Genomic DNA, 288,358 nt, shown 5'->3' on the forward strand with positions numbered 1-288,358 from the left:
AATTATCATCCAAGCTATTATGTGGAGTTCAAAAGATGTTCAGAAAATAAATATTTGCTACTTTTACTTCCACGGCACTCCCTCATTTTTGGCATATGGCGTGGCACCTTGTTAGAGTTCATGCACATGTGTACATTTCTCTTAGGTTTTGTTTTGTTTTTTGGTCTAAGGACAAAAAATGTGTCTACTGTAAGAAACAAAACAAATGTATGCATATGTATTTTGAAAAAGCAGGAAATTCCAGTGCAATAGATAGATATTTGAACAGGTATCACCTTGAATAATCTTAACATCCCTCTCCTCAATTACTCATAGCCTTCACCGGGGTGGGGTGATACAAAGATACTTGCAGGAACACCTCAGCAAGCAAGAGTCCAAAAGTGGCAGGTGAAAACCTGGAACCTCAATCAGTGGCTGATACCAGATGAGAAACTCCTTGCTGGGCACACAGAAGACGGGGCAATCTGGAAGGCACTGAACAGGCTGCGCTGTGGCACCATGATATGGCAGAGCCAACCTTAAGTAATGGGGCTACAAAGTGGAGTCCACGAAATGTGAGTGTGGAGGAGAGCAAACCACAGACCACTTATTACAATGCAGTCTGAGCCCTGCCACATGCACAATGGAGGACCTCACAGCGACATCAAAGACACTCCAAGTGGCCAGCTTCTGGTCAAAGCACATTTAGTATAATGCCAAGTTTAACTTTGTTTGTGTTTTTAAATACATTACAACGGTACCATCAATTTGCTTCTGTCACAATAAATAAACCGGGGTGAGGTTGCATAGCATTCTAAAACTTGCATTAGTAGCACAGAATAAATTTTGAAATATCATAAGGAATTGACAAACATTGTATTTTCTGCAGTTTACCAGCAGATGTCATTGCAGTAAAGACAAAATAAAGAGGAAAGCTTTCCCATATTTGAATTACCATGTTTCTTTCACATTTAACAAAGCAGACTGGATCTACAATACTTCTTTACTCCCTTTGTAACCATCCATAAATAGCATAGATTTAAAATGTTTGCTGAGGTTACACCTTACGTTGCCATACAGACTTCATATAGTCCTTTTTAAATGCAAATTATGAGCTCTTCCTACACATGGATGCTACCTCCGTGGTATCCAGGATATTCAGTTCTGAGCCTTTCTCAGTTCCTGTTGCTCATTGCAACTTCCTGTATGGAAAGGGAACATGTTACAATGAATGTTATATGTTTCCCCAAACTGATTATCTTCCAGTTTCTTACAAACTTATCTCCGGGTTGTTGTAGTTTTTTTGGGCTATATGGCCATGTTCTAGAAGCAATCTCTCCTGACATTTCACCTGCATCTATGGCAAGCATCCCCAGAGGTTGTGAGGGTTAGGGTTATCTCCATTGCCTTTGTGGTATCCTGATATAAACTGGAATTGGTTAAGTTTTAATACTTATCCATGTAAATTAAGGCTAACTTTGAGCCAGAAGCAAGCTCAAAAATAGACTTAATTTACACAGGAAAAGAGTAAGAGAAACTGAGACTGCTTCAGATTCTCATTTAGGTAACTTTGAGTTGCAAGACAGTAGTGGGAAACCTGGCTTGTCATGAATGAGCAGCACACCGGTGTTTCCATTTGCAGTGAAAGAAGCTTGAAAACCGAGACTTGAAGAGCACTTCATCCATCCAGAGAAAAAAATTAAGAAATTGGACAAGATAGCTTTAAAAAATACAGTTTTTTATCAGTAGGGAATACTAACTGTAGAGCTAGACAGAAGTAATGGTAAGTCGCTTGGACGTAAAACATAGAGAAGTTATGAAGGGAAGTTCTTAAAACCAATATGTTTGATGGGGATGAGAGACGGGGCCTTCTCAATGGTGGCCCCTCAGCTATGGAACGCCCTTCCTAGGGATATTAGATCGGCCTCTTTCCTCTTAACAATCCAGAAAAGAGTCAAGACCTGGCTGTTCAAGTAAGTGTTTGAAAATGCAATGTAAAAGACATAGGAATTTGGAACGACTGGACGATGAGACGGATAATGTTTTTAATTAGGAGACGCAAGTGGCTTATGTTTTTATTACTTTGTTTGGTTTTATACTCTGTATTAATGTTTTTAATGTTTTATGATGTTCTTGGGCATTGAATCGTTGCCTCTTGGGCATCGAATCGTTGCCTCGTTGCCCTTCTGTGGCTCCTCCATGATGACATGATGGCAACAGTCTTGGACAGCAATGGCTCCCAAAGTGACCCATTTAAGGTGGAATCAAGTGTCAAACAGGGATGTGTTATTGCCCCAACTTTATTCTCCATCTTCATTGCTATGATACTTCATCTTGTTGATGCAGAGGCGGCCCTAGGTAATTTTCAATGGTAAGCAAACAGTATTTTGCCCCCCCCCCCCAAAAAAAAATCACTGATATATTTTTTTCTGTTTGTCGTGGGAGTTCTATGTGACATATTTGGTTCAATTTCATCATTGGTGGAGTTCAAAATGCTCTTTGATTGTAGATGAACTATACATCCCAGTAACTACAACTCGCATATGTCAAGGTCTATTTTCCCCCAAGAGCACCTCAAGAGCGCCCCTGGGCAAAATCAACTATACTGCAAATGCTTATTTTGCGTAATGGGTTGAGCCGCCCCTGTGTTGATGGGAAGCTTCCCACTGGAGTGGAAATCATCTATCGGACAGATGGCAAGCTGTTTAATCTCAGCAGACTGAAAGCCAAAACCAAGGTTACAACAACATATGTTATAGAACTCCAGTATGCTGATGACAATGTCATCTGTGCACATTCAGAAGAAGATCTACAAGCCACTCTAAACACCTTTGCAGAAGCATACGAGAAGCTCGGCCTGTCATCAAACATTGAGAAAACCAAAGTGCTGTTCCAGCAGTCACCAGCCAACCCCTTTCCAATGCCAGAGATGCAGCTTAATGGTGTAACATTAGAAAATATTGACCATTTCGGCTACCTTGGTAGCCACCTCTCCACCAAAGTCAACATCAACCAAAATACAACACCGCCTGAGCTCTGCGAGTACAGCATTTTTCCAAATGAAGCAGAGAGTGTTTGAGGACCGGGACATCTGTGCTTGTTTATAAAGCTATTGTCCTCCCAACCCTGCTATACGCCTGTGAGACGTGGACAGTCTACAGACATCACATGCAACTCCTGGAACGATTCCATCAGCGTTGCCTCCGGAAAATCCTACAAATCTCTTGGGAAGACAAGCGGACAAATGTCAGTGTGCTGGAAGAAGCAAAGACCACCAGCACTGAAGCGATGGTCCTCCGCCATCAACTCCGTTGGACCGGCCACATTGTCCGGATGCCTGACCATCGTCTCCCAAAGCAGTTGCTCTAATTCGAACTCAAGAACGGAAAATGAAATGTTGGTGGACAGGAAAAGAGATTTAAAGATGGGCTCAAAGCCAACCTTAAAAACTCTGGCATAGACACTGAGAATTGGGAAGCCCTGGCCCTTGAGCGCTCCAGCTGGAGATCAGCTGTGACCAGCAGTGCTGCAGGATTTGAAGCGGCACGAATTGAGAGTGAAAGAGAGAAATGTGCCAAGAGGAAAGCACATCAAGCCAACCCCGACCGAGACCGCCTTCCACCTGGAAACCAATTCCCTCACTGTGGGAGAAGATGCAGATCAAGAATAGGGCTCCATAGTCACCTATGGACCCACCAGAATACTGATCCTGGAGGACTATCCTACTCAGCCAACGAGGGATCGCCTAAATGAATTTTTTTAAAAAATCAAACCATCCTGAGTCACCTGAGAAGGGCAGTACACAAATATAGTAAATAAATAAATACAGTAAAGGTCACTTACCTTTTCCTTTGCTATAAAAGGCTGATAGTCTTTCTCATAGAATCCAATCTATCTGGTTTTTTACAACACTTCTTCTGCCTAATAGATATCATACTCAACATTTCTAATAACCTAAAATCTTCAGTAGCCTCATACACCAAATACATTGTTGTTGTTCATTCGTTCAGTCGTCTCCGACTCTTCGTGACCTCATGGACCAGCCCACGCCAGAGCTCCCTGTCGGCCGTTACCACCCCCAGCTCCCTCAAGGTCAGTCCAGTCACTTCAAGGATGCCATCCATCCATCTTGCCCTTGGTCGGCCCCTCTTCCTTTTGCCTTCCACTTTCCCCAGCATAATTGTCTTCTCTAGGCTTTCCTGTCTCCTCATGATGTGGCCAAAGTACTTCAACTTTGTCTCTAGTATCTTTCCCTCCAGTGAGCAGTCAGGCTTTATTTCCTGGAGGATGGACTGGTTGGATCTTCTCGCAGTCCAAGGCACTCTCAGAACTTTCCTCCAACACCACAGCTCAAAAGCATCGATCTTCCTTCGCTCAGCCTTCCCTAAGGTCCAGCTCTCACATCCGTAGGTTACTACAGGGAATACCATGGCTTTGACTAGGCGGATCTTTGTTGCCAGTCTGATGTCTCTACTCTTTACTATTTTATCAAGACTGGACATTGCTCTCCTCCCAAGAAGTAAGCGTCTTCTGATTTCCTGGCCAAAGTCTGCATCTGCAGTAATCTTTGCACCTAGAAATACAAAGTCTGTCACGGCCTCCACGGTTTCTCCCTCTATTTTCCAGTTGTCAATCATTCTTGTTGCCATAATCTTGGCAAATACATTATACCAAATACATTATACCAAATACATTATACCAAATACATTAGGATGGTATTAATGTATTCTGTGTGCATCAAACAGTTACTGTCCACCAATAATAAATTGTACGTTGGTTACTGTAGAATATTATTTCTAGGCTGTCAGATAAAAACCGAAAAAATATTTTAATTTACCCTGAAATTTAATCTAGTGTCAGCAAATGCTTGAAAGCTACGGGATTGGGATGGGGAGATATTTTAAAAATGACATCAAGATAGGGCTGAATTTTGCCAAGTTTGATCTCACAAGTGCTTGCTCTTCCAGGCCTTTAGCATAATACACATGTAAGGTTCTTTCTTCGTCAGCTTCCTCTTTTAAAAAAGAACTCTATATTTTAAAATCCTTGAAAGGAATCCCTTTATAAGAGTCAGCTTTGTCATTTTACCAATTTATTCCTTCACTCTGAATAGATATTAAATTTAGTCAGCCTTTCTTTTTGTCCATTTGATGAAGAGTTGTAATGATGTCTCACTGAGGATAATGTACTTTAACTGGAGAATCAAACTGACCCCTAAAGCAGCTAAGACGGAAGGGTTGGATTTAAGCTGATTTAGAGCACCGGCCTAAGACTTACGTAGAGCACACAAGATGCTTTGGATAAGGCATAGCAACAACAAACTGGCATGGGTCACTGAAGATGTCACAGAATGACATCATAAACAAGAACACTTGCACAAGTTGTGATATCACTATATGTGAAAGTATTAGTGGACTAAAGCTGTCAACGAATGTTGCTGATAGCAACCATCTTAAGGACATTTAGATATGTTGCTTGGAAGAGAAGATACAAGGGTTGAATGAAAAGTAATGCCCCCACCTTCGTTACTTGGGTTTGGATGAGAATATTTTAATAAATCAAACGCAGAAATAATCAATGTATTGTCGAAGGCTTTCATGGCTGGAATCACTGGGTTGTTGTAGTTCTTTTTGGGCTATATGGCCATGTTCTAGAGGCATTCTCTCCTGACTTTTTGCCTGCATCTATGGGAAGCATCCTCAGAGGTAGTGAGGTCTGTTGGAACTAGGAAAATGGGTTTATATATCTGTACTTCCAGGTCCTTCCTGTCTGAGGTTTCGTCTTTTATTTGAATCAGTTTTGTCTGAGTAGCTCTGGTTTCTTGTTAATCTGGTCCTTTGAGTTTCTTTTAATTTATTTTTTTACATAGAATTCTATATGTTCCTTTTTTAAAAAAACTCTCTAAATTTACTCCAATCCGTTATTTGTAATTGTAGGCTGTTCTGGGTGAGTTTTTGTGTTAATAGGTCCAGATTAATAATATCCATTGTTTTCAAAATCCATTTTTCAATAGTGGGTACTTCTTGTGACTTCCATAACTGGGCCAGGCTTATCCTTGCTGCTGCTATTAGGTAAATAAAGATTTTATTCATATTTTTGTCCATTTTGAAGTCAGTGATTCCTAATAGGAAATATTCAGGTTTGAACAAATTTCAGCTGGATTATTATGTCCATTTTTTGTGTACCTAGTGCCAGTACTTTTTATTTTATTTTTTTGCATTTCCACCACATATGCATGAAATTACCATTTTGCTTTCCACACTTCCAATATTTCTTCATATATTATCCTTTGTTATATCTCGCTAATTTCTCCGGTGTCAGGTACCACATATAGAACATCTTGTACCAGTTCTTTTTTATTTATGTTGAGTATGTATGCTTTAATTTCTTTGGGTTGTTGTAGGTTTTTCCGGGCTATATGGCCATGTTCTAGAGGCATTCTCTCCTGACGTTTCACCTGCATCTATGGCAAGCATCCTCAGAGGTAGTGAGGTTTGTTGGAACTAGGAAAATGGGTTTATATATCTGTGGAATGACCAGGGTGGGACCAAGAACTCTTGTCTGTTGGAGCTAGGTGTGAATGTTTCAACTGACCACCTTGATTAGCATTTGATTGCCTGGCAGTTGTTTGGTGTGGCTTGTTAGTGCCTGGGGCAATCTTTTGTTGAGAGGAGATTAGATGTCCCTGGTTGTTTCCTCTCTACTGTTTTTTGTTGTAATTTTAGAGTTTTTTAAAATACTGGTAGCCAGATTAAAAGGTGGTCAGTTGAAACATTCACACCTAGCTCCAACAGACAAGAGTTCTTGGTCCCACCCTGGTCATTCCACAGATATATAAACCCATTTTCCTAGTTCCAACAGACAAATGTGTGTGTATCTGTGGAATGTCCCGATGGGAGAAAGAACTCTTGCCTGTTGGAACTCTTGCTTGAGGCAAGTGTGAATGTTGCAATTGGCCACCTTGATTAGCATTCAATGGCCTTACAGATTTAAAGCCTATCTGTTTGCTGCCTGGGGGAATCCTTTATTGGGAGGTGTTAGTTGGTCCTAATCAAGGTGACCAATTGCAACATTCACACTTGCCTCAAGCAGACAAGAGTTCTTTCTCCCATCAGGAGTTCTTTCAGGTTTATGGGAGATGTCAACTGGTGGGTTTCAAGTTCTGGCAAGAACCTGAAAGAACTCAGAGAAGCTGAAGCAATGTAAAACTGGTAAAGCACCTTGCCTAGATGACTTAATGATAGATTAAATCAAACACTTGGGGCCCAAAGCTGAAAACTGGCTTTTGAAATTTTACAATCAATGCTTGGCACACAGATTCCCAGACTAAGGAGAAAAACTAAGAAATGTTGGAGGCTACAGACAATTCTGTTGCTGTGGCCCGTTTTTGGTCAAAAGATATTTAGCCGCCTGCACACCTTCTATTTTTATCAGTTTCACACTAATTTATGCAATGCTTTTGATACAAAATAAATAAAATAATCCCATCTGGACATTCCGCAGATATATAAACCTCACTTGCCTAGTTTCCAACAGACCTCTCAACCTCTGAAGATGCCTGCCATAGAAGTCTGGAGGGAATGCTTCTGGAACATGGCCATACTGCCCAGAAAACTCACAGCAACCAAGTCATACTTTCCCCTTAGAAAACCAAATTGGCAAATTGGAGTTGGTTGGTAATCCTGCAGGGGTTGGATTTAACCCAGGTCTTTCCAATTGTGCACCCCAGCTTAAACTAATTTCCACAATCCCTGCTGGCTGCAAAAATATTCACTGCATCACATTATATTTGCATGTGTACAGATCTCAGCATTTGCTGAGATGTAATGTAGAAGTGTAACATCTCTAAGTTCCAGGACACAAGCAAACCTTGTTTAGTTTAAGATATTCTTATTTTTTAAACTGAGTTTTGGAAAAGTAAGAAACATATTGCAGGCTATAATAAATTATACACAATGTACAATGTATATATTTATACACATTTGTGTGTATATATATACACATATATTGACAATAGGATTGCAAGATTTCATCTGATCGAAGCAATCTGCTCCCAAAATCTAGAAAACGGCTGTGTGCAAAATTACACAGAATCGTTTCAACTGTTCTAAAGTTGATAGAAAAATATAATTTCACTAAAGAAATGTTGAATCATTTTGGTCATCTGTGATGGGCAATTCAGCTACCAATGTGCAAACCAAAGGGAAATATTGAGCCCAGGAGAACTAATGGCTGGAAGATGGTGTTCTTTCCCATTGAACCCTTTCCTTCCATGATATTGCAACATTCTTCTATTGGAACTTTAACAACCCTTCGATGGATTGTCATCTTATTGTGATGAGGGGGCTTGTGTGTTCCAAAGAACCTGCGGGCATAACTGTCAGAATCATATACTTCCAGGAGGGACCACAGGGGATGTTCTAGACCAAGCACAATCCGAAGACCTGAAGACCTCAACAGCTGATCAGGTGGAAGACAACATGGCACATGTTGCAATGGCACTGAAGGCAGAAGAAGGCTGTAACAGTTTGAGAAGTCACCATCCTCATGTTAACCATGACACTGGTTGGGAACCTCACTCTGTGAAGACTGTGTATTGATCAGCTGTGCACTGACCTCCACACATTAAAAAAACTCACGCACAGGCATCTTCCAAGAAAAATAAAACCTTTGGAAGACCATCATACCTGAACAATAAAGGATCACCTCAGTAAGTAAATAAAAGTATACCATTCAGGGCTGAAATATACGCTGGAGGAAAAACAGAGTTTATACAGAGTTATGTACCTTAAAGAGACGTACCATGATAGTCTCTGTGCAACCTGGCATGTAATGTATATTTCTGAACATAGCACACAGATACTCAATCTAAAACATTAGAGTAGAACTTTAGTTTAACTATTGGGTGTTTAACTATTGGGTGATTTTCCCAGACTCAAGCAGGCCTTCAAATGCTAATGAAGGTGATCAGCTAAACATTAACACCTAACTGCAGCAGGGAAGAGCTCCTTGCCCCACCCCAGCCATTCCACAGATATATACACCCATTCTTCCTACTTCCAACAGACCTTCTCAACCTCTGAGGATGCTTGCCATAGATGCAGGCGAAACGTCAGGAGAAATGCCTCTAGAACATGGCTCCATAGCCCGAAAAAACCCACAAGAACCTATTGGGTGTTTGTTTCATTTTTAGTCACTTTCCTTTTGATAATAACCCTGGAAACAGCTGCTTGCCGACACTTCAACAAAAATATGCTGTCTGGGAACAAAAACCTCTCAAATAAAAGACGTTGGGATTCTAAGTAACACTTTTGATTTAAGTGTCTTCAATGGTTTTAGAAAAATGTTACAGTAGAGTCTCGCTTATCTAACACCAGCCGTCCCCTGCCACGCGTTGATGTGGCCCACATGTGGGTTCTGTGTGGGAGGTTTGGCCCAATTCTATCGTTGGTGGGGTTCAGAATGCTCTGTGATTGTAGGTGAACTATAAATCCCAGCAATGACAACTCCCAAATGTCAAGATTCTATTTTCCCCAAACTCCACCAGTGTTCACATTTGGGCATATTGAGTAGAGTTTGGTCCAGATCCATCATTGTTTTGAGTCCAAAGTGATCTCTGGATGTAGGTGAACTACAACTCCAAAACCAAAGGACACTGTCCACCAAACCCTTCCAATATTTTCTATTGGTCATGGGAAAACTGTGTGCCAAGTTTGGTTCAATTCCATCGTTGGTGGTGTTCAGAATGCTCTTTGATTGTAGGTGAACTATAAATTCCAGCAACTACAACTCCCAAATGACAAAATCTTTTTTTTAACTGAAGGCATACATTGGGTTGTTAAGTGTCTTGTGTCCAAATTTGGTGACAATTCGTCCAGAAGTTTTTGAGTTCTGTTAATCCCACAAATGAACATTACATTTTTTTTGTATAGACTAGCTGTCCCCTGCCATGCATTGCCATGGCCCAGTATGGTGATCTGGAAACTAAAGTAATGAAATGGTGCTGATTTCTAATATATGTAATTTCTTTATGCTTGTTTCTTTGTCAGTACTGATGTGGAGATTGTCTAATTTGCCCACTCTGGAACAGGCAACATATCATTGTCCTTCTGTAGGGGTCCCTTTCAAATCTATGATACTATATCTCTGCGCATGTGAATCATATATATTTATCTATATCTATGGCTGGATGGCTCTTTGTCAGGAGGGCTTTGATTACGTTTCCTTGCCCTGCTGAAGGGAGTCGGACTGGGTGGCCTTAAGTATTTTCTGTTGGTCATGCGGGTTCTGTGTGGGTTTTCCCAATTCTGTCATTAGTGGGGTTCAGAATGCTCTTTAATTGTGGGTGAACTATAAATCCCAGCAACTACAACTCCCAAATGACAAAATCAATTTTTTGGAGTGATGGTCACTCCTTGGGTTAGTAGGTGTCTTGTGTCCAAATTTGGTGTCAATTTGTCCAGTGGTTTTTGAGTTCTGTTAATCCCACAAATGAACATTACATTTTAATTTATATAGATAAATGGGCTGGCAGAACGGTGGATAAGTGAAAATGTTGGATAATAAGGAGGGATTAAGGAAAAGCCTATTAAACGTTAAATTATGATTTTCAAAATTAAGCACCAAAACATCATGTTTTATAACAGAAAAAATAATTCAATACATGGTAATGTTATGTTATTTACAAATTTAGCATCCAAACATCGCAATGTATTGAAACATTTTTATGTAATTATTTAATCTGTATTTTAATGTATCTTAATTATTTAATCTGTATTTTAATGTATCTTAATGTATTAACGTATTATATATTAACGTATTATGATATTATGTTTTAGCTTATTTGTGTATGAATTTCCTGTTGTTAGCCGGCCTGAGTCCCTCTTCGGAGGTTGAGAAGACCGGGTTATAAAAGCTCTAAATAATAAATAAATAAATAAATAAATAAACAGCTATGGATCCGGGCGGGAGGCAGACTGTGTTGGGTAATACAGAACGTTGGATGAGCGAAGGTTGGATAAGCGAGACTCTACTGTATATGGTTAGTATAGTGGAAGTGATAGTTCACAGTTTCGATTAACCATAGATTAACAGTTTCGATTAACCACAGCTATGGATCCGGGCGGGAGGCAGACTGTGTTGGGTAATACAGAATGTTGGATGAGCGAAGGTTGGATAAGCAAGACTCTACTGTATATGGTTAGTATAGTGGAAGTGATAGTTCACAGTTTCGATTAACCATAGATTAACAGTTTCGATTAACCACAGCTATGGATCCGGGCGGGAGGCAGACTGTGTTGGGTAATACAGAACGCTGGATGAGCGAAGGTTGGATAAGTGAGACTCTACTTATATGGTTAGTATGGTAGAAGTGATAGCTCATAGTTTCGATTAACCATAGATTAACAGTTTTGATTAATCACAGCTATGGATCTGGGCAGGAGGCAGACTGTGTTGGGTAATACAGAACGTTGGATGAGCGAAGGTTGGATAAGCGAGACTCTACTGTATATGGTTAGTATAGTGGAAGTGATAGTTCACAGTTTCGATTAACCATAGATTAACAGTTTCAATTAACCACAGCTATGGATCCAGGCGGGAGGCAGACTGTGTTGGGTAATACAGAACGTTGGATGAGCGAAGGTTGGATAAGCGAGACTCTACTGTATATGGTTAGTATAGTGGAAGTGATAGTTCACAGTTTCAATTAACCATAGAAAGAGTACTTTGTGTCTTAGGTGATACAATCAACTCTAAACAGAAGTCTTCTGTGTTTATCAATGTCTATTTAATATATTCCGTTTATCATTTATTCTTTTTTAAACCTCTGGTCTTGGTATCTTGTTTTTGTAGCAGTATACAATATATTACACTAAACGATGAGAAAGCAAAACCTCAAGAGACCACCGTGGTACAGGTCAATAGAGCAAAGTCATTTTCAAGCAAGTAAAATAAAGCTAACGTTCCCCCCACCCCAAAGTTGCGTGTTTAAATCTTGAATTAATAATAATAAAAAGAGGAATGGGGCACATCGGGGTCAGTGGAGCGGGGGAAGCACTGGAGGCGGTGGAAGGACGGCAGCAGAATTCTTGAAGAAACAGAGAGACTTTGGTTGGCCAATGGAGACTGTCCAAAAGGGGAGGCTCTTCTACTATGTAGCAGCAGCAGTAGCAGCTTGCGCTGAGATATAGAAGAAGTTCCATTGAGAAGTGGAGAAGAAAAGCAGGAACGGTTCCTTGAAGTCCCTCATCCATGCCAGCATACTCAGTATGCTAGGGATTTCATTATCTGAAACCTCTGGAATCAAGGCCTCTTTATTTAAAAATAAACAATGAATCATGAGAGAAGAAGTATGTTTCCAGTTGTCCCTGCAGAGAACAGACGGTTCCAGTTTGTCACTCATTCTCTTCTCTCATTTCTACGATGTCCGTCATTTCCTCTATTTGAGGCATGTCAGTCATTGCTGAGTCTTCACCTTCCGTTGCTGTCTCATTATCATTCCTCTTCTTTTTCTAGGTGGAAAAAACAGAGTATGGTGACAGATGGTCTTGTGGAGATTTGTAGGATAGTAAAGCAAGACAAAACACATAATCCCGACAATGCCAAAGCCTAATTCTTTCTCGATTAGTAAACTTTTCCGACCTGGTTTACTTTAATATATTTATTTATTTATTTACTTTGCTTATATACCGCTGTATCTCAAGCCCGAAGGCGACTCACGGCGGTTCACAAACAATATAAAGAATAAAAAGGTAGTAAAGGTAGTCCCCTGACACTAAGTCCAGTCATGTCTGACTCTGGGGTGTGGTGCTCATCTCCATTTCTAAGCCGAAGAGCCAGAGTTGTCCGTAGACACCTCCAAGGTCAGCATGACTGCATGGAGCACTGTTACCTTCCCGCCGGAGCGGTACCTATTGATCTACTCACATTTGCATGTTTTCGAACTGCTAGGTTGGCAGAAACTAGGGCTGACAGCGGAAGCTCACTCCGCTCCCCGGAATCGAACCTGCAACCTTTCTATCAACAAGCTCAGCAGCTCAGCACTTTAACCCACTGCGCCACCGGGGGCTCCCAATATAAAGGATATGTGATATTAAATGCAAGTTTCTCAGGCCCTAAATGGACAAATGATTCAGGGAAAATGTTTGTATGAGCTCCTTCCCTCCATGACAGAAAAAATGAAATGCAAAGATACAGAATGGGGGCTGCCCGACTTGACAGCAGTACATGTGAAAAAGATCTTGGAGACCTCGTGGACAACATGTTAAACATGAGCCAACAATGTGATGTGGCAACTAAAAAGGCCAATGGGATTTTGGCCTGCAGAAATAGGAGTATAGTGTCTAGATCCAGGGAAGTCATGCTACCTTAGCTAGACCACACCTGGAATACTGTGCCCAATTTAAGGGAGATATTGACAAGCTGGAAGGTGTCCAGAGGAAGGTGACTAAAAGGATCAAGGGTCTGGAGAAGAAGCCCTATGAGGAGCACCTGAAAGAGCTGGGCATGCTTAGCCTGCAGAACAGAAGTCTGAGAGGAGACATGATAGCAATGTATAAATATGTGAGGGGAAGTTATAGGGAGGAGGGAGCAACCTTGTTTTCTGCTACCCTGGAGACTAGGACGTTGAACAATGGCTTCAAACTACAAGGAAGGAGATTCCCCCTGAATATTACGAAGAACTTCCTAACTGTGAGAGCTGTTCAGCAGTGGAACTCTCTGCCCTGGAGTGTGATGTAGGCACCTTCTTTGGAGGCTTTTAAGCAGTGGCTGGATGGCCATCTGTTGGGGGTGCTTTGGATGTGATTTTCTTGCTTCTTGGCATGGGGTTGGGTGGGATGGCCCATGAAATCTCTTCCAACTCTATGATTATATGACATTGACCATTCTATGTATAGATAATATTTAACATGAGGGTCAATCACCTAAATGACAGGCAGAAAGAGTGCCCTGTTGTAATTCGCCCTTTGCATTGGAGATCCTCACATGAAAGAGAAAAGAACGGACCTCCTGATAAGCAGGAATAAAATCAAACCAGAGTTTAAATTCCCAAACAACAAAAGCATGAAGTCAAGCTTGGTTGAAATTAACTTTCATGGAATTCAATGAAAACTTCTAATTTTTTACCTGTTTCTGATAGACGTAACAAGCTGCTATTGCAACCATAGTAGATTCTCCTACAAAGCCAGCTAGAAGTGATCCTACTCCCAAGGTGGCTCCATGAACCCTAGAAGGATTAGAAATAAAGAAAAAGAGATCATTTCTACTACTCCTCCTTACACAAACACAATCCTCAGTCATTGTGTTGGTATAATAACGGGCATTACAATGATAAATCTATTCACATTTTAAAACATTATGCTTTACACTTTTGTAACAAAATATCTAATTGTAATATGTTTTTAAAATGTTTATTAATGTTATGATATAAGTGCAAGCCAGCGTATGTGTCGCCTGAGCCTAGGCGCTGCCATAGTGACAGAACCGGCTGTTAGAATGTATCCAAGTTAGAGAAGCCAAAGGGGCGGAGCTAACTGCCACTTGGCAGGGGCAGGCATTATAAAAGAGTCAGTTTTCTTTTAGTCAGTGGACAAAAGTGGAAGTTGGGTTCTGGTGTGTGGAGAAACCGAACCCAGGGGTTTACATCTTCAGCCTGTGTGTTTGAAGAGTCAATTGAACCTGTTTAAGTTAGTAATTAACTGCTTAAAGATAGGTAAAGGTAGTCCCCTAGCATTAAGTCCAGTCATGTCTGACTCTGGGGTGTGGTGCTCATCTCCATTTCTAAGCTGAATCTCAACCAGATTTCAACTTCGTTGCTATGTTTCGTACATTTAAGTTGGTTTTTGTAAGTTTTATATGTACAGTAAATCTAAATTATTCACCAGAAGTATATTAATTATTGTTGATAACAAAAGGGAAGTGAATTTGTGAATTTTAGCAATAGACCTCAGACCTATCATTTAATATCAGACAGGCAGTTTGGGTCTATTTTTAAAAATAATCTTAAGTACATATGAGAAGTATCAGGGGAGCTGAGGGATGATTTATTGTTGCCACCAATTTAAAAGGAACCAGTATTCAGGAGATTTTACCCCAGTTCCCAATTTTAAGAAGACTTAGCTGATTTGCAATGGAGGTTGCCGATCAGGAACCAAATTTACCATCAAGTTAGGAGGGAGGCTGTTCAATTGCACCTCCTCCTTTATTAAGAAAGTAATAACTTAGTAGTAATTACACTGTATATAATGTAGTGTGACTGGAGAGAAGAATGTAGATTTATTTGGTTACTTTTCCCTACGTTTCTACCACCACGTGAGGTAAGTTGTAATATTGTGAGAAATGGTACTTGGTACACAGAATAGTCGGAACTGAGGCAATCTTCAAATAAAAGTTAACAATTTTATTAAGTACACAGCGTGTGGTTGCAAGACGTAACTTTTCCTTGTTGCACTTGGAATAATACTTGTAACTTTAACAGTTCATTCTTTCAAGTAACACTGTATCTTTCTGACGTAGAGCACTTGTTTCAGACAAAGTTTCCATACAGGGATGTTTCCCTTAGTTGATCCTCCCTAGATCAAATACTAAGTAAACTATTATTTAGCCTCTCCTTAGACTAAAAGAATACCAGCTATGTTTCACCATTCGGCTGCACTAGCCTGAGAAACTTCCAATAGCCAAACCCAGCTTTTCAAAGCCTCAAAGCTTTGCTTCACAAGTCACTCCACCACCTTTCCTTTCCTTCTCTCCCAACTCCTAACTCCTCACTCCTCTGAACCTAACTCCTGACTCCTCTGAACCTAAACCCGGACTGCTCACTCCTCTAAACCTAACCCCTAACTGATTTTTAACTGTCGTTTTTTCAAACTCTCCCCTCTAAGCTCCTCCCACTTCCCTCTCTCCTGCATTGGTCTCCATGGCAACGCACAGAGGACTCCTCTGACTTAGGCCACTCCAGCATTACTGCAACCAATCTAAACACAAATACAGTTAAAATCATACAATTTATAATCAACTCCTGTACAACATATAAACAGTGGGTTTATGGCCAGATCCTCGGTTTCATCTCTGCTAGAATACATATACATGTACATGTTGTCCAAGTATGGAGGTAATGTGAAAAAGCAAATCTCTGTTCAAATCCGCTGTCTACAATGTAGTGAATGTCAGGGATATTTTTCTTTTCATTGAGCATTTGTGCTTTATAAAATGATGATGTCCTATTTTTATCCAATTAGGACAAACATATCCATATCTTGTCAGCAAACTGAAGTGTACATATTAAATGATACTTTTATTTAAACTACTGGAAAGAATTGCCTCTTTGACTTTTCCTGTGATTATTACTAATATTTGAATTTAAAATGTCCATAGATGTATTTATTCTTCTTCACCTTAGCAAAAGAAAGTTCAGGAGGAGATAAGAAAATTGTTTATGGATATCTGTACCACTTTTAAATACACTAGACATTGGGCAAAATAATTAAACATTAATTCCATTTGGTCTTTTAAATAAAGTTTTTATTACAACCCCCCCCCTCCAAAAAAAAAACCAAGGTGTTTGCAACTCAAAGGGACAATACATTGTCCACACTGTGGCACTGGGGAGGAACAGGGAAAATGAAGCACCATGTAGCGTAACTTACCCCAAGTAAGGCAGCACAATGAGACTGGTGATGAGGACAATGATCCGCAGCACTGAGCTTGGGGCCAGCACAAATGTCTTTTTTAACGTCATTAACCATCCCGTCAAATGTGCTCTTACAGTGACTGGAAAAAAATGCAGAAAGAAGAATGAGATCCTAGCAGCAAGGAGGAGGCTATCAGTTCTCTCTACTGCAGAGACCATTCACAATAGGGGTTCATTCTTGACAGCTATATGTCTTAAGTCCAGCTAACCAACTCACATAAGTGGACACAGCAGACAAGCAGTTTACAGATACAACCTGGTTCTCACAAAATGTGTTTGACTCTATTTCTCTGTTATGCATAGAAATACAATTGAATCACTGTTGAGGCATTTATACCATGTCTGGGTGTTGCTAATGGAGAAGAACAACTGAAAGACAGCTGTTAGAAACAATGCAGGACTTTCTTGTTTGTACAAACAACACAAGGCAGGTAAAGTTATTTCTGGACTACTTCAGACTGCAGAGAATTCATTCAGCTGAAGGCAAAATCATTCAATAGGACTGGGCATTTTTGTTCTGTGAATTTAGTTTCTGGCACTAATGCAATGTGCTGGTCTCAGACATTACCACCCTTAATGTAGGACGAGAAACATGTGGGTCTTCAGACATGGCTAGTGCAATGTGGATTTTTTTTCCTTTTTGGTTGGAAAAAAACCAACCTTTACTTTCTACATGAAAAGCAAATACTGGGTTTCACTATTTCCATCAGACCTAGCTGGCATTGCCAGCGGTGAGGCATGATGGGAATTGGAATCCAATATCTGGAGTGTATAATTCTTAATGGTTGGGACCAGCTCACCTGAAATGCCATCTTATCCCACAAATATGTACCTAAAGATGAAAAATCACCTTCAGAGGATCTGCCCCAATCAATTGAATGGGGAGGCAGATTGATATTAGGGAGAAAATTGTTTTGACAGAAAACCCTCCTGCACTGAATATGTTCAGTTGGTGCTTTGTTAAGGCTGATTTTTCAGTGTGTGTGTGTGTGTGTGTGGGGGGGGAACTATCTAATCTCCCTTGGGAAGGCATTCCAAAGCGGGGAGGCCACCACCGAGAAGGCCCTCTCCCTCGTCCCCACCAACTGTGCTTGTGAGGTGGTGGGACCAAGAGGAGAGCCTCTCTGGCGGATCTTAGAAAACTTCTTATTTACACAAGCCCTTTAAAGCTAGCCACAAAACCGGGATATTAAAATCTGGAATTTCAACATCAGATTTGATATTGATTGTATATTTGTTCTACCATACTAGTTTTCTTGTGAAAGGTTTGTTGATAAAAATAGATTGCAATGGATTTGACTGTGGTAATATATTTCATAGTTTTATTATTATTATTATTATTATTATATTATTATAACTTTATTTGTACCCTGCTAGCATCTCCCGAATGACTCGATGCGGCTGTCTCGGTACCGTGACCAGGCCTGAAACCAGACTGTGACTGATCTAGGTAGTTGATGTCATCCAAAACAGACATGAGACTCTCACAGAAAATACTTCATTTGGTAGCTTACATCAATAGTTAATAATGGACTAGCAACAATAAATATTTAAAACCCTGAGCACAGAACATTAAGTATCAGACAGATGAGTCCTCATCTAGCCTTCTTGCACATATACTAGATTGAATGAATCCTTCATGCTGAAATAAAGGGCTTGCTTGTGTACAATATAAAGAATATGACCATTCTTAGTAATGTTGAACTCAGTCCTAAAAAGAAAAAACCCACTTAATTAAGATGACCACTCCAGTTTCTCCTACTGAACTTGACCAGCTTTTTAGGCAGAGCAAGGAGATGTCAAAGGAAACACTAAGGGTTGTGCCCTCCTTCCATACCTGGAACTGGGAAGAAGGAGAAGATCCGAAGTGGGATGACACAAAGCTCTGCAAAGGCAAAATCCACACCTATGATGTCTACTAAGATCTTCTCTGACACGTTGGGAGTCCAAAACATCACAAAACAGAGCTGTGGGGAGAAGAACCAGAAAAAGAAAGAGTATAAGGTGGGCACCGTGGCATGTCACCAACCTATAATATAATATCAAATTGGTTCATCACGTCTCATTGCAAGTTACCACCTTAACCCCTTTTCACTCAAGAAATAAAACACAATTCAGAAATGTCAAGATATCTTACTCCTCAAACATAACTATTAGAAATCCTGCTTTTTCAGAAGAGAGTTCCTATTTGATGTGATATTTCCTGCTCTGTAGAACAGCTATCATCTTGCTCCCACATTTCAGTTCTTTCAAAGCAACTCTCTGTGAATAATGTTAAATGTTAAAATAATGTTAATTATCCAAGAGAATCAATGTGGTGAACTGATTGCTGATCTAGGTTTCAGGAAGGCTAAGATTCATATCCCTGTTCAAACTCAGTGGTGATCTTGGGTAAGTCAGATCTTCTCAGCTGCAGAGGAAGGCAATGGCAAACCCCCACTGAACAAGCCTTGCAAGAAAATCTTATGATAGTGTTGCCATAAATCTTAGCTGGCTTGAAGGCACATAGCAAAATCAAATATTTTTGAAGCCAAATTGAATTTTTTTGTGTTTTTTATTTTAAAATACCTGGATTATTTACAAATGTTTCTTCTTCATTTTAGAGTACTGTGGTCGACCCAATGTACAAGTGCAGATTATTCTTAAGTTGTCAAGATACTCTGAATGCCAGATACAACTGAACATACATCATCTCTTATATTAAAAACAAGAGCTCTTAAAAGGTATTGGTAGTCTGAAGTGCTCTACAAAATAATAGTATTTTCAAAAATGGTATACAGGGTTCGGTTTCAGAGCCTATCACAAACACAGTCATGCTCATGGTATTAAACAGTGATGACATGTACATGCATAATTCTATGTGTTCACATTCACTTAGCTGCCATTTACTAATATGGCACCATGATGATCTGTAACCACTGGAAATCATGGATTCAGATTACATGGTGGGTCACCGTTAAATAATTTAAGATAACCCTCTCAAGATTGCAAAACAAAACCATAAAACTCATCAACAATAACAACACACCAGCATCTTACATAAAATGGCAAAATCAAAGTTTGTTTTTAAAATACTTTTGGGTGTGTGTACATAATATTTGTAAACACTGGATGAAAGAATCCATGGGTGCAAAATCCATACATGAGGAGGGGCGACTGTACAGGAACTTGTTCATTTCTCTCATTCAAATAGGATCAATGTTGGAGATTCAGAACTCTTATGACCTCATCACACTTACCTAATTCAGTGTCCTAGGATGCTTCCACCCTGTCTTGGGAATGTAGCCCCACGGCAGCCATCACATGACTTCATGTGACTCCAACCGGGGTGGAAGCATCCTCGGATGCTTGCCTTAATAAGAGTGATACATCAGCGTAATGCGGTTACTGAGGCTTAGCTGGTTAGACAAGCAGTCTTCCTTTAAGACTTTAACTTTTGTTTCTTGTGAGTTCCTTGCTTCACACTGTTCACTAAACTGACACAGTGTGTCCCTGAGAACAGCCCTCTGACTGCCTCACAGAGTAAACAGGCATTCCTTCACTGACCCTAATATGTACAGTGCTTCAGGAACCTTTGCTTTTCCTATGCTCTAACTCCCAAGGCTCACTTCAAAAGTTCTCCCTGTCTAAATTCCTCTCAGCTCCCTCTTTCCAACTATCCTTCTACACTCTTCGATGTTTTTAAGCTCTTCTCCTCCAGCTTGTCAAAAGACACAGCCTTTTTTCCCTCTAAAACCTAACTCCTCCCCTGACTGCTCTAGCCAATCAGGAGTCGGCTGACTCCTCCCTCTTGCCTCTTAGCTCTCCTGCCTATCTCTCAACATGTCAGCTACTGACTTTCCAGGCTTCGGCCTCCTGGCAAAAGGTTAGATTCATCACACCTCACAACATAGGAGGAAGCATACACACTGCACATATATTTGTAGTGCAAAGACACTTAAAAACAATACAATAATTAAAATGAAGAACAATTTTAACAAATATAAACTTATTAGTATTTCAATGTGAAGTGTGGGGCTGCTTTTGGCTGATGAGATAGGATTGTTGTTGTTGTGTGCTTTCAAGTCGTTTCAGACTTAGATTGACCCTGAGTGAGGGCTGGGCCACATCCAGCCCCTGGGCCTTAGTTTGAGGACTCCTGCTCTACAGAATGGCAATGCCTCCCATGTGTAATGGGGAAAGTGTTACCGAGAGGGCCCTGCATGCACGGCAACAGATTTGCCCTGCTGCCCCTCTCTGTTCTCTATGAAGCCTGGTGTAGCAGGATGCTTAACCTGGCATTTAGAGAAATATAAACGGTTTTTCAGTGTCCATGTGGAATATCTCCTTCCAGCAGCTCATGAAGCAAGAACAGTCTCTCGCTTTCTGCAAGCACCTACATAGCTCAAGTCTAAAAAATGTAACTGCTGCCAAAATTCCCAGGCTCAGCTAGCTCCCTGGACATGGCCCAACCAATCAGCTTCATGCTTTGCATTTACAGTTAACACACATACCAACTGATTTCTTACATGCTCCAACAGTATCTGCAATCAGACAGGACACAAAGCAAATCACAAAACTTAGCTCCCTAATTGCTTCAACTATTTCTATCTGCAGCACTGTTTTCAGAACCAAAAAGCCAGGCTTACTACTTATGTCATGTTTATATCTTTTCTGAACTCACCCACAGCAGTGGAACTCTCTGCCCCGGAGTGTGGTGGAGGCTCCTTCTTTGGAAGCTTTTAAACAGAGGCTGGATGGCCATCTGTCAGGGGTGATTTGAATGCAATATTCCTGCTTCTTGGCAGGGGGTTGGACTGGATGGCCCATGAGGTCTCTTCCAACTCTATGATTCTATGATTCTATGATTCCTTCGAGGAATTCAAGAAAACATGCAACCATCCTGTAAAGCAAGTTGAGGCTGACACATGTTGGCTCAATATTGTCCAGCTTGCTTCACAATCTGATCACAAGTCACTATTTACTATTTGCTACATCATGCCAACATAGCCTGCCAGTTCTCATCCACAATATTCACACATTTTCTCTTTCACTGCTATAATTATCCAGCAATTCCAACAAAACTAATGTGTTTTTTTTTTTCTTCTGGGATAAATGATGTGGGACTTAAAGGTGACCTTGCTATGGAAAGAATGGGCTAAGCCATACAGAAGGATGGTGGCTAATGCTAGTTGAGCACATAATTTTCTACTTAAAAACTTCTCTTGAGAGAATTGTGACTTTATTATGTTGAAAATGTACACTGCTAACAGAGGATTAACATAAGTTCAAGGCTCTTAAAAGCTCTCCTTTTTATGGCTCTAATTGTTGAAATGATTGATGCACTTTCATGGTGGGAGAGGAGATATTACGAAGAGCACTGAGGAGGATGTTGAAAAGCTATGATTTCAACAATATTGTCACATGCATATTTAAAGCGCAGTACATGGCATGAAACAAGAAATCTGTGTCTCATAAGAAGCTGAAAATGTTGCAAAAATAGCACTGTTACAAGTTTACAGAAGAGATTCATTCAAACAACCCCCCAAAAGAGATTTCTATCTTGTTTCTGATTTAGTTTTTTTGGGAAGATAATTAACTGCATACCTCTCAGCTACATACCTGTCATTTTAGATATCTGTGAGTGTCAAAATCCTAATAATTTCAATACAACATTTTTCTACAAAAGTTCACAGCAGGTTTCTTTGTGCATTATTTGGTAAATTACACTTTAATGGTTTTATTTTGCTTGCACTGAATAGTGCTAGTTATTCTATTGGGGGAAATCATAGCTTCTATCCAAATGGTCCCAAATTCCTTATAAACAGATGGTGCTGCTTTATTGTATTTTATATATACTGGGGAGGGGGGGATTCCTCTTGTATTTCTGAATATTTATATTTAAATCTAAATCCATTTACTAAATTATGCCAAGTACAGGAGACTAGTAAATGCAATGACTAGATCATTCCTTCCAACTAGAAAAACTACCATATATATTCAGATATATGTTGACCACATGTATACGTAAAGGCATGGGTTTTTTTTTTTGGGGGGGGGGGATTATGGATTTAGATATAACCCCTGGATAATTTAAGCGTCACTCCACAGAAAGGAAAAGCACTAATGCCACCTTTGGGGGCGGGGGTTGCCCCTCATTGGCACCATATCCCTGCCTGGCTATTAAGAAGCAGAGCCAAGGTGAAGAGAGTACAGGGAATTACTAACTCTTTTAAGTTCTCCTGAGATGGGCTAAGCTTTTTCCTTTCTTCCCTCTCTACTCAGAGGTAGAGGTCTCTAATCTGATGAAGAGTTAAGGTACATTGACAATGAAATACAACACTGTCTGAGCTCTGTGAGTGCAGCATTTTTTTCTGAATGAAGCACAGAGTGTTTGAGGACTGGGACATCTGTAGAGATACCAAGGTGCTTGTTTATAAAGCTATTGTCCTCCCAACCCTGCTATATGCTTACAATGCATGGACTGTCAACAGATGTCACACTCAACTCCTGGAACTATTCCATCAGCGTGGAAAATCCTGCAAATCTCTTGGGAAGACAGGTGGACAAATGTCAACATGCTGTAAAAAGCAAAGACCACCAATATTGAAGCGATGCTCCTACGCCATCAACTCTGCCGGTCTGGCCAGGTTGCCCAAATGCCCAATCACCATCTCCCAAAGAAGTTACTCTACTCCCAACTCAAGAATGGAAAACATAATGATGGTGGACAGGAAAAGAGATTCAAAGATGGGCTTAAAGCCAACCTCAAAAACTGTGGCATAGACACTGAGAACTGGGAAGCCCTGGCCTTTGAGCACTCTAACTGGAGGTCAGCTGTGCAGAATTCTAAGAGGCACGAATGGAGGGTGAAAGGGAGAAACATGCCAAGAGGAAGGCACGTCAAGCCAACCCTGACCAGGATCGCATTCCACCTCAAAACCGATGTCCTCACTGTGGAAGAACATGCAGATCAAGAATAGATCTCCACAGCCACCTATGGACCCACCACCAAGACATTACACTTGGAGGGCCATCATCCGCAGGCTACGAGGAATTGCCTAACTAACTAACTAAGGTACAGTAAGTTACAGTAAGTTACAATAAGCCAAACTTCTGGAAATCTCACAGATTCAATAGGTCTACTCTAGTTGGAGCTAGCAATTGGTTTGAAGCCTTCTTGGAATAAAATCCAGCAACATATTGTCGAAGGCTTTCATGGCCAGAATCACTGACTGGGTTGCTGTGAGTTTTCTGGGCTGTATGGCCATGTTCACCCACATCTATGGCAGGCATCCTCAGAGGTTGTGAGGTCCAGCAATGTCTACTAAGAAGTTAGATTACTTCAACATAGTTCTGTGTCAGTTGACACAGTAAAATGACAATTATGACACAGGAAACAAAATCAGTGGAGTATTGACTGTAAAGCTTTTATGTAAAGAGTTTAAGAATGTCTGGGACTGCGAGACACTACACAAAACTTTGCAAATGGATCATTTGCAAAGAGATAAGGAGCAGTCTCTCGTGAGAATTCTATTGTTTCGGAGACTGCAATTCAGAATAGAGGGAATATTAACCATATGCTTAAAGAACTTGGATGCACTTTGACCTAGTGTCTTATTATATAACAAGGCATTGAATGTTTGCCTGTACCTGATTATATGCTGTAATCCACTCTGAGTCCCCTCGAGGAGAAGGGCGGAATATAATTTATTATTATTATTATTATTATTATTATTATTATTATTATTATTACTACTATTACTATTAACTTGCATGGAAAATAACCAAAACAATTGTTATAGTACAGTCTCTAATGACTGGGAATATATTGTTTGTGAGTAAACAATTTATAATAAGATTTATTTTTTTACCCTGTTGGCTGCATTCTGCCAGGCTTTGGAAACTATTGTTTGCGCCACTTTCCCTGCAAGAACAAAAGACCTTACAGATTGAAACACATCTGTTGTGCAGATTTTGGTCCAAATCATTATATCCAGATATCTTTTTTCCTCCAACAAACTAATAAAATCCAATTTTATTCTGTTAGGCTTGTATTATCCTCACATAAAGAAATGCACATCTTGGACTGCATACTTATAGTATCAATATAGTACTGATTTGTTCTGCTGAAAATGATAAGGAGGATATTCATACAATTCTTCTGTTTCCACAGGTTAAAGTAAACTAGTCATGTGTTAAAAACACATCCTGCACTGGCTTACAAAAAGGACACAATGTACAGAATAGATGTAGAATAGTACATAACCACAGGTGCAGCAAACCGCTCACCACACATATCAGTGATTGTCAACACGTACACCTACATCAAATACAACATCATGAAGCTGTCCATTAGACATCTGTTGCTCGGCTCCCCTTCTGCTTTATCTCTCTTCAGAATCAAGAGGAAGGAATGCAGACAGCTCTGAGATACAGGTTCAACCTCCAGATCTACCTACTTCACTACACTGAGAGTAAGTGGCTCTCTGGTATTTCAGATGATTATGTTTTTCAATTTTAACAGACTAAAACAAAAACTAAATACAAACATATAAAAAACACCCCAAAATCAACAGAAAAAGATTAAAGGTACTCTATCTAGAGTACTACTACTACATTATAAACCATTAAAAACCTAATTAACTATAAACACTCTGGTATTTCAGAAAGGGGTCCTTCCCAGTTATATTTGGAGATGCCAAGGACCAAAACTGGGAATTCCTTCTAGAGCTGTATCAAAGTATGGAAAGTTTACGAAGTTCTGATTCTATCATTGGTTATGGCTTATCTCCCGATAAGACCAGCAGTAATGCAAATAAATCACTACAATCACTACAGGAAAGAACTACCATCAATGTAGGCACCTACCTCATACCCTCCCCATAGCTAACACAATAAAAATAATAACTGTTGGAGTTCGGCCTGTGATTGTGTTTCAGGATCAGGGTACTTTGGGATGTTGGGAATGACAATGAGGTTCATATAGGTAATGGTGTTTCCAATGATGAGGTGGATATTGATGCAGAGAATGACCAGGAGATCCCTGTTCAAAGTGTATTTTCTGATGAGAATGTTCCTGAAAGATTTGGGGATGATAGTGTGCTCTCTGAATTGCTACTAGAGAATTCCCATGATTTGGAGCCTGAGAATAGCTTGATACCTGGGCCAACTGCAGAAATTAATGAGCCAGTAGATAGACGGGATGTTATTAGTCAAAATTGAAAAGCAAACCAGTCACTTAGGCCTTTTGCCAGGCTCAAAGAAAGAATGATAAGGGATTCAAGGCTAAAACGAAACCCATTCCTGACCGCTTGGGACATAGCGTAATTAGGAGATAAAAGTCCCAAGTACAGGATCTGTAGTCAGATGAAGCATCGTTTGGAATCAAGTCAAGACATCTTTCCTGGTCCTTGGAAGCTGTGCTTTGGATAGATTCATGAGTTAAGTGCCTTTGATTCATGTTTCCAGTTCTTGAAATTTACTATAGAAGTTTCTGCCTTTGTTTTTCATTAACTTTGATGGACTAATTTCCTGGACTATTTGTTCCGCCTCATCCTCCAGCCTAATTGGATTTACCTATTCTTTTAAAGAGTTCCAGAGCCACACGGCTCTGGAACTCTCTCCCACTGGAGATTAGAACTGCCCTTCTCTCCTGACTTTTAGCAAACAGGTGAAAACCTGGCTCTGGAAACTGGCATTTGACGAGTGAGTCAATAACTCGTGACTACATGGATGGATAATGATGAACTATGATTTTATTTTGATGACTTGGCCAATGTAATTATATGACTGTATTTCAGTATTTTAATGTTCTAGTGTATTATGGGATGGGATGTTTTTAAATGATTGTCTGTGATACTGTTGTTGTGAACCGGCCTGAGTCCCTCTGCGGAGGTGAGAAGACCGGTATATAAAAGTTCTAAATAAATAAATAAATATCTTCAATAAATGGATTGCATTTCTACTCAGCTGTGTGGTGTTTAAAGTCAGAGGGCTTTCCTGGTCTAGAGTACAACAATAACAACAATATTTTATTTCTGTTCCATCCTATCTTCCAAAGGGGACTCAGGGTGAATTCCAGCATATACAGTCACAATGACATACAGATACACAGATAAAGGTAAAGGCTTCCACTTTCATCTCCGGCTCTGGGGGTGGTACTCATCTCCAGCTCTGGGTTGGTGCTCATTTCCATTTCTAAGCTGAAAAGCCTACATTGTCCATAGACACCTCCTAGGTCATGTGGCCAGCATGACTGCATGGAGCGCTGTTTTACCTTCCTGCCGAGGTGTTACCTATTGATCTACTCACATTTGAATATTTTTGAACTGCTACATTGGTAAAAGCTGGGACTAACAGTGGGAGCTCACCCCACCCCAAAGATTTGAACTGCCAACCTTCCAGTCAGCAAGTTCAGCAGCTCAATTGTTTAACCTGTTGCGCCACCACGGCCCACAATAGCTTGGCGCACTCACATTTGTATCTGTAGTGCAAAACCCCAGACAGATTTCTATACAGGTCCTCTTTGCACATATACAGGTCCTCTTTGCACATATTCGCCACCCCCTGCAAAATTATACCTTTACTCCAATTTTTATGTTACACAGAATATTGGGCAATTAGATATTTTTAGAGTCAGGACAAAGTAGTCTTTCAGGCCTGAGTCTTTAAATGTCAATACGTATTTTTGAATATCTGGCCTGCTTGTTCTGCTGAGTTGGGCTTTGTAGTTCTGTCATTAAAGGACCACTTCAAAAACATTCCACCAATTGCTCCCCCTTTTTTGTTCCAAGCATTTTTTATTAAGTATCTGTTTTCTAAAAAATAATGCAATTCTAACCAGATGTTCATTCATCAGCAACTAAATGCTTATTCTATTATGGACTCTAGCTAAAAAATGTGCCTAAGAACAGAGGCACATATTGAAATTGAACTAACCTGTGTCTCAGTAACATATTACCTCCCTGCAATTCAAGTCATTTCCAAGAAAACTGTACTTAAAACCGAAAAAAGACTGCAATTTCACAGGCAGCTACCAGCTACCTATCATCCTGAAAAACACTGAGGTCTACAATGGATAATCATTGTAGCACTGAACAGTATGCCACTATACTGAGACAAACAATTTGGGTAGGTGATGGGATAATCTTCAGGAAATAATATGGTCTCAATGCACAAGAGGTGTTTCCAGAAACACATAATTTTATTTGGGGAACTTTGCAGGGAGGCTGAGGTTCTGCACCTAGTTTATAGAATGGGGTGAAAAAACAACCTTTTTTTCACTCCGAAACGTTTTGGAATCATGTGGGTATTAATAATTGGAGGGAAGGGGCCTCTAAAATACCTTGGGAGGTACAAGTAAACCAAATTTTGATCATGATGGACTATTGTAATGGAAAGACACTGATCTTCCAAAGCATCACAAACTGTGGACATATTTGTGGACAATTTCAACAGAAAGGAGGAAACCATGAAAATGAACAGTACCAGTATTGTTTTTTTAAAAAAACTCTAAAATCAGGGCAGTAGATAAAGAACACTCAAAAACAGGTGAATTACAGACAAGAAACAATCAGGGCCAACGAATCACCTCCCAACAAAGGATTCCCCTAGGTAGGAAGCAGCCAAGTTTTGAAGCTGCAAGGCTATTCAATGTTAATCAAGGTGATCAATTGCAACATTCACACTTGTTTCAAACAGATAAGAGTTCTTTCTCCCAACCAGGACTTTCCACAGATATATAAGCCCCACTTAGTCTCCGACAAACCTCAAGATCTCTGAAGATGCCTACCAGAGATGTGAAATGTCAGGAGAGATGCTTCTGGAAAATGGCTGTGCCGTCACACCCAGACCCTATAAAAATTAAAACTAAGATGTGCTTCTCTCTTTGTCTGGGCGGACCACGGGGGTCTTTCTTTAGAAGCTCAAAAATTCTCAGGAACTGAAGCCACTTCAGGTTTGGAACATCAAAACAGAATATTTATTTCTCAAAGTCCTTGCAGACTTGGCACAGCTTGTCAAAGTTACAAACAAAACAGTTAATTGGTGAAACCATAGAGATGATCTTTCTTTCTTTTTCTTTCAGTTACTAAGGTAACTCTTCCCCAAATGGTAGAAAATATCCTGGGATCCTTTCACCCTAACCCTGAGCTGCTCTGGTTAGAAAAAACAGGTTTTTTCCCTATCTATAGCTCAAAGTTAGCTTTGGAGATGAAGTAATGCTCAATAATATTCAATAACTTTTCTATATCTCAATTGCTATCTATAACTCAATTAGATCCAATATTACTCAATCTGCCTCTCTATCTATAGTATCTCAATTATATCTCAACTAACTTCTTTATCTATATAACTCAATCGTACTTACAATGATTTTTTCAGAGTTACCTGCCTGGCCAACAGCACATCTGAAGCTTTCTTTCTCTACACTGAAAGAGGCAGGGAAGATTCCAAAATGGAGACCTCAAGCCCTAGGAAAAAGGGCGGTCTCTAAACCCAAAGAGATACTTTCCTAAACTAATAGCTGCAAAAGGGCCTGCAGGCTGGCTTTGCAGACTCTGATACTGTTTAACTTCCAGGGTGCTGCTGGGTCTGTAGCAGCCCTGGGGAAATGCAAAAGAACACTATCCAATGCAACTAAAAGGTAATGCAAACTATGCTCCTGGAAGACGGAACAATGGCCATAAAGCCCAGAAAACTCACAGCAACCCAGTGATTCCAGCCATAAAAGCCTTCGACAACACTTCGTCACAGACTAGCTAAAGACACTGTCATAGTCACTTTGCATAACTTTCTAGAGATTGATGCAGACTAGTCAACATAGTTGGAAAACACACTTATGTAACCTAAGTCCTTTCCCTGATAATGTGTCTGAAATTGATTTAAAATGCTGATTTATGATAATATGCTACACTGCAGGCTGGGCCCATAGGAGTTGCTGTCCAAAAGCAAACTTTTATGGATGCTTCTATTAACAAAAAAGCAGAAGGAAGAATGAATATTAAACACGCTAGTAGAGTAAAATGTCAGAATCTGGAATAGGAGCTTAGAGAGGATGATAATACACAATACTCTGTTAGTCTCGCTTGTCTGGTCTTATAGCCCTGTTTCAATGGCCAAAAGTGTTTAGGATTTTGCAAAGCTAGTTTACAAAAATATATAAACAAATCTGAGAAAAGAGTCACAATGAGTGACCTATCGGGGAATATCAGCACCATCATTTATTCAAACAGCACCATCACAGTACCTGGTCTATACAAATAAAAGACCAAACAAGAAAATCTAGTCCCATGCCATCAGGCTGACAATCTAATGATACCTAAGGTAAAGGTTTTCCCCTGACATTAAGTCTAGTCGTGTCCAACTCTGGGGGTTGGTGCTCATCTCCATTTCTGAGCCGAAGAGTTGGCATTGTCAGTAGACACCTCCAAGGTCACATGGCCAGCATGACTTCATGTAGTGCTGTTACCTTTCCGCCGGAGTGGTACCTATTGATCTACTCATATTTGCATGTTTCTGAACCGCTAGGTTGGGAATATGATACCTACTCCCCAAAAACTATAGGGAGAAGAACCAACAGCTGCTCTGAGATCAGAGTGAAGAGACGGGCCAGGAAGGCAGTTCAATCTTGTCTCCTGAACTGTGCTTATGATAATATAATGTAATAGAATATAATATATTGTATATACATATAATAGTGATAATATTATAATGCAATACAATATACTACTTATAATATAATATTATAATTATATATTTTATATTAAATGTAATATTACTAATAATATGAGAGTATAATGTTATAGTACAGTGTAATATATAATATGATATGATAATAATATAATATATTGTATTTACTTTTTTACTTGTAAGCTGCTCTGAGTCCCCTTCGGGATGAGAAGGGCAGCATATAAATGTCGTACATAAATAAATACTATAACTGGAAACTGGGACCCCTTTTACACGGCCACATAATCCAGGTTATCAAAGCAGATGATCCATATTATCGAACTGGATTAGAATCATAGAATCAAAGAGTTGGAAGAGACCTCATGGGCCATCCAATCCAACCCCCTGCCAAGAAGCAGGAATATTGCATTCAAATCACCCCTGACAGATGGCCATCCAGCCTCTGTTTAAAAGCTTCCAAAGAAGGAGCCTCCACCACACTCCGGGGCAGAGAGTTCCACTGCTGAACGGCTCTCACAGTCAGGAAGTTCTTCCTCATGTTCAGATGGAATCTCCTCTCTTGTAGATTATGTGAGTCTACACTGCTATATACTCCAGTTCAAAGCAGATAATCTAGATTGTATATGGCAGTGTAGATAGGGCCTGGTTTTGATTCAGGACATGCACAACAGTGTGCTTGATATAACGGTTAATCCTGTCTTGGCCTGGGCTGACACACTGCATTCTGTCAACTCTCTGAAACGCAATTGCTTTCTGCTCTGTTCCACCAATTTATCAACAAATGGAAGAGTGTTAGCATTCTTTCAGCAGGAACGCTATCATTACTGATAAACTGCATTACAGAAGTAAAATCATTCACACGTATCTTATTGGGAAGTTTTCTTACACAAGCAATTTCATTTAGAGACCATAAAGACACCAAGCAGATAAGGAACAGCTGTTAGACTTAAGGATAAGTGAAAGAGGCCCATCTAATTAATCAGATTAATGAGACTTTTGATTAAGAACAAGCATCAACTCAGTCTGAACAAACTATTTATAGAAGCCAAGCTCAGGATGCAGTTGGCTCACAGTCGATCAAACTTAGGGAGAAAGAAAGATAAAAGATTGATGAAGCTGAAAAGGCTTCAATTGAGTTTTTTTTCATAAGCAATCAGAGATGCACCACTGTGTCAGTGTTAAAAATGGCCGTATGTAAACAAGCAAGTATTTATAGCAATGCTGCACAATTCAAATCTTTCCAGGGGTGCCTTTGACATTTTACTTCACTTAAAAGGCCAATACAGTTTCACAACAAAAGGTTTTTGTAGGGCATATTTAAACACAGGGGGGCCGTGGTGGCGCAACAGGTTAAACCGCTGAGCCGCAGAACTTACTGACTGAAAGGTCAGTGGTTTGAATCCACAGAGCGAGGTGAGCTTCCATAATTAGCCCGAGCTTCTGCCAACCTGGCAGTTCAAAACCATGCAAACGTGAGTAGATCAATAGGTACTGCTCCGGCAGGAAGTCATGCCAGTCACATGATCTAGGAGACATCTATGGACAATGCCAGCTCTTCAGCTTAGAAATGGAGATGAGCACAACACACCCACTTCATGTTAAGGGGAAATCTTTACCTTTAATAATAATAATAATAATACCTTGATCAGATGATTCATTGGAACCTGTGCCACAAATACTATCTGCCCGCGGCAAAGAACTGGTAGGATCACAAGCCAGAAAAAGTTACAGAAAATGAACACGTCAAATTCCTCTGGGACTTCTGAATTCAGACAGACAGAGTTTTGGAGCACAATACCCCTGATCTCTTGATCGTGTTAAAAAACAAAGTATAGCTCGTCGATGTTGCAATTCCAGGTGACAGCAGGATTGAAGAGAAACAACTGGAAAAGCTGAGACAATATGAGGATTTAAAGATCGAACTGCAAAGATTCTGCCGCAAGCCAGTAAAGTTGGTCCCAGTGGTGATTGGCACGCTGGGTGCAGTACCTAAAGACCTTGGCCTGCACTTAAACCCAATCGGCGCTGACAAAATTACCATCTGACAAAATAACCTCTGGCACAGACTTCCAAGAAGTTTCTATAAGCAGATGTATCTCTTCTGGACAACTGTCCCAACAAAACAAATAAGCCAAAAGGCCTATTCAACAGAATTGGCTCCCAGCCAAACCTTGAATCTTAACCCAAAATCAATAACCCCCTGTAGTTTTATCACTACCAGGTCCTTTCCTATAACCACTTTGGTCACAAATAAACTTCCTGTTTCTCCCACTAGAGAAATCTGTCCCTTCCTGTAGCTCACCGGCTTACAGACTGCCCCTTCAAACAGCTGCCCCGTGAAGAGGCAGTTGGCTCCGCTCCCGTTGCTATGGCAACTCAGCTCAAGCCACCAGCCATCATCTCTAACAAAATATAATCCTACATACTTACCATTTATTAACTACTGTTTAAACAACACATAACCATAGAAATAAAAGTTACACATCATCACAAATAATAATAAAACTTTATTTATATTCTGCTCTATCTCCCCAAAGGGACTCAGGGCAGATTTCAAACATAAAAGGTAAACATTCAATGCCTGAATACAACAACAATACATCCATACTAACAAAATGTATTCAACCCAACATATAAATACAAATTATAACTTAACAAACTAAAATTAAACAATAAACAATAATTTCCCATTTCTTTCGGGCAAATCAATCAATGATTGCTTAAAAACACATGTGTATATTTTTTTTACTAAGATCAGAAGGACACAAAAGCATTATTGGTTGGATTGTGCAGAAAGACTGATACAGATCTATTTTTACTTCACGTGTTTTGTGTCTGTTTATTTTTGTTATTTATATACTGATCTCTTTTTTTGCTTTGAAGACAATGGTAGAAGATTGGTGCAAGAGTGGGCAACTTCAATTTTACAGATATTGTTGGACTTGAGTTCCCATAATCTCTCACTAATGCCTATGACGGCTAGGACAGATAGACACTGCAGTCCAAGACCATCTGAAAGGCTATACCTGCTCACTCGTACACTAACGGACACTGTCCCTAAGATTTCACCTATAGTACTAAAACAATACAAAAACGTTTAAGCTCAATTGTAAAGGGAAAAGACATATTTTACAAATAGCAAGCTCCTTAATCATTCCAATATGGGAAAGATTCCTGCCTGAAACCCTGCAGAACAAATTACAATAGAGGAAGTAATCATCTAAAATGTATCATATTTCATCCACTTATATGGAAGCTGAAGACTGAGTAGACCATTTAAGTCCATCAAAATGTTACATTATTACAGCTTGGTATTCATTTCTCCATATACATCAATGTGAACAAGGAGATATAACTTGTAGACATTATTAGCTTCATTCTCCTCCTCATTCTCTTATGCCTTTTTAAGTGATCTAACTCAATCAATAGGGGCCATGGTGGTGCAGCGGGTTAAACTGCTCAGCTGCAGAACTTGCTGACCAGAAGGTCAGTGGTTCAAATCCGTGGAACGGGGTGACCTCCTGTTGCTAGCCAAAACTTCTGCCAACCTAGCAATTCTAAAACATACAAATGTGAGTAGATCAATAGGTACCGCTTCAGCAGGAAGTTAATGGCGCTCCATGCAATCATGCTGGCCACATGACCTAGGAGGCATCTACAGACAACACCAGCTCTACGGCTTAGAAATGGAGATGAGCACCCAGAGTCGGACTCAACTAGACTTAATGTCAGGGGGAAATCTTTACCTAACTCAATCAGTGAAGCATTGGCCCTGAATAGGGGCCATGGTGGTACAGCAGGTTAAACCGCTAAGCTTCAGAACTCGCTGACCAGAAGGTCAGTGGTTCAAATCCATGGAACGGGGTGACCTCCTGTTGCTAGCCCCAGCTTCTGCCAACCTAGCACTTCTAAAACATGCAAATGTGAGTAGATCAATAGGTACCACTTTGGCAGGAAGGTAATGGCGATCCATGCAATCATGCTGGCCACATGACCTAGGAGGCATCTACAGGCAACGCCAGCTCTACGGCTTAGAAATTGAGATTATCACCCCGAGTCGGACTCAATTTAATGTCAAGGGGAAACCTTTACCTAACTCAATCAGTAAAGCTGCTGAGCTGAATCTGCAAGAGCTGAACAGGTCACCACTAATGATCGGGTGACTTAGAGGTCTCTCATTCATAGGATCACCGTAAGTCGAAATTGACTTGACGGTAATTAACAACAACAAAAAAGTAGTGCATGTCACCATATTTTTTGGCAATGTACTTCTCTCTATGCTAGATTCCTCCAGGCATATCCATCTCTTTCCTAATATGCCAAAAATATGCTTTTACTTTTCAAAAATCCATCATGTGACTCCACAATGAGCAAGAACAGGCAGATGAGTAATGACTGAACTGGTCAAAGTCAGCAGACAGTCATCAGTGATTCAGTGCAGTTCTGAATTCTTATGCAACCATCTATCTTTTCTAGTGTGAGGGCAGCCAAGAATGCACAGATGCTGTCAGTGGCAAGACTAACTACAGAGCCACTGTCCATACAATAAAAACCTCTGTTTCCAACCTGCTTAGTTATCAAGTACTGAGGATGAAGAAATTGCTATATTTTGTGTGTCCTAAGAAGGGTCTTTTTTTTTTTTTTGACTGCTCAGAGTGCTTTGCATTGATGATCCACATCATTTTTACAGGTCAGCATTTTTGTTTCCAAGCTGCTGAGGAGGCTGAAACAGGGAGACAACAGCTTGCCTTAGAAGAATTAATAAATGGATAACAGGAAATTTCAAAATTCTGGCTCACAGTTTGCACTATAAGAGTTTTGTCACACAAGGCAGTATATTGCAATTGGAGCAGGATAATCACATCTCCAGTTGGATGTCGACTTTTCTGTTTTTCTCTTGTGGGAGATTGTTTAATGAAAAAACTCAATGAATGATCATTCCTGGTACTGTTCTGCTATCATTTGCAGTGCAATAATTCAGTTTCACGTTAATGCTGACTTGGGGTGGTCAGAAGATGAGTTTTAGGTGTGACTTCAGTTCCTGTTGCTTATCAGTGGCCAGGTGGACATTTCAATTTGCCTTCATTTCACTTTTCAACTCTTTTTACAAAAAAATCTGTTGTCATATGACTGCCCCCTGCCCCCCTCTCTCTCACACACATACCAACACACTCAAGATACTTGGAAATATGAATCTCACAATTAAAAAATATTTTTCATTAAACTTTTTCAACTGTTTTTCTTGTGAAATTCCAGACTTGATTAAGCACTGGCAGATGTACTGCTATCAGATGAATGCCAGCATGTAAACTAGGAATTTGCTAGTGATTAATTGAGTCTTGAATCGGAAAACTGCTTCCCTTTCCCAAAACACCTTTTCAAATGTAAGACAGTTTATATTTCATTTTTTATTTCAGGAGTTTTTTATTTGTGTTTGTGTGTGTGCATGTATGTGTGCACCAAACTAAGAAAAGGGACAGAATTGGATTATACTGAATGATGGCCAATGGGTTAAACCCTTGTGCTGCTGAACTGCTGACCTGAAGCTTGGCAGTTCAAATCTGCGGGTCATAGAATCATAGAATCAAAGAGTTGGAAGAGACCTCATGGGCTATCCAGTCCAACCCCCTGCCAAGAAGCAGGAATATTGCATTCAAATCACCCCTGACAGATGGCCATCCAGCCTCTGGGTGAGCTCCCACTGTTAGCCCCAGCTTCTGCCAACCTAGCAGTTCAAAAACATGCAAATGTGAGTAAATTAATAGGTACCACTCCAGCAGGAAGATAACAGTGCGCACTGCAATCATGCCAGCCACACTATCAGAGAAGTGTCTATGGACAACGCGGGCTCATTGGCTTGGAAGTGGAGATGAGCACCTCAAGACGGAGTTGAGCACCACCTCCAGAAGCTGGAGATGAAAGGGGAAGCCTTTGCCTTTGTCTGTGAATTTCTGGCTCATTGTATTAGGCATTGAATGTTTTCCTGTGTTCATGTTTGTATATATGCTGTAATGCGGTCTGAGTCCCCTTGGGGAGATAGGGTGGAATATAAATAAAGGGTTATTATTATTATTATTATTATTATTATTATTAATACTGTGTGATAACCTTTTAGAGCATAAGCTGGAGATGAAAGGGAAAGGCTTTGCCTTTGCCTGTGAATTTCTGTCTCATTGTATTAGGCATTGAATGTTTTCCTGTGTTCGTGTTTGTTTATATGCTGTAATGCACTATGAGTTCCCTTGGGGAGACAGGGTGGAATATAAATACAGGGTTGTTATTTATTATTATCATTATCATTATTATTAATAATAATAATAATAATAATTTATTTATTTATTTACGACATTTATATGCCGCTCTTCTCACCCCGAAGGGGACTCAGAGCGGCTTACAAGGTATATATACATATAATATATTATTAACATAGTACAATATCAGTTTTAAATATTGCTATATTGCACTATATCAATTATACTGTAATATTATTAGTAATATTACATGTAATATAAATATATAATTAAAATAGCATATTATTATTAGTAGTATTATATTGCATTACATTACAATATTATAAATATTATATGTATATACAATATATTATATATTATATTATAACATATTATTAGAAAAGCACAGGACACAATAATAATAATAATAATAAGAATAATAATAATAATACTGTGTGTGATAACCTTTTAGAGCATAAGCTGCAGATGAAAGGGGAAGGCTTTGCCTTTGCCTGTGAATTTCTGTCTCATTGTATTAGGCATTGAATGTTTTCCTGTGTTCGTGTTTGTTTATATGCTGTAATACGCTCTGAGTCCCCTTGGGGAGACAGGGTGGAATATAAATAAAGGGTTGTTGTTGTTATTATTATTATTATTATTATTATTATTATTACTAATACCATGTGTGATAACCTTTTATAGCATGTGCAGATTGCAACGCTGGGCAGATTCCGATGGTGTGTTAGGGAAGAGAATAATCCTGATTGCACAGAATATTTTAAAAGTGCTATGTTAGCAGGAGAGGCACCTGGTGTGATAAAATCCTTAGTTTTTATTTCCCATCACATTAGATACAGCCCTCCATCACACATACCAACACCTATATGCATGCACATATAGACAAATAGATACAATGATGAGAACACAGTGTTTGTTGTTTTCTAAGTGTAGTGCCTGTTTTTCAGTCATGAGAGGGAAAGATCCAGCACGTAAACTCCAATATTTCATTTAAATTTAAATGTACTTAGTACTGCAGGGTCACAGGAGCAGAGCAGTAGATCAGGATTAAGACCCTTACTCACTTAGGGCTCTTAACCTAGTCTCTGTCTCACAGAGTGACTACATGAGGAGAAAAAGAGTGAGGTGGGAGTGGAGTACCACTCTTAACAACTTCTACAGACCCTGGGCCCCCTTCTACATAGCTGTATAAAATCCACATTAAAGTGGATCATATGTCAGTGTGTGAGGACTCAGACAGCGCAGTTCAAAGCAGATATTGTGGATTATTTTCCTTGATATTCTGTGTTATATAGCTGTGTGGAAGAGCCCTGGGATAAACAGAAAATCAAGAATAACTGATATGATAGTATTTTGACTTCTTACCGTTAAGGACAAGGCCATGCAGACAAAGGTGAACTTTTTGATATGAGTTGATGAGACAGTACTGCTGCTGTTCACCATTTTATTGCTGGGGTTATTCTAGAGTAAAAGAAGAGAAAATAGCATTAACATTTGATGTTTCTACCGAAACACCGCAACTGCATCTGTAATTCTATTTCCACTTGCCTGGGAGTATACACCCTATTAATTCTTATGGCACTTAATTCTAAGTAAATTTCATAGAATTATGCTGTGAATTATGCTATAAAGTAACTGATTTGCTGGCATATGTACCTATAAACAATGAAGAAGGGGGAGAAGAAGCCACTTTTTGCCTCCAAAAAGCTGCTGAATTTGCAGAATAAAGGAATAAAGGAACATTGACATAATTTTGTTTATTAGACCTGCTGACAATCCAGTGGTGCTCACTGAGAAGTATCAGCAAAGCTTCCCACTAAGAGAAATTGAAACGAAAAGCATTTTGTATTGCCACAATCCTCTTTTTGCTATAGTTCATACCATAGACTTTATAAACATGTATGTGGATCACAGCTGCAGACTGAACCACAGTTCTTCAGCAAACAATGAGTACATAATACTTAACTGGTAGCCTTAGAACTATACATATGGGTTTTTGAAGTATCATATGTGATAAAGCATGCATTGTGTGTGATAAAGTGTCATATATGATAAAGAATGGGTTTTAAATGTGTGCTCTTTGTTTGATCTGTTTTGTGTCTTTTAATATATATTTTATAGAAATATGTTTTAATATTGATATTTTTAATAGAAATACATTATAATATGTGATATTTTTACAATGTTTATGCTTTTTAATTATTCTGTAACCGGCCTCAAGCCATGAAGAGAGGCGAGTAAGAAATATAATAATAATAATAATAATAATAGTAATAATAATTTGAAACACAACAAGATGAGTCAACACCAGGCAAGATCACTCTGCTGGCTGTTGTATTGGATCACACATCGGGCACTTCCCAAGTGTCTAGGACTATGTGATGTATCGGCGAATAATGCCTGCAGATCCCAGTAAGGTGGCCTTCTGCAGCTGGCAGATGGTAATCTTGTAAGCGCCGATTGTGTTTAAGTGCAGGCCAAGGTCTTTAGGCACTGCACCCAGTGTGCCAATTACCACTGGGACCACCTTTACTGGCTTGTGCCAGAGTCTTTGCAGTTCGATCTTTAAATCCTCATATTGTGTCAGCTTTTCCAGTAGTTTCTCTTCAATCCTGCTGTCACCTGGGATTGAAACATCGACAATCCATACTTTGTTTTTTAACACGATCGTGAGGTCAGGAGTATTGTGCTCCAAATTATTATTATTATTATTATTATTATTATTATTATTATTATACAGGCACAGCTGACTTCTGCTTTAGTTGGTCATATTGCAGTTAGGTGCCGCTTTCAAACAGAATTCACACAAGGAAGAAAAGAGATCAAGGTCAAGAATATCTATCAGTGGTTCTCAACCTGGGGTCCCCAGATGTTTTTGGCCTACAATTCCCAAAAATCCTAACAGCTGGTAAACTGGCTGGGATTTCTGGGAGTTGTAGGCCAAAAACATCAGGGGACCCAAGGTTGAGAAGCACTAAGTTCAACAAAAGCTGCTCTACTGCAACTCTCATTTGGCTTAGATACATAGGCAATAGTAAGTGATGCTGAGAGCTGCAGCCTACAGAAAATGACATTTTCCCAAGTAAGCAGTGAACATACATGTCGTCTCAGAGTTAATTTGCCTATTCCACTTCTTTGTGAGAGTCTACAGAAGAAAACCTTGCAGTTTGAAGCAGTGAGATGCTAAGGCAGATGCTCAACACATGACAAACCTGAGCTTTGTACTGTTTTTTAAAATTTTGCTCCCAAGAACAGATCAGGCGCAAATCACTGCATCAACTCCTGACTCATTATATCTCCAATTAGCAAAGAAAGCACCCCACAGAACACAAAGTGCTGAACACCAGGCTCTTATTCACTCTAATGATCTGTAAACATTCCGTGTTGCATGGAGATTCAATGTGTCACTATGCTAACAGAACCGCCCCTCAACCCGCAATCTATACATGCAGATGCAGCTTCTGGAAAATCAGCATTCATGGACAGTAGGGAGCCATCCCAGTGAAATCTTCCCAGGAAGCTGTCCATGCTGTTTTATGTATGAGTAAAAATGTCATTAATATATTTTTTTTCAGGGTGGCTATGTGAGGTCAGGTATTTTAAAAAAAACCCTACTGAAATGGTCAATCCATGCTTGGGACTTTTCTTGTATCCATTTTAAGATTTACAAAAAAAGGGGGAAAGCATAATGTATTTTTAAGTATATTATTTCCCCAGAAATCCATAAGCAAATCCAAAAAGAAGGAGAAATGGGTTTTCTCTACATAATAAATAAATAAATAAATAATCTTTATTTATACCCTGGCACCATCTCCCCCAACGGGGACTCGGAGCGGCTTACATGGGGCCAAGCCCGAACAACAAATTACAATACAAAAAATACAATAAAATAAACAACATAACATTAAAGTATAAAACATCAAAGCATATAAACAATATACATAGAACATAAGAACCAAACATAAGGACAAAGAGTGGGCTGCATGTACATAAAATGATTTTAAAACTCTGAGTGAGATAAAGGGGTAAAACTAATTGTAAGGAGGACTCATGGAGAGATGTGATAATAAACAAACCTACATACAAGGGGGGGACGACTCCTGGGGTAAGAATGCTGAGGGAGCAGCAGCATGAAATTGTGTGGCTACTTTCCGAAGGCGCAACGGCAGAGCCAGGTCTTGAGACTCTTTTTAAAAGTTTCTAAAGTAGGGGCTTTCCTAATCTCTCCGGGCAGTGAGTTCCAGATTCGAGGGGACACAGAGGAGAAGGCTCTCTTCTGAGAGACTGGCAAGGGTGAGAGGAGAGCCTCGCCCAAAGATCAAAGAGTTCGGGCTGGTTCATGAAGAGAGATACAGTCACGAAGGTAGGCGGGTCCCAAACCGTTTAGGGCTTTATAGGTAAGAACCTGAATCTTGAATTGCGACCGGAAGATGAACAGAAGCCAATGGAGTGGTGAGTGGGACATTATCTCTTCCGGCAGACCTACTCAGTCAGTTTTTACTATGAAGTTAAATTCATGCCTTGTGCTTGCTGTATTTTCATCTTTGTTCTGTGTGTTTTAAATATATGTATTTCATAGAAATACATTTTAATATATGTATTTTATATAATGATGTATTTTTAGCTGTGTTGGGGCCCACCTCAAGCCAAGAAAGGAGAATAATAATAATAATAATAATCATCATCATCATCATCATCATCATCATCATCATCCTAATTCAGACTGACAGTTTTGTAGCACAATGCTCCTGACCTCACAATTGTGTTAAAAAACAAAGTATGGATCATCGATGTTGCAATCGCAGGAGACAACAGAATTGATGAGAAGCAACTAGAAAAGATTACACAATAAGATCGAACTGCAAAGACTCTGGCACAAGCCAGTAAAGGTGGTCCCAGTAGTGATCTGCACACTGGGTGGAGTGCCTAAAGATCTTGGTCAGCACTTGGAAACAATCAGTGCTGTCAAAATTAGCATCTGTCAACTGCAAAAGGCCACCCTATTCAGATCTGCATGCGTTATTCCCCAAGTCCTAGACATTTGGGAAGTGTCCAATGTGTAATCCAATATGAAAGCAGGCATAGTGATCTTGTTTACTATGTACTAATCTTCTTGTATATTAAATAATAATAATAATAATAATAATAATAATAATAATGACATTTTTTGTGAAATATTGGCCCATTAACAGTTGCAGCTGGTGGCTTCCATTTCAGTACCATGCTGGTTCCTCTCTAGATTTCAGGCTGATCTTTAAAGAACATGCTCAAATTACTAAACCTTATATTCCGAACAAGTTCAGCACCTTGGAGAGATCTTTTAAAATTTAGATAGAACTGGACATAGCAGAATAATTCATATGCTGCTCTAACTTTGCAGGATGTATTATGATCTTTAAGCATATAAAGACACATAATCATTCCACAAGGGCATAAATGTTGTCTCCCGGATAAAACCCCCCAGATCAGAAATGGGTTGGGGAAACCATCTGTTAGAGATGTCCATTACAACGTTCCCCACTGCAAAGCTGAAGAATCACAAGAGTCATTAAGGTCGGCTAAACAGAAGCTTCTCCGCACAAAGATTTATAACATCATTAAAGGAGCCTGGAAGGCCATGCTAAATAGGAAAGAAGATCCCCCCCCCCTTCAGTTGGTGATTTATTACACTCAAATGATTTGCATCCAAAATATTCTAAGTCCAGTCTCCATTTATAAAGTATTTGGAAAGTGGAACTAAGTGCCCAGACAGACAGCATAGCACTCAAAATCTGAAGATTAAATTAAGGGGCAATTTGGACTGGAAATAAGAAATGGATTTAATGTCTCTAAGACTCAAACAATTAAAAGCTCTACTTGAGAGCGTATATGTCAGAGAATGGAAAACAAATGCTGTCTCTGATGCCAGAATTTAAGCAGAATGATTTATACAATATCATAAGCATGGCCACCAAAAAAATTGTACAGAAACGAGTAAAACAAAAATGATCCTATGTTTATTACAATATCCATGGTCTAAACAGATGCTAGATTTGAATAAACGTATGACAGAAAGTAATGGGAGTTTAGAACAGAAACTGGGCTGTAATAGAGAATTTTAATTTTAGAAGTATTTGTTGTAGTGCAGCCAGAGGTTAAAGATGAGGGGATTGTTCAGTCACAGCTTGTGAGGAATGATGGGTTTTCCAGTGTGGGAAATGAAGGGATTTTGGATTATGATTCTGTCTGGGAGGATGGGCCGGTATCTGGTCAGGAAAAAATGGCTTCAGAATAGGGAAGAGATGGAGATGCTTGGGCATCAGCAGATAGGGAATACCTTTCCCCTGGTCATTCCATGGCAATGGAAAATAAGGAGCTGAAAGGGAAAGATCTTTCCCCACAGAAAACACCTGAGGTCAGTAGGAGTTTGAAACTTGACCTCAAGGAGGAGGGAGTCAGATTACAGAGGACACAGAGACTCCGTGAGAAATCCTTGAAACAGATGAAATGTTAAAGGCATGACTTCATGGCTTGTGGACCTTAAATTAAAGTGTTGTTTACTGAAGGGGTTAAAGCAGGTAAGACTGTGTCACTGTGTACACCTTGGATTTTGTTCTTGTTCCACGTTCAAGTCTATGTCTAAGATCTTTGGAAAAGTCTTGGGCTCAAGCTCAAGGATTCATGTTTTGGAAGAAGTTCCGGAGTGTCTGGTTATAGGTTTACGCCTATGTATTGATTTATGATTTTTTTTCATGTACCTTGTTACTTTTGAACTGAACTTTCATGTTTGGACTATTGCTTTTTGAAAGCCTTTTTAATTGCTTTTTGGACATTGGTTTTTACATTGCCTTTTGCCTTTTTATATTTGTTTTCTTTAATAAACTGTTTAGTTAGTAAGACTGGAATATTGTGTGGTGCTGGGTGCAAAGGTGACTTCAGGCCAGACTGCAGCAATATTGTAGATACTTATATATGAGGAATAAGGAGAAAATACCAGATATGGAAGATTACTTGGATAAACTCCAATTGAACAAATTATGTCTGGAACAAAAGCAATGTCTAAATGAGCCTGTGACAATTACGGATTTTACTGAAGTAATTAAAAAGATATTTTAGGTATGGAGAAAGTGTTTGATAAAAATTTTTGAATTGCTGATTTGGTGAAAATATTATCCGGACAATACAGATAATTTACTCAGCTCAACATTTATTCTGATTTTTGTAAATGGTAATGTAACACAATTGGGTGAGATACAAAAGTAAGCTAGACAAAGTAGCGTCCCCTCCCCTTTACTTTATTTTGGTGTTGGGATGCTACGGAGATATCAAACAATATGACAGAATCTACGGGGTAAGATTTTAAAAAGACCAATATAAGATGAAGGTTATATGATGTTGTGATGATGACACAAAACCCACTGGGCTCAGTGCAGATTTTTCTGAAAAAAATTAAGGCATTTGAGACATGTTCTATTTTTAAAGTGAATTGTGATAAAAACCAAAATCAGTGACTAAATATAAGATCCCAAAAAAGGATAATTAACTTATCTTTCCAATTTTAAAGTGGAAAAAGAGGGATTAAATATCTGAGAGTTACAATCAAGAAGAAGAACAGTTTATTACTAGTAAACAACTATGAAAAAGTTTGAAAACAAATTAAAAGAGACTTAGGATCCAACTACATTGCAAAATTAATGCAGTTTAATACCACTTTAACTGTTGTAGCGCAATACGATGGAATTCTAGAATTTGTAGTTTGGTGATTCACCAGCACTCTTTGGCAGGGAAAGTGAAAGGCTTTGTAAAATTACATATCCCATGATTCCATAGCATTGAGTCATGACAGTTAACATGATGACAAACTGCATTAGTTCTACAGTGCAGGTGTATCTTTTGAAAAATGTGGAAAGTTGAATTTATTCAATCTGGGTAGAATAGCAAATGATCCCTACTATAAAAATGGATCCGCAGAAAGATTTCTAGATTTTTTTTGGCAGGCAAATAATGTCAGAGTGTGACAGAAGCTTTGAAGCTTAGAAGAATGGACACTTTGAGACTTCAGTAAAAGCAAACGTATAGCTTTACTGAGTAGAGCAAATATACAGCACACACTCGCATTGACGCCCAACCAAAAAGAACAGAAACAAGACAAAAGCACCGAAGTAAGAAGGACGAACGAAATCTTATCTCTGGATCCTCCCTATGTGTTCCAGGCACACTCAGGGTCACATCTTCACAGTTCGTTAGAGACTTGACTGATTTCAGTGTCAATACACTCTCTGCTAATGCGATCAGGTTACATTCACAGGCATTACACAAAATTACATTTAAACATTCACATTACACTAATCTTACATTAAGAGATAAACCCACACTAAAACTTACTCAGTGAAGCAAAGGAAAGCCCTTGGAACTTGACGATCATGTCAGAAGATTTGGGTGACATGGTTATCATTTGGTATAACAAAAGTCACATGCTGAATTTAAAAGTCACTGTATTAGAAATTACAAATTAGCTAATGAATCTCACAACTTGGCCATGATCAAACCTCAGCATGACCAAAAGACGGCGGGGTGGCAAACAGCGAGGCAGAGGCAAACAGACATATAGCCAAGGCTGTTACATCAACAGTGGCAACAGAAGCGGGATTTGAAAGATTCTGCATTTGATCTTAGCCAAGAAGTGATTTGAAGTTTCATATCATTCCATGTTGTCTCGTTTCCTACAGGTTTCACATAGCTATAAAACCAATTTCTCAGAGAGCATTCTTGGCGAGCACATATCTGAAAGGGAATCAAAGCCTCTCTTCTTAGAAAATAAGCTCACCTTGTCAAAAGCAGGATAAACAGCTCGAATCTCTGTCAACCAGCCATATGGCATATGCCCCACTGGATATGTAGCTGTCAGAATTGCCACTGCCTAAGGGAAGAGACACACAAAAAAGAGACCGAAAATTAAAGATCAAATTTGCAGAGCAGTTCATCAAAATTACTTTTTGTACAATATTCAGTTGGTTCCATCACATTTATGTTAGGAAAAGTCTGTATGGTCAAACAAGTAACTGATTTATGATTACTATGTTAGGGGCAAAAATCCCAGACTAGTGAGTCTTTGCTTTTAACTGTACTGGAAGATGTAACAGCATTAATTTGAGTATTAGTAGTTTAGTATTATGCTCCAACAGTTTCTAAATTTGCAAACAGAAAACCTGAGTTATCACTCCCTACTCCCAAGATGACCAAAAGGTAATTAAATAATTTCAACCCACAAATTATGTTAATATGCAGCAGATCCACTTTTAATAACACAGCACTATTACACTTTACACGGTCACATTTTCCTAAAAAGTATTTTATTGCAGTTGCACAGAATATAACATAAGGATGTTCATTCCACCTATAAAATAGTGAAAGATTAAGGAACCCACGTGTGGTGGAGATCATGGACTAATCTAATGTCATAGGAGCAGACACTGGGACCGTCTTCTGCTCTCTGTCCTATATCCACATCTCTCCCCCCATAATTTGTTCCGGTGGGTCACCCAAAAATGAGGTAGGCATCACCCTCTCCTAGTTCTCCTGAAATAATAACAATACCTTATTTATATCCTGCCACCATCACCCGATGGGATTCGGGGCGGCTTACAAAGCACTCCAGGGTGAACATACAGTGTACAACCAATAAAAATGGTACAAAAGTATAAAACAAGTCACATAAAATTATAACAACAAACCCCCGTCAACACATGTTAGCATAAAATCAAAATAATACAATTTTAAACAGCAATAGATAAAAATAACTGCCGTCGATTCACAGGTGCTTCATATGGACCCATTCAACTTACTCAAGGTTAAAGGCCTGTCTGAACATCCATGTTTTCAGGTTGGAATGGAAGGATGGAATGGTGGGGGCTAATCTAATCTCTTTTGGGAGTGTATTCCAGAGCCGTGGGGCCACTACAGATAAGGTCTCCTCTCTCGTCCCCACCAACTGCGCTTGAGACAGTGGAGGGACCGAGAGGAGGGCCTCCCCTGTCGATCCCTGAGCTCGTGCTGGTTCATAGAAAGAGATGTGGTCTCGAAGTTAAGTTGGGCCCAAAGCGTATAGGGCTTTATAGGTAACAATCTGTGCCTTGAATTGAGCCTGGAAGCTTGTCAGAAGCCAGTGGAGCTGCTTCAGCAGTGGTGTGGTATGTTCCCTGTAGCTAGCTCCAGTTAGTAATCTGGCCGACCATTGCACTAGCTGCAGTTTCTGAACTGTCTTCAAAGGCAACCCCATGTAAAAGTCCTATGAGAGGAAAAGCCAAACTGGATATAACCCCAAGATCTGAGACCCCTTCAATATATTAAGCATTTTTCACGACATCATGAAAGGACCTGAAACATATCAGCAACTTTCTGTGACATAGCAGCTACTACCTACCTACATGAAACTCAAGTATGCAAAATGTTTTCAGAAGTATATATGGCAAATGACAGGTCTATATGCAGATGAACTTCATATAGGGGTGACACAAGTGGACAGCTGTTCAGGAGCTATGGTGGCACAAAGGATCCATGGTGGTGTGATGGGTTAAACCATTTTGCTGCTGAACTGCTGACCTGAAGGTTGGCAGTTTGATCCACGAGACAGAGTGAGCTCGCGTTTGTCAACTCCAGTTCCTGCCAACCTAGCAGTTCAAAAACATGTAATGTGTGAGTAGATAAATAGGTACTACTTCAGTGGCCTCTGCCTTTATTTATTTATTTATTTGCGGCATTTATATGCCGCCCTTCTCACCCCAAAGGGGACTCAGAGCGGCTTACAAGTCATATGTACATAAAACATACTATATTATTAGCATAGTACTAATACATCATTCATAATATTAGTATTATATAATATTATATTGTTTGTGTCTGTGTGTCCCATTGTTTATAATTGGAAAAGCATTGATTGTTTGTCAATGTATGTAAAATGCTGTAGTTCCCTAGGAGAGAAGGGCGGAACATAAATAAAGTGTATTATTAAAGTGAATCATTCAGAAATCTAGGAAACAAAGTTGGAAATTTGTGGGTTGCTGCAAGGGAACTGATACTCCCAGAATAATTAGCAAGCAGCGCCATTCACCCTGTTTATGAGCATTAATCCACCAGGACAATGATTACAAGGATCAACCTGAGACTCTTTAAAAACAGAGAAAATAAGTCCCAAGGAACAAAAATCAAGACTCTTAGGGCCAAGTACAACTCAACCACTTGACTATTTTGAAAAAGAAATCTGCGTTGTCCTTTCCACTATAGAGGTTGAGAATTTTTATTTGCTGGACCAAAACCACTACACAAGTGTGAAATGAATCGCATCAAATGTATTAAAAAAGAAAGACTTTAATGACTGTGAAAATCTATGGAGGTTTACTCAGGATAATATTCTTCTGAACTCAATGAGGCTTACTCTTAAGTACATGCAGATAATTACCATTTAAACTGTTTTACATGTTTTCTTTCTCTCTTTCTGTCATTCCCTGCCTCTTGTAAAACATTAACAGTCTTGGTATGGCAACACACAATTCTCTGTAGTATTTCCATTGTTAGTAAATAAAAAAATCAAAATCCAAGAATTGACAGGTTTACACATCTAAGAATTGTATAAAGTGTCATATAAGGTAAAGTGACTTTTGGAATAATGTATACCGAAATAAGATTTGTATGGAAAAAGTTTGTTAATTGAATAAATGTATCAATAAATAGTAGAAAACATAAATATTGACTCACTAGACCAGGCATGGGCAAACTTTGGTGTTTTGGACTTCAGCTCCCACAGTAGGTTGTTAGGAATTGTGGGAGCTGAAGTCAAAACACCTGGAGGGCCGAAGTTTGCCCATGCCTGCTGCACTAGGCTCTACTCTAATTGGGTCTCCCAATAGAATTCATGTCCAGATCTAGTTAAAAATAACAGGAAGATTTCCATTCTAGACTTTAAAATACCACCTATGCACCATTTGTAACGTTAATCATGGCTAGATTGAAACAAAATTTGTAATAATTGTTAGAAATATTGCTTTGAAAAGCTATTATTTAAACTATTTAAATCTTGGTTTGAAAAGCTATTATTTAAACTATTCCTACATCACCGCTGTTTTCAAAGCATCAACAGGACATTTAATAAATGACAAGATTTACAAGCCTAAAATTTAAAAGCCTCAGATAATTTAAAAAAAAGTTTTGCCTGGTACTTGGAAGAAGGCAGTGTTGGCAACAGGTAAGTCTCTCAAGATATCCCAAAAAATTATAAACATGTGGTGGGAATGCAAGATAGTCAAAGGTTTTGGTATGAATCATATAAAAAATAGGAGAAATGTTACAATTTAAGTTTGAGTTTAAACCTGAGTATTTTTACTAGGGATTACAGATTTCCAAATGGAAAAAATGAAGAAAGTATTTTCTAGAATATGGTGGCTAGAATATGCATAGCATGATTTTGGAAGGCAGAAAAAACAGCAACAATAGAAAACTGGATTGAAAAAGTGATGGACATTATGAACAAGGACCTTTTGACCCAAAAATTGTCCAAAACAGATCAAAATCAAATAGAACAGACTAGAGCAGCTTTATTAAAAAAATTAAAAAGAACAAATACAAATTATTATAAAAGCAGAATAAAGAATTATCTCGGTTAGGACTTAAAACACATGCAAAGTGGCATTTACATCAGGAACATTGGGAAAAAGGAATTAAATAATACCACTAGAAGCAATCTGGAAGTGACAAGGAAAAATTGATAAGTGTTTGTCAGGAGAGTTTTTGGGGTGATTGTTGTTTGTTTTTCTTTTTACATTTCTATGCTTTTCTTTCTGATCTTTTTACTCTCTCTTTATGATGTTCTCCTACTTTCGTAGTATATATATATATATATATAGAGAGAGAGAGAGAGAGAGAGAGAGAGAGAGATGGATAAGTATAGGATATTTTAATCATTAGTGTGTAAATTTTTTGTTTAATGTCTTTTATGTTATTCATTAATAAAAATAATTATAAAAAAATATCCCAGAAATGTATAAACTGATTTATATACTTGTTGATTTATTTATATGCTACTTTTCTCTTGGAGACCCCCGGTGGTGCAGCGGGTTAAACCACTGAGCTTCCAAACTTGCTGACCGAAAGGTTGGATGTTCAAATCCGGGGAGTGGGGTGAGCTCCCGCTGTTAGGCCTAGCTTTAGCCAACCTAGGGGTTCGAAAACATGCAAATATGAGTAGATCAATAGGTACCACTACTGCGGGAAGGTACCAGTGCTCCAAGCAGTCATGCCAGCCACATGACCAAGAGGTGTCTATGGACAACATCGGCTTTTCGGCTTAGAAATGGAGATGAGTACCACAACCTCCCAGAGTTGGACATGACTAGACTTAATATCAGGGGAAACCTTTACCTTTCTCTTGGAGTGGGATGCAAGGCGGCTCACAAAAGAACTGATGCATTATCAGCATATTGTGGTGAGCCTCAGAAAAAGAAGGGATTTGCACTCAATGGGACAAAAAAAAAGGAAGAAAGAAATATCCTAAAGCCGGATGTGTGACATATCTGTTCAGCCAAAGCTGGGCCAGATAAAATGTCGGACAAAAAAAATCCAGAAATCAAGTAGAACATGAAACCTCATTATTTTCATATAGTCCCCTTTTTCCTCCTGCTGTCAGACTCAGATTACGAGTAGCATCATATATGGAAACCTGAAGTACATTCAGATTGTGCGTTGGCAGGATTTTCCTACTGCTGGCTCTGCCAGTTCTTGCTCTTTCAGCGGTGATGTTTTCAGAAACGGAAGCAAAAAGAACAAAACGAACAATGAGCCCTAATGAAACCAGCTTCCAGCTGATAATAGAAGCATGTGCCTTCAAGGGAATGCATTCTTTGCGCTTAGCAACTAAAAGCCATGTTATTGTGGCATTTAAAATATATTAATTGCACAAATTGCAAGCCAAAAGAGCAAACTGTGTAATCAAGTATTTCCACATACTTGAACAGGCAGTTTCTAATATGCAACACAACTTTATATAGCTCCTTTTATCTTGTTTTATCCTTCGGTAATACACATACAACCAGTAAAGATCAACTCTTCAATAATAACAGGGGGTTGTTGGAAATATAACCCAACAATACCAACTATGTCCATTCATTGATTCCACAAGTGTGAAATAATTAATATTATTTGTAAAAACTACAATCAAATGGATTATATCTACAGATGGAACCATTCAATGATTAGTTGGCTTCTTTAGGCAGAAGTGGTGGGTTGTCTTCCCTGCACATTCCTGTAACCTTAAATGAAAATTTACCAAAGATGGCAATGCATGTGGCATTGAAGACAGACTGACTGAATGATTGATTGGTTGACTGGCTGACTCTCTGCCTCTCCCTGGATGTGTTTGTGAAGAATGCCAATTCCATCAAGATGGTACAATCTATTATGTGTGTCTGTGCATTCAAGTTGCCATATTTTAAACTGTTTTGAGGGTATTTGTTGTAATGTTTATCTATGTTTTAGTTAATTATGTCTTACTGGCTATTCTGTTATATTTTTTTCTCAATGCTTAATGGTAAACACATCGTTATATTTTCTTTCTCAAGTTCTTAATCCTTCATGGTAAACCCACCATTATTATTGTGTTTTATTGTGTATTTTGATATTATTTATTTATTTATTTCGGTTGCTTATACCCCGCCCTTCTCACCCTGGGGGGGGGGGGGGGCTCAGGGTGGCTTACACAATTTGATGCCCGCATTACATCAACACAACATCAGTTAACAACAGCAATTTTAGCAATGACAACAATGTTTTTTATGGGACACGGAGTCCTCTCAGGTAGAGGGGATGGTATAGAAATATTATTATTATGTTTTTGATATGTTTTGTATTTCATTAGGCATTGAATGTCTGCCTTCTTATGTGTAAACCGCCCTGAGTCCTCTCAGGTAGAGGGGATGGTATAGAAATATTATTATTATTATTATTGTTATTGTTGTTGTTATCATTATTATTATTTGAAACACAACAAGATGAGTCCACAGCAAAGAAGATCACTCTGCTGGCTGTTGTATTGGATCACATGTCGGACACTTCCCAAGTCTCTAGGACTGTGTGATGTATCGGCGAATAATGAGTGCAGATCCCAGTAGGGTGGCCTTCTGCAGTTGGTAATTTTGTCAGCGCCGATTGTGTTTAAGTGCAGGCCAAGGTCTTTAGGCACTGCACCCAGTGTGCCAGTCATCACTGGGACCATCTTTACTGGCTTGTGCCAGAGTCTTTGCAGTTCGATCTTTAAATCCTCATATCGTGTCAGCTTTTCCAGTTGTTTCTCTTCAATCCTGCTGTCACCTGGGATCACAACATCAGCATTTTCTCCTGATGCTTTGCCCACATCTATGGCAGGCATCCTCAGAGGTTGAGAGGTCTGTTGAAAACTAGGCAAGTGAGCTTTCTATATCTGTGGAATGTCCAGAACTCTTATCTGTTTCAGGCAAGTGTGAATGTTGCAATTGGTCATCTTGATTAGCATTGAATGGTCTTGCAGCTTCAAAGCTTGGGTGATTGCTGCCTGGGGGAACCTTTGTTGGGAGGTGTTAGCTGGCCTCGATTTCTTCTTGTCTGGAATTGCCCTGTTTTTTGTGTGTTGCTCTTTATTTACTGTCCTAATTTTAGAGTTTTCACAATTGTTCACAGATGCTCCATGCAAAGTATGATTCAATGAAACAACAAACTCTTAAAATGAAAGTTGTGTACAAGTTTATGCATTTTTCAATGCATGTAATGGGGAGATGACCAGGGCGCTAGATACGATCGCACCTGAACGCCCCATCTCGTTGCGTCGTGACAGGCCATCTCCTTGGTTCACCGAGGAGCTGGCTGTGATGAAGCATACGAGAAGGGGGCTAGAGCGCAAATGGAGGAAATCCCGAGATGTGTCTGATCGAACACGGGCTAGAGCCTCTCTTAGGGCATACTCCGTGGCTATTCGGGTGGCCAGGAAATCATTCACGACCGCTCGTATAGCATCTGCAGCAAATAGATCATCGGAGCTGTTTCGGGTCGTGGGAGAACTCCTCCACCCACCTGTGGTGGAGGAGGTCCCTGACGACCCCGCAGCTCGGTGTCGCGAATTCGCACACCATTTTGCAGATAAAGTCGCCCAGATACGTCTCGAGCTCGACTCCAATTCCATCGCAGTGCCTGAAGAGGTGACGGAGGTACCTGCTTGTCCAATTTTGTGGGATTCTTTTAGGCTTGTTCTTCCTGAAACCGTAGAGGAGATTCTTGGGGCTGTGAGAGCGACCACCTCATTTCTAGACCCATGCCCATCTTGGCTCATTAAATCAGCCAGAGGGGGGTTGCTTGACTGGTTTGTACCGATTATTAATGCATCGTTGGAGCAAGGAATTTTTCCATCTAACTTGAAGCAGGCCGTGGTTCGCCCACTTATCAAAAAAGCTTCCCTTGACTCCACGGTGCTGAATAACTACAGGCCGATCTCCAATCTCCCCTTTTTGGGTAAGGTGATGGAAAGGGTGGTCGCCTCCCAGCTCCAGGGTTTCCTAGACGATACCAACTACCTAGATCAGTCACAGTCTGGTTTCAGGCCTGGTCATGGCACCGAGACAGCCTTGGTCGCCTTGGTGGATGACCTCCGCAGAGAGCTGGACAGGGGGAGTGTGACCCTACTGGTTCTCTTGGACATCTCAGCGGCTTTCGATACCATCGATCATGGTATCCTTCTGGGTCGTCTCTCCGGGATGGGCCTTGGGGGCACGGTTTTGTCATGGCTCCAGTCCTTCCTGGAGGGACGAACTCAGATGGTGAAGCTGGGAGACGCCTGCTCTGATCCCTGGCCTTTGACCTGTGGGGTCCCGCAAGGCTCTATTTTGTCGCCCATGCTCTTCAACATCTACATGAAACCGCTGGGAGAGGTCATCCGGAGTTTTGGAGTTGGGTGCCATCTCTACGCGGATGACACACAACTCTACTACTCTTTTCCACCTAATTCCAAGGAGGCTTCTCGGGTGCTAGACGAGTGCCTGGCCGCTGTGTCGATCTGGATGAGGAAGAACAAGCTGAAGATCAATCCCGACAAGACAGAGGTCCTCCTGGTCGATCGTAAACCGGATCGGGGTATAGGGTGGTCACCTGTGTTGGACGGGGTTACACTCCCCCTAAAGCCACAGGTCCGCAGTTTGGGTGTCCTCTTGGATTCTTCGCTTACACTTGAGGCTCAGGTGTCGGCGGTATCCGGGAGGGCCTTTGCGCAACTAAGACTTGTGCGCCAACTGCGACCATACCTCGTGAAGGCTGATCTGGCCGGGGTGGTCCACGCCTTGGTCACCTCTAGAATGGATTACTGCAATGCGCTCTACGTGGGGCTGCCCTTGAAGACGGCTCGGAAACTTCAATTGGTCCAGCGGGCAGCAGCCAGGATGCTAACCGGGGCTCATTATCAAGAGAGGTCTACCCCTCTGTTTAAGGAGCTCCACTGGCTGCCATTTATTTTCCGAGCCCAATTCAAGGTGCAGGTGCTCACCTACAAAGCCCTAAACGGTTTGGGACCACCCTACCTGCGTGACCGCATCACCATCTACGAACCCGCACGCTCGCTCCGGTCATCTGGAGAGGCCTTGCTCGTGATCCCACCCACGTCGCAAGCGCGCTTGGTGGGGACACGGGACAGGGCCTTTTCTGTGGCGGCCCCCCGACTTTGGAACGCCCTCCCAAAAGATCTCAGACAGGCCCCTACTCTAGCCGTTTTCAGAAGGAATTTAAAAACTTGGCTGTTCCGTTGTGCCTTCTCAGACTAGGAATCCCCACCCCAAGTCCCAGTAGCACCTTAGCTTAACAAACCGTTGCTGCACACCGCACTTTTAATCCTACGTGCCTCCTGCCACTTCAGCACTTTTAACCCTTGTACCCCAGTGCGCCGGCCGAACCAGTTTTAATCATGTCTTGATGTATTGCCATTGTCGTTATCTTGCTTATTGTTTGATTTGCTTTGCTATTGTGTTGTTATGTTTTTATTGTATTATGTTTTGCGGCTTCGGCCTGTGTAAGCCGCATCGAGTCCTTCGGGAGATGCTAGCGGGGTACAAATAAAGTTAATAAAATAATAATAATGTTTCAAAATCCAACAAACTGATAACCCCCCCCCTCCAATGTTCAGCTAAATGTCTAATTAAGCATAAAAAGGATCCCATGTTACCCTTTTAATTGCTTTTTAAAACTGAAATACATTAGCAGAAGGAAGCAGTCATTCCTCCCACTCAGAATTGCATTCCACAAGTTCTGTATTCACCCATGGAAAAAAGCACACATAGTCAATTTATTGTCTCTTCTAGAAGGGAAAAAAACAGAGTGTGGAAGATGACTCTGACGTGATAACCGGTATGATAAAAAGAGTTTAAACAGCAACTATCCACCCACACTTCTATTTAAACGAATAGCTTCCTGCGGTTGCCTTTAGAATAATAATGCAGAGGAAAAGTAACACGGCATTCCAGGTAATGCCTATTTTGGGTTTTAGTCAAGATAAATGGGGGGGGGGGTGTAGTTACAGAAGTCACTAAGAAAGACGCATAGATTTAGACTATTTGCAGTATTTTTATACCCCAAGGAAAGTTAATATTGTCAATAGCTTAACGGCATTGCTACAGAATTGTGAAGGAAATACAGACCAGGTCTGGGTTTCTATAAGGAAATTGAGCAATTTTCTTTTCGAAGACTCATACCTCTGTGGCTGCTGAGCTGCCACCCAGATCCCGGGATACAAAGAGGTTGACAATAGGCCGACTGATCCTTTGAGTGGCGAGAATTAATGCCAAGGGCCACCAGAAGCCTAGCATCTTTTTTATCGTAGCATCTCCCTGTGGGTAGAATAAGAAGAGGACGTCTTTGTGAGCCAAATATCAGAACACAGCTAAATAATATATTTGATAAAATATTAGTATTGTAGGAACAAGAACGGAAAGAAGTATGTGTGAGAGCATGCATGCAAAATACCTTCCCAAGTACCATATTTTCTAGTGTATAAGACTACTTTTAAACCCAAGAAAATCTTCTCAAAAGTCAGGGGTCGTCTTATACACCAGGAGCGCTGGGAGTAGTTTTATACGCTAGGAGTAGTCTTATATGCTGGAAGTAGTCTTAAACGCTGGGAGAAGTCTTATAGAGCGGGTGCTGAAACTTCCAATCTGGATTGGAGAATCTGTGGTTCCCGCATATGGTGGGGCGAGCTCAAAAATGGCAGGGCTGCGTCCCTGCCACATGCAGCGACTGTATGAAAGCATTAAGGCCGATGCAGTACAAGTACGGTAGAAGAAAAAAAATTCATTAGGATTCATTGACTTGATGCAGTCTCGATGGTGAGGTGAAGAGGTGCCTCACCGGGAAGGTGTAAGTGAAGGGCGGAGCAAGTTGCAGGCGTCCGAGGTGCCCGGGGTATGGAAAAAAGACATAGAGTGGCTCTGGGCCCAGAAAAACACACCTCTTTTACCTGTCTGGCCTGCCCTTGTATCCTATTACCATACCTCCTCCTCTGCCTCTCAGATCTCGCTCCTGAAGACTGCAGTGAAGCAGTGCAGGTGCGCATGTGCGAGATCTGAGAGGCAGAGAAGGAGGTACAGTAGTAGGAAAATTACCATACTGAAATCAAATCTGATGCTTTTTAAAAAAATTGGTGTGCGTTGGAAGAGGGGTAGTCTTATACGGCGAGTATATCCCAAACTCTATATTTTAACTGGAAAAGTTGGGGGTCGTCTTATACGCCCATTTGTCTTATATGCCGGAATATATGGTAAGTCAAAAGGGAGTCAGAGATTCTAATCAGAAGCCTATCCAATCTAGATTATTGCAATTCTGGGCATTTAATTCTAACATCTAACTAAATATTACATAAACATATATTGTTTGAATGCATTTTTTTTTCTTGGAAGTAGCATTTAAAGTACATTAAAGATGATGATCTTTAATCTCAAAGCATTAGTGGGATACAATGCTAGAAAAAACTTTCATTTATGTTTTGCTTTGTTATCAATTTAGGGTTTTTGTTAAAACAAAAATACAGCCAGGCAAACATGTTTGCATTACAAAAAGACAGATTTTAAAAAACCAGCATATTCACTATGATTCACTAAGAATGGTTGTTCTGCACATGGGATGAGCTATGAGAAGTTCCCGAATCTAGTAAGTCACATCAACATTGTGCTTCTTAAAATGGGTTTTCCCCACAGGTGTATGTATTGCAGGTACTTCTTTGCTCATCCATACTTCCTAAAATGTCAGGATGCCTATTATTTCAAAAGAAAAAAGAAAAAAATCTAAACGCAATATGAAGTCTGGCAGGTACACTGGGAAATTCAGGAGGCCTACCAATGAACAGTGACATGTGAACCCTGCCATATCTCTCCCCAAAATATGACTGAAGGCATCACAACAATCCCACAATAAACAAATAAATCCAGAAGCTGCCCTGGTCACAATCTCCTTCACAAATGTTCAAATCTAGTTACTACAAAACCTTGGAAGGGTTGGCTTCTTTATCTTTCTACTTTTTAATGTGCTGCATTTGCGCACATGAGCAAATGAACTATGGCAGTTGAACTAATAAAAAAACTTTCCCTGGCATGTAATTTCATCATTCTTATTGCTTAAGGTATTGGACTGAACAATAGAGTTAGATTTACTAAGGTAGGAACACATACCCCCATCTCTGGCCCGCTACTGTCAGGTATGATGTCATGTATGTTTCTGTAGTATCCCAGGCATAAGGTGGTACATCGGACAAGCGCTCCCATGTACAAGGACAATATGGGGATAAGGAGAGGTTCTCTGCATTCCAAGTGACTATGGAGCAGAATGGCTACAAAAACAACCTGTCAGAGAAAAGAAAGGAACAGAAAAAGAGATGGGTTACATGAACATAATTTTAACTAATAATAATAATAATAATAATAATAATAATAATAATAAGTCTATATAAGTAAAAAATGTAATGTTCATTTGTGGGATTAAGGTAACTCAAAAACCACTGGACGAATGGACACCAAATTTGGATACAATATACGTATCAGGCCAACAAGTGACCATCACTCATAATAACACTGAAAAAACAGCAGAGACTTAAAAAGCAACCCCCCCCCCCCAAATCACATTACAACACATGAGCAAAACCACATATACGCAAACACACATATATACACATTTACACAAATATATACACACACAAAGCACATATACACAGACTGGACCACAGCAACACATGGCAGGGGTCAGCCAGTAAATAATAACAATATCAGTAAGTTTGTATTCCACCCTATCTCCCTGAGGGGACTCAGGATGGATTCCAGTATACACAACACAAAGCAAACATTCAATGCCTAAAAAACAGATAAGGTAAAGGCTTCCCCTTCTGCCTCTTGAGAGATGGTGCTCATCTCAAGCTCTCAAAGTGGTGCTCATCTACATTTCTAAATTGAAAATCCTGCATTGTTCATAGACACCTCCTACATCATGTGGCCGGCATGACTGAATTTACCTTCTTGCCAAGGCGGTACCTATTGATCTACTCACATTTGCATGTTTCTGAACTGCTAGGTTGGCAGAAACTCGGGTTAACAGTGGGAGCTCAACCCGTCCCGCGGATTCGAACTACAAACCTTCCAGTCAGCAAGTTCAGCAGCTCAGTGGTTTAACTCATTGCGCCACCATGACTCCAACAAACTTCCTCTTAGAAAACTAAACAACTTTAGATACAGCTATCATGTACTGAATATTAGATATTATCTAGATGTCTTTGCTGCTAGTTATAGTCCGCAGAATCTGTCTGGGATCAGTCTTAAAAATGACCTGTGCTTCCTATTTTGTTGTTGTTGTTGTTGTTAATCCATAGCCTTCAAAGGAGGTTATCATCCAAACGTTATTACACTGTGTAACACGATTTTTGTTCTTGGTTTATAAATGTCATTTCCTAATTGGTTCTATGTGAAAAAAGTTTATTAAACTTTGTTTTTGTGTTCTGTATAAAAAGTTTAAAATGGCTGCAGTGGCACAATGGGTTAAAAACTTATGCTGCTGAATTGCTGACCTGAAGGTTAGCAGTTCGCTCTCCGTGGGGTGGGGTGAGCTCTTACTGTTAGCCCAGATACTGCCAACCTAGCAGTTCGAAAACATAGTGGGAAAGGCATAAGACGCTCCAAGCAGTCATGCTGGTCATACAACCAGGAGGTGACAACACAGGCTCCTTGGCTTGGAAATAGAGAACAGCACTTTCCTCAGAGCCAGAGATGAGCACCACCTCTAAAGCCGGAAATGAAAGGAGAAGCCTCTGCCGTTGTGTTTGTGTGTCTCGTATTGTAACAAGGCGTTTAATGTTTGCTGGTATCTGTTTACACTGTAAATCACTCTGAGTTCCCATGGGGAGAAAGGCAGAATACAAATAAAGTGTTATTATTATTATTATTATTAATAATAATAATAATAATAATAATGGCACATTGAAAGGTTAAAAATGGCAGCCACAGAAATGACATTTCTGGAGTATAACAACTACTTTCAAAGTAAGTACCACGCAGTTAAGCAGGAAATAACTTTCAAACCAGGAACAGAAAAAAATTCAGTTTTTGTTACATAATGCTATAGCACATGAACACAATTTTAGTGAGTTTTTAGTTTCTTTGTAAATATTAGGAGGAAGAAAACAGGATGCTAGTGCTAGCTCAGGACAAGAGTGGGCAACTTTTATATCAAGGGGCAATTTTGCTCCTCAGGATTGGGATGCAGGTTGCAACATCCTCCCTTCTTCCCAATGTTGTGAAAAGTCAACAGCCAGCAGCTGCAATCAATGTAAAATAACAAAAATGTTTGCTTTAAGTGGGATTTTCTTGGCTCATTGCTAAATTGAGGGAGCAACGGGGAGCAGGCAACGGGGCTGGAAAAATGAGATTCCTAGAATGTTCATAAATATTTTTATTCGCACTTTTCCCACTTTGCAGGTGTTCTTCACCCCTAATTCCAGCAAATGCAGAGCCTACTATATATTTATTTCTTCACAATACTATGATACAAATAAAAATCAATATAACCAGACACGTCTATTCAGTAACAGAAGTATAACTGTAACAATATATATATAGGGCAACTTGACACAGCTAGTAACGTTAAAGCCCGTAACATTTCACATATCTTTTGTATCCCTTCCTTAACATTCACACCAGAAAGCACAAATTTCAACCTAATTATGGAAGAATAGCCCACTTTTGTAAGCAATTTTCCATCCAAGCACAGGTATGACACAGAATTGGCTAGATCCTTTCAGCAGAAGAAAAAGCTATGATTGGAATGCATCCGTACCTGAGCTATGACATCTGAGATGGAGGCACATCCCACTAGAAAACTATATTTGTGTTTCAGAAGAATGCCTGCATGGGTCCAAGCCTGAAATAGAAAAAGATATCAGGGTGACTACAGATTCCTTTAACTTCAGAGTGTGGATGAAATGATGGAGATTGCACAGTTAGTGTTTAAGGGAATCCTCTAGGGTGGACTTTCTCAATCTTTTCATCAGGGAGAAATCACTGAAATAATGTTAACATTTCAGGGAACTCCTAAATAAAATTATTATATTTACAACTAAAAATATTGTTTACCCCCTTTAAGTCATGATCTTCCAAAGGACTCCTAGTGATCTCTTCCAGAACCTGGGATGCAAAGTGCCTTCATTGTTCAAACATTCTATAGTTTCCAACATTCTGCTAACCCACCTTTCCCAATTCTAGACTACATGATGCTACTGGACTTAATTTCCTGCATCACCAGCTTAGTAAAAGCTGACAAGACAAGTCTATACACTCAGGAGTCTACATACTGAGGACAGGCAAGACTGTAAGTTTCAAGATCGAGAGCAGTGGTTCCCAATCTGAGGTCCGTGGGCCACCATTGGTCTGCAATAACAAAAATATGATCCGCAGCCTCTCCATTACTACACTGTTGCCTTGAAACCATGCGGCAATAAGAGCAACCGATCTCGCAAAACTCTGGCATAGTGCCAAAGCAACGGGGATGTCAGGAGGGGAGAGACTGACTATCCATGAAAGATTACTACTACTACATCAGCTCTACATTATTAAATATGGTTTTCTGTGGGCGAGCAGATGGTGACTACTAGATGGCATATGTTCTGTATCAGAAACTAAAGCTGATGTGGTCTATTCAATGCAATTTTCTGAATCAGCACCACAAATGACCAAATTGAATCTAAAGTTAACCAAAAACTGATTCGTAACCCTGTTGGAGCGTGGTCGCTGGTCAAGTGGTTCATGGTCAATAAAAGGTTAGGAACCACTGATCGAGAGTGAAAGGATCGTCTATGTTAAAGGAAAAGTTGTGGGTATAAATAGTGATTGTTAGGGTGACAGAATCAGTTAAGAGTACCATTACTACTAGGAGGTTTTGAGACTGAGAAATACTCCTGTTTAACTCAGTCCCCTTGTGGGGAGAAGGGCAGGATAGAAATGTATATAATAATAATAATAATAATAATAATAATAATAACAACAACAACAACAACAACAATAATAATAATAATTTGCTGCTTTAATTACAGAGTACATGAAGCTCAGATCTGATTAGTCATTTCAATAGGGATACTTCAAATGTTAATGTGTTTTTCGTTTCTTTGAAATGAAATTAATTTCTTTCCCAAAATTCTCCAAAACCAACTAGCATAATCCAAGTTGCGGACTCACCATGGCATCCATAAATGGGAAGGCTGCAAGATAAAGGAAGGCCTTGCGTGTTTTACTTCCCACCGAGTCGTCCACATGATGCAGCTTGTTAATAATGTAGTACCCCAGATCACTGTATGCTGTAGAATGCAATAACAAAATAATATCATTGAATGCGTTTGGTCCCTTATGATCAAAAGAGGCACCGTTGTCATCAATATCATTGCCCTGATGGATGACACTGGTGATGAAATTATTTAGAAGTAATCAACTCAGGAATAATACATATAGATCTATCCACACAGTAACTTGTTTTAAATTACATCAACTGCTGCCAAACTAATACAAGGAATCTGTATCATATGGAGGACAAGTATCAGGAGCACAACAGCTCCCTATGGGACACTGCAAAGACAAAGCCTATGGCCATAATCTTTGGAATGATTGATTGATTGACTACAAAATGTCCTCAAAAAGCCTCTTGAAAATAGACCAGAGAGATTCTCCCATGCTCCTACACCGGGGCCGCAGTGGAACAATGGGTTAAACCCTTGTGCTGTTGAACTGCTGAGCTGAGACAGGGTGAGCTCCCATCTGTCAGCCCTAGCTCCTGTCAATGTAGCAGTTTGAAAACATGCAAATGTGAGTAGGTACCACTTTGGTGGGAAAAGCCAAACAGATGCTCCAAGCAATATTGCCGCCGACATGACCAGGAGGTGACAACGCAGGCTCCTCTGCTTGAAAAGCAGAGAGAAAAAGCACCTCCCCAAAGCCAGATATGAGCACTGCCTCCAGAAGTCGGAAATGAAAGGAGAAGCCTCTGCCTTTGTTTGTGTATGTTACAATCCCTTTGTATAGGAATTGAATGTTCACCTATGTATGTAAATGCTATAATACACTCTGAGTCCCCTGGGGAGAAAAGTGGAATATAAATGAAAGTGTATAGTATTATGGGAGCATTGTGGCCATTTTGGATCCTGGTGGCACACACAAAAATGAGCTTCATCCTCTCTGCCCCCCACCCCAATATCATTTCCTAGCAAAATCACATTGTGTTCACCTTTCCTGACATAGGGTTGTCACAATTAATCTGCTATCCCAATTTATAGCTGGGTTTAAAGTGCAAAAGTAAACTGCACTCCACTGAGCATGCAGAAGAGGAAGGAGGGAATCCTATGCTTCTCTCGAGAAGCAAACTTCTATGGCCTTTGCTATGGTCTGTTCATTCCCATTCATTACTTTTGCCATTTTGACCACACTCTGATGTTGCTTGGCCATACATGTCCCAGTTTTCATCTGTGAAATGTTGACAGATGTGAAATGAATTGACCAAGGCAATGTCTTGGAATTCTTGGCCATAATCGCACAGCCCATTCCAAGTATATATATCTGTGGAATGTCACAGGCTGGAAGGGGCTCCATATCTTTTCCACTACAGTATTTTAGCTTGTTTTTGTCCTTTCCTCCTTACAAAAAGGCTGCCAAGTAGGCAGGGCTGTAGCCAAGGGTGGGTGGGGGGAAGGTTTAGGGCTCAACCCACTCCCCGAAATTTTTAGGTTAAAAAAAACCTGGTTTACTCATGAATTTTAGCTAGTTAACCAAATCCCCCTGCTATGTCTATGAGAAGCACAAATTAAACAAGTCCCCAGAACTGCAAGCACGATCAATAGCAAATTTTGACAATTTATTCACAGTCATTACTTGCAGCATTAGCTGATATAATGGAAGCAACCACGTTGACCCACCCATAACTGGCAGGCAAAGCCTAAGGCAGTGGTTCTCAGCCTGGGGTCCCCAGATGTTTTTGGCCTTCAACTCCCAGAAATCCTAACAGCTGGTAAACTGGCTGGGATTTCTGGGTTGTAGGGCAAAAACATCTGGGGACCCCAGGTTGAGAACCACTGGCCTAAGGCATGGGAGGAATTTGAAGCCCCCCATGAAGGAGACCAAAAATTGATTTAATTAAGTCTATATAAAATGTAGAATGAACCATACTGTTTAAATTATTTTGTGTTATGGAAGTATGCTTCATGATTCGCTTTAAAAAAATTACACATACACACATGGATTATTTTTTTTCTGGCGATGGCCCTGCTAGTAGGATACTAGTAAGTGGGAAGCTGAAAAATTGTAGCATTTATGCTAATTAATTAATGTTACTGAGAATATGGAAATTACTCATTTCATGTTTGTCTTTTTAGTTAGAATTATAACAGTAATTTGTCATGCTAACTCTTCATGGTGCATTACAAACACATTTTATTTTTCAAACTATTAAAATTACCTAAAATGTTGAAAAAAAGAAAAACGGTATTTATTTCCTAAACTGGCAAATTAAAATAATGTGAAACATTAATGGTTGCATTTAACACTTTAATTCACAGCTTTTAAAATGTTGTTTAAAATGTAACAAGGGTGGGGGGAAAGCAATTACTTTTCACTGAATTACTTCCAAGCTCTGGTTTGTTGATGTGCTCATTTTTTTCCCTCTCCACAGTGACTTTCCCATTCAGTGAGTTGCTGTGGCTGTGTGGCCATATTCCAGAAGCATTCTCTCCTGAGGTTTTGCCCACATCTTTGACAGGTATCCTCAGAGGTTGTGAGGTCTATTGGAAATTAGGCTAGTGAGGGCTGAGAAGGGTGGTATACAAATACAGTAAATAAATAAATAAAATATATCTGTGGAATGTCTAGGGTGGGAGGAAAAACTCTTGTCTGTTGGAAGCAAGTGTGAATGTTGCAATTGGTCAGCCTTATTAGCTGGTCAATTCCACAGACATTCCACAGATATATAAACCGCACTTGCCAAGTTTCCAACAGATCTCACAACCTGTGAAGATGTGGGTGAAATGTCAGGAGAGTATGCTTCTGGAACATGGCCATACAGCCCGGAAAACACAGCAACACCGTGAACCCAGTCATGAAAGCCTTCAACAACACACCGTTCCCCATTCATTTCCCCCCAAAATCTTCCAAACCCCTTTCTCACATCTGTGTAGCTCTCAAGCTGGCTGGAGCCAAGGTTCTGCTTCTAATATGAAAATCACTGAATCTGAACTGTAATGTTGCCATTGTGGCTAAACACATTTTTCTAAACGATGCTATTTCTCACATTCTTTATCATAACACCAGCATATTTCAGGAGCTAAGAAAGTACTATAGCAATCCTATTTATAACAGAGCCCAAAATGATACTGTGGCAAATTCCCATAAGAAGCACAAAAAATGCAATTTCCTTTTCCTATGAAATATTGGCTAGTTTTGACAACCAATATGAGATCTAATAAAGACTGAATCAGACAGTCTGTTAAGTACGATTAGAAAATTTCACAAATGAAACGCTGCTCTCCAAGCTCATGAATACACAGATCATATGATGCAATGCAACATGCAAAGACAAAATATAATGCTAAAAGTCACAGATATGGTTGGCACGAGAGGGCATTGGCTTTGTGTCGCAGGAAGAAGTGCAGCCTCATCCAACCCAAAGACTCTGATATACGTACGGGACTTAATAGAAGTAGGAACTAGGAAGGCCGTTTGCTTTTTTGCCAGAATATGTTGGCACTTTCAGCAGCAAGAAGCCTTTTTTTGAAGTTTCCACATGCCATCAAAATACAGCACAAGCTGCATGAATTACTCATTCCGTGCCATGCTGGGAGGGCACTCAAAAGCAGCAAGAGAGATTTTTCTTCCTCTGCTTCTAGGTGCCTGCAATGCTCAAAAACAAATTTAAATAGCTCATTCTTTCTGTATGTCCTCTTGAGCTCATTGAGTAGCAGGGACAGACAAGGATTTAGTTCCAATTGGCCTGCTATATTTGTGGGTTTGACTTTTGTTGATTTAATTATTTACAGATATTATCACTATACAAGGGTTGAATGAAAAGTACTGCCTCCACCTTCGTTACTTGGGTTTGGATGGGAATATTTTAATAAATCAAATAATTCTTAGAATGTGCTCTTTAACTACGACTATTCACTTTTCTACATAATCACCAGACAATTGGATACATTTCTGCCAATGATGAACAAGTTTTCTGAAGCCATCACGGAAGAAGTCAACACTCTGTTTCCACAACCAGCATCTCACAGTCTCAACGTCTTCATCAGAAGCATAATGATGTCCCCGCAGATTTTCTTTCATTATTGGGAACAGATGGAAGTCAGACGGTGCTAAATCTGGACTGTATGGAGGATGATCGCCCTGAATCAATCTGTCAACCTTTGGCTCGTGAAACTCAGTGGTTGCTGTCACAGGATGTCCAACTCTTTGTTTGTCATGCAAGTCAGATGTTCCCACCTCAACATCTTTAAACTTTCTCACCCAACGATGCACAGTACTCACATCAACACAATCACCATAAACAGCTTGCATTCTCTGATGAATTTCCTTTGGGGTGACACCTTCTGCTGTCAAAAATTCAATGACTACACGTTGCTTAAGTCGCATTGACCGACTGTCCGCGCAGGGTTCCATACTTTGCACTTTAACAACACAACCGTTTAATGCTAAGTCTTCCCGCACAGCAAACCAGTGAACCCAACCCAAAATGGAATTGTAGAGGAGAGTCTACTGAACAAGCCAGTACCTGCCGCATACCAGTACTGCCATCTGCTGAGGAGTTACGAAGGTGGAGGCATTACTTTTCAGTCAACCCTCGTACGTTCCCTCTATAAATCCTAGCGTTCTCTGGGGCAAATAATAGGGGGGGGGGGTGTTATTTGAAGATTTTCCACTTTTGTGGGGTCCTGTGCCCTTAACTCCAGCATATGTGGAGGGTTCAATGTATTCCAAAATCATGTTTTGAAGCTCTAAAACACTGGTTGTCAATCTTTATAATGCTGTGACCCCTTAATAAACTACCTCATGTTGTGGTGACACCCAACGATAAAATTATTTTTGTTGCTACTTCAGAATTATAATGTTACTACTGTTATGAATCATAATGGAAATATCTGATATGCAGAATGGATTTTCTTTGTTACAAATTGGACATAATTAAAACATGTTTGAGGGAGCATGGACAACTGATGATGAGATTTGCAGTACCTTTAACCGATTCAGCTCTGACTTCCACAGACCACTGAGACCCCCACAAATGACAGACCTGGACCAAACTTGGCACACAGAATACCCCATTATAAACAGAAAATACTAGAGGGGTTTGGTAGGAATTGACAGCAATTTAGGGGAGATGTAGCTCACCTATATTCAGAGAGTACTGTGAACCCAAATGACAATGGATCTGAACCAAACTTGGCACAAATATCCGATACAGTGCCCAAATTTTAATACTAGTGGGGTGGGGGGATTAATTTTGATATTTGGGACTTTCCTTCTCTTCATATCCTTACTCAAAGAGGCTAAAATGCCTCATTCTTCTTCAGATCACAGCCGGTTTTGGAGAGGGGGAAACTAGCAATACTGCTCACAAACACAGCCACCCAAAATTGTGCCATTATCTTCTAAAACCATGAGCTCCTAGTAAATCTACATTCGATCCATGTGACTTTCACTATGAGAAGGAAATCTTCCTTGAGCACGGTTCTATTTTGGTTCTAAAGGTCTTATCAAACAACTAAGTATAGACTGCTACTGCCTAATCTCCGCAGCTGACTCTGGATAAAGGTTGTATTTTCTAGCCAAGTGTCGGCAACCCTGGTGGCAATTCTGAAAATCAATGACTACGTACTTACATAAGGAAAAGCTGGCATGTCAGAAATGTCACACAGCCTCAAGACTGCCATCAGCTAATCTTCTTGAACTAATCTAATTTGAGGAAATATATATAGTGTTCCCAGGCATGTCAACACATTGTTAAACTCACAGTGTAGCTTAAATGTACTTCTAGGCTCACCTACCTGGAAAAAACCATAATTAACTGTATAGCATATATTGCTAAGTGAACCAAGTAACTGTATTGTAAAGTCAAAGGCTTTCATGCCTAGAATCACTGGGGTGTTGTGTGGTTTCTGGGCTGTATGGCTTTGTTCTAGCAGCATTTTCTCCTGACATTTCGCCTGCATCTGTAGCTGGCATCTTCAGAGGATCCTATGAAGATGCCAGCCACAACTGCAGGTGAAACATCAGGAGAAAAAGCTGTTAGAACACAAGAATACATCCTGGAAAACAAACAACACTCCAGCAAGGACTGTATTATAAGGCATCTTGGTACAGAATGGAGTTATCCACTAAATCTGAGAGCTGACTTTCTCTTAGTTCCATGGTCCTGATAATAGAAACTCCTAATGTGATTTATCAAGTAGCCTAGAAATGCTGTGACGTAGTGAAGCTTGATCTTATATATTTACCATACTTGAAAAAATACTGTTAAAATAATATTTTTGGGTACATATAATATCATACACATATATCCTCTGCCAGTATAGTCTATTTTTCTCATTTTTATTTGGAAAAATATTATTATACACCCACTTGACACTCCCACCCAACATTCCCTGACACTACAAGCCTGGACTTCATGACAACAGTGCTGACTTGTCGTGCAGCGTGTTGGTGTAAGCTGCTAAGTTGCTCCCACTTGCAGTGGGTGTAGTTAAACAAACCATAGAGCTTCACCCCACAACTGATTTACTGTCTCATTCTACAGAAGACATCTTCCTTCTCTGGCTTGTTCCTCTGCCCCCACAACAAGCAGAGAACATAGCCCACCTGGAGGGAAATAAACCAAGGAATGGAGACAGCCGACAGCAGACAACACAATAAGCCAGTCACAAAATGAAGCTTCCCAATTTGTTTATTTCCACTGTAAATGAGAGTAATTGCAGACAAAAATGCTATTTTTCCAATTGCATTCCTTATATAGTCCATCCTGTGCACTGCAGTTAGCGGAGGAGGCCCTGCTCTCGGTCCTACCCCCATCTCAACCATGCTTATAACCATGCTCATCCCAATGCTTATAAGCAGACTCACAGAGTTTAAATTCCCCAATATAATTTCAATAATTATATTGATATAAATGTCAATAATTTCCATGGATAATCTGTCCTTCAGTTTTTCTGAAACTGCCTCTGAGTATGTGTAAAGCACACCTTTTCCCAAGTAGAAGAAATTTTACACAAAATCAGTTTATGTTTAGGGTGCATCTGAGAAGTCAAAAAATTCTTACACATCTCATAAAATACAAGAAACTAATCAGCACTAAAAGTTAAACGCAAATGTTGGTTGCTGCAAAAGCAACAAAAGTTGCTTTTCACCCTCCATCACATCAATTCGAACGGTACCAATGATCGAATGGCTAGCCAGGATGAGGGCATCAGTCTTTAATTCCCAACCCTACCTTGCTATGGATTGGGATTCTGACATGAAGAAGCACTACTACAGCGAAGCTGAGGGCTATGTCAAGCATGATTGCATAGGCACTCTCTAACTTGAGACCTTCCAAAGGTCTTGGGCAAATATAAATTTCCCATATTTTCCCAGTGGGAAAAGTGAGATGTGTCTTTTACCTCCTACAAACCAGATAAAAGGATAACGTTCTGGATAGCTGGCTTCTACATACAGGCTGAGCTGGGCTCAGTACAATTTCAATCTCATGTTTTGTTCTCAACAGCTGAGTTCTTTCTAACCACCTTCAGTTGTCACTTTCCATTTTCCCACTTCTCGTAAAATGTCCATCATTTCGTGTAGATGATGAAGAAGGAGTAGTACTGAATAATTTTGGTCTGATAACTTCTCACTCTTTTGGGTGACCATCTGCTTACCCTTTACAACTGTCAACCTGTCACTTTGATAATCCTGCAATCTTGTTTATATATGATTTGGATAGTGAGACACAGTCAAGAAGAAGTCCTTGAAGCCACTGCTGTTGTACACCTGATGAAGATCTGCAAGTACCATCAGTCAACTGACAATATTTTCAATCAATATGTAGAAACCTAATTAAAGAATCTAACTGTAAGGTCTTCCTTAGTTCCTTACTTGGAAAATATACACAACATTGAGAAGAAGAAGTAAAATTTCAGTCAAAACTGGAAAAGAAGTCTTACCTATCAACGTGTGAAATATGGCAGCTATAGCACCAGCCACAACCATACACAAAACCGCTTTGGTCCTATCTCTCTTACTGTTGACAAACACCAGTCCCACATTTTTGAAGTCGCTCATTGGACCTGTGAAAAACTTCATGAGGGAATAGGCCAACCCATAGCTGGCTAGCATTTCCACAGCATCTTCCTTAACAGCTGCGATACCTCTATTCAAGGCCTAAGGAGAAAGAAAAAGAAAGAAAAGAATAGACATTAATATATACCAATATTTAAACAAACCAGATAACACCAAGCTATCAAATGATATGTTTATACATGAAATTTGTTACACTTGCCACACTTTTTCCTAATTTAATGTGAGCATACTTAGCTGAATGTTAACAGAGGTAGCACAAGGCTCTGTTATCACAATTCAGTTGTTCATCTTCTTGTTTTTTTATCCTAGAATCATAGAATTATAGAGTTAGAAGAGACCTCGTGGTCCATCCAGTCCAACCCCCTGCCAAGAAGCAGGACAATCTTGTTCAAAGCACCCCCAACAGATGGCCATCCAGCCTCTGTTTAAAAGCCTCCATAGAAGGAGTCTCCACCACACTTCGGGGCACAGAGTTCCACTGCTGAACAGCTCTCACAGTCAGAAAGTTCTTCCTAAAGTTCAGGTGGAATCTCCTGTCCTATAGTTTGAAGCCATTGTTCCGTGTCCTAGTCTCCAGGGCAGCAGAAAATTATTATTATTATTATTATTAATAATATAAACTTTATTTATACTCTGCCACCATCTCCCCAATGGGGACTCAGGGTGGCTAACATGAGGCCAAGCCCAGGAATAACACAGCAAAATACAACCCAAAACAATAAAAATTAAACACAACAAAATATAAAATGCAACAAAATAAAATAGACAATGCAAGATAACATAATAAAATCAACCACAGAGGGTGGGCCAAATGTGAAAGATAAAATTTTAAAACGTTAAAACCCTGGGCAGGCATGTAGCCATGAGAATTGGGGGGGGGGGGGGCTGAAGCCCCTCAAGCCCCCCCCCCCCCTCCCAAATTCTCATGGTGGTTCGCGAAAAGGCCTTACTGGTGCATTATTTAAACTGTTATGTTTATTATTATCATGATCTGATCACCATGCTCAATATATCCCATTTGCATGGGGGTATTGGGGTAACGATACAAAAGGTTTGCTAGGGTAGACCCTCTTTCACTCAGACTCACCCCCCCCCCCCCCGAATCAAAATCCTGGCTACGGGCCTGACCCTGGGTGAAATAGGAAGTAAAGGAGGTGTATTTGTAAAAGAGGAGCCCAAGACGGGGGAGCAATGGGGTTTAGGCTTCATTTGGGGTGGGGGAAAGTGCATCGTGTAAACAAACTGTAGTTGGAAACTGAAAAAAGTATAGGGTGGTCAACAATCTTGCTCCCTCCTCCCTATGATTTCCCCTTACATATTTATACATGGCTATCATGTCACCTCTCAGTCTTCTCTTCTGCAGGCTAAACATGCCCAGCTCTTTGAGCCACTCCTCATAAGGCTTGTTCTCCAGATCCTTAATCATTTTAGTCGCCTTCCTCTGGACACATTCCAGCTTGTCAATATCTCTCAATATCCATTTATAATTTACCATATTTTCCCAGTGCTTCAACTTTCCAAAATACCACAGTTTCAACAAACTTCAGGTATTCCTTCCTTCCCAAGTCTGCTGCTGCCTTTCACAGCATATTGTTATGTTACGAATGCAGAGGATTCTTGATTCAAATAGAAAACAGCGAGATTCATCCAGAGTATGTCATTGGGGTCCTGGTCTTGGGAATGTTGTTATGATGGAAAATCCACTAAGAAAGAAATGTCAGAATAGCTGCAACATGTATTTGCTGGCAGCACTTAGCTGTCCGTCAAAGTATCATTAGAAATGTGTATAACAACACCTAGAGTTGTGCTCTGGAGACTGCACAACCTATATGATATCATTGCTACTAGATTTGAGTTTGCATGACATTATAACTTTCTTCCAAGAAATTGAATATGTAGCTTGAGGTAAATTCCTACTTTGCAGCTATCCTTATGAACACATATTCGTTCGCCTAACGCATAAATTGTTTCTTACTTGTTCTTTTAAAAACGTTAAAAATTCCAACACACAAATGTAGAACCTCCCTCATAGAAGCAGGTCCTGTGGATATAGAATATAGATGCAGATTATTATCTGGACAGGCATCCCTTATCTTGCTTATCCATACCATCTTGAATACTATGCTTGTGGCAGCAACTTATATTCTCCTTACAACATTATTAAAAGCTGCACACAGCTAGGGCTAGATGAGAGGTATTTGCCAGGAGCTGATGGGGTTAACACTGAAGAAACTAACAGATACACTAGAAGAAGTGTGTAACATCTATTCAAGAAAGGAAACCTTGCAATTCTAAGTTGGATTCTAACTGGACAGCGCAGGTCCGTCTTGGACTCCCAAGGCTAGCAAACTCCGTCCTTTCCATAGTCTTACTGAGTTACATCCCAAATATTTGGAATGTAAAATGCATTCATTCACCCCAAAATGAACCACAATGTCTATATTATGAACAGACATTCAGAATCATGCTGTCATACCACGGCTTTTTGAGGTAAAAAACAATTAGAACGTCTTTTTTCTTCCCTTCAAATACATATTCAAAGTCTTCTTTGGTATAAAATTCACATGGACTAATAGGCACCATCTGTCCACCTTTCTAGAGCGATTTCCCTCCTGTTTTATCTGTTTTAATTGCTGAAGTGTGCAAAATCTGTCATAATCTCCTTTGTGAAGTGTATTGTGGGCTTTAAAGTCAGAATACAAAGTAGAGTCACTTAATCCCTTTAAACTTTAGAATCAGCAAAGCTATAATCTGTTCACTTATTAGGTGGGTTTCTTTATTTATGAAATCAGTGGTTCCCAACCTTTTTTTGACCAGGGACCATTTGACCAAGAACTACTTTGAACAAGGACCACTTGAACAGTGACCACTTGACCAGGGATCACTTGACCAGAGACCACTTGAACAGGGACCACTTTGACCAGGGACTACTCTCCAACATTAGTACCAAAAGGGTTACGAATCGGTTTTTGATCAACTTTAGATTGGGTTTGGTTATTTGGGGTGCTGATTCAGAAAATTGCATTGGATAGACCACAGCACTGGGATTGTGGCGCAGCTGGCTGAGTGTCAGCTGCATCAAGATCACTCTGACCAAAAGGTCATGAGTTCAAAGCCAGCTCAGGTTGGAGTGGGTTTCCAACCAATTGTGTAGCCTATTGTCGACCTTTGCAACCCGAAAGACAGTTGCATCTGTCAAGTAGGAAAATTAGGTACCACCTTAAAGTGTGGGGAGGCTATATTAACTAATTTATGAGGCCATAAAGAAGACTCCAGCAAAGCATTCCAGCGGGGAAGCATGAGAGGAATGCGGAAGTGCTTCATCAGCGTCGCAGATGGACGATGAAAGCGACAGCTCCCCTGGTGGCCAGAAAAATTAAACAGCCTCTGTGTGTGTCTGTATATGTTTGTATGTCAAAAATTGGCATTGAATTTTTGCCATATATGTGTACACTGTAATCCGCCCTGAGTCCCCTTCGGGGTGAGAAGGGCGGAATATAAAACCTGTAAATAAATAAATCAGCTCTGGTTTCTGATAAAAAAAACATATGCCATTCAGTAGTAGCCATCTGCTCACCCACAGAAAACTATATTTAATAATCTAATGTGGTAGTAGTAATCTTTTGTGGGTAGTCAGTCTCTCCTCTCCTGGCATCCCTGTTGCCTTGGCAATATTGCGAGATCAGTGGTTTCGAGGCAATGGTGTAGTAATGGTGAGGCCGTGGACCATATTTTCGTTCTTGTGGACCATTGGTGGTCCACAGACCACAGGTTGGGACCCACTAATAATAATAATAATAATAATCATCATCATCATCATCATCTTTATTTATATTCTGCTCTGTCTCCCCAAAGGGACTTGGGGCGGATTCCAAACATAAAAGGCAAACATTCAATGCCTGAATACAACAACAATACATCCATATTAACAAAATTTATACAATCTAACATATAAATACAAATTATAACTTAACAAACTAAAATTAAATAAAAAGCACAGCCTGTTATAACAAACATCAAACGGAAACAATAATTTCCCCTTTCTTTGGGGCAAATCAATTAATCATTGCTTAAGATATCTATTGAGCTGGTGGGGTGAGCAGGGAACGGATACGGGTGGCAACTATTAATCAGAGGCATAATGGTAGTATTACCAACTACTATTCCTCCTCCTCATAAGCCAGTGAGCAAAGGTGTGTCTTCACACCTTCACTGTACTAAACGTGTGTGTGTTCTGACACACTTTGCCAATGGTATTGGATACAGAAGTTATTCTCCTTAAAACAAAAGCATTAACCACCTATTCAACTTGGTAAAAATAATTAGCATTTTTTTCATCCCTGACAATTACAGTATTTTGTCTGTGTGCTGAGGGCCGTAGTTTCTTACTAAGAAAATGATTTACAGCATTTCCCCCCACTCCATGTCCTAAGATTGTCTCTTGACATTTGCTAACAAAGCTATGTTTATTGTACCAACAATTTACCCATACAGATTTTTGCAGCCTGTCAGAAATATGATCCAGCATCAAAGCACAGAGAGAGAGAAAAGAGAGAGATATACCAGTAGGATGGCAAACTGACACTGGCTGCACATTTGTATAACAGAGTTCTTTCAGTCTTTGTTTAAATGAAAGAATGATTTAAGAATAGGTCATAAATCAACAGAGCACAGATGAGCTCAAGAAGGCGACATACTCTAATAACCATGTTTTGCCTGCAGGAGAAGTGTCACTGTACGGAGGTGGGTGGAATTCATGATGCAATGGAAGAAAGTAGCAAATGTTAATTTGGCCATGACTATACAACGGCTGCAGCAATCCTGCTGCAATGACACCGCTGCTTTCACCTTTGGCTGCCCCTGACCTTCCAAAAAGAGAGAGAGGGAGAAGGAAGAAGAATCCAATATCTGTCAGCATAGAGTTGCAGCAAGCATCAACTTCCAAGACAGCAAGGAAAAGTTATATGAGAACCTTTTACATAAGAAAAGGCTAAAGTGTTATGGGGAAAGGGGTTTAAAATAATAACTGTGTACATAAATAGCTATTTTTAAAAGGGGGGTGAAAATAATGAGTTGTTTAAAAAACTCTTTTCACAAATGGCACATGACCTTATCTATATAAATAAAAATGTAATGTTGGTTGGTGGGATTGACAGAACTCAAAAACCACTGGACGAATTGACACCAAATTTGGACACAAGACACCTAACAACCCAATGTATGTCCTTCACTCAAAAAATGATTTGGGAGTTGTAGTTGCTGGGATTTGTAGTTCACCTACTATCAAAGAGCATTCTGAACCCCACCAACGATGGAATTGAAACAAACTTGGCACACAGTTCTCCCATGAGCAACAGAAAATACTGGAAGGGTTTGGTGGCAGTGTCCTTTGGTTTTGGAGTTGTAGTTCACCTACATCCAGAGAGCACTGCAGACTCAAACAGTGATGGATCTGGACCAAACTCTACACGGATACTCAATATGCCCAAATGTGGACACTGGTGAAGTTTGGGGAAAATAGAATCTTGACATTTGGGAGTTGTAGTTGCTGGGATTTGTAGTTCACCTACAATCACAGAGCATTCTGAACACCACCAATGATAGAATTGGCCCAAACCTCCCACACAGAACCCCCATGACTACCAGAGTGGGCCACAACAATGCGTGGCAGGGGATGGCTAGTGATTACATAAATCTAGTAGCAAGGTCTGACTCACACTGAAGAAAGCACTTTACAAAAAGCTAAACTCAAAAGAATTCACTTGAGCTTCGTCTTGCATAAACACTTGTACACAGACCATTACATTAGGTTTCTCTAGATCAGGGGTCCTCAAACTTTTCAAACAGAAGGCCAGGTCACAGACCCTCAAACTGTTGGAGGGCCAGATTATAATTTGAAAAATATATATGAAAGAATTCCTATGCACACTATACATATCATATCTGTAGTGCAAAAAGCACTTAAAAACAATACAATAATTAAAATGAAGAACAATTTCAACAAATATAAAATTAGTATTTCAATGGAAAGTATGGGTCTACTGATGAGATAGGATTGTTGTTGTTGTTGTTGTTGTTGTTGTTGTGTGCTTTCAAGTCCTTTCAGACTTAGTTTGACCCTGAGCGAGGGCCGGGTAAATGACCTTGGAGGGCCACATTTGGCCCCCAGGCCATAGTTTGAGGACCCCTGCTCTAGATATTAGAATTAGTCATGATAATTAGCTAGAAACTCTATTTCTAGAAGCAGTGTACCCCTGAAGACTAGATGCTGAATTTTTTTTAAAACGGTAAAGTTCCTGTCTACATCTGGCTTGTAAATCTTCTGGAATAGGCTAGCCAGGTGCTAGGAAATACTGTGTAGGTCTACATGGTTTGGTCTATCAGGGCTCTTCCTATGATCTTCTTCCAACCACTCATTCTGAGAGACTGTCTGGATTTAGTTATTCCAGTAAGGAGGAAGAGCTGACTGGATAAATTGATAAAGGGTTGACACTGTGAAAACCATCACACCACGCAAAAATACATCAGCTTCCCAGTGGGTGACCACTGCAGAAAACTAACATGAATGTTTAGTTCAATTAAATACTTCCAGACAAACCAAATGTTTTGACTGATTGACCTGGTCTTTCCATTTTTAATGCCAAATAAGGTTTAATAAATTGAGACTTTCAGATGGTCAGTGGTATATTTTCAGACTGTAAATCAGGGTTTCTCCCAAATTTTGATACCTTGGGAAGTGCCTTCACCCATCTGGATTTTGAAGGCCACCTGGCAGTCTGATAGTTTACCCATCTGGCCTCGCCAGACCCTAAGGCACCACTGGGTTTTGCAAATCCTACAGCACACATGAAATGAAATGAAGAGAGAGTAGCAAAACAAACATTCAACCCTATGCAACCTCTAAGGAAGCCAGGAAAACTGCTTGTATGTCAAAGGGACTTCTTTTGCTGAAACAAAACAGTGATCGCCAGTGTATAACCTTGGGAACTGCTGATAATGAGAGTACTTAGATAAGAAACAAGGAACATCTGCAGCACAGAGAATGCGACATACTTAATACATTTGGAGGAGATAATAGAGGCTGTCTAGAGAAAGACACTGATATGAAATATGCTGACAAAGCAATATAAAAGCAATTTCAGAGGCAACGCTGGCATATGACCTTAGAAAGATTTTGAGTGCACATACATAGATACTCACACAGAGAGAATACAAAAGGTTTTAACGCTCACTTCTAGGATCCAAAATGACACAAACAATGGGAAAGTTCAGATTCTGTCTCATTAATCTTAAAGCCTAGATATTCCAAGTAGCAATCCTCATTTCTGTCTGTTCATTATGTTTGTCTCCCCCTTTCTTGCCATACTGAAAACTCAGATCAAATTAGCCCAAACAGATATTGCTGCCAAGGCTTCCTGACCCAAGATTGAAACATAAATGGATTGCATTTGCGATGAGTAGTGGATAAAATACTTCACAAATTGATGCAACTAATTCCTCACTCAAAGCCCACCAAAGCTCATGCTTGAATATAATCAATTCATCTCAAAGTTGCTGTGAGATCCCTCATCTCTTCTCTCCCTTACCTTCCTTTTCATGATACAACCAAGATGACTCAAAGATATTCATTCTTGGCACTGATTCTTTTAAGGGTGGTTATGAATTACAACCACATATCTCTGAAAACAAAAGTTCAAATACATCTTTGAGAAGAGCTGCTATTTTAGATCAGTAGGGCCTACATGCCCTAACATTCCAGATCCCACCTGAACATGGAAACTAAGCAGGGTTAGCACCAATGAATATTATGTTAGTTATATTTCTGAAGAAGAAACTGGGCAAAACCATCTCTGAGTATTATTTGCTTAAGAAAACCCTATGAAATGCATAGGTCACTATGACTCTACACGCGATCTGAAGACACATTTAGACTTACACCAAGAAGAAGCAACTTGAGGCTAGTAAAGGGAGTCCATCAGTCTGGTTTAATTCATATAGCTAGTACCTGTGTTCCTAGGGAGCCATTTAATAGTCGCCATAGGCATCCTTCAGCCATTGTGCCATGCCCTCCTGCAAACATAAACATGCTTCCTGTACCTAACCTATAAGAGGAAGAGGGAAAGGCAGTGGTGGCAGCAGCAGTTCTAGCAGTTCAGTACACTACAGTCAATACAGAAGGTGTAGTGTATGATATAGAGCCTGGATATGCCTGAAGGAGCCAAGCAAAAACCCTTTGTGGAACAGTATATCTGTTGGAACCTTTGCTCCAATAGATGTTCAAAAATTAGCCAATGTTTGAAGGTTCCTACAGTTGCTTCCACTGTCACCAAGTTCCTCATTCTATGCTCTTTCACCTTCCTTGGTAAGGGCTGGGGAGGCCTGGGACACAGTATCTCACAGGCTTGGTTGGCTGGCAGTCCAGAATCCTTGTTATTGTTCATTCGTTCAGTCGCTTCCGACTCTTCGTGACCTCATGGACCAGCCCACGCCAGAGCTCCCTGTCAGCCATCACCACCCCCAGCTCCTTCAAGGTCAAGCCAGTCGCTTCAAGGATACCATCCATCCATCTTGCCCTTGGTCGGTCCCTCTTCCTTTTTCCTTCCAATTTCCCCAGCATCATTGTCTTCTTTGGAGCCCCTGGTGCCTCAATGGGTTAAACCCCTGTGCCGGCAGGACTGAAGACTGACAGGTCGCAGGTTCGAATCCGTGGAGAGGTGGATGAGCTCCCTCTATCAGCTCCTCATGCGGGGACATGAGAGAAGCCTCCCACAAGGATGATAAAAACATCACATCATCCAGGCATCCCCTGGGCAACATCCTTGCAGACGGCCAATTCTCTCACACCAGGAGTCACTCCTGACACGACAAAAAAAAATTGTCTTCTCTAAGCTTTCCTGTCTTCTCATTATGTGGCCAAAATACTTCATCTTGGCCTGTAATATCCTTCCCTCCAATGAGCAGTTGGGCTTTATTTCCTGAAGTATGGACTGGTTGGATCTTCTCGCTGTCCAAGGCACTCTCAGAACTTTCCTCCAACACCACAGTTCAAAAGCATCTATCTTCCTTCGTTCAGCCTTCCCTATGGTCCAGCTCTCACACCTGGAGGTTACTACGGGGAATACCACAGCTTTAACTATGCGGATCTTTGTTGCCAGTGTGATGTCTCTATTCTTCACTACTCTTCACTCCAGAATCCTTACCCTTCTTCAAATTGGCCTGGTTGAATGACAGAAGATCAAGCTTGTTGTACTATCATGAGAAATGCTGCAGTAGCTGAAATCTGGGTGACTTAGCATAATAGGAAGTATAAGATAACTTATATTTAATGCATTAAAAGGTCTCTCTCATTGCCTGGATTTCAGTATCATAGTAAGCCAAAATTCTTGGGAAACGTGGTCTACCATGAACAAAGAAATGCATTAGTGAGTGTTACTGAATCATTCCCACTGCACACATGAGCAGATCACAGACACCCCCCCCCCCCCACATCTGTGGTTTCTTGACCATGACAATTCAGCTTGTCTCTTCTCCAAGAAATGTGCTTCATGGTAAGTTGTTATTCTCAAGTCCAAATGTGACCATTCTTAAAATCTTAATTTTGTTTTTCATTCTCTATTATTTGTATCAGAAACATTTTTGTGTCATTTTCATTTTCTAAACAGCCATGTCCCTACATCTCAATTTTATCCTGAGGTATGTTATGCTAAGAAAAGAGTGATGGACCTATGACTGCTCAGTGAACTGGACAGAACATTTAGGTAACTTCTTCCTGGCTTTAGTCCAGAACTAAAAAAATCATGCTCCAGCTCTTTTTAGACTACATCACACCTTGTTTCTTAAAACTGGTCTCCACTTTAGCTGATTCTTCGATTAATTAAAACAAGTGGTTCTCAACTATGAACCCTCCCAGGTTTTGGACTATGATTCCCAGAATCCCTGACTCCAGGACATGCTTTCTGGGAGATTAAATCCAGTAGTATTTTTAGGGATTTAAGATTGGGAAATACTGGATTAAACCAACAGACGTTTACAGTTCTAATGTCTTGCCTTTCTGCTGTGTCATTTTTCTACATACCTTAACATTAAAAAATACTTCTTGAGATTCAGATTAGGTGTCACAAAGTCAAATTGATTATACAGGGTTTTAAAAAAACTTATACAATTATTGTCTGGGAAGAATGCCCAGGGAGCCAACAAGCAAGTCGGAGAAAGTCTGTGCCAGGAAAAATTAATGTGGCAAACATCTTCCTTTGCTACTGCCAAAAATAAGAAATTATCCTAATGTAGTGAATGAGTTTGAAGAATATCCTTTAAACTCAAGTGCTACGGAACTCAAGAGTAACTTTTTCTCTATATACCTAAAGGTAAAGATTTTGCCCTGACATTAAGTCCAGTCATGTCCAACTCTGGAGGTTGGGGCTCATCTCTATTTCTAAGCCGAAGAGCCAGTGTTGTCTATGTTGTTGTTGTTCATTCGTTCAGTCATTTCCGACTCTTCGTGACCTCATGGACCAGCCCATGCCAGAGCTCCCTGTAGGCCATCACCACCCCCAGCTCCTTCAAGGTCAATCCAGTCACCTCAAGGATGCCATCCATTGTCCATAGACACCGCCAAAGTCATGTGGCTGGTATGATTGCATGAAGCGCCTTTACCTTCCCACCACAGTGGTACCTATTGATCTACTTACATTTGCATGTTTTCGAACTGCTAGATTGGCAGAAGCTAGGGCTAACAGCGGGACGTTACCCCGCTCCCCAGATTCGAACCTGCGACCTTTCAGTCATCAAGTTCAGCAGCTCAGCGTTTTAACCCATTGTGCCACTGGGAGCTCCCTATATACCTAAAACAAGATTTATATAGATTAGGTTGTTGTAGGTTTTTTGGGCTGTATGGCCATGTTCTAGAAGCATTCTCTCCTGATGTTTCATCTGTATCTGTGGCAAGCATTCTCAGAGCATCCTCACAACTTCTGAGGATGTTTGCCACAGATGTAGGAAAAACGTCAGGAAAGAATGCTTCTAGAACATGGCCATACAGCCCAAAAAACCTACAACAACCCAGTGATTCTGGCCATGAAAGCCTTCCACAATACATTTATATAGATTGTGATATGAGAAACTGAAACTGAGGAACCTTAATCCAGTATAACACAAAATTCTGAAAAACTTAACTCCTTCCACCAAAGGTCAACGAAATGAGGAACAGGAAGTAGAGCATGGTAAAGTAACTTTTCTATATGACAGCTCCCAGAATCTTTCAGCTAGCATGGTCAGTTCCACATTGAGTGTCATTAAGCTCAGGTTTGCCACTGAGCAGAGAACAGTCAAATGCTAGCTAGAGGTCATGTTGGTTATACAGCTCCTGGAGTTTCAAACCAGTATTTATCTATTCAAACAAAATGTTGTCCCATTTTTCAACCAAAACAAAAAGGTTATCAGAAAGTCTTACAAAATCAGTATCCCTGCACAGTGGTTGTCTTTAGATTTACAATCTAAAAGACACAAGACAATGGATAGCAGGAAAGGGCTAATGTGTGATATGCTGGTTGCATTCCTTTGTCAAGATGACTGGAACTAATTGTACCAACTGATTGACTAACTGTATTTTGTATATAAATATGCCTCCAAACAACTCTTCTTGAGCCACAATAGCAGGAGATGGTTCTAACTTGTAGGATCTCTAGAAACTTCCAGTTGGCCAAAGTGGGAAGCAGAATTCGGGTACTCTGTTCTGGACTGGAAATGCTTCCACAAACATCCTTGTGATGTTAGCACTGTACACATTTAGACCTAAATCTAAAACTCCCTAAGTGTATTTCCAACATATAATGAGTGAAGCCCCCTACTCTTCTTGGCAATAAAGCATTTTGTGTTCAGAATTTCACATTCAAGCAGCTCAATGAGCAACTGTGCACAAAATATAAACCACTGCCGCTTTCCCATTCTACTCCCCATCTCCCCATACACCATTTTGTTCTGCTTAGTTTTGCCATAGCCCTTTGCTATTTTGGGGCATATTCTCATCAGCCTACATTATCCTCCCAGCCTTGCCTTCTGAATTTTGCACTTTCCCTTAGCTCTATCTAGGAATTTGCACAAACCCAGAGCCCTCTGAACTCAGCACTTTTATTGTTCTGTATGGCACTGTTCTTGTGATGTTATGTTTTAAGCTGATATGTTTCTATTTGGTTTTGTTTTGATGTTATTTTATTGTGTTATGATTTTAACTTTGTGCTCTCTGGGCTTGCCCCTTTGTAAGCCACCCTGAGGAGATGGAGGCGGGATATACAAATACAGTTGTTATTATTATTATTCTGACACAAAAACACAGTATGTCACAGCAAACGAAATCTATATGCTAGATTTCGTATCACAAAATCACAAGTCAACACACTTTCCAACTGTCTAGGATTGTGTGATGTATTTTTGAATGATGCGTGCAGATCCAAGTAAGGTGGCCTTTTGCAGTTGACAGACCATTATTTTGTCAATGTTTATTGTTTCCAAATGCCGGCTGAGATCTTTTGGCACAGCACCCAGTGTGCCAGTGACCACTGGGACCACCTGTACTGGTTTATGCCAGAGCCTTTGCAGTTCGATTTTGAGGTCCTGATAATGGCTGAATTTTTCCTGTTGTTTTTCCTCAATGTGACCGTCACCCAGTATGGCAACATCAATAATCCAAACTTTTTTTCTTTTCCACAATCCAAACTATTATTATTATTATTATTATTATTATTATTATTATTATTATCTGCTTGAGGCTCTCCATGATCCTAGAGATATAGGTAGCCCCACGTAAGTCTTCTAAAGTGTGAGGAAATAAAGGTGTTTCTCACAGAATACATTTTCCCTTCCATACATATTTTATCAAGAATCCAGAGTATGTTTGACAGCTCTAAAATTCTCTGCTAGTCTAGCATGACACCACCTCCTGTAATTTTAGAACTATTTTTATCAACAGCCATCACGCTTCAGTATACTTTTTCTAGCAGACGTCTCAAGTTTATTAAACCTCCAGACTATTACTGAACTTTAAAAACCTTTCCCAAACAAGTACATTTACACCCACAGGCTAGCCTGTGGTTTTCATGAAACAGAAAGAATATCAAATAAAGTCTCAAATGGGCACAACAGGTGCCTTGCAAAACAGATGGATGGTACACAGCGCTACTGAGACTAGCAAACCAGAAGCGCAGAAAAGCAAAACACTAGCCAACATCAGGTGGGTGTTTGTGCTCCTTCCTTCCTTGTAAACTCTACCACCCATATTCAGATCCATGGGTTCAAAGTGGACCAATGGGATAGGAATCAACAACTGGGATTAGGATGTATGACATTTCATTTGCAGAGGGAAAACATTACTTCAGATTGCTTCCTGTTAGCAAACACTATGTTTAGAGAAGTATATGCTATGTATTTCTCTTATGGGTCAATATCCCATCATAAGATGTGCTAAGAAGGGGCTATTAAAACAGATAAGGTCTGCCTAATCTGCCTACATCAAACTGAACATAGCCCATATAATAGTGGTGTCCAACTTTTGGTCCTCTAGGTCAGTGGTTCCCAACCTGTGGTCTGTGGACCACCCATGGTCCGCCAAGAACTAAAATATGGCCCACAGCCTCATGGTTACTACGTTGTTGCAATGAGAGCAATTGGTCTTGCAAACCCTCTTACAGTGCTGAGGCTTATCAAATATGGTTTTCTATGGATGAGCAGCTGGCAACTATTGGATGGCATATGTTCTGGATCAGAAACAAGAGCTAATGTGGTATATCCAATGCAATTTTCTGAATCAGCACCCCAAATAACCAAATCAAATTTAAAATTGACCAAAAACTGATTCGTAACCCCTTTACTACCATGTTGGAGAGTGGTCCCTGGTCAAGTTGTCCCTGGTCAAAAAAAAAAGGTTGGGAACAACTGCTCTAAGTGTTTTGGGCTTCAGCTCCCAGATTTCCTGACCATTGGACAAGCTGGCTATGGCTTCTGTGAATTGCAGTCCCAAACACTGGAAGACCAAAGCTGGACACAGCAGCCATATATTGTACTTCAACAGATGAACCTCTAATTTTAACAGCTGTCTGGAAACTGCAAAATCCCTATCTTTGTGTGTCAATCACCTGCCTGGCCATATTATATGGAGAGTAGGTTAGATTAGAGAGCTAGCATGATGTATGGTTTCAGCACTGGACTAGGACTTTGGAGAACAGGATTCAGACCACTACTCAACAATGAGACATTCTTTCAGCCGCAAAAGAAGACAAAGACAAACCTCCTCTGGGCAAATCTTGCCAAGAAAATCTTGTAATGCATTGATTAAGTCAAGAATGACTTGAAGATACCCTGCAAGGAGACTGAATATGGCTCGGTAGGCAAAACAAAAAATATCTGGTGTGATGGATAAGCCAAAACATTGACTTGTAGTTTGTATAACAGCAATAACAGCAATCCGCCAAATTAGCTTACGTGTTAGGCACAATGGCCTAACTTATCAGAATTGTTAAACTTTTGCTAGTAAACAATGACATTCAATACAATTTTAAATAACTTTACAAGGCATTCCTGAAAACAACACCCTCATTACGTTGCATATCCTTTACGTATTTCCTAAAAAGTAAACCCTACTGAGTCGGACTAGATCCATTCTGTTTAGGATTTCAGCCTTAGTGCATATTTACAAGCAAATGAACCACTATGATTAGAAAGAGCACTTGACTATAGTCATAGCTTTCTACGTGTTTTGTTCTAAATTGCTCCTAAGTAAGTTTCAAATTTCTCCTAAGTAGATTTTCCAGGAACAATGATTTCCACATAAGCAGTCCTAATAGCCTCTTTCCGTGAAGGAATGTGCAACATTGTTTTGACTTTCCATCTTGAGGAAAAACAATATTTACCTCTTTACAATGCTTTTATTAAATTTTAGCTCCACGTGCAGGATCCCATTTAACAAGTTGTATCCAATCTTAAGATGCATCTACACTGCATAATTAATGCAGTTTGATATCAGTTTAACTGTCATGGCTTATCACAGGGGTCCTCAAACTAAGGCCCGGGGGGCGGATACAGCCCTCCAAGGTCATTTAACCGGCCCTCGCTCAGAATCAACCAATCTCATCAGCCAAAAGCAGGCCCACACTTCCCATTGAAATACTAGTATGTTTAGATTTGTTAAAATTGTTTTTCATTTTAATTATTGTATTTCATTTAAGTGTTTTGTGCACTACAAATAAGATATGTGCATTGTGCAAAGGAATTCATTCGTTTCTTTTTTTTCAAATTATAATCCAGCCTTCCAACAGTTTGAGGAACCGTGACCTGGCCCTCTGTTTAAAAAGTTTGTGGACCTCTGGCTTATCATATGGAATCATAAAAGTTGTAGTTTTACATTCTCTTTTCTTTATTTGATAAACCATGCTAGTGCCTTGCCAAACTACAACTCCCATGATTCTAAAGCATTGAACCAAGGTGGTTAAAATGGTATGTATTAACTGTATTGATTCTACAGAGTAGGTGCACCCCAAGTCACGCTTAAAGTGGACCCAGTGAAATCAATATCTTGATAAATAAAATCTTGATAAAATAGTGAAGAGTAGAGAGCTCAAACTGGCAAACGAAGATCCACATAGTTAAAGCAATGGTATTCCCCATAGTCACCTACGGATGTGAGAGCTTGACCATAGGGAAGGCTGAGCGAAGGAAGATAGATGCTTTTGAACTGTGGTGCTGGAGGAAAGTTCTGAGAGCACCTTGGACCATGAAAAGATCCAACCAGTCCATACTTCAGGAAATAAAGCCCGACTGCTCATTGGAGGGAAGGATAGTAGAGGCCAAGATGAAGTACTTTGGCCACATCATGAGAAGAAAGGAGAGCTTAGAGAAGACAATGATGCTGGGGAAAATGGAAGGAAAAAGGAAGAGGGGCCGACCAAGGGCAAGATGGATGGAATCCTTGAAGTGACTGGATTGACTTTGAAGGAGCTGGGGGTGTTGACGGCCAACAGGAAGCTCTGGCGTGGGCTGGTCCACGAGGTCACAAAGAGTTGGAAACGACTGGATGAATGAACAACAACAAGTTAAATCAATGGGACTTGAATTAGTCACAATTCATGCATCTTATTGATTTCAGAAGATCTATTGTCAATACAGTAGAGTCTTGGTTATCCAACATAAGCGGGCCAGCAGAACATTGGATAATGTTGGATAATAAGGAGGGATTAATTAAAAACCCATTAAACGTCAAAGTACATTATGATTTTATAAAGTAAGCACCAAAACATTTTATTTTACAACAAATCAACAGAAATAGTTCAATACACAGTAATGTTATGTAGTAATTACTGTATTTATGAATTTAGCACCAAAACCTCACAATGTATTGAAACAGCTATGGATCGGGAGACAGACTGTATTGGATAACACAGAATGCTGGATGAGCAAAGGTTGGATAAGTGAGACTCTACTGTAAGGCTAAATCAAGCCAATTCCACTGGAATTCCTTATCATCTCGAAATGGGCAGTTCTACCACACAGAGTCTAGCTATTCTTATCAGCACTTTGACAGGTTTGTGGTTAGGAATTCCAAAGGCATCACCACCTCAGCCTCGCTTTCTGAAATTATTTTTAGAAGAGGCACTGTTCAATTTGTAATGTGTCAAGAAAATTATCGTATGTATGATGATAAAGTAATCACAGGTTATCCTACAGAATGACAACATTTCTTTGCATTTTAGCAACTGAATCTATTTTAAATTGAGCCTTTAAAATGATGCAATTTTCAGTGTTGGCCCTGTAAATCTGACTCATCTGGCTCATGACCTTCCTCAGACAAACATCCCAAAGCTCCTTGGAACCGAACAAACGATGGTTTCTCCAGTCTTATACTGCATTCAGTCTGAGTAAGACATCAAAGGATCAAAAATCATCACAGTATAGAAAAAATACAGAACTGCAAACAAAATACAAATTATTAACCTGGAAATCAACATTTCAAAAGTATGTTAATAACCCACTAGCACCCACTGTAAACTTATGTTTTAGCACTGAACAGTTTAGTCTGCAATCCTAGGTACATTTACATACCGTAAATCCCATTAAATGCAATAAAGCTTCCTTATGTTTAAATATGCAAGGGATTCATATTTGGGTGTATCTACACCAGTGGTTCCCAATCTTGGATCCTTCAGGTGTTTTGGACTACAATTCCCAGAAATCCCAGCCATCTTACCAGCTGTTAGGAATTATGGGAGCTGAAGTCCAAAATACTTGGAGGACTAAAGGTTGGGAACCACTGATCTATACTGTGCAATTAATGCAGCTTGATGTCACTTTAACTGCTACGATATAATACTATGGAATCCTGAGAGTTGTAGGTTTATATCAGTGTTTCTCAACCTTTCTAAAGCCGTGACCCCTAAGTACAGTTCCTCATGTTATGGTGACCCCCAACCATAAAATTATTTTCATTATTTACATTGCTACTTTAGAACTGTAATTTCACAACTGTTATGAATCATAACGTAAATATCTGATATGCAGGATGTATTTTAATTGTTACAAATTGAACCTAATTAAAGCACAGTGATTAATCACAAAAACAATACATTTGGGGGAGTATGGACAATGGATGATGAGATTTGCAGTACCTTCAACCGATTCAGCTCTGACTTCCACAGACCACCGAGACCCCCCACAAATTACAGAACTGGACCAAACTTGGCACAGAGAACCCACATGACCAACAGAAAATACTGGAGGCCCCCAAATGGAGAGGAGGAGGAAGAAGAGCCCAGAGGAGAAGGGCGAGTGCAAGCCTTGCTGCTCCTGCTGCCCCACGCTCCTCTCACCCTTATCGAGGCTTCCACCAGCGGCGGAGGCCTCGAAGGGGGTGAGAAGAGGGTGGCACAGGGCAGCAGAAGCAGCGAGGCTTGTCCTCCTTCTCTTCCAGGGTCTTCCCCCTCCTCCTCTCTGTTTGGAGGTCCCCAAATAGAGGAGGAGGAGGAGGAGGAAGAGCCCAGAGGAGAAGGGCGATTGCAAGCCTCGCTGCTCCTTCTGCCCCACGCTCTTCTTGCCCTTTTGGAGGCTTCCACCAGTGGCGGAGGCCTTGAAGGGGGGGGAGAAGGGGTGGTCCTGGTGCCTGGCCGCTATTTCGGGAGTCGGAGGGGGCGGGGCCAAAGGAGGCAACCTCGTGACCCCTCTGAAATGGCCAGGCAACCCCTCAGGGGGTCTCGATCCCCAGGTTGAGAACCGCTGGTTTACATGGTCTTTAGCCTTTTTCCCCAAGGAGAGCTGGTGCCTCATAAAACTATGAATCCCATGTTTGTTTGTTTGTTTGTTTATTTACTGTATTTGTATACCGCCCTTCTCAGCCCTCAGGCGACTCAGGGCGGTTTACAAGGGCAACGATTCACTGCCCAAAAACACCATAAAACATTTAAAAACATTAACAATAATATAAAACCATAACAAGAATATTAAAACGTAAATCATTTGTGTCTCCTAATAAAAACATTGTCCTTTCTCGCCGTCCAGTCATTCCAATTCCTATGTCTTTTACTTTGCATTTTCAAATGCTTGCTCAAACAACCAAGTCTTGACTCTTTTCCAAAATGTTAAGAGGAAGGGGGCCAATCTAATGTCCCCAAGAAGGGCGTTCCATAGCCGAGGGGCCACCACTGAGAAGGCCCTGTCTCTCGTCCCCACCAAACATGTTTGTGACGCAGGCGGGATTGAGAGCAGGGCTTCCCCAGATGATCTTAAAGTCCTAGACGGTTCATAACGGAAGATGCGTCATAGCTCTGAGCCATGGTAATTAAAGCAGTGTCAAACTGCATGAATTCTGTAGTGTAAATGCACCCAAAGTCAGTATAAATCGCCAAAAGCATTAGACTATGAAACAACTAGGACAGATAAAATATGATTCAGTCCAATCCCAACTAAAACCCTTATAGCCAGGCCTTCTGAGATATGAGCATCCCACTAAAAACCCTTTCTATAAGATACATTCAACGCAAATGTTACCAGAGAAGTCTCATTTCCAATTCACCAGCTATGAAATATGTATGACTGAACACAACCGTTCTAACCCCTGCTTGGGCTGCAAAAATAATTAACCTATCTCTTTAACTCACTCTGTAATATATCCTGCCCCTAAGTTGTTATTAACCTGTGCTGCGAGAGAGGTTTTCCCCTCTGAGTCACAGCTAAAACCCCAGTGTTTTCCCTAAAATCCTCCACAGAGCTTGCTTTTTGTTTAGCTAATGAAGAAAGAGGGAAAGTACAAGTAGTAGTACAAAGAAGTTTTGTTAGAAGTGAGAGGCCGTGGAACCACAAGATGATTGTGAAACCATGTTTCACAACCATTACCACATGAATCAATCTTGTGGCTCTCAGTCTCCCAAACCTAGTATAAACACAATCAATCATTTTCAGAATATCCGAACTTCAAATGTATCAAAATACACCCAGGCAGAGATGCACAATAAATTACCATTTAACCCTTGCTTTGAATTATATTATCACCTGTATATATTTGAAAGACATGATGTAGAAGTTTGAGTGTAAGACTACAACTCTAGATACCAGGGCTGGTCATAAAACTCAGTGGGTGGCCTTGGGAAAGTCACACTGTATCCGTCTCAATGAAAGCCAATTGCTAACCTCTTCTAATAAGACCTTAATAAGAAAACCTTGTAGTAGGTTCACCTTAGAGCCACTACAGGGCAAAAATTACTTGATGACACCAACAACAAAAATATTTTAAATGGTGGTGTCAGACTGAAGTACATAGGATAAACTATTTCTTCTCTGCAGAGAACAGATGCTATCTAAGCAAGTTGAGGTATGTCCTACAAAAGCTGAAGAGGTTAATTCACTCCTATTTCAATCTGTAGTAGGGCATGTGGTTGCCGATCCAGTTCCAAGCACAATTCAAAGTGCTGGTTTTGACCTATAAAACCCTATACGGCTCCGGTCCAGCGTACCTGTCCGAACGTATATCCTTCTATGTTCTACCTCGGAGTTTAAGATCTTCTGGGGAGGCCCTGCTCTCGGCCCCACCTCTGTCTCAAACATGCTTGGCGGGGACGAGGGACAGGGCCTTCTTGGTGGTGGCCCCCTGCCTGTGGAATTCACTCCCCAGGGAAATTAGGTCATCCTCATCCCTTCTCACATTTGGAAGAAGGTAAAAACATGGATGTGGGACTAGGCCTTCGGGTAATTAGGCGGAAATGACAATTGACAGTATTGACAATGGCTGGAAATGGATTATGGATAAGTTAAACGTAGCACTCAATCATAGTATATGGCTAGGTAAATGGTCACCAGACTGGTAATAGTTCAGTGGACTTGTAAGTTTATTGCTTTAATGTTAATGTTTTTATGTTTTTATGCCTTTAACTATTATAATTATTGGTGTTTTGTATTTTATTATGCGGCATCGAATTGTTGCCAATTGGAAGCCGCCCTGAGCCCCCCAGGGGTTGAGAAGGGCGGGGTAAAAGTGTTCAAAATAAATAAATAAATATGCTGTCGATATGGAAAGTCAGTTTCTGGCACCTTCTGGCAGAGCTCAGAAACCCAAAATCCCAGAGAGGGTTTGGATAATATTAAATTGGGCGAATCAATGGATTGGTATAAGCGCAAATCCTGGGATTGGTAGTTAGTTCTCCAAAATCCTTGAATACGTCACAAAACTATAAATCCTAGGGTCCCATAGGATGGAGCCATAACAGTGAAAGTGGTATCATACTGCTAAAATTGAGTGTTATGGATAGATTCAAGTCTAGGTAATTGAATGCTCTCTTATTATTATTTCTGCCCCAATTTCACTTTTGTAAACAATAATAATTCTATTGTCAAAGGCTTTCATGGCTGGAATCACTGGGTTGTTGTGGGTTTTGCAAGCTATATGGCCAAGTTCTGGAAGTATTCTCTCCTGACGTTTCGCCTGCATCTATGGCAAGCATCCTCAGAGGTTGTGAGACCTCACAACCTCTGAGGATGCTTGTCATGGATGCAGGCGAAACGTCAGGAGAGAATGCTTCTAGAACATGGCCATATAGCTCGAAAAACCCACAACAACCCAATAATAATTCTCTTTGTCTTGAAGGAAGGCAATGGCAATCCCCTTCAGGACAAACCTCATCAAGAAAATCCCATGATATGTTCACATTGAGGTCACCGTATGTCAGGAACTAACTGAAGGTGCAACAAATAATTTACAAAAAAATCCATAGTAACCAAGAAAAAATATCAATTTAATTACAAATCACACACCAAATAGAACAATTCATTTAACGTGATATACTGATGTGTCTGTTTGCTGGGTTTATGAAATCAATGTTTACAATCTGCCAGTCTCATTTCTTTCAGCAGTCTTGGTCGATAAACTAAACAGGAAATGAAACCTCTTCCACCCCCTCTGTAATTTTTTCAGTCTCCATGAGTACAGGTTGACCCAAAAATATTATTCTGCTTTGCTAAAGGATGTTGTACCACTGGTTTCAATAAGCAAACATCAGATAATGGCACTAATTTTTTCAGTGGCAAAATGACTGGGAATGGAAATGAACTTATAACATGTTTGGTTAGAATGACCAGACTCAGAGTTTATATCATCCCTATAAACTCTGATATTAATATTTGATACATTAGCTTTATGTTAATATGACCTTTGCATCCTCCTGCTGCCCCTAGAGAAATGCAGGTTTAAGACAGTATTAAAACAAATCCTCTACTTCCGGTGAAGAAATAGAGTTGTAAACAGTGCCTGAGTGAGCAGGTTGAAGCTTGGGACATTCCTGGGATTTATCAACCAAATGGAGTTGACAAAAACAGTTTCAGAAAGAAAAGGGACACATGCAAACCCTTCAAGACTCAAAGGACCTCACTTTCCCCACTGAGAGATGAGAAGGGGAGAGAGGAGGAGGAGACATTGTGTACCTCAGTGATGCAAGCAACATAGACAAAAGCATATTTACACAGGGCTGAAAAAAAAATGAAAATATGCCCTTAAATATGCTGGAAGTTTACTAACTTCATCATCAAAAACATCTCAGAGAGGTAAACTTCATTTTTTCCTAGGCTGGAAATTCTAGATATTTAAAAAGTACTTTAAAATCTGATTAGGCAAGTTATTCTTCAATAGGTTGCTGAGAGTTTTCCAGGCTGTATGGCCATGTTCCAGAAGCATTCTCTCCTGATGTTTCACCCACATCTTTGGCAGGCTTTCTCAGAGGTTGAGGAGGTCAGACCCTCTCAACCTCTGAGGACGCCTGCCATAGATATGGGTGAAATGTCAGGAGAGAATCTGGAACATAGCCATACAGCCCAGAAAACTCATAGCAACCCAGTGATTCTAGCCATGAAAGCTTCTGACAATATATTCTTCAATAATTTTCTATACTGATGAAACAATCTGGTGAAATCAATTATAAAGGGTGAAACTGAATTAATTTGTTAAGATTATGCTATAAGAACTGTGAGAATTAAAATTGTTTAACAATCCTAAGAATTCAATAACATCCTCGGACGTCATAACATTCTTGGACCTCATGGAGCCTCTGGATTGAGTCCCAATGGCCAATAAGACAGGAAGTGATCATAGGGGTGAACCAAAGAGATAAAACTATAGAGCAGTGGTTCTCAACCTGGGGTCCCCAGATGTTTTTGGCCTTCAACTCCCAGAAATCCTAACAGCTGCTAAACTGGTTGGGATTTTTGGGAATTGTAGGCCAAAAACATCCGGGGATCCCAGGTTGAGAACCACTGCTATAGAGCTTGAGATACAACTTGAAATACAGAAAGTAGGGAAACAACTAAAAGGACTGTAAGCAACAGCGTACTAAAAGTGAAAGTGGCCAAAGGAGGCTCTACAATCAATCTTCAAAAATTAGACTTCCAGGGTTGTTGTTTTTTTATTACAGAAATGACTGCAAGGTCAGCAAGACCAAGATTCAAAGATCAGAAAGACCAGAAAGAACCTTCCAGGAAAAGGTATCTTCTACAAGAAGAACATCTAACGGGGGAAACCTTGACCCAATTAATGTGCATGGCAGATGGAATGAAAAATATGGAGGCAAGGATTTACAAGAGCCTGAAGATTATTTACAGATTGGGCAACAAGATATGAAGAAAAATATGCAACAGATGGCAGACACAGTGAGTGGTATTTTGAAGCAGGAAGAACAGCAAAAACTGAAAATACAAAATAAGAGGCAGAAAATAAGATGCAAATGGATTTCTAAAGAGATTCAATCCAACCCCAAAGATTAGATTATGCACAAAGCAAAAACTCTTTGCGTTTCAGAGGAAAACTGGAATCTTTACAGGAACTCGATATGGCAATAATGGAAGTTGTGGCTGGAATCCTTGGCAGTCTAGAGCAAATGGTTGAGACTCAAATTTACAGCACCTTTAGGTCCCAAAGTGCAACAAGGAATACATTTCCAAGAGATATGGTTGTGTTATTCACAAGAAAGTATGAGACCAAGTTTTGCAAGCCCACATCAAAGCTCCAATTGATATAGGAAATACCAGGATCGCAGAATTAAGAAAACTTCCATCTCAGACAATAAAGAAGAGATTACTTCCTGACAGATAAACCTAAGAAGAAAGGCTACAGATTCATGATACTGTAGAAAGGACAAAGTTTAACATCAGTTACAAAGGCCAGGATTTCTATGAGAGGTTCAGAAAAGACCTAAATCCAGAGGCAAAATCAGAGGTCAAAGGAGTAACTCAGAATCTGAGAAGGCAGGAGAAGATGGAAACTTCAATAGACGCTAGATAAAGATGTCATCCTATTACAGTGGCAGGCCACACGATGAAGAAGAATTGGATGATCATCTACTATTTCAAGATGAAGGACTTTGAGGATACTTTCTGTAACTATAACTGGACTAAACCTTCCAAACAAGAGGAGAAGAGCTTTTCATTATTTGTAATTACAAAAAAATAAAAATAAATTCCCACTCCAGATTTACGGATTACAAAAATGATGAATTTGGCAGAAATTGATAAATTGGTCTCGATTATGTAGTCACCAGACCCTCCCAAACTTGAAGAAGAAATCTAATACTGTAATGAGATGGTCAAATTGACAAGGCTTATATAATCACTACTAGACCCAAATTTGAAGAAGTAGGGCAGCATTTTATTGACTATTTAAAAGAAGAAAATAAAATGAAAATGATGAGTTTTCTATAGCACCAAGGGGAAATTAGTAGTACAGAGATGTAGGACTAACAAGAAAAGCAAAAATAGAGAAGTAATTGACAAGAATAACAGGATGGCCGATGGGATCCTGGAAAATTAATCTACCATAGTTTTTATGACAAAGGAAGATATTTTTTGATTATGAAGAGAACAGCAGAGACAGGGTAGGAAGCATTAATGAGGCCTTTCCATTTTCCCTTTATTTATTTATTTCTCGCACTTCTACCCCGCCCTTCTCAACCCCCGAGGGTGGACTCAGGGCGGCTTACAAAAAGGCACAATTCGATGCCGGCACAACAACAAAGTAAAAATAAAACATATAAACAGTAATTAAAACAATTAAAACAATCCATTATACATCACAATCCCTAAAACCATCTAGTGCTCAACGTTTATCAGCTCAGAATCCATAAATTCAAATTCCACATTGTCCAATCCATCAATTCTAGTCGTCGCTTGTCCTTTGTCTATCCACCAGATTACCCGAAGGCCTGGTCCCAAATCCATGTTTTTAATTTCCTTCTAAAAGAGAGGAGGGATGTCGATGATCTAATTTCCCCAGGGAGTGAGTTCCACAGGTGAGGGGCCACCACCGAGAAGGCCCTGCTCCTCGTCCCCACCAATCTCACTTGTGATAGAGGTGGGGCCGAGAGCAGTGCCTCCCCAGAAGATCTTAAACTCCGAGGCGGGACGTAGAAGGAGATGCGTTCGGACAGATACGCTGGGCTGGAACCTTTCTCAATTTTTATCTCCTTTTTGTCAAAACACTCTATACTCACTTTTCTATCCTTCTGTTTTAGATTAGAAAAGTTTTTCTTTTTATTATATCTCTTTTATTGCTCAAATTCTATATCCACTTTTGTACGCTCCCCATTCCTCTCTCATATATATATATATATATTCTCAAAACATTAAAATTATTTTGCATATGTATATCCTCAAATGTTAAAATTGTTTTTATTTTTGATAGCAAATAAATAAGGGAGCTGCAAGGCACAAACCAATAATTTACACTGAATAACAAATTAGATACTGTTCCTATGAAAATGCATACAAGGTGTTAGTAGAAAACATTGTTTGTTTACAACTAGTTTACAATTATACATTATCCCCATTGCCTCAAATGAGGCTGCAATTCTTACCTAAAAACAAGCTCCATAAAACATAATAGGATTTACTTCAAAGAGGAAATGCACTGGCCTGCCTGAATAGTATTTTATCCTTCTAAGAACTCTGTGAAAGCCATTTGGCTAAGAGATAATGATTAGCCCAAGGCCACAGAGACAATTTGGAAGACTGCAATGCCATAGTTAGTTATGTCTACTTTGGAACTAGGCTTCCCGTTCTGCATTCATATGACATATTGTGGTGACTCCAGAACAAAGAAGGATCTTTCCAGGAACTGCGACCAAATTCTCTCTGTTCAGGTAACCTGGTCCAGCCCCAGCTTCTTGTATAGAAACATCTGCCACCTCCTGGTGCTCAGTCACAAAAACTTCTCATTTTTCGCCCAGTGGCATCACTACAGTCATCCCTCCACATTAACTGGGGTGAGGAGCACAGGCCCCCATGAAAAAAAACACAAATAAAGAAATTGCTGTTGTTTTAATTGAGAGAACATTTATTTAGGCATTTCTAGATCCTCCAGCACAACTCTATAGTCAACTTCCACTGGATAGAATTGCACAGGAGGACCGAGAGATTCCTAGAGAAGTGTCCTTTCCAGAAATCTCTAGGTACTCCAGCGTGACTTGAAGATGTCTACAGAGTTCCACTGGAGGATTTAGAGCAGTGGTTCTCAACCTGGGGTTCCCAGATGTTTTTGGCCTGCAACTCCCAGAAATCCCAGCCAGTTTACCAGCTGTTAGGATTTCTGGGAGCTGAAGGCCAAAAACATCTGGGGACCCTAGGTTGAGAACCAGTGATTTAGAAGTTCCTAGAGAGAACATTTTATCAAATTCATGAATAATCGAATCTGCAAAAGTCAAACTTGTAAACATGGAGGATCATGTACTGCAGAAATAGGGCCAATGAGAACCTCCAATTGCTCAAATGTTCTGCCAACACAGCTCTCCATCAGTTACATGTTGACCTCTTGTACACTGACCTCAATGTTGAGACAAAGAGTACTCAAAAATAATGGTTCTTAGGAAAGCTCTTAGGAGATCATAAATTAAAACTGATGCATGGCAACAGATGGTCTATCCATCAATGTGATGTCTGCAGCTAAAAGTAAATAGCTTGAGTGGATTCTGTATTATAACACAAAGCAATTTGTTCTTTTATTCAGCAGCATGACATCTAAACATTAGCAACAATCGACAGTTTGCTAGACAAATAATGAATACCATAAGAATAATAAAACGTTATTTTATTATCTCTAAGGTGCTTTGATCAATAACCATATGTCTGTAATAAATTGATAAAAAACTAATTTGAATACCACTCAGGGAAACGTTTATCAAAACACTGCTGTTTTTCCATTATTACAATGATTACTAAAGGAACCTGGTACTACACTGTCCTTCATACCAATGATTAAAAATAAAGTTAAACATCAGCAAAGGCATTAATACTGTTAAGGCCTTGTTTAAAGTGCATTGTTGTTCATTCGTTCAGTCGTCTCCGACTCTTCGTGACCCCATGGACCAGTCCACGCCAGAGCTCCCTGTCGGCCGTCACCACCCCCAGCTCCTTCAAGGTCAGTCCAGTCACTTCAAGGATGCCATCCATCCATCTTGCCCTTGGTCGGCCCCTCTTCCTTTTACCTTCCACTTTCCCCAGCATAATTGTCTTCTCTAGGCTTTGCTGTCTCCTCATGATGTGGCCAAAGTACTTCAACTTTGTCTCTAGTATCCTTCCCTCCAGTGAGCAGTCGGGCTTTATTTCCTGGAGGATGGACTGGTTAGATCTTCTCGCAGTCCAAGGCACTCTCAGCACTTTCCTCCAACACCACAGCTCAAAAGCATTGATCTTCCTTCGCTCAGCCTTCCCTAAGGTCCAGCTCTCACATCCGTAGGTTACCACAGGGAATACCATGGCTTTGACTAGGCAGATCTTTGTTGCCAGTCTGATGTCTCTACTCTTTACTCTTTTATCGAGACTGGACATAAAATTAAAGTGCATTACATCCTCAATTTTCAACATGCTTCTCACATTCAAGAATTGCAACAGGACTAGGGAATGTGCTATCCTCCAGGATTGCATCTCCTATCATTCCTCATTATTGGCTATACCAATGAGGAAGTCACAATTGAATGCCATATATGGAATTTTCCACCCATTCGACAATTCCAGTGTTCAGTCTGAGAAGCAATGTTTACTGTTCTACCTAAAGCTACAAAGTTGGACAGCCAGGTGGGTGAGAAACTCTTTTCTGGAAAGCCACGGGTTGCTTTTTCTTTTGCTGGCAGGGCTAGCGTGATAACTTCTATTGAATTGCAAACCAAATTCTGGATAGAATGTTGTCATTATATATATATATATATATATATATATATATACACACACACACACACACACACACACACACCTTTCTGCATGCCAACATTGTGCAGTTTCAGAATGAAAGTGAGGACAGGGACTAAGGCTTTCTGCTCATTCTCTGGGAGCAGTGTTAAGCACGATGGTCCTTGTTTGTGTCATACTCTTCTTCAATTTGGAGGCCTTTGAACAGTACAGGAGGTGTGTGTGTATGGGAAGGGGATTTCATCGCAGCACCAGACACTTAACAGGAAATTTCTTTGCTTCAGTAGTAATGTCTCAGATGTTTATATAATCTTTTTGGAAATATTTTTACCATGACAGATTATTCTACAAATTATTAAAGTCAATTCTGTTTAATCTCTAGGATTTTCTTAACACCACTCTCTTAAACTTCCTGAGTAATTGGTGGGTTTTCATCTTTTACACTTGCCTTTCAAAAGGAGGATAGTACCTGAGAGGTTACTGACATAATAATAATAATAATAATAATAATAATAATAATAATAATAATAATAATTGCAAAGACTCTGGCACAAGCCAGTCAAGGTGGTCCCAGTGGTGATTGGCACACCGGGTGCAGTGCCTAAAGACACTGGCCTACACTTAAACACAATCGGCGCTGGCAAAATTACTATCTGCCAGATGCAAAAAGCCACCCTACTTGGATCTACACGCATTATTCACCAATACATCACATCGTCCTAGACACTTGGGAAGTGTCCGATGTGTGATCCAATACAACAGCCAGCAGAGTGTCTGCTGTGGACTCATCTTGTTTTTGTACATACATTCGTATTTTAGAGTTACATGTAATCAGAGTAGAGATGTATATTGGTGAAAGAAAGTATGTTATGAAGTTTTGTGATTGTTAATTATGTAATTGAGCCATGGCAATTAACTTAGAGAAGGCGTCCCTCAAATAGGAGCTCCAGGTGCTTCTCCTTTTGCTTTGGCTCAGCACTAAGATTATCATGTTACGTGAATTTAATGTGCATCCTAATTTTGGGAAGGTAATTTAGCCCAAAAAAGGTGAGCACTAGATTCGAGTAAATATAGTAAATAGAGATAATGTTCCTCAAATAGGAGCTCCAGTTGCTCCTAAAGCAGTTTCCCCTTTTGCTTTGGCTCAGCACTAAGATTACAGTGTGATATGAATCTACTATGCAACCTAATTTTGGTTAGGAAATTTAGCCAAAAAGGGTGAGCACTAGATTCAACTAAATAGGGTATTTTCAAAGGGAGACATTGCTGGAAATCTCTACAGCTTGGTTATTTCCACCTGTTGGAAAGAATAACAGCTCAATGAAAATGTTGTGCATTTTCTCCTGATATTGAAACATTTCTAAATGTGAAGGAATTGTTCTGCAGAGGATTTTTAAAAACACAGAACCACTTTTTCTGGCTTCCAAATGGTGTTTTTCCCCTACAGAGTAATTCCTCCACAACACTTAAGAGATATTTGAATATGAAAAGAATACTGTGGAGAAAGATTTGTGTTCATCAAGAGTGAAGAGAAAATGACCATAATTTTCTGTTCTCAAATGTGGGAACAAAATATATTAGGATGATTTACATTCCAGCTTCAACCATATTAAATCTCGAGTTTGTTGGTATGTCAATTCAAAATGAGAGGAATATGGAAGCCACCATCTGACTGACACTCCAGTTCACAGCCCCTATTCCCAGTTTCATAGTACTGGGAAAGCTGCACAGTGTTTCCCACGATAGTGTTGGAAGATTGGCAAAATTACACCAGCAAAAAATGATTAGTAAGTTTCAGAAGGTAGCCAGTGTAGCACTGTGCAACACAATAAGCATACTGTGTGTGTGTGTTAAATGCAAGCTCCCAATCCATGTTTTACCAGGAATTCATTCTCAGTCACTGTGCAGTTGCAAGTGCCATAAGGACATATAATAACTGTGTAGTGCAAAATGCCATATTGTCAGTTCCCTGGTTTCCAAACTTTATTCAAGCAACAGTTTCAGCTAAGGCTATAAAGTCGCACCCTCCAACTTTTTTTTCACGTCAGGAGTGACTTGAGAAACTGCAAGTTGCTCCTGATGTGAGAGAATTGGCTGTCTGCAAGGACATTTTTTCCTGGGGATGCCCGGATGTTTAATCATCCTGTGGGAGGCTTCTCTCATGTCCCTGCGTGAGCAGCTGAAGCTGACAGAGGGGAGCTCACCCTGATTCCTAGATTCGAACCACTGATCTTTCCATCAGCAGTCCTGCTGGCACAAGGGTTTAACCCATTGCGCCACCAGGGCCTTCATTGCCCTCCAACTGCATCTCAGTAAATATGTCGGGCTATGTGAGGCCCATGATTATGCGTACAGCCTTCTTCTCACAGTAGAAACAGCTACACAATATACAACACTTTACATTTAAAATTTCACATGGAGAGCCATAAGTTCTTAATTGCCACATTTCCAATCAATCTCACACAAAAACAGTGATGCTTAAACTGTGGGTCTCCATGTGTTTTGGCCTACAACTCCCAGAAATCCCAGCCAGTTTACCATCTGTTAGGATTTCTGGGAGTTGAAGGACAAAACATCTGGGGGACCACAGGTTGAGAACCACGGCACAAAAGGATGGGACTCTTGTTCAGCAAAACAGAGAATGTTTTGCAATTGTAAACGTATCTGACCATCTGACTTTACTCTGAGATATTACCTACTGAATTACCATATTTACACCATTAAATGTAATGCATACTTCAATTTTGAAGGTGGACATTACAAAAAATGGATTTACAGTGGAATGTAATGCACCCAACAGCGCAGTCATGGCATGTCAGGGAGGCAAGCAGCATAAACAAAGCCATTTGGGAAGTCATGCCTCTTGATCTTACAGATTCCAACCGGTCTCATTCATAAAGCCTTCAAAACCGAGGCAGATATTTTGAAGGTTTTGTTGGAGGCCAGTTGGGAACCACATGAGATTGAGCCTGCGGTGGATGAGTGAGAAACACCGAAGGTCACGAAGAGGCAGGATCCATGTCTAAGTAGCAGGAACAACTGGGTCACCAGTCAAGTGCTCCTTCTCCTCCAGGGGCCACAGAGCCCTGAAGCTATTACCATAACTGGAAACAGTCTCCTGTCATCCCCCCCCCCAAAAAAAACCCCCACGAACACACACACATACATACACAACTCTCTGTCTGACCTCTGGGGTCATGGGTTCCTTCAGGCCTTTTCATGCAGTTGGGTTGATATGCTTGATTCTAACACACCATCAAATCTAATGCACCTCAATTTTGGCAATGTAATTTAGGCAAAAATGTGAGCATTAATCTCAAATAAATATGGTGAGTAAATATGGTGCTAGAGCTCTTGCATCCATAGGTATTAAGGAAGGATTCTGGCAACTTTGACATCAATACCACGGGATGCAGTAAGTTTAGTGGGCCCTTGGTATCTGCTGAGTTTTGGTTCCAGGACCCCCATGGATAACACTATGTTCTATTATATACAAAGGTGTAGTAAAATATGTAAAATAGCAAAAGCAAGATTTGCTTTTTGGATATTTGAAAAATATTTTCAGGGCATGGATAGAAGAATCTGTGGCTATCAAAACTATGGATACAGAAGGCTGGTTATATATCCACTTTCTATAATGGTCTGCAATACAGTGGGCCACAGCATAGTATTCATGCACAATGACAAAGGTTCAGCCCCTGACACCTCTAGTTAAAAGCTTCTCTGGTAATGGGATTGAAATAAAAAAAACTTCTCCTAAAACATTCAAGACAAGAGTAGACAATATTGAACTCATTGGATTAGTGGTTTGACTTCATTTAAGACAATGCCATAGGTATGATCATATGCAAACCATGTTACTGGCTCAATGTGGCATAGTTAAATTTGCCTTGTCATGGTGCTGGATGCGTCAGATAAACATGCCTCCAGTCACTAACCCATAAATTTATAAGTCACCAACGTGATGCAAGCAGTAATTCTGATCCTCTTTAATTGTCTGGTCAGAGCAAGTTGACGCTCCTGAGTCAGGAAGGCAAAAATAACAGCTTACAGAGAGAAAGCAGTGGTACCTCTTAATTATCATGCTGTTAAGGCAGTTTATCACAACAGAACATCTTGAAATCGGATCTCTCTTTTCTTAACATTTAATTGCTAAACAAGCACAAATACAAACATGATTAATACATTCCAGATGAATTAAACCATTTGCACAGGATTGGTGTCACAGTGGGAGACACAGAATCGCACTGGGACATGTCCAGGAACTTAAATGGACTGTAGAGGTTACAGGTAAATTGAGTTTAAAACAAGACTGTGGAGAACAGCATCTGGGGAACTGTTTGCACAGGTACGAAATACTATTTCCGCTCCATCAACCTGGCCAGCATTTTGATCCTGGAATAAATAATTGTGCTGGTTAATCAGGCAGAATGATGGATGTGCAGGTTCACTGAAGAAAATAACAGTAGCCATAGCTAAATAGCCGAGGAGTAAACATCAAATCTTTCTTACAGCATACAAACTCAGTATTCTTATTTTGCTGAATGGTCTCTTTTAAAGTAGACAGCTAGGGCTCTATGATTTTCTGGGATTTGTAAGGTGTATTTTTATGTACAACATAAAGATCAGGTACAAGCAGGCATGTAGCCGGGGGGGGGGGGGGGGGCTATAGGGGCTTCAGCCCCCCCCCCCCCCCAATTCTCATGGTTGTCCGCAAGAAGGCCTTACTGGTACATTATTTAAACTGTTATGTTTATTAATATGATGATCTGATCACCATTCTCAATATATTCCATATGCATGGGGGTATTGGGGTAACGATACAAAAAGTTTGCTAGGGTAGACCCTCTTTCACCCAGACTCAGCCTCCCCCCCCCCCCCCCCCGAATCAAAATCCTGGCTACGGGCCTGGGTATAAGTGTCCTATGTTTGCTGGATGCCAAAATGCAATACAGGCAGTCCCCAAGATCTGTAGATTTGTTCTTAAGTTGTGAGTTTTGAATGCAATTTTAAGTGTATTCATTATATTTTAATCCATTTTAACCACTCTATACTATTTAATTGTTTTTTCAACTTTTGTATTGTGCTTTTTAAACTTCAATGAACTGTTAGTCACCTTGAGACCCCAGGAGAAGTAAGGCAAGGTATACATAAAGATAATAATGATGATGATGGTGATGGTGGTGGTGGTGGTGATGATGATGATGAAGTTGTTTGTCAATCAGAACAGGCACATTTTAAAGTTTAACTCCAGCCAAAAAGACAAATGGACAGTCCGAAAGTTACGGACAAGATCAAGGTTGTGTAAGTTTGTTCTTAAGCTGAATTTGTTTGCAAGTTGGAATCGGTGTGTTTTTAAGTATAACTCCAGCCAAATAGAAAGATAGATAGATAGATAGATAGATAGATAGATAGATAGATAGATAGATAGATAGATAGATAGATAGACAGCCAGACAACTAGAAGCTTTGGGTAGCATAGGGAAGGGTTAAGACCACTGTGGTGTTTGTTTTGCTGTCTGTGCCCCGATTTCACCTCACTTTCTGTTCCTGTAACAACTGGATTTTGAAAAATTTGGCTTGTTTTGGAAACAATGATTGGCGATAATCAATACCGAGTCCATTTTCTGAAGGCTAATAATCCCATGAGACCATACTCTCCTTGATAAGAATGATCTACAGGAAGGACAATTCAACATAAAATTGTTGGGACTGATGGTGTTGCCCCTTTCTGAAGGAGCAATACTATTCTCTTACCAGGCCAATAATTAGAAGCAGGGCTTCTAATACTCCCAAGGTAAGTAAAGTGCTTCAATTCAATCTAATAGCCAAGATAGTCAAGAGGGCCTGCTCTGATTTTAAAGAATATAATTGTAACTGGGAATTTGCTTTGAAACAGCTTTCTTCATTTCAGGAGCAATGGCTTCAAACTACAGGAAAGGAGATTCCACCTGAACATTAGGAAGAACTTCTTAACTGTGAAAGCTGCTCAGCAGTGGAACTCTCTACCCTGAAGTGTGGTGGATGCTCCTTCTATCGAGGCTTTTAAACAAGAGGCTGGATGGCCATCTGTTGGGGGTGTTTTGAATGCGATTGTCCTGCTTCTTGGCAGGGGGTTGGACCATGGATGATTGTGTTGCCTCGAGTAAAGGTCTCTTCCAACTCTAGGATTCTATGATTCCATACTTCATTTAGAAGTTAGGTTATTTTTGGTTATTTTGTTGTTGGGTTGTTGTAGGTTTTTCAGGCTATATGGCCATGTTCTAGAAGCATTCTCTCCTGACGTTTCGCCTGTATCTATGGCAGGCATCCTCAAAGGTTGTGAGGTGTTTTATTGTTGCTTATTAAGCAACCATCTATCTGAAACTCTTGCAAATTTATTGCATATCACACCGAATTCTACTCATTGACCCAATCTTGTATTTCCGTTCACCTTTACTCAAGGCAACACAATCATTCTGGTGCACTTGTGACGGCATATCTTGAACATTCAGTTATCTGTTTAGGACACTTATCAAGTACTGGAAATAGGCAACTCTCTCATCAAAGAGCTATACCATGAGTATCTTGAGTATTTTTATTATTATTATTATTATTATTATTATTATTATTAAACTTTATTTGTACCCCGGTAGCATCTCCCGAAGGATTCGATGCGGCTTACACAGGCCGAGGCCTCAACACACAACAAAACAGTAAATCTAAGCAAATCAAACAAATTAAAAACAGAATAAAGCAAAATAAACAGCAGGCACAATACACTAAAACACAATAAAACTGGGCCGGGCCAGAGAGTGGGTACAAAGATTAAAAGTGCTGATGTAACAGGAGGTGTATATAGGGCTGCTAGGGCAAGTGCGATGTGCAGCAATCATTGGTTCTGATAAAGTGCTTATGGGACTTGGTAGTGGAGATTTCCTAATCTGGGAAGGCTCATCGGAAAAGCCAGGTCTTCAAGTTCTTTCTGAAGACAGCCAATATAGGGGCCTGTCTAAGGTCTTTGGGGAGGGTGTTCCAGAGTCTGGGGGCCACCACGGAAAAGGCCCTGTCCCACGTCCCCACCAAGCGCACTTGCGACGCCGGTGGGATCACGAGCAGGGCCTCTCCAGATGACCGAAGTGAACGTGTGGGTTCGTAGATGGAAATGCGGTCACGCAGGTAGGCTGGTCCCAGTGATTTCTAATCACTGCATAAGAAAAAAAGTTTAGCTTTTTACCATTTCATTTATTTCCTTTCAAACCAAAGCATCACTTTTATCATTATTATTTCTCCATGGTTAGAAACAGACAGAAAAGGTGAGGTGGAAAAAACATAGCCAAAAATGACTGTTAAGAATTACTGACAAATGTTCCGGTTCCTCGGCCTTATGAATTACTTATTTTCTAGACACTACTACAAAGCATCATGGAATATCACCAAACCAGTGGGATGCATGACGGGTTCTTTCAGCAAACAGTGGTTCCAGTATTCTGTGAGTGTCTTTGAACTCGGTGAGTGGGTTCCTGGAATTGATACTTAAATTACAGCCTAATGCATCACATTTGTTACCCACATAACAAACAGACAAACATTTGCAATTGAGTAATAAAAACAACACCAACATTAATGGCAGTGAAAAATGTTCAAATTTCAGAATTTTACAAACTAAAAACTTAGAAAACTCTTCCACTGGAAAATAGCCTTCTTTCTTTCCAGGCAGCAGGAGAGTTTTCGGCACTCCATTATTCTATTCACTCTCTTTCAATCATCACAATCCACACAGAAAATGAAGTTTGATATAATGCCTGCCTTTTTGCCCTGCTTTTTAGTGTTTTGATACAAAAGGTCAGTATCTCCGTCGGAAGGATTTTTTTCTCTCAGCAAATACTGGATGCCCTACAAACACACTGTTTACCTCTTTCCAACACTAATCTGTTCCCACAAAACAACAGGGTCAAAGAGTACAAAATGCTGCAGTTTTTACAGTTTAATTTTTTCCTGTTTTTTTCGTCAAACCAATAGACTCCACGCTTTCTTTTTATAGATGTTTATCTGCCTGTCTTTCTCCACACTATGGTTATGCCTTCCTCCTCTCTTTTTTGGTTTCTGAGGTCTTGACGCCTACACCACAAGTGGCTGAAATGCGGCAAGCCCTTTGGATGAAACTCTTGAAGGGAAGGGAAAGGTCTTAATTACATAGCTCCCTTTTCCGATAACAGGAGATGTATACTGAGTTTTCTTTGCCTAAGAAAACTTTATGAACTTCATGAGGTTGTCATAAGTCAGCAGGCAACTTGAAGACACAAATACACAAATCTACTAATGGGTTTTAGATCACTCTCTATTTGTTATGAATAGGTGTCATGGCTGTTTACAGTTCTTCTAAAGATAAAGTTCTTCCCATTTTTCTTTTCTGCTAATCCACCTTTTATAAAGAGGTGTGCACTTTGTCACATAAGTATGCCAACATCATAAATATACTCAGAAATAAAATATATTATTTTCATCTAGTGTGCAAAGAAAGAACCAGATAAAGAAGCAGAGAAACACCTCTGTGTCATGTTTTGCAGTTGGTGGTGCTTGGTGGTGGTAGGCCTAGCAGTTGGTGATGGAAGTGTTAATGTAAGTTCTAAAGGGTTGAGTAATTCGTAAGTAAGAGTCATGGGTGAAAGAAATTAAGGGTGGAGGTATGCAAGAGACAGGTTGCATCTGGGTGTTTCTGGATATAAGGAGCTAGCCTTGGGACTGATCTTTGGAAGAAAAGCATCTGTTTTATCTTGGTGGTAGATGCTGCTGGTTTTCCCCCAGGTTTCTGGGTTTTTGGTGTCTTGACCTGTTTCCTGAATTTTTGGAATCCTGGAACCTTGAATCTTTGGACTGGCTTTTGACTATGGTATGAACTCTTAATTCCTGGACTTTGTTTACTGAACTCTCAGCATTTGACCACTGGACTGGACCTTTTGACTACAGAGTTATCTTGAACCTGCAACAGTGTTTGCTGTTTTTATTTTATATTCTGTGGCTGAGTGCAATCTTTATGTTTTATATTTTGGACTATTAAATTTTTTTCTGGTTTTTTCGTCAAAACAGCCAGAAAGTAAGTACTGTTTTAATTCTATTGCTTGATACAAACTGGGTATTTGGTTCATCTCTACCTAAATAATGGCAGAGCCCTGGCAATGTAACACTCTGAGACTAAACAGAAAGAATAAATTCCTAGCATACATTTTCACAGGCAAAGTTGTATCTGACTGCGGACAGTGTCTGCAAATGTTCAAGCTAGAGCAGGGATGAGCAAACTAAGGCCTGCGGGCCATATGTAACCCTGTGGGGGGTTTCCTCCAGCCCTCCTCTTCCTCCCTCCTTTCCACATAAGGCCACAGTGGCCCATCACAGCAGTCTTATGCTGGAAGGACAGGGGAGGCAAGAGAGACCCAGTGGGACATCCCTCTCCTCTCTTCTCAGCACAAAGACCTGGTTGCTGTGCCAACACGAGAGGCCTGGCTTGGTGGGAAGATGTGCAGCTGATAGAAGCCCTGCGTGCCTCCTCTCCTCATGGCACACTGACCCAGCTGGGTTTGCAGGGCTTCTACCAGCCACACATCCTTCTCTCCTCCTCTCCCCTCTCGACACAGTGACCCAGCTGTAGCCAGATTGCTATGTAGAGAGGGGAGGCCTGGTCTAAGGTGTGTGACTGATAGAAGCTCTTTGCAGGGCTTCCACCAGTCACACACTTCCTCCCCTCTAGGCACAGCAACCAAGGTGAGTTGCAGTGTTGGGAGGAAAGCAGCTGAAATAAGTCTTTTGCAGGGCTTCTACCAACTACGCCTTCCTCTCCTCCCTTCTTGGGACAACAACCCAACTGGGCCACTGTGCTGAGATGGGAGAAGTGGGGGAAGGAGCTCCAAGAGGAGAGGTCCAGCCTGGCAGGAAGGCCAGTGGCTGACAGAAACTCAAAGGGACTGAATTGTCAAAGACTAAATCAGATCTGGATTTGGCAATACAACGGATAATAATAATGTTTTAATGTATTTTAATTCAATATTTTATCTCTTGCATAATGTTGTTATATGTATTTTATATGTTGTCAGCATCGAATTGCTGCCATTGTAAGCCACCCTGAGTCCTCCTTCGGGGGTTGAGAAGGATGGCGTAGAAATGTTGGAAATAAATAAATAAAAATAATAAATTCTATCTGCCGCACATTTTTCTCTTCAGCTGCACATGAAACCCTCCCCCATTTGCGCAATCTGCCCTCACCTCCCCCCCCCCCCAACGCTCGCTTCCTCAAAAACTAGACCCTTTTTCTTTTTGAAAAGGGATACTTGGCACCATGCTGACATGAGCTTCATTTCACTATTACATGAGCATATACATATAAAACACACTTTTTATCACATATGACAGAAGACATATAATGCATGCGGAACTAAGATCCATGCAGGAAAAAAACATCATGTCTGAAGGCATCCTAAAGGAAATGTGTATGTCTCTGCTTTGGTGACAAGAGGATATGAACTAAATCAGTTAAAAGCCTGAGGCACTACAGACTGAGAAATAACCCTAATTATGGAATAGTGTCTCTGGCACCCATCTTACCATTTTTTATGGGCCAAGTTGAGATATGTCTCTAGCTTCAAGCAGCGATGGGATGGGAGTTGTCGAATTTTAAATATAGGACCTTGGATAATAAATTATGCCGCTTTGCCTGATGGGGGGAATACTGCATTACATGTTGTTTTTAACTATAGTAAGTTTTATCTGCATGGTGCATAGAGTCCATTTTAGGAAAAACAACAGCAATAATACAATAATAACACTTCGGTAGCATGCACAATGAGTCTTTCCCATAACACTTTGTGAATCATCGAGCCAGCTTCTGCTTACACAATGACATCACCAGCTCCTACACTGTGGGAGGCAGAGTTTCCATGTGAAGGGGAATGGTCCGTCTGCAGAATCATATACTCCCAAGGTCCTAAAGACTACCAAGTAATTACTGCGACTCCTCCATAAAATTAAATATAGCTGAAGATACACAGAGAGGAAGAGAGGAAGCATTAGTAGTGCAACAGCTGTCAAGATAAGAGGCTGAAAGAAACAGTCGGACAATCTACTTAGCAGGAAAACAACCATAGGCTCATAAAGGGGTTTCTGGCGGTATTTCAGGACAAATTAAACTACGACTCCAAGCACTGCCAGACAGGCAGTCAGCAAAAAGGAACTTCTTTTCTTATTTGAGATTAACCCAAATTGGAACTTTCTGCCAACAAAGTCACTCCTCTGATTTGTGAAAAATATCGGCAGCTAGTTTGCCTGCTACAGTTGAACTACAATAAATGCTTTACACCAACACAGAATAGTAATACATTGACACCAGAACGGGCAACTTCTTGAGTTACCTGCACCATTAGAGGGTGGCACCCCCCACTTCAATTTTCATCCCATCACCATTAAAGAGAAAAAGGGGGGGCATAAAAATAGTTTGGGTTTGTCCCCAAATTGTCTAGTGTGCTTGTGTATCTGCCTCCAAGTTGCCTGTTGATTTATGGTGACCCCACAAATTCTTTAAAGTTTTCTCATCCAAGTAAAAGTCAGAGGTCATTTTGGCAGTTCCTTTAACTAGCCTATGAAGAAAGTACCTCGAGACTATTGGAGGCATTTCTGACTTATGGTAACCTTATAGCCACATATTTTCTTGGCAAGATTTTTTCAGAGGAGAGTTTGCCTTTGTTTCCTTCTGAGGGTGAACAAGTGTGATTTCCCTAAGGTTATCCATTGGATTTCCATGTCAGAATCGGGATTCAAACCCTGATCTCCAGTCCAACACTCAAGCCATAACATCACACTGGTTCTCTAAGTCCCAAAATTGAGCATGTGCTTAATGCTTGCAAAGCTTAAGAACCTGTAACTAAGGAAAGCTGAAAATGCATGCTATGTTTCAAATACAGGCAGTCCCCAAGTTACAAACCAGATAGGTTCTGTAGTTTTGTTCTTAAGCTGAATTTGTTTATAAGTTGGAACGGGTACTTTTTAAGTGTAACTCTAGATATATATAGATACAGATATACAGATATATATATATATATACACACACACACACACACATAGATACACATACACACATGCACGCATGTGCTTTGGATAGCACAGGAAAGGTTAACACCCCTGGGGTATTTCTTTTGCTGTCTGTGCCCCTGTTCAGAAGATTTCACGTCACTTTCTGTCCCTGTGATCATTAGATTTCAAAATAACTGGCTTGTTGTGGAAACAAGGATTGGTAAGAAAGCTTCAATGGAGACCCCTTTCCCCAAGATAACTCTTTCAGGAGTGAACTTCCCTTCCTAGGGAAAGATCTCCCTCACTTCCTGTTATCTCACCCCCGTTCTTAACTATGAGTCATTTGTAAGTTGAATGTTTGCAAACTTGGGGATTGCCTGTAATCCATTATCTATTCTGGCTTCTACTATATAAGTATTATTTTCCTCCAGCTGATTAAACTATAAATGGTGGAAATGCTACCTATAAACGTTGAAGACACATATTTGCAACTTGTGTCCTTCTTTGAAGGTTGATATGGGAATGTGGGAGTTTGAAAAAGTGCTCTGCGTTCTATTACTTGATAAAATGTGGCCTCGGAACAGGTGTAGAAATGTTATCAAAATCTGTCTGGGTTACTTTTGGATGTAGCGACTAACTTAATTAAATCCATCTGCATTTCCTAGAACACCATGTCCCTCAATTATCGCTTCCTTTTTAGACCCTGGTGATATCTGTGGTGACAACCAGCAAGTAAAAGTTGAGTATCCTTTATCCAGATGCTTTTTTATTTAGGATTTTTTGTGATTTTGGAATATTTACACATGCATTGTGATACATTTGGAGACTGGACTCCAATCTAAACACGGAATTCATTTCTGTTTCATATGCTCCTTATCAACACAGCCTGAAGGTAATTTTATATACAATTTTAAAAATAGTTTTGTGCATGAAACAAATTATGTATCAATTGAACCATCAGGACAAATAAGTATAGCTAGTTGAGCCACCATTTTGGACAATTTTGAAGCATTTTATATTTCTAGACAAGTTATATTCAACCTGTATAAAGCTACCATCACAGCTTGCAACAATTGCATTACAGACTTCAAATCCTAAATGCTTTCATTCATAGCCTGTAGCCATTATGGTAGAAGAACTCAGGAAGTTGAAAACCAAGGACTAAATGCAGTTGCTAGTTCAAACTAGATGGATTAATGAGTATTTGGGTTAATCAATATTAATATATGTTTGATGGAACCAATGGGTCCATTCTAGGTGCAACCATAAATTGAAATTAGATTGACATAATTTAATGTTTCCAAGTTCTGCCTATGCTTTTATCTTTGTATTGTTTAAACTGGTTTTTACTTAATTGTTGCATTAAAAGCCCTTGTAGGCTAAGAGACAATACAGAAATATTTGAAATAAATAAATAGTTAATAGAATTCCATAGAACCAATTCCATTGTCATAGCCTAGAGTAAGATCATTGGCTATTGGTATCCAGTGGAGATTGGCTCCAGGCAAAATTACAGGATCTGATGATATGGAACCAATTGAACATCTTTTGTTTGTTTATACACTCTCAGTTTGCTTCAACTGATGCTTCAGGATTACTTTCTCAAATCAGCTTTTCATTATGGGTGCAAGAATTCTCAAGTAATTTAGCCACCAATCTTACCACGGGGGCAGTTGGAATCCCTTCTTTCACTATCCCATCACATTACATGAGACAACTGGTAATCAAAGCAAGGTCACTTTGAACTATGCTACAGAGCCTGTGGAAAATGTTCCCCAGGGAAACACAATGGAATCTTTTCCGTTATTTAGATGCCAGGTTAAGACTTTTTTGTCCCGCCACAGGCATTGTCAATTGATTTGGGCTAGAATTACCTGGGCACTGGATGAAAGATGGGAAAACAAATCCCAGATAAGCAGCACTGAAGAAAAGTTTTATTTTTCTAAATGGGGTGGTTTTAAAATTGGGGCATCCATTCCCACCCATCCCTACTAAGTACCAAGGCTCTCTAACTTAGTGTAAGCTGTATTTGTGTTGGGCCTACATCATGCCATTTGGAGCAAGACAAGAAGGCAAGTGCTGGCACTGAGACTTGGAAGCTTACATGTTCTATTCACCCAGGGACAGCAAAAAAAAAAAAAGTTCCTGGAGGTAAAACTCTCTGACGACTGACGGTGTATCTTCCACATGATCCAGAAACAGCATGCAATCTGGAAAACCTCCTGGTATGACACATGAGCTGTAAGGAGCCCTTCTACACATCCAGCCAACACTTGACTGATAGATCAATGCTTTGATGATCCACACTGATTCAGTAGGTCTTTTGTAGTTGAGATTAACAATGGAATTTAGGTCTGACAGTTACAGTACTTTCAAATTTTATACTGTTTGAATCTGGCAAGCAATCACAGTAAAGTAAGCCACTTTCTTGAAGACGGAAAGAGTGGAGACTTAAACTGAAAAACAGCATCAATCATTTTGTTTGGACTGATGAGTAATCATCACTGAAGCCAAGTTTTCCACAAAGGATGCTCTCTTGGTTTGTGTGGCCAGGATGTTTTGCCACCAACACGAAGGTGGAGTTAAATAAGAATTTGTTCTGAGGCTTTTGTGGTACATTAATGTGTTTTCTAATTTTAATTTTTTTTACTGGGTAAAATGCTTCAGTTCCTCTAAACGCAAGCAGGCACGTGTATTTTTCTGTTGTTTATGCCAACTCAACCCAGACGGAAAGGATGCTTCCTTGTAAGAGTCTTTCATTGGGATGAAGCTTTCAGTAGGACAAAGTTATGAATCAAAGTGGTTTTGGCTTTGCTTCATGTACAGATGTATGTGTTAGACTACACTAAAGCTACAGTAAAAATACTTCTGGTCTTATTTCGCAGAAAAAGGAGGAATTAGTTTTAAGCAAGGGATCAGCAGAAATGTGATCTCAAATAGATCCCAGAAGAGCAAATCTGTGTCAAGAACTCCTATTATGCATCCCATAGAAGCATGTCATCTGAACTCAGTGCCTTCAAGCTCAACCAAGAGATTCAGCCATAGCTTAATTCTCACCTAATAAATTGGTTGACCTAATAATTTGGAGATGCCTACATGTTGCAGTGTCTTCTGTTATGACTACCGATAGCTCTATATATTTATTTCTGATGGTACTCCTACTGGAAATAGACTCCAAAAGAGATTGTTATGAAATAGAGGAAAAGCAAATTGTGTTATATGAGAACCAAGAAATACATTAAGTGTTCCTCACTGATGCCAACCAAGAGTAGGTTGAATGTATCCAGAATAAGTTTGTAAGAGCTCTTTTAGCCTTTCTCCCGGGACACCAGCTGCCTTGTTAAGGCTTGAATAGGATCTTCCCCCACTTAAGGCCAGAATCCATAAGCTTAACATCTCATATGGGAAGAGACTTCTGGAAATTGAGGATGGGAGTATAACAAAGTAATGCCTGATGGAGCAATATATGCGGCGAGGTTGGCCTCAATATTGGTTGGCCCTGCTCCATCAACAACAACCCTAATGCAGTTAGACAAGAAGGTGATTAGAGATAAAATCTTTGAGATGGATGCATCTGACAACTTGTGGACTGGTAAACAGCAGGGTTTCACAACTTGATATCATCTACTAAAGAGTGACCAAGATTGTCAACAATATCTTCAAGACTTAGCGTCTGTAGCCCTTAGAACAGCATTTACAACCCTGCGCTTCCAAACAATGCCATCAGGCTGGCTAGAGGGCCGATATAAGGATCCCTCATGCCCAACAACTTTGTATTTGTGGGTCGAGGAAAAAGAAGATTGAACTCACTATTTGTTATATTGCCCTTTGTATAATGACCCTAGAAACAATCTTCTGGGAGCCCTTTTGGAAGAAAGGGCAGCATGGTAACAGTCGGCAGTTATCTCTGTCTTGTTAGTGGATTATTCCAAAAATATAACATTAAAGGTTGCCACATTTGCAGTCGCACCCCAAAAGCTCTGAGCTAAATTGGCAAAGTCCACAGTGGAGGCTAGAAATAGAAACTGAGATAGTTTGGGATGATACAAATCAGACATTGTTATTGTTATCATGTCACTGCTACTGTCATTTTAAAGAACCAGTATATAGTTTTAATGTTTATATTAGAAAGAGCTCATCGTACTTTTAAGGTTGTATATTATTTGATGTCATGTCCTATGGCTGTACAATAAACAATTCATTCATTCAAATTGAGTTATATGACAACCAAGAAATACATTAAGTGTCCCTCAATGATGCCAACCAAGAGCTCTTGTAACTAATTTCCCCATGTCCCACTGGAATATAAAGGCAACCTTATTTTCCATCTTAGTTGCTCAGAACTGGTCAGATTCTGACAAAAAACAAGCAATCTTCCATTTGGTTCTTCCTGTCCCCCAGCCACATTCCCCTTGACCACTGGTCAAAGCTTGGGATCCCAGTTCCCAGAATCCTCCAAGCAGTATCACTATGGATTGTTTCAGCCGCATGGTGACAGGATTCATTTCAAATAATTTCTTCCCACCTCTCTAATAAAATATATGTAGGTGTCCCTCTACTATACATTAGTAGATAACATGTGAGAAAAATTCAGAAATTATAGAAAGCGACAATAGTATTCGGGGAAAGCATTATTTCCAGAATAATGGGGAATGGCATGATATTAAGGTAAAGGTTGTGTCCGACTCTGGGAGGCGGTGCTCATCTCCATTTCTAAGTTGAAGAGATGTCGTTCTAGGTCATGTGGCAAGCATGACTGCATGGAGTGCTGTTACCTTCCCATCGAAGCGGTACCTATTGATCTACTTACATTTGACCCAAAATCTAGATCTTGCATTTTACTCATTACCCAGAGACAAAATCCTCTATTTCATATTTCCCTCCATTCCTAATTTTATCATCTGGCTTTTGCACTTTATCCATCAATCCTGTCCTCACAATTGATTTGCATGAGCCTGCCCACCCGAGCCTAGAAACTGTTTATTAGTCAGGCCATTGGTTGTTTGCTCAATGATTGTTTTCATACTGTGTTATGTTGTTTGTTTGTTTTATATTATTTTATGATGATGTTTTATGTACTTTCAGTGGGTTACATTTTAACTATGTAGATCGGGCTTGTCTCTATGTAAGCTGCCCTTAGTCCCTTCGGGAAGGTGGAGGCAGGATACAAAAATGGAAGTATTATTACATTCACTTATTCGCATGTTTTTGAACTGCTAGGTTGGCATACACTGGGGCTAACGACAGGAACTCACCCTGCTCTACAGATTCGAACTGCCGACCTTACAGTCAGCAAGTTCTGCAGCTCAGTGGTTTAACCCATTGTGCCACCGGGGGCTCCAAAAATTGTGTTAAATAGTGTAATTTAAGAAAGACTGATATCATGCCGGGGCCATGTTGGTGCAGCAGGTTAAACTGCTGAGCTGCAGAACTTACTGACTGTAAGGTCAGCAGTTCGAATCTGCAGAGCAGGGTGAGTTCCTGTCATTAGCCCCAGCTTTTGCCAACCTAGCAAGAGCTTGTTGACCAAAAGGTCGCAGGTTCGAATCCGGGGAGCAGAGTGAGCTTCCGCTGTCAACCCCAGCTTCTGCCAACCTAGCAGTTCGAAAGCAGGCAAATGTGAGTATATCAATAGGTACCGCTCCAGCGGGAAGGTAACGGCGCTGCATACAGTCAGGCTGGCCACATGCCCTTGGAGGTGTCTACGGACAACCCAACTCTTCGTCTTAGAAATGGAGATGAGCACCAATCCCCAGAGTTGGACACGACTGGACTTAATGTCAGGGGACAACCTTTACCTTTACTACTAACACAATTTTTGTTCCTGGGTCATTTCCTAATTGGTTCAATCATAAATGTCATTTCCTAATTGGTTCAATCATAAAAATATGGAAAAAGTTCCTTGAACTGCAAAACCTTTGTTTCTATGGGGCAACACATTTTGTTTCTATCACACACTTTGATTCTATCCTGCAACACATTTTGCTACAGTTTTTCAGTGAATATTTTCTAGAGTCGAAACCATTTCAACATAGTTTGGGATAGTCACAAAAACAAAATTTCTGGAGTGAAACAACTACTTCCAAAGTAAGCACCACACAATTAAACAGGAAATAACACTTTCAAACCAGGAACAGAAATTTCAATTTTGTTATATAGTGTTATATCCTGCCAGGATCCAATTTTCTTTTTATATTTGAAATGGTTTATTGCTTATAAGCTTCTAGCAGTAAACACTTTAAACAATGTATTGTCGAAGGCTTTCATGGCTGGAATCACTAGGTTCTTGTGGGTTTTTTCGGGCTATAGGGCCATGTTCTAGAGGCATTTCTCCTAACGTTTCGCCTGCATCCATGGCAAGCATCCTCAGAGGTAGTGAGGTCTGTTGGAAATAGGACAATGGGTTTATATATCTGTGGAATGGCTGGAGTGGGGCAAAGAGCTCTTCTCTGCTGGAGCTAGGTGTGAATGTTTCAACTGACCACCTTCATTAGCATTTGAAGGCCTGCCTGAGCCTGGGAAAATCTCTTGTTGAGAGGTGTTAAGATGTGCCTGGTTGTTTCCTCTCTGCTGTTTTGCTGTTGTAATTTTAGAGTTTTTTAATACTGGTAGCCAGATTTTGTTCATTTTCATGGTCTCTTCCTTTCTGTTGAAATTGTCCACATGCTTGTGGATTTCAATGGCTTCTCTGTGTAGTCTGACATGGTGGTTGTTGGTGTGGTCCAGCATTTCCACTTTAAACAACATTTTTCATAAATTTAATGAGAAAAAGTAAGTGTAGTGTAGTGGTTTGAATGTTGGATAACAATTCTGGAGTCCAGGGTTCTGCTCCCAACTTCGCAATGGAAATCCACTGGAAGACCTTGGCTGATTCACACACTCTCCATCCCAAAATAAGTAGTCACTATAAGTTGCAAATTTCTTGGAAGGATCACAACAAGAATCAATTTTCTAACAAGAAATGAAGTAAATAAAATCCACTAGCTATAGGTAAACTATAAACCACTTTTATCTGCTTTCCCTGTTGCAATCTTGATCATTTAAAATGTTTTAAGACTTCTTTGTTGATTTATTTTTAAAAGGCCTTAGCTAGTCAGGAAATAAATATTGCTCTGCCTGAAGCTTTTAGCACGCAATCTGTCTTGCGCTTCATGTCTGAAGTGCTGCCGCCTTAAACCACAGTCTTAATTTGCCCTCCGTCACTTCTCCTTGCTCCATGTCTCTATAGCAACAGGAAGTCTAAAGGAGAACCCTGTTTCTGCCATATGAACGATGGTTCTCAGCAGCAGATACTGCAAATGCGTTTCTCAAGGCATCCTTCTCTCCCACTCACCCCCATCCCCATAGAAATGGTGCTGATATTCCAATATGAAACGTGACACATCCCTGGTTGTTTCTTTTCCGGAGCACTGAAGAATTTTAAGAGTCATCAAAGCTCTTGTTCTTCTGCTACTTTTGGCACCGTCTGCCTTGAGCACCAAGAAAAACACCACCGATGGAGCTGGAGAGATAGCTGAATGTATCATTTGTCCATTTCATTTCTACGATATGTTGCCTGATATCCCCATTGGGAAGGATTCATATGGAGTACAGCCAACTTAAAAAACTATTACAAATCATATTTCATTTGAGGAAATGTCTAACTTGCAAGATGATGGCAGAAAGAGGGCTGAATGATATAACTGCTCTTTTTTCTACCCACCTGCCGCCTTTCATTCTTACCTAATGGAGGTCTTGCAATGTGAGATATGAGGCCAAAAGAAGCAGATCACAGATATGTGAATCAGGATCCCTACATTTTTTATTAATATCCAGCGCTCTGGCATAAGAGGAATTCATATCTGGTCTTGATCTATAAAGCCCTATACGACTCCAGCCCAGCGTACCTATCCGAATGTATCTCCTTCTACGTCCCACCTAGGAATTTAAGATCTTCTGGAGAGGCCCTGCTCTTGACCCCGCCTTTGTGACTGTACCTGCGTGACCGTATTGCTGTCTACGAACCCACACGCTCACTCCGGTCATCTGGAGAGGCCCTGCTCGTGATCCCGCCTGCATCGTTGATGGGGACGCGAGACAGGGCCTTTTCTGTGGTGGCCCCCGACTTTGGAACGCCCTCCCGAAAGATCTCAGACAGGCCCCTACATTGGCAGTCTTCAGAAAGAATTTCAAAACCTGGCTGTTCCAATGTGCCTTTTCAGATTAGGAACCTCCAGCACCAAATCCTAGAAGCACTTTAGTAGAACCAAGATCACTGCACACTGCACACTGCACTTACTTTATAATCCTACATTCCTCCCGCCACATCAGCACTTTAATCCTGTACCCCTACTCTCGCCGGCCCAGTTTTAATAGTGTCTTGTTGTATTGTTACTGTTATTGTTTTTCTGCTTAACTGTTTTTAATTTGCTTTAGGTATTGTATTGTTGTATTGTGTTTTGGGGCTTCGGCCTGTGTAAGCCGCATCGAATCCCTCGGGAGATGCTAGTGGGGTACAAATAAAGTTATAATAATAATAATAATAATAATAATAATAATAATAATAATTTGTCACAAATGAGACTGGCGAGGATGAGGGACAGGGCCTTCTCGGTGGTGGCCCCCCATCTGTGGAATTCACTCCCCGGGGAAATTAGGTCATCGCCATCCCTCTTCTCTTTTAGAAGAAAATTAAAAACATGGATATGGGACCAAGCCTTTGGGTTTTGTTTTGTTTTTTTTTTGTCGTGTCAGGAACGACTGAGAGAATTGCCCGTCTACAAAGACGTTGCCCAGGGGACGCCCTGATGATTTGATGTTTTTATCATCCTTCTGGGAGGCTTCTCTCATGTCCCCGCATGAGGAGCTGGAACTGATAGAGGGAGCTCATCCGCCTCTCCCCGCATTTGAACCTGCGACCTGTCGGTCTTCAATCCTGCCAGCACAGGGGTTTAACCCACTTGCACCACCGGGGGCTCCAAGCCTTTGGGTAATCAGGCAGAATGATAAGGACAATGATGACTAAAAGCTTTGGAAATGGATTATGATATGCTGAATGGACTCATGTACCTGCGAAACGATGGCCACCAGGCTGACCTTTATGAGATTTTATTGTATTAATTTAATATTTTAACTATTCATGTTTATTGTTGTTATGTTATTTATTGTATTGAATTGTAGGCATCAAATATGTACCGGCTGGAAGCCGCCCTGAGTCTCCCCTAGGGCCTTGATAAGGGCGGGGTAGAAGTGCTCGAAATAAATAAATAAAATATCTGAACACAGTATCTAAAACTGTTCCTTCTTTCCTTCCTCTAATCCCAGAAACATAATGTACAGTTTCAGATGGACTGTTAGCCCATTAAATCCTTAGATAATTAGCAATGTAAGACCCCTGCAAAGGTAGAAAAACCTTGCTTAAAAATACACTATTTTTTAAATCCGAGAAACCACTCCTATAGAAATTTCTAGGTCCCTTATTATGATTCGATGTTCAATATCTGGCAGAAGTTGACCATTATTAGAGAGCTGTTCCTTTAGGAAACCTGATCTTCCAGCATGGTTGACCATAGAGCTGAACCGGAGAACCTGGAGATTCTTAAAGAAGTCCTATTAATAAAATCAGCAAATAACCAAATTCGCAAAAGTTTGATGCACAAAAGGGGATGGCCAAGTATACTTCTTAAAAAATGTTTTAATTGGCATAACCAGAAGTGTTGATTATTTATTTATTTATTCATTTATTATTTGCTGTATTTATATACTTCTCAAACCCAAAGGGGACTCAGGGGAATTCACAGTGTTGGCAACAATTTAATGCCATCAATAAACAACAGTATGAAACATGCTTGGAGGTGCTTTTTGCCTGTAGTCATCTACACTAACCAGCTGTTTCAAACTGGTATTGAAGAAAATGATGAATACACAGGGAATTCTGGAATGGGCTTGAGGCCCAGATGGCATTTATACAAATTACAGATCACTGCTACACATCAAGAGCTTTCCTCCAGTAGGTTTTGTGGTAATTTGTTGTCTGGCCACCACCAGGGTCCAGCTACTGCTTCTTTTGAACAGGATGGAAAGTTTCCTTCTCTTAGAGATGCATTAATCATTTGTTATATTTTAGATCGACTGAGACTGATCCAGAGTAACCCGACTTACAGAGTTGCTGGACACCTCACTGTTAGCCTCTACTCCAATAACAGCATATAAGTCAGCTCTTATGCTAGAGATTTTATCTGCAAAGCTGCACAATGAGCCACTGAAGGTTCTAGCAAAAGGTTTGGAGGGGAGGGTACCTGGGTTAAGCCTCTTACCACTCTGAACAGTTCAACTGGATGTGAATCTGCAGGCGCAATGCTTGCAGACAGGAAAGCTTTCTTCGTTGCAAGTATTGCCACCTTAAAGGAGCAAAGGTGCCCTCTGTATCATGTCTTGTTGCATAAAAGTTGAGTTTTCTGCCATCTGCGCTCTAATCATCAAGTTTGCAGACGACACCAAATTAGGAGGGATAGCCAATAGTCCAGAGGACAGGAGCAGAATTCAAAACGATCTTGACAGATTAGAGAGATGGGCCAAAACTAACAAAATGAAGTTCAACAGTGACAAATGTAAGATACTCCACTTTGGCAGAAAAAACGAAATGCAAAGATACAGAATGGGTGACGCCTGGCTCGAGAGCAGTACGTGTGAAAAAGATCTTGGAGTCCTCATGGACAACAAGTTAAACATGAGCCAACAATGTGATGTGGCGGCAAAACAAGCCAATGGTATTTTGGCCTGCATCAATAGGAGCATAGTGTCTAGATCTAGGGAAGTAATGCTACCCCTCTATTCTGCTTTGGTTAGACCACATCTGGAATATTGTGTCCAATTCTGGGCACCACAATTCAAGAGAGATATTGACAAGCTGGAATGTGTCCAGAGGAGGGCGACTAAAATGATCAAGGGTCTGGAGAACAAGCCCTATGAGGAGTGGCTTAGGGAACTGGGCATGTTTAGCCTGAAGAAGAGAAGGATGAGAGGAGATATGATAGCCATGTATAAATATGTGAGAGGAAGCCACAGGGAGGAGGGAGCAAGCTTGTTTTCTGCTTCCTTGGAGACTAGGACGCGGAACAATGGCTTCAAACTACAAGAGAGGAGATTCCATCTGAACATTAGGAAGAACTTCCTGACTGTGAGAGCCGTTCAGCAGTGGAACTCTCTGCCCCGGAGTGTGGTGGAGGCTCCTTCTTTGGAAGCTTTTAAGCAGAGACTGGATGGCCATCTGTCAGGGGTGATTTGAATGCAATATTCCTGCTTCTTGGCAGGGGGTTGGACTGGATGGCCCATGAGGTCTCTTCCAACTCTTTGATTCTATGATTCTATAATCATAATCCTTCCGATTTCATTTTCCTGATGTCTCTGTATACTAGGGAGCCTGTTTTGTCATGGGTGAGAGGACTTTTGGGAGCGATTGTGTCAACAGCCCTGGTTAGATTTTGATTCCACAATTATACCTCTACTAGGAATTCCTGAACGAAAGGTTGGAACCCTAAAATTTCCCAGTAGATCTTGAGATGTGCATGCCTCTGCTCCACATGTAGGATGAAGAACCAAGGGCTGTGAGACTTGAGTGAAACAGTCATATGCTCTAAAATACTAAACGGTACAAGTAAGAGATAGGAAAAAATGGGTCCTTGTTGGGTTGCAGAACAGACAGGTTGTTTGTTTTTTTTTGTTTCATCCTGCCAACATTCATGTAAAAAATGACTCCTTTTCTTTTGTACTCATATTCTCATCCTGTCCTTTCAAATCAGAGGTATGTGTGTTATTTTAAGGCCACTTCGGGTGCAAGTGTGAAGAAGGGATTAGCAGTACAGCAATGCAGTGAAGCAAAATATAAACAAGATAAGATGGATGGAATAATGCCTACACAAAGCCAGAAATAACTTTTTAATAAAAAAAATCAATCACCTCTCCTACACAAGGTGCTTATGAAGAAAGCATAAGGAAGACTGAAATCTAGTTCTTGCTTGTTTTAAAAATAATTTTTTCTCAGCATGGTCAGCCATCACTCAGCTATGCTTCTCCAGTTAGGGCACAATGCAGTGAACATCTATCCTCCTTTGTTTCTGCTGCTAAACCACTGACACTGGGCGAAGGAGGCATATCAATATTGGTCCAGTAAAATTGTTTGGGTTGGATAAGAGTTTTGGGGATTTCATTATGAAGAAATGCAGTATTTTGCTATTTGGGAACCCCATTACTGAAATATGGATTGGGTCTTTTCCTGGTCTAATTTAGAGGCAGGCTGTTCCACGCCCTATGTTAAACTTGTTAAACTGCAAACTGTGTTGATAAACAAAGTTGTGCCCTTCCCAAACCCACAACAGTCTTACATGTAATAATTTCTAGCTAGAGGCCCATGTGTTCTTAAACAAAAGAAGGAATCCTGCTAAAAAAAAACCCAAACTAGTACTCAATAAGATGGTAAAACACTGATCTTTATCATTTCATATGTCATACTATGTACCATCTAGGAGCTTAAGATCATATGGGGAGGCCCTGCTCTTGATCCTGCCTGCCTCGCAAGTGTGATTGGCAAAGACGAAGGACAGGGCCTTTCAGTGGTGGATCACTGGCTATGGAACTCCCTCCCCAGGGATATTAGATTGGCCCCTCCCTCCTGACTTTCCAAAAAAAAAGTAAAGACCTGGCTCTTTGAGCAAGTTTTTGAGAATGCAGCGGAATACATAACACGGAACTATGAATGATGAACATGGAATGGCCAGACGATGTTACTGGATAAGATTTTTAACAAGATGACACCAATGCTTATATGCTTTAATTTATTTTAATTTTATTTATGTTTTATATTGTAATGTTGATTGTTTTTAATAGTACTTTTATGAATGCCTGACATCGAATTGTGCCAATCTGTAACTCGTCTTGAGTCACCGTATGGCTGAGAAAGGAGGGCTATAAATATAGTAAGTAAATAAATAATAAATAACACTGGAGATTTCATTGTTACCCCATAAAATCCACAAGTTTATCAATCAATAAACATCTGTCTATAGAAAGTTAAATATCATTAGGATGTGCATGCATCCTTTTCGTGTGAATTCCCATCTGCAATGTAACATGCTACAGTCTATGCCAGTGGTTCCCAACATGTGGTCCATGGACCATCAGTGGTCCACAAGAACTAAAATATGGTCCACAGCCTCACTGTTACTACACCATTGCAACAAGATCGACTGGTCTCATAAAACCTTCTTATAGTATGGTTTTCTGTGGGCAAGCAGATGGTGACTACTGGATGACATATGTTCTGTATCAGAAACTAGAGCTGATGTGGTATATCCAATCCAATTTTCTGAATTGGCACCCTAAATAACCGAACTGAATCTAAAGTTGACCAAAAATTGATTTGTAACCCTTTTAGTACTTATGTTGGAGAGTGGTCCCTGGTCAAAAAATGGTCGGGAACCGCTGGCCTATACAAAGCTTAACAACCCAAACATAGATTCATAACCTTAGCTAGGTCCAAAATAAATGAATTATGGGAGATCCATAATTAATCAATTGGCTTGCAGCTATAGAGAGGAAGAAGCCAAATTTAGATCTGACTAATCTCGAGAAGGTTTATTTCAACAGAAATTATCTCCCCAAAGGAGGGTTAAAACGTGTACTTATAACATGAATGTTTTTTTTTTCCGTGGAGGGAAAAACACAAAAGAGAAAGCAATTTAAATCATGGATCTCAAATGACAATTCATGCAACCCCTGCCACAGCACATATCCCTTTTTGGAGAGAGATTCAGAAATACACAGCTAGTGCACATCTGACATACATAAGTCAAGTCACATCCATGACTTCATGCTAATTTCTTCTGTAACAAACTGCACCCTCCACTTGATAGATTGGCTGTAAAACCGTCAATTCCAGGATTAATTCATGAATCAAAGATAGGACTGTACACAGCTACCTTAAATGAACTCTGCCCTGCTATTAAGAAGCAAGCTGATGCCCAGAAGAAGGGGGAGTTGATGGGAATGTGTGTAAAAACCAGAAGACTCAGAGAGTCACTAGAGAAGAGATTTTTTTAAAAAAATCAGGGCAGAGGTTAATACTGAGTTGGCTCAATGATTTATGTCAGGGAGAAGGAAGCTAGAAATTACTTAGGACATCATCAATTTTAAGACTCGGGAATGGAAACTCTGGTGCTAGATGCTGTGACTAACAGCAGGTCACAAGATGATCACTTGATATTATATCAGGACAGGGAGAGGGTTGAGAAGGTTGTACACCTTAAATGTTCTAGCTTTAAGAAACTTAAATGAAGGCTTTAGGGGGGGAAATCAGAAGACTTTTTATCATGGAGAAACCTAAACTGTGCCCTTTCTATTCCATTCTTTACTCTTCATTTCTCATTAATTCCCTATACCTTGAATATTCAACCTCATTTCACTGCAATGTATATGATCCCTAATTATTATTATAATATTATTTTCATTTGTGTTGTGTTCTTCCCTTCCTTTTCTTTTTTAATTTGCTGTTATGGTGATAAATAATCTATGTAAAGATAAAGGTTTCCCCTTGATATTAAGTCTAGTTGCGTCCAGCTCTGGGGTGGGTGGGGGGGGGGGTGGTGCTCATCTCGATTTCAAAGTCAAAGAGCTGGCATTGTCTGTAGACACCTCCTAAGTAATGTCATGTGGCTGGCAAGATTGTATGGAACACTGTTACCTTCCTGCTGGAGAGCTATCTATTGATCTACTCACATTTGCATGTTTTTGAACTGCTAGGTTGGCAGAAGCTGGGGCTAACAATGGGAGCTCACCCCATTCTCTGGATTCGAACCAGTGACCTTCTGATCAGCACATCCTGCAGCTTAGTAGTTTAACCTGCTGTACCACTGTGGCCCTCTAAATAATGCTCTGCTTGTCCACAAAAAAATACAATTCAGAAATTATCAAATACAGCGGGTTGTTGTAGGCTTTTTGGGCTTTGTGGCCATGTTCTAGAGGCATTCTCTCCTGACGTTTCACCTGCATCTATGGCAAACATCCTCTGAGGATGCTTGCCATAGATGAAGGCAAAACATCATGAGAGAATGCCTCTAGAACAGTGGTTCTCAACCTGGGGCCTTCAACTCCCAGAAATCCTAACAGCTGGTAAACTGGCTAGGATTTCTGGGAGTTGTAGCCCAAAAACATCTGGAGACCCCAGGTTGAGAACCACTGCTCTAGAATATGGCCATATAGCCAGAAAAGCCTACAACAACCCAGTGATTCCAGCCATGAAAGCTTTCGACAATACATAGTATCAAATACGTTTCTAGTGCAGGTGGGTTTGCTTCAACATACCTGTAGGCAGGAAGAATCAATACCTATCTGAAGTGACAGAGTGAAAAAGCATCTCTGTCAAGTTATTTTTCCAGAATTATCAGGTTGGCTCTGAGTGATTATGATGAAGGCAGAAGGCAGTGACCTCACAGCCAAACAGGCATGGCCAAAGCCAGTGACAGACAGAATTCCTGTAATTCCTACAAGAAGGCTTAGGAATGCCACAAAGTTCACTACAAACCAAGCAAAACATTTCAAAGATCAAAGTCTCCTCTCTTGTTTTATTGCAGAATACATCTATAATGGCCCTCCATTGCCCTTTGCTCTGCTGTTGCCCTTGTTAAAGCCCGAAAAGAGTCTTTGAATATGCATCTTACTTAAAAAACATGACATTAGGCTTCAGAAATTATTTAGTGGCCATGGAACAGATTAGACATTTTCTGTGAACAACAGGCTGAGGCTAATGAGAACTGATGCTGTCACAAATTCTGCACTGCTAATCAAGGCTTCAGTCATTAGTTAATCTATATAAATAAAAATGTAGTGTTTGTTTGTGGGATTAACATAACTTGAAAACCACTGGATGAATTGGCACCAAATTTGGACACAATACACATATCAGGCCAACGAGTGACCACCACTCATAAAAACACTGAAAAACACAGCAGAACAGACTTTAAAAACAAAAAAAATACAACACATGTGCAAAACCACATATATACACAAACACACATATATAGACATATACACAAATATATACACACACATATACATACACAAATACATATACACAGACTGAGCCACAGCAACGCGTGGCAGGGGACAGCTAGTGGTAAATAAAACAAAATCCAGTGTAATAGTTTTTGGGTGTTGGACTTTGTTCAGGAAGATCCAGATTAACCATTTGTTGTTTTCTTCCTTCAAGAAGTTTCTGACTTACAGTGATCTTAAGGTGAACCTTTCATAAGGTTTTTGGGGCTGAGAGTGTGTCATTTGCTGAAAGTCACCCAGTGAGTTTCCATGGCTGACTTGGGAATCCTGCTGATCTGTTCAAACAAGGCAAGAAGGTTCTAGAGTTGTGCATGGATCCGGTTTTAGCCAGTACCTTCGGCCATTCGGCTTACTCGTTTCATACCGGTGATCAAAACAGCAAGGGGCCATCCGTCACAGATTCCCATCTGAAAAGGGATCACGTGGCAGCTGATCATGGTTCCTCCTCTCCTATTCAGCATCACAGTTGAATCTTTTAGATTTTCCTTTATTTTCCTGATTCTTTTTATTTAGTGGAATTGACTGGGAGTTGGGGACCTGAGAGATGGTTGGTGGTATGTGCACACATTTTGGGGGCTTAGAGAGTCACCCTTTTAGCTTGATTTTCTCCTTCCTTTCCTCTCCTCCAGAAAATACTTCTAAAAGATAATTATTAATAGTAGTAACCCCAGAAAACAAAAAGAGAAGCCTACCTCTTCTCTAGAGTAGAAGGTAGAAACAGCTTTAAGGGAGCAAAACTCCATGCAGAAAAGAGATTGCAGGCAAGAGAGGGGATTTTTAAGGTAGTCCAGTGAGGATAGCTCCACTGGGCTCACTCTTCCTTCCCTGGGCCTCCTTAAAGTTGTGTGGCATGCTACTGGTTCTGGGATAGAAAGCATGAATGCCTGCCTCTCCTCTAGGGTAGGAACAGCTTTAAGAAACATTAAACCCAGTATCCTCTACAAGCGGAGTGGTATACTAACTCTGAAGCTTTTTTGTAATCCAGGTCTTAATGAAGGATATGGAAGGAGAGCCTGTGGGAAGTCGTCTCAATAATGAGCTGGATAGGGTGCTTTCTTAACCTAGTTTCTGACATCTAGGCTTCCTTGAAGGGAAGAAAGAAAAGGGTTTCAGGGGAGCCTTGTAAGTTCCCCATTGGTGCTAATGGGTCAAAAATATCCAGTTTTTTTCAGATGGGGAAGAAAAACACCCAATCGGCAGTGCGCCCACTTTCAGGAGGTGCAAGAAAATGGATATGGAGGGCAAGCAGAAATGGATGAGGATTCATCCAAAGTTCACAAGCCTAGAAGATACAGGGACAAGGATGCAGTGCAGGGCTATGGGCCAACTCCCTCACCCCCCAAAAATCCTTTTCAGACACCCAAGAAAGCAATAATTTATATTTTTGCTTGTTTTGACATGCTTTCGAGTTACAGAGGGTTACTTTTGCAGTCTAAAAATAGTTACTTTTCAAAGTCTGTTGATTGTCATCAGCCTCCTTAACTAAAACAAAAACTATATTGGGACTTAAGTAACTGTTACAACAAAAAGATTGCTTGAATAGGTAGTATACCATCTGATGTTAATTTCCATTTGGTTTCAACAAGAGAATCTCTCTGTTTCTATTTATTAGGCTGAAGTGGTCTATCATGGATAGAAAGGGAGTATGTTCCCTTTTGAAATAGAGAAACGAATGAACTTTGTCGAACAAAGAAACCTAGAACATTGCTTTATAGTGAGTCAGATGACCACTGCTTGAACTACACTAATAATGTAGATGGACAGTGATGGGCTGATAGAGTTATTCCAGCTCTATCTAGGGCTGGCACGGAGCCCGTCTCTCCATTGTGAGAGAGATGGCTTTACAATGTAAGAAGTTCAAAGGTACTGCTTGTCCCATCCAAACAGCAGAAACTCAACGCTTTCCCAATAATTGGAAATATTTTCAAAGGAAAAGATACCATCCAGGTACTATTCATATGTTTTGTGCTCAGGTATCTGCACTGGAGTACAAAGTGTTACGTGAGAAATAGTTCATGCTTCTTGTGGCCAACATAGCAATAGATAGAACTATATCCGTTACCTGGATTTTCCATTCCTTTCTATTATTCTCACAATGTGGATTGCAAGCAGGCGTAATGCTCAAAGAACAAGCCTGCAGCATGTGCGACTCGTCTAATCGGTTTCTACGTAACATGAATTCAGTTAAGCCATAGAAATTCTGCTTTTTTTGTGAAAATATCTGCTGGGATCCATAGTACAACAAAGATAAATATGACCTTCTCTGCTGCAAAATGTCTTGGTAAAGAAGCTAGCCAAATAAAATACAATAACCTCCTAAGGAAGAGAGGAAGTGGTATTGCAACAACGTCACTTGAGGGTTGTGGGAGGAATACCTATTTTTATGCCTAAGGATATGATAGTTTTGGTAGGAGGGGAGGAATAGTAGCACTGAGTGGCAGGAGGAAAAGTGTTTGAATGTGTGCATTGCTATTCTGTACCTGATGTGAAGGATCACTTGTGAAAACTACAGAAGAGCTTTGCTTGTTCAGCAAAGGCAACAATATTGGAAAAAGATTAAAGGCTCAAATGGTTGAAAGCATCAACAAGGAGAAGATTGTGAAAACAACCAACATTTAAACTGAAGAACAACAGAACACAAAAGTCATCAGACACTAAAAACATGTAGAAGTTCATAGCTAGAATCCATTTGGTGACTTACAACATAACACTCAATTATGCCAGTGTACAGTGTTCCATCGCTACTCCGCGGTTCGCTTTTAGTGGACTCGCTGTTTCACGGGTTTGGAAAATATTAATAAAAATATTAAATATTAAATGTTTATGTCCAGTGGAGGCCAGGGACCCCCGAAGTGTGGCGGCCTGGGGCATAGCGGGGAAGGCCTGCCTCCCTGACCTCCACAGACCCCGGAAGTGCAGAGGCCTGAGGTGCAGTGGGGAAGGCCTGCCTCCCTGGCCTCCTGCTACCTGTGTAGCTCCGGAGGCTCTGCGGAGGCCAGGGAGGCAGGCAGGTGCCCATGGGACAGGCCAGGAGGCGGGTAAGGAAACATGGGTAAGAAAATAATATATAAAATATATAAAATGATGTATAAATATTAAAATTAATATGGAATTCCTACTTCACGGATTTTCACTTATCGCGGATGGTCCTGGAATGGAACCCCCGCGATAAGTGAGGAACACTATACCGGTATTTTCTGAGATGCGCAATAGTGACAGATGCAATGGAAGCAAAGTCCATATTTATAACCAGAGATCTTTCTCTCTTGATGGAAACTACTTCTTATACCATAATTAGACCATCCATGACAACTTAACCCCCATACTGGAGCCCCCAATGGCGCAGTGGGTTAAACCCCTGTGCTGGCAGGACTAAAGACCAACAGGTTACAGGTTCAAATCCGGGGAGAGGCAGATGAGCTTCCTCTATCAGCTCCAGCTCCTCATGCGGGGACATGAGAGAAGCCTCCCACAAGGGTGATAAAAACATCAAATCATCTGGGCATTCCCTGGGCAACGTCCTTGCAGACGGCCAATTCTCTCACACCAGAAACAACTTGCAGTTTCTCAAGTCGCTTCTTTTTTTAAAAAAAAAAAATCTTTATTCACTTTTTTAATACATATAGTTAAAAGAATTCAATATAGTTAAAAGTAAGACAGTATGAGCAGAACAGGTCAAAGATTAGAGAAGTAGAAAGTAGAGAGGGAGAATGAGGGGTGGGGTGGCTGGGATAGGGAAGATGGGATTTGGATAGGGAGTGTAGGTATAAAGTGGGGAGTTTCTCAAGTTGCTTCTGACACGACAAAAAAAAAAACCATACTGGGAAAATTATGCTATCCCTGCAGTAACGTACTCCCCGAAAGCTTCTCCTCAGCTAGAATAATTTAATTTCAATAGAAGAGGAAAGGTAATAACTATATCACCATATGCCCATTCACCTAAAATGCCAGAAGCCTTAGGAAAAAGAAGAACTTTACTGTTAGTTTCTTTAACAACTATCTTGGGGTTTCTTTCATTCACATATATTTTACTAAATCACTTGCTCTCAGATGCTTACATTAGTAGTATCATAAAAAAGATGTGGAAGAAAGAAAAGTGAAACAAGAATTAACTGTTCTCCTGTTTTGAGAAAGGTATGGCCAGTTAAACTAGAAGCAATTGTTCTTCTTTCCTGCCCCCTAGGACTTAACATTTACAAGCGAGACTACAACAAAACAAATAAACACCCACCTCTTAAACCTGCAGCCCTCCATATGTTGTTGACCTACAATCTTTATCATTCCTGATCACTTCTCATATTGCCTGGAGCTAATGAGTACTGGAGTGCAGTAAGATCCAGGGATGTACATGGTCCCCACCAATGCACTACATAGCAGAAGCTATACTGTGAAGTGCACAAAAAAAGACCTCACCACACTAGAGCAGTGGTCCAAACCTGTGGTCCGCAAGAGCTAAAATATGTTCCGCGGCCTCACCATTTCTACACAGTTGCAACGAGAGTAACTGGTCTCACAAAACCCTCTTATAGTGCCAAGGCCTTTTAAATATGATTTTCTGTGGCGAGCAGATAGAAACTATTGGATGGCATATGTTCTATATCAGAAACTAGAGCTGATGTGGTCTATCCAATGGATTTTTCTGAATCAGCACCCCAGATAACCAAACCAAATCTAAAGTTGACCAAAAACTGATTCATAACCCTTCTGGTACTAATGTTGGAGAGTACCAACATGATCTGGTCAAAGTTGTCCATGGTCAAGAGGTCCATGGTCAAAAAAAGGTTGGGAATGGCTGCACTATAGGATGGATCCACTTTAAATCCGGGTGCTGCCACTTGCAGAATTCTGGAATTTGTAGTTTAGTGAGGCTCAGGACTGTCTGGCTGAGTAGTTTAAGGCCCCTCCTTAAACTACAAAGCCCAGAATTCTGCAGGAAGCTGTACTGGATTTCAAATGGATCCAGTGTGATAGAGTCCTAGTCCTACTGCTTACATGCAATTTTGTTTTTCCTACATTTAGGAGTGCTTCTAGACAGATTTCTTAGAACCATCCAAAGGCTCCAAGTGGATCTTCTGTTATTTTCATTTTAACAGATTTTTCTATGTTAAGACAAGTGAAATCTGAAGCAGCGGGGGGGGGGGGGGGCACAGGTTTAAAAACTCAAAGCAATGATGTCCAAGCAGCTTTTAATATATTAAGGATGAGGTGTTGTGTTGACACAACAGACCCTCATCTGCAACATTCCACCACTAAGTCTGAAACCATACAATCTGACAGATTATGATTGCCTTCATCTTTTTTATCCCTTTATTACATAATGTTGTAGATTACTCTAAACCACTGTTCATTTAATAATCACTCAGAAGTAATTACATTTCATGAACTAAAACCTAGTTTATGGGCCACTGGGCTGCTTGTTTTCCATGATTTATTCTGAGTATCAGCTCTCTAGAAAGCACTGGAGACCCGGAGGTAACAAGAGTTGTTTGGATACACAGGAGAATATGAAGCATGTCTGAGCGTATTGAGATAAAAAGCACCCTTTGTCCCCATGTGTATCAGCCTGGCTCCATCAGCAACAGTTAATACCTGTAATATAAAAGGGGAGGGCTGTGGAAAATGCTCAAGGCAATGACATCAAATCAAGGTATGTGCTTTCCTGCAGTTATCGAGTGTGAAGATGTTAACCCAAGATGACACACTTAGTGTCCCTACCTTTACAAAAAAGTAGCTTCAAATGTTCTGTCTTTGAACTGTACCACAGCAATACCACGAACATATTTCTTGTAGCTGTGACCCATCTGGGAAAAGTAACCCTACAGAATTCTTTGGGTTTGTAATAACATAGAGAGCTTCAACACAACCTTTTCTCCCTAGTATATCACTATTTTAGGACTACAAAGACACCAATAGGTTCTCTTTTTGCTGTTCTATACAAATCCATCTGAAATTTATGGGCTGTTTATCACGCATGGTCTCCCTATTTGTCTTCATCTGAACTCTTGCTTCCACAGCTTGCCTCAATGTGTTTTGTGATGCTAACTCCAATCGTCTTTGTATTTTCTCTTCAATACAGCAAATGTGTTCAAAACAGGGGTGGGAATCCTGTGGCCTGATTTAGAACAACAAACACAAGACAACAGGAGCTGATTTCAAGTTTAGATGGCGTGCCGCAAATGGCTAGAGCAGTGTTTCTCAACCTGGGGGTCAGGACCCCTAGGGGGGCCACGAGGGGGTGTCAGAGGGGTTGCCTAAGACCCATCAGAAAGGTGGAAGGAGAGCTACATCTCCCCTAAATCACTGTCAATTCATCCCAAATCCCTCCAGTACATTCTGTGTTGGAAGTTTGGACCAATTCTGTCGTTGGTGGGGTTCAAGGGACTCTTTGATTGTAGGTTAACTATAAATCTCAGCAACTACAACTCCCAAATGCAAAGCTTTAATTTCCCCAAACTCCACCAGTGTTCACATTTGGGCATATTGAGTATCCGTGTGAAGTTTGGTCCAGATCTGTTATTGTTTGAGTCCACAGTGCTCTCTGGATGTAGGTGAACTGCAACTCCAAAACTCAAGGTCAATGCCCACCAAACCCTTCCAATATTTTCTGTTGGGCATGGGAGTTCTGTGTGCCAAATTTGGTTCAATTCCATTCCTGGTGGAGTTCGGAATGCTCTTTGATTCTGGGTGAACTATAAATCTTACCAACTACAACTCCCAAATGACAAAATCAGTCCCCCCACCCCACTCCACCAGTATTCAAATGTTGGCGTATCGGGTATTTGTGCCAAATTTGATCCACTGAATTAAAATACATCTTACATATCAGTTATTTACATGATGATTCCTAACAATAACAAAATTGTAGTTTTGAAATAGCAATAAAAATAATTTCATGGTTGGGGGTCAGCACAACATATAGAACTGTATTAAGGGGTCGCGGCATCAGAAAGGTTGAGAACCACTGGGCTAGAGTATGTGTAAAGATAAAAGATGTACACTGATTGGATTAAATATAAAAATAATGATAAAAACTGTCTCAAATCAGATTCCTTTTTCTATATAAATATTATGTGTAGTGGGTTAAGACACATGACCTTGGAGGTATCTATGGACAATGCCGGCTCTTCGGCTTAGAAATAGAGATGAGCACCAACCCACAGAGTTGGGCATGACTAGACTTAATATCAAGGGGAAACCTTTACCTTTACCATAGTCATACTTTTTTGGCATTTGTGTAGTTATTTAATTTATAGTATACAAGTGTATACATAATGCAGGGGATTTCTTAAATCTCTCTGATTACATCATCCTCACCATCAAACCCACATCAATCATACACTAGCACATCGACATTCAGTAGCATTTAAATTCAAAGCAAGGCTGCAATATAGTCTTTTAAAGGCTATCAGAGTCCAAATTAAAACTGAAATGCAGTTAATTTACAAGAGTGCTTGTAAGCCCTATGGCACTTTTGTTTTCTTCCCTGTTTTTAACTTACAGAATTAAGTCCAACAAATATATGTGTTTGCATTACAAGAGTTGCAATGCAAAAGAGACACGGCTAGTCTTATTTTGGACAACCAAATAATATACTGGACAGATCAAAGATTATTGGGGAAAAGTTCAATAAATACGATTTTAAAAGGTCACAAAATATCAATGAATTTTAGCAAATACACTAGAAGATCATATAATGAAATCCATTTACCACATTCCTTCGATTTTAAGACACCATCGATTGTAAGATGCACCCAAATTTCAGCAACACCACAAGCAAAAGCAATTCTAATATGCACCTAGTTTTTAGATATGTTTACATGGGGGGGGGGGGTATGTCTCAAAATCACAGAAATACAGTACTATGTTTAACTTTCAATATCAGCAACTTTCCAATAATACACAAAGAACATATTCAAAGGTGGCTGTATTGATCATATCTATATAAATAAAAATGTAATGTTCGTTTGTGAGATTAATATAACTCAAAAACCACTGGACAAACCGACATCAAATTTGGACACAATACACCTATTAGGCCAACGAGTGACCATCACTCATAAAAACACTAGAAAACACTGCGGAAGAGACTTAAAAAGCCAAAAAATAAAAATATGTGCAAAACCACCTATACACACACACAAAACACATGGGCCACAGCAACACATGGCTAGGGACGGCTAGTAGTAAAATAAAACAAAATCCACAAAAGACCAATATCTGATACATAATGTAGGCCTTTGACTTCAACATTGTCACTTTTCTTCTACCATATGATAAAAATATCTTTTGCTAGTTGAAGAAACTAGTGGAGTTTTAAAAGCTTGCGTGATTGTTTTGTGCATTGTGATTGGCCAATAAAGGCATCTCTCTTCTGTGAATTTTGTTTTATTACACAGGGAATGTGTAATTAATTATAAATGATAGAGATGGAACAAAATGTGCTTAAATATGCTAGGAATAATAGACGGGTAGGAATTCCCAAGTCTCCAGAATGTAGATATAGATAATAAGACCATTAATCAATGGTACATCTTTGTGCCTCCAAAGTGAAAATTGTTCATCCTGATGCACTTCCCCAAATTGAATGTGATTTTCCTACTTCTTGAAAGGGGGTTGGATTGGATGGTCCATGAGGTCTCTTCCAACTCTATGATTCTGTGAAATAAGCAAGCGATCAAATTGTGATAGTGGCCTCTTTCAGCTGCTCTTTTGGAAACATTAAGCACACTCTTCTAGATATCTGCTATGTTCATACCATCTGATGAAGTAAAACAGGCTTGTTTCTTTTTGTGCTCACATTGACGTCAGCCTATCATTTCCAGTAGGTTCACTAGACAAGCAGGGCTTGTCAAATTTAATAGCCCAGAATGGGCGATAAAGCACTTAAATTATATAAGCAATTTAATGATTAACAGTAATAGTAATCATCACCGAACTTCTTTTTCATTGGCGCATCTGTTCTGTTGGAATATCAGACTTGAACTTAACTCATGCAGCATAAAAAATGCCAGAGCATATTAGTCTTACTTCTACATCATCTTCAATGGCAGTACTTGTTTTCAACAGAGACTCTGAGATTATGGATTGCTAAAAAAATTAAACGGGTGGCCAGTAAACTGCAAAATATGAATTCCAGGCCCTTGAAGGATATCAACATCAGTACATCTATGCAACATTAGCTGCTTCGTAACTATCGCTGGTCTTATTTTTAAAATGTCTAATTAGTTAGTTATTACTTGCCTAGCCATGCAAAGAAATGATTTGTCTGTGGATATAATTCCTCTTGTTGCAATATAGGCTGCAACTGAAAATGCAGCATTTAATGATACAACATGGACATTTAACAATCTATTGTTGAAGGCTTTCATGGCCGGAATCACTGGGTTGTTGTAGGTTTTTTTCGGGCTATATGGCCATGTTCTAGAGCAGTGTTTCTCAACATGGGGGTCGGGACCCCTGAGGGGGTCACGAGAGGTTGTCCCAGGGGTCGCCGAAGACCATCAGAAAACATAGTATTTTCTCTTGGTCATCTGGGTTTCATGTGGAAAGATAGGTCCAATTCTATTGTTGGTGGGGTTCAGAATGCTCTTTGATTGTAGGTGAACTATAAATCCCAGCAACTACAACTCCCAAATGCCAAGATCTGTTTTCCCAAAACTCCACTAGTGTTCACATTTGAGCATATTGAGTATTTATGCCAAATTTGGTCCTGATCCATCATTGTTTGAGTCTACAGATGTAGATGAACTACAACTCCCAAACCCAAGATCCATGCCCACCAAACCCTGCTAGTGTTTTCTGATGGTCATGGGAGTCCTGTGTGCCAAGATTGGTTCAGTTCCATCATTGGTGGAGATCAGAATGTTCTTTGATTGTAGATGAACTATAAATCCCAGCAAGTACAACTCTCAAATGATAAAACCAGTCCCTCCCCCCATCCCCATTAGTATTCAAATTTGGTCATATTGGTTATTTGTGCCAAATTTAGTCCAGTGAATGAAAATACATCCTGCATATCGGATATTTACATTACAATTCATAACAGTAGCAAAATTACATTGATGAAGTAACAATGAAAATAATTTTATGGTTGGGGTTCACCACAACATGAGGAACTGTATCAAGGGGTCACGGCATTAGGAAGGTTGAGAACCACTGTTCTAGAGGCATTCTCTCCTGATGTTTCGCCTGCATCTATGGCAAGCATCCTCAGAGGTAGTTACCTTTCTACCTCTGAGGATGCTTGCCATAGATGCAGGTGAAACGTCAGGAGAGAATGCCTCTAGAACATGGCCATATAGCCCCAAAAAACCTACAACAACCCAATCAGCTATCTCTCTCTCTTCCGCTGCAACATCCATCCCAAATGCTCTAGAGGAGCCCTAAACCTATTGAGCAGCTCTTTAGGATATGGGTTAGTGAAGGATGAAAGTTTACACAAAAAACATTCTTTACATGAATGCCAATAAGTTAATTTACAATTCTGAACAATATGAAATAGCAAGGGGAAGCAATTCTGACAGGTCTAGGGATCAAACTGTTGTTTCAGGATCTTCCAGACCTGCACTGTTATTTAAAAAAAAGGAGAGCTAAGAATTCCCAGAAGTCAATTTCTGGTTTGAAAATCAGAAGTTTTATGCTAAAGAATTCAAGGAATGCTGCAACTTGTTTTAAAAGTTATTATTATTATTCATTTATTTATTTGCTCTTGAAGACTTCCAGGAGAAGCAACATATCCGGCCCCTTTGGCCACAAAAGGTAGTCTGAACCTGTTCATGCCAAAAAGTAATGTAATATTACATGTCAGAGTCTCACAAGAAAACTTGAATTATTACACTGGCCAACACACATTTTGTTGCCTCAAAAGTTTGATCTGTTTCTGTATATATCTGACCTGCTGATTCCAAAAATGGCACCAGCTTTCTCCTATCAGCTCTAGCTTTTGAGATACAAAACATATGGCCATTCTTCATCTGCTCACCCATAAAAAAATCATAATAACCATATCTAAGAAACTAGAATTGATGCAGTCTATCAAAAGCAATTTTCTGAATCAGTGCCCCAAATATCCTCAGGAAAAGACCTAAAATCAAGACACCAAGAACAAAATTGTTGGGCTGTGCCATCCAGTAATTGAAAAGTCAGCTGTGTCCAAATGCTCACAAATTTTAATATGTGTTTTACTGATATATTGCATCAAAGATAATCCAGAAGCTTTTCTGCACATCTCGATGTATCTTCATGTCTTCATCTGTCTCTGTCCCTTGCTCTTCTTACTTTTCTTCTTCTTAATTCAGAAGCTAGTCTCAAATCTATTTTCTTCTAGATCAGTGATTCTCAACCTGGGGTCACCAGATGTTTTTGGCCTTCAACTCCCAGAAATCCTAACAGCTGGTAAACTGGCTGGGATTTCAGGGAGTTGTAGGCCAAAACACCTGGGGACCACAGGTTGAGAACCACTGTTCTAGATACTATTGGACTGTATTTTCCTACCATGTGAATCCCCTTTCACCCAGTGGTGCAATGGGTTAAACCCTTGTGCCGCCAGGACTGAAGATCACAGGTTCCCATGTGGGGCATGAGAGAAGCCTCCCACAGGGATGGTAAAACATCAAAACATCCGGGTTACCCTTGGGCAACGTCCTTGCAGACGGCCAAATCTCTCACAACAGAAGCGACTTGCAGTTTCTCAAGTCAGTCTTGACACGAAAAAAAATCCCTTTCAATAAAAATACAGTTCGTCCTCCATGTTTGCTGGAGGTAAGTGTACAGGTTCCACAGGAAAGTCAAAGACAACAAATACAGATGTTGCTTTTTTAACATGAGATAACTCCTCTCTAGGAATTTCTAGGCCTTTCATGATGACTCTGTGGTTGACCTCTGCTGGAAACTGACCACAGAATCACACTGGAGGACCTAGAGCAGTGGTTCTCAACCTGTGGTCCCCATATGTTTTTGGCCTTCAACTCCCAGAAATCCTAACAGCTGGTAAACTGACAGGGATTTCTGGGAGTTGTAGACAAAAAACATCTGGGGACCCTAGGTTGAGAACTACTGACCTAGAGAGACCTAGAGGAATCTGGTCATACAGTCACACTGGAAGACATAGAGATTCCTAGAAAGAACATTTCAATCAAACCTGTAAATAATTGAATCCAGAAAATTCATAACCACAAATGTGGAGCAATAATTATAGTTTACTGGAAACACTTTGAGAAAATAAATCCATTGTTTCTCCTATTTAGAGTAGATCTGTAGGAATCAGTGGGACTCATATTAGTAGTGATGAATAATCCCTCTTTAAAAAAAGGTCTACTCTAGGCAAGATGTATACTAGAGTTTGTCCATCAACATTAGCAGGGTGCCTCTTGGCCAAGAATGTTTGAAAAACATGAGTTAGGCTGATCGCCCTGCATAACTATTATATAATCTTCCTTTATAAACATTCATGAAGTGATGTGATTTGTTTTCACAATGCTTTACGTTTGTTCATTGTCGGTTAATAACTCTGACTAGACTAACTTTGTTTTTCATATTGCTCATATCAGCGGCATAACTCTTTGGCGATATCAAACACAGGGCATGATGAAGCCAAACATAAACACTTCAAAGTCTCATTTATTCCAGTATACTTAACAGTCCACTGCTGAAAGCAAAGAAATTTTAAAAAGTCTGGAATTACACTGGATGATAGTCCTCATTTCTTGACAAGACAATAGGAGCTTGTCCTCTGCTCTATCCAAATTGTAATCACAGCTTAATTACACTATCTGGCTCTGACGTCATAATCGTACGCTTTTCGTCATCGGTCTTCACAAATTACCTCTTTGTAATGGAAAAAGCAGGTGTTAGCTGATTTTAATAGGACAGCTACATGGCTGATCCAAGGACTGCCGCAATCAGAGGCTGGACTTTTTCACGCACCCATTATCTGCAGAAATGCAGTACTCAGTGACACACCCCGATTACACACTAGAATTATCTATGTATCCACAAAGCCCTGTGACTTCCACCAATGATGACTCTGGACCAAGTTTGGCACATATACCCATCATGACCAAATTTAAATACTGCCATATCCAGAGACCACTGTGAACCTGGATCTGGACAAAACTTGAAAGACATATCCATCATGGCCAACTGAAAATACTGGTAAGGGTTGGGGGTGGGGGGGAGTGAACAAGGATGATGAGAACTATAATCCACACACATCCCAAAACCATGTGTATCTTACATCTAGAGTGCCATATATAATGCCATTATTCTGAAAATCCAAAACCAATCAATGACTACTTCTAATACTTATTTCAAAATACCTAACCCAGGCATCACCAGATAACTAACCTAATGTCCTATCCTCTCTAGGCATTCACAAATAGTCCTCAAGATCTCCACTGATTGTCACAGAGATCTGGATCAGTAAACCCACTGCACAAGGAGATACTAGATTACTTACACAAGCACAATGCCTAATCATAAGGCATCAAGAGTATCTTGGCCTCTGCACTAGTTTTCCTGAAAAACATCTGTATATAAATCTTTATAAATCCACCTCACATAGAAGTCAAGGGCAGGTTTAGAGACCAAAATTATGGATTTTGATATAACCATGGAGAAGTTGAGGGCATTCTGTTGAGAGGGGGGAAAGCTAATGTGACCTCAGGACACCAGCCACCACTGGCCTCCACTGCTATTTTTCCACATCCAAGCATTTAAAAGGCCAGAATTGGAACTACGCTAAAGAGAATAGAGGTATTCTTCTTTTAGGTTCTTTCAAGATGGATTAAGTTCTGGTCTTTTGCCACTCCATTCAAAAAAGGGAATTGTTTATTTTTTATAAGAATTAAGGCATAATATTTACATTCACCCATGGATACACTGACCCAGGTTTGGGGGGTCCACTGAACTGCTACTTTCACTACACGCACTGAGGCTATGGGTGAAGCACTACTATTATTCACTACTATTTCAACAAAATGTTTCTCTCTCATACAGAAGCATTAACAACCTTAGATAGGCAGATGATACCACTTTGATGACCGAAAGTGAGGAGGAACTGAGGAACCTTATCACCAAGGTGAAAGAAGTAAGTGCAAAGGCTGGGTTGCAGTTAAACATAAAAAACCAAGATTATGGCAACCAGATTGATTGATAACTTGCAAATAGAGGGAGAAAATGTGGAGGCAGTGACAGGCTTTGTATTTCTAGGCGCAAAGATTACGGCTGATGCAGACTGCAACCAGGAAATTAGAAAACGTTTACTTCTTGGGAGGAGAGCAATGACCAATATTGATAAAATAGTGAAGAGTAAAGACATCACACTGGCGATGAAAATCTGCATAGTTAAAGCAATGGTATTCCCCGTAGTAACCTACGGATGTGAGAGCTGGACCAAAAGGAAGGCTGAGCAAAGGAAGATAGATGCTTTTGACCTGTGGTACTGGAGAAAAAATTTAAGAGTGCCTCGGACTGCAAGATCAAACCAGTCCATACTCCAGGAAACAAAGCCTGACTGCTCACTGGAGGGAAGGATATTAGAGGCAAAGATTAAGTACTTTGGCCACATAATTAGAAGATAGAAAAGCTTGGAGAAGACAATGATGCTGGCGGAAATGGAAGGAAAAAGGAAGAGGGGCTGACCAAGTTCAAGGTGGATGGATGGTATCCTTGAAGTGACTGGCTTGAGTTTGAAGGAACTGGGGGTGGCCATGGCCAACAGGGAGCTCTGGCGTGGGCTGGTCCATGAGGTCATGAAGAGTTGGAAGCGACTAAACGAATAAACCACACCACACAGAAAACACTTAATAAACAACAACACAGAGACTTGGTAGTTGGTCCAGGTGTGAGTTATAAAATTATACCTCCTTAATTTGCAATGTAACTCATATTAGAAGAACAAAACTACAGAGACTTGTCCTGTCTTCATCTTGCCTTTGTCTCTTCTTTTGTATGATCAGAAATCTTACTTGCTGGCATATTCTGCATGCTTTCACTCTATTCTGCATCCTACATAATAAAGCCTTTGTTCTGAAAAGGCTGGAAATGTGATGACTATAGAGCCTTTAAAAAAACGCAAATCTAAACCCTGCTAAAGCATTGAGCTGCTTGCCTTAGTGACTTGTCTCCGATTGCAAGGTATCTTTTCTTTTTCCACTTCTTTGATCTTGTCCTCCTTTCCAGTGAAAGGGTTTCCTCTCCAATTCAGTGGTGGACACAGCACCTTCCCCGCCTATCTCTTGATAGGAAAAAATACTATTGAGAAAAGTAATTGGAGTATTGCATGTTCTGTTCTCATTGAGGATTTGAAATTATTTCAGGAAGGTAAAGTGTTTTTTTTAGAAAAGGCTAAATGGAGAGGTTTTTCACCTGTACAAAGACATGGGGTACATTATGTAAATACAGACCTATTTCTTTTTGCATTGGGGCATCTTTGATGAAATTCACAAGTCTTGGATCATCAATATTCACTGAATGTTAAAAACTGAAACATTTCTTCATGAAACACAGCTATTATTTTTGTGGTTCCTAGAAATGTATTTTTCAATTTAAAAAATTCATTACCTATACTGGCTGCGAGATTCTGGGGGCTTTGGTCTCAAAAAGTAACTTTCCCCAACAGCAGCACTTCCATGTCAACAACAACAACAACGATAATAATAATAATAATAATAATAATAATAATAATAATCTTTATTTGTACCCTGCCACCATCTCCCCAAAGGGACTCGGAGTGGCTTACATGAGGTCAAGCCTGAACAAAAATTACAATATAACAATACAAATTACAATCAAATAAACAACATAACAGTAAAATATAAAACATCAAAGCATATAAAACAATATACACAAAACATAGGAACCAAGCATAATGGAAGACAAACAAAGGGCGGGCCGCATGTACATAAAATGATTTAAAAACTCCGGGTGAAATAAGGAGGGAGAACTAAATGTAAGGGCAAACTCATAGAGAGATAGGAAATTAAGCCAACCTTCGTGTGTGTGTGGGGGGGGGGGGGACTCCTGGGACAAGAACATTGGAGGAGCACTAGCATAAAATTATGTGGCTACCCTTCGAAAGTGCGACGGTAGACAGGTCTTAAGACTCTTTTTAAAAGTTTCCAAAGTAGGGGCTTTCCTAATCTCTCTGGGCAGTGAATTCCAGAGTCAAGGGGCCACAGAGAAGAAGGCTCTCTCCCTTGTACCCCCAAGGCGAGTCTGAGAAACTGGCAAGGGAGAAAGGAGGGCTGGTTCATGGAGAGAGATACGGTCACAAAGGTAGGGGGGTCCCAAACCATTTAGGGCTTTCTAGGTAAGAACCTGAACCTTGTATTGGGATTGGAAGATGAACGGCAGCCAATGGAGCTCCTTAAACAAGGGGGTTGACCTCTCCCTGTAAGTTGCCCCAGTTATTAATCTGGCTGCCAACCGTTGGACAAGTTGTAATTTCTGGGCCATCTTCAAAGGTAGCCCCACGTAGAGAGCATTGCAATAGTCCAGTCTAGAGGTAACTAAGGCATGGACCACCAATAATACACCAACCCTACTGTTATTAATTTAGCAAGCTTACTATTAAATATCACTTTGTTCTTAAAATGTCATGTGTAGACAACCAGAAACCCTAAAAGATAACAAAGTTTTACAAACACAATACATCAGGAGAAAGGCAAAAAGGTACATATAAATAGAAAATCTAACAATAGTTTGAGGCAAAGCCATAGCGGATTTCATCAACTACTATACCAAACTGAGAGCCAAGCTAGATACAGTATGATGTTATCTTGCAATGTAAACAGAAGCTTCACAGAGGAAATCTCAGTCAAATGACCCCTCCTGCTACCACAGTTCAGAAAGTGCTAAGATTTGTCTGTGACTGTTATTTACATTTACAAAAAAATACATTACATTTAAAAGTAAATATAGCACATTTACTTGCATTTGTGAAACTTGTATCACATCTAATTTACTTTATCAGCAGTAGGGATGCCCGCTGGTTGTCTTTTACTGCTATGGTTCAGTACTGAAGAAACTCAGGCAAGCAGTGAAATGAAACGTTTTTCAGGGCAGACAATAGTTGGCATATATGACATGAGCTCTTTATAACGACAACATACCGTAGTTAACTACAGCTACTATGCTTTGCAGGGCCATGGAAAGATGGGCAACACTAAAACTCTTAATTGAAGGACAACTCGAGATGAAGCATGTAAGGACCTCATATTTAGCGCACACACAACAACACAGCAGAGGATGAGGTCAGAAGTATAGCAAGTTGCACACTGTAGTTCATTTGTGATCTATTTTCAATCAAAAACCAATTATAATATGGCTTAATAAAATACTCCCCAGGAACTCCACTAGTTACTTCCATTCAGCTAGAATGGGACTGCTTTTCAGGAAATCTAATGAAATTCTTCTCCTTATTGAACATTTCAACCAACTTATAATATCTTAACCATCTTAAAGCTGCTCATATATGTATTATATTTATATAAATAAAATAGTTAAAGCAATGGTATTCCCCGTAGTAACCTACAGATGTGAGAGCTGGACCATAAGGAAGACTGAGCAAAGGAAGATAGATGCTTTAAAATTGTGGTGGTGGAGGAAAATTCTGAGAGTGCCTTGGACTGCGAGAAGATCCAACCAGTCCATACTTCAGGAAATAAAGCACAACTGCTCTTTGGAGGGAAGGATATTAGAGGCAAAGATTAAGTACTTTGGCCACGTATTGAGAAGACAGGAAAGATTAAAGAAGACAATGATGCTGGGGAAAATTGAAGGAAAAAGGAAGAGGGGCCAACCAAATGCAAGGTAGATGGATGGTATCCTTGAAGTGACTGGTTTGACCTTGAAGGAGCTGGGGAGTGGTGAAGGCTGACAGAGAGCTCTGGCATGGGCTGGTCCATGAGGTCACGAAAAGTTGGAAGCAACTGAACGAATAAACAACAACAATATAAATAGAATGTAATGTTAGTTTGTCAGATTAACATAACTCAAAAACCACTGGACAAATTGACACCAATACACCTATCAGGCCAATGAGTGACCATCACTCATAAAAATACTGAGAACACAGTGGAAGAGACTTAAAAAGGCCAAACAAAATTTAAAAATACATTACAATACATGAGCAATACATATATACACATATAACAAATATATACACACATATACACACACAAAGAACATATACACAGACTGGGCCACAGCAAGCCATGGCAGGGAACAGCTAGTATAAATAAAAATGTAATGTTTGTTTGTGGGGTTAACATAACTTAAAAAACACTGGACGAATTAACACCAAATTTGGACACAATACACGTATCAGGCCAACAAGTGACCATCACTCATAAAAACACTAAAAAAACACAGCAGAAGAGACTTAAAAAGTTAAAAAAATACATTACAACACATGCGCAAAACCATATATATATATATATACACACACACACAAACACACATATATACACATATACACACACAAAACACATATACACAGCCTGGGCCAGAGCAACACATGGCAGTAGAAAACTTGTGTGTGTGTGTGTGTGTGTGTTATTCCAGTAGGAAGGAGAATAATTCCATCTGTAGAACTGCAACAAATGCTTTGCAAAAATCCAGTCATATCATATCTACGTGATGTGCTCTGTTTAAAAATCCAGTTATCTTCTCAGAAAATCCTATCATTTTTCTCTTGTCATTTTGGTAATAATACCTAGCAGGAAACCAAGCGGCATAAATGAATTAAGAGTTTTAAAAAACACACACACATTTCACATGTAGGATTTTTCTAGGTCAGGACCAGCAGCCATTGACAAAAGCAAATGTTGAAACCTGTTAGCATGTGATCCCGAACAGATAAGCTTGCATGAGATATGTGATTCCAGGGTATTATTCTTTGTATATCCCTTTCCGATCTGTATTTCGGCAATTTTTAAAAATTCTCCCCCCTTGTTACAGGGGGAAAATAGCTATCACATATTTTTGGCCATTTCTGCCATTTTCCCTTGCCTCTGTTCCCACTCATTCTTTCCTACAAAGGAACAGCAATCCACTTGTTTATCTGTCTAAGCATCAGCAGGGAGAAGAGCCCAGCTGAATGAATGAGGCAGCCTCCACAGCTCTGGGTGAGAGAACAATCTGTAGTTCTGAGAAGCATAATAGTTACTGGAAGCCCATTCGTTGTTATAATGTAAAGTACAATCAAAAATTGGTGCAACTTTTCTTTTAGCAGTGAATTTTTTTCCATGACTTTAGACCTGAACAGATTGCCAACTAAGCACATCACATGTATTCAAGGCCCACTGTGTTTTTGCAAATAATAAACAACTGGAGAAGAAAGAGAAATAAATGTTTGATGAACCATCAAGTAGGACTGATAGACTGTGCTTGGCTGCAGGGGCGGCTCAACCCATTACGCAAAGTAAGCATTTGCAGTATAGTTGATTTTGCCCAGGGGCGCTCTTGAGGCGCTCTTGGGGGAAAATAAACCTTGTCATATGCAAGTTGTAGTTACTAGGATGTATAGTTCATCTACAATCAAAGAACATTCTGAACTCCACCAATGATGAAATTGAACCAAATACGGCACACAGAACTCCCACGATGAACAGAAAATATATATCAGTGATTGGTTGGGGGGGGGGGGGGTGCCAAAATACTGTTTGTGCAGGTACAGCTGTACCAGGAGCTCCAATTTTGTTTGCTTTGCATTGAATGTTTGTTGTAGTCCTAAGTTTCAGGGACTCTGCAGAAAGGTAACTTCTTTTGGCTGCAATCATAGGGCAAGCCACCTGTCAATTATAGTTAGGTTCCCTGGTCCCGGCCCCTTTTTGGGTTTTTTGGAGGGAATAGGAGCCTTTTTGGGGACAGTCCACACAGAGAAGCCTCTCATACAGGACATAAAACCAAGAGCTCCTGTAGAAAGCTTAGTCTTCTACAGCTTGGCCGGGGTTATACAGCTCTACAGCTTCTTTGCTGAGGGACTTCAGCCAGCCATCACTGAAACCTGAACTCCTTTTCCCCTGGAAGTCTACAAAGCTCTGCTTGGTAAGGGTCACTCGCGGAAGCCAGAAGCAGTTGGTACCGGGTTCAGGGGCTCCACGCCAACAGAGGCAAAGACAGACTACCCAGATTAGAAGTTAAGGATTTCCCCATTAGTTACAGTTAAGAAGATAGTGCCTGTTCCCTGTGGACAAGATTGAGAGAGAGCCAATAGACTGTTAAGAAAGCCTTAAAGTACCTGTTTGTTTTCAATAATAAAGAACTTTGTTGAACCTTTAAGCAATCTAAAGACTCTGTTTTAAGGAAATCCAAAGGTCTTTAATCTGAGGCAGCCCTGGCGTCCCGTTGGGCACACAGAATTTATGTCCTGTCTACAGTTTTATGCACAGGCCCAGTGTGCGACAGCACACTGTTTGCTTACAGTTGAAAATTACCTAGGGCCACCTCTGCTTGGTTGGGTGGTTTACAAATTGAGCAAGCCTAGAGAGTTAATTAAGATGCTAAACCTCTTTTTGGATGGTTGCTTGATTGCTGTTCTTCAAGTCGGAGAATCAAAACAAAGTCAAATTGTCTTGGTATTCGTGTCCTGTTGTAAATATATATCTTCAAGAACATTTGCCAATTTTCAGTATGATTATTCCAATTCTTGTGTTTCTCAGTGCTTGCCACCCAACAATTCTTTCTCTTGAATTGTTTACATTCCCCACTCTTTGTTATCACCCACTACAAGTAGAGATGCATGAAATACATGAATGTTCAGAGCATTTTGGGATGCTGGAACATACTATGAAGCCTGTTTTGGTACTCTCTCTGTCTCCATCAAGAAAGGAAATTAGGTGCCAAAGTGACAAGTCAGTCTTGCCCTTGTTTGCTGGCTTACCGGTTATCCCTTCCTCCTGCTGGGAAGCAAAATGTCCTGCAGGCACTGCTTGAAAAAGAAACCTCTAAATGACCTGATTTAGAGGTTTCTTTAAATCAGGTCATTTAGAGGTTTCTTTTTCAAGCAGTGCCTCTAAATGAAAAAGAAACCTCTAAATGACCTGATCTCCAGCAAAGGATCACCGCCTTGTCGGGGCGCTGGAGCTTGAGCACCTCAATGATGTCATGAGCGAAACCGTGAAGGGACACCCAAGACGGGACGGTTGTGGCAGAGAGGTCAGACCAAGCGTGATCCCTGGGGAAGGCAATGGCAAACCACTCCAGTATCCTTGCCAAGAAAACTAAATGGACCAGTACAACCAGAGATATGTCGGTATGCCATTGGAAGATGGGACTCCCAGGTCGGAAGATGGCCAAAATGCTACTGGGGAGGAGCAGAGGATAAGTTCAACTAGCCCCAGATGTGATGACGCAGCTAGCTCAAAGCCGAAAGGAAGGCTAGCGGCCGACGGTACTGGAGGTGAACGACGAATCCGATGCTCTAAAGATCAACACACCATAGGAACCTGGAATGTAAGATCTATGAGCCAGGGCAAATTGGATGTTGTTATTGGTGAGATGTCAAGACTAAAGATAGACATTCTGGGGGTCAGCGAACTGAAATGGACTGGAATGGGCCACTTCACATCAGATGACCACCAGATCTACTACTGCGGGCAAGAGGAACATCGAAGAAATGGAGTAGCCTTCATAATTAATAAGAAATTCGCTAAAGCGGTGCTTGGATACAACCCAAAAAATGACAGAATGATCTCAATTCGAGTGCAAGGAAAGCCTTTCAACATTACAGTGATCCAAATATACGCCCCAACCACAGCTGCTGAAGAAGCAGAAGTAGATCAGTTCTATGAGGATCTGCAGGAACTACTGGATAATACACCAAAAAGAGACATTATTTTCATTACAGGAGACTGGAATGCCAAGGTGGGAAGTCAAATGACAACTGGGATCACAGGCAAGCATGGTCTGGGAGAACAAAATGAAGCGGGACGCAGGCTGATAGAATTTTGCCAGGAAAACTCACTGTGTATAACGAATACTCTCTTCCAACAACCTAAAAGACGGCTTTACACATGGACCTCACCAGACGGTCAACACCGAAATCAGATTGACTACATCCTTTGCAGCCAAAGGTGGCGGACATCCATCCAGTCGGTGAAAACAAGACCTGGGGCTGACTGTAGCTCAGATCACGAACTTCTTATTGCCCAATTTAGAATAAAACTAAAGAGATCAGGGAAAATACACAGACCAGTTAGATATGATCTCACTAACATTCCTAGCGAATATACAGTGGAAGTGAAGAACAGATTTGAAGGACTAGATTTAGTAAACAGAGTCCCAGAAGAACTATGGACAGAAGTCCGAGACATTGTTCAGGAGGCGGCAACAAAGTACATCCCAAAGAAAAAGAAAACCAAGAAGGCAAAATGGTTGTCTGCTGAGACACTGGAAGTAGCCCAAGAAAGAAGGAAAGCAAAAGGAAACAGGGATAATGGGAGATATGCCCAGTTAAATGCTCAATTCCAGAGGTTAGCCAGAAGAGATAAGGAACTATTTTTAAATAAGCAATGCATGGAAGTGGAAGAAGACAACAGAATAGGAAAGACACGAGACCTCTTCCAGAAAATTAGAAACATTGGAGGTAAATTTCAGGCAAAAATTGGTATGATAAGAAACAAAGATGGCAGGGACCTAACAGAAGCTGAAGAGATCAAGAGAAGGTGGCGAGACTATACAGAAGATCTGTATAGGAAGGATAATAATATTGAGGATAGTTTTGACGGTGTGGTGAATGAATTAGAACCAGACATCCTGAGGAGTGAGGTTGAATGGGCCTTAAGAAGCATTGCAAACAACAAGGCAGCAGGAGACGACGGGATCCCAGCTGAACTGTTTAAAATCTTAAAAGATGATGCTGTCAAGGTGATGCATGCCATTTGCCAGCAAATATGGAAAACACAAGAATGGCCATCAGACTGGAAAAAATCAACTTATATCCCCATACCAAAAAAGGGAAATGCGAAAGACTGCTCAAACTTCCGTACAGTGGCCCTTATTTCTCATGCCAGTAAGGTAATGCTCAAGATCCTGCAAGGAAGACTCCAGCAATACATGGAGCGAGAGTTGCCAGATGTTCAAGCTGGGTTTAGAAAAGGTAGAGGAACGAGAGACCAAATTGCCAATATCCGCTGGATAATGGAGAAAGGCAGGGAGTTTCAGAAAAACATCTACTTCTGCTTCATTGACTATTCTAAAGCCTTTGACTGTGTGGATCATAATAAATTGTGGCAAGTTCTTAGTGGGATGGGCATCCCAAGCCACCTTGTCTCTCTCCTGAGGAATCTGTACAAGGACCAAGTAGCAACAGTAAGAACTGACCACGGAACAACAGACTGGTTCAAGATTGGGAAAGGCGTACGGCAAGGCTGCATACTCTCACCCAACCTTTTTAACTTGTATGCAGAACACATCATGCGATGTGCGGGGCTGGATGAATGCAAAGCTGGGGTAAAAATTGCTGGAAGAAACATTAACAACCTCAGATATGCAGATGACACCACTCTGATGGCCGAAAGCGAGGAGGAGCTGAGGAGCCTTCTAATCAAGGCGAAAGAAGAAAGCGCAAAAGCCGGGTTGCAGCTAAACGTCAAAAAAACCAAGATTATGGCAACAAGAATGATTGACAACTGGAAAATAGAGGGAGAAACCGTGGAGGCCATGACAGACTTTGTATTTCTAGGTGCAAAGATTACTGCAGATGCAGACTGTAGCCAGGAAATCAGAAGACGCTTACTTCTTGGGAGGAGAGCAATGTCCAATCTCGATAAAATAGTAAAGAGTAGAGACATCAGACTGGCAACAAAGATCCGCCTAGTCAAAGCCATGGTCTTCCCTGTAGTAACCTACGGATGTGAGAGCTGGACCTTAGGGAAGGCTGAGCGAAGGAAGATCGATGCTTTTGAGTTGTGGTGTTGGAGGAAAGTTCTGAGAGTGCCTTGGACTGCGAGAAGATCCAACCAGTCCATCCTCCAGGAAATAAAGCCCGACTGTTCACTGGAGGGAAAGATACTAGAGACAAAGTTGAAGTACTTTGGCCACATCATGAGGAGACAGCAAAGCCTAGAGAAGACAATTATGCTGGGGAAAGTGGAAGGCAAAAGGAAGAGGGGCCGACCAAGGGCAAGATGGATGGATGGCATCCTTGAAGTGACTGGACTGACCTTGAGGGAGCTGGGGGTGGTAACAGCCGACAGGGAGCTCTGGCGTGGGCTGGTCCATGAGGTCACGAAGAGTCGGAGACGACTGAACGAATGAACAACAACAAATGACCTGATAAGTTTGTTGTTTTGCAGCTGAAGACAGAGGCAACAGTGGGAACCAGGAGTGTAGCCACACTACATAATAGAAAATTGATGCCATTTAATTGCCATTATTATTAAGGTAAAGATAAATGTTTTCCCCTGATATGAAGTCCAGTCGTGTCCGACTCTGGGGTGTGGTACTCATCTCCATTTCGAAGCTGAAGAGCAGGCATTTCCCATAGACACCTCCAAGGTCATGTGGCTGGCATGACTCCATGGAGCGCTGTTCCTTCCCGCCGGAGCGGTACCTATTGATCTACTCACATTTGCATGTTTTCGAACTGCTCGGTTGGCAGAAGCTGGGGCTGACAGGGGAAGCTCACGCCGCTCCCCGGATTTGAACCTGCTACCTTTCGGTCAACAAGCTCAGCAGCTCAGCAGTTTAACCCACTGTGCCACCGGGGGCTCCGCCATTATTATTATTATTATTATTATTATTATTATTATTATGCTCTATCTCCCCGAGGGGACTCAGAGTGGATTACAACATACACAGATAGGCAAACATTCAATCTGGCAAGTTTTCATCTTATGGGATCCTGGGATTTGTAGTTGGATACGGTACTTAGAATTTTCTGGCAGCTATAGGATTCCATTGGCTGTAGCCAGGATAGTTAAAACTGATATGAAAGTCCTATAACTATGTGCTGATCTTTCTAGGTAAGCAAGCAGACAAGGAGGAAAAACTTAACACCAGCATTTGATACAAAATGATCTATATAAATAAAAATGTAATGTTTGTTTGTGGGATTAACATAACTCAAAAACCACTGGACGAATTGACACTAACTTTGGAAACAATACATCTATCAAGCCAACAAGTGACCATCACTCATAAAAACATTAAAATACACAGCAGAAGAAACTTAAAAAGCCAAAAAAGCAAACAAAAAATACATTGCAACGCACGCGCAAACCCACATATATACACAAACACACATATATACACATATACACAAATATATACACACACAAAACACATATACACAGACTGGACCACAGCAACGCATGGCAGGGGACGGCTAGTGTTCAGAGGCACTTTTAAAAGAATTACATGGCATGTATATGCTTGCTTACTTCAACAATGACAGATCTTTGAAAACTTGCATTATTTTTGGAATATAATTCCCATAAATCCATAATGCATGCTATCTGGGGGGTTCTGAGCGTTATGAATCCAAAAAAAGTAATGTTACAATTTTTAGGCAAACATAATTTGCAACAACGCAAGTATGCCTTAGACCAAAATTATTTCCCGCCGTGCAATTTTCCTGCTTCTTGGCAAGGGGTTGGACTGGAGGGCCCACGAAGTCTCTTCCAACTCTATGATTCTATGGATGTCTCAGGTAAAAGTCCAACAGATCCCGCCTTTTGGGCCCTGTCTGGAAGGGAACTTGGATGGACATCTGTCAGGAGTGATGTTCTTATTATTGCATGGCAGGAGATTGGACTGGACAAGCCTGTGATTCTGGATTCTATGATTTCGGTCCACAGAGGATATCCCATAAAAACATGAATTAAACAAGACTGCGTAAAAGTGTGAGCCTTGGTTTCCATCATCTATGGTTTCAAGACCCACCTCTGTTCAGATATCAGCCAGGATGCCAATGCCTTAAATCAAGAAATAGTTTTCTAAGATCTACAGAGGTACTCACTGGAACACCTCAGCAAGCAAGAGTCCAAAAGTGGCAGGCTAAAGCCCAGCACCTCAATCCATGGCTAATACCAAATGAGGGATTCCTTTCTGGCCACACAGAAGACTGGACAACTTGGAAGGTCCTGAACAGACTTTGTTCTGGCACCACGAGATGCAGAGCCAACTTTAAGAAATGGGGCTACAAAGTGGAGTCCACGACATGTGAGTGTGGAGAAGAGCAAACCACAGACCACCTGTTACAATGCAGTCTGAGCCCTGCAACATCCTCAGTGGAGGAGCTTCTTATAGCAATACCAGAGGCCAGCTACTGGTCAAAGGACATTTAATAGAATGCCAAGTTTTTAAACTTTGTGATTTCTCAAATACATTTGTTCACTTCTGATATGATAAATATTAAATAGGACCCACAGTTGGAGGGGGCCAAGACGACTGCCGTTCAGAAATTGCCTTCCAGCTTGCAGAGAGACATTCCTTTGGGATTCTCTTCCACAACACATTTAAAAAATGGAATCGGGAAAAGCATCAAGAAAAAAAGTGTGATCAGCATTGTTTTATAGTGTAATTACATTGTGGTTGAAAAGGAGGAGCGACTCAAGAAATACAGTAGCCTAATTAAGAACTGCACTGCCTTAATTGGGTTGCAAACATTTCCGTAACTCAGCTAATCTCCTTAGTACTATAGTTAACACTGTTGTCATAAGGATGCAGCAGGTGGTATGAATCACATAGGAAACTTTGCAAAGTGTAATGTCTGCTAAAAGGAACTACTGTGTAAATAAGGCTATAAATGGACAAAGTACTTCTAATAAACTCGGTTAAACAATCGAGTTCAAACTAAATGAAGAGCCCAATAGGAAATGGACTTTACCACCTAATCAGATAGAATAATAGAATCATAGAGTTGGAAGAGACTTCATGGGCGTCCAGTCCAACCCCCTGCCAAGAAGCAGGAAAATCGCATTCAAAGCACCCCAACAGATGGCCATCCAGCCTCTGTTTAAATGTCTCCAAAGAAGGAGCATCCACCACACTCCATGGCAGAGAGTTCCACTGCTGAACAGCTCTCACAGTCAGGAAGTCCTTCCTAATGTTCAAGTGGAATCTTCTTTCCTATAGTTTGAAGCCACTGTTCTGAGTCATCTCCAAAGCAGCAGAAAACAAGCTTGTTCCCTCCTCCCTGGAATTTCCCATCACATCTTGATACATCATGTCTCGCCTCAGCCTTCTCTTCTGCAGGCTAAACATGCCCGGCTCTTTAAGCCACTCTCCATAGGGCTTGTTCTCCAGACCCTTGATCATTTTAGGTCTCTCAGTCATGTTGGGAACACTCAACAAACATGACTACCTAATGAAGTACTTCCTTTTTATATACTTCCCTTTTACCATGCTGTACTATTTGTTTGTATTGCACTTTTTAAACTGGACTAAAGTGTGAGATTCCTGGAAGTCTTGAGTTCCCACATGGAGAAAGGCAGGGTTTAAATAAAGTTCATAATAATAATCTTGTGGAACAAATGAATCAATAGTCAGCTTTCCACATTGGTTAGGATGAGGGGCATGGGACCCCCAGCCCTAAAAGTATGTTTGGGGGGGGGGGTTAAATAAAGTATGTTCTAGATCTCCCAATGTGACTCCATGGTCAACTTCCATGGAATGTTGACCATAGAGTTATCCTGGATGATGTAGGGATGTCTTCTTTAGAAATCTCTAAATCTTCCGGTACAAATCTATGGTCAACTTTCAGCAGAAGTTGGCTATAGTCACACTGGAGGACCTAAAGATTCCTAAAACTCAAATCTATGAATAATGAAATGTTATTCGCATCTGTGAATAATGAAACCTCTAAAAGTTAAACCTGCAAATGTAGACAGCCGATCATAAGATCATAGAATCAAAAAGTTGGAAGAGACCTAATGGGCCATCCAATCCAACCCCCTGCCAAGGAGCAGGAATATTGCATTCAAATCACCCCTGACAGATGGCCATCCAGCCTCTGTTTAAAAGCTTCGAAAGAAGGAGCCTCCACCACACTCCGGGGCAGAGAGTTCCACTGCTGAACGGCTCTCACAGTCAGGTAGTTCTTTCTCATGTTCAGATGGAATCTCCTTTCTTGTAGATTCCATCTGAACATGAGGAAGAACTTCCTGACTGTGAGAGGACTGTAAAGATATATAATTATATCTTTATTGGGAAGGATATTTAGCATCCAAATAAACAACCTCCTGGCAGGTGTACCCATGTGCTGGTGCTCTACCTGTCACAGTCATAGCCATAATAGGGGACAGACCCATCTTCCTGCCGAAATTAACTGAATAGATGAATTGATAGCGAAACACTCAACCAGATACTTATTTTCTGCAAAAGTAACCCTGATAGAGACATCAGACTATTTATTTCACCCAAAAAGACATAATAGCTAGAAGACGAGATGGAACGGTTATTATTGAAAATGCAAGGCAGTTCTTTTCTTTTCTTTTGCTAAGATATAAGTTCGAAAGCCCTTAGGGTCTCTGCCCTGTTAAGACATTGATTACTGCAATGCACTCTATATCGACTGTCTTTCAATTATTTTCTAGACATACAATCTCTGAATGTGACACGAGAAAGCACCTGTGTTTTTCCTTTTCATTGCTTTCTTGTAGGGATCAAGAACCACCCTAAAGTCCTGTACAGCCCTCTTTTATCCGTTTCACACCTTAACTGGCTGTAGAGGCCCTCAAGCTTCACATATTTCTTTTAGCAGACAATAATAGCTTTTGCAGATAGTAGTGATACCCTTAATAGGCCATTCAGAGACTGCAGAAGTGTTGGTGGGTCATTTTGAAGAGGACAATACTATTTGAACTTCCAGTCCTGCTATTGAGAGTGACCGAAAACACTTGGCAGCATTTTATTAATATATTTTCTTATTAGAAAGAATCCCCCATTTGCTGCTGGAGCAAAATACAAATAATCAGACCGTTTCTTGGTGAATCGCTTATTCCTTATGGGGCTACATGTATCTTAAGGTTAGACCTAGACCATGTTTTTATATTGCGGGCACGCCATTTGTCCATAGTACTGCAATATGCTCTGAAGTAGATTTGCTCAACTCGCACAACTTCCAGCTCCCAAAACTCCTAATAAAAGCATGTAAAATTATTAGGAGTTCTGGGAGTTAAAGTCCTGAATACCTGGAGGGCCAAAGAACAATAGAAATTGCTATACTGAACTGCATGAAACTAAATAGCAGCTCTTTGGAATTAGGCTGCCATCTTTGAAACAATTCCAATGTTAAATGTAATACTACTGAATGGACTCTTCCAGACAACTACACAGTATATGAGAGTCCGTCGTGGCACAATGGGTTAAATCCTTGTGCTGCTGAACTGCTGGCCTGAAGGTTGGCAGTTTGAATCTGCATGATGGGCTGAGCTCCTGCTGTTAGCCCTAGCTCCTGCCAACCTAGCAGTTCAAAAACATGCAAATGTAAATAGATCAGTAGGTACCACTTCAGCAGGAAAAAAGAGCCCCCAGTGGCACAGTGAGTTAAACCCTTGTGCCGGCAGGACTGAAGACCAACAGGTCACAGGTTTGAATCCGGGGAGAGGCAGATGAGCTCCCTCTATCAACTCCAGCTCCTCATGCGGGGACATGAGAGAAGCTTCCCACAAGGATGATAAAAACATCAAATCATCCGGGCGTCCCCTGGGCAACATCCTTGCAGATGGCCAATTCTCACACCAGAAGCGACTTGCAGTTTCTCAAGTCGCTCCTGACACGACAAAAAAAAAAAAGCAGGAAAAAGGCAAAAGGATGCTCCAAGCAGTCATGCCAGTCACAAGACCAGGAGGTGTCTAAGGACAACACAGGCTCCTCAGCTTGGAAATGGAGAAGAGCACCTCCCCCATAGCCAGAGATGAGCACCGCTTCCAGACCTGGAAATGAAAGGAGAAGCCTTTGCCTTTGTCTGTGTATTTGTGTTTCATTGTATTTCATTGTAACAAGGTAACAAATATTTGCCTATGTCTGTTCATATGCTATAATCCGCTCTGAGTCCCCTCGGGGAGAAGGGCAGAATATAAATAAAGTGTTATTATTATACTATTATTATTATTCAATGTACCCTCCATTACTTCTACACCCACAAAGATGTTCCTTTTCTTCCTGTGTATATTTCTTATTTCCAACCACAGACACAACGCAAGTTCATATCCCTATACTTTGATACTCTCTTCCAACAAGGACTAGCAATTAGATTGGAACTATTATCAGAGAGTCAATCCACTTGGTCTAGTCATTTTAAATAAAGTGTCAAATCCAAATAGCTATGCTGACCTAAAATATTTTCTAGTGATTTTCATTTTGGCAAGGAACAGGTGTTTCACAAAGCAAGGCCCTAATGAATTAAAACCACAATAGCTTATATTGTTTAGAAAACATACTTCTTCAATTGGAGGTAATTTAGAGAGAATCCGAGAAATAATATCATAGTTGTTGCTATGATATTATCAAAAGGTTTTGATGCTGTAAGACCTGGGTTCACGGTATCATTTGGTGAGAGATTAATAATCATACAATTATTTCTTAATGCTGTTGATGAGTTTGTAAGCCTAGAGGAGGACCACACAATTTCCCCCTAACTTTCCTTCCTAGTATAACTTTTCCAAGGAACAGCTGACACAAAGATCAGTGGAATCAGGAGGTTTCTTCTGCTTTAATTTGAAGATATGGAGGAAAGAAGGGCCACGGTAGCACAGTGGGTTAAAATGCTAGCTGCAGAAAAACTTGCTGACCGAAGGTTGGAAGTTCAAAGCTGTGGGTCGGAGTGAGCCCCTGGCTGTCAGCCCTAGCTTCTGCCAATCTAACAGTTCAAAATCGTGTAATATGAGTAGATCAATAAATACCACCTCAGCGGGAAAGTAAAAGGCGCCCATGCAACCATGCCAACAAACACAACCAGGAGGGTCTACAGACAACAGGCTCCCCAGCATGGAAAATAGAACAAGAGCACCTCCTCATGGCCAGAGTTGAGCACAGCCTCCAGACGTTGGAGATGGAAAGGGAAACCTTTGCCTTTGTTTTCATATTGTATGTCATTGTCCTCCGTATAAAAGGCATTGAATGTTGTCCTATATATGCGTATACCAGGGTCCTCAAACTTTTTAAACAGAGGGCTAGGTCAAAGTCCCTCAAACTGTTGGAAAGCTGGATTATAATTTGGGGGAAAACATGAATGAATTCCTATGCACACTGCACGTATCTTATTTGTAGTGCAAAACACTTTAAAACAATACAATTAAAATGAAGAACAATTTTAACAAATATAAACTTACTAGTATGTCAATGGAAAGTGTGGGTTTGCTTTTGGCTAATGAGATAGGATTGTTGTTGTTGTGTGCTTTCAAGTCGTTTCAGACTTAGGTTGACCCTGAACGAGGGCCAGGTAAATGACCTTGGAGGGCTGTATCCGGCCCTAGGGCCTTGGTTTGAGGACCCCTGGCATATAGTGTAAGTCCCCTCAGGGAGATAGAGTGGAATAAAGTGTATTCTTATGTATTGTATTATTATTACCCCTTTATATCTTCCATGCACTTTACCACCCCTACCATAAAGGCTAACTGTCCATCTTCCTAGGAACGGGTCCCATCTAGAAGACCATCATTTGTTAATTAATATTCCACAGAGCAAGCAATTCATTTCACTCCAGATTATGTAATATTCCTTGAAACACTGATACTTCAGCTTTAAGGGAAAGCCCACACTTCAAATTGAACCCGTTTTCAGAACTTTTCGCAATGACAAATCCCAACTAATGAACCTTAGGAGCTATACTCTGGTGAAAGTCTAAGGGTCAAAACAGCCACTTGCAACAGAATCCAGAACCTCAATCAATGGCTGATACCAAATGAGAGACTCCCCCCTGGGCACACAGAAAAGTGGGTGACTTGGAAGGTGCTGAACAGACTGCGCTCTGGCACCACGAGATGCAGAGCCAACGTTAAGAAATGGGGCTACAAAATTGAATCCACGACATGCGAGTGTGGAGAAGAGCAAACCACAGACCACCTGCTTCAATGCAACCTGAGCCCTGCTGCATGCACAATGGAGGACCTTCTTGCGGCAACACCAGAGGCACTCCAAGTGGCCAGATACTGGTCAAAGGACATTTAATCAACTACCAAGCTTGCAAATTCTGTGTGAGATTCCTGGAAGTCTTGAGTTCCCACATGGAGAAAGGCAGGGTTTAAATAAAGTTCATAATAATAATCTTGTGGAACAAATGAATCAATAGTCAGCTTTCCACATTGGTTAGGATGAGGGGCATGGGACCCCCAGCCCTAAAAGTATGTTTGGGGGGGGGGGGTTAAATAAAGTATGTTCTAGATCTCCCAATGTGACTCCATGGTCAACTTCCATGGAATGTTGACCATAGAGTTATCCTGGATGATGTAGGGATGTCTTCTTTAGAAATCTCTAAATCTTCCGGTACAAATCTATGGTCAACTTTCAGCAGAAGTTGGCTATAGTCACACTGGAGGACCTAAAGATTCCTAAAACTCAAATCTATGAATAATGAAATGTTATTCGCATCTGTGAATAATGAAACCTCTAAAAGTTAAACCTGCAAATGTAGACAGCCGATCATAAGATCATAGAATCAAAAAGTTGGAAGAGACCTAATGGGCCATCCAATCCAACCCCCTGCCAAGGAGCAGGAATATTGCATTCAAATCACCCCTGACAGATGGCCATCCAGCCTCTGTTTAAAAGCTTCGAAAGAAGGAGCCTCCACCACACTCCGGGGCAGAGAGTTCCACTGCTGAACGGCTCTCACAGTCAGGTAGTTCTTTCTCATGTTCAGATGGAATCTCCTTTCTTGTAGATTCCATCTGAACATGAGGAAGAACTTCCTGACTGTGAGAGGACTGTAAAGATATATAATTATATCTTTATTGGGAAGGATATTTAGCATCCAAATAAACAACCTCCTGGCAGGTGTACCCATGTGCTGGTGCTCTACCTGTCACAGTCATAGCCATAATAGGGGACAGACCCATCTTCCTGCCGAAATTAACTGAATAGATGAATTGATAGCGAAACACTCAACCAGATACTTATTTTCTGCAAAAGTAACCCTGATAGAGACATCAGACTATTTATTTCACCCAAAAAGACATAATAGCTAGAAGACGAGATGGAACGGTTATTATTGAAAATGCAAGGCAGTTCTTTTCTTTTCTTTTGCTAAGATATAAGTTCGAAAGCCCTTAGGGTCTCTGCCCTGTTAAGACATTGATTACTGCAATGCACTCTATATCGACTGTCTTTCAATTATTTTCTAGACATACAATCTCTGAATGTGACATGAGAAAGCACCTGTGTTTTTCCTTTTCATTGCTTTCTTGTAGGGATCAAGAACCACCCTAAAGTCCTGTACAGCCCTCTTTTATCCGTTTCACACCTTAACTGGCTGTAGAGGCCCTCAAGCTTCACATATTTCTTTTAGCAGACAATAATAGCTTTTGCAGATAGTAGTGATACCCTTAATAGGCCATTCAGAGACTGCAGAAGTGTTGGTGGGTCATTTTGAAGAGGACAATACTATTTGAACTTCCAGTCCTGCTATTGAGAGTGACCGAAAACACTTGGCAGCATTTTATTAATATATTTTCTTATTAGAAAGAATCCCCCATTTGCTGCTGGAGCAAAATACAAATAATCAGACCGTTTCTTGGTGAATCGCTTATTCCTTATGGGGCTACATGTATCTTAAGGTTAGACCTAGACCATGTTTTTATATTGCGGGCACGCCATTTGTCCATAGTACTGCAATATGCTCTGAAGTAGATTTGCTCAACTCGCACAACTTCCAGCTCCCAAAACTCCTAATAAAAGCATGTAAAATTATTAGGAGTTCTGGGAGTTAAAGTCCTGAATACCTGGAGGGCCAAAGAACAATAGAAATTGCTATACTGAACTGCATGAAACTAAATAGCAGCTCTTTGGAATTAGGCTGCCATCTTTGAAACAATTCCAATGTTAAATGTAATACTACTGAATGGACTCTTCCAGACAACTACACAGTATATGAGAGTCCGTCGTGGCACAATGGGTTAAATCCTTGTGCTGCTGAACTGCTGGCCTGAAGGTTGGCAGTTTGAATCTGCATGATGGGCTGAGCTCCTGCTGTTAGCCCTAGCTCCTGCCAACCTAGCAGTTCAAAAACATGCAAATGTAAATAGATCAGTAGGTACCACTTCAGCAGGAAAAAAGAGCCCCCAGTGGCACAGTGAGTTAAACCCTTGTGCCGGCAGGACTGAAGACCAACAGGTCACAGGTTTGAATCCGGGGAGAGGCAGATGAGCTCCCTCTATCAACTCCAGCTCCTCATGCGGGGACATGAGAGAAGCTTCCCACAAGGATGATAAAAACATCAAATCATCCGGGCGTCCCCTGGGCAACATCCTTGCAGATGGCCAATTCTCACACCAGAAGCGACTTGCAGTTTCTCAAGTCGCTCCTGACACGACAAAAAAAAAAAAGCAGGAAAAAGGCAAAAGGATGCTCCAAGCAGTCATGCCAGTCACAAGACCAGGAGGTGTCTAAGGACAACACAGGCTCCTCAGCTTGGAAATGGAGAAGAGCACCTCCCCCATAGCCAGAGATGAGCACCGCTTCCAGACCTGGAAATGAAAGGAGAAGCCTTTGCCTTTGTCTGTGTATTTGTGTTTCATTGTATTTCATTGTAACAAGGTAACAAATATTTGCCTATGTCTGTTCATATGCTATAATCCGCTCTGAGTCCCCTCGGGGAGAAGGGCAGAATATAAATAAAGTGTTATTATTATACTATTATTATTATTCAATGTACCCTCCATTACTTCTACACCCACAAAGATGTTCCTTTTCTTCCTGTGTATATTTCTTATTTCCAACCACAGACACAACGCAAGTTCATATCCCTATACTTTGATACTCTCTTCCAACAAGGACTAGCAATTAGATTGGAACTATTATCAGAGAGTCAATCCACTTGGTCTAGTCATTTTAAATAAAGTGTCAAATCCAAATAGCTATGCTGACCTAAAATATTTTCTAGTGATTTTCATTTTGGCAAGGAACAGGTGTTTCACAAAGCAAGGCCCTAATGAATTAAAACCACAATAGCTTATATTGTTTAGAAAACATACTTCTTCAATTGGAGGTAATTTAGAGAGAATCCGAGAAATAATATCATAGTTGTTGCTATGATATTATCAAAAGGTTTTGATGCTGTAAGACCTGGGTTCACGGTATCATTTGGTGAGAGATTAATAATCATACAATTATTTCTTAATGCTGTTGATGAGTTTGTAAGCCTAGAGGAGGACCACACAATTTCCCCCTAACTTTCCTTCCTAGTATAACTTTTCCAAGGAACAGCTGACACAAAGATCAGTGGAATCAGGAGGTTTCTTCTGCTTTAATTTGAAGATATGGAGGAAAGAAGGGCCACGGTAGCACAGTGGGTTAAAATGCTAGCTGCAGAAAAACTTGCTGACCGAAGGTTGGAAGTTCAAAGCTGTGGGTCGGAGTGAGCCCCTGGCTGTCAGCCCTAGCTTCTGCCAATCTAACAGTTCAAAATCGTGTAATATGAGTAGATCAATAAATACCACCTCAGCGGGAAAGTAAAAGGCGCCCATGCAACCATGCCAACAAACACAACCAGGAGGGTCTACAGACAACAGGCTCCCCAGCATGGAAAATAGAACAAGAGCACCTCCTCATGGCCAGAGTTGAGCACAGCCTCCAGACGTTGGAGATGGAAAGGGAAACCTTTGCCTTTGTTTTCATATTGTATGTCATTGTCCTCCGTATAAAAGGCATTGAATGTTGTCCTATATATGCGTATACCAGGGTCCTCAAACTTTTTAAACAGAGGGCTAGGTCAAAGTCCCTCAAACTGTTGGAAAGCTGGATTATAATTTGGGGGAAAACATGAATGAATTCCTATGCACACTGCACGTATCTTATTTGTAGTGCAAAACACTTTAAAACAATACAATTAAAATGAAGAACAATTTTAACAAATATAAACTTACTAGTATGTCAATGGAAAGTGTGGGTTTGCTTTTGGCTAATGAGATAGGATTGTTGTTGTTGTGTGCTTTCAAGTCGTTTCAGACTTAGGTTGACCCTGAACGAGGGCCAGGTAAATGACCTTGGAGGGCTGTATCCGGCCCTAGGGCCTTGGTTTGAGGACCCCTGGCATATAGTGTAAGTCCCCTCAGGGAGATAGAGTGGAATAAAGTGTATTCTTATGTATTGTATTATTATTACCCCTTTATATCTTCCATGCACTTTACCACCCCTACCATAAAGGCTAACTGTCCATCTTCCTAGGAACGGGTCCCATCTAGAAGACCATCATTTGTTAATTAATATTCCACAGAGCAAGCAATTCATTTCACTCCAGATTATGTAATATTCCTTGAAACACTGATACTTCAGCTTTAAGGGAAAGCCCACACTTCAAATTGAACCCGTTTTCAGAACTTTTCGCAATGACAAATCCCAACTAATGAACCTTAGGAGCTATACTCTGGTGAAAGTCTAAGGGTCAAAACAGCCACTTGCAACAGAATCCAGAACCTCAATCAATGGCTGATACCAAATGAGAGACTCCCCCCTGGGCACACAGAAAAGTGGGTGACTTGGAAGGTGCTGAACAGACTGCGCTCTGGCACCACGAGATGCAGAGCCAACGTTAAGAAATGGGGCTACAAAATTGAATCCACGACATGCGAGTGTGGAGAAGAGCAAACCACAGACCACCTGCTTCAATGCAACCTGAGCCCTGCTGCATGCACAATGGAGGACCTTCTTGCGGCAACACCAGAGGCACTCCAAGTGGCCAGATACTGGTCAAAGGACATTTAATCAACTACCAAGCTTGCAAATTCTGTGTTTTGTCTGTCTGTTTGTTTTTGTTAAAAATGTAATAGAAATGTCTGGATACTGATGACACTATAAATAAAAAATAAATAACAGAATATTCTCCTTACAGTTTTTCTGAGAAAACAATAATTAAACTAGTTTGCAACCCAACTTTCAAATGGAAGTACAAATATGTCTTAAAATACCGGGACAAATTGTGGCCGAACTTTTTCTTTTCCTCATTCATATTTCCTATTTCTCCACCCATCCCATACATAAGATATGGTAGCTCTTTATCAGAACACATAAATGACAACAGATTCTAAGAAAAGTCTCTACTGTTTGGAAAGGCATACAATAACCTACAAATGTCAACTAAGTACTTGGAAGTGACCTCCCTGCAGCGGTGTTGCTGAGGAAGAACCATGTGCGAAACTGGACAACCTTGCCTTAATGATCTTTTTAAAGAGCACGTTACAATTGCTGGACTCGAGCCTAACCCGTGGTCCATTGTCAACATCTCACAGGCCTCTGTAAAAACAACCAAGACACTAAATGTAGAAAAGTCGTCATGCTTTAATGGCTGGAAAGAAAGCTTCCAAAAATAAAAGCACAGACAGAAAATGCAAGTCTCTGAAGGATATTATCTATGAAGTCATGATTCATTCATTTAAGGACACGCTCTTCAGAGCCAGGGCAGGAGAGGCCTGAAGTTTAGCCAGACAATAGGAGGTGAAAAAGAAAATCCCACGGCTTCAAGTCAACTGCATGCATTAAAGCAGTGGCTCCCAACTTTTTTTGTGACCAGGAATCAGTCTCCAATTTTAGTACCAAGAGGGTTATGAATCAGTTTTTGGTCAACTTTAGATTCAGTTTGGTTACTTGGGATGCTGATTCAGAAAATTGCATTAGATAGACTACATCGGCTCTAGTTTCTGATACAGAACATATTCCACCCAGTAGCTGCCATCTGCTCACTCAGAAAACCATATTTAATAATCTAGAGCTGATGTGATCTATCCAATGCAATTTTCTGAATCAGCTCTCCAAATAACTCCAGGAACAGGCCTAAAACCGAAGACACCAAGGCTTCTAGATGCCACAACTCCGCTCAGGGGAAGGGAGGAGGAGAAGCAGCAGTCTTGAAAGGCTTGTTGTCGCACCTTTCATGGATAGATTCTCCCCTCCTGACATCACCGTTACCTCGGCACTATAAGAGGGTTTCATGAGACCGGTTGCTCTCATTGCAATGGTGTAGTAACAGTAAGGCTGTGGACCAAGAACTAAAATAGTTCAACAGGGACAAATGCAAGATACTCTACTTAGGCAGAAAAAACAAAATGCAAAGATACAGAATGGGCGATGTCTGGCTTGAGAGCAGTACATGTGAAAAAGATCTAGGAGTCCTCGTGGACATCAGGTTAAACATGAGCCAACAATGTGATGTGGCAGCAAAAAAAAAGCAATGGGATTTTGGCCTGCATCAATAGGAGCATAGTGTCTAGATCCAGGGAAGTAATGCTATCCCTCTATTCCGCCTTAGTTAGACCACACCTGAAATATTGTGTCCAATTCTGACCACCACAATTGAAGAGAGATATTGACAAGCTGGAATGTGTCCAGTGGAGGGCGATTAAAATGATCAAGGGTCTGGAGAACAAGCCCTACGAGGAGTGGCTTAAAGAGCTGGGCATGTTTAGCCTGAAGAAGAGAAGGCTGAGAGGAGACATGATAGTCATGTATAAATATGTGAGAGGAAGACACAGGGAGGAGGGAGCAAGCTTGTTCTCTGCTTCCCTGGAGACTAGGACACGGAACAATGGCTTCAAACTACAAGAGAGGCGATTCCATCTGAACATGAGGAAGAACTTCTTGACCGTGAGAGCCGTTCAGCAGTGGAACTCTCTGCCCCGGAGTGTGGTGGAGGCTCCTTCTTTGGAAGCTTTTAAACAGAGGCTGGATGGCCATCTGTCAGGGTTGCTTTGATTGCAATATTCCTGCTTCTTGGCAGGGGGTTGGACTGGATGGCCCTTGAGGTTTCTTCCAACTCTATGATTCTTTGACTACTGAAGGTCAATGAACCACAGGATGGGAACCACTGCATTAAGTTACTAGTTTGCACAAATATTCAGACAGAATAACAGGAAACCAAGTTCATAAAATAGCAGAAATGAGAAATTGCTGAAGAGAAATTGCATTTTGGAACAGCAGACCATGCCTCACCATTCTTTTACAATTTTGCATTCTAATTTAAGAATGGACTATTGGATGTAGTTAATATATAAAGCCATGGATGCACTTTTGACCATTTTGCAAAGCCACAATATAATAGGCAGAATTTTCACTAATGCCATTGCCTGCTATTCGACACCCTGCAGTATCTTCTCCCTTTTAAGTACTGGCTTATTTATTTTTCTTCCCTATCTTCAACATGATGAAAACTAAATCAATACAGCATTGGGGGAAGGGGAGAGATTTCTCTCCCAGATAATTTAAGCAATGTTCTCTCTTTCAGCTCTAAAAACAGCTTTCCCCTCCCATGTTACTTTCCTTTCTGCTAAATGTTTATTTTTTAATTGGCAGCTATTCAGAGAGTCATAAATAACAAAGGGGCTAGCCTCAATACCCTTGGTTTTAAGAGCTGAAAGAAAGGCCAAAGATCAAAAAGACTCCATGCTGTTGAAACAACCTGTTATGCCACAGATGATTTTCGAAGATAAAATTCATCTAGAAAGGAGGCGGAGTGCATTGGGACTTCAGCAACCCAGCAGAGATTCTGCCAGCTGTGAGGACAAAGCCAGCAGCTGCTTTCTCCCTCACGGCTTTCCTTATCCAGACATCTCTGACAGCAACTAAAATTCTGGAGATAAACAAGCATGGTGAGGTATTACATATGTAAAGGCTACACATGTAAGTAATCTGCGAACTGAGATACCTGTTTGCAGTCCAAAATCCAGTCGTTTATAACATATCTCCACTTATCCTCTGAAAAATAGCATTATAAGAGAAGATTTACAACAGAGAGCCAGTAGATGCCTTGGAGGACTAGCTGTTTTACACCTAGTGTTGGAAATAACATTTTAATTACTTGCGAGGAACAAGTGGGTGTGTGGAGCTGCCACAGAAAAGTGATAAGGAGGAGTGTGTTGGAGCTCAGCCTGTGATTGTGTTTCAGGATCAGGGTGTTTTGGATGTGGGGAGCGATGTCAATGAGTTTCAAGATGGCAATGGTTTGGTCAATGATATTGATGCAGAGAATGACCAGGAGATCCTTGTTCAAAGTGTAGTTTTCCATGAGAATGTCCCTGAGGGGTGTAGGGATGATGATGTGCTCCCTGAATTGCTACCAGAGAATTCCCATAATATGGAGCTTGAAAACAGCTCGGCACCAGCTGCAGAAATTAATAAGCAAATAGATAGACAGAAGGAGATTAGTCAAAACAGAAAAACCGAACAGTGGCTTCGGCGTTCTGCCAGGCTCCGAGAGAAAAAGATAAGAGATTCTAAAGTAAAGCAAAACCAATTTCTGAGAGCTTGGGGCATAACTAATGAGGAGATAGAAGTCCCAAGTACAGAATATGTAGTCAGATGAAGCATTGTTTGGAATAAAGTCAAGATCTTGTCCTTGTTTCATGGAAGATTCATGTTTAAGTGCCTTTTGCTTCATGATTCTTGGATTCTATGATTTTATATCCATGCCTTGGATTCCAGTTTCCTGGTTTCTTGGATTTTATTAGACTTTACTTTCATGGACTTTCCTGGACTATTTTCCCTGGACTACTTTGTTCCTGCTTATCTTCTTATCTAATTGGATTTACCTATTTCTTTAAAGTGCTTTTTACTTTACTGCTTTTTAATTATCTTCAATAAAAGATTGTTTTTCTACTCAACGGTGTGGTGTTTAAAGTCAGAGGGCTTTTTCCTGTTCTCGAGTGCAACAGAGTGCATGGCCAAATCTACATTAGGGATCAGACAAAGCTACCAATCTCACAAGCTCATCTTGTGGGCACAAGGGAGAGAGCCTTCTCCTCTGTGGCTCCCCAACTTTGGAACTCATTACCTGGAGAGATCAGGAAAGCCCCTTCTCTAGAAACGTTCAAAAAGAACCTTAAAACCTGGCTCTTCCGCTGCGCCTTTGGCGAGTGGGTGCACAATATGATACCATTACATCCCTCAACGCTTTTCCCACTGGAATACACACCCTCCAAATGGGAAGTTTAGCTTCACACCTATGTGTGTTTTTATGAATTCCCTGCAGATAACTTGCTCCTATTTTTTTTATCTCATTAGAGTCTTTGAATCATTTTCATCCTGTACATGTGGCCCGCCCATTGTTTTTGTGATTGTGCTTATTGGAATGTTATTTTATGGCTGTGTTTATTTTTTTTCCTTGATGTAATTTGATGATGTTGTTTATTGTTTGTGTTTTAGTTTTATCTTGTTGTAATATGTAAGCCATGTAAGCCGCTCCGAGTCCCCATTGGGGAGATGGTGGCGGGGTATAAATAAAGATGATGATGATGATTATTATTATTATTATTACAATAGTTCAAAGTCAGTCTGGAAAGGCTGTTTTGCTCAGCACAGAGCATAAAAAGGCTTAGTTTTGAAGGGCAGATCTCCAACCACCATAATTATGCTATTTGCAGGATTCCTGGAGTTATAGTCAAAAGAAATAACTTGTCCAAGCTCTGGTTAAGAAAGGGTATGCTACTGAATACTGGGTAATCATTTTCCCTTCCTACATGTAGGCTTCCTAAAGGCAAGGGGGAAGGTTACCATGGGCACCAGAATGCTAAAACAGGGCTTTTGTCTGATTCAGCAGGGGTTCTTCTTATGCAAATAAATTTAGACTTAGTCAGCATGTCTTTGCATTCCCTCCAGCTACACTGTTCCAGGATAGATAGAAGAATGCTTGGTTGAAATGCGTTCAATAACCCAAGGCTTTCCATACTCCACGACTTTACCCGTTCTTTACTGTCTGAAACAGAACCACACAGTCCATACTAAGCCCCTGAACTAATCTGATCAGAATATTATCCATCTCAAGGGGAAATTAAGTGTCTCCAAGGGAGTAAACTACTCGATCCAAGATCAGAAGCTCAATGCAATAGTGAAATCCCAATCTTGAAATCCCAAACTGGATTATAATAACAAAAAAGAGGTAAGGATTAGACATGGCTGTCACTCAAGTGCAAAATATACATTGCTTCAATGAGATGCAATGGATTTCCTCCACTAGCAAAAGTAGTCCATTTTATCATCAATGCTTAATGCCATGTTGTAGGGTAGGGGTCCTCAAACTAAGACCCGAGGGCCGAATATGGTCCTCCAAGATCATTTACTCGGCACTTGCTCAGTGTCAACCTAAGTCTGAAATTACTTGAAAGCACACAACAACAACAATCAGTGTCAACCTAAGTCTGAAATGACTTGAAAGCACACAACAACAACAACAATCCTATCTAATCAGCCAAAAGCAGGCCCACGCTTCCCACTGAAACACTAATAAGTTTATATTTTTAATTGTTCTTCATATTAATTATTATATTGTTTTTAAGTGTTTTTGAACTACAAATAAGATATGTGCAGTGTGCATGGGAATTCATTCATGCTTTTTTCAAATTATAATCCAGCCCTCCAATATTTTGAGGGATTGTGACCTGGCCCTCTGTTTAAAAAGTTTGAGGACCCTTGCTGGAGGGTTTAACAAAATACTTGAAAATGGAAAATGTAGGCTACCTTGACAAGAAAAATGTTGCACTGATAAGAAGATCTGTAGTTGGAGACTTACTCTGTGCAAACTTTGGTTAGACCACACCTGGAATATTGTGTCTAATTCTGGGCATCACAATTAAAGAGAGACATTGACAAGCTAGAATGTGTCCATAGGAGGGCAACTAAAATGATCAAGGGTCTGGAGAACAAGTCCTATGACAGTGGTTCTCAACCTGTGGGTCCCCAGATGTTTTGGCCTTCAACTCCCAGAAATCCTAACAGCTGGTAAACTGGCTGGGATTTCTGGGAGTTGTAGGCCAAAACACCTGTGGACCCACAGGTTGAGAACCACTGTCCTATGTGGAGTGGTTTAAAGAGCTTGTCATGTTTAGCCTGAAGAAGAGAAGGCTGAGAGGAGACATGATGGCCATGTATGTGAGAGGACGTAATAGGGAGGAAGGAGAAAGCTTGTTTTCTGCTGCCCTGAAGACTAGGATGTGGAACAATGGCTTCAAACTCAGGAAAGGAGATTCCATCTGAACATTTGGAAGAACTTCCTGACTGTCGGAGCTGTTCAGCAGTGGAACTCTCTGCCCTGGAGTACGGTGGAGGCTCCTTCTTTGGAGGCTTTTAAGCAGAGGCTGGATGGCCATCTGTCAGGGGTACTTTGAATGAAATTTTCCCGCTTCTTGGCGGGGGGTTGGACTGGATGGCCCATGAGGTCTCTTCCAACTCTATGATTCTATGAGGCAGTGAAGACTCCACAGAAAATAGCATTTCCCTACACAGAGGATGCCTTTTTGTACATACAAATATTACAGCAGCATTTTCTCCATGGAAAATAACGTTCCTGCACAGAAAATGTTATTTCCCTCAGGAAAGAAAAACACATGTGAAATTTGCTCAGAGTAAGTCCTGATCTTCAAATAATATTCCAACTCTGCAAAGTTTGAAAAAGGTTTCTTGTAGGAGGAAGAACATTGCTAAAATTAGTAATTGCTAAATTAGTCATAGACACTTTTCCTTCCAGAACAAAATTAGGAAAAATATGCAGACCTACTTACTACACAGTGACATCACAACAAGATGTCACATGGTTCAGGAACGTATGACATTAAGGCTTGAGCAGGACAGCAGATGGGACTACTAAGATGTTCTTCCTCCTACAGATACTCTGGTCCTGCACACAACCTTTGATGTGATGGAAAAACTGGCACAATTCCTGCCTTACAGCCTGTGTGTGACTGGTTGCACAGCAAGGAAGAGCATTAGTCCTGCAAACCACTTTATGAAACAAGATGTCTAGACAACTGTTAAAACGTTAATACTCCCTCACATACTATTCATATGATCTGTGGACTATTGGAAATTACCAATATTAACAGTGTTGCCTTGTATCTGAAACAGAATGCTATACTAGCAGCTGCTGGCAATACAATTAATAATAATAATAATAATAATAATAATAATTGTTTTATTCATGGCATCTCCTCTTCATACAGGCACCTTGCATGCCAGTGATTTTGAGGAGGGGGAATTTCTAGTCTAGTATTTCTATTGTAAGAGTCCACTGGTAGCACAGCAGGCTAAACCACTGAGCTGCTGAACTTGCTGACCAAAAGGTTGCCAGTTCAAATAAAGGGAGCAGGGGGAGCTCCTGCTGTTAGCCCCAGCTTCTGCCAATCTAACAGTTCAAAAACATGAAAATGTGAGTAAATCATAGGTACCCCGTTTTGACGGGAAGGTAATGGCGCTCTATGCAGTCATGCTGGCCACATGACCTTGAGGTGTCTATGGAAAATGCTAGCTCTTCGGCTTAGAAATGGAGACGAGTACCATCCCCCAGAGTCGAACACGACTATACTTAATGTCAAGGGGAACTTTAATTTTACATTTGGTCTTCCCACAGTTTTAATTGTGTTTTGTCTTATTGTTAATGTTGCATATTTTATTGCCCATTTTATTATTATTATTATTATTATTATTATTATTATTATTATTATCTTTATTTGTACCCCGCTAGCATCTCCCTTAGGACTCGATGCGGCTCACACAGGCCGAAGCCCCAAAACACAATGCAACAGAACATAATACTACAGCAATACCAGAAGCAAATCAAAACAGTTAAGCAAAATAAACAATAACAGTAACAATACATCAGGACACTTTAAAACTGGGCCGGCCAGAGCAGTGGGTACAGGAATTAAAAGTGCTGAAGTGGCCGGAGGAATATAGGATTATAAAAATAAGTGCGGTGTGCAGCGATCTTAATTCTACTAAAGTGCTTCTAGGACTTGGTGATGGGATTCCTAATCTGAAAAGGCACATCGGAACAGCCAAGTTTTTAAATTCTTTCTGAAAACTGCCAAAGTAGGGGCCTGTCTGAGATCTTTTGGGAGGGCGTTCCAAAGTTGGGGGGCCGCCACAGAAAAGGCCCTGTCTCGCGTCCCCACCAAACGCGCTTGCGACGCGGGTGGGATCACGAGCAGGGCCTCTCCAGATGACCGGAGTGAGCGTGTGGGTTCGTAGATGGAGATGCTTGTATTTAATTGCTTGTATTGTTGTTATTATTGCGTGTATTGTCGTATTTGGGCTCGGCCTCATGTAAGCCACACCGAGTCCCTACACCGATGGTAGTAGGGTACAAATAAAGTGTTATTATTATTATTATTATTATTATCCTTTTTATTTCTATTGGAAGGTTGACAAAGTAGAAGCACTTGAAAGACAAGATACAGGGCTGTAGCTTGAAAAATTGTGTTAATTGTCTGAGATCCATCACAAATTTAGGCAAATTTAAATCTGTGACAACAAGATGCCGACATATCATTCAATTCCCCCGCTGCTGAAAAGACAAGAATTAATTTTTTTCCCTCTATACTTGAAACATCCATACAAACTTTAAACCATGGAGGAAATGCATAGAAGTGCGTATATTAAATTGAACATTCACATTACGAATGCATACTGAAGTATAAATTTCACACTTGAGGAGGGCCTCAACATCTAAAAAAGAACTTGAACAGGGAGAGAATGCTGGCAGGATATGGAAACATAATACAAATTAAAATGAGAAATGTTCATACTCATAGACTTCACCAACTGTTAATTTTCGTTGTAAGGATCTCCTGAGCAGAGGGTTTGAGGGTTCTCCCATCCCTACTCTGACCAACACCAAAGTCACAAGTCAGTTGCTTGCTGTGTACCTTCAAGTCATTTATGACTTATGGCAAGCCTAAGGCAGACCTATCACAGGGTTTTATTGGCAACATTTGTTCAAAAGGATTTTCCCATTGCTTTCCTCTTACTTAGGCCTCTTTCACACAGCTGAATAAAATCCCACATTATCTACTTTGAATTGGGATATATGCCAGTGTGGACTCAGATAACCCAGTTCACAGCAGATCTTGTGGGATTTTCTGCCTTAATATTCTGGGTTATATGACTGAATGGAAGGGCCCTTAGAGAATGTGACTTGTTCAAGGTGACCCAGTGGGTTTTAATGACTGAGTCAGGCATTTGAAATCCATGCTGCCAGTGCCCTAGCATACAGACCCCTGCTGAAGATAAAGCAATCTGGAGGGGGGATTTGCAAAGAGGAACCAAGTATGCAAACATGAATCGATATCTCACCTAGCATCTTTCTCTTCAAAGTCCCCGAGCCTAGTCTTTCAATTATCTGAACAGCTATGGGATTGGCTCCATGTATTTGCCAATCCAATATCTAACTCAATCCACAGTCTGAAACACAGTATTAGGCTGTTTTCCGTAGAGTCTTTCAACTCCCAGTCCAAAATTGTAACAATTACCAACAAAACTAGGAAAATATTACTTTTATTATAGTATTTGCCATAACTGTTAGGTGTAAAAACTCTGGTTGCCAAGAAAAAGTCCACCATAAAAAGTTAAAAAACTGTTCTAATGTGTACATTTGGCCTATGGAGCAAAAAGCAGTGCTCTGTCCAGCACCATGGCATATCTTTTGAATCAGGCTAAACTAAATGTGATGTTAAATTACAGGGTTAGTCAAAATGAATAGGCCAATAAGAAAATTAATTGTACCTGAATTGGCCTATTCATTTTGACTAACCCTGTACAACCCCAAAGGAATTGAGAAGTGGATCTGTGTTCTCCCATTCTTTAGGTAAAGATTTTCCCATGGCATCACATCCCAATGCACATATACCCACATGGAGTTTTAATTTCAACTTTGTTCCTTTAAGACAGGGATCCTCAAACTTTTTAAGCTGAGGATCGGTTCATGATCCCAAAGACCAGTACTTCCCAACTTTTGGTCCTCCGGGTGTTTTGGACTTCCACTCCCACAGTTCCTACCAGTTGGCAAGCTGGCTAGGATTGCTGGGAGTTGAAGTCCAAAACACCTGGAGGACCAAAGGTTGGGAACCACTGTCCCAGACTGTTGGGGAGTGAGACTATAGTTTGAAAAGAATGAATGAATTCCTATACACACTGCACATATCTTATTTGTAATGTAAAAAATTGAAAGAGCAATACCATATTTGAAATGAAGAACCATTTTAACCGACATAAACTGAATAGGATTTCAACAGGAAGTGTGGGGTCTGCTTTTGGCTGATGAGATAGTCAAGTTAATTAGGATTGTTGTTCTTGTGTGCCTTCAAGTCATTTCAAACTTAGGGCTACCCTAAGTCTAAAGTTTATGGCAGGGATGGGTAAACAGCCTTTGAGGGCCACATTCGGCCCATGGGCCTTAGTTTGGGGATCCCTGCTTTAAGATGTAGTGCAACATCTCTGTTCTCACAATGAGCAGGAAGATAGCACCTGCATTAGTCTTCCACTATAGGATCCAGATCCCATTGGTTATTTGTAGACCAGTGAACAATAACCATACCTAATAAACCTTTTCCAAAACAGAGCAAGTCTCTTCCAAAACAGATTTCCCAAACCTTGGATGCTAAAGTAGAAAAGGAATCCTTTCCCTGCCCCATTTCCTACAATCACATGTCCTCCTCCATGATAATTCACTCTCCTCCCCGCACCACCACGTCCTTCCCCAACTTTGGGGGGGGGGGGGAAGGTCCAGGAAGTGCTTTCTTACAATAGGCACTGAATATACTCTTGTATAGGTTGAGCTCGTGTACAAGTTGGGAGCAGGCTTTAGGGTCAAAATTATGGATTTTGATATGACCACTAGATAAGTTGAGGATCATTCTGCGGAGAGGGGGGAATCACCAATGCCCACGTCATTCACATTGACCCACGTCATTTTGGAGGTTATTTTTTGACTAGTTTTCTAGACTCCTACAGAGGCATATAGGGTAATTCAAAAGTAGACTTTCTGTTAGCCTGAGCATCAGAAACCAAATAAAGAGGAGCCTGGAAGCATTAGTTTGGCAAATATTTAGGCTGGGGAAAATATGTTTTTTGGATAACCAATGCCCCCCAGAAACATTTTTGTGGTTCTTGGAGATCAATATTTGGGGGGAGAACAATCTTTTGACCTTCAAACTTTTGCTAGTACAGGGGTTTTCAACCTGTGGTTACCCAGATGTTTTGGCCTTCAATTCCCAAAAATCCTAACAGCTGGGATTTCTGGGAGTTGTAGGCCAAAACAACCTAAATATTTGCCAAACTAATGCTTCCAGGCTCCTCTTTATATTGTCTAGCTCCACTACAAGAAGGGAAACTGCTTCTCATTAATGAAGTTCTATTTAACCAACATGGCTAACAGCTTTTTAAAACTGTTGGGTTATTTTTTTAAAGGCTATGTAAGCCGGCCATGTGTCCATGAACGCCCATACCCAATTACATAGGTTCTGTTACTATAACTGTGATGCAGTATCAATGCTAGACAGAAGTCCGAAAGAATACAGTGATGCCTAAAAGCAATAAACAGATTAGGTTTACAGAGAAAAGGGCTGCAAGCAGACTTCTGGGCAGTGCAACCGAATGTCCACCAAGGTGTACCAGTATGGTTTTGAGAAAAATGACAATGGAAGCTAACCCAGAAAAACATGAAAAAAGTCAGCTCATCATGAACTGGGCCCGTTTGTAATGCTCACCGTGCTTCAGTTTAGTTTAGAGTGCACACAGTGATCTTGTTTTCCATCCATGGCCTAATTTTGGTTGTGTGCTTTCTTTCTAACCACGTGCCCCAACAACCTTATCAGAAGACACAGCAACAAAACGTAACCTTACAGTTGAGCAAGTACAAGCGTGCCAAAGGAAATGTAATCGACTGACCTAGTTGGACATTAACAAAAAGTTCCATTTCTCTATTTCAAAGGATAAAATGGCAAGAAACTCATAATTCCTTGGAGGATTGCAATGGAAAACTGCAAAATTTGTTACCTTATTATTTCAAGCGACAAAGAAAAATCTTTCCTGAGCTCTAAGGGAGATGCATAAAAGGATCGTCAACTGACCTTAAGTCATAATCAAACCAACATCTTTCTGGCTGGCAGCTATCATATTTTTTCCATTCTAAGATTGTGGATCCTGCTTGTGGGTTTCCCCAGATATGGGATTGGCTACTGCAGAAAAAGAGTGCTAGATAAGATTGGACTAATCCACCAAATCTTTGCTCACAATCTCTTCTGTGATCCCATACTGATTTCTCTACCTATCCCTATGCAAATATGTATAAAGACTGACACAATCCTGGCCAGCGACTGTCTATAAATAAACAATGGCCAAATTAATTGTGCAGAGATGGAAATTTGCCTCTTGGAGAGAGCCGCTGGGTTGGCACATATGTTATATTACAGTATTTCTAACATGACATAATGCAAGTACACTCACAGTACATCAGAACCTGGATTAAAAGAATCTGCACAGAGCACAGGAGATGTTTTGTAGGTGGCTGCTAAATTACGCCTCTGCCAAGTCGCTCCTAATAGCATGATGGAAAAAGCCGTGTTAATACTCCATTATCCCCATGATGTATTAAGATTCTAATTGCAGCCTTGTGTCATGTAGTATACAGAGGAATATGTCCTATTACTTTCACATCCTATCAATCTACCACGAGCAGGAACACTCAAACATTTCCTCCAATAAATTAGGTGTAGGAGGGCCAAAAACAACATAATCAATCTATAAAATCTTTCTAAGTTACCAAATGAAACTGCAGCTAATTTTTAGGATGAGAATAAAAACAACAAATGCACAGTTTTGGGTTTTTTTGGTTTGTTTTTTGCTTCTAACTCATCTAAGGGACTTGGAGAAATATTTACAAGGAGGCTTCTGCTACAGGACATCTCACAGTCCAATCCAAAAACCCTACAGTGGGTAAAGTGTAGGTCAGCAGATACTGTTGGATTACAACTTCCATTAGCTCTAGCCAGCATGGCTGATGGTGAGGACTGCTGGAAATTAAGAGTTCAACAACATCTGTAGAACCACACTTTGTCTACCCTGTTCTAGGCCATTACAGTAAGAGGTAGGCTTGTGCATTTCAGCTGAATCTCAATCTGTTTCTGCTGGTTGGATTCTGGTAGACCCCTGTATCTGTTTTTGTGCACCTCCCAAAAATGGGCAGGTAGCTGGATAGCCGTTTTCAGTCTGTACCCAAAAATATGGATAGATCTGGCCCATTGGAGGCAATGGGAAACTTATGAGGCTACCGTTTTCGTTCCTGGGTTTCTTTCCTTTTTTCCTTCAAGGAAGCCTCGGTTTCAGCAGCACAAAAGTCAACATTGACACTGAAATACACTGCCCAAGCTCTGTGAGTGCAGCATTTTTCCAAATGAAGCACAGTGTGTTTGAGGACCAGGACATCCGTAGGGATACCAAGGTGCTTGTTTATAGAGCTATTGTCCTCCCAAACCTGCAATATGCCTGTGAGACATGGACTATCTACAGACATCACATGCAACTCCTAGAAAGATTCCATCAGTGTTGCCTCTGAAAAAGCCTGCAAATCTCTTGGGAAGACAAGCGGACAAATGTCTGCGTGCTGGAAGAAGCAAAGACCACCAGCATTGAAGCGATGGTCCTCTGCCATCAACTCTGCTGGACTGGCCACATTGTCCGGATGCCCGCCCACCATCTTCCAAAGCAGTTGCTCTACTCTGAACTCAAGAACGGAAAACGGAATGTTGGTGGACAAGAAAAGAGATATAAAGACGGGCTCAAAGCCAACCTCAAAAACTCTGGCAGAGACACAGAGAACTGGGAAGCCCTGGCCCTTGAGCACTCCAGCTGGAGGTCAGCTGTGACCAGCAGTGCTGTAGAATTTGAAGAGGCACGAATGGAGGACGAAAGAGAGAAACTTGCCAAGAGGAAGGCACATCAAACCAACCCCAACTGGGGCCATCTTCCACCTGGAAACTGATGCCCTCATTGCAGGAGAACATGCAGGTCAAGAACAGGGCTCCACAGTCACCTACGGACCCACTGCCAGTACACCGATCTTGGAAGACAATCCTACTCAGACGAGGGATCGCCTAAGTAAGTAAGTTCAGCAACATGATTAAGGAAGCAGACTCAGATTGCATAAGACATGTCACTGTGTTCTTCTATTCTGACTGGCCCAACAGGCAGAGATCACAGGGAAACCCAGTGCAAGCAGGCCACCGTGTGATGACGAATGGGGGGGGGGGGGAGGAGCCATGATCAGCTGCCACATTGTCCGTAATGGACAAAAAAAGTGACAGCTGGGCCCTTGCCATTATGGCCATCCGGCCAAGTCAAACAAGCCGGATTGGCCAAAGGGAACCAACCACTCTGAATCCGTGCACAAGCCTAGTAAGAGGCACCATTGAACAGAGGATTGTATTTCCCATCAGTTGTGCTCCTTCATACAGTTTCCTTGGGATCCAGTTTGCAACCCTAAGCCAACATTCCCTTCCAGTAAGTTGTACTAGGACAGTGAAACTTGCCTCTGAGTGAAAATATTAAAGAATTTGCTAGTATACAGTAGTATGTACAGGCACAAATCAAGACACTTGTACATACATGCACATACATACTCAGGGGCATCAATCCTCTACATACTGTGTTACATACTGTGTTGAAAACAAGTCCTATCAAACTCGGAGGAACTTCTCCTTGAGTGAGCACGTATATGATCGGGCCGCATCCTACACTGAGGCATAAAACTTCATACTACTAACTATATAGGAGTGGAGAAATACATATATATAGAATTCTGGATACATTGGTCAGAAGAATTAAAAACAGAACTGCTAGTTAGTGAATTCTGAGAAGTACAATCAAGAAAGTTACTTTTCTAAGCTCTGCAGAAAGCCCAGTTCATAATGCAGCCAAATGAACTGAGGCCTTGAGGAAACTGCAAGTAGTATTTGGACGAACCCAGACCACTAACAAAACTACCATCACTTGAAAATCTATCAAATTGCTGTTTTGACCACATAAAGTCCCATACTACTATTGTCAGCAATTGTCCTTAGTACAACAAATAGGCCAGGAGGACACAGCCTCGAAATTTGACAGATTTTCATATGGTTTGTCAGGACACCTAGTTGAATCCTTGCTCCAGTCATCATACTTTCCAACTACCCACCCCTTGTTATCAGCTTCTCCAGTTCTTTAATTCGTCTTACTTATCTATGCTTACTTCTTCACTTTCATTTCAGTATAACGGAAATGCTGATGAAGCAAGCTTGTTTTCCTTACCTAAAAATGTTTGTGGCCTTGCACTAGACATAAATCATCAGTATTTCCGAGACTTCACATTTACTCCAGTTGTGCTCCAAATACTAACATTTCAGCCACTGTTGAATCCATTCCAGAAGGCCTTCTTGAGATCTATCTTCTTGAGAAAGTGGCACAACCCAAATGAAGAGAGCAGTTTTAAAGTGAATAGATATGAAACAGTTTCATTATGGCGACATGGCCATGACATCACAAGAAAGCCATGACACCACAATGAAGCTAGTCCTGTTTCTCAGGAGTAGTTGATGTTCAAAGACTAATGCTAACTGGAAAAACACCCTACACCTACAATCCACAGTGTATAAATATATACAGATCAGTGCCGAGGTGGTGTTATTTGTTTTTATCATCTTCTTATTTTGGATCTAAATAAAAAAACAAAACCATTGCCTTTGGGGCATACAGGATTTTTCCCAGTTTATTAGACTTCTCCTATTCCACTGTTCAGTTGAGTAAAGTTCTGAACAGTTGAAGAAGAGCATTCCTCATTTGTTCCTAGCACCATTCAGATGAGGAGAAGGAAAGGAAAACTCAAGACAGACCTCACTCAGCTGGGCTTTGAAGATTAGCAGAGGGAGGGGAGACTGAACTGATACAGATGACACATATTTCTCTGATTTTCTTGACATACATATAATAGAATGTAACCCATTGTTCCATTGAGATCTGACAACTGTCCTCTAGGGATTAACAAGTTAAAGAAACAAACACTGAATCACAAGCACATTCCAGTAAATATATATATTATTTATGAGTATATATTACTTATGAGCATTTTCTCCCTAAAGTAGAGCTGGGGAACCTGTGAAGCAGTGGTTCTCAACATGTGGGTCCCCAGATATTTTGGACTTCAACTGGCTAACTCAACCTACTGTAGGGGTTTGAAGGGACTGACTCATCAAAGTGGGAGTTGTAGCAACCGTCTCGTAAAATAATGCATCGGAGGCCCTTTTCACACAGGCGAATAAAATCCCACATTTTCTGCTTTGAACTGGAATACATTATATGGCAGTATGGACTCAGATAACCCAGTACAAAGCAGATATTATGGGTTTTTCTGCCTTGATAGTCTGGATTATATGGTTGTGTGGAAGGGCCCGGAGTTGTTCAGCGAGTATGGAATTTGATAACTCTCTTGCCATTGAAAACACTGCAAAAATGGAATTTCTGTATTTCATCCATATCTGATATTTGTGGCGTGCAAATAAAGAATGGTCAAGTATACATTATACTAATGTCAAATACTTTTCCTCTGCTGAAAATACTTAAGATTCTCATCACTCTATCACTTCATAGTCATGCCTGATCTTCAGCATTTTTCATGCATCTTTTTAAAAGTAAGATGGTTCTAATTTGTATCAAGAGATTGCAGGTGAAGCCCTACATTCATTTACATTAAAGTATGTCCCGGTAAAATCAGTGCAGCTTCTTTTTAGTTGATCTGCATAAGACTGCACTGCTGGTGTTACAGAAGTTACAGTAGTGATGCCTCTGAAGCAGGAATATTGGTAGGACAAAGTTGAACTAAAGGTTATGAGTGTGATTGCACCGCTCTCCAATTCTTGGAAGGGGAGGAGCAGATGCACAACATGACAGGAAACCTAAGTATTGTACTATAACACTTATGCCTTGTAGGGGTTGTTTTTATTAGTTATCCATTCATTCATTTTGTGGAACCAACCAGTTCTTGAGTAGGACCAAACTGCATCAACTACTTATGTTATTTTGTGCTTGGCAATAAACTCAGCAGAAGTTGCTACAGCCCAATGGAGAGCCCTTCCAGACAGGCCATATATCCCAAGATCTAATCCCAGGTTTTCTGCTTTAAACTGGATTATATTATATGAGTCTGCACTGTCAGATAATCTGGGATAAACAGAAAACTTGGGATCAGATCCTGGGACATAGGGCCTGTCTGGAAGGGCTCAGAGTTAGACTTAACATACACACAAAAACTAATAAGCATTTTGTCTGGTTAGTTGTGTTGCCTCAATTCAGCTAAGCCCTCTGCAGCTCAGCAATACAAACACATCTAAAGTCCAATAATGTCAACATCAAGGGGCTTTAAAAGGCAAACACTATGAAGAGATATGCTTAAAAATGAAAGAAGAGTCTTAGGGCCCTTCCAAACAGCAATAATAAGTATTATTATTATTATTATTATTATTATTATTATTATTATTATTTGTACCCCGCTACCATCTCCCCAAGGGACTCGGTGCGGCTTACATGAGGCCAAACCCACAGTACATCAATAAACGAAGGCAATAACAAATAATCAATACAAAACAGTTAAAATAAAGCTGAAAAACAAAAAAAAATACACAATAAGCAATAAACAATAACATACAAGCATTTAAAAACCTATGTCTGGGCCAAATGTAATAATTAAAATTTAAAATAATGCTGGGCATGAACTAGGATAGGGTTTTCAAAGAAAGATGAGGGTGCGCAGACAATCCTAAATCAATATTAAAGTGCATTTGAGCTGAATAAAATCCCATATTATCTGGTTTGAATTGGGATATATGGCAGTGCCCTTCCACACAGCCATATATCCCAGAATATCAAGGCAGAAAATCCCACAATATCTGAGTCCACACTGTCATATATTCCATTTCAAAGCAGAACATGTGGGATTTTATCCAGCTGTGTGGAAGAGACCTCCAATAACCCAGTTCAAAGCCGATAAAAGGTAAAGGTTTTCCCCTGACATTAAGTCCAGTCGTATTCAACTCTTGGGGGTTGGGGTTCATCTCCATTTCTAAACTGAAGAGCTGGTATTGTCCATAGACACCTCCAAGGTCATGTGGCCAGCATGACTGCACTGAGCACCACCCCCTCGATGGACTGTCACCTTGTCGTGGTGAGGGGGCTTGTGTGTTCCAATGAACCTGTAGGCACAACAACTGGAGTCGTGCACTCCCAGGAGTGGCCGCGGGGGAGGTTCCAGACCAAGCACAGTCCGAAGACCCAAAGACCTCAACGGCGGAGCAGGCGGAGGATAACATGCCACATGTTACAACGGCTGCGAAGGCGGAAGAAGGCTGCAACAGACTGAGAAGCCACGGTCATTGTGTTAAACTACATCACCAGTGGAACCTCACTCTGTGAAGTCTGTGTGTTGATCAGTTGTGCACTGACCTCCACACATTAAAAAAACCCACGCACAGGCGTCTTCCAAAGAAAATAAAAACCAAGCAACCAAAGTCCCATGGCGATCAGCGAGTGGCGACGGGGGCAGGACTGTGAAATCTGGAAGCCCCTAGTCACAGACTGGCACATGGGCGGTGGGTACGGACTCAGTCGTTCTACCTCAAGGTCCGAGGCAGTTGAGTAGTTCGGCAGCTGTATCTACGACTGAGCAGCCCTATTGAGGACCCACTCTGCTCACCCCACATGGGGAGGGGGCTAGAAAAGGTGCCCTAAACATAGTCTGCCTCACTTATCCCTGACTGGACTGCCGCGTCCAGTGGGGTCACCACCCTGCGGCCAAAAAAGGAAAATGAACCTCGGTACGTGGAACGTACGGACTCTGATGGACAACAGTGGCAGTGAACGCCCCGAACGCAGAACTGCCATCATTGCAAGGGAGCTGGGACGCTTCAACATCGACATAGCAGCCCTTCAGGAGACCCGGAGAGCAGGAGAGGGACAGCTGAAGGAAGAAAAAGGAGGCTACACCTTCTTCTGGAAGGGACTGCCCGAAAAAGACCAAAGAATGCACGGAGTTGGCTTTGCCATCAGGAATGATCTGATGAAACATCTGTCCGAAGCACCCACTGGCATCAACGAACGACTCTCAACCCTCCGAATCGATCTTGCCAAAAACCAACGGGCAACCATCATAAGTGCCTATGCACCAACACTAGATGCTGACGAAGACATCAAGGAGAAATTCTACTGTCAGCTGGACAACGTCCTATCGGGGATACCTAAGGAGGACAAAATCATCCTCCTGGGGGACTTCAATGCAAGAGTCGGGCGAGACTTCGACCTGTGGCCAGGAACCATCGGAAAAGACGGGGTTGGAAACAGCAACTCAAATGGCATCCTGCTTCTCACCAAATGTGCGGAACACAACCTTGTCATCACCAACACGCTCTTCCGCCAGAAAAACAAGTTCAAGACATCATGGAAGCACCCCCGGTCAAAGCATTGGCACCTCTTAGACTATGTAATCACACGCGCCAGAGACCGCCGTGATGTGCTCCTCACAAGAGCCATGACAGGTGCTGACGACTGCTGGACTGACCACAGGCTAATTCGATCCTCGATGGCTCTCAAGATTGCCCCCAAGCGCAGACTCCAAGGAAGGAAGACAAGGCGCAAAATGAACACCCAAGTCCTTCAGGAGCCCTCCAGACGAGCCCATCTCCAAACAGCACTCAAGGACCATCTACCCACAGTACACCCCGAAAGTGTCGAGGAACATTGGAACAAACTGAAGACCTCCATCATCCAAGCCTGCGAAGAAACTATTGGATACCAAGCCAAGAAACATCAAGACTGGTTTGATGAAAATGACATCGAGATCCAACAGCTAATTGACAAGAAAAGGAAAGCCTTCCAAGCATGGCAGAGAGACATCAACTGTGCTGCTAAGAAAAAGATCTATGCCAGTGCAAAAGCTGAGGTCCAAAGAAGGACAAGAGAACTCAAGAACATCTGGTGGACAAAGAAGGCTGAAGAAATCCAACACCTGGCAGATACCCATGATGCTCAGGGATTCTTCAAAGCCACAAAGGTCATCTATGGACCAAGAAACCATGGGATACAGCCTCTACGCTCATCAGATGGAACCAAACTCCTGAAGGACCAAAACTCAATTGCACTACGTTGGAAAGAACACTACCAAAGCCTCCTGAACCGCAGCTCCAATGTGGCCGAAGAGGTCCTCTCACAAATCCCGCAACAACAAACCAGGGACGAGCTTGCAGCACTGCCTAGTTTGGAAGAAGTCAGCAATGCCATCAGCCAACAGAAGAATAACAAAGCCAGTGGACCAGATGGGATCCCTGCTGAAATCTTTAAAGAGGGAGGACCTGAGCTGACACACCAACTCCACCAGCTCATAGAAAAAGTGTGGGTGACCGAGAAAATCCCAGCAGATTTCAAGGACGCCACCATCATCACCCTCTTCAAAAAAGGGGAAAGAACAGACTGCGGAAACTATCGAGGTATCTCCCTTCTAACCTCTGCTGGGAAAATCCTCGCAAGAATCCTTGCAAACCGCCTTCTGCCCCTCTCAGAAGACACCCTCCCAGAATCCCAGAATGGCTTCCGCCCCTCCAGAGGAACCGTGGACATGATCTTCACTGCACGACAGCTCCAAGAAAAATGCAAGGAACAAAACCAACCTCTGTACATGGCATTCATCGACCTTGCAAAGGCATTCGACACAGTGAATCGCAGCGCTCTCTGGACCATCCTCCACAAAATCGGGTGCCCAAACAAATTTGTGAACATCCTGCGGCTCCTCCACGATGACATGATGGCAACAGTCTTGGACAGCAGTGGCTCCCAAAGTGACCCATTTAAGGTGGAATCAGGTGTCAAACAGGGATGTGTTATTGCCCCAACTCTATTCTCCATCTTCATCGCTATGATACTTCACCTTGTTGATGGGAAGCTTCCCACCGGAGTGGAAATAATCTATCGGACAGATGGCAAGCTATTCAACCTCAGCAGACTGAAAGCCAAAACCAAGGTTACAACAACAGCTGTTATAGAACTCCAGTATGCTGATGACAATGTCGTCTGTGCGCATTCAGAAGAAGATCTACAAGCCACTCTAAACACCTTCGCAGAAGCATATGAGAAGCTCGGCCTGTCATTGAACATTGAGAAAACCAAGGTGCTGTTCCAGCAGTCGCCAGCCAATCCCTCTCCAATGCCAGTAATACAGCTTAATGGTGTCACATTAGAAAATGTGGACCATTTCCGCTACCTTGGCAGCCACCTCTCCACCAAAGTCAACATCGACGCCGAAATACAACACCGCCTGAGCTCTGCAAGTGCAGCATTTTCCAGAATGAAGCAGAGAGTGTTTGAGGACCGGGACATCCGTAGGGATACCAAGGTGCTTGTTTATAAAGCTATTGTCCTCCCAACCCTGCTCTATGCCTGTGAGACGTGGACTGTCTACAGACGTCACATGCAGCTCCTGGAACATTTCCATCAGCGCTGCCTCCGGAAAATCCTGCAAATCTCCTGGGAAGACAAGCGGACAAACGTCAGTGTGCTGGAAGAAGCAAAGACCACCAGCATTGAAGCGATGGTCCTCCAACATCAACTCCGCTGGGCCGGCCACGTTGTCCGGATGCCTGACCACCGTCTCCCAAAGCAGTTGCTCTACTCCGAACTTAAGAACGGAAAACGGAACGTTGGTGGACAGGAAAAGAGATTTAAAGATGGGCTCAAAGCCAACCTTAAAAACTCTGGCATAGACACTGAGAACTGGGAAGCTCTGGCCCTTGAGCGCTCCAGCTGGAGGACAGCTGTGACCAGCAGTGCTGCAGAATTTGAGGAGGCACGAGTGGAGGGTGAAAGAGAGAAACGTGCCAGGAGGAAGGCGCGTCAAGCCAACCCCGACCGCGACCGCCTTCCACCTGGAAACCAATGCCCTCACTGTGGAAGAAGATGCAGAGCAAGAATAGGGCTCCACAGCCACATACGGACCCACAAGGAAATCCATAATGGAAGACCATCTTACTCGTCCAACGAGGGATCGCCTAAGTAAAAGTACTGAGCACCAACATTGCATGAAGACTGCATGGAGAGGCAATATTGTGGATTACTCCAGCTTGATATTCTGGGTTGTATGGTTGTGTGGAAGGGCCCCTACAAGCACAATAGATACACTGAAGTATCCCCTTTGTAAGTAAGTGTTACTTACTCCAAAGTAAGTATGCATAGGACTGCATGTAATCATTTTTGTCTTAGTGCTTGACTGTTTATGATATTTCTGACAGATAATAATAATAACAATAATAATAATAACCTCCTAGGGTTCAAGGAAGCATGTTTTGATTCATATTCAGTCCAGTTTGGGACTGCTAAGATTCTGTGCACATTAAAAAGGTAAAGGTTTCCCCATGACATTAAGTCTAGTATGACTCTGAGAGGTGGTGCTCATCTCCATTTCTAAACCGAAGAGCCGGTGTTGTCCATAGACACCTCCTTGGTCATGTGGTCGGCATAACTAAATGGAGTGCTGTCCAATCAATTATTTATTACGGTCTATGACCATCACACTATAGAATGGGGCCCAGGTGCCCAAGGAAGGGAATCGCAGTTCCCAAATAGGTCAGATAAAAAAGCAGATTAAAAACATGTTATAAAAGAGACAGATTAAAAAAAACAAACTAAACTTACAGTTTAAAATGCAGGGTATGAGTCTAAAAGAGGGGGGCGGCTAATAGGAAATATCAAACCACTGGAAGGCTCTAAAGAGGGATGAGAGGGAGCATTTACAGCATTTCAGTTATTATTTATTTATTTATTATTTAGAAGTTTTATATATTTAGAAGTCTTCTCACCTCCAACGAGGGACTCAGGCCGGTTTGCAACAAGGGGTTCATACACAATAGTTTAAAAACATCACATCAATAATACACTAATATAAACACATTAAAGTACTATCATATAATTATATAAAGCCAAGTCGTTAGCATAAAAATCACTATTCGTCCCATCTGTCCGTGTGATCAAAAGCCATTGTCTCACTCATCAAATGCCAGATTCCAAAGCCAGGTTTTCACCAACTTTCTAAAGGTCAGGAAGGAAGGGGCAGTTCTAATCTCCAATGGGAGAGAGTTCCAGAGCCGAGGGGCCACCACCGAGAAGGCTCTGTTCCTCGTCACCACCAAACGCGATTGCGAAGATGGTGGAACTGAGAGCAGGGCCCCTCCAGAAGTATTACAAATTACTCTAGCTGGAGTGCTGTTACCTTTCCACAGAAGCAGTACCTACTCTAGCTGGAGTGCTGTTACCTTTCCACAGAAGCAGTACCTATTGATCTACTCACATTTGCATGTTTTCGAAAGGCTAGGTTGGCAGAAGCTGGGCCTAACAGCAGGGGCTCACCCTGCTCCCGGGATTCGAACTGCCGACCTTTCAATCAGCAAGTTCAACAACTCAGTGGTTTAATCCGCTGTGCCACCAGGGCTTCCAACCATGCACATACCCAACCATTAAACCTGCAAGATCGCACTTGTTCCAACTCAAAGGTAAGAGTTAAGAGTACTGTTAATGATATCAGGACTTGCAGCTGTATTCTATAAAAGCCAGTGCCTACAAGAAACTATAACAAAGAAGGCCTTGCTCTTCTGAGTAGGTGCAGGCATGTCAAAGCAGGATCCCTCGGTCACCCTGACTTCCCCCCCCCTCCTCCCCCAATGCCATGACGCAGCATTTTCAGTCATCCAAGGACAAGGGAGCTGACACCCAAGAAATGCAGGGACTGACAGCTTCCCTCTGCTGCTCGCTGGCACCTCAGCACATGCTTTTTGGTGGCATATTGGGAAAAGGAGGCAGACACGGACACAAAGTTTTGAACGACCAGTCCCCATCATCAGTCCCCAATGGGCTTCTAAGAATGGGAGGAGCAGGCAATCAATCTCAAGAGTGGCCTGTGATACTTATGTGGGAGGAAATCCTGCTTGAAATCTGTAGGCCTCACTCCCCTGTAATTAAATTAATATTGTGTTGTTGAAGGCTTTAATGGCCAGAATCACTGGGTTGCTGAGTTTTCTGGGCTGTATGGCCATGCTCCAGAAGCATTTTCTCCTGATGTTTCACCCACATCTGTGGCAGGCATCCTCAGACGTTGAGGATGCCTGCCACAGAAACTATGCAAGGGGAGTTTCAGAAACTATGCAAGGGGAGTTTATATATCTGTGGAATGTCTACCAGTATTAAAACTCTGGCTACCCGTGTTACAAAAACTCTAAAATTGGGACAGTGAATAAAGAGCAACACTCAAAAATTAGGCGAATTTATTTACTTCATTTGTATACCGAATTCCAGACAAGAATCAATCAGGGCAAGCTAACCTCCCAACAAAACATCCCCAGGCAGGAAGCAACGAAACATTGAAGCTGCAAGGCCATTCAATGCTCATCAAGGCGGCCAATGCCAACATTCACACTTGGCTCCAGCAGACAAAGAGTTATTTCTCCCACTCTGGACATTCCGCAGATATGTAATCCTCACTTGCCTAGTTTCTAACAGACTTCACAACCTCTGAGGATGCCTGTCATAGATGTGGGTGAAACCTCAGGAGAGAATGCTTCCGGAACATGGCCATACAGCCTGGAAAATTCATAGAAACCCAGAGTTCAGATCTGTGTGGAAACTAAACCGCACTTGCCTAGTTTCCAACAGATCTCACAACTTCTGAGGATGCTTGCCATAGATGTGGGCAAAACGTCAGGAGAGAATGCTTCCAGAACATGACCATACAGCCTGGAAAACTCACAGGAACCCAGTAAATTAATATTGTTAATTAACATCCCTTAGGTATGAAGCAGCCAGACTTTGAAGCTGCAAGGCCATTCAATGTTAATCAAGGCGGCCAATGGCAACATTCACACTTGGCTCCAGCAGACAAGAGTTATTTCTCCCACCCTGGACATTCCGCAAATATGTAAACCCCACTTGCCTAGTTTCTAACAGCCTCCACAACCTCTGAGGATGCCTGTCATAGATGTGGGCAAAACATCAGGAGAGAATGCTTTCAGAGCATGGCCATACATCCCAGAAAACCCATAGCAACCCAGAGTTCAGATCTGTGTGGAAACTAGACTGCACTTGCCTAGTTTCCAACAGACCTCATAACCTCAGAAGATCCTGCCATAGATGTGGGCGAAACATCAGGAGATAATGCTTCCGGAACAAGGCCATAGAGCCTGGAAAACTCATAGCAACACAGGATCAGATCTGTGTCGAAACTAAACCGCACTTGCCTAATTTCCAACCACCCTCACAACCTCTCAGGATGCCTGTCATAGATGTGGGCGAAATGTCAGGAGAGAATGCTTCCAGAACACGGCCATACAGCCTGGAAAAATCACAGCAACCCAGGGTTCAAAACTGTGTTGAAACTAAACTGCACCTGCCTAATTTCCAACAGACCTCACAACCTCAGAAGATGCCTGCCATAGATGTGGGTGAAACATCAGGAGAGAATGCTTTCAGAGCATGGCCGTACATCCCAGAAAACCCATAGCAACCCAGGATTCAGTTCTGTGTCAAAACTAAACCGTACTTGCCTAGTTTCCAACTGCCCTCACAACCTCTAGATTCCTACCACAGATGTGGGCGAAATGTCAGGAGAGAGTGCTTCCAGAACATGACTATACAGCCTGGAAATCTCACAGCAACACAGGATTCAGATCTGTGTCGAAACTAAACCGTACTTGCCTAAACCGCCCTCACAACCTCTCAGAATGCCTGCCATAGATGTGGGCAAAACGTCAGGAGCGAATGCTTCTGGAACATAGCAACGCAGCCTGGAAAACTCACAGCAATCTAATCAATTAACATCACCTTTTTGCCTTGTTTTTTGACTCCTGTTCTATTTTGAAATGGTCATATGACTGGTCAAATAAATAAATTATGATTATTATTACATTGTTTTGGATGTGTGCCGCCCATCATGGTCACTTCTACAGTAAAAAGAAAGCTTTAGGAGTAATTCCAGAAAGAAAGCTTTACAGTAATTACAGTTGCATTGAGAACAATTCTGGTAGGAAAGCATCTCCACCTGGAGACACCAAGGAAGGGATATCATCATATTGTTTGGTGTAGAAGGACTTGATGGAGTTCCCATTACATAACCCTCCTGCACAATGGAAGCAATGCACTTCAATGCATATCTATCTACTAACCCTGCAAACAGAGAGAACAAGAGAGAAACAGAGAGAGAGTAATGATGCCGAGACCCTTCCCCTCCCTCCCTCTCTTTCTCTAATGGCTGCTTGCCTCTAGAACTATGTCTAGTTTCGCCTCTTCCTGGTCTCACCTGCTCGCCGAAGTCGATGGCGATGTTGGTGATGCCCAAAGGGACCAAGAAGCGGATCAAGGGCCAGTAGTTGGTGAGCGCCGGGAATTTCACCATAGTCCCTTGTGATTGCTGCTGGTGCTGCTGCGCGCGAGGCCAGGCACATCTGCCGCAGAGAGAGAGAGAAAGAGAGGCGAGGAAGCCGACCAGTCCCGGCTTTATTTAGCACGCGGCGGCGTCAGGCTCTGGAGAGGCAGCAGTAGCAGCGGCGGCAGCGCGAGCTCCTCTTCTGTGGCGGCTGCCTTTAGCGAGGAGGCCTCCCCGAGCCCAAGTCCATCGCGGCCGCCCTCCTCCCACGCGCAAAAGGCCCGCGGGCAGAAAGAGGAGGGGACCCGGCACCATCCCCGGCGGCTGGGGGCATCCTTTTCCCCTCCGAATGGGGACCAAAGCCCCACCTACGGCCGAAGGGGGGCAAGCGGGGGAGCAGAGCAAACAAACCGCACGGCACCGGCGCGGATCCGCCTGCTTTTCCGTCCCCTCCTCCTCCTCCTCCTTCCTTCCTCCTCCCGGGATGCGAGGGAGGATCTTCCCTGACTTCTCTGCTCTGCCTGCCTCCCTGGAAAGGGAAAGAGGGGCTCCCCCGTTGCCCCCGATGGCGAGGCCTTGGCGCAGGAGCAGCAGCAGCAGCAACCTCTAGCTGCAGGCTACCCTCTCTTCCTCTCTCTCTCCCACCCTCTGGAAGCCAAGGCCACAACAAGGGGAGAGGCCCCACTATTCCAGCCATGAAACAATCTGGGCCAGCTCACACCTTCCAACAAAGGATCCCCCCCCCCCCCCCCAGAAAGGAATCAGCCTGGCCTTGAAGGTGACCTCTCCCCCTGGAAGGCAAGGCCAAGCCAAGGGAGAGGCACCCCAGGGAACCCCACTATTACAGACATGAAATAATCAAAGCCAGCTAATACCTCCCAACAAAGGATTCCCCCAGTTAGGAATCAGCCTGGCCTTGAAGGTGCCTTCTTCCTCTGGAAGACAAGGCCAAGCCAAGGGAGAGGCACCCCAGGGAACCCCACTATTCCACCCATGAAACAATCTGGGTCAGCTAACACCTTCCAACAAAGGACCCCCCCCAGGAAGGAATCAGCCTGGCCTTGGCCTTGAAGGTGCCTTCTCCCCCTGGAAGTCGAGGCCAGGCCAAGGGAGAGGCACCCCAGAGAACCCTACTATTCCAGACATGAAATAAAGCCAGCTAATACCTCCCAACAAAGGATTCCCCCAGGCAGGAATCAGCCTGGCCTTGAAGGTGCCCTCTCCCTCTGGAAGACAAGGCCAAGCCAAAAGAGAGGCACACCTGGGAACCCCACTATTCCATCTATGAAACAGTTAACACCTTCCAACAAAGGATCCCCCCCTCAGGAAGGAATCAGCCTGGTCTTAAAGGTGACCTCTCCCCCTGGAAGGCAAGGCCAAGCCAAGGGAGAGGCACCCCAGGGAACTCCACTATTACAGACATGAAATAATCAAAGCCAGCTAATACCTCCCAACAAAGGATTCCCCCAGTTAGGAATCAGCCTGGCCTTGAAGGTGCCTTCTTCCTCTGGAAGACAAGGCCAAGCCAAGGGAGAGGCACCCCAGGGAACCCCACTATTCCACCCATGAAACAATCTGGGTCAGCTAACACCTTCCAACAAAGGACCCCCCCCCCCCCCCCCAGGAAGGAATCAGCCTGGCCTTGGCCTTGAAGGTGCCTTCTCCCCCTGGAAGTCGAGGCCAGGCCAAGGGAGAGGCACCCCAGAGAACCCTACTATTCCAGACATGAAATAAAGCCAGCTAATACCTCCCAACAAAGGATTCCCCCAGGCAGGAATCAGCCTGGCCTTGAAGGTGCCCTCTCCCTCTGGAAGACAAGGCCAAGCCAAAAGAGAGGCACACCTGGGAACCCCACTATTCCACCTATGAAACAGTTAACACCTTCCAACAAAGGATCCCCCCCTCAGGAAGGAATCAGCCTGGTCTTGAAGGTGACCTCTCCCCCTGGAAGGCAAGGCCAAGCCAAGGGAGAGGCACCCCAGGGAACCCCACTATTCCACCAATGAAACAGCTAACACCTTCCAACAAAGGATCCCCTCCCCCCCCCCCAGGAAGGAATCAGCCTGGCCTTGAAGGTGACCTCTCCCCCTGGAACTCATGGCTAAGCCAAGGGAGAGGCACCCCAGGGAACCCCACTATTCCAGTTGTGAAATAATCAAAGCCAGGTAATGCCGCCCAACAAAGGATTCCCCCAGGAAGGAATCAGCCTGGCCTTGAAGGTGACCTCTCCCTCTGGAAGGCAAGGCCAAGCCAAGGGAGAGGCACCCCATGGAACCCCACTATTCCACCCATGAAACAATCTGGGTCAGCTAACACCTTCCAACAAAGGACCCCCCCCCCCCAAGGAAGGAATCAGCCTGGCCTTGAAGGTGACCTCTCCCCCTGGAAGGCAAGGCTAAGCCGAGGGAGAGGGAACCCAGGGAACCTCACTATTCCACCCATGAAACAGCTAACACCTTCTAACAAAGGATCCCCTTCAGGAAGGAATCAACCCAGCAGGCATGTAGCCAGGAGGGAGGCTCGGGGGGGCTTCAGTCCCCCCCCCCCCCCGAAATTTTCATGGTGGTTCGCGAAAAGGCCTTAATGGTGCATTATTTAAACTGTTATGTTTATTCATATCATGATCTGATCACCATACTCAATATATCCCATATGCATGGGGGTATTGGGGTAATGATACAAAAGGTTTGCTAGGCTAGACTCTCTTTCACTCAGACCCAGCCCCCCCCCCCGAAACTCAGCCCCCCCAACCCCCCCTGAAAAAAATTCAGCCCCCCCCCCAAAACGAAATCCTGGCTACGGGCCTGCAACCCAGGAAGCCCCACTGTTCCAGCCATGAAACAATCAAGGCCAGCTAACACCTCCAAACAAAGGAACCCCACCCCCCAGGAAGGAATCAGCCTGGCCTTGAAGGTGCCTTCTCCCCCTGGAAGACAAGGCTAAGCCAAGGAAGAGGCACCCCAGGGAACCCCACTATTCCAGATACGAAACAATCTGGGCCAGCTAATACCTCCCAACAAAGGATTCCCCCAGACAGGAATCAGCCTGGCCTTGAAGATGCCATCTTCCTCTGGAAGACAAGGTCAAAACAAGGGAGAGGCACCCCAGGGAGCCCCAGTATTCCAGACATGGAACAAACAGGGCCAGCTAACACCTCTCAACAAAGGATTCCCTCAGGCAGGAATCAGCCTGGCCTTGAAGATGCCCCCCCCCTCTCTCCCTCTGGAAGTCTAGGCCAAGGCCACAACAAGGGGAGAGGCTAACAACTCCCAACAACTATTCCAGACATGAAACAATCAGAGCTAGCTAATACCTCCCAACAAAGGATTCCCCCAGGCAGGAATCAGCCTGACCTTGAAGATGCCTTCTCCCTCTCGAAGACAAGACCAGGCCAAGGGAGAGGCACCCCAGGGAACCCCAGTATTCCAGACATGAAACAATCAGGGCCAGCTAATACCTCCCAACAAAGGATTCTCCCAGTTAGGAATCAGCCTGGCCTTGAAGATGCCCTCTTCCTCTGGAAGACAAGGGCAGAACATGGGAGAGGCACCCCTGGGAAGCCCACTATTCCAGCCATGAAATAATCAAAGCCAGCTAATACCTCCCAACAAAGGATTCCTCCAGGCAGGAATCAGCCTGGCCTTGAAGACGTCCCCTCTCTCTCTCCCTCTGGGAGTCTAGGCCAAGGCCACAACAAGGGGAGAGGCTAACACTTTCCAACAAAGGATCCCCCCAGGCAGGAATCAGCCTGCCTTGAAGGTGCCCTCTCCCCCTGGAAGGGAACCCTACTATTCCAGACCTGAAATAAAGCCAGCTAACACCTCCCAACAAAGGATTCCCCCAGGCAGGAATCAGCCTGGCCTTGAAGGTGCCCTCTTCCTCTGGAAGACAAGGCCAGGCCAAGGGAGAGGCACACCTGGGAACCCCACTATTCCAGCCATGAAACAATCAGGGCCAGCTGACACCTTCCAACAAAGGATCTTCCCAGGAAGGAATCAGCCTGGCTTTGAAGATGCCCTTTCCCTCTGGAAGACAAGGCCAGGCCAAGGGAGAAGCACCCCAGGGAACCCCACTATTCCAGCCATGAAACAATCTGGGCCAGCTAATACCTCCCAACAAAGGATTCCCCCAGGCAGGAATCAGCCTGGCCTTGAAGATGCCCTTTCCCTCTGGAAGACAAGGCCAGGCCAAGGGAGAGGCACCCCAGGGAACCCCACTATTCCAGGCATGAGACAATCAGGGCCAGCTAACCCCTCCCAACAAAGGATTCCCCCAAGCTGGAATCAGCCTGGCCTTGAAGATGCCCTCTCTTTCTCCCTCTGAGAGCCTAGGCCAAGGCCACAACAAGGGGAGAAGCACCCGAGGGAGCCCCAGTATTCCAGTCATGAACAATCAGGGCCAGCTAACACCTCCCGAGAAAGTATTCCCCCAGGCAGGAATCAGCCTGACCTTGAAGATGCCCTCTCTCCCCCGCCCCCCTGGGAGCCTAGGCCAAGTCCAGAACAAGGAGAAAGGCACCCCAGTGAACCCCTCTAATCCAGACATGAAATAATCAGGGCCAGCTAACCCCTCCCAACAAAGGATTCCCTCAAGCAGAAATCAGCCTGGCCTTGAAGATGCCCTCTTCCTATGGGAGCTTAAAGATATGTATGTTTGTAGACTTTATTTCAGACCCAAGACTTGATTGAAGGGATCATCATCTTTTTCCTGGGGTCTCATGCCTTTGTTTTCTCAAGGCATTTCCCCATCTCCTGGATCTGGACAATTAAGCCACTTGGAAACAATATTGGAAATTATATATTTAAAATACATGATTTATTACTTATTTCACACAGACTCGGAGGATTCACACAATACTACCTATACATCACAACCGACACGCTAACATGTCATGACACAAAGTTTGGTAAGCTATGCTCCTTATTGTGATGCAACAGCTAAAAAGAAAACCCAGTGCAATTCTAGGCTGCATCTTCAAGGGTTGAATGAAAAGTAATGCCTCCACCTGCGTAACTCCTCAACAGATGGCAGTACTGGTATGCGGCAGGTACTGGCTTGTTCAGTAGACTCTCCTCTACAGTTCCATTTTGGCAGGAAGCCTTAGCATTGAACAGTTGTGTTGTTAAAATGTAAAGTATGGAACCCTGCGCAGACAGTTGGTCAATGCAACTTAAGCAATATGCAGTCATTTAATTCTTTACAGCAGGAAGTGTCACCCCAAAGGAGATTCATCAGAGAATGCAAGCTGTTTATGGTGATTGTGTTGATGTGAGTACTGTGCGTCATTGGGCAAGTAAGTTTAAAGATGTCGAGGTGGGAACATCTGACTTGTGTGACAAACAAAACGTTGGATGTCCTGTGACAGCTACCACTGAGTTTCACAAGCAAAAGGTTGACAGATTGAGTCAGGATGATCGTCGTATCACTCAGAGAGAAATTTCAAGAATAATCGGCATTTTACAAGAATGTGTGGGTCACATTATTGCTTTGCTTGGCTATCAGAAGATCTGTGCTCGATGGCCACCCAGGATGAGAGAACTGTGAGACGTTGGTTGCGGAAACAGAGTGTCGACTTCTTTCATGACGGCTTCAGAAAACTTGTTCATTGTTGGCAAAAATGTATCCAATTGTCTGGTGATTATGTGGATAATAGTGGTAGTTAAAGAGCACATTCTAAGGATTATTTCTGCATTTGATTTATTAAAATATTCTCATCCAAACCCAAGTAACGAAGGTGGAGGCATTACTTTTCATTCAACCCTTGTAGGCATTAAGGAGCATAGTGTTTCAATCCAGGGAAGTGATAGTACTGCCCTATTCAGGCATCGCCCAGAATCCTGTGTCTAGTTCTATGCACACTTCAAAAAGGATATTGACAGGCGGGAACGTGTCCAGAGAGGGGTGACTACAATGATCAAAGGTCTGGAAGCTAAACCCTATGAGGAGCAGCTTAGGGACCTGGGTATGCTTGGCCTAGAGAAGTAAAGGTGAAAAGGTGATGTGAGAGCCATGTTTAAATATTTGAAATGATGTCATATTGAGGAGGGGCAAGCTTGTTTTCTGCTGGGACTGGAGCAATAGTAGGAAAAGAGAGTCCACGTAAACATTAGGAAGAATTTCCTGCCAGTATGAGTTATTCTGAAATGGAATAGGCTGTGATAGAGTTTCCTTCTTTAGTCATTTTCAAGCAGAAGTTGGGATGCCCACACTCCTTTAGTCCCAGGCCTTCAAGAAAGGCCTAGATCAAACAGGGTATCTAAATCATTCAGGTCAAAGCAGGGTTTACCTGCTTTCTCTCAAATTATTCCTCTTTTACAAGGCTTCATTTGGATACAGAATGGGGGATGCATGGCTCGAGAGCAGTACGTGTGAAAAAGATCTTGGAGTCCTCGTGGACAACAAGTTAAACGTGAGCCAACAATGTGATGCGGCAGCAAAAAAAAGCCAATGGGATTTTGGCCTGCATCAATAGGAGTCTAGTGTCTAGACTTCAGGGAAGTCATGCTACTCCTCTATTCTTCCTTGGTTAGACCACATCTGGAATACTGTGTCCAATTCTGGACACCACAATTGAAGGGAGATATTGACAAGCTGGAATGTGTCCAGAGGAGGGCGACTAAAATGATCAAGGGTCTGGAGAACAAGCCCCATGAGGAGCGGCTTAAAGAGCTGGGCATGTTTAGTCTGAAGAAGAGAAGGCTGAGAGGAGACATGATATCCATGTATAAATATGTGAGAGGAAGTCATAGGGAGGAGGGAGCAAGCTTGTTTTCTGCCGCCCTGGAGATTAAAACGTGGAACAATGGCTTCAAACGACAAGAAAGGAGATTCCATCTGAACATTTGGAAGAACTTCCTGACTGTGAGAGCTGTTCAGCAGTGGAACTCTCTGCCCTGGAGTGTGGTGGAGGCTCCTTCTTTAGAGACTTTTAAACAGAGGCTGGATGGCCATCTGTTGGGGGTGCTTTGAATGCAATTTTCCTGCTTCTTAGCAGAGGGTTGGACTGGATGGCCCATGAGCTCTCTTCCAACTCTATGATTCTATGGATGCCTCAGGAAAAAGTCCGACAGTGCCTGCCTTTTGGGCCCTTTCTGGAAGACTCCTTGGATGGCCATCTATAAGCAGTGCTTTGCTTATTCTTGCATGGCAGAAGATTGGACTGGACAAGCCTGTGATTCTGGACAACAGAAGAACAGCACCTCAAACCTGGAAGGCCTAATCCTGATCCAGGGTAATCCCAGTCCAACCCATGAAAAATGGAAGGAAAGAAGGGGAATCCGTCATTTCACCACAGTCAGCTATAACAGTGGGGTCCCCATTATCCACTCCAATTGAGATAATTCCCAAGTAGGAAATTTGTGTATATGGACACATATACGAAGAGCATAGAAGAGAAATGAAAAGGGAAAAGAACTGGGAAAATCCCAAAGCTATTAAGGGGAAATGGAAAAAAGAATATACCAAAAATGTTAACAAAAAAGTAATTCTAAATACCATGTTAGAGAGAGGGGGAGGTCTATTATAGTGACTGTCACTATTGTAAATGTATTTGTTTGTCTGTTGATGGTTCATTTGTCTGTCTATTTGGTTCATGATTTTATCTTTGTGTTTATAAAACTAATAAAAACTATTTTTTAAAAAATTATCATGATCCAGTTCTAAGGGTGTTTCTGTAGCTGAGTAAAATCTCTGTGGCATTTCTCTATAATGTAGTTATGGGAAGGACTGAAAAATAGGAGATACGTTTTCAATTCTATCTCATTGCAGGCTCTAGAACAGGCATGGGCAAACTTCGCCCCCCCCCCCCAGGTGTTTTGGACTGCAACTCCCAAACTTCCTGATAGCAGGTAGGCTTTTAGGAATTGTGGGAGTTGAATTCCAAAACACCTGGAGGGCTGAAGTTTGCCCATGCCATTTCTAGAAGCACAAAGTAACATCTCAGGGAAAGGAGCAAAGTTCCAGGATTAGTGTGAAAGATGCATTGCAGCTGAATTCTTTTCCTTTACCTTTCCAGATACTATTTTTCAGTCTGTACCTTTAACAGTTGTGAAGAGGAGATAATGTTAGCAGGTGAGGCTTGAAAGTCCCACAGATTACAACTGTTATTGATACAGGTGATGTGTCCTCATTTTTCCACCTGGCCAACCTGTATCAGGTCCAGAATACATGCCCAAACCAAACATATAACAGGTAGAAGATGCCATTAAACATGAAAAACAAAGATGGGCATGATATCGCTCTCTTGTTGGATAACAACTCCCAACAGTCAGCATAGCTGTAGGGTGGGGATGCTGGGAGTTGCAATCCAGTAACATAAAGGGCCACATGATTCCTCCTTTATAGAGACAATCTTCTCATACATGACTGACTAAACAAAACAATGCAATATAACCTCTAGTTGGAATTAAGCCACACTTGCTCCTAGGTCAGCTTTTATAGGGTTCCAGAGTGAGGGTGAAATCATATATTTAGGGCCATGGTGGTGCAGCAGGTTAAACTGTTAAACTGCAGAACTTGCTGACCGGAAGATTGGAGGTTCAAATCCATGGGATGGGGTAAGCTACCGCTGTTAGCCCCTACTTCTGCCAACCTAGCACTTCGAAAACATGCAATTGTGAGTAGATCAATAGATACCGCTTCAGCCGGAAAGTAATGGCACTCCATGCAGTTATGCTGGCCACATGATCTAGGAGGCATCTATGGACAACACTGGCTCTTTGGCTTAGAAATGGAGATGAGCTCTACCTTCCAGAGTTGGACTCAACTAGGCTTTATGTCAAGGGGAAACCTTTACCTGTGTGTGTGTGGGGGGGGGGGGTGGCTTTATAGACATAGTGTAAATCATGCAACCTCCTATATGTTATAGGACTACAATTCTCAGCCTCATTAGTCAGCATAGTGAAGAATGCTGGAAAGGGCAGTCCTCGAACATCTAAATTGTGCTACCGGGCACAATTCAAAGTGCTGGCTTTAGCCTATAAAACCCTAAATGGTTCTGGCCCAACTTACCTGCCCAAATGCATCTCCTCCTATGAACCAGCTAGGACATTAAGATCGTCTGGTGAGGCCCTGCTCTCAGTCCCGCCTGCATCACAAGTACGTTTGGCGGGAACAAGAGACAGGGCCTTGTCAGTGGTGGCCTCTCGGCTGTGTAATGCCCTTTCTACAGATATTAGATTGGACCCCTCCCTGTTGACATTTTGGAGGAAAGTGAAAACCTGGTTGTTCGAGCAGGCATTTGAATAGGCAGTGTAACGAATATAGGAATATGGAACAATTGGATGATGAGACTGGATTTCGATCTTAACTATGAGTCGCGAATGAGATGTTTTATTGATTTATATTAACTGTATGCAACTGTTTTAATTGTTTTTAATTGTTTTATGATGTTTTTGAGCATTGAATTTTGCTGTTGTTAACCGCTCTCAGTCGCCCAAGGGCTGAGAAGAGCGGTATACAAATATAGTAAATAAATAAATGGCCATAAGATTTGAGATTTGAGCAAAGAATTAGAGGACAACTATTCAAGCTTGTCATTTGAGAAATTAAGCAGTGGGATATTGCAAGATAGATTCAGTTCAATGAATGATGCCTTAAACTTCACACAGATCTGGCTCAAATGATTTCACAGCCACTAAGCACAAAGCCCAGGTATAGTATTCCGGTGAGTTCTTTAAATCCTAGTGATCCTATGGCACTTTCCACCTTCCAACCATCCAGAGACCTGCCACTGATAGTGCTTTCAACAGGCAGACAGTTTGATCTTCCTTCTGACATATATATTTTCAAACAGAGTTGCATTCATACTTCACATTTTTAAGGGCACTACTTGATCTTGTGGGAGGTGGAGGAAACAGCTTTCCAAACTTCACGTTCCCTCTGAAAACTCAAAGGCTCTCTCTTCTCCCTTCCTGTGAAGAAAACCTAACAATTTGCCACACTTTCATAACATCTGAAATCAACTGCCCACGGTAACCAGCTTATATTACCTCAAAGTTTTAATGTTTATTTACTTATTGGGCTTAAAAATAAAAATAAAGCCAGGGATGGGAGCATTTGCGGAGGAAACTCAATGGACAAACACCCCAATAATCTCAGCAAACACATATTTGGTACCCAAAAGGCACCATCAAACTTCTTGAGCATGGGATTCAAAATGACGATAAACAATCTATTTATTTGCCAGTTGATTCATTCTTTTACCTGATTCAATTTTGTACCTGATTCAATCATTTCTGCCTTGCAGAAATGGTGCGGAGGAGCTTACGTGCAAGGAGATTAGGGTCTTCTTTTTCCACTATAAAAAGGTGATAAACACAATTAAATTATCTGTGTGGCGCTCAAAGGCAAGGACAATTGCAAAACCAGAATACAACCGATATTTGCATTTGTGTGCTGCGATTAGCTTATGTTCCAGACTTGGTTTGTCGTAATAGAGATAAGGTTGTCTTGTAATCCTCTCTGCATTGGAAGCTGAAGGTCTTATCTGAGGAATGAATATATTTAAGGAGGGGGAGCCTTAAGCCCTGGAAAAACGTGTGTGTTTCCCAACAGAACGAGGGAATTTGGGTTTTAATCCTTTCGGCTTGGCTTTCAATTTTTTTAAAATGGGTCAATGCAAAGAGAGAGAGAGAGGTCACGTACAATGGCTTGATCATAGAAAAATGAATGGTGTCTAGTCCTTTTTAAGTCAGTGGACTACATCAGTTGCCAATAAGCAAATACTTTTAATATTGGAGTGTCGTGTGGTTTCTGGAATACTATTTTCATATGTAACAGCACTAGTGGAGCCCTCGGTGGTGCAGTAGGTTAAAGTGCTGAGTTGCTGAGCTTGTTGACCGAAAGGTCACAGGTTCGAATCTGGGGAGCAGGGTGAGCTCCCAATGTTAGCCCCAGCTTCTGCCAACCTAGCAGTTCGAAAACATGCAAATGTGAGTAGATGAATAGGTACCGCTCCGGTGGGAAGATAACAGTGTTCCATGCAGTCATGCCAGCCACATGACCTTGGAGGTGTCTACACACAACGCCGGCTCTTCGCTTAGAAATGGAGGTGTGCACCACACCCCAGAGTCGGACATGACTGGACTTCATGTCAGGGGAAAACCTTTACCTCTCTCTCTGTCTCTCATATATATATATATATATATATATATATATATATATATAAACTTTACCTTTACCTTTAATAGCACTAACGGTAAAGTTTGTCCCCTGACATTAAGTCCAGTCATGTCTGACTCTGGGGTGTGGTGCTCATCTCCATTTCTAAGCTGAAGAGCCGGCATTGCCCATAGACACCTCCAAGGTCATGTGGTCAGCATGATTGCATGGAGCACCATTATCTTTCCACCGGAGCAGTACCTATCGATCTACTTACATTTGCATGTTTTCAAACTGCTAGGTTGGCAGGAGCTGAGGCTAATAGCAGAAGCTCATGCCGCTCCCCGGATTCAAACGTGTGATCTTTCGGTCAACAAGCTCAGCAGCTCAGTGCTTTAACCCACTGTGTCACCCGGGAGCTCCGATAAGAACCATACACACTTTATATACATAGGGATATACACAATATATGTAAATATACAATGTAGGCAGAGTGTTAAAATAGAAAGATACATTTTAATAAAAGGTTAAAACAAAGTATTTGAGGGGAAGCAGCTGCTGCCAGTTCACTCCTGATCTCTGCTGATGCATATCAACAAATATCTGAAGAAGTTAAGAAATATATATATATATAGAGAGAGAGAGAGAGAGAGAGAGAGTAAAGGTAAAGGTTTTCCACTGACATTAAGTCCAGTTATGTCCAACTCTGGGGTGTGGTGCTCATCTCCATTTCTAAGCCGAAGAGCCGGCATTATCCGTAGACACCTCCTAGGTCATATGGCCGGCATGACTGCATGGGGCGCTGTTATATATTTATAATTGGGGAGCTCTTTGCAAACTATAAATCCTTCAGGGAGTATAGTTTTGGATAACAGCCCAAAACTTCCACCATATACAGACAGTATAACTCACTATGCTAACTGAGTCTTCTCCAAAAGGCTTGTTGAATGATTTCAGTTGCTCCTCAACGTTAACCAGTTTATCTTTACAGGTATAATTATTCACATATTTGAGTAATATGTTTTCTCTGGGAATTCCTAGGTCTTCCAATGTGACTCTATGGCCAACTTTCAGTGGATATTGATAGCAGAACATTTCCCTAGGTCCTTCAGCACAATTCAATGGTTAACTTTATTGCTGAAACTGCTATGTTGCATTTGTATCAAGACTGGGTGTTTTTATAATGTAGGGGTTGCAAATAGTGCCAGATTTAGCATTTTGCTTATGTGTGCTTAAGCAGAGGGCCCCGTTGGCCAGGGGACCCCATCTTCCTGCCAAAAATTTTTTGCAATTGATTTTGCTTATGTAGTGTAATTCAAAATTTGAAGGCATTGTGTTTTGGAATGTTTTCAGATGTAATGGTAGAGTTAATAATGAATCAAGACAAGACTGAGGTACTCCTGGTCAGTCGTAAGACTGAACCGGGCATAGAGTTACAGCCCATGTTGGGTGGGGTCACACTCCCCCTGAAGACGCAGGTTCGCAGCTTGGGTGTGATCCTGTATGCATCGCTGAGCCTGGAACTCCAGGTTTCAGCGGTGACCAGGGGAGTATTTGCACAGCTAAAACTTGTGCACCAGCTGCACCCATACCTTGGGAAGTCTAACTTGGCCACGGTAGTCCACACTCTGGTTACATCCCCGTATAGACTACTGCAAAGCGCTCTACGTGGGGTTGCCTTTGAAGACGGTCCGGAAGCTTCAGCTAGTCCAACGAACAGCAGCCAGATTGCTAACAGGAGTGGACCTCAAGGAGCATACAACCCCCTTGTTGCACCAGCTCCACTGGCTGCCAGTTTGCTACCGGCCTCAATTCAAAGTGCTGGCTTTGGCCTTTAAAGCCCTAAACAGTTCTGGCCCAACTTACCTGTCCGAACACATCTCCCCTTACGAACCATCGAGGACCCTGAGATCATCTGGGGACACCCTGCTCTCGGTCCCACATTCGATACAAGTACGTCTGGCAGGGACGAGAGACAGGGCCTTCTCAGTGGTGGCCCCTCGGCTATGGAACACCCTCCCTAGGGAGATTAGATTGGCTCCCTCTCTGTTGATTTATATTGCTTTAATGTTTTAACTTGTTTATGATATTATGTGTACTGTTTTGTTGGAAACCACCTTATTTATTTTATTTATTTATTTACTTTACTTGTATACCGCAGTTTCTCAGCCCAGCCGGCGACTCAACGCGGTTTACAACAAGGATAAAAAGTCAATCAACGATATACAATTTAAAACCATAAAAACATAGTATACAAATATTAACACCACAATAACAACACAATACATCTCATAACTAGAGTCGTGATCCAATTCGTCGTCCATATTTCCATTCCTGTAATCATCACATGCATTGCACTGTTATCCGAATGCCCGTTCAAACATCCAAGTTTTTAATCTTCTTCGAAACACCATTAGCGAGGGGGCTGATCTAACCTCCATGGGAAGGGCGTTCAACAGCTGAGGGGCCACCACAGAAAAGGCCCTGTCTCTCGTCCCCGCCAGCCGCACCTGTGAGGCAGGCGGGATAGAGAGCAGGGCCTCCCCAGAAGATCTTAGGTTCCTGGCGGGCTGATAGGCAGAGATACGTTCGGATAGGTAGCTTGGGCCAATTGGCTGAGAAAGGCAGTATACAAATAGAGTAAATAGATAGATAGATAGATAGATAGATAGTAGGGCTGGGCGGTTTCGTTTCGTTAATTCATAATTCGTTAATAATTCGTTAATTTTTTAAATTACAAAACGATAACGAACCATTCTGGAGCAATTTTTTTAAAAAACGAATTTTTAAACATGTTTTGTAAATGCTTTGTATTTCGTTATTGTATTTGTTTCGTTATTGTTCTGAGGTCGTTTCGTTATTATTTCCGCATGTCTGGGGCAAGTTTTTTGTTTAATTAGTGAAAAAAAATATATAATATCACACCAACAGTCAACAACAGAGGGAGAGGGAAGCTTCAGAAGTTTTTGGAGGTTTTTTAGCGTATTTCGCGGTCGCGTCCGCCATTAACGAATCGATTCGTTATTGTTTCAGAAATCGATTCTTTAATGTTTTGTAATTTTTTTCACATTTACGAAATTTCGTAAATATCGAACTTTTTAAAAGGAAAAATTTGTAATTATTTTAAATAACGAAATGCAAAAACCCCCAAAAAACGAATCGATTTTAGAAACAAATTTTTCCGTTGTTACCCAGGCCTAATAGATAGATAGTTAGTCAGTCTATGGGAGTATGCCACAAAGGAGGTAGTGTAGACATACCAGACCTTTCTCCTTTAGGGCCCAAGTAAGGGGTCTTCCAACTTAACTAGCATAGGGTCTCATTTGTCCAAAATCTGGCACATGTTGTAAGAAACACGAAACAAACTACTACATTTAAAATTTCAATAATATATTTTAAGAAACCACCCCAGGTATATAAGGATGTAAAAGCTTTGAGCCAAGCGGCTAAGTAAATCTTCAGAAGAATAAAGGCTAATGATGGGAGTTAGGAGAATGCACCGATTCTTTCTTAAATTCTTGTAGGACAATCTCGTTCAATTCATTATTGTGCCAACACAGGAGACAAGTAAATGAATTGTTTTAGTACTTTCCTTGTAAGTATAAGAGCTCTTCAAGACTTGTTTCTTCCAGTCTGCTTTGAAATGAATCTATGGTCATCTTTTATTAGGACATGTTTATTGCGGTGGCTGTTTTAAATGTTTAATGTTGTGTTAAGTAACCAAAATTTATATTTTATGCTGGCTCTTTTGTGATACACAAGTGTTCACTTATATTCTTACTCCTACCAAATTTGTGGCAGGGAAAGGGATTCTGGTTGGATCTACACTGCCCTGTATCGCAGGATCTAATCCCTGATTATCTGTTTATCTCAGATTATCTGGCAGTGTAAGGTAAAGGTAAATGTTTTCCCCTGACATTAAGTCCAGTCGTGTCTAACTCTAGGGGTTGGTGCTCATCTCCATTTCTAAGCTGAAGAGCCGGTGTTGTCCGTAGACACCTCCAAGGTCATGTGGCCAGCATGACTGCATACAGCGCTGTTACCTTCCCGCCAGAGCGGCACCTATTGATCTACTCACATTTGCATGTTTTTGAACTGCTAGGTTGGCAGAAGACTCCTATAATCTGGCAGTGTAGACTCATATAATCCAATTCAAAGCAAATATCTGGGACAATCCTGGTATATAGGGCAGTGTAAATTCAGCCCCAGACAGCATGACAACCATCCTCTCCCCCTCTCCCCATTCCAAGTCTTAGAACAACTATCGCAATAACATGTTGTCAGAGGTCACACACTGTTTCACTATGAGTACAAACAAGTTTACCTCTAAGTCTGTTTGCCTAAAGTGAAATCTGAAGCAAATGCCAAGGGTACAGCTCAAGCCAAACATCTGAAGAATTTCAATGGAAGCCAGAGAAGTTGTGTACAGAATTAAGAAATGATTTTTGCAATTTCAGCTGAACACAGCGTAATGGAAGTCAAAATCACTGTGTAAGCAGGCATTAATAATTTTGGAATGGAAAGAGTATGTATAATGGGAATTGCAAAACTGTTTTCATGTTTTACATAACCCAGATAGCCCCCAAAAAACTGTTCAACTATTACAAGAAAAACAGGAGGGGGCAGATTGTAAACAACTCTACCTAACCCAGTGGTGCTCAACCTGGGGGTCAGGACCCCTGGGGAGGCCATGAGGGGGATGTCAAAGGGGTTGTCAAAGACCATCAAAAAACACAGCATTTTCTGACTTGTTGTAGGTTTTTTCGGGCTATATGGTCATGATCTAGAGGCATTCTTGATCTAGAGGACAGAGAGGAAACAACAGAGAGAAAACAAACAAGGACATCTCATCACCTCTCAACAAAAGTTTGCTCCAGGCACTGCTAGGACATTACATGCTAATCAAGGTGGTCAGTTGAAACATTCACACCTAGCTCCAGCAGACAAGAGTCCTTTGTCCCACCCTGGTCATTCCACAGATATATAAACCCTTTTCCCTAGTTCCAACAGACCTCACTACCTCTGAGGATGCTTGCCATAGATGCAGGTGAAACGTCAGGAGAGAATGCCTCTAGACCATGGCCATATAGCCCGAAAAAACCTGCAACAACCCAATGATTCCGGCCATGAAAGCCTTTAACAATACACAGCACTTTCTGTTGGTCATGGGGGTTCTATGTGGGAAGTTTGGCCCAATTCAATCACTGGTGGGGTTCAGAATGCTCTTGGATTGTAGACAAACTATAAATCCCAGAAACTACAACTCCCAAATGTCGAGGTCTATCCTCCCTAAACTCCACCAGTGTTCATATTTGGGCATATTTAATATTGGTGCCAAGTTTGGTCCAGATTCATCATTGTTTGAGTCCACAGTGTTCTCTGGATGTAGGTAAACTACAATTCCAAAACTCAAGATCAATGCCTACCAAACCCTTCCAGTATTTTCTGTTGGTCAAGGGAGGTTCTGTATGCCAAGTTTGGTTCAATTCCATTGTTGTTGTTGGAGTTCAGAATGCTCTTTGATTGTAGATGAACTTGAAATCTCAGCAACTACAACTCCCAAATGACAAAATCAATCCCCCCAACCCCTCCAGTATTCAAATGTGGGCATATTGGGGATTTGTGCCAAATTTGGTCCAGTGAATGAAAATACATCCTGCATATCAGATATTTACATTATGATTCATAACAGTAGCAAAATTACGATTGTGAAGTAACAACAAAATAATTTTATGATTGGGGGTCACCACAACATGAGGAACTATATCAAGGGAAGATTGAGAACCACTGACATAACCTATATCAGCCTTTTCTAGCTTTTCAGGAGCCCCTATTTCTCAATCAGTGACTTGCTAAGTCACAAGATGAAAAGGCATGTTTTGTACCTTCTTCCACAATCAATGTGTTTTTTTTCCCTGAGTTAAGACATCCCTTCAAGTCAGGATTATGGAAGATCACAGAAACTCAAGTCTGCAAACAAAGGTATCCAATTGCCATAGGCAGATTTAATGAGTGAGACATACTAAAGCCTTTTGAACTCCCAAATTAATAAGGAGTAGGATCAAATGTTAATTAGGAATGTGCTTTATAATGGTAACCAACCTTTCAAACTTGTTTGGCTAGCTAGGCTTGTGTGATCCACAAGGGTATGTGGGAGCAGGTTGATGTTTCTCACCATCTGAAGGCTTCCCTGCTGCACTGCTTAGCAATTCCTCCGTGCACTTATGGGTGTAGCTCATACTGTGGTCTGAAGCACATCCCATGGAAACCTTGGGCTCTCCTGTGTTTATGGATTCTCTGCAATGTCATTTTTCCCTTGTTCCACCAGCCTCACAGGTATATCTGGTGGGAGAATAGGAGAAGGCCTTCTTATGGTTGACCTCAGCTACTGAAACTTCCTACTGAGAGAGGTTACCTTGCTGACTTTCTGTTGGCAAGTCAAGATTACTTATGTATTAGTTTCAGCAGGCCTTTGAAAATTGTCCCACTCAAGGGACTGTCCTTGCAGAATTATGCTGTACTGTTTTTCTATATTATTTGTTGCTTTTATTTATTTACTAACAGTCCCCTGCCACGCGTTGCTGTGGCCTACATGGGGGTTATGTGTGGGAGGTTTGGCCCAATTCTATCGTTGGTGGGGTTCAGAATGCTCTGTGATTGTAGGTGAACTATAAATCCCAGCAACTACAACTCCCAAATGTCTATTTTCCCCAAACTCCACCAGTGTTCACATTTGGGCATATTGAGTATTTGTGTAGAGTCCAGACCCATCATTGTTTGAGTGCACAGTGATTTCTGGAGGTAGGTGAACTACAACTCCAAAACCAAAGGACACTGCTCACCAAACCCTTCCAGTATTTTCCATCATGGGAGAACTGTGTGCCAAGCTTGGTTCAATTCCATTGTTGAATGCTCTTTGATTGTAGGTGAACTATAAATCCCAGCAACTACAATTCCCAAATGACAAAATCAATTTTTTTGAGTGAAGGACATACATTGGGTTGTTAGGTGTCTTGCGTCCAAATTTGGTGTCAATTCGTCCAGTGGTTTTTGAGTTCTGTTAATCCCACAAACGAACATTACATTTTTATTTATATAGATTTGTTTATTTATTTCGAACATTTGTGCCCCACCCTTCTCAACCCCCTGGGTGGGGACTAAGGGTGGCTTCCAGTCGGCAACAATTCAATTCCACATAATATAATACAAACAACCAATAATTATAATAATTAAAAACATTAAAAACATTAAAACAATATACTTACAATCTACTAAACTATTACCAGCCTGGTGGTCATTATCTAGCCAAATTCTGTGATTAAATACTCCATTTGACTTATCCATAATCTATTTCCAAGCCATCGTCAACATTATCATTGTCATTTCCGCTTAATTACCTGAAGGCGTGGCCCCACATCCACGTTTTTGCCTTCTTTCTAAAGGTGAGGAGGGATGACAATGACCTAATTTCCCCAGGGAGTAAATTCCACAAGTGGGGGGCCACCACTGAGAAGGCCCTGTCTCTTGTCCCCACCAAGCGTGTTTGAGACAGAGACGAGGCTGAGAGCAAGGCCTCCCCAGAAGATCTTAAACTCTGAGGTGGGATGTAGAAGGAGATATGTTCGGACAGGTATGCTGGACCAGAGCCGTATAGGGTTTTATAGGTCAAAACCAGCACTTTGAATTGTGCTCGGAATGGAATCAGCAACCAGTGGTGCTGACATAACAGGAGGGTGGTATTCTCCCTGTATGACGCTCCAGTGAGTAGTCTAACTGCCGCCCGTTGGACTAATTGCAGTTTCCGAAAAATTTCCGAACTTTTAGTAGTTTTCCAACTTGTTATAATGTTTTAGAAAGTATATTAATATTTTTAACTTCTAATGTTTGTTTTGGTTGCTGGAACCTGCCTGTAACAAACCAAAACCAAGGTAAATACATATACAGCTAACACAGTCCTCATTATCAACCTTGGTATACATACAGGCATGTTTTGGAGTGCCCAAATGGTTCTTTGAATTCTTGCTAAAATAATCTGATAGCAAAAGCCTAATATTTATCGCAGAAGGCAAACAAGCTAATTCCCACAAAATTCCTCCATATCCATAGATTCCAAATCCACAAATTCAATATTCCACAGATTGCCCCCTCCCAAATACAAAAAAAGTAATCATAGATTTTGATAGTTTATATAAGGGACACAATGATGATTTTACTATGCCACTGCATGTCATAATACTTGAACATCCACGGATGATGTTATCCATTAGGTGATGGTCCTGGAAGCAACTTCAGACCACTATATTTAAAAGTTCAAATACTATTTCAGTCTCCTGGGAAACATTATTTTTTCAATCTCAAAGAGGCCAATCTTGTAGAAAAGGACACCAGACAAATTCAACTTGCTGTGTAAAGATTCATCAGGAGGTTCAGATGTATCTCTTGTGGTCTGAAACAAAACAGAGGCTTTTTATCACACACCATGTATTGATTCCCTGCAACTAAGTATTCTAAAGGCATCACATCCTGTCTGGTTTTGGAAACTAAGCAGGATCAAAACTGATTAGTACTTGGATGGGACACTGACAATGAATATCACGTGCTGAAGACTGCCTTTCAGAGAGAGAAACGGGCAAACTCATTTCTAAATATTCTTTGCCTAAGAATTTCCAATGGAATTTATAGGGTCACTATAAATCAATTGACAGCATGGTTTCATGCTGCAAGTCGCCTCTGGTGTGAGAGAATCAGCCATCTAAAATGAGGTTGCCCAGGGGACGCTCAGATGTGCTACGATCCTGAGGGGAGGCTTCTCTCATGTCCCATTATCACAGGATGTCTACACCCCACACCACTGGAGAAATTATGCTGTTTAGCCGGTATTACACCACCTGACATCTGTCAGAAAGTAGCAGCCAATAATGAAAGGACCAAGGCATTGACATCTCTGGCCCATCCTCTGTTCAGATATCAGTCAGCATGCCAACACCTTAAATCAAGAAATAGCCTTCTAAGATCTACAAAGATACTTGCAGGAGCACCTCAGCAAGCAAGAGTCCCAAAGTGGCAGACTAAAACCTGGAACCTCAATCCATGGCTGATACCAGATGAAAGACTTCCCTCTGGACACACAGAAGACTGGGCAACTTGGAAGGCACAGAACAGACAGCACTAATGCACAATGAGGTGCAGAGCCAGTCTTTAGAAATGGGGCTGCAAAGTGGAGTCCATGAGATGTGAGTGGGAAGAAGACCACCTACTACAGACCACCTACTACAATGTAACTTGAGCCCTGCCACATGCACAATGGAGGACCTTCTCACAGCAACACAGAGATACTCCAAGTGGCCAGCTTCTGGTCAAATGACATTCAGTATAATGCCAAGTTTTTAACTTTGTTTTGTGTTTTTAAATATATTATAACTTTACCCTCAACTCGCTTCTGACACGATAAATAAATAAAACTGATGGCTTTAATACCTGCACACACAAACATATGTGTTGATAATTGCAAGAATATCTGTTGTTACACAGCTACTGTTTACTACTAGCCACTGCAATGTAATGATCACAGTTTATATTTTTTTGCATTTTACTTCACAGTAACACCATTTATTATGATGCACTGATTCATCATTGTATGGATGTGTATAAAAAATCCAGCAGTGGAGGCAATACTCCCATATTTAAGTCCAACTGCATTTGTAAAAGCTAATTTTTAAGGTGTCACAATACTTTTTTTTTTTTTGCAACAGGCTAACATCACCGCCTCTCCACTACCAACATGATTAGAAATTTATGGAAAAGGAAGAACATAATCTAGAAATCTAGCAACTGGAGAATAAAAAGAGGTTTTGGATCCAATGTTTTCCAGAATAATAATAATAAAGGGAAAAACTGAGAGTCAAATTGACAAAGAAAAAACATGGATGTGGCTCACAAATGGAACTTTGAAAAAGGAGATGGAGGGCCTGATTTGACAGTCCAAGAACAAGCCATTAGAACCAATGCCATCAAAGCCAGAATTGAAAAGTCGATGACAGATCCCAAATGTAGATGAAACAATAGATCACATCCTCAGCTGCTGCAAGAAGATTGCACAGACAGACTATAAGCAGAGGCATAACACCGTTGTTCAGATGATTAATTGGAACTTGTGCCACAAATACCATCTGCCTGCAACAAAGAACTGGTGGGATCACAAGCCAGAAAAAATTACAGAGAATGAGCACGCCAAACTCCTCTGGAACTTCAGAATTCAGACAGAAAGAGTTTTTGAGCATAATACTCCTGACCTCATGATCGTGTTAAAAAACAAAGTATGGATTGTCGATGTTGCAATCCCAGGTGACAACAGGATTGAAGAGAAACAACTGGAAAAGCTGACAAAGCCTGAACTTAAATACAATTGGCGCTGACAAAATTATCATCTGTCAGCTGCAGAAGGCCACCTTACTGGGATCTGCACGCATTATTCGCCGATACATCACACAGTCCTAGACGCTTGGGAAGTGTCCGATGTGTGATCCAATACAACAGCCAGCAGAGTGTCTGCTGTGGACTCATCTTTTTGTGTTTCTGATGATGATGATGATGATGATGATGATGGCAATACCATCAAGTCCATAAACACCTGGGCCATACCTGTCATAAGATATACTGCTGGCATCATAAACTGGACGCAGGCAGAACTGGACAATTTGGACAAAAAACAAGAAAACTCATGACCATTCATAATTCACCCTCGCAATGATGTTGACTGGCTCTATCTGCCTAGAAGGTCTGGTGGCAGAGGACTTTTACAAGTAAAACAAGAAGAAAAACACACCCTGACAGAATATGTAAATGAAAGCCAAAAACCTGCTTTAATTGAAGTCAATAATCAGAAACTTCTCAAAGCATAGCAGACAAAGAATCAGTAGAAGAAAACTGCACTACAAACCAGAGCTAACACGTGGCACAACAAAACATTGCATGGGCAGTTACTTGACAAAATTGAAGGAAAAGTGGATAAGGAGAAGACCTGGTTATGGCTCACGAATAGAACCCTGAAGAAGGAGACAGAAGGCCTGATTCTTGCAGCCCAGGAGCAAGCCATCAGAAAAAAATGCCATTAAGGTCAGGATTGAAAAATCATTCAATGACCCAAAATGCAGACTTTGCAAGGAAGCTGGTGAAAATCTCATAGACAGACGACAAACAGAGGCACAACTCTGTGGCCCAAATGATTCATTGGAACTTATGTCACAAGTACCACTTGCCAGTAGCAAAGAACTGGTGGGATCATAAACCTGCAAAAGTAGTGGAAATTGAACATGCAAAAATACTTTCAAATCCAGACTGACAAAGTTTTGGAACACAATACAACAGATATCACGGTTGTGGAAAAGAAAAAAGTTTGAATTATTGATGTCGCCATCCCAGGTGACAGTCGCACTGAGGAAAAACAACAGGAAAAACTCAGCCGTTATCAGGACCTCAAAATTGAACTGCAAAGGCTCTGGTATAAACCAGTACAGGTGGTCCCAGTGGTCATTGGCACACTGGGGGCCATGACAAAAGATTCCAGCATTTGTAAACAATAAATATTGACAAAATCACGATCCATCAACTGCAAAAGGCCACCTTACTTGGATCTGTGTGCATCATTCAAAAATACATCACACAGTCCTAGACATTTGGGAAGTGTTCGACTTGTGATTTAGTGATACAAAATCAAGCATGTATATCTCATTTGCTGTGACATACTGTGGTTTTGTGTCAGTAAGATACTAAATAAATAAATAAATAAATAAATCTTTATTTCTATACTGCCCTCTCTCCCTGAGGGGACTCTAAAGCTTTCTCCCTGCTGCTAAAATAGCTTTGCAAACGAAAGGACATTCAAAACACAGTTGTTAACACTTCTAGACAAACATTGGCCCAGTGCTACCTACCTCATTGTGACATAATACAAGTACCGTGGGGCTCTATTTGTATGCCCACAGTAGAAGAATCTTGCAAGAAATTAAATTGGCACTTTCCCTACACTGGTTGAAGCAAGCCAAGCAAGTTGAACCATAATTTCAGCAATTTGTCAGAGCACATTTTAATATGTGCCTCTATGAGAAACACCACAGTGCAATCCAATATGCCAGGTTCATAAAGATGACCTTATTAACATCTTAATCTCTTTAAGTCATCTACATACAGAAATAGTTACTTTGCTCTTTATATCCACCATAAGCAAATTTCCTGTGCAGCTGCTACCTCAATGGTTTCTTCTCCCTGTTTTACTGAATATCTCAAATCTGATGGATCTGAACACTTGGATATTTCCTGATAATTCCAGGTAAATGCCAATCGCCTCAGTGTTCCCACCTGCATTCACAATATTATATAGCCTATAACAGTCAAGAATGACTGATCTGGATCCAGGTTTAGAATGCATAAGATGAATGTAATTTTCCCCCATTTTGGGTTATTGTGAGTTTTCTGGGCTGTATGGCCATGTTCCAGAAGCATTCTCTCCTGACGTTTCACCCACATCTATGGCAGGCATCCTCAAAGGTTGTGAGGTCTGTTGGAAACTAGACAAGTGAGATTTATATATCTGTGGAATGTCCAGGGTCAGAGTAAGAACTCTTGTCTGATTGAGGCCTGTGTAAATGTTGCAATTGGCCACCATGATTAGCATTAAATGGCCTGGTAGCTTCAAAATCTGGCTGATTGCTGCCTGGAGGATCCTTTATTGGGAGGTGTTAGCTAGCCCTGATTGATTCTTGTCTGGAATTCCCCTGTTTTTTTTAGTGTTGTCCTTTATTTACTCTCCTGATTTTAATATTGCTGGCCAGATTTTGTTCATTTTCATGGTTTTCTCGTTCCTGTTGAAACCGTCCACATCAGTGGTTCTCAACCTGGGGTCCCCAGATGTTTTTGGCCTTCAACCCCCAAAAATCCATTTCAACATTTTGCAATAAACTGTGGCAGTATGGTAATGGAATAACCTGCCAAAAGAGATCTATTTGACATCTATAATGCAGGTCTTTCAGCACCAAGCAAATCACTTTTTTGTAGGCTTAAATTTTCTTAGTCCAAGTGTTTAATCCAGTTGCCTTTTAGCTGATGTTTTTCTAAATGTTTTATTTTAAATCCTTCTAAATAAAACATCAAATAAAATTATTTGTAAACAATGCAAATAACTTTTAAAATTGCAGTAATTTATGTTAAAACCAATACAAGCTATTTACAAGATTACCTCGGGTATCCAGAGAATTTTGATTGCTTAGGACACATCTGCACTAATCACTTAGGTCAGTTTGGGGTCAGGTCAGCTCCATGGTAGCCAAATGCTGCATGGAGCTCATCTGGGTTAACAAGGGGTAAGGCCTCACATAAATCAAAATCTCTTGGGGGTTAGTTCAATTTCTGACCCAGAATTCAGACTATTCCCCCAACTTTGGGTCCATCTGAACAGTTGAGCTGGTTCCAACAGTTTCTCACTTTCCATTACCCACCCTCTATATTATATTGGTCTCCAGCCACAATATGGATTCTACCTGTCTACTGTCATCTGTAGTGATGTTGGTCTGGGTGGCAATACACTATGAGAAGTGGGGAAGAAAAGTGTGATTCCTCCTCTCCTTGTCCTTCCTCATCCCATAGCCTCAGCCAACACCATCACAGATGGTGGTGAACAGGTGAGATCTGTGTTGTAGACTGTGACAACAGTGACATGGAGGGGATGGTTAGGGTGGAGATCCAACAAGAGGAGTGTCTATGTGACCCATACCTGGGCAATCTGGCCATAAGCTGTTGCCTGCATTGCCTCTATGTCTGGTTTGGCCTCAAGCATCCACACAAAGTCTGTGTAAAGATTAGTCCTAATCCTAATTATATGATAACATGTGGGAGGCAAACAGAAAGTAATGCTGTAATCCCAAATTTTGGGGTCAGGCCTAAAATTATGCTTAGGTCCAAAATAGCATGTTTAATCAGGGACATTCCAATAATTCAGTAAGCATTATTTTTTTCCTTATCATCTTTCATTTGGCTTACTCTAATTTGCTATGTGACCAATGGCTGTGTGCGCACTGAAATAGACAATAAGATTTCAGCTATCATAAATGGACAATTGGGCCTTGAAATAGCTGAACAAACAAACCAGATAAATGTAAGACCACACACTTCAGAGCAAATAATAATAACGTGCTCATTTGTGTCCCTTTAGAAAAATACATTCCAAATTCTCAGTCTTTTTACAGCTTGGAAATTTTGTTAAGAGGTAACTTGTCAAGTATGTTGACAAGTTACATCTTAACAATTGAAATTTTTGGAGATCTTTGGGGAAAATTTCCATGTAAGTGTTTATAATGACCTGTCCAGAGTCAAATATATTTCCCTATTGAGGACACTAGTGATGACAAAAGAGGTTTTTAAATGGAGCAAAAGTTGTTGGAAGAAGACACTATGCCAATTTTGCAGTTAATATGGTGGAAAACTGTGTTGCTCAAAAAGTTATGGCATGAGTCATTGGAGGACACCAGAGTTTCAAAAATGCTATTTTGCCATTAAGGATAGGAACAATATGACCATATGAACATTTTACTCAGATCTCAGAAGTAATGAGTTACAATAACTATATTTACATGTAATGATTTGTGTGTGTCGGTTAATAAAGCACATAACAAATTATATTTAAGTGATTAGTCAATTGCTATAATGATGGGGTCAGTGGGGTGTATTAGTTGGACTATTTGCCTCATTACATGGGGTGGAAAAGGCATCCTAGGGCACTTCTGCATGTTCACCCAGGGAAACCTATGCCACCCATCATACGACAGGGCAACTTCCAGTGGGGCTCTGTGGATGAACTAAGGGGGGGGGGGTGGCAGTGTGGTGGGACGCTGCCATCACCAACACAGAACCTGCTCCGTATTCCGTTAGGAACTACTGGGCTTTGGCTGAGTGGCGACGCTTTCCCACGTGGGTTGGCAAAGTGTCAGCTGACAGCTGGGGCACCAGGATTGCCCTGCTGCCATTCCAATTTGCCATGGAGGCTGGCGAATCACAACACTGGACCTCATCCATGTGATAGGGTCCTATGACTCTGGAAGTCAGGGTTCAAATCATTACTTAACCATGAATCCCATTAGATGATCTTACTGAAATCACACTCCCTGAGAGGAAAGCCAACCCCTTCTGAACAAATTGTGCCAAGAAAAGCCGGTCCTACATTTGCCATATGTTGGGAATGAGTTGAAGGCACACAACAACAATAAAAATTTATTTGTAGTAATTTTTAATTAGCCTTTCATGTTTCATGTGATTCTTACCAGTCCTGCTGATGTGTTTTTCCTCCAAAGGAAAATGCAATAGCAAAATAAGAAATGACAAAACAAAACAAAACAAGGAATACAGTTATTGCAAGAAGTAAAAGGTAAAGGTCTCCCATTGACATTAAGTCTAGTCGTGCCTGTGAAGGAGGCCGTATATTACTGCTACTAATTGTAAATGCTTGGCCACTAATTTGCGATGATGCCACCAAATTGTAAGGATGTATAAATATAATTGCTACCAATAAGTAGGGAGTTGGTAAAAGGAGCCACATCTTTGTGAGGGCTTATTATATTGATGACACAACCAATAGCTTGTAATGTTGCTTTGGTCTTTCTTCAGTATGTAGCATGACTTGATTTGGAAAGGAATGGTAACATAGGTTTGACTTTAAAAAGAAACTGTAACAATTTTATTGAGGTACAGAAGCTTGATGGTTTCAAAGTTTCCTTTCTCTTAGAGGTACAGATCTTCAAAGGTTACATTCATAACAGTTCTTAAATAACTCTTAGGAGGTCTAATTCTTCTGACAAACAGGTATCAAACTTAGTTCCTTTAAAAAGATGTTTCTTTCTTTAACAGATTGTTTCAGGCACACACTTATCCTTTCTTTATGATGGTTCTGTTACAATAAAAATGCTTATTAGGGCTTCCCCTCTTTTTCCCCCACAACCGTTACTTTTAATATAAATAAGTCACAAACTATATTGGCTCAAAGCCAAAACCTTCCTGATTCTTAATGCCAAATAATCAGCCTTCCCTTGTAGATCTTTAACTACAGGATACTTCACTGGTTCTCCACACACGACAGAACCAGCCAGTTCTGCAGTTCACCAACCACAGACTGACTGTTTTAAAATGGCTGCTCTGCCAAGTGGCAGTTGGCTCTGCCCTCATCTCCATAGCAACTCAGCTCAAAGTGAGCTAAGCTGGCTACCATCCCCCAATATTATGAAATACTATATACTTACCCTTACAGTTATGTATCTATAACAATACATAACTGTAGATAAAAATTTACACTTCATCACAGTGTAAATTTTACCACAGAAGGTAGTGCTCATCTCTATTTCTAAGCCAAAGAACCGGCGTTGTCTGTAGACACCTCCAAGGTCACATGGCCAGCATGACTGCATGGAGCACCATTACCTTCCCACCTTTGATTTCCTAAAATAGAACTAAGTTATTACAAATACTGTTAATATTTAATTGAGAGGAATTAACAGAGTGTTTGCTGCCTAAGTCAAAAAACAAGATGGCATATCCAACTTTGATCATCAACTGGACTGGTATTCCATTCTCTCTTTAGCACGAGTTACTCTCTAGTAAGCTAGGGGTTTTTTTGGGGGGGGGGCTGGGTATACATTACATTATTCTGCCGTTTAATAGAAGGAAACACATAATGTTGACATTGCTACCTCGCCCATACAAATCTAACAGTTGCTGCTTTAGGCAACTGCAGAATTTGGTCTCTCCTTCTCACATAAGCAGAAGCATGGATTGGAAAGGACACACATACTTCCATTCATCCTTCTCTTGTCTGCTGCTTTAGATAATTTTCTCTTATCTTGCCTACTGCAAGTACTGACACCAAACTAGGGGGAGACTGCTTTTAATAAGGCACAGTGTATTAAGGCAAAATGACAGAGGGTCTGCATTCAGTGTTCTTCCTTACCTGTGGTTTATTTGTATCAATTAAATATCATAGACACACTTTATCTATCAATGGTAGAAACACGTGTTTCAAAAACACACAGTTGTCCTGCATGTCTAAATACATTAGGTGCCAAACTGGGAAGTGTTACCTCATAGCTGGAGGGCTAGATGAGGTTTGCCTTTAGACATCAGTGTAGGAGGTAGACTGTCTGGTTAACATAATCTTGAGTGTTTTCTTCCTCTTACATCTGTAATGGAGATGAAGTGTGTGTAAAAAAAAACAAGGCATGCTGAAAACAGGGAATTACTAAGCCTGTCTCTCGAATAACATTGTGATAATATTGGGAGGAAATGGTGACGGTTGCTTCTAATGTTTTCGACTTAGATTTGAAGCAATTTAATTCCAGATCAGTTCTTAAAATCTGGTGAATTTTACAATACCAACAGATACAGGTTGTGTATTTCTTCTCGAAAATGTTTTGGATTTTGGATTTTTGAATACTTGTATTTGCATATATGTGCATGATTTTTAATAATTGTGTGCATGAAACCAGGTTTGTGTACACTAAACCACCAGAAAGAAAACGTGCCATTATCTCGGCCACCCATATTGACCATTATGGATTCTGGAGTATTTTAGATTTCTGGATAAGCAGTGCTCAACCCGTACTTCAGAAACATTTCCATATATAAGCAGTTCCCAAGATAGGTTCTGTAGGTTTCTTCTTAAGCTGAATTTGTATGTAAGGAAATTTATACACACACACACACATACACTAGCTGTCCCCTGCCATGCATTGCTGTGACCCAGTCTGTGGATCTGGAAATTAAAGTAATGAGAAAGTGTTGGTTTCTAATATATGTAATTTCTTTATGCTTGTGAGTTGCCCTCGGGCTGAGAAGAGTGGTATAGAACTATAGTAAATAAATAAATATAAAATTCATGGGGCTTCTGGAAGTCAATAGTCTTGATGATACATATATACAGATCTTAATTTAGAAAATATTTTCTTGAGCATCTACAACATATCCAAATAGTAAACATCTTGAGTGAAATAGAAGTGTTCTTCTAGGATACATTCAGATGACACTTCACACCCTTGAAAAATCAGTTCTATATGAAATCCTCCCTCAAAACAAGCAGTAGCTTTTATGTAAGTGGCTGAAAGCTCTTTTGGGTGTAAATAAGAATAAGGTCATGCACAGGAAGGTTAAATCCAATTTTCTAATGATCAAAGACATGTGAAATAAAATCTTCCCATCCAGACTATGGGCCTTTCGATACAGCCCTATCTCCCGGAATATCAAGGCAGAAAATCCCACACTATCTGCTTTGAGCTGGGTTATCTGAGTCCACACTGTCATATATTCCAATTAAAATAAGATAATGTAGGATTTTATTCAGGTGCGTGGAAGGGACCTTTGTTTAAGTTCCTGCTCAGCCATAGAAATCCACTGGGTGATTTTAGGCAAGTCAGAAGTCACATTCTCTCAGAGGAAAGCAAATGGTAACCCAACCCCCAACCCCCCCATCCAGAAGAAAACTTGCCAAGGAAACTTTGTGATAGTTTGCCTTCAGATCGCCATAAGTTGAAGGCACTCTACAACAAACAAGAGACTTGAAGGCACTCTACAACAAATAAGAGAAAAGTTGACATGAACATGGTGGAAAATAATGGGTGGAAGTTACAACTGCAAAGAGAGAAAACAGACAGCACATGAATTAGTTTCTGTATGTCTCTTTCCCATTGCTAATAGTAGCTTTGTGTGAGAGGTGACTGTGAGGGGGTGATTAAATTGGCTTTCCTGCACACGGGTCTAATCCAATCACCTTTCCATGTACATACAATTACTTTTACTACAAAATGACCTGTCAAGATAGCCAGCCATGGCTCTTTGGTGTCAAATATAATTTGGCCCTAAAGAGTGTTACAGTAAGTTGTAGCAGGACCGTGTGTGTGTGTGTGTGTGTTGAAGAAAAACCTTATGATGGTAATTATTAGGTGCAGCTGATAATGTAGGTCAACCAGCAATCTTGGACCACGCCCGATAGGGTATAACTGTATGGGGTTTAGAATACAGTTCTGGACAGCTATTTCTCTGATCTATGCTCAAAGGCTCTGGTCTGAGGAGCAGGTTGGAGAGAAGCTGTTATGCTGCTCTAAAGGAGGCTTTTGAACTGTGGTGCAGGAGGAAAGTTCTGAGATTGCCTTGGACTGCCAGAAGATCCAACCATTCCATACTTCAGGAAATAAAGCCCGACTGCTCATTGGAGGGAAGGGTAGTAGAGGCCAAGATGAAGTACTTTGGCCACATCATGAGAAGAAAGGAAAGCTTTGAGAAGAGCATGATGCTGGGGAAAATGGAAGGAAAAAGGAAGAAGGGCCGACCAAGGGCAAGATGGATGGATGGGATCCTTGAAGTGACTGGATTGACCTTGAAGGAGCTGGGGGTGGTGACAGCTGACAGGGAGCTCTGACGTGGGCTGGTCCATGAGGTCACGAAGAGTCGGAAACGACTGAACAAATGAACAACAGCAAAGGTGGCTATGGTGGAATAGCTGTTTGCTCAAGATTTATGTTTTGCTCGCTCATTTGACTTAAGATGAAGATGCCTTATTTTGTGTTACTTACAAAGACTATGTAAGTTTCTTGCAGTGTTTGTTTTTTGTATGCAACATTGCAAATTTTGTGTTTCATCTCTGCTATTAAGAGTAAAGTTTTTTTCTGTTCATTTCTACTCTTGTCTGTGTGTCTTGTGCATGGGACATGGCTAAGATCCGCTTGCTGCGCAACAAAGAGCACCTTTCCGTTTGGACTGGAAGAGATGTGGATACAATTTCTAGGAAGCAGAAAACAGAAGCTAGTACTGTATATCCTGGCCAATGCAGGTTTTATATTCCAACAACAAATGCAGGTTGATAAATAAAGTCTGACTTAAGTATCACTAGCAATGGCTCAGTACACCACATCCCTTGGAAATAACCCTACAGTCTGGTTACACCCCCCCAGTATGGCTAAAGAGGTAAGATATTATGGCTGTCTAGACCTAAGAAGACAGGCAGACAGCATTTTTTCCAGGAAGTGAGCACAGCAAAGATGTGGTTCCTGCTGAGTTCCTATTTAGAGTCTGAGGTAACTAATTTTTCAAGAACAGTCACCATTTAGTTAAGACTGCCCACACCCATAGCACTTCCTATAAATCTAGTTTTCATGTGGATTTCTCTAATCCAGTGGTTTCCAACCTTTGTTCCTTCAGAAATCCCAGCTGTTAGGAATTGTGGGATCTGAAGTCCAAAACACCTGGAGGACCACAGGTTGGGAACCACTGCTTAATCCAGAGGTCCTCAAACTTTTTAAACAGAGGGCCAGGTCACAGTCCCGCAAACTGTTGGGGGACTGGATTATAATTTGGGAAAAAAAATGAATGAATTCCTATGCACACAGCACATATCTTATTTGTAGTGCAAAAAAAAAACTTTAAAACAATAATTAAAATGAAGAACAATTTTAACAAATATAAACTTATTAGTATTTCAATGGGAAGTGTGGGCCCGCTTTTGGCTGATGAGATAGGGTTGTTGCTGTTGTTGTTGTTGTTGTTGTTGTTGTTGTTGTTGTTGTGTGCTTTCAAGTCATTTCAGACTTAGGTTGACCCTGAGTGAGGGCCGGGTAAATGACCTTGGAGGGCCGTATCCGGCCCCCAAGCCTTAGTTTGAGGACCCCTGGCTTAATCCATAGGTGGGGAAATATCTGCAGATATTCCTGGACTCCAATAATTATCAGTCCTTGCTTGCAATGCCAATACTAAGAGATTATGGAAGGTGTTGATCAACATCCAAAGAGCCGAAAGTTTCATGATCTTGAATTAGTCTAAACAGAATTCTACAGTTTTTTCCCCATCAATCTCAGCTCATTCAAAAGCTATATTTCTTTCTCATATTCAATCATAAGCATGTGGGCATTGAGGCTGGATTGGCAAGCTAAGACGGAGCAGCAGGGTCTAGTAATTTCAACAGATCCTTTTTTGGCAATGAAAATGGCAGATGTTGCAGGGGAGGTAATCCAGATTGGAACCACAGGAAGGAACAACAAATAGCTGAACCCAGTGCATTCATATACACACACATCTAAATTCAGAGTAAGCTTTTTTGAGTAAGTGGAGAAAGATGTGACTAAAGTAAAGGTAGTAAAGATAAAGTTTTCCCCTTGACATTAAGTCTAGTCGAGTCCAACTCTGGTCATGTGGCTGGCATGACTGCATGGAGCACCATTACCTTCCCGCCAAAGTGGTACCTATTGATCTACTCACATTTTTATATTTTTGAACTGCTAGGTTGGTGGAAGCTGGGGCTAACAGTGGGAACTCACCCCACCCCTCAGATTTGAACTGCCAACCTTTCAAGTTCTGCAGCTTAGTGGTTTAGCCCACTGTGCCACCACAGCGCTCATGCTTCAATGCATGGGTTGAAATCACACCGCCCTCTAAATGTTGTTGGGCTGCAAATTCCAACAGACAAAGGTATCATATCCAATGGTGAGTTCGGAGTATCACAGTGATTCTCAACCTGGGGTCCCCAGATGTTTTTGGCCTTCAACTCCCAGAAATCCTAACAGCTGGTAAACTGACTGGGATTTCTGGGAGTTGTAGGCCAGAAACATCTGGGGACCCCAAGTTGAGAACCACTGGAGTATTGCATCCCAAGAACATCTGGAGATTTGTGTCCATCTGTCCCCGTCCCCCCGCCCGCTTTAATGTGACATGTTGCCTAGTAGGCATGTAGGAATATGAAAAAGTACAAGTAATCCAAGATACTAATAACAGGATTACTGTTTTGAAAATTCCAATCCTAACACTTTATAGCTTGAGTTCAACTGTGTAAATATGTGTGCCACAAATGGTGTTGACCTGTAATAAGAATCAATGTTAGTTTGTGACATCAGTTTTGTTTTATCAAGTTACTGAAGTGTCTGCTTAGCTCTATCTTCATCAGGGACGGAAACACATGATTCTCCAGAATTTATTGATTGAAGCTTCCATCAGCAGTTTCTGCCCCAGCAAAGCTGAATATGGAAACAGCACAGATTACATCTAGAAAGCCATTTTTACCATCACTGTTAAAGCCGTGGTGGCACAATAGGTTAAACACGGACTGCTGACCTGAAGGTTGGGTTGCTGACCTGAAGGCTGTCGGTTTAATTCTGTGAGAAGGGTTGAGCTCCTGTCTATCAGCTCTAGCTTGTGGGGGCATGAGAGAAGCCTCCCATAGGACGTTAACACCTGGGCAATTTCTCTGTAGATGGCCAATTCTCTCACACCAGAAGCGACTTGCAGTATGTTCTCAAGTCGCTTCTGCAACAATTAAAAAATCACTATTCTACATATTGATAATGATGATAAAAACGCATGGACAACTCACGGACAACAAGTTAAATGTGAGCCAACAATGTGATGTGGCAGCAAAAAAAAAAAAATTCAATGGAATTTTGGCCTGCATCAATAGGAGTGTAGTGTCTAGATCCAGGGAAGTCATGCTACCCCTCTATTCTGCCTTGGTTAGACCACATCTGGAATACTGCGTCTAATTCTGGGCACCACAATTGAAGAGAGATATTGACAAGCTGGAATGTGTCCAGAGGAGGCTGACTAAAATGAGGGTCTGGATCAAGCCCCATGAGGAGCAGCTTAAAGAGCTGGGCATGCTTAGCCTGAAGAAGAGAAGGCTGAGAGGAGACATGGTGGCCATGTATAAATATGTGAGAGGAGGGAGCAAGCTTGTTTTCTGCTGCCCTGGAGACTAGGACGCAGAACAATGGCTTCAAACTACAAGAAAGGAGATTCCATCTGCTCATGAGGAAGAGCTTCCTGGCCGTGAGAGCCGTTCAGTAGTGGAACTCTCCACCCTGGAGTGTGGTGGAGGCTCCTTCTTTGGAGGCTTTTAAACAGAAGCTGGATGGCCATCTATCAGGGGTGCTTTGAATGCAATTTTCCTGCTTCTTGGCAGGGAGTTGGACTGGATGGCCCATGAGGTCTCTTCCAACTCTATGATTCTATGATTCTATGAATATTAACTAACTAATAAACATATTAAAAGGTCTCACACATTTCTCCAGAATCAGCATAACCTCCTTCTTCTCTTTTAAACATTGTTTTTACACCTAGTTGAAAAGCTAGTGAAATACTACTAATTTTAAAGGCTACTAATTTTATCAATGTCTTCAGTTATTCAATAGACGTCAAGGCAATGCTTTGTTTTGTCTTGAAAGTCAAGGTGAAGGAGTTCAGTTCTTAAACATAGGTTTTTAAGATTTACTCATAGTAGTTGGATTTTTTCCTTCTTGAGGAACGCATCCAGTTCTGTAAAACAAACAAGAACAGGACAGAACTTAGTCTTCATTTACACCCAGTGTGGTTTTGTCAATTACAGTGATTCTCTACTACGGTCAAGCAAAAGTAAACATGGGTAGAATCAAATATCCACATACACCAGAAAGTTGTCAACACTTTAAATGTACAATTGCTCCTCATTTAAGGAGGCAGGATTCAGAGCCAGAGATAGGTTGCTGTCCATAGACTCTTTTGCTGAGATCAATGGATTCACATTCAGCAATCTGATTTTTGCCTTGTGGGTGTCTCAATTCATCAAGGTAGACTTTATAGTACAAATGTATTAATTTACTATATTTCTACCCCACTCTTCTCACCCCAAAGGGACTCAATGACTACATTGTTGCTTTATGGTGCCACATGAATTTAACAGAGCTGTGTCTGTATTTTACAGTTCAGGTGTGAAGGTGTGGGCACCACTTTTGGTTGTTGTTGTTGTTCATTCGTTCAGTCGTCTCCGACTCTTCGTGACCTCATGGACCAGCCTACGCCAGAGCTCCCTGTCGGCCGTTATCACCCCCAGCTCCCTCAAGGTCAGTCCAGTGACTTCAAGGATGCCATCCATCCATCTTGCCCTTGGTCGGCCCCTCTTCCTTTTGCCTTCCACTTTCCCCAGCATAATTGTCTTCTCTAGGCTTTCCTGTCTCCTCATGATGTGGCCAAAGTACTTCAACTTTGTCTCTAGTATCTTTCCCTCCAGTGAGCAGTCGGGCTTTATTTCCTGGAGGATGGACTGGTTGGATCTTCTCGCAGTCCAAGGCACTCTCAGCACTTTCCTCCAACACCACAGCTCAAAAGCATCGATCTTCCTTCGCTCAGCCTTCCCTAAGGTCCAGCTCTCACATCCGTAGGTGACTACAGGGATAGCTTTGACGGTGTGGTGAATGAATTAGAACCAGACATCCTGAGGAGTGAGGTTGAATGGGCCTTAAGAAGCATTGCTAACAACAAGGCAGCAGGAGACGACGGGATCCCAGCTAAACTGTTTAAAATCTTAAAAGATGATGCTGTCAAGATGATGCATGCCATTTGCCAGCAAATATGGAAAACACAAGAATGGCCATCAGACTGGAAAAAATCAACTTATATCCCCATACCACTTTTGGTAAAGACAAGCAAATGGGAACAGGGAATTTCAGTGCTGGGAAAATGGGACCAATTGTATATATTCCAAAGAACATATGTTCAATCAGTTGTAACTCTTGGACCTATGAATAGGTCTGGTAGAAGGTATGGAGCTCCCAGAGATTTCCCACCTCTCCACTGATCAAGGTCAGATACACAGGGAGAAATATAAAAGGTAAAGGTAAAGGTAGTCCCCTGACATTAAGTGCAGTCATGTCTGACTCTGGGGTGTGGTGCTTATCTCCATTTCTAAGCCGAAGAGCCAGCGTTGTCCGTAGACACCTCCAAAGTCATGTGGCCGGCATGACTGCATGGAGCGCCGTTACCTTCCCGCCGGAGCTGTACCTATTGATCTACTCACATTTGCATGTTTTTGAACTGCTAGGTTGGCAGAAGCTAGGGCTGACAGCGGAAGCTCACGCCGCTCCCCGGAATCGAACCTGCGACCTTTCGATCAACAAGCTCAGCAGCTCAGTGCTTTAACCCACTGCGCCACCGGGAGAAATATAGAAATATAGAAATTATCATATAGAAAACATACCCACTTATCCCACCCACCAGAGTCCCACATAAGTTCAAGAGAGTACATAAGTGTAAAGGGAGGTAGTTTCTCAGTAATAAATGTGCTACCTTCTGCTATATATGAAACATAGGGCATAAAACCTTGATCAATGTACACACTATCTGACATGGGAAGGATCCTTGTTGTTGTTAGTGTCTTGGCAAATTGACCAAGGCTTAACCCCTATTATCCAGTCTGGTGTCCTTGTCCTTAGCAAAACTATAAGTTACTATCTTTTATGGGGGGGGGGGAGGGTCATGTTCGACTTCAACCAGAGTGGGAATATTGCAGCCCTCCAAATGTTGTAGTGTGATTCCCAAAGCCTTAGGTAACATAACCATTGGGAAGGTCGTGAGCAGGGGCGGCTCAACCCATTACGCAAAGTAAGCATTTGCAGTATAGTTGATTTTGCCCAGAGGCGCTCTTGAGGTGCTCTTGAGGGAAAATAGACCTTGACATATGCGAGTTGTAGTTACTGGGATGTATAGTTCACCTACAATACAAGAGCATTCTGAACTCCACCAATGATGGAATTGAACCAAATATGGCACACAGAACTCCCATGACGAACAGAAAATATATATCAGTGATTAGTTGGGGGGGGGGGCACCAAAATACTGTTTGCTTACCATTGAAAATTACCTAGGGCTGCCTCTGGTCATGAGAACCATCTCTTGGAGGCCAAATGAGTCCCTCCATTCACCTTGCACAATCTAAGAAGACTACTGTTGAATGAGATCAACAAGTTAACATTCTCTTTCCAATGGTGATTAAACAGCTACCTTTAGATATCCCCCAAACAGGGCAGCTTCTAATTACTTGGTACTAATTGTGTTCCCTCCACATTTCACATATGAAAATTTGGACATCTATGGCTAAGCAACAGCAGAGTGTGGCTAAGGCAGAAAGCACTATTTATGAAAAAGAATTTCACTTCTTTCCTCCCTGTTGAGTTAACTGAGAGCAAAATACTCCGTTTGCAGTCATTTAATAAACTGAGTACAAAGAAGGAAAGTTGGAGGAGGCAAAAGAAATGTGGAACATTTAAAAAACAGGTGAAAATGTGGCACAAAAGAGAATTAATTGGGATTCTCCCTGCCAAAAAGGGACATTTGGAGGGTATTTAATTGGCACCATGCAGACCTGCCTCTGAGCCTGGGGGTTATATAGCCATCATGAGAAGGAGCCACTGTAGACTTTCCTCCTTGAACCAACCTCATTTTCTTTTAAAGCCATCTGTAATAATATAAAAAGAGATGGAAACTTGGAGAGACAAACAGATAAGACTTTTTCAATTACCCTTCATTACAGTGAGTGCCCTAGAAACAGAAGCAAGAGAAAAGCTGTACAGGCTGGTTCTCATTGTCTTGAAGGAATTTTATCAGACAAAGCTGTCCTCCTCTGACAATAACAAGAGGAACATCAAGTACAGAACAATTTGGATTAACTCTTCGTCCTCTTCAACCTATCAAAAATAATGATTTTGAATTCCTTTTTTTTTAAAAAAAAAAAGCTTCTAAACCCCATTACAACATCTTAAATGCAAATAGCTGCTTGTCGAATGAAATGTTTCAGGCATTTGTCACAAATCTTGGTTTACTTTTGAAGCCTTTTTTTTTGTATATCAGTACATCTTACAATGACAAATAACTTTGCCTTCTCAGAATGGCAAAAATATCTTCCTAATCTGTGATTTTAGTATCATAAAGCTCCTTGTTTGCCCAAGGATAAATAAATGATCAGTATTTTCCAGTTGTGCTTGAGTCTCAGTCAATCAATTATTTATATGATGTTTTATCCATTGCTGGTAGCTCTCTCGGGTACATAAAGCTGGCATGAACTATTCCAATTATCTGCTGTTATTATTCACTACTTTTGTTGTGTGCCTTCAGGTTGTTCCTTGACTTCTGACAGCCCTAAGAGGAACTTATGACATTTTCTTGGCCAGATTTGTTTAGCAAGGTCTTGCTGTTGCTTCCTGTGAAGTTGAAGGTGGATCCAGAAGGGCCTTTATCTCAGGAGAATCCGTGTTTTAAAAATGCAGGTTTTCCTGGGGGCCTGTCCACACTCACCCCAGGAAGCGCACGGTTTTTGGGGTGGGTGTCCAGTTGTTCTCCCAGGACTAACCCAGGAGAACATCTGGAGGCCCTACCCCCTCCTCCAAACCCCTTAGAAACGTAATGAAAACTTACCCGGCCTCCATTACAGGCTGCACCCAGCTCTCCCGGTGCATAGAAATGACACGCCGGGGACGGGGGGACAGGATGATTTTCCTCCCTCCTCCCCTCCCCTACTCTCCTGGCATGTCATTTCTATGTGCCAGGAGAGCTGGCCAAAGCCTGTAATGGAGGCCAGGTAAGTTTGCATTACTTTTCTAAGGAGTCTGGGGGCTTCAGGGGAGGGGGTGTGTGTATTCCCACAGTTTACTGGGCTTATTTAGCCCGGTAAACTGTGGGAATTATGTCTGGACTATAGTCCAGATACCGAAAATAGTGGGTTTAATAGTGGGTAATAGTGGGTTTGTAGTGAATTAATTAGATAGTGGATGTATTCTGCACCTTTTTGGGAGGCGCGGAATCAGGGGCGGCTCAACCCATTATGCAAAGTAAGCATTTGCAGTACAGTTGATTTTGGCCAGGGGCACTCTTGAGGCGCTCTTGGGGGAAAACAGACCTTGACATATGCGAGTTGTAGTTACTGGGATGTATAGTTCACCTACAATCAAAGAGCATTCTGAACTTCACCAATGATGAAATTGAACCAAATATAGCACAGAACTCCCACAACGAACAGAAAATATATATCCGTGATTGGTTGGGGGGGGGGGGGGGGAATACTGTTTGCTTACCATTGAAAATTACCTAGGGCCGCCTCTGCGCAGAATACATCTACTATCTAATTACTTCACTACAAAGCAGGGTTTTCTTGGTTTGTAGCAAATTAATTCAGGACTATCCAGAACGTTGTCTGGACAGCCCCTCTTTTATTGTGGTAGATATCACAATAAAGGTACTGTCTGGACGGGCCCTGAGACACTAAGACTTGCCTAAAATTAGCCATTCGGTTCCAGTGGCCAAGAGGCCACTCAAACTTTGGTCTTCAGAGTCACAGTTCAATATGCAACTTATTATACCATGCTGTTTACCACTTTTAAACAGTGATTTTTGACAATACTTTATGTTGCTTTATATTCTGAAATTGGCGAGTGAGAGAAAACCAGTGTCCTTTTCATGGATATAGTTTGCCCCTGACTTCAAAGTCTACTGAAATATATGAAAACACATAGTCCACAACATTTTTGATGCTCAGAATCAAAGGCTGATTTATAGAGAACCATAGAAACATCCACATCTACTAGAATGAAAAGCAGTGAACTTCTAAGCAGTGAACATTCATAACAACTGCAAAGGGCAAAATGAACCATAGCAGCTACATTATCAATACCACAATATGAAGGTCAACCCATATACAGATGCGTCAACATTTAGTTCTTCTTGCCCATAATGTTACATTGTGCAAACTTCCTTTATTCAAACAAACCATTTCAGGAAGCATCAAGTCCAAAACACAACCTAGAGGAAGTGTGTGGGCATGTGGGGAAAGTAAAAGCACGTAATCCTGAAGAGCCACAATCCCATCACTCTTGTACTATCACCATCAAATGACAAAGTATACCTTACTCTGAAATTATCCAGACGCAAATCTCAAAAAGCTTTCCATTTCCATTTGAACGTGGTTTCTCCCTAATTGTTGTGTTCCATATAGTTGGAACATAACCGGATTTAAAATAAAAACAAGTGAGCCCTATGCTGACGTTTTCTGTCTGACAACCTCTGATTTGGACAAGCTGATTTATTCTTTTTCTAGCTGCTAGATCACTTCATTTCTAAATTAACCACGAGCAGTGAAAAACAACAATCATTTGCTAATTTAGTAGAATTAAGGACTGATTTGGACAAGCTGATTTATTCTTTTTCTAGCTGCTAGATCACTTAATTTATAAATTAACCACGGGCAATGAAAAACAACAACCATTTGCTAATTTAGTAGAATGCCATCTCTAAGTGCTCATAGCTGCCCCACATTAACATTTCAAGTAGGCAGAAAGAAATGGTCTGTTTCTTTTCCCAAGTTATTCCACGAAGGGTCAATTCATACTTTACATAGTAACACTGGCAAGGGAAACAACCACATCACCAGTTCCACCCCTGTGATCCACTTCCTTAAAGCATAATGTGAGAGCAGTCTTGCCATAGTGGTCCCTACACATCCTGCTGGTAATTTATGAACCATGGCTGAGTCAACTCTGGCAGTGGTATTCTAACTTCCCATGCAAAAAGCAAATATACATCACATTTTTTGTCTGCAAAGAAACCCTTCTGTATGCTACATAATCTCTGGCTGCTACTGTAGGATACCAGGAATAGGAAAATGTTTTTTGTTTCTTGAGGACCAAATTCCCATAAGGGAAAAAGGCGTGAGAGGCATTGTAGCATCATGGGTGGAGTCATGAAGAAGATTGGACTGGCAAGGAGCAGGAGCAAAGCAAATAGGTGGAGCCTCGCAAGGTTCTTACCAATCTGGACATTTTCCTATCAAGAATAACACAACACTGTTGTATTTCGCATGGATTCATTCGAGAGTAAGCTCCACGGCTACAATTTCCCTGGTTTTGGAACAGTTCAGTTCCATGCACCAGTTTTCAAGTTTTAAAGAGTCTCTTACCTCTGAAAGTTTTAAAGAGTCTCTTACCTCTGAAAACTGATAGAGGAAACTGTGATAATATTTACAAAATGATGGGCAAGCTGCATCTGGTCTAAGGCGGGGGATGGGTGTTCCCTGTAGTAGACTTCATTCTGAAGTCTTCTAGATATAGATATTGATAGATAGATTATTCGAACTTATATGCCGCCACTCCCCTGGGGCTCGGAGCGGCTTACAAGAACAGGATAAAATCAAACACAATTTTAAAACAATTTAAAACAATTTAAAAACAGCAATATCAGAGATCAAAGGCCTGTCAAAACAGATATGTCTTACTTACTTACTTAGGCAATCCCTCGTTTTCCGAGGATGATTGTCTTCAATATTCTTGTGTGTCCGTATGTGGCTGTGGAGCCCTATTCTTGCTCTGCATCTTCTTCCGCAGTGAGGGCATTAGTTTCCAGGTGGAAGGCGGTCTCGGTCGGAGTTGCCTTGACACACCTTCCTCTTGGCATGCTTCTCCCTTTCGCCCTCCATTCGTGCCTCCTCAAATTCTGCAGCACTGCTGGTCACAGCTGACCTCCAGCTGGAGCAGTCAAGGGCCAGGGCTTCCCAGTTCTCAGTGTCTATGCCAGAGTTTTTAAGGTTGGCTTTGAGCCCATCTTTAAATCTCTTTTCCTGTCCACCAACATTCCATTTTCCGTTCTTGAGTTCGGAGTAGAGCAACTGCTTTGGGAGATGGTGATCGGGCATCCGGACAACGTGGCCAGTCCAGTGGAGTTGGTGGCGGAGGACCATTGCTTCAATGCTGGTGGTCTTTGCTTCTTCCAGCACGCTGACGTTTGTCTGCCTGTCTTCCCAAGAGATTTGTAGGATTTTCCGGAGGCAGCGCTGATGGAATCATTCCAGGAGTTGCCTGTGACGTCTGTAGACAGTCCACGTCTCACAGGCATATAGCAGGGTTGGGAGGACAATAGCTTTATAGATAAGCACCTTGGTATCCCTACGGATGTCCTGGTCCTCAAACACACTCTGCTTCATTCGGAAAAATGCTGCGCTCACAGAGCTCAGGCAGTGTTGTATTTCGGTGTCGATGTTGACTTTGGTGGAGAGGTGGCTGCCAAGGTAGCGGAAATGATCAACATTTTCTAATGTTACACCATTAAGCTGTATCACTGGCATTGGAGAGGGGTTAGCTGGTGTCTGCTGGAACAGAACCTTGGTTTTTTCAATGTTCAATGACAGGCCGAGCTTCTCGTATGCTTCTACAAAGGTGTTTAGAGTGGCTTATGTCTTACATGCCCTGCGGAAAGCTGATAAGTCCCGCAAGGCACGGACTTCAGGTGGCAGAGTATTCCAGAGTGATGGTGCCAATGCTGTAAAGGCTCTGCGTCGGGTTGCTGTTAGACGCAAGGTCTTGACACTGGGAATTTCCAATAGATCTTGGTCCTCAGAATGGAGGGATCTCTGGGGTTGGTAGGGGGTGAGGCGGTCCCTCGAGTACATCGCCCCCAGACCATGCAAGGCCTTAAAGGTGAGTACCATCACTTTGAAAGTGATCCAGTGCTCAATTGGTAACCAATGCAGCTGAAGTAAGATTGGCGTTATGTGGCATCTCATCAGAATTCCCACAAGAAGCCAAGCAGCTGCATTTTGTACCAACTTGAGCTTCCGGATCACCGACAGAGGAAGGCCAATGTAGAGGGCATTACAGTAGTCCAGTCTTGAGATGACCGTAGCCTGGATCACCGTAGCTAGGTCGTCCATGGACAGGTAGGGGGCCAGCCGTCTAGCATGCCGCAGATGAAAAAAGGCGGTTCTGCTAATGGCGGAGACCTGGGCCTCCATCATCAGCAGAGGGTCCAAAAGGACTCCCAGACTCTTTACCAATGATGACGGCCGTAGTGCCTCGCCATCCACGCTCACAAGGGCCTATTCGGCCTCCTGTCTTTCACACTACACAATTCTAGCACTTTGATCTTACTTGAAATGCCATGGTTACCTCATATGGAATCCAAGACATTATTGCATGCAGCTGGTAGCACGGGTTTGAAGCTCTCCAGCCACGAAAGGAAGCACTTGCCATAGCACAACATTTTGAATGATTATTATAATAATATAATAAAACTTTATTTATACCCCGCCACCATCTCCCCAAGGGGACTCAGGGACTCATAGAAACCAAGACATGATCGCATGCAGCTAGTAGCACAGGTTTAAAACTCCCCAGCCACGAAAGGAAGCACTCACCATAACACATCTTGGATTCTTATGAAATCCAAGACATTATCATATGCAACTGGTAGCATGGGTTTGAAGCTCTCCAGCCACGAAAGGAAGAACTCACCATAACACAACATCATTGTAGTGTCATTCCAAATAAGTCTACAACTCATGTTGAAAAGTTTTTTTAAAAAAATATATGGGGATTTCTGTATTACGTGAAAATTGGAATGACACCAATGTTGCTTTTTCATCAGTCTCCGAAAGAAGGGGATTCTGGAAATAGCAGAATACTTAGAATGAACTTGACCAAACACAGAACTCATTTTAGAGATCATTTTGTGGTAGTCAAAAAGGTCAATAAAGTTTATTGCTCCAACAATATTGCATTCGTAAAACATTAGCCAGTGGAGTTATTAAGTGTGATGAGGAGCCAGAGGCTCAGGTGATGTCTAATACAATCAGTTTGCCTTATATCTTGTATATATGATTGCCCCAACCATGAGGAATTTACTGTCATTGCTATTACAGTCAGAATTGAACATAAATAATGCATTACACCAGTGGTTAGGAGGGGATAGAAAGCATGAGCTATAACAGTAAGTGGCTAAACTTACTCCCTAACAGCTTTGTTAGAATTTAGAATTGTAGCCAAAAGCCCTTAGATGAAAGAAATAAAGTGCCTGAGATTCACAACCTAGAACTGTGCATTTGTGACTTATTTAGATTCATTTGTGACTTATTTATATTCATGATCTCTATGTATTCAATAATGTAGGGAATATATAGGAATCCTAATAGTTTCTAGTTTTGTGTGAAGAGGCTCATAGTCCTAATTTTCTAGAAAACAGACTGCTGTCTCAGCCGCTGCTCCCCGATAATTCAGGGTTGGAAGGTCGGGCCAACAGATGCTACTTAGCTACATAACAATTGGCAATTGTTCAGATAAGGACCTCATTACATTAGGGTGAATTGAGCTGCATGCAGTACTTTGCTTTCCTTTTTACGACACTGGCTCACATCCTGCAATGCATTGCAACTTTTGGTGGCGCTCCGTAGTAAAAGGGAAGGCAAAGTGGCACATGCAGTCGCTGTGGCAACACGGGAGGCAGGCCTGTAGCTGGGGGGGGGGGGGGGCTTGAAGGGCTTCAGCCCCCGCCCCCCCTGAAATTCTCAGAGTGTCCGTGAGAAGGCCTTACTGGTACATTATTCAAGCTGTTATGTTTATTCATATCATGATCTGATCACCATGCTCAATATATCCCATATGCATGGGGGTATTGGGATAATGATACAAAAGGTTTGCTAGGGTATATCCTGAGCCCCCCCCCGAACCAAACTCAACCCCCCCCCCGGAACCAAACTCAGCCCCCCTGAATCAAACTCAGCCCCCCCTGAATCAAACTCAGTCCCCCCCAAGAGTCAAACTCAACCCCCCAAATCAAACTCAGCCCCCCGAATCAAACTCAGCCCCCCGAATCAAACTCAGCCCCCCTGAATCAAACTCAGCCCCCTCAGAATCAAATTCAGCCCCCCCCCCAAATCAAACTCAGCACACCCGAATCAAACTCAGCCCCCAGAATCAAACTCAGCCCCCCCCCCATCAAACTCAGTCCCCCCAAATCAAACTCAGCCCCCCTGGAATCAAACTCAGCCCCTCCTGAATCAAGCTCAGCCCCCCTCCCCCCTGAATCAAACTCAGCCCCTGGAATCAAATTCAGCCCCTCCCGAATCAAACTCAGTCCCCCTGGAATCAAACTCAGCCCCACCCGAATCAAACTCAGCCCACCCCCCCCTGAATCAAACTCAGCCCCCCAGAATCAAACTCAGCCCCCAGAATCAAACTCAGCCCACCCCCCTGAATCAAACTCAGCCCCCCAGAATCAAACTCAGCCCCACCCGAATCAAACTCAGCCCACCCCCCTGAATCAAACTCAGCCCCCCAGAATCAAACTCAGCCCACCCCCCTGAATCGAACTCAGCCCCCCAGAATCAAACTCAGCCCCACCCGAATCAAACTCAGCTCACCCCCCTGAATCAAACTCAGCCCCCTCAGAATCAAACTCAGCCCCCCCCGAATCAAACTCTGCCCCCCAGAATCAAACTCAGCCCCCCCCAAATCAAACTCAGCCCCTCCTGAATCAAACTCACCCCCCCCAAATCAAACTCAGCCCCCCCCCCGGAATCAAACCCAGCCCCCCCATCAAACTCAGCCCACCCGAATCAAACTCAGCCCCCTGAGAATCAAACTCAGCCCCCCCGATTCAAACTCAGCCCACCCGAATCAAACTCAGACCCCCCCCCCCGGAATCAAACTCAGCCCTCACCGAATCAAACTCACCCCCCCCCCAGAATCAAACTCAGCCTCCCCCCAATCAAACTCCCCCCCCCCCGAATCAAAATCTTGCCTACGGGCTTGACAAGAGGCTTCCCGTTTTGCCTTGGATCAATGAGGGAAACTGCGCAATGGACAGTTCCCCCGTGGGATGGGATCTGGTGAATTGAGCAATGCGGACCATGGGGTGACGGGTTACCCACATCCCCGGACAGGCATCGCCGGAATCACTACAATCTGTGGCAATTCCAGTGGCCTTTGTGATGAGGTTGTATGCAACATCTAGAATCTTGGTCATTATTTTGTGCAAAGAATACAGTAGCTGGCGTAAGGAATGATTAGTCATTCCTTGCATGTTATTTTGCAAGCTAAGGCAAAGGAAAGATAAGGAATTAAATTGGTTTTTGTTTAAAGTGACAAACCAAGAAAAGCATGTTAGGACAAAAGGGTAGAAGGGAAGCAGTTGTGAGAGAGTCCTGCTATATAAAGAGTTTAAGGGCCCACTCTGAAATGTGAGGATGAAGGCTGTGGTACAAGAAAGTGAAGAGGAGGTGACCCCTAAAGATGGAGTGCAGACAAATGCTTGCCCCCCAGTAAAATTACACTTTAATTTCAGCCCAGCCCAGACAAGTATTCTAACATTTATTGGATATAAGTCAAATCTAAAAATGGCAATTATTGCGTAAAATGCAGCTGAAGAGTGCAAAGGAAGCTTGCATAAGAGATCTGGAAATTTGCATAGATAATGGGCACAAAGATATTGCCCTAAGAGAATTGAACAGAAAATTGTGTTAAAAACTTGGCACATAGGTATTTGGCTTTGACACCAAGAAAATTAACATAATTCCATTCCATTCCAAAATGCTGCTTCAAACATGCATGGAAGAGCAGGATTTATTCATACACTAGCTACATCTCAATAATACTGTACCTCACTTCTGCCTATGCTTTCAGATTAAAATAGCGGCCTGTCACTTATTAAACATATTGCAAAATTTACAAAAGAGACAAGGTGTGAGGAATGACTACTGTTTGCAAGAGACCATTGGGGAAGGAGAAGAATCAAATGAAGTTGCCCCCAGCCAGAGCTTGGAAACATATTTTTAATTTATAACTCACAGCATTCCCAAATGATATGGTGTGGCACTACTGAAACTGGGGGATTCTGGGAGTTGCAATGTTCCATGAATCAGTGGTTACAACTAAACTTAATATGAGACCTGGTACTATCACCTGATTTCATGAACAAATTCTGGCTGTGCCCGGAAGAAAGATAATTTGAAATAGGACAATAGGAATTTTAACCAAAGTCACTTGTATTACAATTCCTTTTGATCTGGTAGAGACTGTATTGCCGTTTTCCAAGAACTTATGTTGAGACAAAATATTGTATGTAATTTTGATTTCGTTTCCACCTTTCAAATTGCACAATAATAAGACTGTGGTTCTACTTTAGTGCATCACATGGAATCCTGGGGTTTGTAGTTAGGTGATGCACTGAAAGAGCTTTTGGACTGAGAATTCTTACTTTCATTGGAGTCTTCCTTCATAACTCCGGCATTGCTGTAAAAACTATAAACAAACACAACAGACAGGCCCGTAGTCAGGATTTTGATTCGGGGGGGGGGGGCTGAGTTTGTTTCAGGGGGGCTGAGTCCGAGTGAAAGAGGGTCTACCCTAGCAAACCATTTGTATCGTTACCTCAATACCCCCATGCATATGGGATATATTGAGTAGAGTGATCAGATCATGATATGAATAAACATAACAGTTTAAATAATGCACCAGTAAGGCCTTTTCGCGAACCACCATGAGAATTTCGGGGGGGGGGGCTGAAGCCCCCCAAGCCCCCCCCCCCCCCCCCGGCTACATGCCTAGCAACAGAGATGTATGGTGTGGATAGGACTGTGAGATGGCTCTTCATCTAGCACAGTGGTTCCTAACCTTTTTTTTTTTTTTTTGGCAAGGGACGACTTGAACAGGGACCACTTTGACCAGAGACCACTCCCCAAAATAAGTATCAAAAGGATTACGAATCAGGTTTTGGTCAACTTTAGATTCTGTTTGGTTATTTGGGATGCTGATTCAGAAAACTGCATTGGACAGATCACATCAGCTCTAGTATCTGATACAGAATGTATGCCATCCAGAAGTCGCCATATGCTTGCCCACAGAAAACCATATTTGATAATTTAGAACTGATGTGGTAGTAGTAATCTCTTGTGGGTAGTCAGCCTCTCCCCGCCCAACATCCCTGTTGCTTCGGCACTATAAGAGGGTTTTTCAAGACTAGTGGCTCTCATTGTTGGTTTTGAGGCAACGATGCAGTAATGGTGAGACTACGGGACATATTTTTGTTCTTACCGACTACTGGTGGTCCATGGATCACATGTTGGGAACCACTGATCTAGCACTACAGGTGAGTTACAATTCATATTGCCCCCATTTATAATGTTCCAATTTACAATAGTTTTCCAGAAATTGATATGTAGGTAGGTGGGTAGGTGATAGATAGATAGATAGATACATAGATAGATAGATAGATAGATAGATAGATAGATAGATAGATGCTGTAGATCAGGGGTCCTCAAACTAAGGCTCGGAGGCCGGATGCGGCCTTCCAAGGTCACTTACCCAGCCCTCGCTCAGGGTCAACCTAAATCTGAAGAGACTTGAAAGCACACAACAATAACAACAATCCTATCTCATCAGCCAAAAGTAGGCCCACACTTCCCACTGAAATACTAATAATTTTATATTTGTTGAAATTGTTCTTCATTTTAATTATTGTATTGTTTTTAAGTGTTTTTTGCACAACAAATAAGATATGTGCAGTGTGCATGGGAATTCATTCATGTTTTTTTCAAATTATAATCTGGCCCTCCAACAGTTTGAGAGACTGTGACCTGGCCCTCTGTTTAAAAAGTTTGAGGACCCCTGCTGTAGATAGATAGATAGATAGATAGATAGATAGATAGATAGATAGATAGATAGATAGATAGATAGATAGAATTGCATAGGCAACTATATTATTGGCATTGTTGGAAGGAAGAGGTTCTTTTGCCTCCGTAGAGAGTAGGACATGATGAGGATACAGAAAGTGGAATATTAGCGTTTTGGTGTGACTAAAAGGGGCATGCTTAGCTGAGCAACTAGAATAGATGTTTATTTAGCCTGGTTAAGGTAAACTCTGGTATTTTATGCTCTGAAGCTCTTTAAAATTGTTGAGGGTTAGAATAACTTTGTGGCCACAACATCTTTTTGAGAATGCAACTCTTCGGTCTTCAGCTACTGCTTATAGATATTGCTCCCCCCATTTTACATCCGTTTGAATTTATATGGTGGGTACAGGAACAAAGCCCTAAGATATGATAAATGGAAAATTGCACATTTTTTAAAAAGATCTTAAGGATCTCATCAGATGGGCAGGGGGAAAGAGGGGGGAAGTGGGGAAAAGTGGGGGACAGCTGAGGGAACTGTCTTACTCTGTTCCCTTCCATCCAGGTCCATCTTCTGCCATCCCACGTCCTTTCCCCCTTCATGTCCATCCTTCCCCCATGTTTCTCTGTTTTCTCTACACTATCAAAATGGAGACCCTCAGCTCTGTGGGACTCCATTTCGGCAGCAGATAGAAGATGCAGAGAAGACTGTGTCTGATAAGGCCGTTAGTCAATCTAAGGCCTGCATCAATAGGAGCATAGTGTCTAGATCTAGGGAAGTAATGCTACCCTTCTATTCTGCTTTGGTTAGACCACACCTGGAATATTGTGTCCAATTCTGAGCACCACAATTCAAGAGAGATATTGACAAGCTGGAATGTGTCCAGAGGAGGGCGACTAAAATGATCCAGGGTCTGGAGAACAAGCCCTATGAGGAGCGGCTTAAGGAGCTGGACATGTTTAGCCTGAAGAAGAGAAGGCTGAGGGGAGATATGATAGCCATGTATAAATATGTGAGAGGAAGCCACAGGGAGGAGGGAGCAAGGTCATTTACTGCTTCCATTGAGATTAGGACAAGGAACAATGGCTTCAAACTACAAGAAAGGAGATTCCATCTGAACATGAGGAAGAACTTCCTGACTGTGAGAGCCGTTCAGCAGTGGAACTCTCTGCCCCGGAGTGTGGTGGAGGCTCCTTCTTTGGAAGCTTTTAAACAGAGGCTGGATGGCCATCTGTCAGGGGTGATTTGAATGCAATATTCCTGCTTCTTGGCAGGGGGTTGGACAGGATGGCCCGTGAGGTCTCTTCCAACTCTTTGATTCTATGCTTCTATGATTCTATGATCTCAACAGATGGGCAGGGGAAAGCAGGGGAAAGTGGGGGACAGCAGAGGGAACCATCTTACTCTGTTCCCTCCCGTCCAGGTCCATCTTCTGCCATCTCACGTCCATTCCCCCCAAGTGTCCATCCTTCCCCCATATTTCTCTGCTTTCTCTACACTGCCAAAATGGAGCCCCTCGGAACCCCATCATGTGATGGGCTCCGTGGAACTCCATTTTGGCAGCGTAGAGAAACAGATAGAAGATGCAGAGAAGACTGCGTCTGATAAGGCTGTTAGTCAATCTTCAGTTATTGTATTTTCCTAGCCCAAATCTATTCTTTATGAAACTTTGCACAGACCTCTATGACGTATGCCATTTTATACATATTGTTTTTAAAATCCCACAGGGGAAAACAACTTACCCCAAATTTCAATCTTCCTCTTCCAAATAAAACACTGTCTTCCTGGAAATTTGTAGCTTAGTTACTTGTGGATACAATTATGTTGTCTGTTGTTTTCAGAGCAATTCTCCACAGGTACCTCGCAGAACAAAATGCATCATTTTGTTTGGAGACCTGCCAAAATGTCAAGTCTGCTCTTGAGGAAAACACCTGTGCCTATTCATCTGAAAATTGGCAACTTTCATTACACTCAGAAGAGGTGACTATGCCTGAAAACTTAATGAAATTAAAAAAGGGCTAATTTTATTTCCAATGTGAGGGAGCAGGATTTCTATGAAAGCATATGCTACAATTTCTTTTTTTCCAGTTAGTCTCAAAGGGGCTACAGGATCCTTTTGCATACTTGATTTCCAATGAGGGTCCTTCCACACAGCCCTATATCCCAGAATATCGAGGCACAAAATCCCACAGTATCTGAATGTGGACTCAGATAACCCAGTTCAAAGCAGATACTGTTGGATTTTCTGCCTTGATATTCTGGTATATAGGGGTATGTAGAAGGGCCCTGAGAGTCAATGGAGAGCATAACCATTGAGATGTCCAGATTTTGGGAGTTTAGTTATGGGGTGGCTAAATAAGGAAATTACCCCCCCCCCCCATATAGGAATTCAGCTCCTAATGAAATTTTCCTTCAGTCCTCAGATTTCTAATGTTGCAGAATGAGACACAGTAAGCCATTCAGAACTTAAAAAACATAAATACTTGCAATTGGTTTTGTGTATGATGGACAAAACACACATTTGTATAGTTTTCTTAAATAGAGTCTTACCACAGGTCACACCCCATACTAAAAAAAAAATCCTATGTGTTTCCAAGCCTACTGCAAAGGGAAGGGGTGACCAAGGGCATTGGAGCTCCAGGAAGGAGGGGAAATGTGAAGGGTTAAATACGTATTTAATTGCTGATTTTATTCCCCTGCAGTTTCCTCATTGCCAAGGTGAGGTGATATTGCCAGACATAAAACCACATCCCGAGGAAGAGAAGTAAAAGGAGTGTTCAATTTGTGTTTTACAGCCACCCAGACAAGTCTTATTTTTGGTGACTTTGGCTTGGTTGTGTTTCAGGATTTTTTTTTCACTCTCTCTCTCTTGAAAATCTCTGTTATGAACTTAACAACCTTAAAAGCTTCATTGAGTTGGTGGAAAAGGAGCTGGTAATAAAGAAGCAAATATTTCTTTGCTCTTGTTTATAGTTTTGTTTTGAATTAAACTAGATCAGGGACTTTATTACATAGAGATGGCAAATTGGCACAGTAGCAATATCTGTTGGCAGTCTGCCACCATCCCAGAATGAAGCTGTCAGGGGCTATTGATGGGCAAAGTCAGTCAATAGCCCATGATGGCACCATAGTCCTGGGACTTACCTTGTATAGTAAGTCTTAGTATCTGCCACTCTATGCCCATACTAATATATATATATATATATATATATATATATATATATATATATATAATCACCGGGTATTTTTCAGGTTATATGGCCTTAGAGAAGGCTGAGCGAAGGAAGATAGATGCTTTTGAACTGTGGTGTTGGAGGAAAGTTCTGAGAGTGCCTTGGACTGCGAGAAGATCCAACCAGTCCATCCTCCAGGAAATAAAGCCCGACTGCTCATTGGAGGGAAGGATACTAGAAACAAAGTTGAAGTACTTTGGCCACATCATGAGGAGACAGCAAAGCCTAGAGAAGACAATTATGCTGGGGAAAGTGGAAGGCAAAAGGAAGAGGGGCCAACCAAGGGCAAGATGGATGGATGGCATCCTTGAAGTGACTGGACTGACCTTGAAGGAGCTGGGGGTGGTGACGGCCGACAGGGAGCTCTGGCGTGGGCTGGTCCATGAGGTCACGAAGAGTCGGAGACCACTGAACGAATGAACAACAATGGCCAAAAAGTCCTTTTGGCTACGAGAAATTGTAGGATGTTATCTGTGTTTCTGCCGTGTAGAAGGAAAGTCAGGGAGCACAGTAGATGTGCTTTCCTGGTCCTTAGTTTTTCCAATTTTCATGTGTCTTGGAACAGTTTCTCCCCATAGAAATGTTCAATGTATTGTCAAAGGCTTGCATGGCCAGAATCACTGGGCTGTTGTAGGTTTTTTCGGGCTATATGGCCAAAAAGCTGTCAGGGGCTATTGATGGGCAAAGTCAGTCAAAAGGCCATGTTGGCACCATAGTCCTGGGACTTACCTTGTGTAGTGAGTGTTAGTATCTGCCATATAGCCCCCCAAAAACTACAACAACCCAGTGATTCCGGCCATGAAAGCCTTCGACAATACATTAATCACCAGATACTTTGCAATTGCGAAGGAGGGGAAGTGGCACAGCAGGAGGGTGGAGGTATGCTGCCCACCCAGAAGTGCAGTTTTGCACAGTTGCAGCATTGCAATTGCACAACCATACAAAGTGCTGGTTCTTGCCTTTAAATCCCTAAATGGCTTAGGTCCAGACTATTTGACCAACCGCATCTCCCTCTACAGACCAACTCAGACACTACAGTCATCGAAGGAGATCTTCCTCTCAGTTCCACCCCCGTTCCAAGCACGGCTGGTGGGAATGAGAGAAAGGGCCTTCTCCGCGGCTGCCCCCACCTCTGGAACTCCCTTCCTATGGAGTTTAAAATGCCCCCTCCTCCTCACTTTCAAGAAACAGCTTAAGACATGCCTTTGCTCACTGGCTTCGAGAAGGAGGAATAGTAGTAATACTACAATTATGCCTCTGATTAATAGTTGCCACCCGTATCCGTTCCCTGCTCACCCCACCAGCTCAATAGATATCTTGAACAATGATTAATCAATTTGCCCCAAAGAAATGGGAAATTATTGTTTCCATTTGATGTTTGATGTTTTGTCTTATGTCTTTTATAACAGGCTGTGCTTTTTATTTAATTTTAGCTTGTTAAGTTATAATTCATATTTATATGTTGGGTTGTATAAATTTTGTTAGTATGGATGCATTGTTATTGTATTCGGGCATTGAATGTTTTCCTTTTATGTTTGGAATCTGGCCTGAGTCTCTTTGGGGAGATAAAGCAGAATATTAAAAAAGATTATTATTATTATTATTATTATTATTATTATTATTATTATTATTCGCCATCCCCTGCCATGCGTTGCTGTGGCCCAGTCTGTGTATATGTGTTTTGTGTGTATGTATGTGTGTGTATATATGTGTATGTGAATATATATGTGTGTTTGTGTATATATATGTGGTTTTGCACATGCATTGTAATGTATTTTTTTTAATTTTTGGCTTCTAAGTCCTTTCTGCTGTGTTTTTCAGTGTTTTTATGAGTGATGGTCACTTGTTGGCCTGAAAAGTGTATTGTGTCCAAATTTGGTGTCAATTCGTCCAGTGGTTATGTTAATCCCACAAACAAACATTACATTTTTATTTATATAGATTATTATTATTATCATCTGAATGAAGCTATCAACAAGAGAGTAAGTTGCCGCTATCATGCATCATGTGAACAGCACTGAATAGTTGCAAGCATGCAGTAACATCCCAAGTGTGGGGATACTGCAGCTTGGAATACAAGTGTCCCTCAGAGCCAAAATTGACCCTTATTTGGGATCATTTTGTAAATTAAAAAACAGAACTGTGAAATCAATGGAGTGTGTGATTCTCTTCCAAAACAAGGGTAGGGGGGCACACAGGCCTCATCTGCAATGTCATATAATGGAGTTTGAAATTACATTGCATGCTCAGTGTAGACCCACATAATGCAGTCAAATGCCTGTAAGGCTAGATCTACACTGCCATATAATACAGTTCAATCGGAGAGTAGAAACTGGATCATATGGCAGTGTAGATAGGGCCTAAGTGCATGGGATCCCACTTTATACAGTGATATAAGTGACACATTGCAAAATTACTATCTTTATAAATTATACAATGATATATTGCCAAAAAAATCCCTGGTATATTGATAAACAAAAATACCAAACAACTCAAATGAGTGCCCGCAGCGCTGTGAAAAAGCATGAGACTTTAAGAAGATATGCCCACCTATTAACACAATGCTTTGTGGCAAAATTGAGGTTTTCTTTTTTGAAGCTTTTTCTTTAAAAAATTCAGTTTGTAGATGTAAAACCTGTGGATCTGGAAGGCTAATTGCACACGTGCACGTGCACAACATTGTGATATAGTGAGAAGAAAATAGTATGGCAGTGCTGGTTTGCTGTCAGTTTCCATGAAGCCTCTGAGATTATGCGGAGGAGAATAATGTATGATGCCACAACTCAAGGTTCAGGGGAATACTTCAGAGTTAGAAGCTGTCCAAAGGCGAACCAAGGCTATTCATTTTCATTTTTGTTTTTCCCATTGTAGAAAAAAATGGCAACTTTTCAATGTGTTTTGACATTTCCCCCAAACGTGTTATCTATCTCTTGTCCAGAGACGATTCCTGCGTTAGAAAAATAAAACACCATGAAGCAATCCAATTGCATTAAAACCCTGCCATTCACAGCAAGAAGAATGGAGGAAACATTACAGCAGGAGAAAAATGAAATAGCTGTAGGCTATCTCTTGATTGCCAGAAAGGATGAAGAATGCTACAGAAAATGGCTGTGTATTGTCCATCGAAGGGCAGAATCAGACTTGGGCAAGCTGAAGGCATTCTAAGAATTCCATCACCTAAAGCACAGCACTGCTTTTGACAGATTCTTCTACACCAGTTTCCAATGCTCTCATATGAGTTGAAGGTGTTCCAGAGATTATTTTTTTATGTTTACAGAAAAACGAGCAGCAGAGGTAAGGACGGGTGGGGTTACAAGGTTATGCTGATGTAGGAGTGTAGGACTATGGACTGGCAAATTGGTGCAGTTGTGCGAATGCCGAGAATTTGCAATAGCAAGGGTACTCATGCTGTTACATTACTGCTATCGGTAATGTCTGTGGAATAGTGACTTTGTGTAATAAGATCCTTAAAATATATAATAAATAACATTCTTAGCTATAAGGTTGGGGTGGGAACATTTACAGGGGGCAAAGGGTTAGGTAAGTACACTCACATTTGTGGCCTCATCACATGGAGGCCGAGAAGCATCTTCCGCCTGTTTCTCATGCTTCTGGCACTGAGTCCATCAGAGCCCATCAGATGACTGCATTGCACTCCATGCTGACAGTGTGTTGTTGTTGTTTATTCATTCAGTTGCTTCCAACTCTTCGTGACCTCATGAATCAGCCCACTGTCAGCCATCACCACTCCCAGCTCCTTCAGAGTCAAGCTAGTCACTTCAAGGATACCATCCATCCATCTTGCTGTTGGCCAGCCACTCTTCCTTTTTCCTTCCATTTTCCCCAGCATCATTGTCTTCTCTAAGCTTTCCTGTCGTCTCATTGTGTGGTCAAAGTACTTTGCCTCTAATATCCTTTCCTCCAATGAGCACTCGGGCTTTATTTCCTGAAGTATAGACTGGCACCAAAGAGACACAGAGCCCTGGGGACCTGACTCGACATAGAAGAAGCCGGGTAGGATGCGGGAGGAAGCCAGGGATAGTGGGATAGCTTTGTGGGAAGGGATTCCATGACCAACCCCAGTAAGGGGACAAAGTGGTATGCTGCCCCACGGTTTCCCCCACTGTCCCCTGACTTCTCAGCTTCCATGGTCACCAATTCTGTCCTACAAGTGCCCACTCCCCATATTAGTTGACAGAAGAGCATATGAGAGAATCAGGGTCACTAAGGACCTCATCATACTTGCCTTAAACAGTGTCCTAGGATGCTTCTACTTGATCTTCAGGATGGAGCCCCACGCTGGACATTACATGACGCTGTGTGACTTCCAGTGGAGGCCCCCGTCCCCAACCAGGGTGAAAGCCTTGCTAGACACTTCCTCCCCAAAACGGGAAGCATCTCTTATTGTGTTGGCTCCAACTGAACCAGCATGGGACCTCTCTGGGAGGGTGATACTTTCTCCATATGACGGGGAAAGCATTGCTGAGAGAGAGCTGTGTGAGGGATGTCAGAGATGCCCCACTGCTCCTCTTTTTTCTCATGGAAGCTAGGTAAAGCAGGATGCTTCATCTGGTCTTTCTGATGAGGCTGTAAATTGGCTTGGGTGTCTTTTCCACTCAACTTGTGATAGATGTTGCTTCCATCAGCTAAGTGTTAGCTATTTGCCTTATCTAAGTAGACTAATTGTTCAGTGGAAATGATGGAGGCAGCACTACTTTGGGTGATGGAGTAGCCAAGTAATCTTGTCTTACTGCTATCCCAAAAAGAGACATGATTCCCTCCTTCCATATTTACTATTGTAGTGTAAACACAGATACATTAAATTACCTTATATGGAATTCTGACTTGAAAGCATAGACAGAATACAATCTAATGATCTCCCAATTAGTCCATAACATTCATTTATGATGGATCTCATGCAGTGCTCCATGGAAGGGTCTTCTTCTTTGACATCCCACCACATCATGTTTATCCCAGGAAGCCAGCTAATTAGAATTCTGTTTCCCACTTCCCGCTCCTATTAGCTATGTACACATTTATTTTACCTTGAAATGACAGCTGCCTCTTTGGGGACATCTCCTCCCTCCCCCACTTCCCGCTTATAAAAGGATAAAACAAATTATGGTCATCAGGAAGAGAATCTTTCCTCAAGAAAACTGTTGCACAGTAAGCCTTTAAAAGAGAAAAACAACCATCTAATGAATCAGAAACAGTGTTCTAATTTTATTCGAAGCATTAAGGGGATCCAGATGTTGATGTAAAGTAACCTCAGTGGATCAAGAGCTTGCAAGGAAAACTCATCCTGGAAAGTCAGAGGAAACAGGCAAGGAGGGCAACAGCTCATGATGTGTGCGACCAACACATCCTTCTAAGTATCAGTGGTAAAAGCTGTGGGACTGGAATCTCCTGTGTGAAAGGAAACATTAAGCGTGTCTGTGCCAAATGAAATGAATGAGTGCCTTACATTTTGGGAATCTACAGTGATTTCTTTATGACACAGATTTTAAACTGTGCATAGCATAACATGCCGGTTTATTAAATTTCCTCCTCTTCTTTAACCGGAAGATGACTCACGGCAGGCACCTAGAGCTGAAAATTGCATCAGGATTTGTTCATAATATGAAAAAATTATCCTTACTTTCTCACAATACAGAATGGGTAAGGATTTCTCAACATTCACACATTTCTTTATATCTGAAAAATTCTTGAAAGTCCAGGCCTGAATTCCTATGCATTCTATGCATTCGTCCATGTTAATGCTGAATTGGAATTGTCATCTCTTTTTCGGTGCGGTTCTTTGGTTTTAATGCATGAGTGGTAGGCAGGTACAGCATGCTTTTTCCTATGTAATAATAAAATAATAAAAATAGAACTTTATTTATATACCGCTCCATCTCCCCAAGGGGACTCAGAGCGGGTCCCAGGTAACATCACAAAACATACAAATTAAAAAAGAACATAACCATAAGATTAATTTATTTTATTTATTATTTATTTCGAGGTTTTATATACCGACCCTCTCACCTTCAAAGAGGGATTCGGACCGGTTCACAACATGTGTTAACATACAAAGAATATACAATAACAACACAATGCCACTTCATTACACGATTAAAATATCAGCACCATACACATTAAAACATTATCATCACAGTTAAAAGAGCCAAATCATCCTACGCCATCACAATCCCATTCATCATCCTCCTTTCATGTGGGCAAAGAATTAAATCAGTTGTCAAATGCCGCGTTCCATAACCAGGTCTTTGTTAGTTTCCTGAACGTCATGAGGGAAGGAGCAGTTCTGATCTCTAATGGCAGGGAGTTCCAAAGTCGAGGGGCCACCATCGAGAAGGCCCTGTCCCTCGTCCCCACTAGCCGTGCTTGTGCAGGCGGAGGGACCGAGAGCAGGGCCGCTCCAGATGATCTTAGTGGTCTTGATGGTTTGTAGGGGAGAATACGTTCGGAGAGGTAAACAGGGCCGAAGTCGTTTAGGGCTTTATAGGTTAACACCAGCACTTTGAATTGTGCTCGGAAGCTAATCGGCAGCCAGTGGAGTTCGAGTAACAGCGGAGTGGTGTGCTCCCTGTACCCAGCACCCGTTAGTAATCTGGCTGCCGCGCGTTGTACTTGCTGCAGCTTCCGGGCAGTCTTCAGAGGCAACCCCACGTAGAGAGCGTTGCAGTAATCTAAGCGGGATGTAACCAAAGCGTGTACTACCGTGGCCAAGTCAGCCTTCCCAAGGTACGGACGCAGCTGGCGCACAAGTTTTAATTGTGCAAATGCTCCCCTGACCACCGCTGAAACCTGGGGTTCCAAGCTCAGCGATGAATCCAGGAGAACTCCCAGACTGCGTAACAAAACAAAATATAAGCATAAAAATTGTCGCCATAACACACATATATTAAAAGTAATCCTGCCTGTTCAAGGCTATTAAAACATTTAAAAGGCTGGGCCAAGATTTGTGCAAGCCCAAAAATTCTAGGGGGCCTGGGAATTAAGTGCAATGCTATGGCAGGCAACAATAATATTACATACGGGTCTGTGGCTGTTCATTCCAGGGCCGATTAGAGGAAAAGATCTGGGTAATTGGTAGAAGGATAAGGCCGTATTCGACAATGTGTAGGGCTGAGTTAGAACTGGTCATTTTCAAAGGCTTGTTGAAACCACCAGGTCTTCAAGCTCTTACAAAAGGAGGGGAAGGGTGGGGCCTGTCTTATTTCCCTTGGAAGGGCGTTCCAGAGGCGGGGGACTACGTAAGAAATAGCTATTGAACTTGGCCCTGAAAATGAGGGAAAGTTTTATTTCAGTCAAATTACTGACAATGCTGATCAAGGTAAAAATGTGCTTGGTTCTGGAAAAGATTGGAATCCAATGCTAATCAAGCTGGCCAGTTGCAACATTCACAGTTGCCTCAAGCAGACAAGAGTTCTTTCTCCCACCCAGGACATTCCACTTAACTTATGTAGTTTCCAACAGACCTCACAACCTCTGACTGCCATAGATGTGGGCGAAATGGCAGGAGAGAGTGCTTCTGGAACATGGCCAAAAAGCAATGCAGTGATTCCGGTCATGAAAGCCTTCGACAACACAGTTACGCTTTTATTATTAAGGAACAATATCTACACAATTTAAAAGGTAATCATAGGTGAAATACTGCATTTACTGCAAATGACTATGTAACAATGGCTATTTTTCTTTATGACATGTACAGGTAATAGGATGACCAAAGTAATCTGGAAACAATAAGTTGATCAATAACTGTAATGATCAGGCTTCGGTATTGAGACATTTATGTAATCAATGTCCAGGGTATGATTTGTTCAGTTATGACTTGTCTTGTCCAAAAATATTATTTTAAATGAACCACTGTTTGTTGGCTAGCCACCAATAGACCCATAGCTTCTTTTTGGCCTTTGGATTGAGTTCTTTGTCATGATATCTGAACCCAAAACTTGCCTTGTCTTTGGCTTGCTGGCCAGTTCCATGCTCCAGATCAACAATTGACAAAAGGGATGAGATAGAAACAGATTAGAAAGGCAGGGTGGGGATGACAAATTGTGATAGTGTTTTCCATATTCCTGCGAGCAATCTACACTTTATCTATTAATAAATAACCAATATTCCTTTTTTTTATTTTGGACCATTGGACTCACATCTTTCTAGATGTCAAATAAAGGGCTTCTTATCATGCATACATTATTCCCTTTGTTTTCCGTATCTTGTCCTTATTTGCTGAGATAATCTGTCAAAGCTAGGGGGTTCTTGCTCTAATTTAAGAGATGATGCACTTAATGATAGTACCTACTCAAAGCCAGAGTGACCTTGGCTGCCTAGGATTTATGAGCAATGCATACAGCTTTTACGTGGAGAACTGGCTCAAACCAGTCAGTTAGGAAGGGCCACGGATTAGCAAAGCATTTGTTTGAATTTATTTTGAGGAACATGTTACTTCATGCTGCAAAATTGGGTTATTTCTTCATTTCTGAAATAGATTTTATGGAATTGAGTAATTCTTCACCTTTCCATATGTACAGACTAGGTTTCGGGGTGAGTCTCATGAGGAGAAATACAGGGTCATTTTGCATTGCATTGGGAAAAGAAGAAACATCTTAAAAATAGGGAACAAAAGGTATGCAATTGGTCCTCAATAATAATAATAATAATAATAATAATAATAATAATAATAATAATAGCTTTATTTTTATATGCCACCACCATCTCCCCGAAGGGACTCGGGGTGGCTTACAAGGGGACAAGACCGAAAATACAGATTAAAACACACACAATAAAATGAAACAAAATATAGATGGCATCCTTGAAGTGACTGGCTTGACCTTGAAGTAGCTGGGGGTGGTGACAGCCAACAGGGAGCTCTGGCATGGGCTGGTTCATGAGGTCACGAAAAGTCAGAAGCAACTGAATGGATGAACAACAACAGCAACAACAACAACAATCTTTATGTATACCCCACCACCATCTCCCTGAAGGGACTCGGGCAGCTCACAAAAGCACTCAATGGTGCAAACATATAAAATACAACATGTACATAATCAAAATCACACAATAACAATAAGATCCACATAAGAATTATATACAACATCATACAAAACCCTCTTCCAACTTAAAAGATTCAATCGATAATTGAATCTTCATAGATTCTGTATGCATGGATTGAACTATCTCCACCTTGTGGTGCAGTGGGTTAAACCCCTGTGCCGGCAGGACTGAAGACCGACAGGTCGCAGGTTTAAATACGGGTAGAGGCGGATGAACTCCCTCTGTCAGCTCCAGCTCCTCATGCGGGGACATGAGAGAAGCCTCCCACAAGGATGATAAAAACATCAAATCATCCGGGCGTCCCCTGGGCAACGTCCTTACAGACGGCCAATTCTCTCACACCAGAAGCAACTTGCATTTTCTAAAGTCGCTCCTGACACGACCAAAAAAACCTTGTAAATATACCCCCACCCCATAAAACCAACCTTTGCTATTTTAAGTGGCACCATTTTACTATAATAGAACTTGAGCACCCATGGATTTTTGTATCCATAGGGAATCCTGGAACCAAACCCCAGATGATACCAAGGACCCACTGTGCTGACATGCATATATGGGAATACTGTATAGAAATTAAATATTGTTCACCATAATGGGAAAAATTGTTGCTTAATCAGGCTGCTATTCAGAGTTTAAATCCAACTGCGAGAAGAAAGAAGAAAGTGGACCCATTGCTTCAATGGATTTTACAACATGTTATTCAGTAATTTATTCAATACAACTTCATTTAGGCTCAAGTATTGATAGCTGTTGTGCAACTTCAAGGTCCCTGATCTCCATTCTTATGATCGGACTAAGACTAGAATAAGAAGAATAAGAATAAGAAGAAGAAGAAGAAGAAGAAGAAGAAGAGGAAGAAGACACTTCATTTATATTCCACTTTATCTTCCTGGAAAGACTCTGAGCGGATTACAATATACACAAATAAGGCAAACATTCAATGCCTTTTTACGCAATGAACAACGACATATAATACACAGATAAGGTAAAGGCCTTCCCCTTTTTATTTTCGGTGTCTGGAGGCAATGCTCAACTCCAGCCATGGGGAGGTGCTCTTGTTCCATTTTCCATGCCAAGGAGCCTGCTGTCTGTAGACATCTCTGATCTTTTTGCTGGCATGTCTGCATATTTGCATAGGGTATCCTTTTACCTTCCCGCTGACCTATTGATCTACTCACATTGCATGCTTTCAAACTGCTAGGTTGGCAGACAGTCCTTTGGGGGAAGACAACTGCAAATAGAGGGAAAATGAGATGGGAATTCTCAGTTCACAACTTTATCTGGACTTTTGATATATTCTGAGCTAAGGAATGAGAATAAGGCTTCACTAACTTCTGAGGTTTTTCTGGGTACTTCATAGCATAGCCATGTTTCTTGAGTTCAGATCTTGTCCTGATGATGGACTATGGACTATGGCATGAAGCATGGCCATCAGGGATACTCGGAACCAATCAATATGATATACTTCACTAGCACACTTCTGTGAAAGTCATGCTACTACAACATTTTGCAGATCCCTGGCCTTGCAACTATACTTCCGAGTATCAACAGAACTCCACCCTACTACTGTTCCAGTTCCACTACTTTGGAGGGATGATGATGATAATGATGATGATGATGATGATGATTAGAAACACAACAAGATGAGTCCACAGCAAACAAGATGACTCTGCTGACTGTTGTATTGGATCACATATTGGGCACTTCCCAAGTATTTAGGACTGTGTGATGTATCAGCGAATAATGCATGCAGATCCAAGTTGGGTTGCCTTTTGCAGCTGACAGATGGTAATTTTGTCAGCGTTTATTAAGTGCAGGCCAAGGTCTTTAGGCACTGAACCCAATGTTCCAATCACTACTGGACCACTTCTATTGGCTTGTGCCAAAGTCTGCAATTTGATCTTTAAATCCTCATATTGTGTCAGCTTTTCCAGTTGTTTCTCTTCAATCCTGCTGTCACCTGGGAGTGCAACATCGACAATCTAGAGGAGAAAAATGCCTCTATAACATGGCCATAGAGCCCGAAAAAACCTACAACAACCCAACCCATACTTTGTTTTTTAACACGATTGTGAGGTCAGAGTATTGTGCTCCAGAACTCTGTCTGTCTGAATTCGGAAATCCCAGAGTAACTTGACGTGTAACTTTTTCTGGCTTGTGATCCTACCAGTTCTTTGTGGCAGGCAGATGATATTTGTGGCACAAGTTCCAATGAATCATCTGAGCAAGGGTGCTATGCCTCTGCTTATTGTCTGTCTGCGTGATCTTCTTGCAGCAGCTGAGGATGTGATCTATTGTTTCATCTGCTTCCTTGCAGAGTCTACATTTGGGATCTGTCGTTGACTTTTCAATTCTGACTTTCATAGAATCATAGAATTATAGAATCAAAGAGTTGGAAGAGATCTCATGGGCCATCCAGTCCAACCCCCTGCCAAGAAGCAGGAATATTGCATTCAAATCACCCCTGACAAATGGCCATCCAGCCTCTGCTTAAAAGCTTCCAAAGAAGGAGCCTCCACCACACTCCGGGGCAGAGAGTTCCACTGCTGAACGGCTCTCACAGTCAGGAAGTTCTTCCTAATGTTCAGATGGAATCTCTTCTCTTGTAGTTTGAAGCCATTGTTCCACGTCCTAGTCTCCAAGGAAGCAGTAAACAAGCTTGCTCCCTCCTCCCTGTGGCTTCCTCTCACATATTTATACATGGCTATCATATCTCCTCTCAGCCTTCTCTTCTTCAGGCTAAACATGCCCAGCTCCCCAAGCCGCTCCTCATAGGGCTTGTTCTCCAGACCCTTGATAATTTTAGTCGCCCTCCTCTGGACACATTCCAGCTTGTCAATATCTTGAATTGTGGTGCCCAGAATTGGACACAATATTCCAGATGTGGCCTAACCAAAGCAGAATAGAGGGGTAGCATTACTTCCTTAGATCTAGACACTATGCTCCTATTGATGCAGGCCAAAATCCCATTGGCTTTTTTTGCCGCCACATCACATTGTTGGCTCATGTTTAACTTGTTGTCCACGAGGACTCCAAGATCTTTTTCACACGTACTGCTCTCGAGCCAGGCGTCACCCATTCTGTTTCTTTGCATTTCATTTTTTCTGCCAAAGTGGAGTATCTTGCATTTGTCACTGTTGAACTTCATTTTGTTAGTTTTGGCCCATCTCTCTAATCTGTCAAGATCGTTTTGAATCCTGCTCCTGTCCTCTGGACTATTGGCTATCCCTCCCAATTTGGTGTCGTCTGCAAACTTGATGATCCTGCCTTCTAGCCCTTCATCTAAGTCATTAATAAAGATGTTGAACAGGACCGGACCCAGGACGGAACCCTGCGGCACTCCACTTGTCACTTCTTTCCAAGATGAAGAGGAAGCATTAGTGAGCACTCTCTGTGTTCGTCCACTTAACCAATTACAGATCCACCTCACCGTAGTTTTGCCTAGCCCACATTGGACTAGTTTCCTTGCCAGAAGGTCATGGGGGACCTTGTCGAAGGCCTTACTGAAATCCAGGTACGCTACATCCACGGCATTCCCCGCATCTACCCAGCTTGTAGCTCTATCGAAGAAAGAGATCAGATTAGTCTGGCATGACTTGTTTTTGATAAATCCATGTTGACTATTAGCGATGACTGCATTTGTTTCTAAGTGTTTGCAGACCGCTTCCTTAACAATCTTTTCCAGAATCTTGCCCGGTATTGATGTGAGGCTGACTGGACGGTAGTTGTTTGGGTCATCCTTTTTTCCCTTCTTGAAGATTGGGACCACATTGGCCCTCCTCCAATCTGCTGGAACTTCTCCCGTTCTCCAAGAACTCTCAAAGATGGTTGCCAATGGTTCCGAAATGACTTCCGCTATTTCCTTCAATACTCTGGGGTGTAGTTGATCTGGCCCTGGGGACTTGAACTCATTAAGAGTGGCCAGGTATTCCTGGACCACTTCTTTCCCAATTTGGGGTTGGATGTCCTCCAATCCCTCATCCACTCCATCTTGCTGAGGTTGAAGACTCTCTTTTTGTGAGAAGACCGAGGCAAAGATGGCATTTGTTCTTCTTCTTCTTCTTCTTCTTCTTATTATTATTATTATTGAAATATCATTACACAGATAAATTGTAGCACTGTGATGTGATCAGGGGCTATTGACTATCAATAGCATGGAATAGATTTGTCTCAGGCATGTGACATACCTGCAATGGGTTGTGTGCTTGGAACCATCACTATAGGCAATGGTCATGCTTCTATGCTGTTTGACACCTAAGTGTGATAAAGTTTGAAAGCTTTCATTACCATCATCAAAGGGAAATGGAATCCAAGAACATTCAACAGATCAGAGGTTTCCGTCAATGGCCTAAGAGGCAAATGATGAAGACATTGTTAAGAGCCTTGGACATGTGACTGGAAATTAGTCTTTTAGCAGAGGCATGTAGACTGCAGTTATGACTGCCTCATCACACTCTGATGAGACATAAGGTCAAGTGACAAGTCATTTCTACCTCTGTCAGGTGGAAACTGCCAGGTCATGATTGTCACCAAAGCTTGACAAACATTCTGCTGACACTGACAGGGCAATCTTCTGACTGACAAGTAATCTGCTCCATAGCTGAATAGTGCGAGTGAAGGGTCAAACATCAAACATGTGGAGAAAACTGCTTAAATACACAAATGGCAGATTTCTGTCAAATTCCAAAGTGCTTTGAAATATATCATTGACGTAAGTCCTTGAATAAGCGTATGCATCTATTTGTCTGTATTAATTGACATTTTTCTTAGTCCTTGATAGATACCAGCTAGAAAGAAAGGTACTGGTGGAGTTGGTTCAATTGGTTCTTTCCAAGTACATACACAAAATATTCAGACTAAGAAATTTTCTGATTCATACATTTTTGGGTACTTTTTTAGGCCTGATCTAAAAATTACTGCATTGTGTGGTAAGTACTAGGCTTGGTTGATCCAAAAAAATGTTTCAAAATTCGTTTTGTATGTAGGGGGCGCTTGTGGTTCAATTCTAAAGTCAATTCCGATTTTCACAGGAAAAAAAAATCGTAACTTTTCAAAACTTCAGAGACTTCTGAATCCTTTCGTTAATGGTTTGAAAGTGTTATTTCCGGTTTCATTGGGTGGTCTTTACTTTGAAAGTAGTTGTTTTTCTCCAGAAGCGGGGAAAAGCAAGCGGAGGAAATTCCTTCCTTCTCTGGTTTAAAACGAGCTTCTCTGGCTTCAAAACTGGCTTCTCTGGCCTGAGCCAAGGCCAGGGACCAGAAGCGGGGGAAAGCAAGCGGAGGAAATTCCTTCCTTCTCTGGTTTAAAACTGGCTTCTCTGGCTTCTCTGGCTTGAGCCGAGGCCTGGAAATTCCTTCCTTCTCTGGTTTAAAACTGGCTTCTCTGGCTTGAGCCAAGGCCAGGGACCAGAAGTGGGGAAAAGCTGAATTATTTCCGACTCACTTCCTGATTTGTAACAAATATGGCAGAAAAAACTTCGGAAGGGCAAAGGGATTTCTGGTTTTTAAAAAAGCTTTGATATTACTTCAAAAAGGTAATTTAATGAAACTATTATAAGCAACAAGTTATCCGATGTGACTCTATCCATGCCTAGTAAGTACATAACAACAGCATCAGGAAATAAACAACGAAGAAAAGAAGATATATAAAGTGCTTGCAGCTAGGGAAAATGATGGCTCAGGGGGCTACCAGATAGGCCCTATATCGCAGGATCTGATCCCAGGTTTTCTGCTTTAAACTGGATTATATAAGTCCCCACTGCCAAATAATCTGGGATAAACAAAAAACCTGGGATCAGATCCTGGGATATAGGGCCTGTCTGGAAGGGTCCTCACTGTTAACCTGCACTGCTTTGCAGTCCTAGAACTTGGCTTCTCTGTAAGTTACAGATTGGGACTTATGTCCATCACAGACACATCTTGCTAACTGCATCACTACATTGGAAGTGATGCAGTTAAATCTTATCCTTAACAAAGAACAGCATTTCTTTTGAACTAATAGGAAGGGAAGGTTTTGGGTCGAAGCAGGTACAGAACCCCAGAGTTGACAAGGACTCAAAGGGTCATCCATTCCATTCTTTGATCATTCAGGAATACAAAGCTCAGGAACTCCTGAGAGAAGACCATCCAGCCTCTGTTTAATGAAAAACAATCCTCCACCTTCAAGACAAGCTATTCCACTGGGAACAGCTCTTAACAGTACAGTAGTCCTTTATTATATTTTGGTGGGATTCCTTCTCTTCTGAATTGAATCATTGATTTGTGGCTTTGTAGTCTCTGGAGCAGCAGAAAACAATCATGCTCTACCTTCTACATGAATCATATTTTGCACTTTCCCTGGGCTCTATCTAGGAACAATTGCACATTTCCTGATCCTTCCGCACTCAGTACCTAATCTTTCAGCCATTATACTGTTTTTAAAACGTGCACTGTGATTGTAATGTTTTTCTGATGTTGTTGATTTTTTTTTCATTTTATTGTGTGTGTTTTAATCTGTATTTTCAGGCTTATCCCTTTGTAAGCCGCCCCGAGTTCCTTTGGGGAGATGGTGGTGACGTATAAAAATAAAGTTATATTATTATTATTATTATTATTATTATTATTATTATTATTATTATATACCTTCAGATATTTTAAAACAGTCAGTTGTTTCTTCTCTAAGCTAAATGCCTAGTTTCCAAACACACACACAGACACCTCTGGAGATTTTCCAGGTAGTCAGTATCCTACTTTCGCTGTAGTGCTCAGAACTAATAATAATAATAATAATAATAATAATAATAATAATAATAATGGCTGTGATTCACAAATAGAACTTTGAAAAAGGAAACGGAGGGCCTGATTCTGGCAGCCCAAGAACAAACCATTGGAACCAATGCTATCAAAACCACAATTGAAAAGTCGATGACAGATCCCAAATGTAGACTCTGCAAGGAAGCAGATGAAACAATAAATCACATCCTCAACTGCTGCAAGAAGATCGCGCAGATAGACTACAAGCAGAGGCATAACACCATTGCTCAGATGATTCATTGGAACCTGTGCCACAAATACCATTTGCCTGCGACAAAGAACTGGTGGAATCACAAGCCAGAAAAAGTTACAGAGAATGAACACGTCAAGCTACTCTGGGACTTCTGAATTCAGACAGACAGGGTTTTGGAGCACAATACTCCTGACCTCACAATCGTGTTAGAAAACAAAGTACGGATCGTTGATGTTGCAATCCCAGGTGACAGCAGGATTGAAGAGAAACAACTGGAAAAGCTGACATGATACAAGGATTTAAAGATCGAACTGCAAAGACTCTGGCACAAGCCAGTAGAGGTGGTCCTGGTGGTGATTGGCACGCTGAGTGCAATGCCTAAGGGCCTTGGCCTGCACTTAAAAACAATCAACGCTGACAAAATTACCATCTGTCTTCTGCAAAAGGCGGCCCTACTTGGATCTGTACACATTATTCACTGATACATCACATAGTCCTAGACACTTGGGAAGTGTCCGATGTGTGATCAAATACAAAAGCCAATATAGTGATCTTGTTTGCTGTGTACTAATCTTGTTTTGTATCAAATAACAACATTTTTTCTTATTATTGGACACAGTATTCTTGGTGAGATTATGATGATGATTAACTTTATTTATATTCCGCTTTGCTCCCCGTAAAGACACAAGCAGATCTGACCAAAACAGGCAAGATGATACACCTCAATCTCTACCATGGAAAATCTGTAGGAAAGGTGAGTGAACTCTTATTTTTACCTGACTTGCCATCCTTTTGCATCTAATAACAGCTTTACATGGTCATGTCACATTCCTCACCACTCCCTTGTCTGGGTTATAATTGTCCCATTCTCTATCTGATGTGACTAAATAAAGAAATCTTAAGGGATGTGATCAGTGATTTCTGTTTTGACTGTTTTTGATAATATGCCATTCTCGAAAGTAATTACGTAGATGGCTCAGTAGACATGCAGGGGGGATGTTCAGTGTGAGAGTCAGAAGTCCTTGTTATTCAGTAAGGCAGCTCCTCTTCCATGAAAGTGATTTAGCTTTCTAACTGAACAAGCCACAGAAACACAAAGCAACTGACCTCCGGGGAATAAAATCATTTGGTTTCACACAAAGGAAATACAGTATTTTATCAACAGGGTTTATACAGAGTATTGGTTCCTAGTGCATATATTTTTGGAAAAAAACTTGAGAGATCTTTTTTCCCGATAACAATGTGAATCAGCACAGGGGAACAATGCACAACATGAATTCCCCATTGGAATTATATAACCTTGATTTTACAAATAGGGATGGGTTTAGCATTTAAGCTAAGGGCTACGTGCAGTGGAAAGACACAATTTATTGTGTGTTATTAATTCAAGTATCTGTAAGTACCAAAAGAATTGATGATATTTTCCTAAGAGAAAGAAAGAAAGAAAGAAAGAAAGAAAGAAAGAAAGAAAGAAAGAAGGAGGGAGGGAAGAAAGGAAGGTAGATGTGGCTTGCTGTAGTCTAGTTTGAAAATTTCAAAGTAGACTATGATAGCAAAATAACAACAACAACAACAACAACAACAACAACAACAACACTTTATAGTTTTTCTGCCCTATCTCCCCAAGGGGATTCAGGGCGGATCACGGTACACATACACAGCAAACATTCAATGCTGTATGGACAGACAAGGACAGAACAGACAGAAAAGAGGTATGTTGTGTTGATGTCCAGCTTTTTGGTGCCTTGGAGGCTGTGTTCAATCCAGCCACAGAGGAGTGCTGTTGCTCCATCCTCTATGACGAAGAGCCATCAGAACTCTCTCCTTCCTTTTGGTCACCACATTTTCTAGTCTTTTTCTTTTATGGTGTCATAAAATACCTCTCCCACTTTTTAGCTCTAAGCTGTTTTTGAACTGCTTAGATAAACAGTGAGCTTAGCTGACAATCAGGTGCTCACTCCAACCCAGGCTTTGAACTGGCAACCTTTCGGTTCGTAAATCTTATTGCTGCTGCTGCTGGTGATTTACCAGCTGTGCTATAGCCCGACTACAGCCAGTTTATTCTAAAGCCATGTGACAACAATCGTTGTTGTTGTTTTGTTGTTGTTGTTGTGAGCTGCTTATTGTGAGCCTTCAAGTCATTTCTGTTTTATGGAAATCCTAAGGTGAACCTATCATGGGATTTTCTTGGCAAAATTTGTTAATGATGGGTTTTCTTTGCTTTCCTCTGATACTGAAAGACTGAATTGCCTGAGGGCCTGTAAAACATGACGAACAAATGACACACACACACACTCACACACATAAAATAACCAGGGCAATGAAGAGACTAAAGTAGTGGTGGTGCATGTTGCTGAGGCTTGACTTTTAAAACGTTTTTACTTGAGGCACTTTTTAAAAGGAGTAACTCATTCCCCCAACCAGAATCCTTTCTTCCAAAAGCCACCGTCTTCTGAGGTTTGTTGTTGTTCATTCGTTCAGTCATCTCCGACTCTTTGTGACCTCATGGACCAGCCCACGCCAGAGCTCCCTGTCGGCCGTCACCACCCCCAGCTCCTTCAAGGTCAGTCCAGTCACTTCAAGAATGCCATCCATCCATCTTGCCCTTGGTCGGCCTCTCTTCCTTTTACCTTCCACTTTCTCCAGCATAATTGTCTTCTCTAGGCTTTGCTGTCTCCTCATGATGTGGCCAAAGTACTTCAACTTTGTCTCTAGTATCCTTCCCTCCAATGAGCAGCCGGGCTTTATTTCCTGGAGGATGGACTGGTTGGATCTTCTCGCAGTCCAAGGCACTCTCAGAACTTTCCTCCAGCATCACAGTTCAAAAGCATCGATCTTCCTTCGCTCAGCCTTCCCTAAGATCCAGCTCTCACATCCGTAGGTTACTACAGGGAATACCATGGCTTTGACTATGCCGATCTTCGTTGCCAGTGTGATGTCTCTACTCTTTACTATTTTATCGAGATTGGACATTGCTCTCCACCCAAGAAGTAAGTGTCTTCTGATTTCCTGGCCACAGTCTGCATCTGCAGTAATCTTTGCACCTAGAAATACAATGTCTGAGGTAAATCTTCTCAATAAATGGACATGAGTCTTGATTATGAAGATCAGGGAACTATTTAAGGATTCACAGGTGTACAACATTTGATAGTTATTCTGTATTCCTTTAAATGTTGTTACAGTTGACTTTAGTTAAACAGTTTCCAATATAGCTCTCAGTATGGTTTTTACTTCCACCAGACTAGTTTTAAACTTCACTGCGAAGTATCTATCTTTTCTTAACTGACAATTCAAGGCACTGGCTTGTCTTTTTGTCCCTTCAACTATCCCCATTGAAGTTATGGATTTCTATTAGGGTTTCTTTTCCCCTTAGCTCATGAGCTAATTACTAATTTAAACAGGTCCAATTGACTCTGTAAATACACATGCTGAAGACTTAAACCCCTGGGTTCAGTTTCTTCACACAACAAAACCCAACTTCCTGCCCCTGCCAAGTGGCAGTTAGCTCCGCCCCTTTGGCTTCTCTAACTTGGATACATTCTAACAGCCGCTTCCGTCGCTATAGCAATGCCTCAGCTCAGGTGAACCATAAGCTGGCCTGCGCTTATAATTTCCCAACATCAATAAACACATTTAAAATATACATTATAATTAGCTATTTCATTACAGGGCCCTTCCACACAGCCCTATATCCTAGAATATTGAGGCAGAAAATCCCACATTATTTGAGTGTGGACTCAGATTTGTTGTTCATTCGTTCAGTCGTCTCCGACTCTTCGTGACCTCATGGACCAGCCCACGCCAGAGCTCCCTGTCGGCTGTTACCACCCCCAGCTCCCTCAAGGTCAGTCCAGTCACTTCAAGGATGCCATCCATCCATCTTGCCTTTGGTCGGCCCCTCTTCCTTTTGCCTTCCACTTTCCCCAGCATAATTGTCTTCTCTAGGCTTTCCTGTCTCCTCATGATGTGGCCAAAGTACTTCAACTTTGTCTCTAGTATCTTTCCCTCCAGTGAGCAGTCGGGCTTTATTTCCTGGAGGATGGACTGGTTGGATCTTCTCGCAGTCCAAGGCACTCTCAGAACTTTCCTCCAACACCACAGCTCAAAAGCATCGATCTTCCTTCGCTCAGCCTTCCCTAAGGTCCAGCTCTCACATCCGTAGGTTACTACAGGGAATACCATGGCTTTGACTAGGCAGATCTTTGTTGCCAGTCTGATGTCTCTACTCTTTACTATTTTATCGAGATTGGACATTGCTCTCCTCCCAAGAAGTAAGCGTCTTCTGATTTCCTGGCCACAGTCTGCATCTGCAGTAATCTTTGCACCTAGAAATACAAAGTCTGTCACGGCCTCCACGGTTTCTCAGATAACCCTGTTCAAAGCAGATATTGTGAGATTTTCTGCCTTGATATTCTGGGATATGGGGCTATGTGGAAGGGCCCTGAGACTGCCCAATTAGTTTCCACACAGATCTGAACCCTGTCTTCCAAACTCTTTGTCCAATGCTCAAACCATGATCATACACATCTGAAATCTCTCTTCCATTCAATTCTTACATGCTTTTCGTTAACCATTAAAGTGAAGACCCTTCCACACAGCCCTATATCCTAGAATATCAAGGCAAAAATCCCACAATATTTGCTTTGAAGTTGGTTAGCTCAGTCCACACTCAGCTAATGTGGGATTTCCTGCCTTGATGTTCTGGAATATAGAGCTGTGTGGAAGGGCCCTGAGCTTCAAGAAATTCAAGATGACATAGAGTGATTCTTAACCTGTGGGTCCCCAGATGTTTTGGCCTTCAACTGCCAGAAATCCTAACAACTGGTAAACTGGCTAGGATTTCTGGGAGTTGTAGGCCACAACACCTGGGGATCCACAGGTTGAGAACCATTGGCATAGAGTTATGCACGGGACCTCTGCAACAGTCCTGCTCCACTAACTTGGAGTGAAAGTGGAGGGTCCACTGTAATGATCTTAAATGAGATACCTAGTAAAGAGAAGAGAAGTGTGGAAGAATATTGTTAAAATATTGAGACTGATTTCACATGCATAATGACATGATGATCTGAATTTTTGCATTAGATTAATAAGGTTTAGAGTGAGTTGCTAAGATCACCCCCACCCCCCAAGTACTTTGGGAAACTTGATAAAATACAGTCTCTTGCATGGTGACAATCAGGGATAAGTAACAGCTGTGGTGGCTTCCCAAGATGAGCTGGAGTGGGAGCATGGCAAGGAATAAGAAAGACCAATTATAATAGTGGTTTATTTTCTGTTGAAATATGAAAAGAGTGGGCATATGTGCAAATGCTGAAATCTGCAGAAAATATAGCTGCGCCATTTTTTTCTCATCCTGCCAGCCGTCAGTGAGTGTCAAAATTTAAAAACACAAGATTACCCCAAAAAGCAAGTATTGTGTGAGAATTGGATTTTTGCTATAGAAAACGAGATCCTAAGTTCAGGTTATTGTGCAACAACAAAATTGCTTCCGACTTCTTTATAGCCCATCAGTCGCACAGCTAAAGAACTTTTGACAACCGTGGAGGAAGAACTCAATTTAAAATGTGCATCTCGGGGGTATTTATCTGGCTTGTCTAATATCATGCATTTCAAGACACTTTTCTTCTGCACCAGTGAGTTAAAATACTAGTCGAGAATTGGATGCACATTTCTTTTTCAGAAAAGCCATCCATTCTAAGTCAAGCTCATTACCGAATTATCTCGGACTGTGAAAGTGACATGAAATGGAATTGCTTTCTTCCTGTCATGTGCAATGTGTGTTGTTTCATATACAGTTTACTTGCAAATGTTTTCATGACATTCTAAAGCTGTGATCCTATACACACACACACACACACACACACACACACACACATATACACATACATTTCCCAGGGAGAATAAATTCCATCAACCACAGTGGAGGTAACCACCAGGGGCGGCTCAACCCATTACGCAAAGTAAGCCTTTGCAGTATAGTTGATTTTGCCCAGGGGTGCTCTTGTGGCGCTCTTGGGGGAAAATAGAGCTTGACATATGCGAGTTGTAGTTACTGGGATGTATAGTTCACCTACAATCAAAGAGCATTCTGAATTCCACCAATGATGGAATTGAACCAAATATGGCACACAGAACTCCCATGACAAACAGAAAATATATATCAGTGATTGGTGGGGGGGGGGGGGGGCAAAATACTGTTTGCTTACCGTTGAAAATTACCTAGGGCCGTCTCTGAACACCACATGAAACCAACAGAAAAAAAATAAAATCTATGAATAAATATGAAAGCAAGATGAAGACCACAATAGGAGAAATGCTGAGAAAGCACAGCTCCAAAAATTTGATTTGGCTACATCTTTTTTTTTAAGATTAGTTTTTGTGGCTTTTATTATACTTTGTTCTAAGCAGTCAACTAGAGTAAAAGGCTATTATTATTATTATTATTATTATCATCATCATCATCATCATCATCATCACAATGGGAAGTGTCCAACTTGTGATTTTGTGATACGAAATCCAGCATATATATCTCATTTGCTGTGTCATACTGTGGTTTTGTGCCACTAAAATAATGATAATGAGTTGTCGAAGGCTTTCATGGCTGGAATCACTAATATCTCACTAGCTTTTTAACAAGGTATGAAAATAAGGTTTAAATGAGAATAAGGAGGTTATTTTTGAAGGCTTTCATGGCCGGAAGCACTGGGTTGTTGTAGGTTTCTCAGGCTGTATGGCCATGTTCTAGAAGAATTCTCTCCTGACATTTTGCCCACATCTATGGCAGGCATCCTCAGAGGTTGTCAGGTCTGTTGAAACCTGGGGAATCAGGGTTTATAATAATAATAGCAACAATAATAATAAACAGGAAAAACTTAGCCGCTATCAAGACCTCAAAATCAAAGTGCAAATGCTCTGGCATAAACCAGTACAGGTGGTCCCAGTGGTCATTGGCGCACTGGGTGCCATGCCAAAAGATCTCAGCCGGCATTTGGAAACAATAAACATCGACAAAATGTCAACTGCAAAAGGCCACCTTACTTGGATCTGCGTGCATCATTCGAAAATACATCACACAGTCCTACACGCTTGGGAAGTGTTCGACTTCTGATTTTTTGATATGAAATCCAGCATATAGATCTCGTTTGCTGTGACATACTGATCTTTTGTGTCAATAATAATAACTTTATTTATACCCCACCACTATCTTCCCGAAGGAACTTGGGGCAGCTAACATGGGGCTAAGCCCAGGCAGTTACAATAAGGCAAAAATAAAATACATACAATGACAAGGGTGGGAGAAAGTACTCTTGTCTGTTTGTGGCAGGTGTGAATGTTGCAATCCAACAAGCCCTATGTTCAACAAAGGACAAGAGGGAGCCTCTCACCTCTGCAAGAGTCTACCATATACCATAAAACTGTGGACAAGTTTACATAGGGACCGCCAATCACAGCATTGCCGAAACACGAATCAAGGAACATTAAAGGCACTGCAGACTAACTCAACCAGAGAAGTCAGCCATAGCAGAGCACCTGATGAACCAACCTGGACACAGCATTTTATTTGAGAAGAAGGAAATGCACTCTAACAACCATCCTGTCAGGCTACACAGAGAAGCCACTGAAATCCACAAACATGTAGAGATAATTTCAACAGAAAGCAGGAAACAATGAAAATGAACAAAATCTGGCTACCAATATTTTTTTTAAAAAAATCCTCTGAAATCAGGACAGTAAATAAAGAGGAACACTAAAAAAACAGGGGGATTCCAGACAGGAAAGAATCAGGGCCAGCTAATACCTCCCAACAAAGGATTCCTCCAAGCAGGAAGCATCCAGGCCAGGCCCGTAGCCGGGGGGGGGGGGTGGTTGAGTTTGATTCGGGGGGGGGGGGCTGAGTTTGATTCAGGGGGGGGGGCTCAGGATCTTCCCTAGCAAACCTTTTGTATCATTGTCCCAATACCCCCATGCATATTGAGCATGGTGATCACATCATGATATGAATAAACATAACAGTTTAAATAATGTACCAATAAGGCCTTCTTGCGGACCACCCTGAGAATGTATTGTTGAAGGCTTTCATGGCCGGAATCACTGGGTTGTTGTAGGTTTTTTTGGGCTATATGGCCATGTTCTAGAGGCATTCTCTCCTGACATTTCGCCTGCATCTATGGCAAGCATCCTCACTACCTCTGAGGATGCCTGCCATAGATGCAGGCGAAACGTCAGGAGAGAATGCCTCTAGAACATGGCCATATAGCCCGAAAAAACCTACAACAACCCACCATGAGAATTTGGGGGGGGCTAATCAAGGTGGCCTATTGCACCTCACTTGCCTAGTTTCCAACAGTCCTCACAACCTCTGAGGATACCTACCATAGATGTGGGTGAAACATCAGGAGAGCATGCTTCTAGGTCATGACCATACAGCTTGAAAAACTCACAGCAACCCAATAATAATAATAATAATAATAATAATAATAATAATAATTTTATGTCTTACTCACCTCTCCTTGTAGCTCGAGGCAGGTTACAGCAGAATTAAAACATATGAACATTGTAAAAATTCTATAAATGCACATATTAAAATGTATTTTTATAAAATACACATTAAAACATATTTCTATAAGATACATATTAAAATACACAGAACAGAGATTAAATACAAGGCACAAATTTCAAATTAAGGCATAAAACTTTCTAGATAGCCATGCCGGAAGAGATAGATCTTTAGATGGTTTTTAAATTCCAACAGCTGAGCTACTGTCGGAGTTTTTCTGGCAGGTCATTCCACAGTCTTGGGGCAGCCAATGAAAAGATCCTCTAGGTAACAATTGCCAGTTGGGTTCTAGATGGTTGAAGTAGCTGCCTCCCAGAGGACTTTAGTGTTCCGGCCAAATTGTACAGAAGAAGGTGATCCTGTAGGTAACCTATTAATATTTGAAATAATCCCAAATCCACCTAGTCTCTCTCTCTTTTTCTGTGGCAATGTTGTTGGGCTCCGTACATTATTGAAGGCTATGTGACAATTAGTCATAGACCAATAAATGGATTGTTTCAGGGAGATCTCATCACATAATTTTGGGAACACTGGAAGTAAAAAAAAAGTCTAGACTGTCTCCCTTGTGCATATTTGGAGTGCTGACTCACATCCAAATAGCCCCTGCTCTTTGCCCATTCTTCTTGCACCATTGCCAGTCAGCGAGTCTGTAACTTCCTCCTTGGAAAATGTGTCATTTGTTATTGACCTTTAATACCTTTCATGGGAAGGCAAACTGTTTGCAGCTAGTTTCATCTCCTGACCACAATTGAACAGTTTTTCCATGGCCTTCAAACTAATGCTGAGGAATTAAAATCCCATAGAGATAACTGGAAAAAATAATAGCTTCCTAATTATTTGAAATGGTATAGAGAGGTTCATGCATGTAGGGGCACACATGCACGCAGCACAACACATCTGCATCCCCTTTGAACTGGCACATTAAGAATTGACTAGCTAATCAGCACACCTATGGGGTGAAAAAAGAGAATTCTGACAGGCTTATTCAATTTATTAAGTAGTGAGGGGAAGATATAGAAAAGCAGATTATTGATGCCTTTTGGACAGCGTAAGATCTCCCCCCCCCCCCACACTTATTTTGTTTTTCAAAGTTAACAGTCTTCCACACTAATGATTAGATGTATGCTTTCGTTCCGCTAAAAACAGAATGCAAAGCAACTAGCCGTAATAATTATTATTGATTAATGTAAAGAACTTATATTCCACCCTTTTCACCCCCGGTGGCACAGTGGGTTAAACCGCTGAGCTGCTAAACTTGTTGACTGAAAGGTTGCAGGTTCAAATCCAGGGAGTGACATGAGCTTCCACTGTCAGCCCCAGCTTCTGCCATCCTAGCAGTTTGAAAACATGCAAAATGTGAGTAGATCAATAATTACCGCTCTGGCAGGAAGGTAATGGTGCTCCATGCCATCATGCTGGCCACATGACCTTGGAGGTGTCTACGGACAACGCTGGCTCTTCGGCTTAGAAATGGAAATGAGCACCACACCCCAGAGTCGGACAAAACTGGACTTAATGTCAGGGGAAAACCTTCACCTTTACCTAAACCCCAAAGGAGACTCAGAGCAGAGCACAACATACAAATGGCAAACATTCAATGTCGGGACATAAATAGATTATATGCATACATAAACATTAAAATCATCTATCTCAACATTAAAATCCACTGTTTAAAACCATTTCAATCATCTGCATTGAATCTGGTTGGCATGGTAAGGTTTCCTATCTATTATTCTTTTGGATTTTCTTACACAGATTCTTTTCTTTCAAACATGTATTTGCGGGAACTGTCTGCAGGTTGGGTAACACTTATCCAAAATGCTTGAACCAGAAGTGTTCAGTATTTCAGATTTTTCAGATTTTTGGAATAGCTGTATTTCAATATACAGTACAGCCTCAGTTATCTGACCTACACTTATCTGACATTCTGTATTATCTGACCCCCCCCACTTGTTTCGATGGCAAAGGCGATGGCCACCACCTTTGCTGCCCTCCCTCGCTCACCTGTCCTCCCGGCCAGGTCCTGGTTCTGCGCGAGTGAGGGAGGGCAGGTGGCAAAGGCAGGAGCAGTGACAGAAGCAGGAGCCTAGCCTCTCCTTCCTGTTTCCTCCAGACCCCGGCTCCCTACCCTGCTCATCCTGGTGTCAGAGGCGTCCGTGACAGTGACTCCTTTGCTGCCTTCCTCGCTTGCGTGTTCACTCACTGGGCCGAGCCCTGGTTCTGCTGCCGGGACCTGGTCCGGGAGGGAGGGAGGCGGTGGCAGCAGAAGAAGGAGCCTTTAAGAGGTTGCCAGTCTCCTGTTTCTGCAGCTGCTCCTGCCTTTGCCACACTTCTCACTCGCTCACCCCCCTTGCTCACTACTCACTGGGCCAAGTCCTGATTCTGCCATTGGGACCTGGCCTGTTGAGTTAGCAAGCAAGGTAGGGCAGGTGAGTGAGCGAGAGAGGGAAGAGGTGGCAAAAGCGGCAGTGGTGGCAGAAACCAGAGTCTGGAAGTCTGCTTCTGCCGCCTCTGCTGCCCTTGTTGTCCTCCCTCGCTCGCTCACTCACTCACATGTTCTCCCTCACTTGCCGGTCCGGGTCCTGGCAGAAGAACCAGAACTCAGCCCGGTGAGAGTAATAGTATGATAGCTGGGTCTGGAAGCTCCGAGCATTACCAAGATGTTGCAACGCTCCTTCAGGAGTACTGTTTGCACAAGAGAGACTTAGCTAATGTAACCCAGACCGGAGACAGATAATACAGAAGGAATGTAAGAATTCTTTAATGGTGAAACCCTAACCCTTACCCTAACCCTGAATTGTACCATAAGCCGAAACCTAATACCTTACCCGAATCCTTACCCTAACCCAAACCTTAAACCTTACCCTAACCCTTACCCTTACACTAACCCAAACCTAAACCTTACCCTAACACTGAACCATACCATAACCCTAAGCCTAACCCCTTACCCTAACCCAAATGCTAAACCTTACCCTAACCCTTACTCTAACCCTTAGCCTATCCCTTACCCTAACCGTAACCCAAACCCAAACCCTAAACCTTGCCCTAAGCATCCCCTCTTTTCTATCCTTTCTTTTCTCTCCCCACTCTCACTCCACCACCTCTCTTCCCTTATTCACAGCAACTTTTGCAGCATTTCCATAACGCTCGGAGCTTCTGGACCCAGCTATTGCACTATCACCCCAGTGAGTAGTGAGGGGGGGGGGTGAGTGAATAAGCGAGCGAGAAGGGTGGCAAAGGTGGCAGCAGCTGCAGATTCAGGAGTCTTCGTTATCCAGCATTTTCACTTATCCGACATTCTGCTGGCCCGTTTATGTTGGATAACCAAGACTCTACTGTACATATTTACTTCCCACCATTTCATAGATTGTCATCTCTCTCTCCAGTCTTGTGTCCTTTTTGTTGCTATGAAAGGAATGCCCTAAGGGACTGCTATAAGGGGCACCAAGTGCCAGCATGGTAGCAGTTGCTGTGAGGAAGCCGAAGAGGAAGAGTCAGAGTAGAGGAAAGAAGGAAGGGTAGAAAAGAGGGAAGGAGGAAGCCAGGCTGATATGTTTCAGGGAGGCTCAACTCGAACTATAATGTCGGTTGTATATTCAGCAACAGTCCATAAAATACGTCAAACTCCATCCAGTGTTTGTTTTCTACTTGCTATTTCTGCTTCCAAACCACAAACAATTTATTATACAAAATTATGAATGGACTGGGAACTTTAGGGAGAGAGGAGGGAGTGGCAGTGATATGCACATGGGCAAACACACTGCCTTTCCCTTATTACCATTCATGCCTGTTTAACTCAACTCATAACTTATGGTTGTGAAATGTCAGAGTAAATGCTGCTAAATTTTACACTTCAATAAATTATGAAGCTGGCATATCACTACATGGCCAATTGCACAGATCTGCTGAACTCATTCACAGCACGCCATTCAGGCTGCATGAATTGTCTGTGAATCATGAACAGACTCTGCGGCTGGCATTCTGCTATGGAATTATGATAGCTTTTGTCAGACTGACATGATTTCAACTCACCTTTTTGGTCATTGTGGAGACTGGCATCCTGTACCATCCACACAACAACCCAAATCCTCACCAAACCACCTTGTAAGCAGTAAAAACCTCCCCCTACCCAACACGGTCATTTGTGTTTTGGTGGAGAGTTTGGGGGATCGACAGGAATATATCCAGGTATTTTTCTGTAGCTGGATGTGCCCAGCTAAAAAGTAGCTGGGTGTGTTTCCTCTGAGCCCTCCAACAACATGAAAATGATCCTTTTGTGGGTAGTTGCAAAACTTACAAAGTAAGTTTGAGAGACTATCACTGGGAGACTTGACTACAGATACATGTCTATCTGATACACGTACACTTCCTGATGCATGATCTCAATCAATATTGATTGTCCATTATCTGAAATGTTTGAGACTAGAAATATGCAAGATTCCCCCCCTTAATTTTGGATTATCTGCATTTGTATGTAATCATTATCATCATCTTTATTTATATCCTGTCCTGACTTCCCAAGGAGATTCAGGGAGTTTCCAATAAGTAACAGCACACATTAAATGCTATGATAATAAAGTTGTTGTTTATTATCTTGTTGTTTATTACCTCATGGACCTGCCCATGCCAGCACTCCCTTTCAGCCATGGCCACCCCCAGCTCCTTCAAGATCAAGCCAGTCATTCAAGGATTTATTTAATTATCATGTTAGGGGTGAGCCAAACAGTTGTATTGTATTAAAAAAACACACACACAAACAAAGTTTGCAAACTTGGTATTCTATTAAATGTCCTTTGACATGTAGCTGGCCACTTGGAGTGCCTCTGGTGTTGCCAGAAGAAGGTCCTCCATTGGGCATGTGGCAGGGTTCAGGGTGCATTGTAGTAGGTGGTATGTGATTTGCTCTTCACATGTCGTGTATTCCACTTGGTAGCCCCATTTCTTATGGTTGGCTTTGCATCTCGTGGTGCCAGAACACAGTCTATTCAGAGCCTTCCAAGTCGCCTAGTTTTTTGTGTGCCCAGGAGGGAGTCTCTCATTTGGTATCAGCCATTGGTTGAGGTTCTGGGTTTTAGCCTGCCACTTTTGAACTCTCACTTGCTGAGGTGTTCCAGCGAGTGTCTCTGTAGATCTTAGAAAACTATATCTTGATTTAAGTCATTGGCATGCTGGCTGATATCCAAACAGGGGATGGGCCAGAGATGTCACTGCTTTGGTCCTTTCACTATTGGTTGCTACTTCCCAGCAGATGTCAGGCGGTGCAATACCGGCTAAACAGTGTAATTTCTTCAGTGGTAGGGCACAGACACCCTGTGGTAATGGATAACATCCATCCATCTTGCCCTTGGTTGCCCCCTCTTCCTTTTTCCCATTTTCCCCAGCGTTATTATCTTCTCCAAGCTTTCCTGTCTTCTCATTATGTGGCCAAAGTACATACTTCATCTTTGCCTCTAATATCCTTCCCGCCAGAGACCAATCAGGCTTTATTTCCTGGAGAATGGACTGGTTTGATCTTCTTGCGGTCCAAGGCACTCTTATTATCACAAGGCACTGTAATAATAAAGACATTGCCATAAAAATTAAATGTATCTATGTATCGTGTCAGAAGCAAATTGAGGATATAATTATAATGTATTTAAAAGCACCAAGTTAAAAATCAAATAATGACAATTACAAAAATTACATTCCACATTTAACCATTGAAAGACATACATAATGTACATACATAATGAGTTATCTTGGTGATAAGACCCAAGTCTAAACACAAAATTCATTTATGTTTCATAAACAACTTATATACATAGCCTGAAATTCATTTTATACAGTGTGTTTTAATATTTTTGTGCATGGAACAAAGCTTGTGTGCAAGGAACCAACAGGAGGGAAGGATGCCACTATCTCATCCATCCATCCGTGCAGACATGGATTTGGATTTTGCGGTATTTGGGATTTCAGAATTCTGAGTAAGACGTACTCAACCTGTTTTTGACATTTCCTTTCTGAACAAGATGTACTGATTGTCTTAAAGTAAGCAGGTGTTATTGATAATTACCTCAAGAAAAGAAGATTACATTCAGACAGTACATAGATGCCTTCCATCAGCAAAAACTCCAGAAAGAAAGAATGGAACAGGTTGTATGTACCAAGTCTCTTTTAATGGATTCCTTTCTAAGGCATTTCATTTTGTTCAGAACACTTTTTGTTTGCTCCTTACATTCTGCAGAACAGTAGTTAAGGGGGATGAACGCTGAGAAGGATAATACAAGGACTTACCTGTTTTGCAAGTAAGTATTATGTCAAAGGGAACATTATAATTTTAAAGAGAAAGGCTGCTACAGATTGAAATGTGAGCAAAAAAATCTCTTTCAGGGACTGTCTCATCGGATGGCATTCTTCTTGGAGAAGCAATCCTTTCAATTTATCGTGTACTCTTCATACTTCTGTTCCAATCAAGAACATGAAATAAAAAGAAGCAATTGGCATGACAAACTTTTTCAGATTCTCACCTATATACCATGTGTGATTCCTAGGAGTGTACAGAGCAATGGATTTGAATTTCACACAGAACTGGTATCTTTACTGAATGGGTAATAATAATAATAATAATAATAATAATAATAATAATAATAATGCTAAAACTTTATTTATACCCTGCCACCATCTCCCCAAATAAAAATAAAATACATACAGCAATAATAACATCAAATGTGTCCAGAGGAGGTTGACTAAAATGATCAAGGGTCTGGAGAACAAGCCCTATGAGGAGCAGCTTAAGGAGCTGGGCATGTTTAGCCTGAAGAAGAGAAGGATGAGAGGAGATATGATAGCCATGTATAAATATGTGAGAGGAAGCCACAGGGAGGAGGGAGCAAGCTTGTTTTCTGCTTCCCTGGAGACTAGGACGCGAAACAATGGCTTGAAACTACAAGAAAGGAGATTCCATCTGAACATGAGTAAGAACTTCTTGACTGTGAGAGCCGTTCAGCAGTGGAACTCTCTGCCCCGGAGTGTGGTGGAGGCTCCTTATTTGGAAGCTTTTAAACAGAGGCTGGATGGCCATCTGTCAGGGGTGATTTGAATGCAATATTCCTGCCTCTTGGCAGGGGGTTGGACTGGATGGCCCATGAGGTCTCTTCCAACTCTTTGATTCTATGATTCTATGATTCTATGAAATGAAATATAAACAAAACAAGTTAATATAAAATCAAATACAAGAAATGAAATAAAATGAAATAATAAAAATGTGCACTGCGGGCTGGGCCAAGTTACAAGTGGTAGGATTAAAATATAAAAACCCTGGTGAGATGGATAAATAGGGTAGTGTGCCTGGTGGGGGGTTTCAGATGGGAAGAAGCAGTGGGGTGAATATCACTAAGGGATGAGATAAAGTTTATAGACGGACATATTGTACTGAGCTGATCATGGTGTGGGGATTGTATTTATTCCTCAAAGGCACACCAAAACAGCCAGGTTTTTAGACTCTGCCAGGATGGGCACTTGCCTAATCTCTCCGGGTAGCGAATTCCCATGCATTTTAATTGGCAAGCACTAACATGAATAGAGTTTGGAAAAGTTACTTTGCTGGTTGGAATTCCCAGAGTTCCCCAGTCAGTATGGACACTAATTATGCTGGCAGGCCATTTTGCGAAACTAGATATAGTTGTTCAGTTTTCTAATGTCTGTATCAGTGGTTCCCAAACTGTGGGTCCCCAAGTGTTTTGGCCTACAGCTCCCAGAAATCCCAGCCAGTTTACCAGCTGTTAAGATTTCTGGGAGTTGGAGGACAAAACATCTGGGGACTCACAGGTTGAGAACCATTGCTACATCCTGTAAAGAGCTGCGGTTACATCACTAGCGTATGTGAATCTGCAAAGTGCCTGAATACATATTGCATGCCAATGTGCACTAGTTTTGAAGTGAACTAGATACTTTGGTTCCCTAATTTACATTTTTACTAATCACAAACAGGATTTCTAAGTGCATCTGCTACCTAGTTAAATATACATGATGCATTAAAGAAAAGTAAAGGATTCTGGTATGTATCTTCAAATGGAAAAATTAGGAACAAATTATTCAGTTGGTCAATAAATCAACTCAATGAGTGAATGACTGGATAATTTTCTGATCACTTTTGGTTGTTGTGCTGTCGCGCCTGGGGCTATAGAGAAAGAGGCATGGACGTGACTTCTTTCCCCAGGGGATTGCTTCTTGCCCTCCTTTAGGAAAACTGGAACTCCCAAGGACCAGAACACTACAAGTGACTCAAAATGGTGTTTATTGTTAACTGTTAGTTCACTTTCTTAGGTACAAACTTGAAGTTTAAACAGGGAAAATTACTTTATAATCTCTAAAAGTCCAGGGTCCTAGGAGTTATAAGATGAGAAGCTTTCCTGTTCCCTCTCTCTCAATGGCTGCGAACGCCGGAGCAAACCACAACCCCAGTTCAGTGGCCTAAGTTGAAGGACAAGACCTTCCTATGGTGCCACAGAACCGGAATGAAGGCGCCTGAGGTCTTCACAATTTCGTTCAGGAGGTTTGAATAAGAATAAGACTCAGGAGTCAAAACCTAAGAGTTGTTAGTAAAAAAATGCCTTGACCAGGGGCTTTGGGCCAAGCTTTTGCACACGTCCATCCAGTGAGTCTTTTTCTGAGGTAAAAAAGGTGAGAGAGATACCTTTCCTTTCTCCCTTGGAAGGGGCGGAGCCTAAACAAATGAATTGGGGAAACAAGCCAATTGGTGCACAACAACAATAAATTGACAGCTATAATAACCAATGACATTTAACTATACATATACAAGGTAAACAGGAATAAAATGGCAGTTTAAATCCTGCAACTAACAGTTATAAATATATGTGACGCCACACGCGCCGTCACAGTTGTAGGTCTCCTGTAGGTTTAAGGCCAGAGGAGGATCATGATAGTGAAATTGTGAAGTTCACAGATTCCTCCCTCTTTTAAAAAGTTGCCTATTGTTGTATACATCTTTTCCTGTTTTAATAAGATATGTGAAATTTGAATGTGGCTGAAAAATAGTAACATACCAATCACAACTAACAACAACAAGCTGAAGCATTTATACACTGCACAAAGGTAGAATGGCTTCTATAGAGATTTCCATATAAATAAATACAAGATGGGAGTTGCAATCCTAATAATTGGACAGAACTGAGCTAGAAAAACTAGTTCTGCGCAATTTGTGTTCATTTTTTCCAGACCAAATAATTAGGCATTATTAATGAATTTACAAGGAAAGGAATGATATTCCTATGAAGCCTATTTTAAATTCTGAATCAGTCCAGCATTCATTATTCAGGTTAACTTCACACTGTATCTACACTGTCATATACTGTAGCTTCAGAATGTAGATTAATTTCAATGAACGATTATATGGCAGTATAGACTCATGGTAGTTCCAGACAGCACTAAATTGTGTGCTTTAGTCAGGGGCAAAAACAAAACAAAACAAAACCTAGGACCTGAGAAGATGTCCAGATACAGACCTGTTGGTCTCGGGATTTCTTGCTGCTTCGTTGCAGTGGGACTTCTGCTGGAAATTTCAGTGTATTTTTATAAAATAACCCCTTAAGATGCGAAGATGAGAATCATTGTATAAGTTCTGTTCCTGGGTTATATAAGCTGCAGGGCCATCTGTGCAGACAGGGTGTTGTTCCTGGGTTATACATGTCTTTTCCTGATTGCTCTTATTGTGAAAAGTTGTATAATGTTGACTACAGGGCCACAACTTTGTCCTGACCAGAGGAAATGTGCCCTCCACATGTTTCATGAAGTTTCTGGCACACAAACAAAGTTTTCCGTTCTACTCAACAGTCACCTTCTTTTTGGGAACCAACGAATCAGGAACAAATATCTAAAACCCGTAAACAAACATAGATTAAAAAATCCTGTGATTTCCAAGTGCAGGGACATACAGACAATCAAAGATGTGGAGTTTCAACTCAGAACCGGGATATTCCCGCACTTGAAAATCTTGCGTTATTTGCCATTTGTAGCTATTGCTTCCGTATTCACAGGGAACGGCCTCTGGCCACCCTCCTGTTTGCTGCGGAAGCTCCTGGGATAAAGGTACTGCCTGGATGTGCCCTCATATAACCCAGTTCAATGCAATTCATTTGCATTCTGAAAGTGCATTATATGGCAGTGTAGATCCAGCCTCAGACACAGAGAAAAAACTAAGGATGTAAACATGAGTAGAAATCCTATTAGCCCCAACCAGAGTACATTCACTATATCAATTTTGAATGGTAAATTAACACATAGGTAAATTCAATGATCCAAAGAATTTACTTGAGTTAAAATAACATTAGAATTTGGACTGTGGTTTGTGTCCCAATTTGCATCTGAATGCACCATTATCCCTTTAATTTTTAAGCCGTTAAACTGGAAACTGAATTTGTTGTAAAAGCGATTAAAGATTATATTGCACAAGCATCACTGCGCATAATTAAAGATTATATGGTGTAGGCATCATTGCTCATCATATACACAATATTTATCCTGCTGTTATTTGGATTCACCAGGTGCTGCCATTTTTATGAGCACAATATAATATGTTGTTTGCAATCAGTACTAGATTCTATAAAGAAAAATTCCCTTTGGATCCTGGTTCGATATTTTGAATCGAAAAACTCTCTGTCTTGGACAACTTTGAGCAATGTCCATTTTGCCCTACATCAAACACATAACCGTGCTTTCAAAAATCTGAGGTTTTGGGTATATTCTCAATGACTATGAGTAGTTCCATTTGAGAGGTATAGAACCCGAAAAAACTCAGATAGATGGAGTGTATATTTAAAGTTTGGTTTGTTTTAAAAAGAGACTCCCTTGTGCAAAACAGAAATTTTCCATGATTCTAGCAAATTTCCTTGCCTGGAATTGGTATTTGTAAAGCTAACCTTTCAGAGCCCTACTTTGGTTTCACCTGCACACACTTTGTTGAAAGTCCTCTCAGAAGCAAGACCTTGTTCATAAGAAGGCCATTACCCTCAAGGAGTTTTTCTTACAGGTGGTGTGGTGGGTTGAACATTGGATGATAGCTCTGGAAACTAAAGTTTGATTACTTGCTGGGTGACATTGGGAGTGTCTCACACAGCAAGCCCCAGAAAACCCTGTGATAGGTGTTGATGATATATGTGAGTGTTTTGATTAAGTGTATTGTAGTTTTCAAAGTTAGTGTTTGTGTGCTTAGAAATGTGATGCTATGTAATGCAATGTGCAGAGATGTAATTCCTGTGTGGAAAGGGTTCACTGTATCATGGAGAGGAATGGCATTCCTAGAGAGTCATAAATCTTAGTATGGAGAGCTATGTACGCTGTGCAGAGTCGAGTCATACATATATACGCTGTGCAGAGTCATACATCGTACGTCATCATGTCACTGTGGAATGTAAGGAGGTGCCTAAATGTAGATAATGTGTTGAAGAAGAACCATGTAGCCCCAAGAGATGGAAGCAAGCCTTTGTTCTGCTTAGCTTCTAGTATAAATATTATGTTGTGTTTAATAAATTAGCTTTTAGACAAAAAGATGTGTTTCAGTGCCTTGCTGTACTGAGATCATTACAATGACAATAGGTTCACCTTAGAATCAGAAACGTCTTGAAGGCACACAACAATAACTTCGTCAAGTAGCCAACACAATTGCTTACGGCTTACTGCCAACACTCAAAGGTGACAACATGCATTGTTAAAACACTGCCACATATCATTTATTCAACATACTTTACCAAAAAAGTGTGATTGGGAGTGAAAACAAAAGTCCTAACAAAATATTCCCCTTGTTAGAAAAGTATAACATGAGCCACAAAACAATACCATGTTATCTCTTCCCATTTTTATCATTTTCCTTTTATGGGGAGTTCGGAACTCAATGAATCAGATTCATAATGGATCACCAGTCTTGTCTCTTTCCCAGCAAAGTTGTAAAGTGAGTTGAAAACTTTGATTTGGACTATCCTGAAGCTAACCTACTTTAGCAGAGGAATCACATGAGGAAAACAAATCTCAATTATAACAAGACAATAGTGTCTTTGGACCTATAACATGTTGTGCAGCGTGTGTTTTTGCAAAAGACACACAAGCAAGAGGAAAGAAAGATCAGAAAAACTTTACTCTTATCAGCAGAGGTAATAAACTTGCAGTGTTGCACACACATTCAAACAGTGAAACAAACTAGTCCTTGTAAGTAACATAGAATAAGGCTTCTTCGTCTTCATTTAAATGAGAGAGCAAAACATAATCCTTGAGTAAATAGCTATTCCACCATGGTAAAGAGCAATGCTGTTAGAGCATAGCAGCATTACAGCATCTCCTTCAGAGCAGCTTATTACTTCTCCAAACTGTATTCTAAAATCCATACAGTTATACCCCACCAGGTGTGGCCCAAACATGCTGGCTGACCTACATTACCAGCTGCACATAATAATTAACATCATAAGTTTTTTCTTTAACACACACACTTGATCCTGCTACAACTTACTGTAACATAACATAATGCCATGCTTTTCCTTCTGCTTTTCCAGTGGGAGACAATTGAATTTACAAAAGAGGCTCATTAATGGGTTATTTGTTTTTGCAAAAAAAAAAAAAAAACAGTTTCCAGGTTATTCCCCATTGGGTGAGTGTCAGGAAAAGAGCATAACCAAAAATGCTGTAATCTTGCCCTAATTGCGACTTACCTACTTTGAGTGATAAACTCCTGTGATGGGAGATTGCCAACAAAGATCAGGAGTGTAGGTAATACAAGAATGGGCAAAAGCACTTCTGAGTATTTCTTGTCTATTAAATTCATGGGATCACCATAATCAATATGAGACTTGAAGGCCACACACATGTCTGAATACACACAAGGCTGCTTGCTTTGGATTTGTTACTGCCAGGCCAAATGCAACTTCAAGTGGCAGAGCATGGTGAGATGAGTGTGAATTATATGCCTTCTCCTGCTGGGACAGCCCTCACAGTTTCAGCGAGTTACATTTTCTGAAGTAGCTGGCACATGGTTCTCCAGATCCAGTTAGATCTCAAATGCCTTGCTCTGAGGGACAGCACTGTTCATTCTTCATGGAGGTCATGCACCAGCATTGGGTAGGGCAGTGCAAAGGGCATATGCAGCTGAGCTTCATCTGCTTCAGGCACAGTGACACAGTCAGGTTCTGCCAGGCAAGAGCAAGGAAATTATGGATAAAGGATAGACAGATGGTTACAATTTGCTGGTCCTTCCATCCTACCATTCTTCCGCCACAGTTTAAATCATTACAATTCTTTATAATTTAACATTTAGTCCAAGCCAGCTTAGTGGAATTCTGCAGCCACAATTCAGGATAAAAATATGGGCATGCGACATTGTAGACAGACTGTTTCCTGCTTGTGGTTTGCACTCACACAGGACTTTTTAGGCCAGAGTGTTGATTGCCTCAGTCTGGTTTCTCCTATTTTCCCTATGGCTTTGGACCCTTAGTCTTGGTTCAAATGGGAAGTGAAATCTGTTGGCTTTTATGTGAAGTGTATAAGGGCACATCCAGACAGCTCCTTTATTGTGGTAACTCCTGAAATAAAGAAGGGGCTGTCCAGATGACGTCGTGGACAAACCTTGGTTTGTAGTGAATTAATTAGACAGTGGATTTATTCCACACCTTCTTGGAAGGTGTGGGATAAACCCACTACTTCTGGTGTCTGGACTGCAGTCCAGATACCATTCCTACAGTTTTCTAAACTAAATTAGTCTGGAAAACTGTGGGAATACCCACCCACTCCCTCCCACAGCCCCCAAACCCCTCTGAAAAGTAAGGAAAACTTACCTGGCCTCCAGTGGACTGTAGCTGGAGCTCTCCCAGCGTGTAGAAATGAACTGGGGGGGGGGGAGAGGAGGAGGAAAATTGCCTCCCCCCCCCCCCACTCTCCTAGCGCATTATTACTACATGCTGGGAGACTCCGGCTACAGTCTACCGGAGGCCGAGTAGAAACGTTTGCCTAAGGATTTTGAAGGAATTAGAGCAGAAGATTTTTTTTCCAAGTCAGATAGCTACAATTCTATCCATATATGTGTGTGTGTGTGTGTGTGTGTGTATGCGCAATATCCCACTCCAAACTTTCAGTAGTGAAATCAGCAGAATGCAACTCTTACCCTGGTGTACTTTCAGTTTTAGAAACAGCTTAACCTGCCAATATTGGCAAGTGAAACTTTTATGACATAGCTATCCAGCTATTACCTGTGAATTATACTTCAAAATACCGCTAAAGGCACAGTGTAAGAATGAGTGTGCTGACAACTCTGTGTCCCAGAGAGGACATCATATTCAACTTCTCAGATCTGTCTTTTTATCACTACATTGCCGTAGGTCTTCACTGTGAGTATTATTTATATATTCAAAAAGAAATAGCTGTCATGCTGTTGTGCAAAAGCGGAAAGCCATTACATTTCCCCTTTTCTTGCTGGCTCGATTGTTTTTAATTTTCTAGCTATACTCTACAGCTGATAATGGTTACTCTAGAATAGGTACATGAAATATTAAAATCCCTTTAAAGATATCATTTTAACATGCATTTTATTAAAAGAATGAATCAAACATAACTAGAACACTATAATAAGACTTAGGGTTTTGTTTTGTTTTGTTTGTTTTGTTTTTTATGGAGTGTGTCAGCAGTTGAGCCCCAGCTCAGTCATGAAATCAACCGCTGGGCAAGTAACACTCCCTCTCAACCAGGGGAAAAAAAACCTATCATTGGTTCATCCTAGGATCACCATACGTTGGAAATGACTTGAAGACACAAAAACAACAATAACAAGCACTTGTACAGGACACAGGTCAATCCTGTTATATATCACAGTTAAGACAACAATATTTTGATTTCTATAGCGCAATTGCTGCTCTTTATTTAGTTCTTCAGCACAATAAACATTGGCTCCTTTGCCAAAGTGTCTTCCCAAACAAGTGAACAATCCCTCTGTTAAACTCACAATGGTTACTTTGCTGTTTGGCTCTCTCTAGTGGAGTCTAGCAATGTAGTCTAGAGGAATAATTGGCCTCATCTTGATCCCGTGGTGATCTTGATCTTACAGCCTTATGTGAACCAGACAAAGGTGAGGCACCAGGCCCTTCAGAAACATTGTGCCCCTACTACACCCAACACTCTGAATGACTTCTTGCATCCGTTAATGTTGGAGGATCTCTCTCAACTTGGTGTTACCTGGGCTCTCCCCATGTTGCCTCACATCAGACATGTCTGTCTTTGAGTTCATACAACAAAAATACCACTTGTATAACATAAACAATGATATAATTCAACAACAGTATATAAACATGCTGCACTGTTAACAGTGCAGCATGTTTATATACTGTTGTTGAATTATATCATTGTTTATGTTATACAAGTGGTATTTTTGTTGTATGCATTTCATTTAGGAACCCATCTATATTATAGTATATTGTCTTTGAGTTCACCCATTGTTACATCTTCTGTCTCTGTTTTTCTGTTCCTATTTGAATGATTCAATTATTGACCCTGTAGTAGAGAACCAGCGTGACGTAATAGTTTGAGCATTAGTCTATCCATCTCATCACATTGATCTTTGGCTCTGTCCTAGGATGCTTGCAGGACAGAGCCATGGCGAAGCCCAATGGAGCCTACACATGATGCAGGATTACTTCTGGTGGGGCTCCATCCTGGCTCCATCCTGCAAGTGTTGTAGGACAGAACCCAGTAAACACGGGAGGCGTCCTGTGTTCTCATAAGAAAAGCTAGGAGCCCCCGGTGGCGCAGTGGGTTAAACCCCTGTGCCGGCAGGACTGAAGACCGACAGGTCACAGGTTCGAATCTGGGGAGAGGCGGATGAGCTCCCTCTATCAGCACCAGCTCCTCATGCGGGGACATGAGAGAAGCCTCCCACAAGGATGATAAAAACATCAAATCATCCAGGCATCCCCTGGGCAACGTCCTTGCAGACGGCCAATTCTCTCACACCAGGAATCACTCCTGACACGACAAAAAAAAGAAAAGAAAAGAAAAGCTGGGGAAAGCTCGGGGGAAGCTGGGTGGCGATGTGGGGCATGAAGCAATGGTTTCTTAATGTGTTGCTTATGACTTTGAAGATCAGGGTACAAATCTGCTGGGTGGCATTGGGCAAGTCACATTCTCAGCCTCAGAGGAAGGCTTGCCATGAAGCCCACTTATTGTTGCCATAATTCGGAAATGACTTGCAAGGCACACAAGACACACACAAGTCTCTATGACTATGGACTTGAATATATCAACATGCTATTCTGTTATAGTTATGTTAGTGTAGATAGTGGATCCATATCACATTGAACATCTTCAATATCACACCTCGCTTCAGTAGCATAATTGCACTAATTTGTTAGTCTGTGGTCTTGCAATCATACTTCTGCACACGAACCATCCTGCAGTATTGTGGCCACTCAACTTTTTTATTTTATTTTTTGCACTAATTCTAGCATTAGAAACAAAAAAAGAAAGATAAAAATAAAATAAATGAAAACAGCCACCTTCTGAATAGCAGGGAGGAGGGATTGAGAAAAGAATTTTGCCACCTGATGACATATTACAATTGGCACACTGACACAGAAGTGGAAGGGACCCATTGTACCAAAATAGGTGACATAAATGTTGTGATATTGGAGGCTGTTGATGGGTAAAATAGCCTCCAAGGGACAAAGAAATCATGGGGGTGCAAACCAGTAGCGGGATGCACATGGCATTGTGTAATAAGGACAATCACCAACACTGGGTTTTTTTCAGTGTCAAGAGCAACTTGAGAAACTGCAAGTTGATTCTGGTGTGAGATAATTGGCCATCTACAAGAACATTGTCCAGGGGATGCCGGAATGTTTTGATGGTTTACCATCCTTGTGGGAGGCTTCTCTCATGTCCCTGCATGGGGAGCTGGAGCTGACAGGGAGCTCATCCGCCCTCTCCCCAAATTCGAACCTCCAACCTGTAGGTCTTCAGTCCTGCTGGCACAGGGATTTAACCAACATTGATAATCTGGCTGCAATGTTGGTTTACATGTCTTGTGTAATAAAGTCTTGCTTCTACACCTTGGTTTAGTCTTGATGGTCTTTGTGTTTGAACACCCAGCTCTACTTTCAGCCTCTGTTATGTGTGACCATTACCTTGTGGCAGGCCTGGAATGTGGGGAAGCCAATTGTTAGGCTAAGTTCATAGAAACAAAATAAGATATTCAAATACAGATTTGCCACCTTTCACATACGCTTAGCTAAAAGCCAAAGGGTCAAACTATATGTAATAGAAGGCATTCCATTAAGAGCTGAAAGCACATTTGTATTTTAGAGATAAGTTCCAACATGGCTTCTGTCTGCGCAATCAGACTTACAAATGAAGCTGCATTTATCTCCCAGTGGCCAATTACAAAAGAAATAAAGTAACCTGTAAAATACAGAGGTGATTACATTTCCTTCTGTTAAAATCAGGTGCCTTTTGGCCTTAAGGAATTCTAATGACTTCATAATCTTAAAGTATAGTTCGAACTGTATAATGTGATTTCAGAATGCAGTTCACATCAGTCTCATTTTTTTTAAAAAAGGTTCTATGAACATGAGACATCTCCTTTTGCTGCACTTAAATGAAGCTTAAATCCCCAAGATCCAGGATTCAAGAAAACAAAAAACAAAACACCTTTTCAGTGTTTTCAAACTAGGTACACAGGCTATAATGAGGAATATCTGTGCATAAGAAGAGAGAAGGCCAGATCATGACAGAAATGGAAGTCTGTGCAAGTGAGTTGAGGGTTTTCTTCTTAGTGCAAAAGCTAAATAAAAATTGAATAAATAAATCCAGTTCACCAAGACAGGGAAGTATGTGTAGGATTCCTGCCATAGACTTTTGCTGTTGTGTGCCATAATAATAGTAATAATAATAATAATAATAATAATAATAATAATACTTTATTTATCCCCCGCCACCATCTCCCCAAGGGACTCGGAGCAGCTTACATGAGGCCAAGCCCAACAACACATCAATAAAAACAAAAAAAGCAATAAACAAAAACAATAAATACAATACAATTAATGTAAATCACATATAAATAATAACCAATAAACAATAACACACAAGGATTAAAAAACCTATGGCCGGGCCAAATGTAATAATTTAATTTTTTTTTAAAAAAAACGCTGGGCATGAACAAGGTAGGATATATCTGGTATAGGGTTTCAGAAGAAATGAGGGAGTGCAGTCCAACCTAATCCAATAGTAAAGTGCATTCTGAAGACATATTGCTGGGAATTTTTCCTTATTCTGGGAAGGCACACTGGAACAGCCATGTTTTCAGGCTCCTCCTAAAGACTGCCAATGTTTGGGCATGCCTGATGTCCTTGGGAAGTGAGTTCCAGAGCCTTCAAGTCATTTCTAACTTATGGCAAACTTTGTTGAAAGTGAAGAATTATCAAAACCTGCATATAATGCAATTAGGGGCAAAGAGCATTGCATTATATGCAGGTGTTGATAATTCTTCACTTCCTAATGCAATTAGGGGCAAAGAGGGCAAAACCTGGGGATCACAACCAGATACAGTGAAGACATCTGCCCTTGCGCTGTGCTACTCTGCTGCTGAGTATGCATGCCCAGTGTGGAACACATCTCACCACACTAAAACAGTGGATGTGGCTCTTAATGAGACATGTCGCATTATCACGGGGTGTCTGCGCCCTACACCACTGGAGAAATTACACTGCTTAGCCGGTATTGCACCACCTGACATCCGCCGGGAAGTAGCAGCCAATAGCGAAAGGACCAAGGCAGAGACATCTCCAGCCCATCCCCTGTTTGGGTATCAGCCAGCACATCAATGACTTAAATCTAGAAATAGTTTTCTAACATCTACAGAGACATTTACTGGAACACCTCAGCAAGTGAGAGTCCAAAAGTGGCAGAACCTCAACCAATGCCTGATACCAAATGAGAGACTCCCCCCTGGGCACACAGAAAACTGGGCGACTTGGAAGGCGCTGAACAGACTGCGCTCTGGCACCACGAGATGCAGAGCCAACCTTCAGAATTGGGGCTACAAAGTGGAATCCTCGACATACGAGTGTGGAGAGGAGCAAACCACTGACCACCTGCTGCAATGCACCCTGAGCCCTGCCACATGCACAATGGAGGACCTTCTTGCGGCAACACCAGAAGCACTCCAAGTGGCCAGATACTGGTAAAAGGACATTTAATCAACTACCAAACTCACAAATTTTGTATTTTGCCTGTTTGTTTGCTTTGTTCTGTTAGAAATGTAATATAATTGACTGGTTGCCCTGACACGACAAATAAATAAGGGGCAAAGAGAAGTTTGTGGTGCATACTGTCTTGTTTTCACCCCTGTTTCCTATATCGATGTAACTCACTTCCTGGATGTAGGGGTTGCTTTTTCTTTTTTCCCAAATGCATTTAGTGCTTTATTACCCTCCGAGAAGGAAGTATCATGAGGCTTTTCTACCTCAAGATGCCTTCCATACAGAAATGAGAGTATCTTCATTTTGTCTATCAACACTTTTATCTGTGATGTATTATCTGCAATGGTGAAAGTATGTTTTTATATTTTTTAAATCTTACCAGAGCATCCTGAGTATTCTCTTTCCTTTTCCGACCATAAGCTAGCTATGTTGCACTCTACCGTGCTATAGATACCAAATATTCCTGCAAACCTAACATGGGGTTTTCTCAGCAGAATATGCTCAGAGGGTGTTTTGGTTCTCTGAGGCTGAAAACAAGTGTGATTCGCACAGGTCACTCAGTGGACCTCCATAGTCAAGCAGGGATTTGAATCTTGGTCTTCAGAGTTGTAGTCCAATCATCAAACTACTACATCCAGATGGTTAGCCGTGATAATTTGTTGCAGCTAAATCAGAAATGGGTCTTGTGGCATCTTAAAAACTAAGAAGTTTTAGTTGGTCTGGATTTTTGTGGATTGCAGGACGCTTCTTCAAATGTATCTAATGTTGGTAGATAGAAGTACTGGGGTGGACAGAATGTATTATTATTATTATTATTATTATTATTATTATTATTATGGTTCTTAAGGATCACATTAACCATAATTGGGAGGAGACAATCAGTTCTTAATGGAGAATGTTAAGAACTGATCACAGAGCGGATCTAGACAACTCCTTTATTGTGGTAACTTCCGCAATAAAAAGGGGGCTGTCCAGATGACGTTCTGGCCAACCTGCAATTAATTCGCCACAAACAAGGAAAAAGCTGGTTTGTGGCAAATTAATTAGATAGTCGATTTATTTGATGCCTTCTTGGAAGGAGCGGTATAAACCCACTACTTCTGGTGTCTGGACTGCAGTGCAGACACTATTCCCACAGTTTTCCGGACTAAATTAGTCCGGAAAACTGTGGGATTCCCATCCCTTTCCCCCAAAGCCCCCAAACCCCTTTGAAAAGTAAGGAAAACTTACCCAGCCTCCATTATAGTTTAGCTGGAGATCTCCTGACATGTAGAAATGACATGCCAGGAGAGCGGAAGGGGGGGGGGAGAAAATCGCTCCCCCCTTGCTTTCCTGGCATGCCATTTCTACGTACTGGGAGAGCTCCGGCAACACTGTAATGGAGGCCAGGTAAGTTTTCCTTACTTTTAAAAGGGATTTGGAGGAGGGAGGTAGGGTGTACAGATGTTCTGCCCCCAGGACAGGCCTCCAGGAACACTCACGTTTTTAAAATGCGGATGCTCCTGGAATAACGGCCTGCCTGGAAAAGCCCACAGATCATTGGTAATTGTTAGTTCTTGAATATATTTGTCATGGTCCTGATTATTTTTAAATGGTACATTTATCTTCCTCCCACCTCATCTTCAAGTACTTTACCAGTTTAATTGGACTTTGGTACCTGACACTCACTTCTTGGGAGGACAGCAATGTCCAATCTCGATAAAATAGTGAAGAGTAGAGACATCACACTGGCAACAAAGATCCACATAGTCAAAGCAATGGTATTCCCTGTAGTCACCTACGGATGTGAAAGCTGGACCATAGGGAAGGCTGAGCGAAGGAAGATAGATGCTTTTGAACTGTGGTGTTGGAGGAAAGTCCTGAGGGTGCCTTGGACTGCAAGAAGATCCAACCAGTCCATACTTCAGGAAATAAAGCCCGACTGCTCATTGGAGGGAAGAATAGTAGAGGTCAAGATGAAGTACTTTGGCCACATCATGAGAAGAAAGGAAAGCTTAGAGAAGACAATTATGCTGGGGAGAATTGAAGGAAAAAGGAAGAGGGGCTGACCAAGGGCAAGATGGATGGATGGCATCCTTGAAGTGACTGGATTGACCTTGAAGTAGCTGGAGAAGGTGACGGCCGACAGGGAGCTCTGGCGTGGGCTGGTCCGAGAGGTCACGAAGAGTCGGAAACGACTGAACGAATGAACAAAAACAACCTGAGCTGCTACCATTTCATTTCTATAATGTGATGAAGCCCATGATATTGTGCATGTTGTTTTGTTCCTCAAGAATTTTCACATAGTCTTTGGATACACCAAAGTATGTTTTTATCACATCATGAAAGAGGGACCAGAACTGTTGTAATAGGATAGCCCAGGTGAACTTTCATCCCCAAATCCTCTTCATACACTGAAAACAATGCCCTGATAGCAATTCTGAGCAATAAACATGTTTTCAGAAGAACAGCCATTGTTAATAGTTTTATACCACCTGAAAGGATTCTAGTTGCACCTTAAAAGCAAACAGATGCATTGTGACATACGTGTTCATGGAATGAACATGTGATTATTTTATGACTTGGGCTCCAGGCTGTGAAATCCTTAACCACAATCTGCGTCTAACGTGCTATTCATAGAGCTGTGGTAAAAATAGTGAAAGCATCACATCAAAATGATGACTGTTTCCTTACTTTCTCTAAAACATTTGGACAGCATCTTTTGCTGTCCCCGAAGAAAAGTTGATTTTATTTTTGACTGAAATGCAGGCAGATTTGTCCCAGAATACAGACTTTCCATATGTGTGCCAAGCTTTGCCCCTCACCTTTAAAAATATTTAATCTGTTTCAGATGACTTAACCAGAAGCCAATAAAACATTAAAAGCTAGCAGGATATACTTTGTACATTTTCATTGGCCAGAATAAAGTTGTCATTGTTTTAAAGATTTTGAATTTTTCTATATTTTTCTGACTCAAAGGCAATCTAAAGATGACTAATGTTTTATCAAACCAAACAGCAGTTAATACAAAAAGAAGACTTCTGAATCTGCACTGACTCTACTTTTTATTACTTTTCATTTCTCATCGACATTATGTACTTACAAGGGTTGAATGAAAAGTAATGCCTCCACCTTCGTTACTTGGGTTTGGATGGGAATATTTTAATAAATCAAATGTAGAAATAATTCTCAGAATAACCACCACTATTCACTTTCCCACATAATCACCAGACAATTAGATGCATTTCTGCCAACAATGAACAAGTTTTCTGCAGCCATCACGGAAGAAGTCAACACTTTGTTTCCACAACCAGCATTTCACAGTTCTCTCAACGTCTTCATCAGAAGCATCATGATGTCCCCACAGATCTTCTTTCATTATCGGGAACAGATGGAAGTCAGACGGTGCTAAATCTGAACTGTATGGAGGATGCTGTATAATGATGAGATCCAGTCTCTGAAGTTCTGCTGTGTACCCATCGTGCACAGATCTTCCGATAGCCAAGCAAAGCAATAATGTGACCCACACCTTCTTGTAAAATGCCGATTATGCTTGAAATTTCTCTCTGAGTGATACGACAATTGTCCTGAATCAATCTGTCAACCTTTTGCTTGTGAAACTTGGTGGTTTCTGTCACAAGACGTACAACTCTTTGTTGCACAAGTCAGATGTTCCCACCTCAACATCTTTAAACTTACTTACTCAATGATGCACAGTACTCACATCAACACAATCACCAAAAACAGCTTGCATTCTCTGATGAATCTCCTTTGGGGTGATATCTTCTGCTGTCAAGAATTTAATGACTGTACATTGCTTGGTAAAAGAGGTTGCTGGGAAGGTAAAAGAGGTTGCCTTCCCAGCAACCTCTTTTGCCAAGCCAAATGAATACAATAGTTTACTTGCTTGCTCTTTCTGTTAACTTCAGTTGCTTGAGTTGCTGCCTGATGATGGAAGTGGCATTACCCTAAGGGTGTTTAAGTGCACTTTTTGATAGGTCTGAAAATGTGCACAGGACTCACTGAGAGGCTTTGACAGTTTGACACCAGTAAGCAATAAAACAATTTTGTTCTTTCTGAGTTGACTAAAGCCTATGTCTGACTTTATAAGTGCAACATACTTCAGTACAGAAGAGCATAAGTACTGACAGCAGGGGGTAACCTTGCCAATTACAGTGATGGCTGCATTACCATGGCCTGCAGCCACAACTGACATAGTAAACACACGTATCATAATAGATTATCTTTTTTTATAGGACAAACTTCTAGTAATCCCAAAAGCAAGCTTGCATAGTCACTGACCTCATTGCCTTTTACTCTAGTGTAGTCCAGTCTAGTTTCTCTCCCTTGTTCTTAAAAATGGTAAACATATTCTGGTTCATAT

General features: G+C 41.4%; 1 protein-coding gene across 1 annotated transcript; it reads right to left on the reverse strand.

Moving 5' to 3' along the window:
* Positions 1–11,745: 11,745 nt before the first annotated feature.
* ANKH (ANKH inorganic pyrophosphate transport regulator) lies at positions 11,746–189,184 on the reverse strand. The gene is made up of 12 exons (XM_060774668.2): positions 188,535–189,184; positions 69,320–69,536; positions 61,329–61,447; positions 59,935–60,018; positions 57,288–57,458; positions 55,317–55,451; positions 45,395–45,487; positions 37,954–38,049; positions 18,507–18,636; positions 16,626–16,749; positions 14,107–14,206; positions 11,746–12,491 (listed from the first exon to the last, which is right to left on the reverse strand). Exons 1-12 carry the CDS (start codon positions 188,628–188,630, stop codon positions 12,375–12,377), a joined length of 1,482 nt encoding a protein of 493 aa, XP_060630651.1. The 5' UTR covers positions 188,631–189,184; the 3' UTR covers positions 11,746–12,374.
* Between the last annotated feature and the right edge of the window lie 99,174 nt (positions 189,185–288,358).

Source organism: Anolis sagrei, chromosome 4, assembly GCF_037176765.1.
Source record: "Anolis sagrei isolate rAnoSag1 chromosome 4, rAnoSag1.mat, whole genome shotgun sequence".
Taxonomy (NCBI): domain Eukaryota; kingdom Metazoa; phylum Chordata; class Lepidosauria; order Squamata; family Dactyloidae; genus Anolis; species Anolis sagrei.

Bases quoted from the DNA above. Each gene is read 5' to 3' on its own strand.
- ANKH (XM_060774668.2), bottom strand. From the start codon at position 188,630: ATGGTGAAATTCCCGGCGCTCACCAACTACTGGCCCTTGATCCGCTTC. The intron at 61,448-69,319 runs GTAAGACTTCTT...TGCATTCTACAG, and splicing joins CATATTTCACACGTTGATAG to CATACAGTGATCTGGGGTAC. The intron at 14,207-16,625 runs GTAAGTTACGCT...TAATCCTTCTAG, and splicing joins ATTGTGCTGCCTTACTTGGG to GGTTCATGGAGCCACCTTGG.